Below are 288,358 nucleotides of genomic sequence, written 5' to 3' on the forward strand. Positions count from 1 at the left end.
GTTTTGGCTATTGACCTAGGAAAGGTCTACACCTATCTAGAGAAACAGCGCTGCAGGGTGCCTGTGCCTGAACTGAAATCAATTAGGCATTAATATATTTTGAGACAATATAAAAGACAAAAGCACCTGCTGGAAAGTCACACTTGCTGAAAGAGAGGGATAACAGCAAACATTAATCCAGCAGTTACCAGCCACTTGAGCATGAATTTTTGTCTTTGGGTTGGTGCTATGGATTGGAGAAGGGATTTGCAGATTTTGCCATTCACACAATTATAATAATTAAATTCCTTAAAATAATGTGTATATGTTTGGATTTTTTTCATTTTACATGCACTTCATATAAGCATCTACAGATGTAGTCCTCGTGATTTCTTGTGTAAATGAACAGACAAAATCAGCACTAAATCTGAGCCCATTTAATGTTGTACCTATTTGAACATGAACTGTAAGCACTGCCTATGAGTTGTTGATGACAACTAATACCTCTTCATTTTTCTTCTTCCTTTTGTTATCTGATCCCTTCTAAATGGTTGAAGCAGTGGTTTCTAAATATTTAATCACACAAAACTTCCGAGAAGGATTAAGCAGAATTTACAGCAATGAGTGAGCAATTCTGCCTTCTGTTCTGTTTATTGTATTGGTGGATAGGAGCTAGAACTGCTGGGGGACTTTTTTGTTTGCTTTTGTGTTTTTGGGGTTCCTCTCAATGAAATCAACATTTGGGTAACAAGATTAAAGATTTCTTCATCTAAGAAACTGACTGTGCAGTCAAGTGGAGACCTGACAGATAACAGTGAGAGCGCAGCAGCTAACATGCTATGTGTTGGTGTCACTAATCTTCCAGGGAGGCTGGAGATATGCCAGGGATGTTACTGGAGTTGTTGCTGAAACTCAATAATGCAAGCCATTAAACACCCAGTATCACCTGCTTCTGTTCTTTGCCTTGCAGACACATCTAAAGTCAGCCAGGGGAGGGACGAGTTAGTTCAATATACAGAATTTGGGTAAATTCAGTGCAATGTAATAACTCTGAAATTGGGAAATATGAAAACCAAGAGCAAATGGATGAACAACAGCATAGGAGCATAAATACCTAATTAACTACAGGCATTTTGGTGATCATGTTCAATTTCAGGAATCATCCCTCAGCAGCAAAGAAGTCTTGAAGAAGTAATTCTCAAATGGTAGTTTCATAATGGTAAGGTATTTTACAGCAGGAGAACTTTCTGTGTGTAGGAATCCTGCTGAAAAATACATCATTGTGAATTGGAAAAGAATGCTTAGGACTTTTTACTGGCTTTCACTCACTATTATGACATACCTGTGTAAGACATTTACAAAATAAAATATATTAAAAATCAGAAAATAAGAAATTATCCTCATTCTGCCATTAATTTAAACTGTTCTAAATCAGGAAATAAACCTGGAAAGAAAATATTATTCTGCTTAAAACTGTTTACCTTTTTAATCTCCACCCTCACTCAGAGGTCAACATTTACAAATGTTTAAGAAGTCAGGTTTAATACCTGTTTAATGAAAAAATAAAATTTATTTCAAGATTGTGCAACAAGAGAGGGTTTCAACTGTTACTTAGCTGTTTACACAGTTATTGAAAGGGTTAAGTAGCATACTATCAGTCATGCATATGAAATTTGGAGTGAGAGGAGGCAAGTGGATTTGAGGTTGTTCTCCTTCAGTTCATTCAAGGTTCACTGAATAGGAAAGTGAATTTTTATTATCACTTCCTGGGAATGAGCAGTTGACAGGACCCATCAGGGAACTGCCAGAAACCTCAAGAGTTTCAAGTATGAAGCCCAGAGTCCACTGCAAAGTTTCCATGACAACACACTCATTAAAATAAAAGGAAATTGTGCCTGATATTTACAGCTTTCAGCATACAGTTGAAAGCCTTGTATCTCAGATTTCCAAAGTATTTACACCTGGGACCCAAGAATGCAGGCTGTCAAGAAATAAAGGGTAGTTGTAACACTTAGCTGTAAAAGTGGAAAGGTTGTTTGCAGGTTAGATTTCAGCATTCTTCAATTTCTTGAATGGTAGTAAACATCTCTTCTATCTCTTTCTGTGGTTTGATAAAGGGTGAAATGGACTTAATATTAGCTTGAAAACAGACTTGAGGGAAGGTTTTAGTGAGAGCAGTTTTACTGAAGATAGGGATATTCTTCCAAGACAAGGGACTTAGCTCTAAAAATAATTGAATTAAATTTATTTAGCTACAAATATCTAAATTGTGAAAGATAAATCATCACTGATACTTCCTCAGGCTTGGTAGCAATCACTTACATTATAGTAAAGAACCACAGGGATGAAGGGCAACAATAATAACGTAGGCTTTTTATTTGAGGTATTAAAGTCCTACTGAGTTCTTTTCTTTGCTATCCCCACTCCTTACACTGCCCTTTTCCACTCTCTCCCTTAACAATCATTTTGGGTCTCTTTTTGTGGCTTTATGCCAAGTTATTTTATTTTTACACAGGTGAGAAAGCTCACAATGGGGATAAAATAATTAAGTGGAAAAGAACAGGGATGTCAAGACAGTAAAAGAAAGTATTGACTGACTTGGGCCAAGCACAGGTCTTGTTGTCCCTGATTCTTCAGTTTCTGCAATCATACAAGAAGTCAGGCTATAAAATTGTTGTTGCTTATTTTGACCTTTGGATGAATCTCACACTTATCGGTTAACAGTAATCCAGTACATTACTCTTAACAGATATCATAACAGAGTTAAAGAAAAGTAAAAAACCTTACAAATAGGCACAGGTACATGTAAATATACCTCAAATTACATAATTGCCCAGCACACACCTTGACCGTACATTATACTGAGTCTTCTTCTTCCCTGACTGTACAAGTACCTTTATGCTGGCTGCTTGCCCAAGCAGGTATCAAATTGTAGTGTGTGAATAATGTCTTAGGTGAACAAAAACATCACTGAGGGATGTGTGTCAGCTGCTTGGGAGGATATGTTTATGCATGTGATTATATCAGAATTAGCCTATTTATAGCTTCTGATTCAGTAAATGGCCTGCAAGGTCAGACAGTTGGACTCCTCTCTTTCCCTTGCTCCCAGTGTTTGGGCTTTGATGTCCTTTGGGACAGCATTTGCTGCTTTCTGTTCTGCATCTGGTCAGGTGGAGTAGAGACAGACCTCAGCAAGAAATTGCTGTCCCTGACTGTGAAGTGTCAACAATTCTGTGCCTTCAAAGGAAAGGAAAACATTTTTCTGTCTCCTCAGTTCATCAAATTTAGGCATTTTTCCAAGGAATTCTTGAAGGAATCTTGCAGTTTCTCTCTTTTCTATCCTAAGTTTGTAGTCTTCTCTTGTTACTAATAGCTGGTTTTGTTCATTTATAGATGGCTGCTTTAGTTTCTATGGCTTTTATATTTTGTTGTCTTTCCTGTGCTAAGGAACGCTAAGACAACACTCTCTCCCCTCTGGCTTCCTAGAAATCCTTACTCCAGTACTCTGGTCATTACTTGGTTGCAGATAAGAGTAGGAACACTGTTTTGCCTACTGGAGGCAGGTAAAAGTCCTTCTAGTCTCAGGATGGTCTTTTTCTCACCTGAAAACTCTCTCTGAATGAGATCCCCCTGCCAGGACTTCCTCAAATGTACAGACCCCAGTAATAAGCTTGTGAACTCTTCAGCTCTCTTTGTTGAAGTGCACTCCAGCACCATCTACTAATTTTCCTAATTTTACCATCTTCATACTGTTTGACCACAAACCATAGCCACTGCATCAACCAGACATCCAGCATGGATGTGTAACTGTTTCTTCAGACACAGAACTGTGACCCTCTGGTTCCTCAGTCAGACAGGGAATATGAGACAAGAATACACTAAACTAGTTTGTTGTGTATTAGAAGAGTCAGCCAGTTCATAAAACCCAAGTGTAATCTCAAAGTGAGCCCAAATCAACTCTCAAAAATAAGTGAATAAATTTTTCTCAGAGTAGAGATTCTTGGCAATCCTAGGCCCTACACAGAATAGCTTGGATCTCAAGACTTTCTGCTTCATTTCAAGGCTTGTCTGATCTCTAACAGAGCATCTGACAATAAATCTTATAGGAGCTTAATGACCTGTAGCCCTTTTCATAGTGCTGGCCTTTTTTCCCCTCTGTACATGAAAAGTGGTATCAATCTTTCCATCCTTCAGTCATAAGAAATATATCTTTGAGATATTCTAGAAAAGAACAAGAATGATCTTAGAAAGAAAAAAGAAGTGATGAAAGCTATAGTGGGAAATGAGCTGGGAGGGTCATATGGAGAGCAAGGGGATCTTGATAATATATATCCTTTTTATGATTTTGGTTTTTTAGGACTCAGAAGGATACTTAGAATAAATTAGCTGAAATATTTGCTAGGTTGTTTCGAGTATTGTAATGGCTTTGAAAATATCAGAAATGCTGACAGTGTTTCTTTAAATGTTCTTTACCTGCTTTTCAACACAGAAGCCACTGACTGTGTGGACGTAAGTGTAAAACATACAAGAGAATTCTTAGTGAGAGAAAGAAAACTTTGGTATATGAGGTATTTTAATATAGTTCAGGATTTTTTAAAATTTCTGTTGTCAGATGAAACCATTAGAAAATATTTTTACAAGTAACATCCAGAAGAGCTAGTACTAAAAAAACAGTACTCTGTTTTCACAGTGATTTCATTGTCTTGATGGTGTAAATCACTGCAGATTGAGTTTCTGTTTTCCCAAGATCATACATCAGTTTTGTGGAAGCACTTCACAGACTGGAAAAAAAAATTTAGAAAGCTTTAAAATATGACACCGCAGTGAAGGGATTCACTAACAGTTCCACTGTATTACAGATGTCAATAGCTCCTTGAGCTCTAGTGTCATGCTGACTGCTTGCTGTGTACTGTAGATTGGCATCACCCACTCCACGGTGCTAGGGGAAAATTCAGGGATGTACACAGAGTGGCTCAATAAGTTTTCTTATGGACTTGAAAGACTAAGAGATTGTGAAGATCCTGGATAAATTCTATTCCAAGGACTCTCATGGTGCTGGGGAATGTCAATATATGTTGCAAATATTAGCAAATTTGTGGTGATGGACTTGCTATACTTGCTGCAAGCAGACTTACAGGATGAATGTAGGCGTCTGCAAGGTCAGGTGCCCCTTAGCCAGCATCTTTGGAAAATTCCTCATTTTCTGAGCTAAGAGTCATCTCACTTCTCTGGCATTTGAGCTTTGTTTCATCACAAGCATCATCTGACAACACTCAGCCAGTTAGCAGCTTGTAATTGGCCTCTTCCCATACTAAAGGCACCCAGATCTCAGAGACCAACCACAGGCCTCACAGGTACTGTTATTCTGTCTGTATATAGCAGATTCTAATAAAAAATATCTGCTCTTATTCCTTTTTCCCTTCTCTATCAGGAAGCTGTCCACAGAAGTCTGTGAAGTGATTTGGGTTTGGGATCTGAATAGACAGAATAAAAGCATATGGCTGATGAGGATCAGAAGGCCCTCACCATGACTGAAGAGATAAACACTTCATGCCCAGAAATCCATGCATGCTGTCTTCAGCACTCTTCTAGGATGTGGTGGATAGGCACCAGCATATTTTGCTAGGATTTATTTTATGGAGTAGCGATTGGGCTGATGGACAAATTTGCCCATTTTAAGCTGTAAATAGGCTGGAAATGCCATTTTGATGTACTTTGGATAATGGATGATTATAAGACATAAAATCCTGATGTCACAGGGATATTAGTAAGGAAGGTTTCTGCTAGAATTCCTCAAGACTCAGCCCCTCCCCAGGGCAGTGCATATAAGGAGTAGGAGACTGTGAACTCAGGAAGTTAAGTTCTAGGAAGACCAGAAGAGCTTCTCTTTGATGTCCTGTACCTGCTCTCTGCTCCAGAAATTTTCACACTGTCCCAGCTACAGAACAGTAATTGTCATTTGATTCAGTTTAGTGGCCTAGTGGGTGACCTATCTCCTCCTTGCTAGATCTGAAATAGAAAATGGTGGTTGCAGGAAGGAGTGTTCTTAGGGCTACAGGGCTTTTTCATCACCATAGAAAACAAATTTTTGGGGCAATATATTATGTCTAACTTTCTAATGTGAACTTTAAAGACTATTTTTTTGCATGATCTTATTTTCAAGTGTGTATTGTTCTGGATGTGTTTTCAAAAGACATTTTTGAAAGTTTTGATGAAAAATAGCTGTGTAGAAGAGCTTCACAGCACCAGCCATCCAGTTCTGGCTCACACTAACCATATGTCAGTACAGCTTGGAAAGAGTACGGTTCTGAGGAATCAAAGAGATTGGGAACTGGATTCCAATACATGAATACGAAATTCTGTCATTAATATTTAGTTGAAAAATACTAAACCTATCAATATTGCCTCCTGCTTTTGAATAAACCTATAGAGATCTGAGTTTTGTTTACTATGGTTTTTTTTCTTTCACATTTTAATTTTTTTGCTCTTTGTTCATGAAGTTAACATCTAACTAAATCTTTATTCACAGATGGAGACTTGTATATGTCATTTTCAACACATACCATTGTGCAGGTGCTGTAAAGAAAAGTAGTCCCTCTCCTTACATTATTTATGGCTTTTTCATGCAGAGAGGTGAGATACATTAAATGGTTCAATAACTGTCTTCTATTTAATTGTGTCAGCAAGAAGAGTCTATTCTTTCCTGTACTTTCCATTCCCCAGTTCTCTGTTTTGTTTTTTTTTTTTTTTTCTGGCTGTCTTTGATCTGTAAAGACACAGTCCTGTCTTCCTGAAATTGTATCTTCAGCAGGGATAGTAGGTGAATTGGATCAGATAAAATAAAACCTGATCTGAACACAGCCCTAAAACTCAAGCTGAATCAGAATAGCTCCAACTGGCACCAGTGGCTCTTTGACCTTCAAAATCAATGCAGCAAAGAAGTTAGTACATTTCTAAATTACATGGATGTCAGTGTTAGTTAGGCACATTTCAAAATATAAACATACACAAAGCACTTTATTAAATTTCCTGCAGACCTGGAAGCTCAGAGTAAAACCAGCCATGAAAAAATACTGCAGATGTATCAGAATTCTCATGGCTTGGGGGAAGATGGACAGACACAGAAAAAGCATTAAAAATATTGTGTGGTGCTTTTGCTACTAGGGCCACAGTCCTTAAAATGCTTACAACTAAAGTTTGGTTTTTTTTTTTATTTTCTTATAAATGAAAGAATCTGTTTCCTGGTCAGTGTCATGATACAGTAAGTAAACTACTTTTAACCCTTACCCTCACCTATAAGGATAGTACTGTAATCACTAATTAGTATCTTTCCTTTGGGATAAAATTATATTTTCCAAAATCCAGTGCTCTATCAGATGAGAAAACCAGCAGTGAGAAGTGTGTAACTGCATCCACTCTTCCCTTCATTAGAAAGCCTCTGGAGGTGGGTCTGACAGGTGGTGTGACCCCAGCAATGGGAGTTCTTCAGCATCATAGATGTCCTCATAACTCATGAGCGTGCAGGATCCTTTTATATGTCTTTTTTTTTAAATGAAATAAACTGATGAGAGTACATCTAATAAAACATAAGAATTTTTTGAATAGAAAAAAGTGTTATTTTGTGTTGCCTCATTGGAAAAAAAAAATTGTGTTTATAGAACCTGTTAACCAATTTGATGCTCACAAAAATAATTATAGGAGTGATAATAACTGTAATCATTGTACTATGAAATGAACATTGGGGAAAAAAGGCTATGCTAACAATAATCACTGGAATAGACAGCCACTGGAGCACGTAATCAAACAAATCACTGAAGAAATCACCGTAACATTTCTTGGATCAATAATATAAATGGTTTGGTACTTACATAAGTGAAAAGAATGAGAGCCATTAATTCCATTATTGCAAATCATTGATCAGCTGCCTTAAAAAAAGTGTGACTTTTAAAACCTAAAATATTCCTTTGTGTCACGAGTCCTTGCAATGAACCATTGAAATTGGAAGTATATCTTCAGCTGGTGCAAAGAAATATAACTTCATTGAAGTCAATGGTATCAAGGAATTTTAGATCAAGGACTAAATACCTTCAGTTTTGATAGAGAAGCTAGAAGAACACCACTAAGTGGGTACTTCACTTCATCTTTGATGGCATTGACTGTCTGGATATTGTTTGGCTCCTTAGGTAACTGGATGAGTTGGAAGATTCAGAAAAGCCTCAGAAATAAGGGAAATAAAATTGACAAATGGCTGTAACACAGGGGAAAAAAGTAGAAAAGAATTATATAATAACTGAGAGAACAAGAGGGAGAGGAAGAGGAGAGAGAGTGAAGTCACAGGACAGGACTTTCAAAGGCACCTTTGTATCTTAGGATACTTACATACTTACCATAAGGAGCATTGTGATTTTCAAAAATTTACATATTTTGGGGTGGTCACATTAACAAGAACACCTCACTGTCTAAACTCCATGCTTGGGCATGATGTAACAGAGGTTAAGGTTATCTGAACTCTTGTCAGGTCACTGCCAGTCCACTGGCAGCTCAGTTTGGAAAGATGCTAGTTTTCTTTTCTCACTTTTTTTGGTGGACAGAAAAAAGTTTGGTAGAAATTCGCCTGTGTCTAGGCCCTGGCAGAATGGGAATGATACAGCACCTGGCATTTTAATAGCTGTGAAAATTAAATGCCTTCCAAGTTTAACAGCACCTGACCAGCGATCTGTAGATTATAAATCTGGGGTTATGCTCTAAGTCCTAGCAGGGTGCACAGTGTTCCTTGGTAGATCATATCTCAAAGCAAAACTGTCTAACTCATGTCAGCAACATTTTACTTTAGTTTGGATCTTTGAAACCCACATAATAAAACAAGCAAGCAAACAAACAAACAAACAAACAAAAACCTTTGTTGAAGGTTATTTACTAACCTGTTCAATATGCTTATCTACATTCTTTGTGCAACAGTGATATTAATCCAAAATTATAAGCCGTTTTGTTTTAAAGGAACATTTGTGTTTAAATGTCTTAGCTTCAGTATATTCAGCTACTGAGCATAATTATATCTTTAATAAAATTATTGATTGGGCCAAATTGGTAAAAAAGTTACAGTTAAATGGCAAGGGATTCAAGACCAGTGATTAGGACAAGTGAGTTTTAACGAATTTTTACAATGACATGTTTTGAAATTCAAACCAAAATATAATTAATAACTAACTATAATTAGTTATGTCAGCTAAAAATCAGAACTTACATGTTTCAATAGATTTTTAGAGTTACTTAGATTCTATATAAATCTAATAATGGATATTCAATCTTGGATGGCTTTGTCAAGAAGAGCAAGTTTCCCCTGCTATAAAAAAATCTAGAATGAAGGGGTCTTTCATATATACAAAAACACACCAAACTCTGTCATTGTCTTTCTGTAATATGAAAGATGGTAGAGGTAGAAGTCAATGGTAATTTTTCATCAGAAGGGTTTTACCTGTATACACATTGCCAAGGTAGCAAAATAGAGCCATAGGAGATTCTTTACAGTAATTGCATTAGTTGTGTAATAATAGCAACAAAGATACCATAAACAGCACTATAACAGAGGGAAAAACCTTATTCTTTCAGTTAGGTCCAAATGTTTAGTGGAACATTTCTGTTTTTAGCAGCTTTCATAAGGAAACAAGATTGATGAGGACTAGAGTGGAAAATAAAGGTAAAACAAGTTGTTCATGATTGCAAAACAAATCAGTGTCACAAGCCAGGAATAAGATAGTCAGTCTTCTTTCTTAGACTTCTTTTCATATTGTCCATAATAAGAGTAGCATAAAATGATTAAAATTAACTAGAAGAATGAAAATTAAATTAACATCTGTAGAATTACCATTAGCAAATCATGCATGAATTTTTGCTACTTATTCTAAATGTAAAAAAGAACTATTCATCTGCTTAATGTTCAAACCTTGATTCTGTATTATTTGAAACATTGAAAATAAAAACTAAAATTATGCTAAGGGCAGGTATCAGCTGGCTATATCAAAGATCACATTTGTAGAGATTTTAGGTATTTATTAGGTAGTTTTCTGGACCCTGATGTCCACCTCTCACTGCTTTATTAGTGGAATGCATTGGAAATGAAGGAGAAAGAAAGCAAAAGCAACACAAGATTGACTTGCTGGTTTAGGGAAAAATAAATTTTTCTGTAAGAAGTCAACCTAAAGAACTGTGGTTTCTATTGATCTGTGTGCTTTAAATTACTGTACTGGTACTGAACTACTCAAAATTCTATTATGTTCCTATATTATCCTCTCTTAGCTCCTCTTCTGTCCAGACTCATCTAAGCTGTGCTTTAGATGATTAAACAGTTGGCTGTTAGCAAACAAAATGTGTGATAAGCAAGGTTATTTTACCTTTCTTCACTAAGGGCTGAAATTGGCCTTTATTTCTCATACTCAGTTACTTTCCACAAAATTTGTTTAAGTGTGACTTTGCTACCTTTATCCCACAGTCAGACTGGACTAAAATTGTCCAGTGGGTTCAAATGTCACTGCAGACAATTGGACAGATATCTGCACAAAGAACACAAATCACATCAAAATTGTTTCTTTAGGAAAAAAAATAGCAGAAAATAGATGTAGTAGCTCTTGCTTTATTTTTGCATTCTCACAATTTAGTTTTTAGTTTCATTTTGCAAATGTGAATCATAAATGGGTGGTGATTATTGCTGTCAAGGAAGACTTTAGTTTCAACTTATTCACACACTGGGAGATCAATGTGGCTTTGGTTTTTCAAACAAGTATCCAGGGTAATTCAAATACAGCTGCTAGATTATACAAAACACTGAAGTCTAATTAATTCATAATTATTGAAAAAAAAAGAGCAAATAATATTATTTTTTAGAGCCAATGTCCTAACTGCATCATGAACATTAAGTAACTGAGACCTGTCATCTCAGTTTTCTGATTATTAATTTAAAAATAAATGTGACATTTTGCCAAAATATGGATCTAATATTTTCTTCAGTTCTTTTATTTTCATGCTTTCTTAAGTGTCTGGAATTTATCTCAGGACCAAATGTGCTGAAATAATGAGGGACGATATTTGATATAATGAGGGGATGGTATTCAAGCCTGAACCTTTACAAGAACTTTGCATGACAATTGCAGCCCAAATTTGTGAAACCAACAAGTATTTGTCTCAAGTTCTAAAAAACATGCAAAATGCTGATGGTTTCCTGAGTAGGAAGGAACATTTAATGAAGGAGCCATTGAGAAATACAAATCCTTTTGAACAAAAATGGGATTCCACAGAACACAAGGAAATGCAGACTGAGTAAGGGCTGCATTTAATAGCAATAGTCCTATTTGGTAATGAAATATTCTGTCCAGAAGAGTGGCAAAATTAGACTGGATGAAACATTGAGGAAAATATCAGAGGAAACAATAATGTACTAGCAAAAAGGACAAGATGATCTACCCAGTGGACACTTGTAATTGTTACCATTCAAATCAGAATCTGCTGTAACTGAAAATGTCTGGAGTCATTGTGTTCCTTTAAAAGAGGCAAAGATGCTGCCAATTATGACAATTGTCATGAAGTACTACATTCACTGAAAATCTTGGACTATTTTTGTGTTTCTGGAGAGTAATGCAGATGTTTCTCTATTCAAGGCTGCATTTATTTTCATGTAAAAGGAAGGAAAGAAGATTGGAAGAGAGACATTCTGTTCATGTGCACCATATCCTCCTGAGGTGGAGACAGGGCATGAAGACTCAAAAGAATAAACTCAGGAATAAGTGGTGGAATCTGACATGTGTAATCAGCAGCTCATCCTGAACCTGAGGAGGAGAGTTTCATTATTGACAAATTTGTCTTTATAATCTAAATGGTTTCACCATTGAAGAACTGAGCTGCCCAGACTCTCCAATGGGAAGTGATTAATAGTGCTATAAGAGCTCTATGCCATCTAAAGCCATGTTCAGCTGTTTGTTTATCATCTGTAGTGCAACAAACCTGCTAGAATGCTCCTGCCCCCAACTCCCTAAGGCTCCTGTCCTTATGTCCTCACCTGCAGAGCAGGTCCTGTCAGGGATTGCAAAGCTCACACAGGTGACGGGCTCACAAAAGCTGCTTTTCTACGCAACAGGAAATTAACCCCGGTATCTGTGCTCTGTAACAACTGTTCACATCCAGGATCTTGTGATACCTGTCACCCAACTTTCTCTGTCCCTATATTAGACAGCTAAAGCAAATAATTGTCTGACACTACGATCCCCGAAGATACAGATGGCAGTAGGGGATCATTAATCACATTTGAAAGGAGATGTTTGAATACAGTGAAATGTTCTCAGGATGTGAACAACTCTGCTCCACTGACTGTATAAGATCTATATCTCTACAGGTATCTGTCTATACCTATTTCTATTCATTTACATCTCTCTTTCCCTCCTTCCATCTCAATCCTCCACCTTGTATCTTCATCATCCCTATAGATGAATTAGATTGTTATGAATATGAACGAGGCCAAACTTTCTCCGGAGAAAGGGGCTCTCATTTATTAAAATAGCTACAAGGAATGGAGTACCCAGGATAAGCCCAGGCACCCACACAGCCAGCCAAAAACCAAAACAGTGCGCTAACCCCAAGTGCACTGGGTTCCTCCCAAAAGAAAACAAGTATCCAAAAGGAAGAACCCCAACCCAACTGAACGTCCCCCATTTGTAGCCCCCTTTGAGTCCAGGATTGGTCCATTTTGGATCCGCATGATGATCGGTCCATTTCCCGGCTTCTCATTGATCTTTAATGCCGTTCATTCTGGGCCAATCGTTTCTGCAGGGCTTTGAATTATTGGTCAGGTCTTCCATCCAATCCCTGTTTGACCTCGCCTTGCCCCACCAGATCACTGTTCCACCAAATCTTGGACCCTTCTCCTAGCATGTTCTAATAAGCCCCCCCCCTTAACATAATACAATTAATATAACATAATAATACAATATAATTGAGCTATACCCTAATTTAACGTAACTTTTACCTATAACAAGATGATGCAAAAAGTTTTCCAAAAGTTAAAGATACCCAAGCTAAATTTGAGCTTCATTTCCATATTCTGCTTTCTACCTAGAATAATTTTAGATTACTCTAACAACAAATGGGTCAAAATGGTAATTCAGAAATTCTGGTACAGCAGTTTGAAAGCCTTGGTTTACCTTTTCTCTCTGACATCCTGGGAAACGGGCCACATATTCCTTCAGGCATACAATAGCACAGGGAGTGGCATACTGAATGAACTGGACCATTTCCACTGCTTTATGCAACACTTGGTTTCTAGGAACTGCATTGAAAATACTTTCTAACAGGCAAAATGGTGGTGAAAAGCAGGTTTGCTTTCCTAAAATATTATATGCCCTAGCTCCTCTCCAAGAATATCTGTGCAGGAGGACATGGAGCAGCCAACTGGGAAATGAAAAATGGGAGTACAGAATTAGATTAGCAAGGTAAAGATATTCTGATCACAAAGGGATCTTTTACTTATAAAGTAAGGGCACTGCTGAGACCTGAATCAAGGCTAAAGTAAATTTGGCCAGTCTTTTGGCCACAGACATCCTAATAAAAACCTGAAAGTCTCATGTTAGCAATCAGGAGACTGTAATTTGCAGTACAAAATAAATTCATGAAATCATTATGAAACTTCAAAACAAGATCTCATTCAGAGTCTCCAAACTGCCTTCAGTAACTTTATTTCCTTTACAAGGGATAGAAAACTGTAAGGCATTGAAGCAGAATAAAAATGATGAAGGTTTTTCAATGGGTTCATTGTAGGAATAAAGAAAATAAACTATCAAACTGGCCTTTATTGTCAAGGTAAAGAGACATTTTTGTGCTGAACGTTTCTACACTGATTTGTGAGACACACTGTCTCCATGTAAAGTTTACATCTATATCCTATTCACATTTTGGTCCTGAATACAGCAAGAAAAAATAGGTTAAAATAACTGGGAATTATTCTCCAAAAAATTATGTCACCATTACCTCAGAGTAAATGTGTCTTTAGTTTTTTGTTGCTCCTTAAATAGCTTTTTTGTGCTGCTAGAGTTTAAGCACTGCTGGAACTCTGTCAATTCTTGACCTTATTTTTTTTTCTTGCCCAAGTAAGGAAAACTCCCAGCTGATTGTAAGAGTGCTCTGTTGCCATCACAAAAGACCCTGTTCTTTGGGGGAAAAAAAAGCTGAATTTCCGGTGTGAGATCATCAGGTTCAAGAAAAGGAGCAAAAATGCTCTTAAAAAAATAACTGAAGCAGACAGCAGAGCAGGAATTGGTGATTATCTGGCAGACAGTCAGATCAACACTCATGGCAAGGAACGAATAACACTGGCTCTGCAGCTGCAGGCTAAAAAAAATTGGTGAGTCTAAACAGTGAGCATTTATCAACAACTGGAAGCATTTAGACAAAGCAACTAATTTTTCATTGTTCTCCTTTATAATAATTTTTTTGCTGCATTCTTCTCCAGTCAGAAAGGCAATTAGCATACAGAGTTCTCATCAGTCCTTCTGGGAGCTTTCCCTTCTTTCCAGGACTGACACAGTAGAGCTGGTTGCGCACAAGCAGTTTTTGGCATGACTAAAAGATCTGGGGGCAAGGCAGATAGTCTGCATAATTTATTTCTTTTTAAAGGGATAGCAGAGGCACTGTTCCAAACAAGCTGAATTCTGGTGGGAAAGAGCTTGTTCTTCCCTAGTTATGCTCTGTGTTTGAAGTACTCCTTAGAAGTTTAGGGCCTTGGCCAAATAACATTGGTCCCTTTCAGATGCCTTGGGCTATACTGCTGAGAGAGAGAGAAGCAGACTTCATGGACTGATCTCTTCTCACAGAATTTCAGTTTGGAGACCTCACAAAGTTTAGAGAGGCACCACAGGCTTGCTCACTTCTCTTACTGCTGCGGCTTCTCAGAAGGAGGCGTGCACAGGAGTTGTTAAAAATTGGGGTAGAAAGAAACATATGAGTATCAAAAGTAAGTTATGAATGGCGGGATGAGTTTTGCTTCTACTCTAATCAGGAGGATGAAGTCACAGAGCAACAACACTCTTATCATGAGATACCCTCGTCTTACCCCTTACGATTCCCTTTGGCATGTGGGCCATGAAGGTACAATCTATCCTCAGCATTTAACAGAGGGCTTTTTCCTTCATGAATTCAGAGACTGTACTCATAACATGAAGACAAAATGCTTTGGAAAGTGCTGTATTACAGAGGGAAACCTCAGCGTACTTGTGAGTGTATCCCAGGCACTGGGGCCTGTAAAAGCAGATTAGATAAACACCAAAAAAAATATATGTCAGAAAGCTATTTTTTCCTATGGGAAAAGTGACTGAATGTTCTAAACATTTTTTATTATTTCCTGTCAGATACATCAGCTGAGGGCTTGGTCCTTCATTTATACTAATTGTATGTAATTCATTGCATTGAGAATTAACTAGGTGGCAGTAATCACTCAATGATCTGAGATGCACATCATAAAACTTATGAGTTTTCTTGTCAGATTAAAATTGGGGGAAGGGGAGGATGGACAAGTTTCAGGTCTTAAAAGAATATTTTGTCTTAACTGAGCTTTGCAGCAGCTTATGTAGCAGATTTATTACTAGCACAAAGAAAGCATTCATGGGTCCTAGTTCATCACTGACATTGCAGATGCACACAGCCTTTAACTCTGTGTGCTAAAAAGAGCTGCTGCATTTAGAGAACTTTATGTTTACTTCTCAAACTGTTAACAGAAAATACATAAATACATACTGTGCAGAATATTATCCACAGTTGCTTCATCTTCACAGGTGCATCACTGTTCCACCATTCTTTACACTAAATGTGTGCCTCATAGGAATGCATAGGGAGAGAAAAACAGGAAGAAGGGGGCAGTTCTAATGGAACTGACAAAATAGTTAAAAAAAGAAATATGAAATATGGTGTAAACCTTGATACAAGCCTTTGTCTCCTAAAAATCATTTATTATGAAATTGTTATAGACAAAAATTCTTTTCTTCAGTCTATGTCAGTAGCAGCTGGAAGGACAAGAAAAAAAGTAAATTGTAAGCTGTAAGAGCCTCATTATTGTACAGCTTTCAGGATAGAGGCTCCACTAGAAATACAACTCTCTGAAGACCTTGCCTCAAAATCTTGGCGGGAAGGTAGTCAGCTTCTGCTTGTGAAAACTCTAGGGTTTATTTGTCCTGCAGTCCATAGTTTCCCCCTGAATGTTAGGAGATTGGCTGATTTGTAGATGGATTTGAGAAGGCTGCTTGATTTTACTTGTAAGGTTTTTTTTAAGTTTTCTCAATTTTGAACTAATGTGATTCAGTCAATATCTGTCTAGTCTGGGACTAGATGTTTTCAAATGGTGTCAGTGAGTTCATGTTACAAAGCTCTTGTTAGTTCTGTGGTGACACTTTAGAATATGCTACTTGACAGGTATGAGAAAAGAAAATAGAAATACAGTACACCAGACAGAAATTCTTCTGAAGGAATGTGGAGAAACAACAATACTACACCGATATAAGGGCAATGCCTGTTATTCCTGACAACATGTATGAACAGAAGGAAGCGCAATGTGTGCATCTCAGTAGGTCATTGAGCATAAAAGTGATGATCATATTTTGGAACTGACTGTACTCTTGTAATATAAATCCTCCAAATTCATTATTATTTTTGAAATAAGTGTACATTTGCTCCAAGTAAAATGGTAAAATTAATCATTGGTTGCATCTGCACTAATGAGTAGGAAGCTGTGCCCAGTCTTGTTGGAAGTGATTTGACAAACAACTGTGAATAAACTTCCTCAGAATTTTGAATCAGAAATGGGAAAACAAGATGAGAGTATATATGTTCACTCTGAGCAGGGGAATAAACCACTGGCATGCATTTTTGTGGATGAGGTATTATAACAACCAGCAGTAGCAAAATATTCATACAAGTTGCAGCATGGAAGTGTTTTGGACTGGCACTCTTAAAGAATCAAACATAATATTTTAGTAAATATATATTAAAATGATTTATTAATATAAATTATTTAATATATTACAATAATTATTATTTCTGACTAAGGATCTCTTGTGAAATTTACAATAAAACTTCAGAGTAAAAAGAAAAATAATCAGAAAACATTTATGAAACTTCTAAAATCTGAAGAGAAAAGAAATGATACTGTTAATGTAGCAGATTCTTAAAATAGTGTGTGACTGAATAGAAATACTTCTATACAATGACTGCAATGTAAGAGACACCCACATCACTGTAGTGCAGCTTTCCCTCTCTCACATTTTCCTTGGTTGAGTTCAAATATTTTCTTTTTGTCATAATAAGATCATCAATAATATGGGAGTTTTTTCTTTTTATTCATATACATTAGTCACTTCTTTTTTGCTGATTATAAATGAAACATCATTTGTGTTTCACTGATTCTGCATGGTGATAGAAAGGAGGTTCTTTATATAATTACCAATAAACAAACAAACAAACAAACAAACAAATAAATATAACTGTATACCAAAGGCTGTTCCACAAATTTATTAGAGACTCCCAATTATGAGAGAATTTACAAGGATCAGTACAGCACCAAATGGCTGTGCAGAGCTGACAGGGAAGAAGTGAATCTCAATGTTAAAGGGAAGTAGGAGATGAGGGAAACAAGATCTGCACCATTTTTTGTCATTGTTTTCTACTTACTACACATTGACTTATTTACTCCACTGCATATCTGCAAAGCATTGGGTACATTTGTTTGTACCACAGTGGATATCACTGTAGTTTACTGCAAACTGTGTGAAGCATAGGAGAAGATTGCAATGGTCTTTTATCATATCGCAAATACATGTTGTTGTGCTACAAGATGACATTTTAGTCATTAGTTTTACAGCAGTGAAGGTAAAACATATATTTGGAGGAACATGCATAAACATATATGTATGTACATAGACATATTTGTGGAACTACTGACTTTGATTTTTTCAGGCATGAGAAAGTGTTGAAGTTTGAAAATATGTTTTTCTCATTTTGTCTTTGACATTTGTGGTTCTCTCTTTACAGCACTAGATTCAGTGTTTATACTTTGAGTTTTCTACTCTTCTTAAATATTGCTGTTTAAATAATATATTCACCCACCAGATTGGTATATTTTTACCACACAAAACTTTTATTCAAAAGAGAAGCATTTTCTAAACTATGTTGCTGAATAAAAGCTGACCTGTTGCCTTCAACATTAGGAAAAAAAGCCCCCCTCCTTTTTGTTTTTACTTTTTATGCTAGGTCTGATATGAATATCATGTATGACTTTTAGTACTGTTTTCATCTTCCTTTATTTCTTAAAGTATCTCTGTAACAACCTTTTCTCTTGTTTTACAATTTACCAAGATAACAGAAACCAACTGGGTCTTTTCTTGAAGGATTTCTTAATCAATCCATCCATTTTTCAATGATTATCTAGTGAAAACAAAAGATCTGTGTTACTATGCTAAAACTTTGAGAACGTATTTTGAGTACCCCAAAAAGAATCAATTCCTGTTTATATGAGGGCAGGTATGTAATAGTTACAATATTATGCATAATTTTATGTTAGCATTATTAGTCTGATAATGTCTCTTTGAGAAATGCAGTGATGAGGATTGTTAAAAGCATATTGTAACTAGTCCCTTACCAGAGAGGGAATTCAAATAGTCCAACTGATCAGCATAGTAACTGAAAGAATAGAAATATATGAAGGTAACTTATGATTTCCTTTCTCTCTTTTTCGCTGTGGATCATGGATTAATTAACCTCTGATCATGTTTGGTTCCCTCATTTAGTTCTCTCCAACTAGTTGGCATCTTTGTAAGAGGAGCCAAGCAGATGCTAATATAGAAGAAATTTCTCCTCTAGATAAAATCACAATATATATTTCAACTGGCTAATTATATTCAGTCTCTCACTGGCCAGTGAGTCAGTGAGACTGTTTCTGAGCACATCCTTCTGTTTCTATGAGCATCTCAAGGACTCTTCAAATTATATGGTCCCTTTCACTATGAAAGAAGAATTTTTATAACATAGATGAAAGAAATAAATTAAGCCACATGATAGTGCTTCTGCAAGATATATTATTGCAAACAAAACTTTAATATAATGATAGGATTATCATATTAATGTGTTATGCTTTAAGTATTCAAAAATGTCTCTCATGTTACTCTATTATAGTGATGACATAAAAGTATTGCAATAAAAATCTTAATTATAGTCTCTTAATTATAGTCCTTCTACTAATTGCTACAATATATTTTAAGAACATTAGTCAGTTTAGGTTTTCTTTCCTTTTTTAATTCCTGAGACTATCTGCAAAAAAGGAGAGAAAATTGAACTACATTCTAAAATCATCTCTATTAGATCCTATTGTTTTCTGGATCTACTTTTTATTGTTTTATTGCTACATCATTCAGAGATCACTAGAGGATCATCCATTCTATAGAAGATCTTCAGAACATCTGCAGGATTTTGAAGTCAATTTTATTATCAGGAAATCCTTCCAGGAGAGAGAAACATAACTAATGGAAACATAACTTTTATTCTTACTCTTTTCTTAATCTAAAATAGATACTTTCTGACTGAATGCTGAATATCTCTTGCTCTGAAAAAAAATTGTTAAGAGCTGAGGATTATCCTCTAGACTCTATGGCTTGCTGCAAGGGTGCAGTATTATGTGAGAAGGGGAATTTGCTGAGTCTTGAAGTCATGCTTGCAACTGATTTTATGCCTACATTTCTCTTCATAAAAGTCATTGCTTGTTCAACACTTAAGTTTCCAAGTTGGAAAAGGCAAACTGATGGAAACCAAGACATCACTCAACTATTCCAACCTTAAACATAAAGTCTTACATTCTATGTTTATATCAGTTCTTTGGGGGTTGTTTTATATATTAATTCCTTAATTTTTGGGGACCTTATTATATGATCCTTCATCTTGGAAATAAAATGTCTTTGCTGTATCTTTGGACATCTTTGGACCTGCATAGAATAAAATGTACCAGGAAGACACCAGGATATACTGGATTGTTTTCTTTGGTAATATTTCCAGATAAATTTTCCAGGTTCATGTACTGTCACTAAAAATTATTAGGATTTGTAATGATAGATTATTTGAAGTTACAGCTTGTCATGAATATATCTGAAAATCCAGAACTGTTAACCTCAGCTCTCCAAGATCCAGATTCATATTCTGTTAAAATTTCACCTGACTGATTAACAACTGCTGATATATTTAGATAAAATTTTAAAGCACTTCGTGACTGCATAATGCCATTTTCAGGGCAAAGAACAGTAGGGTCATAAAGCACTCATTCTATTAGAGGTAGCCAAGTCATTCTCTGAGAGAAAGGAGATGAATATGTTAGAATATATAATTTTTATGTGAGAAGTGATGTTTGAGGAGGGATTTGGAAAAATAAATGGATGAATGCCAGTTGCACTAGTTTGGAAATTATTTTCATTTTATTATTCTGATCTCTCTGCACCAAGATTATAAATTTATAAGTTACTGAGATTCATATGAATTATATACAAAATCTCCAAAGAAATCCTGCCACATTAAAAAAACATGAAAATTTAAAAATGTAATTCCTGAAACACAAGAATGTCACTACTTGAATTCTATCTCTGTACATTTGTGTATTACAAAGCAGTCTTAAATTTGCATAACCATTCACTAGTATAGTCACAATACTTTGTGATTCTTCCATCCACTAGGTCAGACTGCTAATTTATACTCTTTTATTTTCTCTCTATGCTGTCTGCTCCAGATTTTGCTCCATCTGCTTTACTTACCTGGCTCCATATCGTGCTCATCCTCTGATTAACTGATTATTTTTGCATCTCAAGCCACCATTGGTTTGGTTCAATTCCCATTTGTGTTTACTATTCTTGATTTTAGAACATCTGCAGAAGTATTGACTATTTACAAGTATGTATGAACAAATCAGCTCTTGAGGGGATGGTGGGTAAGGAGCCAATCTTATTGAGTGAACAAAAGCTAATTTTGTTCCTTCCTCTGTCTAAAATGTTTTTCTGTCTTATTATTAATAGATATTAATAATGTTACCAGAGCCAGTCTGGGAAGCAGAAGAGGCAACATGAATGCACTGGAATTGGAACATCATTATCTGGAATTCTTTGGACCAAAAAGTCCCAATCCTGTGCTGAACTGATGCTTTACTGAGGAAAAGTCAGGAACCAGCATACTCCTTTCCCTAAGCAGCAGGGCACTGTGTTCAAAAGAGTGCTTGCAAGAGTGATCTTTTATTGCAGGCATCCACACCCCGTAGGTGCAGGTCTCTGCTGCCTGTCCTTGAGCAGTGTAGTTGCTCTCCAGCTGGTTAGCATTTATGCAGCAATCAGCAGGAAGAACTAAGTGGAGCTGCAGTGTTCCTGTGTAGCTCAGCAGAAAAATGTTGTGTGCTCTGCATTGCTTTGGACTGCTCAGATAAATTCTAATCGACAGGCTTCAGCAGCACAGCCATTACACGAGCGCTCCCCATTGCATCGGCCAGGGGAAGACTGAGCTGCATGGAGTGCTAACAATGAGCAGGCCAAAAGTATCCTGTGGAGATGCAATAGTGAGATTTTAGGATGATACACTTTCATGGATTTCCACAAAGTATTTAATTTTTTTTTTTAATAACCAGGAATGATCATAATGTGGGATTTTCTTTTGGTTAGTTGGTTTGCTTATTTGGAGGGGGAAAAGCATAAATGGTATGGAAGCAGGTCTATTTACTATTGAATATAACATTACTGAATTCATAAAAGACAAGATAACTTTTTTTCCCCTTGAAATAATTTAGGGCTACTACACTTCATCCACTGCAATGGCAGATGGAAGTGGGAGGGAGTTCATGCGTTCTGACCCTGCTCTGAGGGGTGGCTGCATGAACCTTACCTGCCTGCCCTTCAACAGAAAGGAACAAATTTGTAACAGTATGAGGGATCCACACAAGAAGAATCCTTTGAGTCATTAGCAGCACTGCATTGCCTTGTTACTTCAACTTGTTCATTATGAGACCTTTTGCCCAGTTCTTCCAGAATGCAAAAAGCATTTCTGTCTGGCCTACTTGTAACTACTTAAAATAAATTCTTCAATGAGCATCAAATTATCCATGGTATTTTCTATCCAGTGCAATGAATGCATTTACTTAACCTGGATAACATGTGGTTTCATGTAATCCCCAGATGATAATTTGACTGAAATATTCTAGGGAGTCATTACAAGTGTCTTATGCAGAGATTCAGAGAGGGAAATAATTGTACGCACTTGACAGAATGAAATGCTTGTAAAAACCAGTGATTTTATCTGGTATCCTTGAATACAAGACAGATCCTATTTACTTCTTCTAAATGGAAAAGAAATCTCAATGAAAAATCTTGTCTTGGTGTTAATTTGGTTTAGTTGCTTAAAGGCTGGATACCTACACTGCCCATTTAATATCTTTGCCAAAATACTGTAAATTCTTCAGAAAAAGCTAGTATCCTGGCACAATGCCCTATAAAATGCTTGTCTCCCAGTTTCATTTGGTTAATATTTTTTTTTGCCTAAGCGCCTAGACAATAACAGTTTTTCTCTCAGCTTCACCTGTATAATTCATGCTGACAATTCTCCTTTCTTTCACTTATATATTGGTTTCATTTATTCTTGCTGTCAATCTTTATTAACTACAGGAAGAAGCACTTATTATTATTGGCATTTAAGCCATTAGAGTTTACTGGGCAAAATTTTATCACTTGCTCTTTTAGAATTTGCAAATATTGGATGCCCTGTTCTCTACAAACATTTCATGTTTTCTGTCTCTCATAACATGTAATTATGTATAAAGTGGGTTTTGTGGTGGCACAAAGAAGCTTTGTGGGTATACTTACCATCACCATAAGACAGTTTCTTTGTAGATTAACAATGGTAAGAGTGCACAGGAGTTCAGAGTTCATAGATCTAATGCCTATAAGTGGCTTTCAGTTAGAAGTTTAAGTGCTAGCTACTGACATTTTTATAATGAGTCTGGAGCTCTGAAAAGGAAAGCAAATAATGATTAACCACACTGTATCAGAGAAGAAAGAGAATTCCCTCTGTGGGAAGAATGTTATTGTGGAAGTGAAAAAGAAAAAAATTAAATGTTTAATAATATTCCTTGTTGAATGACTATTTCTGGAGGCTTGCAATCTGGAATGTAAAAAAAGGCTGCTATAAATATTACAATCTGTAATCTCAAAAAATGTATAGAAGGGAAGCACTTTTATCCTGTTGTATGGCAATTAGACACACCTCTCCAATGCACTCAGAAATCATTGTTCTTCTTCACTACTTTCTCTGCTTATTCTTATTTTTTGGTATCCTGGTAATGCTCTGGAGTTTTTCCCGTTAGTCTTTCAAGAACACATAGAAACTTATGTTTGTAAACAATCCAAAAGAAATAACTCTCACAATCCTTTTTATGACATGAAAATATTGTATTGTATTGGTATTTTATCTGAGAGGCAAAATTTTGTTAGATAGACAAAATTCCCCTAGAATTTTAGGAAAACAAAATCAGAAGGGATAGATTAGGGGCTCTTTTCCTATCCCCTGATTTGTTTGTTTTTAGATTTAAAGCTACCTAAACTGAGATTGCTTTGCATTTGATTCCTAATAGTGTTGCTGGCTATAATTTTTACATGACACTGTTCAGAACCCCAGGCACATTATGACCCTATGGTGTTTGTCAGCGCCAAAATAAAGAGCAGATAAATGTTCTCTATAGCACTTTCAGGGTCCCTACCTTTACAGCCTATTACCTAGAACAGAAAAATGGAAATACAGCTTAACAGAGAAGCAGAAAAAACAGTGATCTGGTCTTGTCCTTGGCACCTTTGGAGTTTAGTAACTATTGGTTTTTTTATATGTATTGCAGTTATAGCGAGTATTAAAGATGGAAAACAAAACCAGAATTGTTTTGGAGGCTTACAGGGATTATGGAAGAAAGCTCAAACAAGAAAAATAATCGTGGATCCCACAAAATGAATGAGTACTAACAACAAGAGGTGACGTTACAAAAATTGGAAACGAGTACCCTTTCTTCAATGCAGCAGAGAAGTTGTGAAGAATTTCAGATGTACAGTTTGCAACAGATATACAGTTGAAATTCATGGCTGTAAGAATATTTTTGATAGCTGCTTCATGGATGGCTGTGATCATGGTAAGATTGCATACATCAGTGACAGAGAAATCAAGTCAAAAATATGGAACAGAGTTTGACGTGTTTAGTTGCCCAAAAGGATAGAAAAGAGCCTCCAGAGTTTAGCCGTAATGAGGACATCAGGACTACAAAAAAGTCTTAATGTAAATTTGTATTTAGCTTATGATCTTCCATGGCAGTCTTTAAAATTACATTATTGCCACTGATTAATAATATTATAATAATTAGGTCTAGCCTTATTTTCTGTAGAAATTTTTTTTCTATATTTTGTAACATTTTCTGAAGTAAAAATATTGGAAATTTGTGCTGTTTCCTTCTGGTTGAATTACCAAGCCAATGAGCACAAGAGGTAGCTATGGCTTCCAAAACTACTTTCTGAGTATGTTTTGCTGCATGCACAAATGTTGTCATTAAAAAAATGGTACTCAAATAGGAATGCTGTGAGATATTAAAAAGGGTTGATATGAAGTTCATACGGCTCCCTCAAGACTTCCTGTAGTATAATCTGTAATGATAATTGACTCTCTTCCACTGTGTTTTTGGTGTCACAGCTGAAGCATTTTGTTCTCATAGTCAGAAAAATATGCACGTCCAAGTTGAGCCTTGCCAGCTCAGTAGGAAGAAATAACCCAGAAAGTACTGAAGGTTAGATTTGTGTCATTTTTCTGTTACATATTGAGCTTCTCCTGGAAGAAAAGTGGTTATTCTGGAGCAGCATTGATAAAGAGAGATGAACAGCTTTCTCTTTGCAAGGTGTGCCTCAGATATATTCCCCATGGTTACTACCAGTGCCTGGCAATTGCTTTGTGCTGGTAGGTTCTTCATTCTCAGTTTCCACCCTGTTAGACAGATGTGCAACATACTTCTACTCAAATGTTTTATCAAAAGCTCTATGCAATATAACTTATTAAATCTGCAAAGTAGTATTCATATTAGGTCTGGTATGCTACTGTTTTGCTATATGTCCCTGTACACTGAAAGAATTGGCCTACATGTACAGAAGTTATATTTATGTGTCTTGAGTTTTGTTCATGAAAAGGTAATGGGCTTAATTCTGTAAGGTAACAGTAGCTTTACTTCTGGCTGAAACCAAAATCAAAGCAACATATGAATGAAACACTCTGAGAAAATGTGGAAATCCTAGGAGAAACCATCAAGAGGGAATAAGTTTTAAGCAAAGTTCAAGATGTAAATAAAAATCTCAGCAGTTTCCAACAGCTTCCACAGAAGGTTGTGAGTTCAGAAATCAATGTATAGATTACACTGATCTTTATATGACAGTAATATTGATACCATTCTCCCTGTTACATAAACATTGCAGAAGATTTTAATGAAGTCAGCAACTTTTTTCTACTGTGTTTCTTAGCTGGTAAATCCTTTTTAACAAAATAAGCAATTAATCTAAACCAGCATCATCTAGGAGACCTCAGGAAGGACAAGCATTTATTTTGATCAAAGAATTGCTAACAAGGATATTTATAAAAATTAATAATGAAACAGAGTATCTTAATTACTCTGTGGAAAATTCAGATGAACATACCATATGCACTAGGGAAAAAGAGTGTGTTGGTAGCTTGTCATTATAACAGGCAGATAAATATAGAACAATTATGAATATGGCTCACTTTATTTGTATCCCCACTTCTGCATCTTAACTGTTACAACCAATTTATAAAATTTCAAGCTTTAAATTTTGTTTATTCCAATTAACAGCAAATTTATAAAATTTCAAACTTTAAATTCTACTTATTGCAATTAAATTATTGCTCTCTACCATGGCTTGGGGCTTTTATACACATAATGTGCATATATAGATCATGAGCAAGGGATAGACTATTAGGATCATCTATCAGGAATATCTGGGTTATACAGGAAATGGGAAAGTATATTAATCTGTTCTAATTCAGGCATTTAAAGAATTCACTCTCTGGTTCATGGAGAAAAATAGGGGTATGGAGCCAATGATTACTTTCTTCCTAAGTCTGAAACAGATCAAACTTACCATTCTCTAGTGAAACCTATCTCTTTCCATTGATTATCACAGGAGTCCAGGATGCATGGCTGCTCCTTAAACACCCACTATGAGGTGAGAGAAGCTCACACCTTGGGACTCTTTCTTACTCAAGCAAATTACCTTAGCAGTAAAGTTATCTTTCCATTTCAGCTCTGAAATTGAAATTAGCTCTAATCCCCAGACTCATCATTACTTAAAGTATTTCTTAGAAATCTCAAAGAGTTACAAATTATTAGAGTGGAACAAGAGAATTGAAATGAGGACTAGGAAGGGAGAGCCATAAAACAAGTCAGGACATATATATTGAGTTCAGTTACTGTGTTGATGTGTGGACAACCATGTATGTAAAAAACTCTTTTCCTGATTGGGTTCATAAGACAGTGGTTAATGGTTGATTATCTAGCTGGAGTTTGGTAACAAGTGGGGGATCTCAAGATCTTATTGTAGTCTTTATCAATGACCTGGAGGAAACATCAGTGTGCATTTTTATTGAGCCTGTAGATGACACCAAACTGTGGAGGACCAATCAAGATGCTCAAGCGCAGGGGCACTCTCCAAGGGATCTAGATAGGTTGGAGAAATGGACTGACAGGAATCTTATGAAATTCATAGAGGACACATACAAATTCCTGCCCCTGGGGAGGAAGATGATACAGGCCAGGGACAGAGAGCTGGGGAGCAGCTCTGTGGAAAGGGAATTTAGGGTCTGCTAGACAGCGAGGCAAGCATGAGCCAGCAGTGCCCTGGCACTACAGCCTCGGACTGCATTAACAGGATCAAAAACAGTACATAAAAAGGAGGAGTTAGCCCCTCTGCTTAGCTCTCATCAGTTTTAGTTCCCCCAGCATAAGCTAGTCATCGATATCTGTAGTCAGTTCAGCTCATGGCCACTGTGATGGCTCAGGGCTAGAGCACTTGCCCTGTGGCTAAGTGAGGCTAAGGGAGAGGTGTTGTCTACCCTGAAAAACAGATGACTTTGAGGGACTTGGACCACATCACTAAATACCTGTGGGGAGGCCCTTAAAAAGGTGGAGCCAAGCTTTTCCAGAACTGTATAGAATCAGACTCTGAAAAATCATTAAAATTGGAAGAGACACACATCAATTATATAGTCCAACTTCTTTGCTGAAGCAGAGTCAGCTAATGAAGCCTGCCCAAAATCAAATAGTTAGAGGATGACACATAAGTTGAAATAAGGAAGATCCAGGTGGATATAAGGAGAAACATTTTTCTCAAGAGTACAGTCAAACATTGGAAGAAGTTACTCAGAGAGATGATGCAGTCTCTTTTCCTCTTTAAGGGTGTCCAAGACGCAACTAGGTGTTGGACTTCCTGAGGTTCTTTATAATCTGAATAATCCCATAATTATCCTTTTCTGAGGATGGTCAGAAAAAAAGCTATAACTAGTGGTCAAATTTTTGGTTCATTAATCCCTACTTGGGCACATCATGAATTTGTTAGGGTATGTAAGTTTATCAGGTTCTACTTGAAAAGATGATAAAGCTCTTATTTAAAAGACTTAATGCTGAGCATCTGTGCTTTAATTGTTAGAAATCTCTAATTTGTAGCCTAAATTTATTAATGGTTTTTGTGTTCTGTTTTTGTGCCAATTTAGTTCTTAAACTTAAGTTCCTCCCAGGCATTTACCTGCTTGGTGCATTTATAGGCAGCAGTGATGTTACTTTCAGTTTTTACTTTGTTAGGCTGGATAAAGCAGACTCTTACACACCTGTCTCAGGGGAAATGTTCTCCATTCCCTTCTTCACGCTATCTGCTTATTTCAGTACCTGGCCCATTCATTTTTCCTGAATATGTGGCCAGGATTTGGTGCTGGTCTGTGCTCCCTGAAACATTCTAGTAGTACAGCATGACACATGCTACCTTCTCAGACAATCTCTTCCTCCTTGAACAGTGCCGTACAGTTTCATACAGACATTGCATAATGCTAGGTGAAACGAATCAGATTTTGGCTCCCTTGTCCTGCCTTCTTGCTTAGCCTTGTGTGCTGCATTAACAAGGGAGTGCTTGAGTATGTGGAGCCTTAGGGCACGTCCCAAACTGTGAATTTGGATGCACCAATATTTACATGTTCAGAATATGAGCTCACAAAAGAAATAAGACATCTTCTAAATGTGTCAACTAACAGCAGAGCAGTCAATGTTTGGAGTATTTTCATCTCTATTGAAATGTTAGACTTTCTTCAAAGCCAGCAGTAGCTGGGAAAGAAAATTACTAGAGGCACTCACAAATCAACAGGCATCCAGGTTTTCTGGCCTCCTCAGTGAATTTTGACAATGTGGAATACTTTGAATAATGAAACACCTATTGTGCAAGCATGACAAACCCAGTGACTAAAAGATTATGACACATGTCCCAGTTAGCAATGTTTTCTGTTGCATTGGCAAAATGCTAACATATAGAGTCCCTTCTCCTCTTAAAAGTGTGCAAGAACTGGATAAATTATTTATGTTGATCTTTTGTGAATTGCTTCTGATTCAGTTCTTTAAAGTCTGAAAAGCACATCTGGACATGCTTCAGTAAATAGACAGGCTAGGCTTCCCTTGAAACAGCTTGTACTTTGGAAATAACCACATAATTTGAGATCAGGATGACCCTGGTGTTTAGTTGAATAGCTTTAAAGCCTTCCATCAACAGGAATTAAAAGATCCAAGCCAAGATCAATTTGCTGACCTGATGAAAACTGGGATTTGCAATGCTGATTTGCTATGATGGCAACAACCTTATCCAGTTAATTGCATAAATAAAATTATCAGTTTTCTCCTTCAATATTACAGTTGTCCTTAAAAATCCTCAAAACTGGGGCATTTGCAAGCTATTCTGGAGAAAATAATATCTTACTGTATGCAAGTGTGTCAGCACATCTAGATTCATATTAGTATGTCCAAAAACAAAGGATAAAAATGGAAACTGTAATCATTACAATCCTACAGCAGTCACATTAGATATGCTTCCTGTATGCAAAGTTTAATTTTTTTGCAAAATTTTATATTTTATTAAGATGAAATAGAATGTAGGTTTAAGAAGAAAAAAAAAACCTGAGATGACACTAAAAATTATAGGGACTTGCAACTGCTTATATATCTATTGAAATTTTCACCATTAACTCACCTATATTCGTTTTTATATGCAAAAGGGGGAAATTAAGAAGTCACTTAAGAATGATGTTGTAGGACATACAAAACACACTTACATGTAAAATAATGTGCAGATGCTTCATTTTGTTCAGATCTTATGGGTAATTTGCAGCCTCTGAGTCACTGGATGGAAGCCAGATAGGAGACCTCACATTAACTAACATGGAGCTGGAACCTTATGTTAAGCAAATGAATACTACCTTGATTTCATAAAAGGTGGGCATGTAATGTTATTTACCATTACCATTACCAGTGCCATAGGATATTCTACCATGTCTCCATCTACCACCTGAGTAGGGCATGGGTTTTTCCTGAGTCCTATGTCACAGTGTCAGAGCAATGAGGCTGTCTTGGACAGCCTATATCTCAAATGGCATTGGCTGCTTGTGTTCAGCTAGCTAGGTCAAGCCCAAAATGAGAATACCCTGGTTAGTGTGCAGGTTAACACTTAACTGCATGCCTCTCATGTTAGTGTCAGTCTGTGAGCTGGGTATCTAGTTTTAGTCTATAATTACTGTCAAAGGAAGTCTATGAGTCAATGAGGAAATCTAAAGCAAAGAGAATTATTTGGCTGACCACAAGTAAAGACCATTGAGTTTGTCATGTAACTGGCTAGTAACTTTTGAAATATCCTTGGATATAAAAGACATTTACATGGGGTTTGGAGATTAGATACAGGATGTATGGGAGGTCGATGCCTTTATAGAACCAGACAAATGCCCCATGGGATGGCTTAATGTATTTGGTGTTTCAGTAAAGAGCCAATTCCTGTGCTTGAGGACAATATCCAGGTTGGTGATTTTAAGCTTTTCTCACAGTCAATGGGGAAAAGAACATACTTGTAGGGCCTGACTTGTCTGTTTCAGGTATGTCACAAGAAGGGATAAATTACTTTGTAAAAGTGACAGATGGTATGAAATGGCTTTAGACAGCTATCTTACTTGTACATGTCTTCATTATAGCCATGTACCTTTTGTCGTGTTGAGGAATACCTCCAGTGCAGGTAGCTTGATATCCAAGCTGCACTTTGTGCCCTCGGTGGTGAGAAATGGCTGAAGCCCCTGAAATCAGCTGTGGATGGGCACTGACATTTGGCCTAACAAAGGGCAAGCAAAGCTGCATCATTGGCCAGACAGTGGGCTGGTCACCAGAGACCCTGCAGGACCCAACTGGACGTGAGAAGAGCCCAGATCAAAATCTACAATTGGACCAAGAAACTAATGGAAGGCGCATGAAGTGTGTGCACAGACTGTAAGGGTGTAAAAGCCTAGAGATCACTTTGCTTGGTTTCCTCCCTGGAGGCACCAGCGCGAGTCATGCTGCTGCACCACGATTCCATTGCTTAAGAGAACCAAATGAGTGACTCTGAGACTGTGCTGGGGGAAACCTGGGGCTGAACCTGCAGCGAATCCTGGTCTGACTGTGTGAGGGTGGGTTGTGTAAGGACTCAGGTGAGACCCATTTACTCACTGGAGCCTCCCACCATAAAGGGGCTTTGGACACACAGTTAAAGTCCTGGATGGAGTGGCTGTAAATCAGAGAGCGGCTGCTGAACTGACGGTAAAGAAAGTTCCTTAAAAACGCATGAATCTTGCAGATGTTGAAAATCTTCAACAGCTTTGGAGCTCCTCTGTGAACTTTTAAGATATCTCTATCACTCACAGAGCTCCCTTGTCTTCCTCCAAAAGCATTCCAGTCTGTCATAAAGCACAAAGTTCTTAGCCAAACTGTGCCTGAGATGATTTTCCACCATAGCTTCTACACCTGAGCAGATGCTTAACCTAGCTGGTGTGACATGAGCAATGAAGGTTGGTATGCAGGACTTCTAAACCCAGCAGAAAAACACATCAAAACCACAAATTGTATTTAGTATGGCTCCAAGCACTGCAGCCTGGATGGCTCAGAGATTTTTCCATAGGATTTTTTGTTTGTTTGTTTTTGTTTTTTTGTTTTTATTTGTATTTTTTCTTTTTTATTGTTTTTTTTTTTAATAAAACCAGATAGAGTAGTCAATAAATTGAGGTTATTTCTGTTTGTTAGAATGAACTGATATATTCATAATGCTATTTTGATACATTTTCTTTCAAACCACTGAGACTAAAAGACATTCTCAAACACATACATCATGAGCAAGGCAAATTAGTTCAACACTGATTTAGAATCATTGAGTTGTGTTTGTGCAAGCTAAAGTGCAATTTGCTTACTTGTCTATATTCAGCAATTTATGAGACTGCTTCAGGACACTAATCAATAGTGCAATAGGCACTCTTCAGGACCAGCTGTTCAATGTAGCCCATGGAACTTAGTCCAGCATATATGTTATACACATATATAACTAACTGTACATGTTGTGCACACATATGACATTTTTTAAATGAAAGAAGACATTTTGAGAGCATTGTAAAATATACAAAATTATAGACATCTGTTGATAGACAAATGAATCAATGTTTTCAGCTGCTCTACATTTATTATTTTCTTTCCATTAAAACTTGTATTCTCTGAATAATTGGCATAGTATAGCTAAAGGCAATACAAGTTTTCACCACTCATAAAATAATTCTAATGTAAATTTTTATGCTAAAATCCTACCATACAACTCTCCCTCTTCCTAAATATTTTAGATTTAGGCTTTAGAAGACCAGTAGTAAACTAGCTTTCCTGTTGGAGATGGGAGGGATTTTTTTGGTATCCACTCAGGTAGCTTTCTTTCATTTCTGTTAGACATAAATAGGAACTATAGTGTTGAAATTTACATTTTTGAAATGTTGAGAGTTTTCAAGCATTTATAATCAGTGGCAATGGATTGAGGGATTTACTGACAGGTAGAGTAGCATTAGAATACCTGTTTTTGTAATATGACACTGCTAGCACAACACAATACTTAGCGCCCTGTTTACATTTAAATTTATTTGCATTTCCCCTTTTTTCCAGAAAAAAAAAAAGTAAATAATAACCAATTGTAGATATCTAAGAATAGAACAGAGTTATGGAAAGTGTAACACAGAGACTTCCCTCTGAGGTTTTAAGATTTGCCCTCATCAGTCAGCATGAGGCAGAGCATCTCTGAGAATAACCATTGCCAGTGTCTGTACTTCCATTTTTGTTTGCTGGAATCCATCCCTGACATGTTGCTATAACTAAACAATGTTTACCCTCTAATTAGCAAAGCTGAATTATGATAAAACTGTTGGGAAGACAGTTGCAAGGTCTAGGACTACTTGAGTCTTTGTGGTTCACTGTACATTGTGGTGGGCTGACCTTGCCTGGCTGCCAGCTGCCCCCCTCAGCCACGCTCTTACCCTCCTCATTAAGAGGACAGGGGAGGAAAGAAGATCAAAAGCTCATGGGGTGGAATAAGCACAGGGAGTTCACTTGCCATGACCACAACAGGCTCAACTTGGGGAAAATAAATTTAATTTATTGCAATTAAACCAGATTTGCATAGTGATAAACAAAATAAAAAATGAAAACAGCCCCCCCACCCTGCTTCCCAGGTCCATCTTGACTCCTTCACCTCCTTCTCTTACCTGCATGTCTGCAGGTCTGTTGATCACACTTGTTTCCTCACTCCTCTTTCAAAACTTCCATGCAGCATTTTTTTAGCCTTTCTTAAGTACACCTTCTCACCAGTGTTGTCATCTTGGCTGGGGATCTCAGTCATGTCCTACTGTAGGTCTGTTCTGATACTGTCTGGAGCCATGTGGAGCTGGGTGCGTTTGTCTGGGTCAGCCCTGGCCCCTCGTCCCAGAGCCCCATGGCAGCGCCTGGGCACCAGCACCCAGTGCACACACAGGGAAGCATGAGTGAGAAAAGTGAACAAAAAGGTGCTAAAAAACAACAGCTGCAGCTTCATGTAACTTGCAGAAGCCAAGGTTGATCTGATTTATGCTAGTTTAATGCATCCTCAAGAGATTAATGGGACCTGTTTTTTTCTGGGAACCTTTAGTGATGTCTGTGCCAGGTCTCTGAAGGAAAGTTTCTCTGGGCTCTTCACTGTGGCTTTACAGATGGAACATGTTCTCAGCACAGCTTTAGACATGTGTGCAGGACCTACCTCAGCTAGTTACAAACTTCCCCATGGTCACACTGAAGTTCTGAAACCTTCCCAAAACAAAGCAAGCAGAAGTGGTAGATAAACATTTAACAGATTCTTTTTCCTGCAGAGTGGAAATCAGAGGTGCTGTGCTCAACACAAATTTTAAAATGTTTCCTTAAAAACCCTCAAAATTTCAGTTATAGTCATAGGTGAATGTTGATACTTTGGTTTCACTTGCATATCTTAGCCTTTTATCGCCTCAGTTTTATTTTATCCTAAATGTCAAAAGCTATAATATCTCTCAGAGGTCTTTGGACAGAAATTAGAAGTATCAGCATTCTGGGGAGTCTAAATATTTTATCCCTTCAGTTTCTAAGGGTTGAGATATATAATAACTTATTCAAAATCAATGAATAGTGTACTTTGGAAAGGATCTGTGGAGAACAAAACAAAAGAGTGTCCAAACGTTGAGTTTGTATCAATATTGCAATATATTCATGCAACGATTTTGTAAAATTCTGTGCCAGACCTTTTGAAAAATGTAATGAACTTTTGGATGAGGAAAAAAAAAGTTCCTGAGTTGCATGCAATTTCTCATTACTTTAATATGTCATTAAGACTTAGACATACATTTAGAACAGTGACATCTGCAGTTTGCAATAATTGGAAATGTGGCATTCATAATACAATAATGATTTTTTTTTATAAGCGAATTTAATTTGATGAGCAAATGCAGTGTCACACAAATGTAAGTTTTGGGGCTGGATCAAACAGCAGCTGTAAACCTTTCCAAGTAGATGCAGCTCTATTCAGAGTTTAATGATTCACAGCCTGCCATTCGAGCCTCTCTCACAGCAGAGATGCAAAAGAACAGCATGGAACTGGAGTCTGGGATGAAAAAGACATTAGGATAGTTGAAGAGAGCAATTACACATGTCAATGAAATTATCCGTTTTTGCTTTGGATACCAGGGTTCAAAGGTTACAGACATAATCACTTCATTCTTCCAAACCACTGCTGAATCTGTGTAAAATTATCATACTTTTCTATATGCAGTAGTCTACCAGTGCCCTGCATAAAGGCAGTGGCAGGCTGTCATTGACACTAATACAGTTCAAGACTAACATGTACTGAAGGCATTTCTCAGAATACCCATGAACTACACCTATTTCTTTGGCTCTCAAAGCTTTTTTTCATGTGTGCCTGTCGCATTCATTGCTGTTTGTGGCTTTTTAGCAAAACTGATAAAAATTACACAGAAATCTATCAAATAGGGAAACATCTTCACAATAAACATTTCTAAAAAATATTAGCAAGGTCTAGTAAAAAAATCTCATGGTAGTAATCTCCTAGGCCAGATCAAAAATTTATAACCTACAAAGTATCACACAGTATCACATTCAAGTCAGTATAGTCAGACTTTATTTCAGGTTTGCTTAAGCCTCTAAGACTTTCCAGCAATTTTTCTAAATGCCTAAATTTAGGTGCTTAAGGATGCACAGAAATGTTATCCCTATCTCCACTATGCCTTTAACATCATACAGTTGGAAGTACAACATTGTCTGTAGTCTGCCTAATTGCCTTGAGGAAAATATTTTATCAGATACTTGCTGCCTATGTTTTCCAGAATGTCCTTAATTAGGCCACATACAGAATATGGTCAAAAACTAGATTATGCACTCTTCACAGATTGTTTATCTCTGTTAGTGTATTTGAGGTCAAATCAGATTCAGTTCTTTTGAAGGTTTCTTAATGCTTTAGTTAAATTTAGTTCAATTTAGTTAAATTCAAAGACCCCTCTGCATCTACTGGTAGTTGGAGAATAGAAATGAGAAATGATGGCTGGACAGCAGCCAGATGACTCGTCCTCAGAAGCCTGGACAATTTGTAGAGCATGGGGACCTTGAGAGGAAATGGACACTCTCTGGGAGTGTTGTAGATGAACATATATACAATCCAGTATATGAACTATGGTAGCATCTGAATTCCCATGTTTGTTTTTTTTATTAAGAGCCTGTTCTGCTCAGGGCTCTTTGGTACTGACTGCCAGCAAGATGGTGTCAGTAGCTGAGGTGGAGAGCCTCTCTTCTCCTGGAAATGCTTGCATTTGTTTGACAGAAACAAACTTCAGCTGGTGTGAAGGAGTTATAGTGTTGCTATATAGTCAATGAAAACAGGTTATATATTGATTATATCTACTTTAGCAAACAGTATAATTAAAAAAATGGTATCTGTGCAGGGAAACAAGTAGTGGTCCCAACATCTAGTCATATATGTTTCAGGATTTCTTGCTTAGGCTAAGCTCTACTCTGAAACCACAGACTGGATTCTCATTAGCAGCTGGGTTGCATTGGGCTGCACTCCACAAGTGTGTCATTTGTCTTAATTTCCTCCACACAGGATCCAGGTAGCACTCAAAATCTGCTCTGCCATGCAATCAGTGCACAGTCAGTGCAGATGACTAAGAAATTTTCTCTGAACACAGTAACTCCAGCTCAAAAATTTGAGCTACCTTAATCAGTTGTGAAGAATTGGGATAGGTGACTTACCTTTTCTCCAAAGGGTTTCAGGTTATTGGTGTGATTCAGTTGCCTGGAGAGAGGCATCTAGTGCCATTTAATTTGCCATAAGGTATCCTTTTTGTTCTCCAAGTTCCTGTCCTTTATGGCGCAGATATCCCATAAATTCTGCATCCCAATGGTCAGCTCCTGGGTGTTTCCAGGACTGCAGGACTTTTCAGATGCCAGCAGATACCTGCCTTTAGACAACTGAATGAAGGCCTTTAATATTTACTTTAAGATGCTTTGACTGCCTTTCCCTTCTTGTTTTACAGACATGGGAGGCACTGTTAGGGCACAGCTCTGTGTGTCAGTCATGTTGTGCTTCAAGTCTTACTTAGAAAGACCACCCAAGTGCTGAAGGCATAGCTCAGCATCTTCCCCCTGCTGTTATAGATTATGTTCAGGCATGTGGAGTTCCCATTATTCTAAAAGAGTTTTCCATTAAATAGGCTATAGAGCCTGCTGTACTCAGGTGCATATATATGCTTAAAAAGATAATAGGAGGGGCTGAAAATTCTTCCATCTGCATATGGAAAAATTAAGTATTTTGAACAGAAATAGCAATTTCCTATATTTCTCCCATATTTCTTCCTATATTTCTTCCCTGTCAGGAACTCTAATTAGTTCTGTGGATGAGCAGTAAGTGTTTTGAAATTTTGCTTTCACCTTGTATAACAAAAAAAATTAAATATCTTAATCTTTATATTTGTTTTTTTTGTGATGATGATATCAGCCCTCCTCATGGAAAGGAGTTTCCCACAGCCAAAATAACACAGCCAATCTATGCTATAAATAAAAAAAAAAAAAAAAAAAACAAAAAACCAAAACCAACAAAAAGTGTGTCAATACCTGTACCTGCATATAAAGGAAGGACATGCAACTTCAATATATCATTTTCCCTCAGATATTCAGATATCTAGATCTTGAAGGTTTGAAATTATAGACAATCACTTCCATTCTTCAGGCCAGAAAAATGAAAGGTGAGAACTTAATGCAGAAATTAAGACCATAAAATGTGAACATTTTTCATTTTTCCTGACAGTAGTCACGTGCCTTTGTGCTTGCAGCTGCGTGATGGAATTTACATTCTTTTCAGAGATAATTTGGCTAGTGCCAGACTACAGCTATGGAGGGACAGATGGATTTGCAGAGCATCCACATAAAATACAAAAGCATCATTGGAGCACACCGTGCATTACAAAATCATAAATGTATGACTTTTCCTTTATTGTTAGATTAAAGCAAAAGCTTGAACTCTTAGGTCAGATTATTTCAAACCCATAAGAGTTAGCAACATGATCCTCTAGAGTTATTTGGAAAACACTATTTTTCTTGTGGCAGTGGGCTGTTGTGTTGTTTTGTTTTGGGGTGTTTTAACAGAATGTGCAATATTCTTTTCATAACACAGTGAAATAACTCCATGAGGAAAAAGAATTTTTAAAAAATATTGTTTCAGATTTGGCTGACATTTTGATAGATGATTATTCCTACTCAGCAGTTTATCTTGGAGGAGACATGTAGAATCAGCATACACAGAGTATATGTGGTGTACAACTGCTAGATTTTATGCATAAAGCACAAGAGTCCTTGATACTTTGTGAGTTTTACTTTACCCTAAACCGTCACATTCGTTTTGGCCTAACAAGGACAAAGGGTTTCTTTTTCTACTTTTGAACTGTGGTGGTCACAACACAGATAATTTCATTAATTCAGTAAGGATTGAGGCAAGATAACACAATTGCTTAGAGCTCTGCAACCCCATGTGCTTCCTATTGTTAATATCTAGTGATGGTTTTCTCTATCAAAAGGTCAGTAAATACCAACTTTAATTAAATATTTTTTTCACAGATGCATTTGAGATATTATGAAATGTATTTACTGGTGTTAAATTTCAAGTATGAAGCATTTTATGATCCTCTAGGAACTAGGTACAGATATCTATTATGTTAAAGTTTCCTCTTTTGTGTAAAATGTCACCTTAAACATATTAAAAATGGGGAAAGAAGGATCTGTTCTACATTTTCCATAGCAAAATGAGAAGTAGTGAAGACTTAGAAAGTCATTCTTGTAAAAAAATCTGAACAAATCAAAAGACCCATTTCATACAGTGACACTGTACTATTTACAACACATTTGCTGTGCTATTTGGAAATACCTTGCCCCTGTGCTCCAGATTGTTTGATTCTTAACTTTTAGGGAAGTTACAGAGCCAAAAGAAATAGGCTGAAAACCTTAGTGATCATTCCTCATGTTATATTTCATTGTAGGGATGTCTGATTTGATTTCATGGAGACCCATAAATTAGGTGTAGACCTAAAATTAATATGTCATTTTTATCTTGTGTCTTTGGTTTCGATTATTGCTACTTTATTTATTTAGGCCATTTTTATGTCCTCAGAGTTTAGTAAAAACCTTAAGAAAACCTTAAAGAGTTTTCTTTTTACAGCCTGAAGAAGCAAAATCTTTGTTAAAATAATATGTTATTTTAAATTTAAAGAGTTCATTGTTTGTGGATTTTTACTGCCTGTTACTTGTAATGGATGGAAAATTGTTTCCAGTAGCATTATTTGAGACCAGAGAGTCTTTTGAAGCTTCACATTTCTTTGGAATTCTTCTACAAAAATATATTGAAAACAAAAAATTATGTTTACCAGATGCTTTGAAAGATGTTTGTTTTTTTCTAATGATGTTGCAGAATAGAGCAGTAAGAGTGTTTTTATTTATTTAATTTCTGGGGAGATTATCTGTCCAATTTTTCAATAAATGAATATTTAAAGAAAGACTTTTCTGCTGTCTAAAAACAATATGACTTAAAAACTTTTATATTAAATAGTTACATGCTGAGCCAGTTTTATGGACATTTTCACTTGAATTTACCACAATCTTTAGAATTGGGGTTCTAATCAGTCATTAGAATCACCAATGTGAAATAAAGCAACCAAAGAGGAAATCCTCCTAAATGAAAAGCCTGGCTTTAGATTGCCATGCATCATTACTCAAATCCTAGGAATTCTAAGACCTGTATAGTTCTTTTGTGAGGAATCAAATGGATCTCTGTAACACTAATGGTGCTCAGGCCCAGAACCTCTGCCAAGGGATGGAGTGCACACACTAGGAACCTGTTCTGCAGTCTCTAATATACTGAGAGGAAAATGAAGAACAGTTCAAGTAATTACGAATGTCCCCTTACTCTTGCAAAACATAGCACAGCTCTAAAACCGAGAAAGAAGGAAATTCAAAGACAAATGGCTGATTAACAAAATGAACAATAGCAAACCCTTAAATAGTGTGCACATTTAATTGCAAAAGAGATGCCTTGTTGCTGTCACTCACATGCAGTCTGGAAATGATCATCTAAGCATGTAAGCCAGCCTCTACTGTCATTTAGTTCTCTACTGTGACAAACAGAAACCTGTGTCCAGGAGAGAGTTCATAGATACACTGGGATTTAGAAAAAAGTAAAAGTGAAAGACCTTCTACAAGACTCCCACATACATTATGGAATAACTTACCATTGAAAATATAGCCTACTTCTAAAACAGTTTAAAAAAAGGATAAGTTTGGGTTTGTTATTTTAATTTTCTTAAATTTTGCCTATCAAAATCATAGGCAAATCTTCTACTGAGGTTTGCATAATGTATGAGGGCAGATATGTTTCACAGAAGCCTCAGTGACAGACATTCTGGAGAATTGTAGTCTCATTAGAAAACCTTGTTTATCATAGTAGGCTCAGAATGAAAAAATGCAGTATTACTAAAATCTTGGTTTATATCATAAATCAAATGTGAGAAGATTCAGCATTTACAAATGCTATGCTATTTAACTTAAGCAGCAACACTGAAATAGCAGGTAAGATCAGTATTCTGAATAAATCCCATATTGAATGTGCTTAGTTTGCCAATTACTTTTCTCCCCTAATGCTAGTTCCCTGATAATGGACATTCTGCAGGATAGAGCAAACCTTTGCTCTTCTAGCGTGCTCAGATTATTCCTCAAGGAAAAAATCCATTAACTAGTAAGATGGATCCAGATGTTTCTTTCAGATTCTCCTGTGCTGGTGACATCCATGTGGAGGAAAAAACCACAGATGTTCTGTCAGCTTTTTAGCTGAATCTTCAGAATTTGTAGGTCAGGGAACCTGAAGCATGGTAAAACTCCATTCTAAGAAGCTGGTTAGTTCCCATTTCTGCTATATTTTAAAGTTCTACAGATACACAAAGAAGGAAAGAAGCACAAATTTCTCTGTCAACTAGAGATTTTTTTCAGTGTATTACAGATTTGAAGTAATGGCAAAACATCAACGTAATTCACCAAAAAAATGTTTGCATTAATGTTTTTTTCTTAAATTGAAAGGGGTTTTTTTGCCTATGCCTTTTAATACAACCATTTCAGCAGTAACACATTACTCTGAGTTTTCAGTGATGGTACTTGAAGAATATTTGCTTTAGAAATGTCATTATTTTCCTTTTTGGTAAAGGCAAGTAAAAACAACTATTCAAATTTCAAGTCTGCATTGACATCCCGGTTCATTAGATATTACATTGCAGTGGTTACTCATCAAAGTGAGTTCCACCATATTAATTTTAATGTGTTCTAAATTGGTTGTTAAAATCTTGATGTTGCAATTATTTTGCCTTGAATGAGGAGGGTGTGATTTTACCTAATTGTTGTGAATTAGAAAACAAACTGGATATTATTCCAAGAAAAAATGGAGTTTGAAAGACTCTTTATTATATTTCAAATAATTAGCATTTATAATAGAGGAGAACTAATGATCTAGAGGAAGGAAATTTTTGTGATGTACAGCTGTAACTTTGTATAGAAATAACAACATTAGCTGTAATGTGAATGCCTGACAACTTTGTGTAATATATTAGGATTTTATTAGAATGAGGAACAGATAAGGAATATTTGTGGCATATTCTTGATTGAATAAATATGTATTAGTCAGAGATATAAGGGTATGAGTTTAAAAACATAAAAACCTGCTTGAAATGCAAATACAATGCTTAAATTTAATGCTTCATTGTATTTAAAAATTTCAGTAGCCCACCAATTCAATAAAATTTATAATTCTAATTTTTGTTTAGGACTGCCAGTATACAAAGGGGGTTTTTTAAATTAAAACCAGTCTATTAGGCAACTTTTTACACAGCTCAAATTGAAAAAAACCCAGAGCTGGTCAGCAAAATCAAATTCAAAGGTGAGAATTGGTGTCAGAGACCTAACAACCTCAGAATGAACAGACAGAATAACCCATTTTGCTTGCATAACCATGATGCGCCATATGAGAGCTTCTTGTGCCTTCAGAATATAGCTGTCTTTCTGTGGGGAAAAAAAAGGCACAATGGCATTTTTAAGTGAGCAAAAGCAAACAATTTGTGATAGCTGAATGATTTTGTGAACTAAATCCTATTATAGAGTCAATTTAGGATAGCAGGACTAGAAGAAAAATCTATAAATGTACTGATTGAATCAATAAAATCAAAATTATTGCAACTACAGTAGATTTCTTCATCAGAACAGCAGGCTTGCTAAAACAATAGCTTCAAAAGGCCCCCACAAAAAAATATTAGTGGTGCTTATAAGTTTCCAAAACCAAGGCCTAGATGCTACTGTTCTCCTTATGAGTGCATTTGACTTGCTCACATGGCAGGAACAAAGCTAAAATCTTCAGGCTCCATGAATGAATCACTCCTGGCAGCTCCAGAGCTCTCCAACCTCCTGGCTGTCTCTTGATGGACCATTGCTCCTCTCGGCTAACCTGCAGATGTGCCTACAGCTGTTTCTCTTCTGCCACCTGTGGGTACCGCGGGCAGGCGTGCCTGACTCTGGGCTTGCCAGCAGCAATCCACACCAGCTGCTAACAGCCACACTGCCACAGAAACAGCTCAATAAGCCTGTGATGGAGGAACTCCTTTCCAAAGTACTTAAGAGGTTTAATGGTACAAATTCTATTTCCCACCAGTAATTTATGTCTTGTGACAATCTTGAAGTCAGAGCTTGCAGTACTGTCATGAAACAGAGGGAAGACAAAATCACTGTGTCTGGGTGAAAGACTATTAAGAACATGCTTGCATTGCCTGCAGTAAAGAGTAAAATTGTGTTTGAACAGCAAAAATGTAATTGACACATTAAGAATATTTTTTTTCTAGAGACAAAGATAATTCTTTTACTGGAGTAGGTGTGTATATGTCCATATTGCATGAACCAGCTTGTGACTCTGACCTCACTATCTAAAATAAATATCCTGTGGTGAAATGTCCCTTAGAATGAGGGAGATTTTGTACCAAAAAAATCGGTTTGTTACCACAGTTCTTCAGTTAAACAATATATTTACAGAATTATAATAGACAATCTAAGAAGATGACATGGTGTCATCATGGTAAAGTCACTGACATGTTTTAATGTCCAATTTAAAACTGAATTTTCTCTGTGCTCGTCTAGCTATAGCAATGCAAGAGATTCTGATTCTTCTGTGACTGCTGGCAAAGTAAGCCATAAATTATGTATATTTGTTCAGTGTTTCACACCAAGACAGTGTTCTTTGTTTATAGTTTGGTTTTTTTTATTTTTTGTGAACAAGCAAAGATGATGAAGGGGGAGTATCAGTCAGGAAATAGCAATTGAGAAAGACTTTGGGCTGTCTTTAATGGAAAGAACTATTTCACAGACAGGAAAGCACAAAATGAAAAAAAACTCGGGAAAATAAATATTTCTCTATCATGTGCTTTGTCTGCTTACACTGTAGAATTTGTGGTTCTTAATGCTTCCACTTTGAGAAGCGGGCAAGCAGGAAGACATTCGTGTGAAAAAGAGTACTATTTCAAAGCCAGAACTATTAACAATTAAATATTTTGGAGAGTTTTAAAAAAACAAGTAAACTATCAGCAGCAACTCTTAGTATTCCAGGGGAAATAATTTTTTAACTGTTAAGAAATCTTTTTCTTAAAAATAAACTTTTTGTTTCTGATGAAGTAAAAATTTGAAGCCCCAAACACATCTTGTTATATATTTTCTATATCTTCAAAATAGAATATTTAAATGAAATGTAGTGAAAAAATATTTGTTCCTATTGTAAACAGACCTAGTATACCAAGTTTTGTCCTATAGCAAATTTTTATGTCAGAGTTAAAAAACAATGAAAAGGTAGTTCTACACAGGAACATTGACAAAACACTAAATCCAGAGAAGGGGCAAAATAGCACTCTAATATTGGCTAGCAGAGCATTAAAAACCACAAAATGAATCAGCTCGTGCACCATAATATTTAAGATTAATATTTTTCAATTTTATTATGAATGAATCTTATCTTATCATGAATATTCATCTTGTTGACTGAAAATTACTTGCCTTTTGCTAATTTTCAAGTTTCTATTTTGAACATATTACATTTATATTCATCCATTATATAATACGCATCTTTTAATATAATTGGTACGTATTTTATATATTGTTAAGCATCCAGCCAACAAAGAAAATATTTGCCTACCATATTAGTCTGAATTTTTTTTAAACACTAAATTAGAGTAATTTTTTTTTTTGAATGAGTGAGAAATTTAAGATGAGGGAAGGGCATAATTCTGGTTGCTAAAATAAATTTATTCTTTATTGTTCAGTACGACATGTGAAATAGCAGAAAAAAATTGCATTGCTTTATGTTCATGGAAATATTAAGGACTTATATGCTTTCTCAAAAGCCTAATTTAGCTCTTCTTTTTCTTAATAACATGAAATGTATTAATATTGAAAGGCCACCAAGTATTCAGAAATAATGAGCTCTGAAGCTTCCAAAGTCATCTAACCAATACTCAGCTGAGTTTTAATGATGAATAACTAGGCCAATCTTTTTTTGGTAACAGAGAGCTCGGGATAAAACTTGGCCAAGCCAGAAGGAAAATGAAAGAGAAGCTTTGTGAGCCCGTTTACACTCCCTCTGCACACCATCCACTAGATTGCTGTGCTGCTTCCAAGTCTGCTGAGCCAGGTACTCTGCGCCATCCCTCCCTCCCTGTTCTGTGCCTGTCCAATAAATTTCCTGGCCTCGGGTTGTCCGTTTATGATTTCTTCCCAGAAACAAGACGTCACAGCCCAGCTGCTCTAGACTTCGTAATTAAGGCTGTCTGCTCCATATTCCTGCCACCTTAAATGTACCTTTTCCCAAAACCTCACACTCAGTTCTTCAGGGGCTAGAGTTTAATGCAAGATGCTTCCATCTGAGCGCACCACTGCATATGAAACAAATAAACATAGCCTGATGAAACGCTAAACTGAGGTGCATGTGTTTGTGTTCTTCAGGTAGACTCAGTCCTGAAGCACTTTGTAGCTAGATAAAGGTAATTTGCAGATGTTTACAAAGTCTCCTCACTTTCCTTTTTTTTTTTCAGCTTTCAGCAGTAATATCCAGCTTTGTAAAACTCTTTTTTTTTTTCTTTTTCCAAATGCTTTTGCATCACGGATATGAATTTACAGACGTGCTCTTCACAGATTTGTTTCAGTACCTAAGCTGCTAAGCTGCAGCCTACCAGAACTTGCCTACCATCTGCCTTTGCCAGAATATTTTACTCCGTGCAGAAATTATTCTAGTACATTTTAAGGTCTCCAAACCCCATCAAAAGCAGAGCTTGACAGATAATAAACGAAAGGACTGGAGAGTCACTGGGAAAATGGGTGAATGAGATGTCATAAACCCCTTTGCTACCTCAAGTCAGCATGATGTGTGTTGATACATTTCTTTGTTTAGACAAACATTTGTTGCATTTCAAATTACAACAAATGAACTCCTCCCCATCTTTCATTGTGAAAAAGGATTTTGGTTTTGTTACAGTGATCTCAGGCTTCTCTGCTCGAATATGAAAAAAAGTCATATGAAGAGTATTCATAAGTTCTTTGAAAAATTCTAGGAGGTTTTAATGCTGTTTGTTATTACACTTTCATGCCACCATTATTAATTCAGTGTATAGGTTTCCTTAAGCTAGAAGGGATACATATTCAAAACACAACATATGAATTTATCTACATTAGCGCTGCTTAAGTCAGCAGAACATTTAAAGCCTCACATATCTATTTGAAAACTTAACTGGTTTTGTTAGAATACAGTGGTAGATTATTTGTTTCAAAGCCTTGAAGGGGAGAATTATATGGAAAGAAGATGTTTTGAGTTTTGAATAACTTCATGTTTGCAAAGGCTATGTGGAGAAAGAGATATCTGTTAAGCACATTTGACCAATTACAAATCAAATTATATACATGTTATTAATAGAAATGTAATATGCAAAGTCAGACAACCATAAAAGTACATTGGTCTATCTTTTAGCTAATCTGTTTGAAATCAAACAAAATGAATTTTAACTAGAAATTTTCAACTAATTGTCCTTCTAATATGGACTCCTGTGAAGATGTAAATCAGCCTTTAAGGTGTATGCTGTATGACTGTGACCTGGAAAAGAAATTTGGCAACTTCCAACAGGTATGATGTTAACAATTTAAGTTAGTTTACTTTGTACTGAAATGGAAAAGAATCAAAGGTCTCTGTGCTTTGAGTTAGGAAGTTAACCTATCCTGAAATTCCACTGTAATATAAAACCAGATGCTGTAATGTCTTGGACTCTGCTGTAAGAGATGAAGATAGTTCAGAGACTGTGGAAAATTTCAAAAAAGTCGGAGTTTTTTCTGGCCAGTAATGCAACACAGATATGTTGGTCATGCATAGTATAAATTTTAGGTAGATCACCAGTGATGTTAGGATCATCAGGAAGTTAGCCTAGATTTATTTTCTTGCAATATGTCACATAAAGGATATTATATCCAACTTTCCCAAACAGATTTGCTCTCAAGCAGGAGAGATTCAGCTCATTCCTCTCCACAGTGAATACAAATTCAACACTCTCAGTGTGGCATGCTGAGTTTGTCTTAGAATGATCCGCAGTTTTAAAAGCAATGATTAGTCTGTCTCGCTTTATAAAAATACAAATAATATTGTGAGGGTGTGTTTTCCATTATATGGTCATTCTCAGAGTCCTAAAGTAAGATTTCAAGGCATAAACACAGAGGTTTGTTCAAGAATCTGTTCTAGACTAGTCTTATTGAGCAAGAAGCAATAATACATTCAGTATAAGGAGCACAGACCTCAGATTTGGAATGTCAGCACATAATAACATTGTCTAGACCTGTATCACCAGTCAGACATACAATTGGTAGCCAAGTGTGACTTAGAGAGGACCTTAAGCTGCCAAGTAATTTCCAGGTCCTTCTACCAGTCCTGCCAGGCTGTCTTTGCTGAGGTGAATCAGCACAAGCCAATGCCAAAGCAAAAAAGAGTGTCTCAGGAATTCTATTTTTAGGACAACTGAGTCAGAAAGAACTGACTAGCAAAGACATGTTCTAGTTGGAAAAAGGTTTTGAGTTCAAACCAAAGAAAAAGAAAAACAGAAGCAATCAAACAAAACAAAAATCCAACAATTTCCCCCAGTGCTTAGAATACAGTGGAGGTCTGTTAATTTGCTTAGCTATACAACATGATCTTGCATCAGAGTTGAGAGTTAATATCGATTTTCTAACCAAGTAGCAAATCTGGAAACAATTTCTTGGTTTCAGGCAATCTTTAAACATATGTTCTGGGGATGATGTTGGCTATTATTATCTTTCTTTTCTTTTTAAACTTCCCAATATCTATATTTACTGTTTCGTTTAAAGAAGATTAACATAGAACTAGTGTAGCAAAAAATTATTTTTCATAAATTATCTTTTGCTTAATTACTTCAGGAAGGCATTCTGGATGGGAGAATCCATTCTGGCCAACTAAATATCATGCTTTGAAAGATGAAGTACCAGAATGGTCTGCCCAGGGAAGTGGTGGAGTCACCATCCCTGTATGTGTTTAAAAAAAGACTGAATGTGGCCCTCAGTGCCATGGTTTAGTTGAGGTGTTAGGGCATGGATTGGACTTGATGGTATTGAAGGATTCTTCCAATCTAGTAATCCTGTGATTCTGTGATTGTCCCTAGGAGTGACATTCTCAGGGATTGGCACATTTGGTTTTGGTGCTGTGCTGGCATGGGAGACTGATGGGCAGTTACTGGCCTTGACTGTGAAGGAGCAGCTGGACAAGGCAAGGCCAGCTCATCACCCTTTCTGAGGAACACCTGCGTACCCAGGTGGTTACTGTTCTCACTGGTCGAATCTCTGAGCTCCCAAAGCTCGAGAAGACCTACAAAACAACATTATGGTCTTTTACTTTCTACACAGATAATACTGCTCTTAGCCATAGAATGGATCCTACTGTGATGAAGACATTAATTAGTATTGGTCCCACTTGAACCAATATGATGAACCCTCAAGGAACACCACCCATTATTGGGTTCCACTTGAATCTGAACTATTGACTCTAACTCTGTGGATGTGCCATCCAGCCAATTCCTAACCCATCTAACAATTCCATCTAATGGAAAACCCATAGTTTTGAAATTTAGAGGTAAGAATATTGGGAAGGGCTGCATTAAAGGCCTTAAAGGAGTTTCGATAGATGACATCTATAAATGTCACTGATGTAGTTCCTTCGCCATAAAAGGCCACTAAGTGAAACAGGTGATGAAGCCATATGTTCAGCTCCCTGTCTTCTGTATATTTTGACACATCTTCCAGGAAATTCTGCTTCATGAACTTATCAAGCACAGAGGTGAGGCTTACTGGTTGGGAAAACTGCTGCTCATTGGTAAAACTGCCACAACCCAGGTGCTCAGTCTGTTTGCCAGCTGGTTGTTAAATAAGGCAAGCCCAGTGTGAATAAATAACTGACTAGGTTTAAATTGATGCTTCAAAACACAAATATAAAAACATGCTATTTTCTCAGTTAAAGGGTGAATTAAATTACCTCAACATCTACTTAATCAAATGGACAAAACTACTCCTATGTGAGATTTTACCAGACTGATTCCCTGTGGAGTAGCCTGGAAGCTGATTGTTTCACACAACCCAGTGCCTTGCAAGAGTGTGATTTGGCCAGGACCACAAGGTTTTTTCTGTTGGTTCCTCTCTACTCTCTGGTTTTACTCAATACAGACTACTATGTTCCACCTCTGCTATGCAAAATTAATTTCCTCCATCCAGTAGGAACTTTACAGTATCTTCCATGAACAGTTGATCCCTACATTTTATTTTCTTCTAGCTGTTAAAGTCTCAACTGAGAATACCTCAGTTTTGTCTCTTGGCATCATTTGCAAGTAAAGCAGCCCTTGTTCCAAGTCAGCTTTTTTTGTCTTTTGGCTGGTAACTTCCTGGCAAGCTTGTTTTGGTCTCAGAACATTTTCAGCATAACAATGGCTCTCACTAATTATATGAAGTGTGTTGCAGCTTTCAATGTGCTACAGAAAACATTTATGGGTATCTAGATATACTGCATTCCCTAGAGACAATCTTAAACTTTTATCAAAACCTAGCCTGAACAATCACATTTTCTCTCCTTTCATTAAGCTTCTTTCATTTCTAGAAATTCGGTAACCTACACTGTGGATATCCTCTCTGTAGAAAGTTATATATAATATATATACATATATATAAATTTATATGTATGTTATGTATATATAAACGTGCTCCACAACAATCCCCCAAAAAATACTCAGAAAAATCTTTGAACTGGGAAGCTGTGCTTTGGGTTTTTTGTTTGTTTTGGGTTTTATAATACAAATTTGCTGGGAACTTATTAGGGAAATGAGACTGTTTTATTATTTTTGCTTTTAAAATGGAGCCAATTTAGATTCACAAAACAAACTGCGGGGTAAAAGAAATAATTGACTCAGCGACTGTCTTCCATCCTATTTCCCTAGATAAATCCTTTTTGTCCATTTGAAGTTCTTTGCTTCTGGGAATCTGCCATGCCAGGTATTTGGAAAATATCTGGAAAAGTTGAGCACTTCTGTGTTATCAGAAATAATTAATGATGCAACTGCACGCTTCCAAACTGTATACATGCTACAAAAGCAATAAAAAAATTACAAATCGGCAATGTTTTAGCAAGGAATTACTCTCTGCATGTCTCATTTGTATAGTTTTGGTATGACAATATAAAATGCTTCTGAAAAAGGGTTATTAACTATCCACTTAGATGCTGGGAATGAATGTTTCTCCCCAAATTATCAATCTCCTTCCTTCTACTTCATTAAATATCTCTCTCACTGCTCTTTGTTTGTGATCCACTGAAGCAATTTATTGTGTGATAATGAGCAATATTTGTGCTGAGGCTTTAAACAGATTGCTGTGGCAGCCCTCTGAAAGACAAACAGATGATTCCAATCTTAAAAAAATCTATAAGGTCATCAGCCACCAGTATAGTTGCAGCATGTGACTCAACTCCTGATTGACTACATTTGCATCGTATTGATATATATGTGATGCTGATAATATTAAAGCTGCGTTCTTAGGAGAGGTACAAAAACTAACAGTCTGTTCTCCACCATGTCTTCTAATAGCTTCCTAAGTGACTGTTACTTATTTGACTCCCTTACTTTGCTTTCTGGTTTATTAATTGAGGTACCTCTACATGATAGTGTTATCTCTTGAGCTTTTCTTTGAAGTTGAGTTTATAGCTTTGGTTTCTATAGCCCTTTTTTGCTTCTAAGAGCCCTGGGCTTTAATTTTTTTTACGAGAGAATGTAAAGAATAGTTAGTCACAGAAAGCTGTTCACACATATTATTTTACTGTCCATTTCCTATCTTTGTTAAAACTGTTACTTTTATTTATACAGGCTTTTTCTTATAAGCAGTCAGAACCTCTCCTGGTTCAGTCGATTTCTGTTCCTTCTTGTTCTCCCACCATGCATGTTTGTGAAGAGCTTGACTCTGCCTTGATGTCTCCTTGCAGATGCAAGGGGGCACCTGCTTTTCCAGCCTGAGGCCACGTCTGCTTCAGGCAGGACCAGCCTTTTTCCCTCAATGTCTCCTCACAAGGTGTGTACTCCAGCCTCCCGTCACCGCAGTGGCTCTGCACTGCACTTCTTCAAGTTTATCAATGTTTGTTTTAGGTTGGGGGAACCAAAACTGGGAACAGTGTTTTAGCTGTAGTCTAAGAAATGCTGAGCAGAGCAGGATAATTCCTTTCCTCAGTATGCTGGCTCTTTTTCTGCTAAAGCAGCCCAGGAAGCTGTTGGCCATCTTTGCTGCCAGGGCACTGCTGGCTCATCTCATTGTCCACTAAGCCCCCAGGTTCCTTTTGGCAGAGCTTTTTCCCAGCAGGTCAATCTCCACCTCGTATCATTTCAAGACACATTCCTCCATTGGCAGAGATTTTCTTTGGCTTTTCTGAATTCCATAGGGTGTCTCTTGGCCCATTTCTCTACCAGGTCCCGGTTCATCTGGATGACAGTCCTGTCCTTGGCATATTAACTGCTCTTACCAGGTTTTCTTTATCTGCAAACTTACAAGAGTGCACACAGTGTCTCTTCTGGGTCATGGGTAAATGTGTTAAACAGGACAGGTCTGAAGACAGCCCCCGGGATACTCCACCCCAGCGTATCCCAGCTGGTTTAAACTGGTCTCCAGCTGGATTAAATGATCCATTAACATCTTTTTGATCCTGATTAGCCTTTTTTTTACCAACTTGCTTTTTCACCTATCCCAATGGTAACACCCTAACTGGGATAAAGAATATTGCAGGATACAGCATGAAAAGTCCTTCTAAAGAACAGCCCTCCTCTCATCTACAAATCCTGTTGATTCATTGTACAAAGCATAAAATGGGAAAAGAAATTGTTCTGATTATTTAGTGATAAAGACAAAACTGGATATGGAAGGTTTTTTGAAAGTTTTTTTCTAGGCCTTTAAGTACACTTGTGGTTGGAAAAAAAAACTGTTTCAACACACAAGACTAACTGTTAAGTCCCTAATTCTGTGACATGTTTCTTTGGACAACTTTGTGAGTATAGAAAGCCTTCACATTTGTGTGGAATTACCTCATTGAACAGGACCTAAATCTCACACAATTCTGTGTTGTTTTATGGGCAATTATTGCAATGTCTTTTCTTTTTGCTGTGACATTGATTTATGTGTAGATTTGAGGCACCTGCCCCTTGTCGTTAAAGACAATTTGCTTGTACTTGGAATAACTCATATAGCATGAGTAGTATGATAGGAAGAGTTGTACCCTTTTAAAATATAATTAAATAAACAAGCTGTAACTTGTTACTCTCAAAGCTGCTGGTGACACCAAATTTCCTAACTTGGAAATTGTACACCTTACTGCAACCAGTCACAGCTCAATATGAACATATATTTTAATAAAGCAAGGAAAGCTACTACTTCTTTCTTGGTCATCAACTACTTTCATCTAGTCTGAGAGAGCTGTTTAAAGTACTTCCACTTTCTGAGGTTTGAGTTGGTTTTGCTAGCTGGTTTTGGTTTTTGTTTTTCTTCATTCTGCCGCGTTATGGAAAGAGGAAGACTAGTAACTCCATTTCTCCAATTCACCTTTCAAGTTCAGCCTAGCTTTTCACTAAGGTATTGTTTTCTCTTTTCCCTCTTCACTCTCTTTCTTTAGCTCATGGTTTCCAGCTCAAACTTTCAATTCATATGCTTTTTTCATACTGTCCTTTCTGTGTGTTTTTTCTTTTTTCCCACTTCTGCCCATGCTCAAAGCCATTGCATCTCTTATCCTTAACAATTTGTTCTTCTGGCATAATGCACCCAAACTCAACTACTTATAAGCCTCAGGCTCAAGTACTGCAGTGTTACTGTATGTTTTGTAAATAAGCTGTATTGAAAGGAGTCAACCAAGCCTAAGATTTTTTTAATTCAATGGCATTAATACCTGTGAAAAATATAACAAAGGAAAAATGAAAGAAATAATAAGAAAATTGTTAATTGTTTTCAATTGTCAAAATAGCTCTATTTTAAAAGATGAAAAGGAAATCCCATGTTGACTATCTTAGATTAACCAATATTTCTGAAATCCACAAAGATTGGCAGAAAATAAGCCTCTTATATAAGGGATTTCCTAAATCTTTTTTCTTAAGTTTAGTCTGCAAATTGAAGCCATGATCCAGAGAAACCATGAAATTAAAAAATAATTTATATGTACAATAGAAACAAGTAAAAAGGGATGAAAAGCATGAAAAACATTTAGTTAATTTTGGCCTCTTGGAAACTAGTACATGAACCCATATATCATCACCTGAGCTAGGGTGACAGGATTTGTACACTGTTATACCACTCTGCTATGAGCAGGAGACACAACTTCATGCTGTAAGAACAAGTATGTTGTGTAGCTAATACACTAATACTTGATGCACCCCTGCATACCATTTCCAGTCCTATTTTTGAAATGTTGTAATGAAATCCTTCCTATTTTGAGGAAAGCTGGATGTTGTCATTGTCATTCTTCAGTATATTGACAATTGTCATTGTCATTCTTCGATATATTATTTTTTTGTCTATTTTGAATTTGGATGGAAAGTGGTACTTTCAGATGCCTTATCTCTTTTAACTACTTCTGTTAACTTTACCTAAAACTTTTGCCTTTGTACCTTTACTCCTGAGTTTTAATTATGATTAATCAAATGTGTATGCACATATATAAATTATGCAATTTGTTGGTGCAAGTGTGCATGCAAACACAAGACAAGCTTCAGGATTTCTCTGTCAGGGAATAATGTTTAAAACAGAATTATGTTTGAAATAGCATTACCTTTGAGTTTGCACAGCTTTACAGCTGCTCCTTTGCCCCTAACCCTTTGACAGTACTTACAAATTACCTGACTCTTTTCCTCCCTTTTTGCTTCAGCTAACTCAAGATGATTTTTTTGGTGTAGAATAAGTAACAAAGGCATGCTTCTGTCACAGAGTCAGAAAACCCCGAGTCAAATATGTACCACATGTTGCCTTGGCCCAAAGTACATCTTACTGTAATGATAGCGCCAGTGATCTGACAGCTTGTCTCCTGGGCCCTTGCAAGGCCACCTTGCCTCTGAGTGCACATATAAAGATATCTTGTGCTTTCACTTTGAAAGTTCCCTGGAGAATTTTTGGTAGGATTTTTCTTGCCAGGGATTGCTTTTGAAATGTGCAAAGGGACATGCAAACAGAAAAAAAGGAAATAATTACTGCGGAAATATATGAAATATGTATTCTGTTCAAAGCTGTTGCATTTCCTGCGCTCACCAAACAGCAAACACCAAACTCCTTTGCAGCAAGGAGTATAAACAAACAAAACTAGAATCCAAGGGAATCAAAACAAGGGTACAAGCATTTAGGTTATATAAAAGAGGAGCTCCTTTGGTGATAACTCACCTCCTGTACTTGACGTCAAAGCATTTCAAACTTGGATACCTAATGAGATACACTAAAATATCATGTGCTACTAAAAATCATGTGTCTTCACAAAAGAATTTCAAAATTTGAATTAAAAAAACATTATTAAGTTGTAGCTCATACATTATAATTTCCTTGAGGATTTTTTTCTCCCCTGTATTTGAAAAATATTTTAGAAGAAAAATCTTTCAAAGTATTTAAAAGAAGGAATATCAAACCTTCATATTTACATTATATACTTCAACATTCAGTGCTCAGTGTTCAGCATTCTTCAAATGTCCTGGATACTAAACATTGCAGAGGCTTTTTTTGTTTCATTAACATGTTCCAATAGCTTTAGGCTCTGAAAACTGAAAATACTAGTCTTAGCAAGTTATTTCTCATTTTTGTGGGATGCTTAATGGTATTGTCTAAATCTCTTGCATCTGCCTGCCTGAACCTGTGAGGAATTAGTAAAATGTGACATACAATTAGGTATGGTCTGCATGCCATCATCTGCTTCAAGTTTCATAGACTCTTAACAGTTGGAATTAAAGAAATATTTTCCTCATTGATTTTTTTCTATTTTAATTTTAATTAGTGCTGCATCAGCAAAAACAAAGGAAGAAATTGAGGAAACATTTAAAATTTAAAAAAACCCCACTTAATTGCAAATTCATGTCAGTTGATTCAGTTTCCTTAAAAAAGTGCAGATATTAGTATTAGAGGAACAAATTTCTCCTTCATACCAACCATGTTACATTTTCCATGTAGCCCATGCATAAACAAATTAACTACATTTAATAATTCTATAATTTTTTATTTTAATAGTGGATTCCCCAACAGGTCTGAGGTCAAGACCTGATCACATGAATAAACTGAAAATTCCTAGAGTAATTTATGGTTGTACTCCCACTAATAACACCAGATTTTTCTCTGTATTTCAGCTAAATAAAAGGTAAAAGCCAATTCTGCCAAGACTAGAAGTGTAAGGACAATGCAATTCTTTAGCAGACTCCTAGGTTAAATTCAGTTGAGGTCATTTGATTTAATTAGAACATCTGTTCTATGAGGAAAGATCAAGAGAGTTGGAGTAGCTCAGTTTGGAGAAGAGAAGGTGGCTCTGGGGAAACCTTACTGCAGCCTTTCAATGTATAAGAAAGATGCAGAGAGACTTTTCACCTCAGGTCTGCAGTGCATTCCATGTAATGCAGTAGTTGCATTCCATTTAGAAAAGCTTTAAAGGTCCTGATGTTACAATAAAGCTTTTTACATTTTACAGATTACAGGTTGTAGTTACTTGCAAATTTTTCAACTTCCAAGTGTTTTTGTGAGTGTGTACACATATGTGGAAAAGATCTTTCTTTTTCACATATGTGTGCACACTCACAAAAAACATCCAAGTGTAAAGTAACTGAGTCATCACAAGAAATCCAGAAGTATTTTATGACAAGCTGTGTATAATGCAGTGTTTATATAATTTGTCTATATGTCAGTATTTAAACTTCCTTTCTGTATTCTGGTGGAATAGCTCTTCTTAGCAAGTCTGATCTTTAATGTAGCATTTAAGTTTTTCTCTACATATAGAAAAATATTTACAATATTTGTTAAAAAAAAATAGAGCTTATGTTTACAGCACTTCCCAGAATGGCTTGGCTGTGGTTTTCAGTATTGTTCAAATGGCTCATAAGAGAGGGTTTTATTTCAAGAAATAGACAAGCAAGAGAGACATCATAAATATAGAAGTCACTAAGTATGAATGCTGAGACCATCTCAATGGGCCCTTCTTTCAGTTCCTCATAATACTCAGGAATGTTGCTCTTTCTGTAGAAGATATTCACATTTTGTTTCAGCCCAAAGACCTATTTTTTAGATTTCCCTTCCTTTTAAGAAGCATAGAGGAGCAAAGGAATAATTATGTCTCCATTCACCTCTGTCTCTCATTCTCTGTATTTAAATAATGCCATACATACTCTTGCTAGTTCACCTGCAAACAACTATTTCTGTGTTCAACTCAATTCATGTGAGTTAGTCCACTGAAGCTTCACAGACATGTAAAGTTTAGTATAAATCTTGCAAATAAAAAAACACCAAAGGAAACATATCACTCTGACCCTGCTCAAAGGCAGAATCAACTGTACTTGAGCATCTTTACATGGCTGTTTAACATATTCTGAAAAACCTCTAAAGAAATAAAACAGAAGTATTTCAGCAATTTAAGTAATTTCTTGTCAACATTCATGAAGCTGTTATACAATATTATTTGTCATTCTTGAGATTCAACCAACTTATCTATCCCTTCATCAAAGTGTTCATATTGGACATTTAAGAGGACCCACTCAAATCAAGTGAAGTGTTTAATATACTTGATTATCAATGCCCACAATGATTATTTTTTCATACGGAATTACAGTATTTCTATTTGTATCCTTGCTGTTTGCAGATCAGAAGCAAACTCCTGCTAAATATCTACATTTTTGGCTGTATTTTTAAATATGATGTTACTGGTACTGTCTCTTCAAATTACTGCTATGTTCTGTGAGAAGGTTTTTCAGTAGATAGTTACCTATTTTAAAAAGAAGCATAGTAGAACCATACTTTAATTCAATGGTGAATAATCTTAGTTCTGCTTTCTATTCTGCATTTCTGAAAGTTTATAGACGAGTCTTGAAAATAGACCCATGAAATATAATTCAGGGGGAAGAAGAAAGTGGAAAAAAAATCAAAAATCTCAAACAAACAATCAACTAAGCAAACAAACAGACATAACCTGTGGAGAAGTTCAAATTTGCCATATAAAAGTCTTCATCTCTGACAAATTTTGATATACGTTGGTTTACATAAGGGATGTAATCCAAATGTTTTTAAATTTGGGAACTGTGCTAGAATATACTTCACTTTTGGAACTTCCTTCCAAAATTATGTGTAAAAATGAAGGTTGTCCCATGACGGTTTCTGAATGGACGCAGAGGACAAAATAATCTTTGTCCTTAGGGATGCACTACCTATGTGGGTAAAAAAGAACTGTAGCAAAGAAACCTGAGCCTCAAAGTTAAAACCCTGCATTTAGCATCTGCTTGTGCAAGGAAGCAATAAATATCTGCCTGGAGAGTTATTTCCTCCAAGTATTCTGATAGAACGCCTTACAGAACAAAGACTAAATATATAGGAAAGTCTTATGTTAGAGAACTGCATGAACACAAGCCTCCTTCATTTATGTGTATAAATTATATATACATTTAAAAAAATCACTTTCTCCCATCTTGCATAATGTCCTGTTTATGCCGAACACAAAACATTATATGCTGACTAAGAGTTTTCCTGAGACTGGTCTTGCAAAGATTTATTTGTTTCAATTAATTCAGCAGCTCTCTTTTTTCCTTCATATTGCTAAAATCCCCATGCACATTAATTATGTTTGCCTTGAGTTAGATATCTAGGCTGCCTTAGAAGGAGTGCAGGATGATTATGTATTCCAAGCAGAGTTTCTTAAGCTCTTACCACTCTTTTTCTCAGAAATATTTACCAAAGAGAGAAAAATCTTTTACAATCTCATGCAGATGGTAAATCAATAGAAGAATATTTCTAAAAATAGTGTGTGAAGATGGTTAGAAATTGACTCTTGTTAATCAGTATACACAAAAGTGGATAAATATGTGTGTTGGCTTTTTCTCTGGTTAATTCAATATTTTTCTGTTGGCAGATACCCTTGAATCCTTATGCAAATTTCAAGTATGAATGACCTCAATCCCCCCTGGTAGTACTAATAAACATAACTGTGAATGGATGTACTTATATCTTTTTTTTCAAATGAAGATGCAAGACAGCTAAGTTGTAGCATGATAAGAAATCAAGTATAAATCTACTTCAAGAATTTTTCATCATTACCTCCTAAAAAAATATTGTTCTAAATTTTAACAATCTATTTTTACTTGAAAAAATAACGCTTTTATTTATTTCCCTTGTCTTTCTCCTTTTCACCTTCTTGCTCACAGCTCTGGCCTATAATAACATAAAAAAACCCATATATGTCTCTTATGTCAGTAAAACAAATTGAAAATGTCATCATAAACACCCTACCTCAGACAGCTAAGCAATAGTTTCAGGCCAACATTGCAAATGACCTTCTATAAATCTGCAGAAACTGATTTCTTAAACCATGTCGTGTAATCTTAAAAAAAGAAAAAAAAAGAATCTGAGATTAAATTAAATGTCATGCCTTTGTTATCTGATGTTTTGATGACAATAGATAACTTGACATAAACTCTTTCCCATAAGAAAAAAATATCTGATAGATGAGTTACAGCCTAATTTTGCCACAATTGGAACCTGATGAGTGCTAGCCCAGGTGATCTACTCAGAAAGAGATTTGATCAACCACTCAGATTTCCACCGCAGCTCCCTGTCAGACACCATCACGTCCTGTCAGGGTGGAGTTATTACTTCAAAGGTATTCAGGAGTCATTAACTTTCCAGACACATGCCAACTAATAAACTGTGTAATGTCATTAAAGAATTTCTTTAGTTCATTGAGATCCTTGCACGAAATAGCTGAGTGAATGTTTTTTCTTACCTTCCAGCTCTTTTTTCCATTACACTCAATGGCAGAGAAGAAAAGTTGAATAGATGCTTTAGAAAGATTTCTAGATTAGAGATGTGCCAAACTACGTACAAAGCAGGGGCAAAGCTAACAAACTGACACACCTATTGTTCTATGAAATTGTTTCTGGTCTGTTATTTCTTAAGAACCAGGATATCTCTGCAAAGATCATGCAGTGCAACAGCTGAAAGAAAAGGATTTCAATCCTTGTGCAACTCATCTGCCTCCTTGTACATTTGCCAACCTAGTTTGCAACTGTGGCCAAATAAATCAGAATAAAAGCATGTGAATATTTTTTAAACTTAGAGTTTTGTACATGCTCATGGGTATGTGTTCTGACTGGGGCCTTTGAACACAAATCAGTAATATTACCACTGGAGACCTGCAGGAGTCAGTTAATCTTACCTGGGTTTATATGTCCAAAAATTAGGCGTCTAAGTTGAAATAAATCATAAATTAACCTACTGTTGGAAAATTCATCTGTCTGTCCTAAGAATCTACATTAGGACCAGACCACTCTCTCTTTAAACACTTTCTCTTCACTGATAATAAGGAATCAAGAATGGTTTGCACAGAGTTTAGATGGTTTCAGTACCCTAACTGGAGCAATGCCATTCTGAAACTCCTTCTGATTATTTCACGGGTATCTGAATCAGCTAGAGCTTTTAGGTTTCAAGAGAATATGGGCAGTAACCCATATTTGTAAAGCCATGTAAATATATGTGTGCTAATATGTAGCTTCTGTTATTATAGATAACTTATATATAACACCTCAGTCCTAAAATTAGTTATCTTTCACAGTTTTAATCCTTCCCTTGTGCAGTATAAAACCAATGAACCTTAAAGAAATGTTTCTATATGTGTTGACTCCATTACCATAGACCTTGCAATTTTCAGTGTAAGTGTTGCAACAACAAGGGCCAAGGAAGAGTGGTCTTATGCTTATTTAAAGATCAGGAAATTAATATATTCATGAAATAGCCATAAGAACAGTGATTGAAGAAAGACTAAATAGCTTGCTTAAGGTCATACAGGAAATCTGTGGTGGATCTGGAGCCAAACCGAGACCTTTCTCCTCAGATTGGTGTCCTGAATTTGGAACATGGGAAAAATTCCCATTGAGATGAGTCAATATATTGTCTGAATAAGGAGAAGTGGAAGGAAAAAAATATTTTTTATTTATACTGTTTATTATGATAACAGCCAGATATTAGAGGTAAGAATATAGACTCATACTAATTTCTGCATATAAGAAAAATCTTTCTTAGTGTGACAACCTCTTCAGACAGATTTGTGGGATCATTACACACCACACATCAGCAGAAACATCTGAACAAATGTGATTCAAATTTAGCTGGTTTTGTCTTTCCAGTGTATGGCATTTGCTGTAGACTTAATTTTTAGAACTTGCTATCCACAAATGTTTTAGATCAAAACTGGAAACTTTTAAGGTAATTACCAGGTCACATTACAGACATGAAATGCGTGGTTCTGCTAACCAAAGGCAGAAGCATAAAATGTTTATTTCTTTCATTATGAAACTACTAAATGTTTCCATATTTCTGAGATTAGCACCATTCAAGGCAGGAGGAGGCTGGGTTGGCAATTACTTTTGTTTGTCACCAGTTATCTTTGCTATTGATTTCAAAACCAGCAAACTCATCTCTCACATTTGTATTTTCTGAGAATGTGTTTTCAGTATCTGTAGCATGTAGGTAAAAGATTGTACTGCAGGGAGGAACTCCTACAAAGGCATTCCACATAGAACTGTATAAAAAAAGCTGCCAATCCCTTTAAAGATGATGCCAACGAAGAGATGCAAGTGCAGTAATAGGGATCACTATTAAAACTTAGTCCTCACCTTTGATAAAGATTAAAACTGGAATGCAATGAGATGCACCCTTGGACATTTTCTTAACAGTCTGCAAAATTGCATTCTTCTCACATTGGTATTGTGTTTAGCAGTTTTCAGATGTCATAAAATACCTATTAAAATCTGAGTATACAGCTAAAGGGCCATCTGATATAATTTCTTACCTCATACATATACTTTTTTAATGGGAGGCTGTGAAAACTTTTTTTTTAATTTACAAAATTCAGAGTATACCTTGACAGTTTGGGCAGACAATGTCTTTGTTTGAACCAGCTTTCTCTAAAGCCAGTAACAAACAATCTGTGGATGCACAGAGAAGATTGTCATGGAAAACTTGGCCCAAAAGTCAAAACCAAAGTTTTCTGGTCCAAAAGTCAAAACCAGTGTTCTTTGCTGAAGAACATTCTTCTATTATTGCCTTTATGCCATATTCAATCATGATATAAAGCTCGTTTTGATAAGCCCAAACAAGTCCTGCTTTTGAAAGGCAAGTAGCTGAATTTCTGCGAAGTGCAACCACTGTGCAGCTTTAACATTAATTAATCAGGGAGTGCCAAAATTATATTTTTACAAACTTGTCTCTTGAATGTGTAGTGCAGGCATATCTGCACTTCAGTACAAGATAGAATTGATCAAATTCAGGCATCCTAGTCAAGGTGAACAAGGAGATCAGTTTGGGTTTCTCAGTATGGCAGAGTGGTCCAAGCATTAACCAAGCATCCACCTGGAAATTCCGTGCCTGTGTGAGTTGCAGGTTGCTTGGAACATATCTGTGCTCCATACACATTGTCAGTGTTCATGTGGTTATGGTTTGTTTTCCCCACAAGGTTCCTCTTTCATGACTGTGTACATTTGCTCATGCGGGACAAGGAACAAATCCTCTGGAGAAAATATTATGGTAAAAACCAATAGCTGTTGTAGGAGAGAAAATGGGTTATTTTTCTGGCCTTTACCATGTTCATTTTGCACTCTTAGTATTTCTTTAAAATACTGATTATACTATTTTTTTCTCAAAGAAATGAATTAAAATACATGCCTTGATATGATCCAGATGTTTTGCAGTAGAAGGCCGGTTTCATTGGTTTCATGCAGGAGCTAAATGGCATTTATCCAGCTACCTGGTAGCCAAGAAAAGTACAGCAACTAGAGGATGCCAGTCTTGCTTTGTTCCACCTCCAATTCTGATTGTAAAATGCATGCACAGGTCAAAGAATCTATAGTCCTTGTAATTAGACCTATGTAGCTAAAAATTCATGCAAAGCTACTTTGGAAATTCTGCTTTGGAAAGCTACTTTGGAAATTCTGCTCCCATAAAGGTTTATTTTGAACTTTATTTTAATTTCAATTTATCTTGGTATATTATCTTAAGATACATTTTATTAAAAATATCTTAATTCTTATCCCTGATAGTGAAAAACAGATCTATGATTTTCTGCAACACTCTCTTCAATTTAGCATCTGTAAGCCTCACGCAGGAGCCTTGGCTGCCCTGGGACACAGCTAAAATCTAGGTATGTGCTGGCTCTGAGTGGCAAGGTTCTGCTAGCAGGGAAACTATAGGCTTGACTTCTTTGAGAAGCTACTGGAAGCTTCCTGCATGTCCCAGAGCCAATGCCAGCCAGATGGACCCACTGCTGGCCAAGGCTGAGCTAATTGGAGGTGTGCTTCTGCAACAAAGGTATTTAAGAAACTAAAATAAATTATTGAGCAGAAGTGATTATGGCCAGAGAAGAAAGGAGGGAGAATAGGTGAGTAAAACTGCCCTGCAGACACCAAGGTCAGTGAAGGAAGATGGGGAGACAGGAGGTGCTCCAGGCACCAGAGCTGGGATTCTCCTGCAGCCCGTGGTGCAGCCCATGGTGAGGCAGCTGTGCCCCTGCAGCCCAGGGAGGAACAGGGGGAGCAGAGATCCACCTGCAGCCCTGGAGGAGCCCAGACCAGAGCAGGTGGATGCCCAAAGGAGGCTGGCACTTCATGGGAAGTCCACACTGGGTATATGGAGAGAGAAACCTCTGGACCCATGGAGAGAGGCAGGACTTCTGGACGCATGGGGAGAGGAGCCCAGGCTGCAACAGGTTTGCTGGCAGGACTTGTGACCCTGCAGAGGACTCACAGTGGAGCAGTCTGCTCCTGAAGGACTGCACTCCATGATGGGACACCCACTGGAGCAGTTCATGGAGCCCTTGGGAAGGACTCATGCTGAAGAAGTTTGTGGAGAACTGTCTTCTGTGGCAGGGACCCCATGCTGTATCAGGGCAAGGACTCCTCTCCCTGAGGAGGAAGCGGTGTCAGAAACAAGGGATGAACTGGCCGTTACCTTCCTTCCCATCTTCCTGTGCTGGGAGGTGGGAGGTAGAGCCCGAGGAGGGAAGAATGGAGAGAAGGTGGTTTTAAGATTTACTTTACTTCTTATTATCCTGCTGTAATTTTGCTTGGAAATAAACTCAATTAGTTCACCAAGTTGAGTCTGTTTTGCAAAGATGTGATGGTAACTGGTGAGTGATGTCACCCAGAACTTATCTCAGCTCATGAACCTTTTATACTTTCTCTCCCCTATCCAGCTAATGAGGAATGTGAGATAACAGCTCTGGTGGGACAACCCACCACAAGGAAATATCCCATGTATTACTAAACAAATTTCAGGCAGAAAGTGTCTGTATAAACAAAAAATGTTGTAGTTAAACTGAATTAAATCTTGAAATAATTTCGAGAAGCAGGAACTTTGTTATAATGCTACCCTCCTTCCCACTCCAGTAATGCAATTGTTCTGCAAGATTTAAGTAATGTTTTGGGGTTTTATGAAAAAAAATTAAATATTAATTAAATCAATGCAGTATGATCATTTTAAGTATTCAGTCTGTCCAGAAAATGGATTGAGAAACCATTTAAAGAAGTTCTCTGAGGCTTGAAGGTGAAATTATAGTCTCTCAGTGAAGCTTTTGACAAATAGACTTGGTGATTGGCATGCTCAGGGAAATAGAACCTCTTTGAGTCTGCTAAGTGCCTCTTTTAACATGCAACATTTTTAGATTCTATATGGCTTAGCAAGCAAGAAACAGAGGCATTCCTTATGTTCCACTCTTTTTAATGGAAAAAGCCTATGATATGTTTACATATCTTTGAGTAAACTGTAAAAATCCTTTTGGAAAAGATTTTAATTATAATAACACTAATCTTAATTATGCACAATTTTTCTCAAAGCCTCTAGATTCCTCTCTGCGTATGAATTAGTGCTCCTGCCTATCGACAGCAATTAAAAGTTGACATTTATTATGTATTTTTTTTAAAGTTTAAATAATTTTTTTTCGAGACTTTTGTGCTTGTTTCAGAAAGGTCTTCACTCAGACAGTGCCTAAGTCAATGCATATTTCATGGCTCTTCACATCATTTGCTGAGTACTACAAGTGTTGTTTTGTGTGTGACCAGCTGTCAAAGTGAATTTGTCCTGAATTAGTAAAAAGAATGAATAAACTGAGCACCAAACCCGAGTAAACCCCTTTTCTCATTTTTTTAACTTCAAGGCCATAAATTTCTAATGAAAAAGTTGACCTTTTGGAGAAAAATAATTATTATAACAATTATTCCAACATACCCTTACTAAATTCTAATTAAATATGTTAATAAAATAATTTTGTTCCACTTCAAATTCAATTACAGAATTGTTTTGGATGGAAAACCAATAATTTATTCCTCTATTTAATTAGTCATTAAAAATTCACTGACACAGGTAAGACTGCATGTGGAAACAGAGTCTTTAACATGCAATTTTAATCCTACAGCTGATGTCTTTTAGCTAGTAAGTCTTCATAGTACGTGCTGCTCTGATGAAGCAAGAAATCTTTAAACACCTGAAATCCTGCTGTGGGCCTGTGGGTTGTGGTAACATGTTCCATCTTTAATGGATGTCGGTTGAAACACTTTTGCAATCATGCATGATCCTTCTTATATTCCCAACAGCTGCAGACTAAACATCTCAATTGACTTCAGTCAGCTCCAAATCGTGTGAGGGCTGCTAAATTTGAGGGCATGGACATTTGTTTACAGCACTTTGTGCAAAAAATCTTTGGCTCTTCTCTGCAAAGAATTCATTTTCCCCCTCTGTTAGCACAATGCATGTCATGCAGATATCACCCTGCCTTACAGGAATAGTCCCATTCAAGGAAATAAGGGCATTTGTAGAGGCCACAGAGTCCAAACCTCCTCCTCAGTAAAACAGATTAAAATTATTTCTAGATTTTTAGCTACCCGGAGGAGAAATGCCCCCTCCTTGACAATGTCTGACCCTTTTGTAAGGAGATTGTGTCAACTTGTGTGAGCTGATGGGCCTGGTCAGGATAAAGGATGGGTCTGGGAAAAGTAAATTTCCCTCTGGGGTGACAGAACTGTCTCTGCTTCCTTCCTTGGGTTGCCCTAATTTTATGAAAAAATTTCTAAAAATTGCATTTGCTTTGTAACACAAGTTTAGGATTTGCTTACCAGAACTTTGTTTTTGAAAGATACCACAAATTTCTTACTATGGAATTCTTTAAAATATTTACAAAGTTTGGAATAGTTATATAATGCTATATTGAATGGGAAAGGGCAAAAATTATTTGACTGAGAACCAGTATTTTTACAATAAGTAGCAAGAATCACTCCTTAAACAATATAGTGTAAGATATTGGTGAATTTAATTTATTTCCAAAATTAACTATTCCATTAAAGAGAACAGATAGACTACATATATTGTCAAATTATTTTAAAGGTAATTTAGAATAAAGTTTCCTTTCAGTTAAATATGTGCAAAAATACCTCTTCTATATTTTTAATGGGAACATTTCAAGAAATACAGAAAAGCAAAAAAAATTTTTTTTTTTGCTGTGGTCTATAATTTTGAGTCCCAAAGATTTGGCTGAACTATGGTTGATCAGTCTCTCCATCAGCTAAAGACAATTTGTAACTACCTTACTACATTTCTTTCAAAGTGTGTGACAGTTTAAAAACTTACCAGTGTGTTCAGTAGTACTAATGTTTTCATATGTTCAGTGTTTTGAACTTGAGTAAGGGTTACAATGTTTGGTTCATAGTTCTCTTACCAACACAGGTAGATATTTATTGCTAATAACCTAACTACAGCATCCAGGCTGGTCCTGCAATGAGGCAGTTTGCAACGCGTCTGAAGTGGATGTACCATAGCCAAGATTTTCCTATCTGCATTGCTAGAGTTGCTTCATAGTCCAGATATTTTGGGAATAAGTGTTTGGAGACTGCAGTTATGTAAGTAGTTTATTAAAGGAAAAAAATTGTCATTTAAGATGGGAATCCACCTTTGCTGGTGGCAAAACCCACAGATAGTCACAGCCTGTGATCAGCCCCAAAGATCCAAACAGAATATTATTTACACAACACTTGACATATTAAAATTTATATTTGAGATAAAAATTTTATCCTTTATATCTAAAGACATGGTACACACCAGTTATAATTCTCATTCGAGTCTGTCAAGAACTGAATCAGCTGTCACTTCAAAGGCAGCGAACCACAAGCAATCAAAATGACTCTTGAAGTCTTTAAAGATATTTTGGATTTAATCTTTGAAAAGGAAAATTGCTGTGCATTGATATTTCTCAAACATTTTTTAATGTACTAACACATCAGTTATTCACCAGACTTCTTCAGCAATAAACACTTTCCAGAAGATAAAACATCAGCTAGAAAGGTTCAGATTTTCAAAGTCGCTTGAAGGACTCAGGAACAGTGTCCATTAGACTAAGTGGAAAATATGTTCCTTATTTGCTTCAGAAAGATCTCTAGAGGTGTTAGGAGTGTATTAAATGTGATGAAAACAGGGATATACACATTTAAACTTCGAGACACACATGGAATTATATTTGGAAACATCATTGATTGTTGAGAAATACTCTGAAGCTCTAAAATAATTTCACACAACAAACTTTAATAAACTCCAGTGAACATATATTTGTTCAGGAAATTTGTGCAAATGAAAAATAAAATTATGGAGAAACTTTATAAATTTTTATTGTGCTTGATAAAAGGTTGGAAATTTTAGAAAGTTTTTCCCTCCTTTTTTAAACTTTTAGTGTAAAAATGCTTTGGAACCATGGAGTGGATGGGATTCTTTTTGTTTCTACTTGATTTTATTCTCTTTTAATATAGTGCTCATAAACTAATGAAAGAACCACAGCTGATTTTTCAGGTAGCACAGTTATATTTATTGTTCTATGTCACCATATAGAAACATAATAAAGAATTAGAGATGCCAATTATAGGCACTGCAGGAATAAGTTTTTCTTGGAAGGACTTAAACAGTACCCTTGTGTGATATTATCTAAATCTTTACTGTACAATTCCTTCTGAATGAGAAAAACATGAAGTTTGACTTAATTTTTAGCCACTTGGTACATGCTAATTGCAAACGTTGATATTCTGAATTACATTATCTCTAGAGTAGTTCAGTGATGTTATGCAAAACTTGGCCAAAATCGTTTAAACACACAGTAAGGTGGGAATATCAGTAGCTGTGTTAGTGAAACTGGAGGTTTTTCTTTGTTTTTTTTGTGCCTTTTTTGCATGTTTTGGTTTTTGTTATTACATTTTAGTCAAGCAGGCTGAAATTTATATCTACTTTTCTGTGTATTTAAAAGCTCTCGTGTAGCAAATATTTACATGTGTTCTAAATTTTTTTACAGTGAATAAAGTGAATAAAGCCATTATTTCAATGAATCACATTATTTCAATGAGCCAATTATTTCTTTTTACACTGAATAAAGCCATTATTTCAATAAGCCACAAGAGCACATATGTAGATAACTGTAGATAAGTGCGTATATAAAACTTTTATAGAATCAAAACCCATATGATCCATGTACTGTAAAATTCATGGTGCTCTGTCTAAAGTTACATCTTCATTAGTAATGCATGGTTTACAGCATTTCCTTCTCATAAAGCATGACTTTCATGACACTCATTAAACTCAGAGAAAAGTCATGTTATCAACCCGTTCACCTGTGTAAAGCATGTTTTTCTTATTATCTTGTAAGGTCAAACTAAATCCTTTCACAGACCATACACTCTCTCTTTTTCTCTCTGAAAAAGTTATTATACAGGCATTTTTGCTACTTTTTTTTCTTCCTTCACACTGTCTGTTCTACTTCCCTAAACCCCTTTTTCCTGTAAAAATTAGTTGAAACTAAGCTTTTCACATCTGTATGAGAAGTCAAACAATAGTGAATCAAACACACACTTGAAATATTCCTGAAATTTTTACTACATTGCTTTTGGCTTTGATAAGAAAAAGGTCCTCAAAATGTGTGTAAGATTTAATGAATGGCTAAGGAAATGAAATGGATATATATATAAACAAATAAAGAAACAAACAAAACCCCCCAAACAAAAACCAAAACAAACAAAAAAACCAAAAACTATTAAAAAAAAACAAACCAAAAAACCTTTGAAAATTTAACCCAACTTGTTAAAGCTACTTATTTAGATACAATCTCTTAAAAAATCACCCAGAACTTCAGGCCAAATTCCACGTAGTTTTATCCTTGGCCTTCACAATTTCTGCACCATTGTTCTGTGTGATAAATACAACCATTTTCTGCCTGGGGCTGTTCACAATGAAAATTTTCTACCCAAAACAATCTTGTTAGCTTCATGATTGCTTTTCCCCTCTAATGAATGCAGAACATAATGAATGCCAAGCCAATCTTTTGAGTCCAAATCCAGGGATCTTCATCAAGACAATGAATGTGCAGTCATTAAATAGAACCATGTTGAAAGTGCTTCTGCCATAAATACAATATAATACATTTTCTTTAATGGGAATGTAGTATTTTAGCACATTACTTAATTAGGGATGAGCAGAAAAATGGGAGTTAATTCCTTCAGCTTCAGTGAGTGCAGCAGAAGCAGTACGTTTTCATTCATTGCTTAGGGACCCATTAATTACATTACAGGCTGAATAAAAAAAAAGAAAGTATTTAAAATATTATATATGGTAAATAGTAATTTAATAATTTTAATGCTTACTGAAAGGATGAGGCTAGATGGAGGTGGCATTATCTTCCTTTTAAATGTCATATCTGTGGAACTGATAAAATTACAGATTATTTTTATGGTCTTGATTCTCTATTGGTGCAAAGCACTAGACAGTTACTCATTTTGGGAGACCAGAATGTGCCATAATCATGCCATTCAGTAATTAAATCCATTTACAAACCTTTGTGGGAAAGTCTGAGCTGGACAAACCAAGACTAAAGCTATTCTTAATTCCTGCTAGTTAATTTGAAGTGTATTGATAGTTAAAAAAGTTAGAAAGCTGTGCTTAAAGTCAACATTTCAACTGAGTGTAAAAGTTCCCATGACTATTAAACACTCCAGTGTTAAATCACTGGGGTTCCTTTATGCAAGAATATTGGCCACTGAATATGAAAAACTGTAGTTGAAAGGAAAGAGTCTCTACTCTACTGTTTCCTTTGAATACTGTAGTAATTTTAATAAATTGAACTTTAAATGAACAGTAACTTGCAGAAGAAAAACTCTGCACTCTGTACTCCACAGTACAACAGGATAATTTTTCCTATAATAGTGTCTTTGGGTGTTATATTATTTGGTCTATAAGAAAAAATATGTTAAAATGATCATTCAGGTAGATTTCACTAAGGACATTGCATGTGATAGAACATTTAACAAAATCAAAATATTCTGAGAAACATTATTTAGATTGTTCCACACCATGTTTAAATCAACCCTTACTTGCTAAGTGTTTTCATTTTGGAAGAAAGGGACTGCTGTGGTGAGTGTTCTCATTTTTACAACAGGTAAGAGTGCTTCTTTGTGCACTGAGAACTTGCTGGTTCAATTCCTTCTCCAGGGATGTGAAGCCATGGTTTTCCCACCACTACAAGGTTGTCCCATTTTCTCTGGGCTATTGTGAAGAAGCAATGTATTCTACAATTAATTCTCTGTTGACATCCTTCTACAGTGCACAAAGGCCTGAACATTCACTGAGGTCCAGCTCTTCAGTGGAAGAGACTGAAAGCAGCATTCTATCCTACCACGGTGTAAGATGCTTGCAGCCAAAATTCTCTTTACAGGTAAAAGCAAGGCACGTTTTCCCAAGACTATCTTCTGGGAAAGGCAGCGAGAAAACCTCAGAGAAGAAGGAAAAACAATTCTTATCTCTGCTTGCTGCTCCTGTTGTTTAGCACATGTGGAATGTGTTGGAGGATTGTTACCTGAAGGAATTTGGTAATTGGATTCTGGCGGAGATTATTTGTGTTAATTAGTCCATCAGGTCCAAGCTGCGTGGACTGTCGGTCTGCAGACAGCCATGAGTTAATAGTTAGTATGATATATTATAGTATAGATTACTATCTCTCTTTAATATAGTTGTAATGTTAAATAGTATGGTTTTAATAAAATGAGTGAGTGTTCAGCATTCCAAAGCCTTGGAGTCAGATGCCAATCATTCCCATGACAGGGGCACCCTGCAATTTTGATAGCTGGTGTAGCTCCAAAGGACTGGGGCCACAAAAATATTCAGAGGACTGGAGAACCTTTCCTATGAATATAGGATGAGAGCTGGGGTAATTCAGTCTCAAGAAGAGAAGGCTCTGGGGAGACTTCAGTGTGGCCTTCCAGTACTTTAAGGGTGCTTATTAAAAAGAGCAAAAGTGACTTTTCATACAAACAGACAGTGACAGGACAAGGGGGAATTTTTTAAACTGAGAGAGGGCAAGTTTAGATTCAATATTAAGAAGAAATGTTTTCTTCAGTGTTAAGGAAATTTCCCAGCGTGACCATTCTCGAGCCTCTCTGGCAGTCACGCTCCCAAGGCCAGAGACTTTCACTGCTGGGACTGGAGCCCCTTGGCAGCGGCAGCTCCAGTGCCCAAGGGGAGCGCCCTTGACTCCCTGCACTCCCCACTCCCAGCCAGGCAGACCAGGTTCCCTCACCCCTTTGACCTCCAGGTTCCCATTGCAGAGTCTCAGATGTCTCATTCCATAAAGCCATTTATTCACAGTGCAGTGACACAGAAACAGCTCCTGCTGGTGCTGCTGAGGAGGGACCCCCAGCAAAGGAACCCCATGGCTTTTACACCCTCACAGTCCAAGCAGGCACAAGTCTCACTCTTCCTTCAAGCCCTCGACTTCTTTTGTGTCTCCTGGTGTTCATTCACCTGACTGGGCCACCAGTCCCTGTGCCCTTTGTCTTGGCTGTCTTGGGCTCCCACCCAGAGCTCAATCTCTTCAATCTTCATCTTGCACTGCAGCTTGCAAACTGAGATACCTTCACCTGGTGTATTCCTTAACACTCAGAGGGTGGTGAAACACAGAACAGGTTGCCTACAAAGGTTGTGGATGTCACATTTCTGGAAGTGTTCGAGACCAGGTTGGCTGGAGCCCTGAGTAATCTGGTCTAATGAGTAGCATCCCTGTCCATGGCAGTCATAGTGGAGCTAGATCACCTTTAAGGTCTCTTTCAACCCAAACCATTCTGATTCTATGACTAAAGCCAGGCGAGAACTTAATCCTGTATTCTTCTGTTTATCCAAACATAATCTATCATTGTTTCTGCAAAAGGGTTCTCTGTCAGCAAATTATTTTTATCCCTTTATTTCTCAGCCAGCTGGATCAAATCTATTCAGGTGATCACACCAAATTAATTACTCCTGAGGTATAGGAAACGGTGGCACCAGTTCATGCCACATTCTACTGGATGCTCAGTTCTAATAAGGATATCAAATAGAATAGGAAATCTCTTTCTAAAATAATTGGACTATGACTGAATTTGTGGTGATATATATGGGCATGATTTTAGCTGCAATGATGGTTGGCCAATATCCTACTATGAAAATATATTATTTTTCTATCATTTAAATACTATGTCAGTAAGAATACAAACCTGATAGTAGTATTGTCATCTATCTTATGTGCTGTCTTCATTCATAAAGAGGTCTCAATGACTCCATGAAAGATTTAATGTATACATATTCAGTTAATATGGCTTTATGCCTGTATGGGACATGTGATGTTCATCTGTGAGCATGATAATAAATTACAAGCCTTCACTATTAATAAAAGACTCTTAACTGAAATGCCATTTCTTTGTATTATCTTATTTACAGGAGGAGATGATATAAAGTAGATTGTTAGCTTCCAACAGCAAAGTAAAATTCTTAAACACATGAACAGCTCTAAGTAGGAGTTCTACTAGAGGCTCTGAAGATGCCAGGGCCCTTGGTAGACAAACAACAGTGCTGTTTCTCAAAAGGCTGCAATTTGGTTAAGTAAAATTTTATAAGTAAGGAAGGTGAGGATTTACTTTACAATTTACATAACTTACTTGAATTTCCATTAAAAGATGTAGAAGCTTATTGTGGAGGAATTTCCAATAAATATGCTGATAATGTAAATATTACATAAGGTAAAATAAATGATAAAACTAGTTTTCCTTCCTTGTACCGTGGTTCATCTTACCCTGAATGCAGAACAGATAATGTCACAGCTATAACTGCAGTTCCAATATTAGATTATGAAGATGTCATTTATCAGTAAGAAATGAAATCACAGCTGCAAGGAAGTGAAAGTTCCTGGTGATAGATCACATTGGTTTACATTGTCATGTCATTCTTGAATTCTTCACTGTGATATGTATGATAGTTCTGGATGATTAAACATTGAAAATAAGCATAAATTGCATCAGCATCAAGATCTATTTAAACGCATGAAAAGAAGTTCACTCAATTACTGCTCGACAACGTAGCTAGTTGAGAAAAGAAATAATTGTACACAGGATCATATAATACACATTCATTTGTCAAACAGAAGGTTGGAAACTGAGCTCAAAATGTTTTTTGTTTCTCTTGAGCATTCAACAGACTTCAATGAAGGAAATCAAATATAAGATGGAAGTGTTATGAAAACCAATATAAATTTATATTCATTCTACAAGTGAAAAACCTGTCATGGCCAGAAAATTTATAATAAGGTTTTGAATACATTTCTGAACAATTTAAATGAACATGGCCTCTTACAAAAGAATAGGGAATTAATTAATGGATTAATGGATTAATGAATAATTAATTAATTATTTAAGAGTAAGTACTCTTGACAGTGATATAGGCCAAGTGAGAGGTACAATACATTGGGGGAAAAAGTGCTGCTGGAGCATTTGCAAGAAAGAACATGAAGAAAATCAGATGCAGTTCCAGTGGCACTATCGAATTCACAACATCACCAAGTATGAGACAATGCAAGGTATGAGATAACCTGGACAAACTTGTCCTAGGGCAATTTCAGTTGGAGGGATGGCAGCAATTTTAGCATACAGGTAGAGGTGCTGTTCTTGACAAGTGAAGCTGATGTTGCATGCTGCAAGGAGCATCAGTTGTCTGCTGTTTTTCAAAACAAATCTCCACCCTCTAGCAGGCATACAGGTACCTTCCTCCTGTCTTACTTTCCCACATCCTTCCAGCAACTTCTTTGGTTATATGAACTCCATCCAATATTTTCTGAACCTTTGGGTAAACATTTCTCTGTCACTTTTGGGGCTTGCTTTCTTGTTTGCCTCCTGTTCCAGGTAAACTCTCAGCTCCTCTTAGGCATCCATGAGGATGAGCTTTTGCCACAGGCTCTGCCACTGTGCCTCCCCACCCTCCTGATATTTCTGACAGCCCTACATGCTAAATTGTCCTTCAAACAGATACCATTTCCTGCTTTCAAATGGACATACAGGCAGCCTTTTTGACAGCAGCAGTTTGGGTACAAGTTTGGGTAGTGTCCAGAGAGCAGCTGCAATTAAAAAAAAATTAAAAACATGAAACCACGCACCATATGCTGCTGAAGAACCCTCCATGCTTGGTAGGGTCAGTATGTTTCTGACCTATAAAGAACTACAATGCTTTATTTGCTTCATGCAATGCTTTTAGTATTGAGCCTTAACTGTCTCAAAATGGCATACAAACCTAATTAAAACAATTTCTTGGGGATTTTTGGCTCATCACCTCTGATGTCTCTAAGGAGCACATACTTCTCTCCTGTTCTAGAGCAAGGAGCAGCTGAAAGGGGCAGCGTTCTTTAGACACTGGAAAACCTGGAGAAGATAAAGAGAAGAGGATTTTTTTGTTAAAGAGGTTTTCAAAATTATAAGGCTTGTAACAACATATAGAAAATTTGGCTAATTTACATGACTATAAATAGTCCTAGGGCTCCTGTTTACCTAGTTCCTGTTTACTCTTAACAGAGTCAATTCCAATATCAGGGTGCAAAGGCTAGCACCTAGGAAAAGGAAAAAAAAATAGAAGAACAAGAGACTTTATGTAAATGCATTCCATGGTGTTAGAGATGCCACAAGATGCTGAAGCATTTCCTGTGAGCTGACTCTTTTGCCTTAGCAAGGTTGCGCACATTTTTTTCTAGGAGCTGAAACAGAAGTGTTAGCAAAGATGTGGGAATCAGATGGAGAGGTAGGGAGTGGGAGCAGCACCAGGCAGAGGTGGTGGGAGGAGATGCAAGTGAGGCAGAGCCAGGATGGCACAGAAGCATCAGCAGAGGCAACTCACTGCACAGAGAGCCAAGTGAGCTACAGTCAGCAGCTGCAGCAGTGAGACAGCCAGCAGGAACAAATTGAACAACAGGCTGGATCAATCTAAATCAAACCTTGATCCCCAATGAGAGTTAAAAAATTAGTAACTGAGTGAAAGCTACTCCAGGGGAGGAAAATCATGTCTCACAGTAATACAAGGGAAAATTCTGAGGTTTTATATTTCACAAACTGTTTATATTGCATTTGTTGGAGTTTTCCTTTGGAGTTTCATTCCTTTAATAAAGTTATTGTTTGAAAACAATTTCATTATGTTTATAAGTGGAACATATTCATCATCTGAGTACTGGAATGCTCACTGTACTTTTCTCAGGTTTCTTGAAACAGGACAGACTTGGTGTTTTTTTAATGACCCTTTAAGATTATTTTTTAGCTATTTAATATATTTTGTACTGGCTTCATAGCCTTTTCATCATCCACAATTTAAATTTAAAAGGATTGTCTTTTCTCTCTATGTGACAAGATCTTCTGTATGATGATCTCCTTCAAAATAAGATCATCAACTCAGTCCTGGTCCTGTTTTACTCTTTATTCTTCCTCACTTCTGGAATGAATTTGAACTCATTTGAAATCTGTCAGTAAAATTATTTAAGGTACATTTGGTTGCATTTCATATGACTGAGCTTTAACTGAGATAATTTAAAATTCATTATTTAGCAGCCCTCTGAAGTTGTGTAAATAGTCCATTGTAATGTATGACTGATTGATTTATTGATATATATGCCTCCTTCAAGGAGGAATTTGGGTCAGTATACATCATGCAAAAGCTATTAGAGTAAACCTCATTGCTTTCTTAGGGTGCAGTTTGACAAAATAAGTTCCAGTGAGTTGATAGGTTGAGTAGTATATCTCTCTCAAAAGGCAGGGAACATTAGCATCAGTGGAGTCTTTGAAAGTAACATTGGAATGAGTATAATAAAACCTGAAAATAACAGTCAGCCATGCAGTGCTGGCAGATTACAAAATCTCCTACCATTTTATATGTCTCTGTTGCAGTCCTCTGAAGAGAAAAAGTGCACCAAGACATGACTTTAATTTACTCTTTTGTGGCCTTCACAGTGACCTGCATGCTAATCCAGGAAGGAAAGTGTTAAACACTTACTGTGTGTGTAGCAGTGCTTAGCAGTGAACCTTTACATCAGTACAATTAATACCCCCTTGTGTGTTTCTTTGATCCTAGCCCTTTTGATTTTAACTCTGATACAGATGTCTAGACAAACCCAAATACAGTTACAAAAAATGTAATCTGCTTTGAAGGACATATGGTTCTGCTCTAAGAAGCACTGACAAGAACTGGTTTTTGTAATGTAGTCTATCCATCACTTCCAGGTAGGAAAATGCAGGAAATAGCCAATCCCCTGAAAATGAAAGTCTGTGGATATTTTTTCTCTGTATCTGTAAGTATGTAAAGCACGTAGATACAAAGCTCCCGAGGGCTGATTTATATTTTTAATCTAGAGTTCACAGTGGAATATGGTCACATGACTTAAATCTACACAAGCTTACAGAAGTGACAGTTCTCAGGACCTTTAAAAACTTTGGAGAACCTTGCTTGATCCTCAGAAGCTCCTGGAAGACTAGAGATCACCTTGTTTGCACAACAGTAATCCCATTTAAAAGCAAACATAAACTGCCTGACACATAGTAAAATCTTTGCCACAGACAAAACCAACGCGGGAAAATTTTAAGAAATGGAAAGGGATGGCAGAGAGATACTACTTTAATGGAAAGTTTGAGATCACATTGAAGGTCTAATTTGCTCTGAGTCACTGTGAATCTAGCTAGGATAATCATCTCCCTCCCCAAAAAAGGTGTGAAGAGATGCTGTTAGCAAGTTGGTGTGGTTAATCAGCTGAGTTCACTCCATAGCAAGAAATCATCAAGTACATGTTTGGTCATCCTTATTTTTATGGTCAAATTTCTTTTTGTGGGCAAAAAGTAATGCACATCTATGCAACAAGATCATTCTCACTGTGGATGAATTTAAGTAGCAAAAACATATTCAGATCTATTTGTTGCAGAAAAAGAAAGAAGGAAGCAAAAAAAGAAACAGGAAGGACTGTAAAGGAAGAAGGAAGGAAGAAGAAGGAAGGAGAAGAAGGAAGAGGAAAGGTGGAAGGTGAAAAATCTGACAAAATACCAGTTAAATTTATTGCATACGATCTCGCCAGCACATATTCCTTTCTGTCTCGTGTTCACAGGATCAGAAGATCATTAGCATAAGAGAAGATGGTACTAGTTTACTCACTAGTAAACCACATCTCCAAGTGCCATGTCCACACATTTTTGAACACTTCAAAGGATGGTGATTCCACCACTTCTCTGAGCAGCTTGTGAGGAGAAAAGAGTAGCAGAAACAACATGTCATGTAATGTAGTAAATTGACTACAACACCAATTCCCCATCCCCCTGGTCTGGGGGAAGGAGGTAGAGAAACTGACAGTAAAACTGAGGCAAGGAACAAGGGAGAGGTAGAGGTAAGAAGTTTTAAGATTTGGTTCTTTTTCTCATTGCCCTCCTCTGATTTTGATTGGTAAATAGTTAAATTAATTTCCTCAAATTGAGTCTGTTTGTCTGCAATGGTAATGGATGAGTGATCTCTCTCTCTCACTGTCCTGATCTTTTCCCATGAGCATTTCATTCTGTCTTCTCTCCCCTGTCCAGGCGAGGAGGGGAGCAATAGGGTGGTTTTGGTGGGCACCAGGCATCCAGCTGGGGGCAGTCCAATGACACCTGAAACTGGCTTGGCCAGATTTGCTAGTCTCTATTTCCTTACCTAAAAACTGCTGAGTAGTTTATAGTCTGGAGTCTCCAGCATCATCCTGAGGTTCCTGTTTGGTCATGCCATGGTTTGTTCTCCTATACACTGTGTCCTATAGCCCTGCTAGCAGGCTAAATTGATGTTCCTCTGCAGTGTAACCATCACATGTTGGAGATGTGCACAGAATAACTACTTGCTACTGCTCTTCTTGAAAAAGCTATATTAAAACATGGAGAAAGCAGTGCACATAAAATTCAGTAGGTAGAGGTGACCACTGAGATTTGCAAAAATTATTGTTACAGCCAAAGAAAGTAAAAGAGAGAGACCAAAAGGAGTTCAAACTGAGCAAGCTGAATAGTCTTCAGTGCTTGGTCCTTGGCCAGTTAATTTAAAGCTTCTGGACACTGACCAGCAAGAGGAATAGTGTAGACACTGACCTCGAGTGCTCCATTATCTTCTTTCTACCTTGAAAACTCTTCTTTATTCTACCCCTAAAAGGATGTTAAACCTAAAGGGATTAGAACCCAAATTCTTCCCATTTTCTTCACCAATAATTCATATCTTTGTGCTGTCTCCACATTTGCCTGGCCTGTCAGAAAAAAAGAACTCGCTTAGTTTCCTGTTGTCAGATAAAACAGGAATAGTATCTGGTAATATTAATCTCATCTTGGAGAGGTTTCTTTCAAAACTGTTGAGATTTAAAACTTGTGGTGAACCCCTTATTGTGGTCGGCCAGTGACTAGTCTCAGCAGGAGAAATCAAGGATTATTTTGAATGCAGATGAATTTTATTCTGCTGAAAAGATTATACTGGAAATTACAGAAAGACCATCTAAAAAGCCACTGTCTTCAGCTGGTGGGAGAAGCTGCATTAGAGTTATCTTTGGTACAGGTTTGGTACATTGCCCACAGTTGAATGCTTGTGTTTTAGAGGTGTTATCCCCAAATCCTCATCTTGCCTTTGCTATCACAGCATCCCAGCACCGATGCCCACGTTGTGACTGAGGAGAAGGTCCAGCACGACCTGCCTGTGATGCTGCAGGGCCATCCTGGGCTGCCAGGCTTTTCTCAGCACCAGTGCCAAGAACAGCCCGTGAACCTTGATTGCAGCCTTGCTCTTCTGAAGTGTCGCTTGGCAACAAAATATGCATGCAGTGATTAGTTTTTCCAACTTAAGCATGTTTTGTGGCTGAATTTACCCAAACTTCTCTGACTTGAACATTTTTCTGCTTGCTTAAAAGGACAGCAAAAGCTTAGTCACAGTGAGTTATTTTAAAAGGTACCGAGATTTTAAATGACATTAATAAAGTACTACACTTGATGCATTTCTGCCATGCATTTCTATTTGCATAATTAAAAGGGAAGATTTATATATAGAGAGGGTGTTTTTTATTCCTTTCCTCTAAAGATTTTGCACATAGGTTGCCTGTGTTTAATGCTTTTGGCAGAAGGTAGAAAGCTGCAAGTTGGATATTTGAAAAGAGGCATAAGGCTGAATATTAAATGAATACAGTTATAGGTAAGGAAAAAAAAGAATGTAGAAAAATTAAATACTGACTTCCTACCTATAGGTTTGGCATACATGAATCTTTAGTTCTTACAATGAATCTTAGATTCATTCTTAGCCTTACCCACTCCTCTTGATGTATGCTTTTGTGGGTGTATGACATACATATTCAGGATGTAAAGAAATGTTCAACAGGTTCCAGTGCTATTAAGCTTCATCTTCTAATCCTGTCTTTTACCTTTTCAGTTTCTGTGGCAATAACTTTCATCCCACTGCTGGGTTTATAGGCAGTAAAAATATGTAAGTGCCAGTTTATCTAAATTCTTCTACTGTTTATATCGGTGTGACACTGAAGCTTTTCTTTTTACATGTATACATCAAAGAAAAAAAAAGGAAAAAAAATCAAAGTAGTCGTGATTCAAAGGAAAAAAAAACCCAAACTGAGATCAATACTTAGTAAATGCTTAGAAAAAGTAATGCTAGTAGGGAAAGGTGCGGGAATGAGGGCTGGAATTTGCCCTACCAGGCAGGATGCAGTTGGAGCAGTATCAGGTCAAATATGCCTTCCTCTGAAACATGAGCTGTAGCCATGCAGAGAAAGCTTATGTGGGTAGCACCACAGAATTTCTTTCTTCCCTTTTCTATATGGTTCTTTATTTTCCAGCATAGTTTTCAGGATCACTGCCTTACCTGTTCCACCTGCTTACCCCCAAGTGGGCAGCCTGGTTCATCAAGCCATCCCAAACATCTAAGCCACTTTTCTGGGAAGCAGTACATGGAGATGGATAAACAAAGATCAAAGGATCAAATAATCTTTTAGGTTGGAAAAGACCTGTAAAATCATCAAGTCCAATCATAAACCTGATGCTACCAAGTCCATCAGTAAACTGTGTTGCTAGGTCCCATGTCTACATATCTTTTAAATATCTCCAGGGCACAACCACTTCCCTGGACAGCCTGCTCCAGTGCTTGACAACCCTTACAGTGAAGAATTTTTTCCTTCTCTGCAGTCTAATTTTCTCCTGGCACAACCTGAGGTAATTTTTTGTCATCTTAACTTGATAGGCTTTTGAGTAAAAGGACGCAGCAATGCACCAGTATCTCACACTGAGGTGACAAAAACCATGATAAAGCAGGGAACTGATACTAGAGACAGCACTTGTGAAAAAGCTGCAGATATTTAATGACAACAGCCTTTGAAGGACACAGCCTCAGCTTTCAGCAAGTGAGGAATAAATGTCACATTTGCCTGAATCTTTCCCATCTCATACAGGCTTTCCCTCTGCTTTTATCACGCGTGAGCAGAGTTTGGCACAGTAAAAATGGCATCCTCCTCCTGTCAAGTGTATTTGCTCCTACAGTGCCTGTGAATAGGCGCTGTCCAGGATGATTCAGAGAGTGGAGCCTCCTCCAGATAGGCATTGATTGTGCTGCTTTGAATCAGGCATGGTGTGACTTTTACTTACTGCTGTAAATTGACTTTGTTTGCATATCTATGTGTCAGTTTTGCCTACATACTAAAATGTTATCTGCCTCCAGTTCCTTCAGAAAGGGAAGGTGCATGTCTCAATACATAAGGACTATTCATCTAGGGAGCACTCAGGTCAGGGTCTGTTTAGAAGACATCTTGCTCTACTGAAACTGTTGCAAATCCATATCCTTCAAAAAAAGCATTTATTGTATTCAGGTTGATAGCACCAGAGTGCCACAGCTGCTTAACCCACATTAGTGCAAGAAAGTTTGTAGAGACTGTTTAGATGTTTCAAGTTTGGGAAGGTGGTGGTAGGAGGGTGAGGACACAGGAAGAAATATCCTTTCTGATGTGGTGAATCCCAGGTGGAACACACATGGTTTCATATTATTATTCCTTTTACATCCATCTCACAACCCTCTGAACAGTTCAGTTGCAATCTGACCCATGATCTCCAGTATGGAAGGGACAGTCTCTGATATTAAATGTCTTTTTTTTCCCCTGACCATTTGTTAGAATAACTTTTCTAAGCATTTAGAAAAAAAAGGAAAGTGTTTCTGTATGCCATGTTTTTGTGCACATGTGCCAGTCAGGCTGTCTGGGTGTTCAGGGCTGCCATTAAAGGCCCAGCAGTCAGACTGAAGCTCTCGCGTTGTTACACATAAAAGTCAGAGTGGGAATTCTTCTCAAGCTGGATGTATTACAGCTTCGTGAAGTGTGAAGAGGAGATGAAATGTCAAGGCTAATCTCTTGCCACATATCTGTAATTATTTTATCATCATTTATGATTTATAGCAGATGTCTGTGAAGCAATTATTGGAAATAACACTTTGTATGTACATTTGTGAGTGAGAGAAAGAAGGAAAAACATTACTCGTTAGTAATACAATGCTGTTTATAAGTACTGGTTGTAAGTACTCGACATGCTGAAGGGATTGACATGTCTGGAGACACCTTCCTTGACCTGTGTTTTCTTAGAAGCAGCTGTAGAAGTTATTATGAACAGGGTGTTAGGAGCATCATAAAACAAAATCAGATCAATCTTTAGAATACATAGGATACCTTTAGAGGGAGAACTAGAGGAAAATAATTTATCAGAGAAGAGCACCAGGCATGTAGCACCATTTGTTAAAGATATGTATGTGAATATTATCTCCTTGCAGGCCTGAGAGGGCTAAAGGGGCTGATAATGCATAAATTCAAGCTAGGAAAAATGATATATTTTTGAAGTGGGAAAAAATCCACCTTTTAGCAGGTTTCATGAAAAAAGTTGAAGAGAGGAACTTCCACAGTTTCGGGGTGAACTGGAAATCACAGACTTTATTTTTTGTCCTTTAGTCACTTTGACTCCTGACAGGAGATACCGTTTATCCTGATGTCATGGTATTTGTGTTATATAAAACATCAGTATGATTTTCTGAAAATATTCTGCAATAGATGAGGACCGTGCTCCTCTTTCCTACAGCTGTTTTACCTCTCCCTTAAGCTCTGTTTTCTGTGTCTTTACTTCCTCATCTCACCCAGTGCTTTCCTGCCACTCAATATTGTTCTCACCCACCTTTAAAGATCAATTTTCACCAGGCCATGATTAGGTTGGTTTCTTGCTACAGTTTAAGACTCAATCAACCCACTGTAATTCAGTCTCCCTTGTCTCCATCCACTATTCCTGCTTACCATTATTGTTGTCTCTGTGAATATACTCCTTGCCCTGTTTTTTTCTTATCTCCTTTACAGATATTAGATGTTTTTCACAACATCAGTTCTGGGCTTCAGTCTGCTACCTCACCTCTTAGGGGGGTAGGATGTTCCAAGCATGGAACTGGGGGCTCAATAGCATCACAAGGCTACAGTTATTCACTTGTTCAGTACTGAAAATATCACATTACCCGTCGTTTTCCAAGGCTTGCACTTTGGCTGGATAATATGGCTCTTCATAGGGGCACTAGAAGGTGTACCTTCTTCAAGTATGGATCATCCCAATACAGCATGGACTTGCTTCAAAGCACTAAGGATCTAAATGTTTCTCTCAAGCAGGAAAAAAGAGAAAGGAAACGGAAGATTTTAGTCATATATTACATTTTGTCTTTCTTTGCTTTTGGAATTTTAAGAAACATTTTGTGTGACATTTAGAAAGCAATGATTAGCATGATAGATCCCTTGGATAGGAAAATTATGGTCCAGACTTTAAATGTTTCATTGAGTTCTAAACTCAGAGAAAGTCTTTTACTGGGAATTATCAGTGTTGGCAACCCAGTTTACAACTGAAATGTCTTTTATTGGACCTTTAAAACTGAAAACAAACATTGACTATCCCTGCATAGGATTTAGGTGACAAGGGTTTTTTAGCCAGGGGAGAGACTGGGGTCCTGTAGGGTTGAATTCTGTGAGACCAGGAGTTGACCCTATGTCAGACAGAACCAGTTCAAACTCCAAAATAGACCCACTGGTGCCCAAAATTAAGCCCATCAACAACACCGTCAACACCTACGTGACAAAGTATTTAAGAAAGGGTAAGAAATTATATGCAGCAGCTGTGAGAGAGGAGTGACATAATGGGAGAAACAACTTTTCAGATGCCAAAGTCAGTGAAGAAGGAGAGGGAGGAAGTGCCCTAGGTGACGGAGCAGAGATTCTCCTGCAAGTCATGGAGAAGATCATGTTGGAACAGATATCCACCTCTGGCCCAATGAGCAGACCATGGTGAGACACACTGTCCCCCAAACCCGTGGAGGAGCATATTGGAGCAGATAACCATCTGCAGCATGTGGGATACCTCCATGCTGGGGCAGGTAGAGTTGCCCTGAAGGAAACTACAGCCTGAGGTCATTGACCACTTCAAAGCTCATGGCATTGAGTTTGATCAGGTACATCTTTACAAGGATATATTTGATGCTAATGGAGATATTAATGTGAAAGAAGTGATCTACAAATGGATTGAAAAAGCTCTGGAGCAGCATATGAAAGTAGGAGATGAAGTGCTAAACTGACTGGTGAACCACAAGATAAAACTCTTCCTAATTACACAGGAAGAGCACACAGATTTGTTAAACTACGTTAATAATGTGAAGCAGCTCAGTAAGCCATACTAGCAACATTTGTGTTTTGGTGTAATAGAATACTATAGGAAGCTTGCTTTCTAAATCACTACTCTTCTTTTTCTACTGAAGGTTTGGTTAAGCTTGTACTGATGCCAGCAGAAGGACTTGGTTTAAAATAAGCATGTAACTCATATTATCATTATGTTACAGTAATTACATGCATCATCAAAAGCAAAATGTGCCCCTAGGTGTGTTCTACTGTAAACTCTGCAGTGTACTGTACACACATTTTGTAGCTCATTTTAAAACCTGGAGATAATATTTTTTTTGAGAAAATTTCAGATTTGGGAGTGCATTATATATCAGGAATTATTATTACCTGATATAAGAGTGAATTTCATTGTACTACAAAAACCTGTGGATGTCCCTCTGTATCTTTACACTGCAGTGTAGAGTTGCCAGTAAAGGGCAAGAGTTAGCCCAGGTATTCCAGCTGAATGTCAGGTTTGTGAAATCTGTAGATCTTAAGCTCAAAGGTTTAGATGGTAGTTCTGGATGACTTTTGTCTCTGTGGAGCTGCTTATCTGTATTATACTGGCACAGTCAAGTTTCTCTTAACAAGATACTCTAAATCTCCATTAAATGTTGAGTTAATGGTTGACTATTTTAGGTTTTACATATATCACTGATGTTTAGGACTTTTTCATAGTCATGAATGAAGTTACTGCTTTCTGACCTCTTGAATAATTTTCTGATGTAGTGCATAAACACTTACTCTCCTGTACTAGTTTCAGAGATGGCATCACCTAAGTATTTTAGATAACTTCCTGGTTTATGTGGTACTTTCTGTCCTGTTTCTTTTCCTTTTGTAATGGTCTTCCAACAGCAAAATTTTTTGCATTTGCATTTGAATCTCTGGCTTACATGGCTTCCCACAAACATAGATACATTAGAGATTAAAAATATGTAATACAAAATTACGTATGTCAATTGTGTTCTTGCTCAAGTTTCCCTCCAGATAAGCAAAACCTCGTGGTTTAGCTGACACCCTGCTCACAAGCAATGGGTAACAAGGCTGAAAGGCAGCTGTAAGTTAGTCCTATGTCAAAGTATTCAAAACAATAGGATGTCTCACATTTTTCAGTAATTTTGCTGGTATTTCTGAGTGTCATTCCAGGCTATGTCACTCTCCATCTGATTGACAAGGATCAAGCAAAGAAACTTAAACAAGTAACAGGAAAAAGATGTAGAAAAGCCATGTCTTAGCAAAAGTAGTTTTGTTTGTAGAAGGAAAGAACTTGCTTTTTATCTCCAGTTATTAGTAGGAATCTCCACATCATTAGTAATTAGGCACTATGGTTTTCCTCTAAATTACCTCCCAGTGGGCAGTCAACCCAATAACTGCCTATTTCACACCAGAGGTGCTGAGACACCCAGTTCCTTAACCAGACAAAAGGTTTCTTGAACCTGTGCTCGTCTCTTTATCCCATGAGCCTGGCTGGATCCTGTGAAGTGCAGCTAATTTGAATGCAGCATATGCCAAAGCAGATAGCAAACATGAAGCAAATCCACTATTGAGTAGTGCAGGCTCAAGTGAGGGAAATGCCCAGTGGAAGCTCCCATCTGAGCTGGCTTGGTGACTGATTTTAGTTGTTCAATTATCTGCTAGCTCTCTATAAAACACTTTTCTGGCATCTGTCTCACTAAACACAGATAAGTAAATATATAGTGGATCTTCCATTTGAACCCCAGCTTCCCACTTAAGCTGGGCCTAACAGCCAGCTGTATTCAACACTGGTATATGTTGAATACATGTAGCCAAATAAAGCAGAGTTTTATGTGCTGGAAGCAGCAAATCTATCAAGTCTTAATAGATTCAAAAAGAAAAGAAGAAAAAAACCAGAGAGTATTAAAAGTTCCATTTGTACTTGGAATCATTTTATAATTGTGTAACCCAGAATGAAACATTTATTCAAAATAACAGGCTAGATTGAACTATTATGTAGATAGTTCAAAGTTGCTGCAGCTAAAACCAGGATAAATTAAGCTGAATGTGCCCTGGTAAATGCTCTGGAACATAAATTTAAGTAAGTGTTTGCTGTGAATACAAATTTTGCCTTCCACGAAGTGAATACAATCTCAACTTTCAATATACCATGTGTCTATTCAATGCCACATTATGTAAGTACTGCTAGTCATAATGTTATATTATGTCTGCTTTGTAGGCAATTGCTTAGAGGGTCCTCAACAAAATTAATTTGGGAAAAAATCAGAAAGCAGAAAGACAGTGGGTTACACTGTCCATTTCTTAAATGCCTAAATAGACAATAGAGCACGGAAGTGGCTACACAAATTTTGTTAGTTACAGTGCACATTATTTCAGCTAATTATCTTAGTCTATTTTGTAAAATCAAACTCAATGTGGTAAAAGATTGAAAATAGTCATAATGGATTTTTAAATATGTAAATCAAAGCCAATAGAACTCATATGCTTGCTTTTCTTAGTTAATTCTAATTTCAAGAAATGTTCTCACAGTTTTATAGGATTTAATCTGTGGCTCTGAGAATGCCACACAGGAACTCATGTTTTTAAGAAACCATTTAAATGTAATAACTACCTGAAAATATTTCTAAACTCAGGAACCTTCTTTTAGAAGATGTATTGATGTATTCTCCTTGCCAGAACTTTCTGCCTGCAAAATTTCCTTCATTAGTTACTGTTGGAAACTGAGAGAAAAAAAGTGCTATATTTTGAATGACTAATTGTATAATGACACACCTGCAAAGACTGAAGCTATATAGAACTTATTGAACAACTAAGTAACTGAAATATCTGGAAATTAATTTAATTTAAATAAATTAAGTCACATTTTAATAAACTAATCTATGGGTGGAATATTTTAATTTAACCTGTAGCCATTAACATTAGGTCACTAGCCTAAACCAGTTGTCCATGTCCTTTTCTAGTCCATTAAGAGCTAGGCATCTCCAGAGACAATGAGGATAAATCTGTCATTGGAAACAGTTTTCTCCCTTTGCTTACTATGTAGAAGAAGCCTGAATTTAGCCTTAACATCCAGCCTTTAGATTATAAAAACTAGATTATCTGAGACCCATTAAATACTTTCAAAGGAGGCTACTCATAGACTGAGGTAAGAGTCACTCTTGGAAGGTAGTTACAGTTCCCCTTCCTGTTAAACCCCTTCCCTTTCATGTTTGATGGACAACTAGATGGATGAATTTCTTGTGTTGCAAGACCAGAATTGTTCATTACACTAATACAATTCATGGAGACCACAGTTCTTTCATAAGTGAATTCTGTAAGAACTTTACATAACAATTCATTAATGGTGCTAAAATTGCAGGCCCAAGAGCTCATTATGTAAAATCCAGTGTACGTGAAGTAGGAATGAGGCAAATGTCCATTTGTTGTGAAATCTACCAAAACATCTTGTAGTGAAGTAAACAGGGAAAAAATTACAAGGCCTGTAATAAAAGTAATATAAACAAAGCACAGAAAATAAAAACCAGAACTTAGCTACTCATTTTCATTCTCTTGTGCTGAAAAAATTTGAGAGATACAATTAAAAAGCCTGGCACTAAAACAAAAATGTGAGTAAAAATAATAATAAAAGAGTTCCTTAAAGAGATAAACTAATTCCAGTTTACACTGAATCAAGTGTATTGAGAATGATATTAACAGTTATAAGTTAATTTTTCACGGATGTCTTACCAGTAGTTTATATGTCTAAAGAGGCAGGGACTGCGGCTGAGTTTCTGAGCTATTGCAGGTTCTGTTAAAATTTTTTTGCAATTGGAATTTTCATTAATGTAATGAAACTAGAGGATTAAAAAGACAGTTTCTTGAAATGAACAATGGATATAATACGGCAGAAAGGAAAACTTCAAAACAGTAAAAAATGAATTTGAATTTTTGTTTCCTGCAGAAGTCTCTTGCTTGTGTCCTGTATAAGTTTAGAAAATAATTGCTGAAGAGTTTGCTTTAGAGAGTTTGCAAAACAAATGCATTTCAGTTTGTACACTATTATGTTTTTGTAATAAGTGCTATATTAAAAGACAACACTTTAAAGCATACATATAGTTCAGCATACATACATCATCATTAGGCTAAGGTTAAGGACAATTTGATTTGCTTTTGATTTTGAAATAGAATATATGTGACTGATCAGATCTCCTCACACTAGTTCTCATTAATTACTGATTAATTACTGAAATATGGACTTCTACATTTGACTAATCATTTATGTGAGATTTCATCTCTGAAATAACTTTCATGCTTCTTTACATGCAGCCTCATGTGGGGATATGCTCTCTATAAACATCAGGCAGCTAATATATTATGGAGATCTAAATTCTTGTTAATTTTATGCCTAAAAATAAAAAAAATCTTTAGAGTAACTAAGTTGTTGTAGCAGTAAAACTGTTGTATATTGGGCTTTCTGTTGCCTTGTTTTTGTATCTGCTTTGTGTGTTTGGGCCCAAGTGTCTGTTTTCCCCCATGTAAGTTTTTTGGGAAGAGGGTTCACTTGATTTCTTTGCAGAGAATCTGAGAGAATGGGTGTTAGCAGATCCTACCCGATTGATTCTAGGCAGCACGGTAATAACAATGGTTGGGGAAATAATTAGCTTCTTCGGAGTTTGGAGCTAGTTTTTTCTATTATTGCTATGGTAATATCAGAGTATTTCACATTAGGTGCCACACAAAATGTGTAGTTATACTAGGGCAAAGGAAAGGTTCACACAGCTCAGTCATCTTCAGTCATGAGCAGAAGTAGATACTTAGGGGAAGCGCAGAATAAAAGTTCTGCAAGCTACAATTTTTCTGAGTATTCTTCCAGAGGCTCCTGCCCATAAGTCCCTGAATGAACTGTTTCTCTGTATCTAAGAATCCTCCAAAGATTTCTGTGCAGTGAACATGACTATTGTCCAGCAAAAAGCATGTACACTTTTGGTGTTATAAACTCTTTGGCAGTGTGTTCTACAGTTTAGATATGTGAAGTCATTAAAATTATGTGATATCTCTCCTACCTGAATTAACATTAGATGTTTGTCATTGTAATACACAGTTGTCAATGTGTTGGACAAGGTGCTTATTCACACACTTGTAGCTTGGCACATATTTCTGTTCCCTTTGATATGCCATCATTTAAACAACGTATCACATCAAGATTCTGTCCTTGGCACTTGCATTGCTGCTTTCAAAGCAAAATAAAAAAATGACAACTGACAGCATTCTGCAGCTATAATGGCTTAGTTGTAAACTGCCTTCTGTTACCTAGAATATGAAAGAGGCAACACAAAAAGTTTGTTCCATCCCCAGAACAATTCCTAGCAAGATCTCACAAGATCTGTCATTTTGATGGAGATGCTATGATGCGTTATAAGGACAGCTAAAAATTATCTCTATGGACTTTAACTGAAATTTTTCCATTATTCTTTCATATCCTAATGACATCATAAAAACAATATTAAAATGTTTACTGCCTTCTGAAATGGCTGCTTTGGCATCACAAAACAACAGATTTGGACACAGAAATGTCACAGAAAATCCACAAAAATGTGTAACTAGCCACTGAACATGGTGCCAACATTTCATACTCAAATTGTCTTCAATATTCCATGTATTTCTTTTTAAGGAAAATTTCATGGGGATAATAAATGGGTTTTTCCTATATTCAATTTCCTCTTCTTTTCCTGAAAGGTACAATTTGTTCCTCTCTTTTAAAACTGATCGAGTATTCAGGTCACAGGTATCAAACCATTTACAGAGGTTCACAGAAGATGTTCAGCTTTGCCAGAGTTCTTGACTTTAGAATTGCTTGGCAGTCAATGTGGTTCTTGTTCATACAGTCTTCAGTGAGGATGTGTCAGCTTCTACCAAATTGCTGGTACTAGTGGGTGATCATAGCTGATCCTAAATGGCACCACTTCTAGTGGAGGCCTTTGTGTAGAAGGTTATGTGGCCCTTGGAAGACAGAAATGGACTTTCTAAATTTGAGGAAATGGTGAAGTTGCAGCAGCAGAGATGGATGACTCCTGCTTTCTCTGCGTAGATGTGGAAGGCATGAGTAGGCTCTCGGTCTGTAGGTGTCCAGATTATTATCTTCTCTTTGGTATTGCCAAGATTATTTAAATAGGCTGAAAAAATATGTGTTGGTGGGAGTTTTTCCTTCAGTCCTCTCACTCATGAAGCAAGAATTTCTGATGTAACCAAGTGCTCTCCCACATGCACTGACAGCCACCTACTCATGGCTGATATTGAACTGAAAAGAAGAGAACAAGCACAACAAAAAATAGAAAGCATTCCTCCAGAAAAAAAAAAAGTGAAATATTGCATCTCTGAAAAGGGGCAGCACAAGCCCTTAACCTGAAACTAATTTTCAAGTTCAGTAAGCCCTTGCATGGCTTTCTTTCAGGGATGAATCTTATCCTTGCACTGGGGTAGCCCTTTAAAAGACAGAAATTAAACTTCAGGCATACACCTGTACCCAGGCTGACTATGTCCTTTCTATCTCCATCCTACTTGCTTGTTGTCACCTCACACTCCATTTGCACTTACCACTGTGAGCAATTATCCACAAGGATGTGGTTCTTTATTGCTGGAACAGAAACTGCTGGTCTTTCTAGGATTTTGAGGCCAAAAGACAAGCTATGCTTGGCCATAAAAGAAGCTTTCCTGCAACCATTTACTCTTCTTTGTGTAGGGCTGTGTAAGATTATCTGGTAGGCATAGGTACTGACACTTTGAACTAAAGGAGTTAAAATGTGAGATGAAGACCAAGTAAATGAAAGAGACAACAAATATACAGAAAGTTGTCTTTCACTTATTAAATATTTCTCATTAATTCTTTAAAGAGTATCCTTTTTCCACCTTTTTTTTTTGTATCTCAAGGTATTATTTGGAGTATGCAAATGTGCTGTGTTCCACAAATCAAACCTGGCAACTCATAATGACATCCTGCTGTATATGATTTGATATTCATAGACAATCATTGCCACTGACAAAAGCGTGCGTGTGGGAGAAGTGTCTATCATTCTGCTATACAAATTAATCAATAAAAAGGGTGCATGAGAGTGCTATGAATAGAAGTAGGTAGCAGTAGATTTTTCCTCGAGAAGATAGATAATTAATTTTTCATTTTTTACTCCATGTCTCCAACTTGAACATTTTCTTCAATGTATAGCTTAAGCCTTGATTTTTTTGAGTTTTCTTGCCCCTCCCTTTTTCATAAATCAGAATATTTAAATATGGAAATATAGACTAAATGCAGAGTATTTTATATCTTAATAATTTGCCGACTAAGTTTCTTAAAATGAGTTCTCAAATTAAGTAAAATATCTATAGAGAGATTTATATAATATTGTTTTCTGATAAGGTTTCCTATTTGAAGGTATCAGATTAGATGAATTTTTCTTCTTGAAAGTTATCATGTTGTGATGCTATAGGATACTTTTTCTCCTCCAAAGAGTCAGCCCAGATGGGCAGTGCTTCCTCTTACCAGATTGAACTATGTGTTTCATGGGTCTTAGGAAAGCTTTTGTTTCTCAAACAGGAAAATTAACAGTGAACAACTTTTCAGATTTACTCAGTGGTCCCAAGGTACAACGCATTAAAGAAATTTGTTTTCTTTGTTATAAATTTGAAAGTTCAACTTATCTCATGTTCCTCTAACTCTCCATATGTTGTAGACCATTTTGTGTGGTTTTTAACACTCTTTGGGTGGTCTGTGGGTAAATACGTCATGTATCCATAAGCTGACGTACACTTTGGATGACACGCATAAGAATATTTTCCCTAATCTTTAAAGACTGTGTAGAAGGTAAACACTGGAGGTGTCTGGAGGTGAGGGAAGAAGGGATGGGAAGCATGGGAGAACTTCCAGGACAGCAATAATTGTAAGGAAGTCAACCATTTACAATAAGCTGTGTGGAGAACCATGTCCTCCTTCATGCCAAAACCTACCTTGCTCTTTCTATTCAACACTCAGCTAAAAACTGTGCCCACTGTTCTGATTATAAGGCTAAAGAGACGTTCACTCACACACTCCAAGATCATTCTGTAAGTGGAAGCAATCAGCTTACTTACATAGATATTCTTTTTCCAGTACAGGAGATATGTATTCACATTTTCTTTGTTCAAAGGTATTCTGTGTGGTAGAAGTAAGCAGATCGTTTACTTTTATAAACTGGGCCATGGCTCTTGTTATGAAGGCCCGTTCTATTTGCCAGCAGCTAATATATTTTAATCCATTACTTCCTTAAATGTCAATGTTTTTCAATATTTTTTTTCTGAAACAAGGCTAGACTGTAATCTGTTCTCTTTAGCCTCTGCCTTCTGTCAGTACTGGAGCTTTTCTTTCTTCAAAAAATAATGGATAAAGGATAGTTTCCCTGTGCATAATTAGTTTAGAAAAAAACCTAGTATAAAAATTAAAATATCTGCATGAATTTGGCTTTCAACCTGTTCCAGTCTGCTGCTGTACTATGTTCAGATTTCAGCCTCAACACAAAAAATATATTAAATTTCCATTCTCTGAGGATGATATTCTATATGGACAGTCATGTGTTTTTAATGAGGCTAAGGTAGTGTTTTGCAAAAAATTAAAATTTCTTACTTTTGAGCTTTTCTGGGGTGGTTTTTTATTATATGGCTGTAAGCATCTGTTATCCATTCAGAAATAATTATCTGTTGCTCTTTTTTATGCCAAATTCACAAGGTCTATTGTTAACAAGGTATTACCAATTTTTTTTCTTAATCTTTCTAACTAGAAGCCTGCTGGCTGCATTGCATAAACAAGAATATTATGAAAAGGGTACTTTAGCATTACCACTGTACTGCATTACAACTTTTAACTTCAAGCCATTTTTCATAATCATGTTGTTTCTCAGTGTTTTAATTCTAGCATTGGAAGAGATTTGCACTATTCCACCTTAGGATACACCACCTTTTGATGTTTGCAGTGTGGGATTTGGGGGATGGTTTATTGTACTTTTTTGATGGTAGTTGGGTTTTTTGTGATAATACTTGCCTTCATCCTTCCAAGATACTCATAATTGTAAACTCAAAAAAAGCATGTGAAAATTTTAAGACTAAAAATGTACTTCCAGTTCAGATTATTTTTTTTTAAACAGACTTGGACCAATTGAATTTATTTGTAGATATAAACTACTAGGAAATGCAAATCTCCTTGCTCTGATGAGCCACTTCAGACAAATTGTTCCTAGATAGATCTCTGGCCTAGAAGTTTGCCCACATATTTTTTTTAATTCTTCATATTACTTGCATTTACCAGTCCTTACTTTACCCTGAGTACTTCAGAGAGAAAAAATCTTTACAGCTAGCCATTTCTAAAAAGTTAGATGAAATTCTTTTATTTTAGTATTATTACTATAATCACTACAGCTGTGATTATTTACATTTGGATTCAGGAAGGAGATTTCCAAATTGATGGTTCTTAAAAACATAGACAAGCTATTGTATTCTAATTAAATTGCTACACTCACTGACTGTTCTGTTCATTGGGACAATTTTTGTGAGCAAAGACTGGAATATGCTAGAAAGAGCATGTTAAAACTACCCTCCACTTTTTCCTGGTCTAAAAATGTGGAAAGCAGTGTAGGTTGTGCTGTTTTAGCACTAGAAGAGAATTATAAATAGGTGTTACTGCAATAATCACTCTAGAGCTACCAGCTATAAATCTAGCAACTTAGAAACTACGGAATATAAGGCAACCCCTCATTAAAAAAGGGGGAATACATTTGGTGCAAAGAAGAAAACAAAGACACAAAGTCATAATGATTTAATGTCTAGTCGCCACGTACATTGTTTAAAAGTAGAGGTTCTCATACTATAAGAATTAATTCTGTTGGCTCAGAGATATTTAACATATGCAGAAAATCCAGGCCATTCCTGTTGAATTCAACAAGTTCTGAATTTCACACATCACAGTGTAGCAGTGCTCGTTAGCATATAATAGGATCTAAATTTGGAATATGCAAATGTGTAAAGACAAGAAGTGGCTTAATGAGGATGAAAATCCTTGCTATTGCTCTTTTTAGGTAAGTATTGAAACACTGAGAAAATCAGTTTTCTTTTGGTTTTGTAAGGATTGCTTTTATAAGAGTCAAATCTATGTCCCTAAGTAGTCAATATTGTTCAGGCAAATGTAATGGGTCCTGTTAATTTGTGTTTGTAAAGCAATGATTCTTTCAAAAACAAATGTGGTAGATAATACAATGTGGATGCTGCACAGAAAACTAAAGGAAAGCAAAATGGTTTTGCTGTATAAGTAATAAAATTGAAATGAGAATTTTTTAAAATTCTCTTTTAATGAAGCACAAATTTGATTCTGAGAAACACCAATTAGTTGGAGCACTGCTAAATATGGACTAATTCCAGTAGCATTGCAATGCTGTTGTAAGCTGTAAAGTAGAGCATAGTTAGTGAATTGCAACAAAGAAAAATTTGACTGCTGAATATGGTTTTAATGCGCTTTCAAAATAGCCTTTCTATTCTGTTCTGATTCTTACACCACATCCTTCACTCTCATTAATCATTCAATCTGTCAGCATATTAGTCCTCTAGATACTTCTTTTCAATCTAAATAACTAAAATTTCACAAAAAGGACTCATTTATTCAGGGACTCCTATACAGATATTACACTTTGTTATGGATATGAATAAATGACATGGAAAGAAATAAATACCATGCAAAATGGAAAGCACTGGAGTGAGTTTTTGCAAGGGAGAAAGACAGTAGGATTTAAAAACAACAGCACATAGGGATTGTTTTCTGCCTAGGCAAAGCATGAATTAGGTGAGATAATATTTTCTCACAGTTTCCTCCTAGTTGTGCCATTGAGAGTGATTGGGACAAGAAGTGCTTCTTTTGAAATCAATTACATGAGATTTTCTTCCTACTTAGGACTTCTTCTGCCCTATATATAAACAAGTAATGTTTAAAACTGTGAATATCAGCAATCCTGTAAAATGGCATTTATTTTCAGTAAATTCAATACTTAATTCTTCTGTGAGTTTACTACTGTGAAAAAAATAGCTCAAGGTGTTTCAGTGTGTGACCTCTAGGTGTTTCCTTGATGAAAATACACCTTTCAAACATGTGTCTACATCACAGAACTAATTTCTAGTAGTTTCTTAGAAGAAACAACTATGTTCCTAGGCACCTGGAAAGAAAAAATAGTCAAAGCTATTATCATTTTAGCCAAGGCCTTGCAAAATTACTCATTCTTCAGTAAATTTTAGATTTATTTTTATAATTTTAATTTCTACAAACCCAAACTGACATTCTCAGATCACACCTAATAGTCCAAGCACGTCATGGAAAAAAAGAGGAAAGATCAGAGGCTTCATGGCTGGGTGCAGACAGCTGCACACACAGAGTTTTTGTGCAGTGGTCTAGATCTGCTGAATGGCATTAGCATGGTGCTCACTGTAAACTGGGATATCTGTCCTCCTAGTGAGGCTGATTAGCTCAGGCTCAGCACTGCTCTGCTGCAGCAGGCTGGCTCAAAGCTCAGCCACAGTGGACACATGCACGTAGTTTTACCAGACGTGTACTTTTAGCCCAAGGCAACATGACCTAAACATTGCATTCCTAGAACTAGGATTTAATATTTCTGTTCTCTGGAAGGAAATCAGACATTTCTCTTCAGATAAGATTCCTGTAACTGTTATGTTTGGCTAAGAGAAAGAAAATGTCTTCTCCATCACTGGAATTCAAACGATGTCACATACCAGCTACTTAAAAACTGCATGACTAAATGATAGGCAGTGAAATTTGTGTTCAGCTGTAAGAGGTTTTTTGAATCTTCAGCTGCACACGCTGTCATTAAATTTCAGCATTCACATTTTAATCTTAATATTCTGGCAGCTGAGCAAGTTTGTTGGAAAGAAGAGAACAATCTTGACTCAGTACTTAGACAGCCTCTGATCTGAGAAGTAGAAAATCATGCGGGAACTTCTCATGGAAAGGAAAGAGATTGTTTCTCCTGTGCTAAGAAAACATGATTATTAAGAGACATGGGAAAATGTACAATATAGGGAATTACTGTAATTGGCTAATTAAAAATTACATATACATCTGGCTAACTAAAGGGTGGTCTGAACTTTGAACTTCTAACTCATAGCTTTAGCTGAATCTCAATATAAAACGCAGTTCCCCCAGAAAAAAGTGCTTTTTTTTTAAGGAGCATATGGCAGGTTCTAGGCACAATGAAACCAGCCCTTGGTGAAATTCAGTGGGAACATCTGTTCAAAGAACCTACTTGGAAATTAGCCCAGATATTTGGACAAACCTCAGTTCAGTGTCCAGCTGCTGTGATGCCAAATACTGTAGGAGAAAAAAGGCAGGAGACAGAAGAAAAGCAAACCTGGATAACACATTTCACACAGCATTGGATTCCCAGGTCTACAAAGAAGTGGCATTACTTGCTAGGGAAGGTAAACACTCATAAATGCCGGGAACAGAATCAAGGATCTAAGTTTAACAGAGTTGGTTTTCCATGTAGTCAGAATTTTTCTGACTTAGTAATAATCAAGCAAACAAAACCATAAAATGTGATTATATAATATGAACTGTATGAGCTTCGACATACAAAGTTGAAAATACCATATTTTGTAGCAATTGCCAAATTGTGTCAAAAGTTATGTCAGCCCTTATTTCAGATTATAGGTAAAAAGTAAAACAGCATTTCTGGCATCATACACACAGATAGGATGCATATGCAAATGTTATGATGAAAATAGATTTGAATACTGTATGAAAATAATTTGCAATGCAACTAAGAACTTTTGCTTTCAATATGAAATTTCTAAAGCATTCTTCATGAGTAAGGCAGAGAAGGTGGTGATGGAGGAGGATGTAAAATAAAACTGTCGATAAGGATTGTTTAGTCACTAGGCTACTGTGCTACACTATTACTGAGGAGAAGAGAGTTATACACGCAGGATGCTTTAATTAAAATCTGTATGTTCATAGCAGGGTGGGTCACTAATTTAGGTCAGGTTGGTATAAAGTGAATCATGATTAGGTTTTTACCAAGCCACAGGTACATCTGCTGACTTTCTAGGGCATTATCTGCCTGAAAAATCATGAGCTGGCCTATTTGTTGACTTTGGTTAAAGTTGATTTGATATAGTGTTTTGTTGTTTCCTGCACGTGAAAACTGTGGTGTATGATGTTTTAAGTAGTTCTCTTCTGCTTCCCAACAATACTTAAGAAAAAAAGAAATCTTAAGAAAAAAGATTCAGTGAGAAAAAGGTAAACAGGATTCCTCAACAGATCTGCCTTATCCAAAAACCATTTCTCCATTTACTACACAGAAGTCCTTATCCACGTTACGCCATTCACTCACTGTCACTACTTTGAAGCCCCAGCCAAAAGACCCCATGGAAAAGCTAAACCACTTTGGGCACCATCCTTTGACTCAGAGAGACATGACTGCCCTGCTGTCAAGCTTGCAGACTTAGGGAAGGGGTTGTCACTGTTCAGCTGTCTCAACATTTTGTGATCTCACAGTCAGGAGCAATCCTGGGAGGGTGGGAGTCTGGATTTTGGTTATTTGACTTTTTTTTTTTGGAAGGTTTTACACTGTCCTCTCTCTTCACCTGAATCTCCTGATCTGTCTCTGGCAGGTTGACCACCCCTTGCATATTATGCTGCTTCTTAAGGCCCCTTCAAACTTTTCAGACCAGCTAATTGTTTCTTGGACATCATGTATGGGAAAAGGCCTAACAATAAAAAAGCATAATTAAAACCACTCAGTAGATTTTAATTTATGCATGCTGCTATTTTGGGATCCAGACTTGATAAAAGCCAAAACACAAGTATTGTTTATTTTCTTTTCCTTTTCATGGGGCCAAAGAAGAACAAAATTATAATCCCTTAGGTGTACAAATAATATGCTCTGGTGTTATAACACTGTCAGCTCCCATCTGTGATTAAGCCTCCCTTTTAGCAAACCATACCAACACATACTCTGAATCACCCTGAAGAATATAAAGTTAAAAGAAGCTCATACCAATGAAACAGATGGCTAAAACTGGATTTAGTTAAATCGAGCAGTTGAAGAGGAAAGAGCAGCAGTTCAAAGGTCGATGTTAGGTAAAACTACATCCATTTCTACATAATAAATATTTTGGATCTCCTTAATCAGGATGATCATAAGAAGTAAATATTATATTGAGGCCAGATGCTGACAGACCTTACCCTACTGTATTTCAAGCCATCCAGATGTGATCCAGCTCAAATCCTGAATTCAAACAGATGCAGCATCATATCACTGGGCCCAAGCCAGAAAAAGTGCCCTTTTCCAGCACACTTGGATCTGATGACGTCTTTTGAAGTAAACATGTCTAGACTAGTTCTTTGGTGCTATGCACAGAGATTATAGGAAAATGAGCCTAGCACTGGTTCAAATGACCCTTGGAAACACAATGACTAACAGCACAAAGTTATCTTATTTTGCCTGCTGTTGCCCAGATCTTATGAAACACATTGAAATTTCTCATGGTTTCCATCTGAAAGCATTAAAAAACCCTCTTGAGTAGGCAAAACTCAGCCAAGAATGTCCCCAAAACTGAACAGACCTCGAGAAACACGTTTGGAAACCCGCACAAACATCTGGATTGTAACAAAAGACAAATCTAGCAAATGTAGCCAAATGCCAGCTTTTGTTAAAGACATTTCTTGTAATTGTAAACAGAGTTGCTCATTTGACAGACAGCATCTGTTGCATTTTCATGAACTTTGAAAATAAGTTCCCCACTTCCTGGTTGGTTTCACAACTTGATGGCAACCTCCCTTTGCTTTTTATTCTCATTGTCTTGCCCTATTTGTATACACAAGATCAGTCTGTTAAAAATTCAGAAAAACAATCTCCTGGGGCATCCAGCAGTAGTCCATTTTGACTTGTATTTGTTTCCCAATTAAGTCTGTAATCCTATGAATGAATGATTCTAATATAATTAATCAGAACTGCATGCATTCAATTCACTGCTGTGGACAAATGGCAGCACAATTGTGTTAAAAATCTTTCACTGAGCAGCTAGGTCTGGCTACAGTTGCAGAACTTGTACAATGTTAAACATGGTGGAGAAGGAGATGGGGTTTTTGGGAGAAAGCTTTATAAAATATAAAACTGCAGATTGTCTGCTCACTATTAGCAGTACTCTGGGCTGGCACCCAAAACCCGAGAAATGTTTTCAATCACTGTCAGAACCATTGTGGAGAATTGTAAGCAGCTGATAAAGACATTTTGATCTATTTCTTCCAAGCCTCCTATTAAGTGTCTTTTGTTCTTCAGCATGTATAATTGGAATGTATAAATCCAATGCATTTTAAAGATTTGCCATCCTAGAGAGAAAGAAAAAATAGTTTTAAAACATTTCTCATACTCTTCCAAAATACAGAGGAAAAGCATCATGGAATGGAGTCAGAATTATTTTGGCTGGAAAAGAAAATCATTGAGTCTAACAGTTAACCTAGTGCTGCCAAGCCCAACCTTATCTCTAAGAACCACATCTTCAGGTCTTATTCCTCTGGGGACAGTGACTCAACCACTTCCCTAGACAGCCTGGTCTGAAGCTTGACAACCCTTTCAGCAAAGAAAATTTATAAATCCAATCTAAATCTAATATCCAATCTAAAATTCTTCTGGCACAACTTGAGGCCATCTTTTCTTGTCCTATCACTTGCCATTCTCTTGATTTGTTCCAGGGGACCAGAACTGTATAAAGAATTCAAGGTGTGACCTCACCAGTGCTGTATGCAGGGGGACAATCACGGCTGTGATCCTGCTGGCCACACTAGTGTTGAGCCAAACTAGGATGCTGGTGGCCGTCTTGGCAACCTGGGCACACTGCCAGCTTGCGCTAGCTGAGCCAGCTGTCACCAAAAGATGTACTAGAGATCTTGACTGCTCTGTTCTGCTTTGTGCTGTAACAACACTCTTTTGCAGTCTTTCAAATTGCCAGGTGCATGAATGCAAGAGAAAAATATTATTTTTGTGCTGTACATGTTAAATGGAGAAAGATACTTGTCTTTAATAATCCAAAGCCTAGTGAAATTGAACCTGTACAACAAGACTTCTAATAATGCACATTATCTATCTTACCAATACAAGCCCCTACCTAGAACACATTCTGTATGATGGCAGGAAGCAGACTCGTTCCGTGCACATGTAATTTGTTCACCAACATCTTTGCATCTTATTCTTAAAATTCAAGTTCTGTTTTCACAAAAAAATTTATTTTGAAGAAAGAACAAGTCCAGTTTCTGAAAGTAATGCATCATTGAGGTGATGGCAACACCACCACCTGCAATTGCAAGTGAAGAAGTGAAGAAGCATCACTGCAAGCCTAACTTGAAAGCTGCTTTTACTGCTCTAGTTTATGAAGGAAATATTCTAGAAAACAGACTGACACTGTTTTCTTCTTATTTGGGTCATTGTGCATAATCCAGGATTATATATTTCATGTATTATATATTATGTGTAGTATGTGGAAATTGTAATTACATTATATTGCATGCATCAACATCAGAAGGCTCTTCTGAGGAGAGTAGAAACTCTTATCAGCAGCTCTTCTAAGGAGAGAAGAAAATACATCAGCAGATTGTGCAGGTTGGAAATAGATTTGCTGTTTTGCTTTTGTCCCACTGTTTACCCCAGGATGATTCATTACCTGCTTTCATTTTTTTGAATACTACTTTTGCATCGATATTACATTATCTGTTCCAGACATCCTCTTCGTGTGACCTGAATTTGCACTTAATACAAGAGAATTTCAAACTACTCTGGAAGAATATGTAGAACTGGCTGAAATGATCAAAATTGCATAGTGATTCTGAATACTATATAGAATTATAGAACATCATGTTGGAAGGGCACCTCGAGGATTGTCTGGTTCCATATTTCTTGGCAAAAGCACTGTCTAGAAAAGTTTGTACAGATAGGCTGTAAAGAAATTTGACTTTCAAAGAGCAGATCCTTCTTAATGTGAGATTAGTACTTTAGGAGTCTATAGTTAATTCAAATGACAAAGCAAGATGGAAAAATTTGAAATCTGTTACAAAAAATCATGAAAAGAGCAACATTTTCCTTACTTTCTTCTATTAAAGATAATTAGATTGTTAAAAATAGGTGTAAGTAGGCAGCTATTGAAGAGATACATCACTGGTAGCAGTAACATTTCTCAATATTAAGCTCAAAGTGATGATCTCAAGGATCCCAAGGCTCAGACTGAACAGCTACTCAGGGCTTGGTACTTGCCTGAGAATCAAGGCAAGCTGCTTGTTTAACATTTCTAAGCATTACTAAGGATTTCTGCTCATTTGAATTATTGACAGCTATCTGTTAGAAACTGATAGCAGGTGCCTTTGGCAAGAAATGATTTTCAGTGACTGCCAAAGAAGATAAAGGAAGCAAGAAGTTGTGCCAGAATTTTCAAAATGGACCTTTTGAAAATAGAGATAAATTCCTTATTTGCCAAATATATTTAACATCCAGCAGTTTCCATTAAAAAACAATTTTTCTACCATTTTGTCTGGAAATGCACTGATAATTCATACATCCAAATACCATGATTAAGGTGCCTGAGCTGCTTTCAGTCTAGAAGCACATTTGATGTGACTGACACATTTATACATGGATATTTACTTCCATCCAGGAAAAGTCAACCCACGGACAGAGTCTAAAGAGGTCATTTAAATGAGTCCTGATGGATGGGTTCTCCTGTATAACACTCAGATCCTAAATGCAGAATAAGAACATTCATAGGAATTTTACAGCTAATATATTGATAGGTTATATCATTTGTTTATCTATTTTTCTCAGTGACTCAGTCGTATCAGAATGAAATTATTGAAATTGATAGAAATATTTACGTAAGACCTGTCTGTCATAAAAGATTTTGGGACTTGCTAAATTAACCCATAAAATCTTTAAAGATTGTACAAAAAAGGAATGCATTTTGTATACAAGAACTTTGAAAACTGCATGCATTACATGTGCCACCTTTTTCTTGTGGAAAATGGTCTAATAACAAAAATAATAACTTGAACTCTCTCTGCTTGGAAACAGAAGACAGTAAAAAGTCTTCACGTATTTTATCATTCCTAGCTAAAGAAGTTTATATGCAGAGCTAATGCTGAATCCACATAACAAGCTTGCAGAGGACATTTGTGCTTCATACAGTGTGCTAAACCACTGTCTCAGTTTAACTGGACACACATTAATTCCTGCTTTCTTTTCAAGTGACACTGCCAAGAGAAAACACCATTTATATCTGTCACACCTTTTGTCTCTTCATCAGCTTAGTCCTGCCTTCTTGCCGTGCGTTGCTTTGCTGATTTAGTGGTAGAGGAAGAGAAGGAAGGAATCTCTGCTGATGTTGAAACTGCTCATAGAAGCCTCTTCTGCTAGTGGACAGTATGTCCACCTGCAATGCCTTTTCATTTCAAACTCAAATCAAAACACAGAATTAAAAGGAAACATATTTCTCTCACTGGCATTAAATTTAGAGTAGCAAAGGGATTACTTAATAATCTGATGTATAAACAATACACAGGTTTTAATTATCTAAAGAGACTTTTAGAGGGGTTTTTTTCCTTCTAATTAAATTTAAAGGTTTTAATTTCCTTTAAAACATATTTGTAGAAAGACTGTTAACATGTGTTCAGATTTTAAAGTGTTTCAAGGAAATCCTTTGGAGTTACCAATATTCTGAAAATATGAAGAAACAAATTTTCCAGAAAGAAAGGGAAATTTCCCAAATAAATATCAAGTTAATCTGCTGATTAGTTGGATATTCCTGTTCTGTCTGAACTTTCTCAGTTTCTCTCTTTCAACTCTGATTTGAGAGCAATGAAGAATATTCTCAACAGATTATTTCTTTTCCTTTGAACAATATTGGGTCTGAAGCAGTAGAATAAATCAGAACAGAAGCCATAGAAGTCCTGCAATATGTGCAGGATTTTTGGTTAGGTTAAAGCATGTTGAGCCTCCAGATTGTAAACTAAATGTTTGGCAAGGAATGTGTCTAGCATCTCCTACTCCTTTCTGGTTGTTAATATAACTTATAGAAGCCAAACTCATACAGGAGAAGTGACTTTACTTCATTACTTCATGGAGAAATAGTAAATGAATAATTTTTACCAGACTGAATTTATTTTTTTTAAGTATTGTATAGCTCTGAAAAATGGGAGAGTTAGAAGTGAAATCATGGTTCACCTTGACACTTGGTAAAACCCAGTAATTCCGTTGCATCATCAGTTTAGTTATAATGCTTGCAATTAGTAGATGTTATTTAGTGTCAGACACAGATGCTGTTGAAGGTAATTTCTTGAATGGGAGAATACACAATTCATTGTAAAGCTGACTTCTGCACTATTCAGCACAGAGGCTTGAGCTGAGTGAGAAAAAAAGTCCTTGTAGGGAGGTCTTGAACAATTTGTGTTTTATTGTGACAGTTACACACAGAGGAATGGCTTAGATGCTGTGAGGGGCCTTGTTGAAACAAATGACTCACATAATACATCCTTTCCTCATGAGCATTTATGTCGATAGGAAATGCAGCCTCACATCAAAGATTTTCTGCAACATACACACAGTTGTGTATCAACAGGAGTAGATGGAAATGAGAAAAGAAGTATTACTTATTTCTTTCTGATAGCAGGTGATTTGATTAAGCTGGCTTTTAAAGGCAAAACTGCTTATCTGGTATATGGGAGTTTTATTTTAACATTTTTGAGATTTAGTTTTTAGCAAAGCCTACTTAATACAGGGTATCTGGAGTCAATCACTTGCTTTCTTTTCTACGTACATACTGGGCAAGTCAAATTAAATACCACCTGAACAAAGAACTGCAGGATTTAACTTAGCTAAAACTAAACCCACAGAAAGTTAATCAGAGTAAAAGTAACATTTCCTTACTATTTTCCAGTTTATCAGATAACCATGAAACTTTCAAAACAATCCCTTTCTTTTCTCTGTCCTTCTGTTCATGTGTTTTGTTTAAATATCTTAATTTTCCCTTAAATATGCTGTTTTCTTCCACCAAATGTTTGGCTTCTAGTCTGTATTCTCTCATTCTCTATATTCCCATCTTCTTCCCAGCTTTTATGTGATGAATTCTGCTTTTCTTTCTGCATTACCATGATGTCTGATATTCTTTCTTTCCTCACTTATTTCTCTTTTATTACCTTAACTCTGATATGATTTTTTTTGACATGCCTCTCACCAGGCTGGTAAAAGTCTCATCACTGAGACTTGTACTCATGCCTTGATGCTACAGGTAAATACAGTGATTAATGTTGTTTCCCTAAAAGGAAAATGTAGAAAACCACACGATTTTCCACAGACAAATTTATTTGAATAATTATTAAACTATCAAGAAACAAATTATATACAGACTGGTGGCTTGGTGCTTCTTAAGCTAGATATGATTAGATATTCAATTCTTGATTTTTTATTGATTAGTTTTCCAAGAAAAATATATTTAACTCCCACCACATTTGTGTATACCATATTATAGCTATTTAAATGTTACTATTCTGTATGATTTTGCAAGCTTATACCAACAGTAAAGCTGGCATTACATCAGTAATGATTTGGTAAAGACTCTGGAGGCAGCTCAGTTATCCAAAGGCATGTAATGACAATTGTGGATATGCCATGGTATCCTGCCAACACCCCACTTGTTGATTCAGAAAGCTGCAGGTCTCAGACCACCTAGGCCACTCCAGGTAACATTATGAAACACTGATGTCTAGTTTAGGGAGCTGAATTTTACTCTGTGCTTTGGATATTAACTTGTATTAATGTTGCTTTAATTTGGAGCCGAATCTCTTCCTTAGTGTAACTTTTCACATTGTTTCAGTATTACAGTTTTCTCTGGTTCTGTTTCATATGGGACATAAAATAAGGATACTGGTGCTATCTGGCTACCAGTGACTACCTGGAGTTCACAATTTTACTTACTTTAACTTGTGCTATGTGGAAATTCCAGATTTCCTATTTAACATTTGCATTTATTATGGTTGAACTGGTAAAAGAATTCAAAGCCTCTGGAAGGTAAAAATAATGACTACGTATTATACTCCAGATACATGTACACATGTGTGCATGCATCTAGCTTTTTAATCAAAGGGAATTAATGATTCAATGTGGATAGATGAGTTGCTCTTTACAATTGAATGTTTTATTCACAGTTGAGGGAACAATAATGTTGAAGTTTTAAACTGCTACATAAACGTGAAAAATCTCAAGAATAATACTTGTCAAAGTAATATGTGGATTTATTCACCTCAATTCTTTACTCCCAGAAGAAGGCAGAGTTCAGGTAGAGTAAATCAGGACAGTGGTAGTGAGGAGGACCAAAGCAAGATTACCCTATTTAAATGTGGAGCATGTTTTAGGGCATATAATATAAAAATACAGAGGTGACATCCGCAGTTACCGGTTGATTCTCGCTAGGGTATATCTAGTTTCTGTTCCTCCACATAGCTGGTTCTCTGATGTTCTTGGTGAGAGCACCATAGTTCTTACATTATCAGTTTATGTAGCTTCCTTAAATTTGTAATTCCATGTCCTGCCCAAATACTAAACAGAAATGCACTAGAGTGTGCTGTCAGACTAACTGCAAAAATGCTTCTCTATTCTGTGGTCTAGGTGTGGCCAAAACAGCCTAAAGCAAGCGGTCCCAAAGTGTCTCCTCTGCAGAATAATACATTTGGCACCTAACTTCATCTTATCTGATTATGGCTTGTTTCATGCAGTCCCTGCCCAACACAGAGAGTGAATTTTTGCCTGGCTCCTGACATGATTTATTTATTTTTCCGGTGCTATTTCTAGGTTAAGCCTTATTTGTGAATCTCTTCAATGCGTGGCAGTGCATACAAAGGGTCAAACAGGCTCGTCATAGAAGTCCACTGCCCCGAAAATGTGGTTTCAAAAACTCACAAAGCAAATGCTGAAGACTTAATTAATGCTTGAATCCACAGGTAAAAAAAAACCAAACCAAAACAAAACAAAAAAACCCAAAACCAAAAAAAAACCAAACAAAAAAAAAAAAAACCCAAAACCCCCCAAAAAACAAAACAAAACAAAACAATGAGAATTATTCTAAAAAATAGAAAGCTCTCATTGATTTCTTTTGGTTCAGAAGAGAGGATAAGCTCAGCTTTTCTTTGCTAGTGGGACACCCAATGTTCTTTGATCATGCTGCTAAAAAGACGTGTGCTCTGTTGTTTGCTGAAACTGGCCATTATTCAGCAGAACTGAGCCAAAACCCTTAAATTCCCTACAAGTACTCCTCAGTCAAAGCTTTACCTCAGATCACTGGCAATGGATTTAAGGGGAAAAAATTAAAAATGAAAAGATAGCATAAAATCACCACCAAATCTGCTGTCAGATTATTTTAAGAAGTCAGTTCCAGTCAGTTAAACTGACTCAAAAATATGCTGGTAAAAAAACAGTATAGTGGAAATGAACTTAGTGAACTCAAAAGAAAAACAATAGCATCAGACAATGTAGACTGCTTCCCTGAGCTTCCTGTCATACAGTTAGTCCCTAAATCCCAACAGAGCCAGTAAAGGCAAACAACATTTTATAAAGCAAACACAGAAGTCTGGGTCTTTCCTGTTTTTCATAATGAGGTCACCTGAAAAATGAGCTAGATATATCTCAGGTATTTGTTTTCTGTTGTCTCCAGCAGCTGTTATGCAGAGAAAGGAAGAGTTTTCTTTCCTGTTATTTGGTTTTTTAACAGATCCTGTGCATGTCAACAGTGAAGAAAGAAAGCAGGCATGAAAAAACAAGCATGGGCTATGCAAACAATTTCTCCTCATACAGGTCATTGATGCCATGAGTCAGAAGAGGAAAATGGAACTCAGGATGCCAGGCAAACATTAAAATTACTCACAAATGACTTGTAAATTACTCCGTTAAAGAGGTAACAACAAGTTTGTATGAGATGTTTGAATAGCAGAATATTATTCAGGAACTGCTTGCTATTGAGTGTTGAAACTACAATAACATAACCTCATGTATTGTTCAAAAGCAAAGGGAAGTCCCAACAAAGTTCTATATAATTCTTATAATGAAATAGTAAATTAAATAACAAATTCTCAAAGTATAATTTAGAAAAAGTTCTAACTCAGGCAAAATGTACACTGGGTAAATTTATACTTGACAGGCACTAGAATTTGTCAATCTTTCACTGAGAAAAAATTCTTATTTCTATCCATGTGAGAGATATGTTGCACAAGTAACATTGATCCAGGCAACATAGAGTAGTCACTTGAAATGGGATACATTATCCAGAAGTAACTATAAAGTGGCTGTTAAAATAGCATAGTCACCATGGTGGTCCATAAAAAAATAGGAGAAAACAGCTACAGATGTAACAAAACTTTAAAGAGACAAAAGGGAAATCTAGTTATTAACACTTATCTTGACAGCAGCTTTGCACCAGTATAATCATTAAATTCAGTGTTGCTGCTTCTTTTGCTCATCCATGCCAGCTGGGGAAGAGCAGAGCCTACAGCATCTCCCTGAACAAGTTAGCAGTCTGTGCAATAAAGATGAGTTCTTTTAATAGTTCCTAAAACTGGTCTTTGAGTATGTGAATTATCAGTGACTGTGTCCACCAACATGTAGGTATGTAGCAAATGAATGTTTATCTTTAAATGATGTGCATGACTTCACCTAGAACGTAGTAAAGATTTTCAGAATATAAGCTTCAGTGCTGAAAAGTAAGCGTTGTGGTTTTCTACACTGGGAGCTTTTAGGGTGGGATTTGTGAATCAATAAACTTCTTCATGTAGCTGTTTATGAAAATGCCACTTGATATCAATAAAATATACACAGAGAGATTAGTTTTATAAAGACCCAAGAAAGACACTTGCTTTTGGTTCTGCAGACTAAAAGGAGAAAATATTGAAATAATTTCTGTTTGATTTCATAGAGTCATTGTGTTTTTTGCCTTGATGAAAAATGAGGAAACAAAACCCCAAAATGCATCAAAGGTGATCATATTCATTAAATTTTAAACTGCAGATATATGCAGACATTTATTGCCTGGTTGGATTCTGAAAGATTAACTTAGCATAGGAGCCACAAGTTCAGTTAGATGGCTACAGTGGCTAACGTGGTTGATTTATTGCTCTCAGGGGACAAAAGGAATTGAAATTTGACAGACAGGATACGCTGGATCCACTTACGAGAAGAACATTAATTCCCAGAAGTCAGAATGTATGCATTACAAGCAATGCATCTTTTCATTTTGTTTTGTTTTTCAAGCAGTATTCAGCTCAAAATAGCACAGACGATGCCTGAATGCCTAAGTAATTCTTATGTAGTGAACTGGTGCACAGGAAAAGGAAGTGTGTCTGTCCAAGAAGCTCTTCAAGGAAGACTTGCAAGCATGCTTGATTTAATGCAACGTACTTGCCAAAACTCTTGAGCTGTTAAGGAACACAAGTCACTTTATGCAACATGCTTTTCTGGGAAAAAAAAAAAGCATGCAAGATAAAGAATGTGTGAGTTATGGATATAAACTAGGTTACAAGTTGAGAGCATCTGTAAAATGAGATCCAAAATATGCTTAACATACCAACCTACCTTCTTGCCTACTGCATTTGACTCATCTAAATCTTGCAGTGTACTTGCCTATGAGGAAAAAGACCACAGTGAAAGTGCTGTTTAAACTTCTGATACTTACTTGTGTAACCAGGTTTTTCTTCCAGATGCATAAAATCACATTCTTTAAAATTAAATATCTTTTAAAATATGCTCTAAACGTTTTAGTTGAAAATTTTCTCGGCATAATGTACTGTAATGCCAAAAGGGAAGATATTTTTGGGACCAGATGCCTTTTTGACAGTATGATACCAGCTATTCTAAGCAAATTAGATCTGTTTTATTTTGATAGAATAGAATCTAATCAGAGTAGAATCTAATCAGATCCATGTCACCATTGGAAAACAGTGTGCTTACACAGCTAAGCATATTCAGTGCGCACACTCACAGGAAGTTTGTAGTAAAGACCAAAAGAGGTAACAATGCAAAATTCAAAGTCCTTTGAAGGCATTTCTGGTCACTTTTGCAGCACTTTCTCAAAGACAGGTGATGAAACATTTTGGAGAGCAGCTATCATTGACAGAAACCCAGAGCCCTTGGTTTTGTCCTCTCCAGCCTTGCTCAGGTTATTTAGGAGTTCAGTATCCCACCCCAGCACTCAGTGAGCCACCGGTACAACCAATCAAGCAACTGGAAGTTTTCACTGAGAAGTCTTCAGTCAATTTCCTGCAGCTACTTCATTTTTTCTTCTTTCACAGTTTATTAAAGCCTGCAAAATACTTCATCTCTGTTTTGCCCTGAAGATGGAGTATTTGCCCTAGATAGACTTATTACTGGATTTTTTCCAGCTGTGGGATGCTGGGTTTAGAGATCCTATTTCAGTTAAAAACAACTTACACTCGGTGAGAGGGTAAAATATTCTGACTAGATAGTTACTGGTTTATTGTTGCCAACAGTGGTTTTCTAATTCCATTCCTGTAATTTCCAGTGAAAATTCTATTTACAGCACTCTGTGTTTGGACTCCAGGTAAATGAAAGTTAGTAATTTAGTGCTGTGAATGTGCCTCACTATTCTAACCAACAACTTACTTGTTATAGGCCTTCTTTCTTTCATTCTTTCTAGGAAAAATATATCCAAAGAAACAATTGCCACACATTTTTAAGAAGAAAACAAATGAGAGGACTTTAAGTGTTACACTAAGTATATCACATCAATTATCCTCTATTCTTAAAACAAACTGTGCACTGCAATTTAAAACCAACATGCAGTCACCTATTTTCCACTGCTGCTGAACTGGATTACCACCTGCCTTGACTCCATCCTTTGGAAGGCTGCCAGCGTTGTTACAATTTAATGCTATATCCCACTGTGTCAGGAAAGACATGCCTCCCCAATCTCACTGTCAAACAAGTGCTTGTCAACATCCCTTAATTATTGCTATTATTAGGAATGAAGGTTAAATATATGTGCTTTGTGAATGGTAATTTCTATTGTCTGGTTTAGTTTTATTAGGTTCAGTTGTGCTACTGTGAAATAAAGATTTAATTGAAAGATGATTTTAGAGTCAGGTCTCTTAGTTTATATATCATTATTTGTAATGATTTTTTGTGCAAGATGTGTTAACATTTACATTTCAAAATGCTGGTACAAGAGGGGAGAATACAAGTTCAGGAAAAACCTTCTTCTCTCAGTAAACAGAAAATAAATGTGAAATCTCCAGGACACTACATGGGCAAAGAAGGATAGAAGTGACATTTTCCTCCCAGACAGGATGAAGACTATGAGAAAATTAGAAAGTGGATACAGCTCCATTTACAATGTCTGTCTTTGTACCCAGGTGAATGGCTGCTTCTAGGAACTGTGACCTTGCAAATGGTCATTGGAAGATGACAGGTCAGAGAAGGGTTTTTTGTCAGTGGAAATAAGTAAATTCTTGTATAGTTTTCTCAGATATGGTCAAGCTGTCCTCCAAATTACTGCTCATTTCCTATTTGTTTCCAGAATGTGGCTGGTATTTGAGCATCACAAAATTATCATTCTCATTGTCACGACATATCACAAAGAATATGCTGTGATCATCTCAGCATAAGGCAAGACACTGTCTCTAGAAGCAGGTATGATACCTGTGCTGATGTATTAGCTCAGCACAGAGCTGTTCAACTGCTCATTTCTTCCAGCCTCTCCTCTGCCAGTGTAGCTCCTCTCTTTATGTAGTTCCACCTTATATCTTTCTGGCTCTGATGCACATTAGATGCCTTTTGTTTTCCTCTGCATTAACTGTCTCCTCCATTCATGAATTCAGCTGGCCTATGGTGGGAACCACAAGCCATGGCCAGTGCAGGAGAGAAGAAAAAGAGCTTAGCCAAGAAGGAGAAGGAGGAGGAAGAAAAAACCCTCCTGATAAATTCACTTAACCTGCATTTCTAATGAATTGTTTAACTTCAGGCACATTCTCCAGAAGCACAGTTTAGGTCAGAATGAACTTCCCTGTTCATCTCCTGCTCTTCCTCTTCCTTAGTTCATTTCATCATCACTACACCTTCCCTTGTATTATATTTTTGAGGTGGAACTGCCTGTGAACTCAAGGAAGTATCAATGTCAGTACAAAAGAATTTGCTTTCAGTCAAGTTCACTGTGTGATCACACAACTTCCTGATCTGGAAAGACGGGAGTAGAGGGTGTGTGGCAGCAGCTTAATCGGACATTCTTATGGAACTTGTCCCTTCAAGTTGTCCGTGCAGCTGGTTGGCCAGGTGGCAACGCTTGACATGTAGGTGGTACTTCCAACAGGGTGATCCACATCCCTCTGCACTCCTATGACACAGCCAGTGATCCCAGCAGCAACGTGACTTGCTGCACACATAAATTAGGAGACAATCAAGCACAGCATCTTAACAAGGGAGGCAGCTGAGGAAGCAATACACAATGCTTTAATGCATATCCCTGTGGACTAGAAGAGCTCCCTTGCTCAGACTGGAATATGAAAATAGTAGAAATGTTTCATGGGCTCATGGGGTGACTGGTGTTGAAAGGGGCCTTAAATATCACCTAGTTCCAACCCTTCTCCCATGGGCAGAGGCGCTTTTCTTTGGACCAGGTTGCTCAGAGTCCTATCCAACCTGGCCTTGAACGTTTCCATGGATGGTGCATCCACAACTCTTGGCAACCTGTTCCAGAATATTACAAATCTAGCTAGTTAGGTGGAAGTCATTTCTAAAAGGCGATCCAGTATAGTGAGTGGGGATCTACTCATGCATACATAAGAACTGAATCAGAGCTGTACACTGATCATTTCCATCCAGCCTGGGTTGGTTGCAACAGTCCTTTTGCAAAGTTAGTTTTTGACTTGAAAAAAAAGTTGAAACTTTAAATGCATCCTGAGAAAGAATTGGAAATGGTGCCAAACTTTTCAATAGTTGTCATGTATCCTATATACTCATCCAGAAACAAGGAGATCTAATTTTAACCTTCTCAATTCAAGGATTCAAACTTCTATTTCCCCCTTCCTATGAAAGCAAAGCACATGCTGCCTATCAAACATCCTTTTCAATATTAAATGAAAGTGCTAGTTGAATACAGACACCTCACCAGCCAGGCAGAATGTGAGAGAAGGTTTACTGGATTTAAAAGTCTAAATTCCTTCCAAGTGCTATCTTAGGTCCTGAAGAAGATGGTCTTAATACTTGAGCCAAAATATTTGCCTTTATTTACAAGGAAGACCAGATGAAGGAAGCGAAATATTTTAGTTTCTCACATGGTTGTTTTAGTGACTACTACATCCACTTTCTGGGTTATTTCTCTACAGAAACGCAAAAGGAAAATGGACATTAAAGTCCATCTAAAACATTTCAGGAATTTGAAAATAAAGTAAAAAGTCTTCTACGGTAATTATCTTCCAGACTTATCACCAAAATAGCCATAACATCATATTATTTTTTTTTTTAAATCAGGAATGTGCATCTGATTAGACAGTTTGAAGGATGTAGGAAATAGACAGAAGGTGATTTCATAGTCTGTGAATACACAGTATTTAGAATAGATGAATTAGAGAAAAGAAACTGAAAGTAGTATTTTGTTAGTTGGTGTCCTCAAAGAATGATTATCATTATTATATATTTTGAAATTAGTATCTGCGTATTCTGCAAAACTTGTACTTATAAATCTGAACAGTAAAACTTCTCTAGAATTTTGGGACTTTCAAAATATTTACATTTGAATACTGATAAAGTCAAGAATTATTGCTAATATTCAGAATCCTTTGTATTCTATCTGGACAACATATTTTTCTCTTGCAGAAAACAAATAATGATTTTGATACATTAACTCCACCAGCCTATTAGCATATACTGTATAATGGAGTTTAAAATATTAGTATCATTCAAAAATATAACTTTATCCTGGAAGCACTCATTTTCTTCATTTCATTGAGATTTAATCCACCAGTTCATGCCATTAATAACTCTTTCTTACTTATTCAGTACCGGTGATGTTTCCCTCATTCTTTGTATCACTGAGCCTACAGCTGTTTTTTGAACTACAATATCCTACACTGAAGTCCATCTAAAGCCAAATTTTTGTGAATAGAGCAGAGTTAACACATGACTTGTGTTACTCAGGGCACTCCTTGTTTTCAGCTCACAGAACATTTTCATTGATAGCACTGTATCCCTCAGTCATGGTCAGTCCATCAGACTGTAACCTACCATTCATCTCTTTCCAGCTGAGTCAGTGTTTTCCTCTGTGTTCATTTATGGACTGATCCTGAGAGGCAGAAAGAACCTGCATCTGCAATGAAGTTCATTACACTTCCTGACAGGATCTGACACTTGATTATTTCTTCCTCTTTTACACACAGTGCATCTGTCTACGTTGGCTCTCATTTTATTCCAGTGGTTTTCTGTAATAATTATTGCCCCTTTTCCTGAATTCTTCTATGTTTAGCATGCTGTCTTATTTGTCACTTCCAGTTTTAAATGAAAATCTTGAATGACACTGAATGTAAAATAGCCTCCAGTATGAAGGCTTCCTGCTAATTTGATGATAACATCCCAGTTGTGCTTTGTGATTAACCTTCTAGCCAAGAAGCTTTTTAAATATGCAGTGTTCCTATTACATTTACATCCACAGTGTAAATGGAAAATGCATGATATATGATGTCTTTCCACTTACTGGCCTCACAAGATATTTCAATCTGCAGTTTTCCCAAAACTTATTTTCCACACCTTATACTCAGTTAAATTTCTCATCATTCAAATAAGTGATTAATATAAGCTTAAGGCATATGAGCCAGTTGAAAATATCTCCTCTTATAATTTAATATTACTGTTCATTCAAATATTTATTTTCTCCTGTATCACCAAACATTTAGAACCACCCAGTGTGATCCATGTTGCTTATTGAATATATGTCCAAATGGTGAAAAAGCAGAAAGAACCCTATGCCAAGGAAGAGGTGTGAGCAGGGCTGCTCCCTGAGGGATGTGGAGCTGGACACAAGGGTGATCCAGTCCCATGGAGGCTGGCCACAGCCTGCAGCACCAGTCACTGGCCTCAGAGCTCCCTGACAGCCCCAGACCAGGCAAGTCACAAGCCAGGACGATGCCCAGTCGAGGGAGTTGAGCTGGGAGCAAAGCAGACGCAGTCAGGGATAAGGCTGGAGCCTGGAATCCTAGAGCAGCACCAGGGCAGGCACCAAGAGCTCTGGGATGGGCTGAAGTGTGGTCCGGAGCAATCATCAGGGAAGGAAAAGCTTAGTGATGCCCTCAGGGCTCTGACAGCAGCTTGGTACTTAAAGTTTACTGCATTTTTGTGTTGCAGGAGTCCCAGTATGTAATAAAAATATAATATATGTCATGTATGATATAAAAATGTGTTTCCAGATATACTCTGATTTTATTTTTGTGATAGATACATGATATATTGAGCACAAATTTAATATGATTTTTTGCAGTCTTATATTTTTCAATATTTGTATTTGATATATTTCTCTGCTACACTAGTTAGAGAATAGGACAGCATATGAAAAAAGCATTTCTTGCTGAGATTGTTTCACGTTCATAGGCCTTTACATTAAAGGAATTGTTTATAGAAACCATTGTGATCCATGAGCTAAGCATTCAAATAAGTACTTTGTCAACACAATGTCAATTGCAAACACAGTAGACTAACAACTCTAACAACTCAGTTGAGTCTCAAGTCCTCATGATTTTTGTGCTAATATAGTGCACATTTTGTTACAAAGAATGACCAAATTTCTCTAGAATCTCATTTAAAATATCTGAAATGCCTGTGCATAGGTGTTAAATCTCAATTAATTTGTTAGCTTAAAACTATAATATTTAAACATGAATGATACTTTTTGGTACTCAGTGTCATACAAACACATTTCCACAATTTCTGCTCTTTGATGAAAAAACAAGTCGCATTGGGAATAGTAGAATTAATAATTTTGACTGCTACATCCCCTTTGCAACAATCATCCAGCAACACCAACCCAGCTGAGATACTGACTGGATGCTCTCTGAATCCCTTGTGACAGTGCTGGAAGCAGTTCACACTCTGCTGCTTAGTCTCCACCTAACCTTGATGTCCTCCCTTTAATTGAAATACTGTTTTAGCAGAGCTCTTCTGAAGACAAAAGAGCTTCTTCATGGACAGCTGCAAGGTGAGTGACTGCGCTGCTGAGAACAAAGACCGTAAGTGACAGTAGATAATCTGTTGAGTGCACCTCAGTGACAATTCAGTCATCCTATTTCAGCAGAAATGGAAAGAAATTATTTTTTAAAAAACATTGCTATTCATTTTTAATGAAACATGGAATAATCTTCTCATTTCTGGTTGTCTTTCACACTTTTCATTCTTCCTTTTGACCCCTTTTTAGAAATCCTTCATAATAAAACATTTCCTATAAAGATTAGCAAGTAAATTTTTAAGGAGAAATTGATCTAAACTTGGGCTTTGAAGCAACTTTCGAGTACTGTGGGACCACTCCCTTCTATTTTTATTTTCTTTCTTCAGAATTAGGTACAAATATATTTGGTGTGTTCGCTGTGCATGTACAAGTCAGTTTCACTGTTAACAGTAAGTGAAAAAACAAAGGTTAAAAATCTTTTCACAGTTTTATCCCTTTGCTTTACTGCACAACCCATCGTTTAAGAACTAAGCTACCTCTTGCCTGTTTACCTCTCACATAAAGGAAAGGCTGAAGAAGACTTAGACAACTTAAGAATTTTTACAATGACTCAGCAGGCATATTGGTTTTCGTAAGTGTAAAGTTATTATGAAACCAATACATTCAAGTTCACCATATTCAGCTCATATCCTATTGCATTCTGATCATGGTAGAATGGAACAGAGGAGAAACAGTAAATTTTGATGGATTCAGAAGTTGTGATTTTTATGCATTATAATTTAGCATGCACCTATTCTTTTTCTCCCAAGATGTTTCAAAATATGAAAGGCCTAAATTATCCAGCTTTGAATGTTATTTTTTTCTGTGAATATATCCATCCTCTCTAGTAGAATGTATAAGTATCCATTGGTGAAACGATATGGTCCTACATTAGAAAATGCTTCATCTGAGAAGGCTTAATAAATTAGTGTCTTGGATTATTTGTGCCTTCAGGACTTTCTCGGCACTTAAAATTACCCATTTATCCAACGTATTAATCCACAAATCCACAGCTCATTTTTAAAATCAAGAAGTTCTAAGCTTAATTTTTTTTTTCCATGACAGTTTCTGTTTCATCATGAAAGTTCTGTGGCTTTGGTCAACTGGATCCAGTACTTTACAGTTAAACTTGAAAATCCTTATTAATAATGATGTTATTGTTATTATTACAAACAGTCTAACTACCTAAGATAAGATGAAGTCTTGGTGTTCTGCAGAGACAGAACCTGAGGCTGTGAAGCACTAAAGGACATAAAATTTCAGGCTCAGTTCCATTAACATCCATTTATATCTGCAAGCTCTAGATGAATTTGAGAACTGAGTTGAAGTTGACAAAGAGAAAGCTGGAGAAAGGTGGTCTGGTAGTCTACTGGTCCATTACTTCCATTTAGTCAGTTGTCTCTGGAGAATTGGAAAACTGGCTGTTGAGATAATCATCTTATACTTCAGTGGAATTCTGAGTTACTGATTACCTGTGAGACTCATGAATTATCTCTTAACAGATGTTTTGTATTTGTGCAAATGCACTTGCTTTTCTTTTAAAAGTAGCAATGCCACTCTCATTTGTGAGACCTTTGTTTTTATCAGTGTTAAAAACAGAAGAAAAAAATACGAATGCTATTTAGCCTATGATTGAGCGTATAAGACCTAAAGTAACCTGACTTCTTTTGGCATCAAAAAGACTGAAATTGTCTTTTCTCTGCAAGAGAGTAATTGGATATCTCTGCATGGGTCTTACACAACTGACACTGGAGGAATGGCCATATGGCTGCCATCACCACAGTAGGGAATTGACATATCAGTCATGAAGATAACTGATTGAGCTAGAAGTCAACTCAGGTATGAGGCAGCATTGGAGTAATTTCTACAGAGTGTGGAGATGGATTTTTTAATGAAGGGACTTTATTTATTTATATAACCACCTACCTAAATAATTATGAATAGATTTTTTTTCCTTTGGAAGACCTTTTCCACCTTCACAGGAAAGATTTGCATAGATAACACTGTTAACAGGCAAGTCCTAAACACTCAGACGGGTGTGTATCTCCAGTGGTATTTCTCACTATGTAGGATTTTCTTCACTGCTGCGAATATTCGTTGACACTATTAGTTACTGGAATAAATTCTTTGGTCAATTACACCAAACAGGTCGACAGCTGCTAATGATGTGCTTGATTTAGCAAGATGAAAACTTTGGAAATTTGGTTCTAAAGTGAAGATTATTTTATAGTCAAGATGTGTTTTCTATTCTGTCCATAATGCACCTTCTCCAAAGGGTCTCTATACCTTTCTATAATGAAATCTTTTATTCTGAGGTAGATTTTCTGTTGAAGATATGACAGAGGATTCACACATACACTCTGCATGGAGGCTTGACATTTTTTCTCCTACTGAGTCTACAGGAAGGTATGCAGGCTGCAAACACATGAAAATTCTCCTAACATGGAGAATACAACTGGTCCTTCTCACTCACTAGATGGTGCTGCAGAGTAGTTTTCTGAAAAATAAATAAATAAACATAAAAACAAAGCTAATTGTTCCCAGAAATTGCTGTTTTATATTTCATTTTCGTAGTTGTTAGAATAGTGGAACAATTATTAGAGGGGAAAAAAAAATCATAGGCAATGTAGGTGTAATGGAATTTGAATCACAAACAGTCCAGATGTCTAAACTCAACTCCTTTACAGAATTTATATGTCAACTAGATTGTTACTTTGGAAATTAGAATACTAGGATTGCAATAAGAATGTTTCAGGACAAGTTTTTCATTGAGTCTTACCGTGCTCTGCTATGGCACATTATTTGTTCCATCTTTAATTACCCAAGCTAGTGTCCTTGTAGAAGACCTCAACAGCATGATGTGGTCCAGTTAGGTGTGTGGGATTCACAATTAGGTTTTCCTGTAGGCCCTTTTTCAGATTCCTCTGTGGAATCTCTGACAGGCCCAATCTAAAGTTCAATAACACAAACAAGAACACAAAATGTTCAGTAACAAGAACACAAAATGTTTCCATTCAGAAACAGAGGAGGAGAATGTGCCTTCTGTAAGGTAATTGCTGAAAGGCTTGAACAGGTTGCCACCAACTGGGATATCCTGATTTCAACCTGAGCAGATGCAAGGGGACACAAACTCTCTCCACACAGAGTGTGATAGGCCAGGGAAGGCAAAAGGGTAAAAGAAGAGAACACTTGCCCCATTGCTGGGGTCGCATCAGTGTGCAAAGAGAAGAAGGGACTTGTGAGTGGTGGAAGACTAAGCACAAAACACAGCTTTATGTAGTTTTTTATTGGTGAGAGTATTTACAGGCAAGACTTTTGAGGAAAAGAAGAATAATTTTGGGCTCTGATTCAAACATTTTTTATGCTATTTCCATTTAACAGTCTTAGATAAGTATGGAAGGTGCTGAGAACGAGGACTAGAGTTCAGGCTTTCTGGAGGAGTTCCTCACCACTGATGCACATGCTCAGGTTCCTTCTTGTGCTCTCACTTGTGTTCTCTTCCCTGTCTTGCAGATGCATCCCAGGAGCAAAAAGTTGATTTTTGCTTTTGCCAATAGGGTTGTGAAAGGAAAGGAGAGCCTTGAGAGTTGCATATTAATTTCCATAGACCTGTCTAACGCAGGGCTGCAGGTGAACAGATGGGGGAATTCTGAGACAGATAACTTTTTCTTTAGCATTTCTAATGATTGCTTTCCCTGTCTAGCATGCTATGTGCATGTGCATCGCATTCTGTGGTCATTAACTAATATACTATATAGGGAATACCAGTATATCACTCACATCCCATTTCAGTAACTGGAACCTAATAAGAAAACAACTGAACTCATATGAAATTCTGGTAAGAAGACTTTAGCTGAAACACTAGAAAAGAAATCCTGTCTGTAAATTGTATTTATCTTTGAGTAAGATTCCCAAAATAAAGAAATCTATCCCTTCCCAGACAACTTTTAAAATTAATTACATCAAATCTATTAGAGAAGCACTGTTTCTTTTCTTTTCTTTTTTTTTTATGCCTGTTAAGTCCTAAGTGTTGTGAGTACAGTTTATTCTACATCTCAATTGTGACTCTTTTTTCATGCTTGTGTTGTTTGGGGTTTTTTCACTTTGACAAACATAGAAATAAATATTAATAAGCTATCTAATGTAACTATTTAGTAGCAATCTGTCTGTCTATATTGAAATTAGGGTTAAAATCAGTTTAAGAAAAATTGACAATATGTCCTAATATTTGTGGGAGGCTTGGTATTAGGAAATATACTGCATATCTTTGAACTGGCACACGGGGGAAAAATGATACATCCTTGTAGATACCATAACAATACAAATGCAAACACAATACAGACATATGTAAAGCAGATGCACGTATGTCTGGCATATGAATGACACATAGAAGCTGATTTCTCCCCAATGCCTGTTTTAAATCTGATTCCATTAATTGCCAGCTGGCTGTGAGCTGGAAGGATGCTGTCAATGGAAATGGCAAAAACAGATTCATCTCTTGATTTAATAAGGACGGTTTAGTACACATAGTCTGTGCTATGCATTTATTCATGCACTTCTAATTGGTCTGTTCAAATTGTAGAAGATTATATAATTTTAGTTAAATCATATTGGAGGGAGAGACCAAATAGAGAGAAGGAGATAAATTATTAATTTATATTTTATTTTCATTCATCTAAATGTAGTTAGTTATTTTGAAATGTTTAAGGTTAAAATGAAAGACAAATGAGAAATGCTTTGATTTTCTCTTAACTCCAAACAGCTATCACACACTGGAGTCTGGAACATAAAGCAAACTGCATCATGTGTAAACTAAGAAAGACAGAGCACATGTTGACATATGGTGACTAACAGAAAAAAGAGTTTAAAAATGAAACATTTTAAAAAATTAATAAATTAAGATTTTAATTGGTTCAATGAAAAAGTTGCCCATTCTCCTCAAACTCTAACACCAGTTTGATTTTATGTGAAACCAAAGATCATAAATATTCTGTCTCCCAGAGCTGCATCCAAAAAGACCTTCAGGTATTTCCTGAAGTCTAAAGAAATCAGGTTATGCTTCAGTGATCATATATTTAATCCCACTGCAAAACTCTTTGGTAAGATCCTGAGCAGGATATTTGGCTGTTGCTTTGTGTACAAGATCCCTGATTTAAGCTGCAGACCACAAATCATGATTCATCTGATGAAAACTAAGTCAGATCTACCTTTGTCAGCCCTCCAATGGAGTTAAATACATAACATAATTAACCTGCAAATATGGAGGAAAGGAAGAAGGTCACTCAACAATGTCAGTTGTGTGCATGTGAGAAAAAGTCAAGGTATCACAATCATGCCTGACCATAAAGGCCAACGCCTTTCACTTTTGTCTGTTCCTCCATTTGTACAGTATTTTTTATCTTCCTTGTAAATGTAGAAGTGGAGCTTTGTTTGGAATACCTATATCCCTTCATTTGGAAAATTTTCCCCTGTGAGAAAAGTCTTTCTATTCTATGGACTGCTGCCACTTTATGCAAGACATTCTTCCAGGTTCATAGGGAACAGTACTGTACTATAGTTGGTCTTGGAATGTGACAAAGTTAAAAATGTCCAAGAAACTTTCCAGCTAAAGTCAAAAAAATAAAATAAATTATGCAACTGTGAAGTGTTATTCTATTCTATATGCCCAACTTTCTCAGTGAACTACTGGGATTTTAAAATGAAGTTTCAGAAGCAGTAAAGTCTACCATGTGATATTTAAGAATATTTGATAAACTGATGAGAGTTTAATATCTAGAAGACACTCAATGTTTTGTGTATTTTTTTTTGGGTTGAATGACATTTTTCTTCACTTTGATTAGATGAAAAGGAAAAGCAATTTGAAATATCAGGCTTTAAATGCCTTGTCCCCCATGTTCTTGACATGTCTATGAAATTTTCCTCCTCATTACTATTTGCCTGTTTCTATGCTCAGTGATGATTAATAAATGTAGTAGAGTAACATTTGTCTAAAATGAAATTATGAAAAATCTGACAATTTCATTGTCACTGGCATATTTCAAAAGCATTTGTCTTTTTAAACGTGCAGCAGCATCTTTGAACCATTAAAGTTTTCTGCAGATCTGAATCCTGCCTTACATTTATATACACATATATGGGAGTAAGAGACATATTTTTTTTATTTTAAATGAGGATTCACTATTGCATGGCTACTTGAAAATTCCCATTTGTACAGCTATAAAATTGCAGTATATAAAATGCTCCAGTAATAAATTAATTACCTGGGTATAATTTTGACATTAATATGCTTTTTATTTTATCTGAAAACCTTAAAGGAGTGCAGATTTCTGCACAAGAAACTGTTTGTGTCTTGTAGAATGAAATGCAAAAATAAGAATTTTTCTTTGCTGTGCAGCATGCAGGTTTTGGTATAAGCAGGGTGTTCCTTTTGCATATCCTTCTTGCTCAGAGCAGAGTTTGACACCATTGATGTGCATGACTGGTTTCAACAGTCCTTGATGTCAATAGGATCTTTTCCATGTACTTAAATGGATATAGGAAAAAGAGGACTGGTTACATATTTACAGGATATATCCTGTTAAAAGACCAAAGAACGGTTTACCATCTGTTTTGCAGGATACTGGCCTTTTCTTCTAAATTATTTATGTTCTTGCCATGTCACAGCTTTAGGACAATTACCTCAGGGTCTACTGCAGTGCCTGCAGGCCATGGCATACGCCACAGGATTCCCCCATAGACGTTCTGTGGGCTGTACACAGCATAATTGGGCTGCACTGAGTACCTTGCCACAGCAAATTACTCAGGGAAAGTGTTGAACTTTCTGTACCCACCTTTAAAAGTAAAGTGTCTCTAAACAAAGACCAAAACACTGTGTAAAAGCAGTGAGAACTTTTAATTTGAATTTCCTACCCGACTGTTAGAGACCAAAACCTACAAATCATGAGTGCATTACACAGCTTTTGCCAGAATAAGTGTATTGACTTTAGAGAAGGTATTAAGAGACTGAACTGCAATTAACTCCTGTGGCAGCAGTCCTGCCAGGTCAGACCCAGTATATCCGAGTTTGGAACTGTCTGCTTGTACTCATCTGCATATTCATTTTTAAAAGGCCACGTTCTACACTTGTGAGAGTTCATTAAGCCACCAAATCATCAGCATTTATTTGAGAAGAGAGTGGAAACTGCAAGTAAACTTTTGATAGCAAAGCACAAATGTGAGGGAAAAAAAATTGATATTAAGGATATTAGAAATTGAATGAAAATTAAGGATGTTAGAAAGTGAATGAAAATTCTAATATCCTTAATGTGAGCAGGGTTTGTTGTTGAAGTCTCCCTGTGACTCTTACGAATAGCAATGCCTCATTTCTCATTGAAGTGTATCCCATAGGTTTGTGTGTCTCAAAACAACAATTTAATGATTCAGAAGCAGCCATGGGCATTGACTAGAGCTTTTGGACTAGCTGTAGCAATCACTGTAGCCTAAGGAAAAATGCATTAATTGCACTCAGGCATTGTCTGATAATACTCCATTTACTCCAAAATGTAGTTTGGTCTTTGATCAGTGGAAGGAAGAGATAAGGAGAAGAAACAGAGAAAAGATGGATCCTTGTTATGGGGCTGCATTTTTCTTTCTTATCCTTACTGCTTTTGTCCAACAAGTAGCTCTCGAGCCTGAAAACAATGCTTCCCAAATGAGCAGATCATTGCTGAACAATTGTGAATTAGCAGAAATTGCTAACCCATCAGGAACTAGAGACTTTTTCCTGTTTTGCAGAGTTTGTAAAGCATAAAATCCTGAAGCCTAATGTTTCCTTGAGAGAAAATCATCCTTCCGGAAGCAGACATGCTTGTTTTCTGTCATTAAAATGGTCTGGAGAGAAAGAATTTAATTGTTCCTGTCTCTTCAGGTTTAAAATAGATCCCTGAAGTTGTTGGCATAACCTGATTCCCCTCTGTATCATTTACTGTCAAAAGAATATTACCTTCTGGAACAAGGTTCAAATTAGAGAACATTACAACAAGAAAGGAAAAATATTAATATATAAGCTTTGTCTTCCTTTTTATTCTATCTTATACTTAGAAAAATGAGACACTAATGTCAAAAGAGCATGGAAATCTTTTCTCTGCTTGTCTTGTCTCTAATTTTGTCGACTTTTGGTGCTTTATTTATTCTATTATTCTCTTTAAAATGAATAGAGGGATTGTTGTTTTTTTTTTATCAAGTGAAGCAAAACTGAGTTTGCTTTCATTTTATAACTGTTTAAATTACCGGAGCTGTAAAAGGAGAATATGGTGTAAACAAAAACTAGGTCCAAAAGGAGAGATACATAAACATATATAGATTTGAGAAGATTTCCTTTTACTATATGTGGCTCCCATTTGATGAGGATTCATAACCTAGGTTTTGTCATCCATGTTCCCAGTCCACTATAAGCAGAGAGTGAAGTTGAGTGGGATCTGCTGAGATGAATATACCAAGCAGACCAGCTGTCTAAGTCATGCCTCACATCTCAAGTGGGTCATGCCTGTAGCATTGAGCAGGATATCTGTGCAATATTGGGCTCACTTTCCCCTCTCATCTTAGGTATTTATACTACATGTTAAAATTTAGATGGTCAACCCACCTAGATATTTATCTCACCCATCTTGTTCTCTAGAAACCTCAAGTAATAGTCTCTCAGCTGAAGGACTTGATCAGGAAATTAAGGATCTTGGTTCCTTCTCCGTCTGAGCACTGTTACATAGTTTATGTGGTGAAATGCATGTGAGATATTCAAAAGGGAACAGGATTTCTGCTGCTGCATGAGTGGTCCTGTCACTAACCAGAAAGACAGGTGCCATCTCACCTGCATTCTCCTTCTCTGGATACCATTAATTTTAATTTCCTTTCTGCATTGTAATATCAGCTAAAGAGAAGACAGTAATGTTAAATAAGTCACTTCAGGCCTGATCTTTAGAATAGTGGAAAGGCTGAGGATAGTCAGGACAGATCAAACTGAAGACTTGCATTATATATAACTTCACATACCTTGGGTGAATTATCAACTACTAATTTCATTTTCTGAAACTTGGATTGCCATTCTCTGGATGTGCTTATCAATGGACTTATCTATATGTGTTTTTTAAAACTAATAATAGATAAATTCTAGAAATCCAGTCAATTCAGGATTTTCATAGAATAAAAATATAGCAACCTTTGGTCCAAAACTGAGATTCACATCATGCAAATTAAGTGGTACAATATGGATCTATGTAAAGCTACTTGTCTAGCATTGAGGAAGATGAAGTCACTAGAGTCAGTAGAGAACAGAGACAAAAACATCTAATCATGAAATTTGGCATAGACATTTAAGAAATTGTGCTGGTGGAATCTTACCTTCTTCCATGGCTGAGAAAAGCTTTTGTGGAATCCTAATCTTTAACTTAGGAAGCTGAATATCACATTATTTCTAGTAAATTTTAGGAGACTATGAGATTTCTAACCTGCTGACATCTAGCAAACTGACATGTTTAAAAATGTCAATGTCTACTTTTTGCTACTGGTTTGGACTCCTATCCTCAGTGGAAAATAGAAGCGGTTTACCAGTTGCCTATCAACATTTTAATCACACACCAGTTACAGGTTGGTTTCGCAAGCATTTGGGTGTTTCTCTGTATCTTTCCATTAATTGTAGACATAAATATATATATATATTTTGCATGGCAAAAATGATTGCAGTGAATCTGAGTTCTGTGTTCTGCCTTCAATAATCTGTGAGCTAGATCTAACCTCAAAGTCATGTTGCAGTGGTTGCCATGCCAAAGGGCTCACAATTTTAAACTCTGCTGAGTGCCAAAGTTTATTAGCTTGGGCTTGGTGCCACACCAACACAAATATGCAGCATCTGGCCAACTGAGAGGGCAGGCAGGGAATGTCTGGATCTGCCTTCAGAAGGCCTTGCTGACATAGTCCTTAAACTGTTAATGCATGGGTGGCAGTGTCTTTAGCTCTACATGACTGGAGTTAGGGCTGAGGAAAGAGTATATCCAAGTGATTTAAAGAACCAGTGCTGGGAGAAGTGGGAAATAGCTGAGCTTCAGTCCACGACAGAAGGAAGGTAGACTAAAGAAATATATGACTAGGACAGTTATTGCATATTTCCTAACCCAGGATATGTCACTACTGAGTGTGGTGCTTTGGAATTTGGGACGATCATGAATGTCCTTATCAGTGCAGGAGTACTTTTCCTTTTATTGTGGTTGGGGTACTGCAACTTTCATACACAGGCCTTGCTATCAGACACCCATATCTGTAGTGTTTTAAGATGATTTTAATGTATATAACTCTGTGTGGAACTGCCCATTTAGAAAATTAAATGAGGCAGAAGATGAAGGCAATTTATTATATAAGGAATGATTCAAAATCTTTACTCTGTAGGTTTAAAATACAACATATGCTATACTATACCGTAATATACATATTATTATATAGTGTGTCATAAAGACATTTGTAATTTTGGGAATTTTTAGACCTTAATAAATGCTATGTTAATGAAGATAAATGAAAGTCCTTGTTTATGGGGTACTATATTTTTTTGTCATATGCTAATTTTTAGGTATGTACAGATTGTTATCTTTTATGTCATGTATTTTAAAGTACTCCAGAATACATGATTGGAAAATCAAATACAGCAGCAAGTGCATTTTGAATACACGAGTGTAGTGCTGGCTTAACCCTCTGCCACAAAGCAATTTATAATATATCACACTCCTTCTCAGGCATTCTAGTAATTTATCAAAAAATGAAATAAACTGCTTTATTAGAGTAAGTAAGTGCAACTGAATTGTGAAAAGGAGTTTCTTATAAGTCAAGAAAGTAAAATAATTTCTGGTACAAGATTATTGAAATCTATTTCATTGATTCCTAGTCTTGAGCTTGTATCCCCAGCTGTAGAATTGAACTTTGCTGTCAACACACTTAACATCTTAATTTGAAAGCTTATTCTTTCAATTAGATACACATAAATGTTTATAAAAGCCTATTCACTGTGATTTCTTCACATGTTTATAAATCTCATTTACATCATCCCTTCAGTGGCTTAATTTTCTTGTAAGTTTTCATTTATTTAAATTTCTTCCAATTGTACAATTTTTAAATGCAAATACTTGTGAAAATCACTGTTTCTCCTACATTAGCATAAAGCACTTTTATTTTAAGAAATACAGTTAATTTTTCCTATGTTTCATATCTGTCTGATATATTCCTGGGCTTATTTAGAGCTTCATCATTTATAATTTGGAATCAATGAGAGAATCTGCATTTAATTTTCATTTTATTAGACTTTCACTGAATCTCTTTGTTAACTTTTTTGGATATAACTAATCTAAACTTGTGCCAGCATTTTATTTCTCAGAGTTTTTAGAAGAGTATTATTCCATATGATACAATATGAAAACCTCTTGTCTAAAAGCACTTTCACGTCAGTATTGAAATGAAGTCAGTGTTTAACCATATGGATAGAGATAAAAGAAATTTCTTTACTGTCTTGCTGAAATCGTAAGTAAACTGTGGCACTTTAAGATCCTAAGTTCAGAGGGCACAAGCTTTATTCAAAGGTTAACAAAAGGTGGCAGGTTAAATTGATCAGACACATATTAGGAAAGAGGAAGAGCCAGAAAAGTCTCTCAGACTCCCTGCTTGAACCACTAGACACAGGCCCACCCATAGTTCCATCTTCTGTCAAACCTTGTGTCTCTAATTAATCTTTCCTTTAACACAGAAGAAACTCTCTATAGATTACTACAATTTATTTCTTGGAATCCCACCTTCTGACCCTTTCCTGGAGGTCCTTTGTAACTTGAAATAATTTCACCAAAGACATCATTACATTTCTTACTGATGGGTTGTCATATACTTACAGGCACTAGTAATTTCTTACATGGCACGGCTCAATGAGACCTAGCAAAGTGAAAAAAGGAAATATATTTTCTAGTCTTCAGTAACCTTATAAGAAAAGGCAACTCTGTATATAAAATCAACCCTATAAATATGTATAGATCTTTACATGTTGATGATTAAAATTAAAAAGAAACCTATAAAATTAGCAGTGTATCATTTGAAATCACAGTATAAACATTTTGCAATGTAAAACATGACTTTGAGAATATTAACACTCTGTGCATATCTGTTGCTGTTTGGGGAGTTTCTGAGGTATGTGTAAGGAAATTGAAAGCTCCAGACAGCTCACTGAAATCCGTATCAATGTCAAGTTGACCTTAGCAAAGAACCAGATTTTGCTAATGCAGCGTCTAAAATGTGCATGCAGAGGTTAAGTTTTCAAAATCAAACTTCAAGTTGTTGGCAGGGCAATTATGGGGAACTCCCTCACAGCTGTTTGTACCAGACTTGGCCTGTAGAATATGTTGAATAAAGAGCTACAGTTTCCACTCCAGCTTTTAGACAGCAAATGTTCAATAAGACAGAATTATTTATAATGCGCTAAAGACTACTTAATTTATGTGGTGCTGGTCTTGATTCCAAAATCTCCATCACATAAAATGAATGCAACCATTCATAATAAAGTAGATAGCAGGAGTAATTTTCTACCAGCCATGAAATCTTTAGAATATCTCTCATGTATAAGCCAACATCTAACATCTAACAAAAAAAAGAACAAAACTAAATTTTCTTTAAACTACTGTATATTTTCCTAAAGTGCAACATAGCAACAAATTTACCTTACTGTTCTGAGGTGTCTGATCAAAACAGAAGGTTGTAATGATCTTAGATGTTCAATCAATAAAAAAATAGTTAATTTAAATAAAAATGAATGCTTTTGTCGAGAGTAATTCAAAGCAATTAGAATTGAGAAGGTTTTAACAGCGATTATTTCAGAGGATGCTGGCAACATGATCCATGATTCCAGAACCAAATTTATAAAGCAGTCAAGTAAGGAACTAGCACATTGAGGTGTGGTTTCATTTTGTACATGATTCCTAAAATGTATTTGTTGAAGGCCTTATGCTGTCATTTTACTTCTTATTGTTGAAGATAGAAACTGAATGATGAATTAGAGAGGATGCACATTTCTCATTCTTGTTAAGAGTCAAAAACATTCACTACTCATGCATTCTTAATTTATTAATCTATCTGGATACTAATTTACATGCTTTGTTCAAGGGAAAAAACTTAGTTGGTTGTTTGTAATTATTTTTCTAAAGGTGCATGAATAATTTGTGGTGATTGAATTCCTGCAACAAATTTTATTTTTGTCTGTTACTAAATGTCAAGACAAAGTCACAATTTTAGATGCAATACCTGGTAAAAATATTAGCCTCATTATTTTTCCATCAGTAGTTCCTTTAATATTCAATAGCCAAATTTTTTTGGAGGTACCTGATCAAAGAAAAGGTCAAAGAAAAGTTTTGTTTTCTCTCCATAAATGAAGAAACTGTATTCTGCCTGTCATGCCACTTCTTATGTGATAGATTTGTGGAGATGTAAGGTGTGTGCTGTCACATTTTAAAAGATAATTCTTTTGTTCTGGTCTTATTGACTAAAGATAGAAGAGCTGGAGCAGAAAAAAATACAAGTGTTTCCAGTTTCCAAGGATTTAAAAGGATTTTTTCCATGCAAGTAAAGATTTATTCCATAATCCTGAATTTTCAGATCAGGATGGAGAATCTCCACCACCATCCTGAACTGTAGGCAATGTATTTCAAGATTGCTATAGACACCATTCAGATTAATTAATATTTTTACAGTGGTAGTGAACTTATTATATAAGTGATATTTATGAGTAGCAAAAAAGTCCCATCCCCAGAAAAAACACAACTGCTTTCAAAACTGAATTTTGCAATGAAAATTACATATCATAAAATACATTGGCTTGAATTCCTGACAGGTCTTTTCAGTGAAACTTTCAAACCCTAAAATTGTGGTAGTTTTATCTCACTAAATAAAAATTGCAAAACATGGAAAATTGTTGAAGAAAAAAAAAACGAGAAGAGAATTTACGTTACAGGCACCTCTTTCCTCTTCTGGGATCCTTTGGAAGGGAAAACAAACAAACAGAAAAAAATCAGGGTAAGAGTAACAAGTTTTTGGGTAGAATGTTGAGCTGTTAAGTAGCTAGTCAATTCAAGACTCATGTAAATTAATTTCTCAAGGATTTATAGCTGGTCATTCCCTAGAGACAAAGCTGGTCTTAACCAAAAGCATGGATGTGATTTTACGTCTTTATTACGGAAACGGCTGTAGTTTCCACTGTAATTGCTGCTTGTTCTTTCACAGACATAGCTTCCAGAATACTTTATAGCAAGCTGCTTCATCATACACTAGGTAAGGAAATTACACTTTTCTCTACATGTTCCCATGTTCTCAGTCTGGTAATTACTTTCACATCATGGCGATTATAAGGTGTCAAACATATTATTTTTTACAAAAAACAGAAAAAGCAAACAAGAAGAAAAGAAATAAATCTATTGATATACCCATGTTATAAATGCTCACGTTACCTTTAATGGCTTTTAGAGCCTTGAGCTAAACCCACTTTTTTTGCTACTCGCCATGAAACTCTCTTGGGCTTTATAAATACCTGCTCCCTTAGCTAGACATCCCTATGATCCTGGGCTTCAAAGTCTGGTTTTATGAGGAAACCACACTGTCTCCCTGTCTCAGCATGCAATCTTTCCTGTCACCCGCTCTGGGGCCTGCTAAGCGTGGCTCACTGCACACAGATTGTTTGTGAAGCTGCCAAACGGAAGCCAGCAGCTCAGTTCAGCTGAAAGAGATAAAAACAACATTATTTCATAGCTATAAAAAATCACAATGGACTTGTAAATGGTGCCTTGTACAAACAGAGCTTTTCTTCAGGAAAAGAATAGGTCCTTCAGCGAAGACTGAGACATCTGTATTGTTCATTCAACTCTTGTGCAATGAGCTGCTATTAATAGCTCTGCATTAGAAAATCTTGCTATAAATAACATCTGAAATCTACTCCCATAACACCCTTTGTCTTTCATATGTCTTCTTTGGGACATTTGTGTATTTACCATGAAAAGGAGAACAAAACAACTTTGGATAAAAAAGGGTATGACTATATTGAATGATTCCATTCCTCGGATGGCTTTCATTTTGTGGGAGGAAGAGAAGGGAGAAGAAAGATATAAACAATAAACATCTCTCTGACTTTTCTCCAATATTCTAGCTAGACTAACAGGCAAACAGACACAGCTTGACAGACAGATGATTGTCTTATCGACTGAAACCAACTTGGAAAGAGTACATCCAATCCTCCTAAAATAGCTAATTAATTGGGAACTAGTCCCTCAGTTATCTTGATTTGGGAACTTTTCACAGCAGATGGTTCGTTCCATGGTACAAACTGTATATTAGTTTTCACTTCTTCCTGAAATGGAAGTCACCTAACAAGCCCTTCCAAATGAATGGTACCAGTAGGAAAAGGTTGATGGTTTATTTGAGGAGGTAAAGATTTGACAAGGTGTTTTAAAAGTTTCATTTGTAATTTTGAGTCTTTTAATTTGCGTAATGGTTTTGTGTTGTCTTTTGTTACTTTTTTTTTCATTTCTGAATCTGAGGAATACAGTTCGCTCTTCTCTCCTTTTAGTGACAGTAATATTTTTGCTAGTGTGAAGCTAAAAGAACTATACAGTGTCCATTAGTGATTATTAATCTGAAAGCAAAAATTCTTAGTGAATTTTAACTTCCTTGTACCTTTCCCACTGTGTGTCTCAAAACAGGCTATATTTTTTCTAGTTGAGAACATAAGAATGGGACTACAATTCTTCACAGTCTTTAGAATAAAGGATCAGAAGAAAACAGCTCCATTTGGAAGAAGGAAGAATTCCTTGCTGAAATCTTTTATTTCTTCATTCATACACAGTGCTTATTACACCTTTCATTGCTGAACTGAACCTGGCTTTACAAATTTTGGTTGATATCTCACTGAAGAAGCTCACCATAAAATTAACACCACCTTGTGCTGAAGCTGTTTGCCACATGAGGTTGTTTGTTGTTTTGGTGAGGCTTGGGAAGAAGATACTCTTCTCTTCTGCTTCATTCCTTTCAGATGGTCCTACATCCAGGATTATAAAAAGTTTTACCATTTTTAATCCCTCAGTGGTTTTGTACCTCACCACAGTTCCTCCAGGTGTCTCTGCTGTGCACCTAGAGGAAGAAGGTTGGAATGAGGGTGACAAATTTGAGAAATGTGATATACTTCCTGAGCCTCCCTTCTTGATTATATATGGAAAATAAAAATCATTTGGGTATGAAATCCCACACTGGTACAGCAATGCAGTACTGCAGCTAAATCCTAGGCTTTCAGCTCTGTTTGGTAAGACGTCTCACTTGCAGAAGCGTAAAAAATAATGTTAAAGCAAACTGGTAAGAGGGACAATATATGTCATTTTATCTCTTATGCCTTCAGGTGATTCAGCTTGCAAGCACCACATTTCTGTACAGCAGTATTTCCTTTCCAGACATTCCACAGTCCATGTGCATATGTGTGCGCACATAAGTGGAAACAAGGTTCTGAATTTCTCCAGGCTGCACTGCAACTCTGTGGTTCCAAGGTCATCTACAACTCAAGCAGGTTATGAAATCCCAACTCCTTCTTTTCCCACCTTCATCAGTTAGCTGTTATGCGTAGCCAGTAATGCGCTGGCTGTCTATAATTACGCAGTTCGAGTCTGGGCTCATCATTAGGCAAGGCCCATATCTGATTGATGGAGCATGAGTCAGAAGTAGCTGGTGAAAAGAGACCACACCAGCAACATTTTGCCCAGCAGAAATAATCAGGTGTTCAGTTCAGGTGAAAACATTCCGATAAATCATGTGAGACAGAACTTCAGATGTGAAGAAATGCTAATTGCAGTATCTTTGGGAGCTTTGGCCCTTTCATAATTAACTATTAGTAATGTGGAGTCTGGGCCTAGAAGTTATGTTTTCTTTTTCTTAATTTAAAGTAGGCAATTGACAATGTTGAACACCCTTTGGCCAGACCTATGGTTAACAGAAATAACTCGTAATAATTATTGTAATACATATGAGTTTTCTAGCAATAGAATAGAATTTACCATGCCGTGTGAGATGACAGAGGGGCATATTCAAGTCTAAGTGTATTTGGAAAATACTTTCATGTCTCAGTTCTTGGAATTAATGCTATATTATGAGTAATTGTAAACAGACAGATAATAGGAAATTCCTTTTTTCGCCATTATCCTGAAAGCAGCATATTTATTCATAGCAGGCAAGTAATTTTCATCACAAGAATTCTTATTCTAAACAAATGGTTAACTTGTAACAGCTACTGTTGTAAAGGTAATGTTGTATGGCTGTAGGGGATCTTCCCAAATTTTTGTGAATCTACACCCAATAATGCTGATTTTATGTTATAAATTTGAATTGTGAATTGTTGTTTTCTTTAAACACTTGGATTCATGGAAACAAACTTATTCAAAATTTATGGTAAAAAATACCAACTGTCTGTGATAAGAACCTTTATCTGCTGACCCTGTGATAGACATATATAAACATATACACATTACATATTATTTATGTGTTTGGTAAAACACAAACCCAGGATTTTGGTTTGTAGAATACTCGAAGTATTATATTACTGTTTGTACTGTAAGAAGCTGGGGTCAATAGAAAGATTTCCAAAGCAGACAGCTTGTCTCTGTTTGTTTAAACATAAGAGAAAAAATATTTCCAAAAGAAATCAAGTAGTGTTGTTAAGCTGATATTGAAAATTTTATTTATTATCAGCAGCCAAAATTTTTTACAGATTTGTTTTTCGTAGGAAACATATTTTAAAAAAGAAGACCTCTTTAGCAATGCATTCTGCTTTTTCTGAGATTATGAATGATACAAAAAATTTTAAATCAACATACAAACTAAAAATGTATGGAATATGAATAAAAGACTTTTTTTTCTCTCATAAGATCAATAGATATTGGAGTGGGTTCAGGAGGTTGTATTTTTTGTGAACCATATTCCACAAGTTACCTAATTTTCTCAAGTAAACATTGGAAGACTTAATTATGTTGCATATTGGAGCTAAATAAAATGAAAAAGGTACTTTAGAAGACTTTAAATGACAACTTTGATGACTATTATTACATCTCATATTGAGAGAATGGATACCTTGGCTATCATGAATCCATACTTCTAGGGCTTTGAAGAAGCCATAAATTCTTAAATTGATCTAAGATATATATACACACCAGATTTTAAGTGTCACGTTTTAGCATACTTTAATGTTACATAACATAGACTATTTTGTAGTGTGTCCCTACATCATCCAAATCCTGAGAGTTGTTAGAAGATGCTGGAGTTCTTCTCCAGTTTATTATTTCTAAATTTATATATTCATTCTAAATTTATTTCTTAGGGAAACCAGAGGAATTAAGGAGGATGGACAGTTAGCATCCAGTCCTTGCCCTGCATCATGTCTGTGACTATGTAGCCTGTACATGCTTCTCAAGTGTCATATCTTCTGGGGAAAGGTCCTTTCCTCAAGTTTCAAATATCTTGTTTTTCTTCCACAGCATAATATGTAAAAATTTATTTATTTATTTTGAGCTTTGTCATTGGTGATTATGATAGATATAAGACTGTTTGCTAAATGAGATACTCTGGCAGGTAGTCACCTACCAGAAATTCACCAAATTTTTAGGAATGTCAAATTTAAAAAGCCAGATAATAGTACATGAAAGCACAGAAGGAAGAATCTGAGTTGCTAAGAAAAGGGAAAGTTATTGCATGAAGACAAAAGTCTTATGGAAATCTAAAGAGATCTCCATTTAAAATATAGACAGGAATATATTTTCCTTATCTGGTTCATCCAGAAGTTTGTGTTCATGCTTAAAAAAATGGCATCCTGGGGTGCACTAGAGAGCATTGCCAGCAGACTGAGGGAGGTGGTCTCTAGTCAGCCCTGGAGAGGCCACATCTGGAGTCTGTGCCCATTTCTGGGCTCCTCAGGACAGCAAAATCAGGAGTTCCTGGAGTGGGTCCAGTGGAGGGCCACAAAGATGATTAAGGGACAGAAGCATCTCTCTTATGAGGAATAGCTGAGGGAGCTGGGCCTGTTCACCCTCAAGAAGAAACCACTGAGAGGGGACTTCATCAATATCCATCAGTGTCTGCAGGGAGTGTCCCAAGAGGATGCAGCCAGGCTCTGCCCAGTGGTGCCAAGCAATGGGACAACAGGCAGGACCTGATGCACAAGAAGTTCCACCTGAATATGAGGAAGAACTTTGGTACTGTGCAGGTGACCAAGCACCAGGACAGGTTGTCCAGAGAGGCTGTGGAGTCTTTCTCACTGGAGGTATTCAAGAACTCTCTGGACACAATCCTGTGCAATGTGTTCTCACATGACCCTTATTGAGCAGGAGGTTGGACCAGATGAACCACCAGTGGTCCCTTCCAGCCTTATGCATTCTGTGATTCTGTGGTTGTCTTATCTCATAAATAAAACACATGGAATTTGTTCTCGTTTTCTTCTTGCAGCAATTTTCTTTTTGCTCATTTTTAAATTTCTTTGCAATTATCTGTATTTCTACAATTATTTGTTTTCTCCTGTAAGCATTGTCTTCAGATAACTCTGAGGATAATTTTTCTTAGGAATGTTTAATGGTTTTCATTTCAATATCTAGGCAAGTTATATTAAAGATTGTTCATTCCTGTTTTGTTCTGTTTCATTTTGCTTATAAGGATTAATATAAATCAAGTACAACAGTATATGCTATCACATATTCTTTTTCCAAAACTGATGATACCTTTTGCATTTTCCAGAGTTGCTTTGAGTTTTGAAGATGTCTTGACACAGTCTGTGCTACATATAAGAAGCAACAGGCAGAGCTACTTATCAAACATAATGAATTCAGTCAGCACAATCCATAGTTACAGCCATTTCCAGATACTTTTGTGGTCCCTGTGAAATCAAACCTGTGAACTGTGCCAAATTTATATTTTCTCATTTCTCAGTGTAAAACATGGACAACTCTACTAACACCAAACTTTTTTGACCATATCTTATTTTCCTGCTAATACAAAAGACTCAAAAAACTTTGGGCAGTAAGAAAAAATAGTTATATTTTGAACCTTTATTGCTGAGCAAAATCTTTGTTTTATATAAAGGATTATATTCATTTCAGATTTTAGAACATTTACAAACCCAACCCTCTCAGAATTCAACAAGAGAAAGTGCATGGGTGATGCTTAGGCCAACTACTAATTTCTTTTTAATGAATTCACATCTGTTCTATGTGAGTGGGTCAAGATAAAGACCCTGTGTATATCTACGGAGTAGATAAATTCATTCTTAGGTTCATAAATGCATATTTTTGCGAGTGTGGGTTTAAGAAATTTTTCATTCACTGCTGGCCACCAATTGCTACTGGAATGTGCTGCATGTACTTGAAGATTCTTAGTCTGGTAAAAGAAAATATTTGGAGGGGGTTATATTATTTTAGTTGTTCTTTTCTAAGCCAGAAGTTAAAAAACATGTATGACAGCACTACTGGACACTACTTGAAATCTTTTACTGACTTTACAGCGCACTGCAGGATGTGTGTTTGTTGTTGAATCAGTGAAACAGTGTTCAATCAGAATCCTAGAATTTAGCCCCTTAAGTTTCTATGTGGTCCCGCAAATGATGATGGAAAGCAGAGGTTTAACATGGCAAAGCAAGTAATCATGATAAGATGCAAGAGAATTCTAGTAGATAATTTTTCTAACGCTCTTGAAAATCTCAGAATACATATTTCTGGGTGTAAAGTTAAGCACTTATATTTCAAAGAATAATAGAGATTACTTTGTACTGAAAATTTGGTACAAAACTGGGAAGTAAGTTCATCCCTTAAGACTAAATGTGACCTTCATTATTGATCTGCTTTAAGTTCCACTTCAGTTTAAAATTATCTTACAATTTAATAATGCTTTCATTGTTGATTTTAATTCTGCTACAATCATTCTTCTTAGATTCTAGTCTTGTGGCTTGGAAAACAGGAAAGTCTATGCAATGTCTTGGAAAACCAATGAGGAGAAGTTAGAGACAAAACTAACTTAAACACTATTTACACGCATAAACATCAAAGAAGAATAGGTCAGCCCTTTCTGTCCATACATATTAGATTAATACCAGTGCCCTGAGAAGCAATTTGGCCTTATAAACTGCTTGTAATCAGACACAGCTCATGGTCCTTTCTGCCCCAAGCCCTGATATAACCAGACATTACTACCATTTCCAGTATTTATTCCATCAATATAAACTTGCTTGGACATCAGGAAAAAAGAATTTGAAAGAATGGAAAGCAAAATGCCCTTATGGTGGATGTCTGAGGCCCACTTTCTGTGGTCTTGGCTGAATTCTGGAGCTCATTGAGCAAGATGATTAATAAAGAGCAGGAGGCAGTCCTTGTATTTGTTTGGAAGCATACAAGCAATCCATTGGCCTACAAATGACACTTGACAATTTCACCCCTTATTTTTCAATGCTTTTTCTTAATGAAATGAACCTTTAAGACCAGTGCATGAATATGAACTGTATATGGCACATTACCTATACTGCATTTTAGAGCATGAGGAATGTGAAAATGTTCAGGCATCTGTGAACAGAAATTGGAAGTTGTGGAAAATAATCCCCTTTGTCCTAAAGAGCTTTCAAGCAATAATTCACTCTTACAGAAAGGTCTGTCCTAAGGTCATGCTACTTTTATTTCACAGTCCCAGAACACAGTAAGGAAGTAAAGCTGGACATTACCTCTTTCATCTCCTGTTCATCAGAGCAGATGATACAAACAACGCAGGCCTTTCACTGCAAGGCCTATGAACAAGTTGGAATCATGGTATAATTTTGCCAGCAAGAGAAATCAATCAAATTGGAAGCAACAAAGCTTATTAACTTGTGTTTTTGTTGAAATTATCTTTACCCAGAATTAATTATAATTTTAAACAAAAACCTAGTCTCAGATAAAGCATTCTCTAATTAATGTTTCCCCACTTAAATGAAAATGTGCATTAAGTTTTTGTAGTTTAGTTGTCTGTTTCTACTTTACCCCATTATTTTAGTGAGACTAATGTTAGTTAGTCTCTACAAAGAATAGTATCAGTATCAGCTCTAAGTTAAAATCTTCCATTCTGATTGTATATACAGAAACAGAGTTAGTCCATGCTTCAGAAAAGCAGAGAGCAGTTACAGGCAGACAAACAAGGTAACCAAGAGAGATTTAGGTAACAACTAATTTTATTTTGAAACAGGTAGGCCCTGGACTGTATTCAGGCACACCTTGTGTTAATTCAGTGTCTGTTTTTGCTGCTGTGGTAAACCAATGAATGTCTTGCAGACTGCTGCCTTAGATTCCATACACTGTGAGTAGAATCATAGAATCGTCATAGAATGATAGAATGATTTGTGTTGGAAGGCACCTTAAAAATCGTATTGTTCCAAGCCCACTGCTGTGGGCAGGGACACCTTCACTTAGACCAGGTTACACAGAGCATTATTCACCCTGTTCTTGAACATCTTCAGGGATGGGAAGTACATAACCTCTCTGGGCAACCTGTCCCAGTATCTCATTTCCCTCCCAGTCAAGAATATTTTGCTAATATCTAATCTAAGCCTTCCCTCCTTCAGCTTGAGGACAAGGTTCCCTCTTGTCCTATCACTGCATCTCCTTATAAAAATTCCCTCTCTGGCCTTGAAGCAGGCTTCCTTTAGGTAATGGAAGACTGCTTAATGATGTCCCTGGAGGCCTTTCCAGGTTGAACAATCACAGGTATCTCGGTCCTCTTAAGAGATGTGTTCCAGCCCTCTGATCTACTTTGTAGTTCTCTTCTTCTCTTCCTCCAACAGGTCAAGCTCTTTTTCATACTGGGGGCCTCAGACTTGGATGCAGCATTCCAGGAGGGGTCTCACAATGGCAGAGTAGAGAGAAAGAACCATCACCCTTGATCTTCTGGTCACACCTCTTTTGATGCAACTCAGGATGCATTTGGCCTTCTGGGCTGGAAACGCACTTTGCGAAGTCATATTGAGTTTTTCATTCACAAACATCATTAGGTCCCAGTGCTGGTCTCAGTCTGCTCTGCATCCAGCCTGAACTTGTGTTTGGGATATCCCCAACCCAGGGGCAGGACCCTGCACTTGGCCTTGCTGAGCTTCATGAGGTTTGCACAGGCCCACCTCTCAAGCCTGTCCAGGTTCCTCAGGGTGGCATTGCTTCCCTCCACCGTGTCTGCACCCCACAGCTTGGTGTCACTGGGAAACTTGCTGAGGATGCACTCATCCCACTATCCATGTCACCAGCAAAGATGTTAAAAAGTGCTGGTTTCAGTACTGATCCCTGAGGAACCAAACTCAATAGCATGATATTTTTATACGGTGAGTGTCAATCTTCCACTGTACACCACTCAGAAAACAGACTGAAAAGCAGAGCAAAACCAGAAAGCAGATAATACTATTTTCATTTTATTCCTGAAAAATGGTGATAGCAATGTGAAGCACTCTAGCTAACCTTAGGAACTGATCTTTCTTCTGAATGAAACAGTGAATTTCCTACCTATTTCAATCTGCTGTAAGTTTGAACCACTGTTAGGGTAAAACACCAAGGTCATATTAATTTCCACAGTGCAAACTTATAGAAAATTCCTGAATACAGAAACCATGCCAGAGTAGAGTTTGCATTGGCACAGAGCAGATGTCACTTCTTGGTTTTGTTCTTGGAAAATGGCACAAAGAGCCTGATTCTGCGCCTCATGCAGTGACTCTCAGTGTCTTCCCACATTCTGTGGGAAAACTTGCAAGCTGATGGCTTACCCCAGCTGCAGCAAGAAGTATGGTACCAACTGCTTTGGTTTAGCACCGATCTGGGCTTGCAGAGTCATTCAGTGCACTGCAATGCCAGGAGAAGGGGCTAGATCATTCACCATAGCATCACTTTTGGCTAAATCTTAAAAGATCTCTCTGGGAGATTTATCAGGGCCACACTGTACCTTAAATCTCAAGGCAGAGCAGGTTCTTCTAATCTGACTATTTCTAACCCCTGTGCTATCCCACTACATGGATAGCATGGATAGGATAGGATAGGATAGGATAGGATAGGATAGGATAGGATAGGATAGGATAGGATGACAGTTTGCTGTCTTTTAGTTGGAACACTACCTAAAGAGATGAAAGATCTGGCATATCTTTTGATATACCTTGGAGTATTTGTGACTTTTTTCTATGTACAGTTTTTGAAGTATGGTATATGAAATTCTGAAAGGCTGAAAGGTGTGGCCTAGGAAGAAGGTTCACTTTTCATTTGGAGAGAGACATCATTGGGATCCAAACTAATAAAACTTTCCGTATGTTCGTTTTTCTCTTTGTGTAAATAATTCCTAATGGCTGACACAGCTACATTACTGGCTATTACACACCTTTGATGGTGGTGTTGTATTGTTTGCCTTTTGTTTGGTTAGTTTTGTTTGTTTTGTGGTTTGTTGGTTTTTTTTTTTATTCCTTCTGCAGACAGATTTTAGGCTTTTCATTGTTTGCAGACGTTCTGAAAAAAACAAACTACACAAAAGATGATGATTATACTGTCTTCTGATTACTTGATTGGTAGATTTTTGGGACAGATGACACTGGATACACTTTAGAAAGCACAAAGGTAGCTGGCTGAAAGACAGATGTACAGGAACCTACCTTGTAACACAAAGGAAAGAAAATCTGGAGAACAAATCAGACACTTAAGCATCTAGAGCCTTTTGTGTATCAGAAGATTATCCTCCCTGGCCCCAAAACATGTAAATAAATTCTAGTTCTGTGCATTTTATGACAGCCCATGCAGATGTCTAGAACCCCCCCTGACAGTATCTAATGACTCAGCTACTCTTTTTGATTATTAAGTAGGTTGCAAGCATGGAAAACATGCATCCTTTCTCCATGTAATGCGATCTCTATGCATTCTTTTAATCTGTTTTAAAAAAAATTACTTCCTCTGGGCCAAGGAATATGTTTGATTCAAGATTTAAATCAAGGTGAATTCTTGATTTCAGAAAATTTAATGGATAACCACCCAAAATTTTACTAAATGCAAGAGGTCTCTGACTTCTGCTTTTCGTCTGTTCTGTAGCATATCTGGCGCATATCTGGTGAATATCTGGTGCATATCTGGCACATATCTGGTCTCTTTACATGTGCACACTGGATAATCACTTTTTTCCCATCAGGCTGAGCAATTAATTATCTCTTTATGTACAGATTTCATGCATCCATAATGTAGATGACAGGTTATAATGTAAGCATTCTATTAATTATTCGTATTCAATCAGCTGCCTGCTTCAATCAGAATCTTGTGAATAAGAAGCTCTTATATTCTAGAAGTAGGAGTCTTTTTACCACTCTCCACCTCCAGGCAACATCACAATTATCCAGAAAAAAAAATAAACAAAATGCTAACTCATCTTACTGTAGTTTTATTACATTATTAATATTTAAATACCTATAATTAAAGAAAAATGGGATATGAACTATAATAATGGCTAGCTTAAAATTAGTTCTGCTTTAAAATATGAAGAGAATTTGTACGTCTAAACATTCAAATAAGGGTGTTTAAACAGAAAAATTGTTTTTACTTCTTTTCTCCTTTTATTCTTTCTTTAAATATTTTACGCATATATAATACTTGTTCATAGCAAAGATGTTTTTGCAGTGATGGATTAAGCTATTCTTTAAAGCAGTCAATGGTTTGTTTCAGGCCCAATATCCCCTAAATAATTTGTCAGAAACTGCTGAATTTCTAAAGAAGTTTCTTTTCGCCTTATGCTAAATGTAGAAATTCTTTAAATAAGTAGAAAATTACCCACTCACAAAGCACAAATGCACTGGCACTATTTTCTAATTGCTGCAATTGTGTTGCACATTCTTACTGGTAGCAGAGCTGGAGGCTCAAGCTGCAGAAGGGATTAGTTTCACTATATCTTCAAGAAGAGTGATAACAGTGCTCTGAGATGTGTAAGCAATGTCTCTGCACTTTATACCAGTTAAGTGGGAAAAGTGCTGGTGGTGAAAATCTAGTGAAGAATTAAAGGCTTTCATCACTTGTGTGTTTTAGCCTGTGTTCCAGTAAGAGACTGGTGAGCTAAATATGTGTAAAATGTCCTTTGTCACATGGGTGGGAAAACTAATAATGGGGCAGCCAGCAACTGACTGTTAAATTGGCAATTCTTTAATTGTCAATCTAGCAATTTTTCAGTTTATATAAAAGTGGCAGGTTCTGTTTAGGTGGCACAGGAACTGAAACTTCTTGCTCCTAAGAAATCCAACTGACAAAATTAAATATAACTCACATGATTAAAATGTATTCTTATAATCAGTGTGGAAAGAAATCAAAGGAATTCTGAGCAATGGATAGAACTCTGTAATAAACACATTATTACATATGCACCTATATTGTAACAAATAAATTTAAGGGAACTAATCATTCTTTTAAACACTAAAATGGGAAAATTTATCTATTAGTACTTCCTGTTGGACAGCTAGGAAAGGTAAAAGTCTATGCCTAGATTCGTACTGACTTTCCTTAATCTGCATTTATTCTTATCAACACACTTCTACAATTGCAAAGTTGTTGCTAAAGACAGAAAAGGAAACCTTTTTTCCCTTGATAGACGGAATTGACACCATGGACAAATGTAGGTGGTCAATTTGGAAGTAATATTGATGCATGTATTGGAATAAAATGCTTTTTATCTTCTAAGATTGACAGAAATGCAGATTAACCATACTTAATATCGGTAAATTTTAACTAATAAGATCTAATCAGAGGGTATTTTAATCTAACCTCAAACTTGAATCACAAAATATTGAGATGAAAATCGCAAGAAAATGTGAAATATCCGTTTTGGTTTTTATCTGTTCAGTTTTCACCGGCATGTTGGACGCACTTCCATGCAAGCAGCTCGTTACTAGTGTTGCAGACTTTAATACCAGAAGCGTGAGTGGGGCGGAGGGGTGGGGGCTATCACCATCCAATAACCAGCAAAGCTGTAGTTCAAACACCTGTGAGGGTAGAAAACCTACAGAGTTGATATTGAAGTGAAATTTAAAGAAGAAAAGGACTAACACAGATTCAGGTCTGCAGGTTTTTTTTCTGCTATGCTTAATGCAGTCATGAAGATTTCACTGCAGATGGGGGTCCTGAGCAGCAGTGTAATAATGATATTGCTTCACCTGTGGCACTCACCACCAAAAGAGAAAGAAAGAAAAGAACCTAAACCCCACAGTTTCCTTCTAGCTTTAGAAACATAAAGAAACACTCTTCTCAACCCATAACAAAAGCACTTTACGGAAGTGAGTTCCCATGAGGGAGGCCTCAGCCTGGCAACCATGGAAGTTCACAGTGTAAGATTTTGCATTGCCATGTGTCTGAAGACTTCATATCAATGACAGACAGCAAAGCAGCATGAGTAACAAAGAGTAATAAAGGTGCTCTAGATGTTAGAGGGCACCTGAGTTAGGTAGGGGTGAGGTTTTGTTAAGAACATGAACGAACAAAAGAAGAAAGAGGTAAAGATTAGTTTTTTTCCTATCTCTTCCAGTGCCATTGCCCATTCTAACTCTTCTGAGAGCCTTGTATTATAAGACTCCAGAGCTTCCAAAACCCCTTTCTTTAATATATAATAAAAAGGATTATATTACCTGAGCCAAGCTGATGCCAAGGTATTTAAGGCATTTGGTTTGGCAATTATCTTTTGTTTGGTTGGGTTTTTTTGGTGTTTTTTGTTTGTTTATTTTGTTTTGTTTTTGTTTTTTGCTTTTTGTTTGTTTGGGGTTTTTAAATTTATTTTTTTATTCCTGAAATCAAGCCTTAGGGAGGGACGCTGGCTGAATCCACTAGGTAAACTGGGTGACATCTAGGTAATTATTGAAGAGGTTCTGTCTCTGTAGTCATTGAGTCTCAATGCAAACCTGGATGTGATGCAGCTGTTGATGGAGGGAAGCGACTAATGTTGAGGTTTTTTTACGGTAACCAGCTTCTGGGGAAATTGGGATTCAGGTGCCTGCTTGAATTTGGGAATGGATCTCCTGTAAAATAAAGAAATGCTTACAAGACATCAAATTAGGTAGGAAAATAGTAAAAAAAGCTTCTAAACCCTTTTGTCTGTAAAAACAGGCTATTTAGTCACAAGAGACTGTAGCTAGGGCAACATGTTGCAAAAATTAAGCCAATTAGTGAAAAGGAAATTTCACTACCCTAACATAAAAGGTACTATTCTTGCCACAGTGTAGCTTTATGTGACTTAATTATTTTCAGATTAAATCTTGATATAAATAATTAAATAAATATCTACCAGACTAAATTTGTCAATTTCCTAGGTATTAGTGAGCTGATTACTGATGACTTTCCATCTACAATACAGTACAACAACTTATGTAAAACATACACTAAAAAGGAAAGTCCAATCAATAGAGAATGTTTTATATCAACAAGGAGACTTATTTGAGAAAATGGCTGAAAATGGCTAAAAATATCAAGACCTCAATCATAAGAAAGAAGTTTGATGCAAACTCATTTGAAGCAGGAGCAGGGAGAACAAATCAATTAGATATGAGAAAGCAATTTACTGCTGACAGAAAGAAAAAGAAAGAGCTAGGGAGATAAATGAGAAATGGAAACGTGGAATGAAAATGGGGAGGTATTGGAGACATTAATGATAAAGAATAAAAATAATAAAACTTGTGGCAGCTAAGAAACATCAAGTTGATTTTAGCAGTATTATGGACCTTTTCATCACAAAACTACTAAAAATGAACTTAAAAAGCAGCGTACAACAGCTGCATCTTTGATTTGAGAAAAAGCAAGCATAGCAATGTATTTCCTAACAGACTACATGCACTAAACTATAAGTGATGACTTTTAAACAACACCTTCTAGTGATGACTACATTTTTATGACTAGAACAATGTAATATATCTCTATGAATCTGGAATGATCTGAAACAGGGGACCTTTTAGTCTGCTGATAGTTTTTAACACATTTAGCAGTGTTGGAGAATTACTAAAGGAACAGGAATGTGTAAATCTTATGTCAATGTTTAAAAGAGCAAACATCACCTGAATAGGTATAGCTGGAAGGTGTGCACCAATGCAGGGATGTTAATGGAATCCTTAGAAAATCCAGTTTTGATGAAATTATTTTAAAACTCAGCAAAGGAGAGCATTTACAGCACAATTTTATTCTAAAGACACGGAGAAAGGATGTGGACTTAAATTTTTTTGGTTTCCTAGTGACTTGCATACTTATTCCAGCTACAGAAGATCTGATCCATTCTGTCATGTTTGTCTGAAGGCATTTAATTGCATTGGCCAAATTAAGAAAGAGTGCTGTATCTTCTCTATCATAAAACTCAAATGTAAGCTTGGGGTCAAAATTCATGGGTTTCTGATCAGCTGAGTGTCCTCCCTCTTGCATTTTCTTGACCTAATAATTCTTGAACTCATGAAGGAAGGCTTCACTACTTCAATGTGAGGTCAATCATTTGGGTCAAGTTCAGTCTGCTGGTAAACCAAAGGACAGATCAAATGAAAGTGTTATTCCTTATGGCTTTAGACATCCTCTGCCTCTTAAATCTGGATGTCTTCACTGTGGAGAACTTATCTCAAATTTACTCAATAAATTTTCCACCAACCTCACACAGTTACTGATAAAACAGCTGATAAAGTCATCACAGTCTTCAGGAAACAAAAAGGTAATTTCCTGAAAATATGATCTGGCATATCTCAGGGAAGGGATGCCACTAATACTACTAATGAAAGATTGAGTCCAACACTGTAAGTCAACACCACCAAGTCACACAGATCTGTCCATATCAAAGCAGAACACAGATTCATAAGGTTATCTATTCTGAGAGGTAGCCAGCTGATTAATACTACCATTTCACTTTCCCCAGTACATGTTGAAATCTGCTTACCAGAGCTAAAGAAAGTCTATACTACATGTATAAATAAGCATAAGATTTTGTATTATTTTAGGCAAGTGTGAGTTCTGGGCTGTTGTGAAGAATTCAAACTCTCAGGTGTCAGAAGATGCAGAGCTGAAAAATCAATTTCTTTCTTGCTGAACTTCTGTGTTGTTATGAGTTCCCCATTAATCTCTATCAAAGCTGACTGGAGCTAAGAAAAATTCCCCAGATGGACATTGGATCAACCACTTTTAAGGACCAATGGTTCTGATCAAGAAATCAACGTAAAGATTGATCAGTGATACAATATCTAGACTAATATATATACTATTGTCTTTCATATTTTTATATATATATATATATATATATATATATATATATATATATATATATATATATACACACATATATCAAAACACAGACTCATGATCAGCTATACAGAGTTTTGGTAAAACATATGTTTTGCTTCAGTCCAGGCTTAGTTCCTAACAAAGTTTAATCAAAAACCACACTTCCTGTAGCTGAATGCTCTAGAGAAAATTTTGAAAAACTCAGATATCTAATTTGAAGCTTATAAGATTTGAAATCTACTAAAAGTTTGAAGCTGGCTTAGATGTTTTTACCTGCTCTTCATCACACTTCCATTCTGCCTACATGGCTGTAACTAACATCCAAAGAGTAAATATATACCATTAGGTAGCAATGAGATAGCATCTTTGAATTCCCCTCACAGCTAATACATTGTAACTTTGGAGCTGTATAGAAGTTCATAAGAGTCTGCTAGTGAGGATTTACTATGAAATGAGAAACAAAACTTGACAGTATTGTGGTATTTATCCATGGCTGATTTATAAAATAATGCCTGATGATCTTCAGATTTTAAATTAAAATAAAATGAAAATATAATTTATTCACCAGTGTCTTGAAACTCTTATTTCTTGAATGAGTGTAATGTTTCCGTCCTACACGTATCATGGGTCCCTTGCACCAACATAGTATCAGGTGATAGGCATGAAGATAAAAAATCATTACATTTATTACTAGATACATTTTTCCGGTCTACAAATATCCAGTAGCTATCAAACTGAAAAAAAAAAAGAAAATCTGCAGCCATCATTCTTTTGATTTAACCATTCTCAACTCACAACATTGTAAATGTGGCAATTCAGCTGCTCAGTAATTTTTCTTTATTTCTGCGCTTAGTGGATTGAGTTCTGAAACATGATGATCTACCATTAGCGTGTCAGTTTTGATAAAAAAAGTAGAACACTCATGCCCATGACTCTCCTTTGAAGGATAAAGAAATGTAGAATCACTAAGGACTTGAGGATCACTGGGTCCAGCTGTTAGCCTAGCACTGCCATGTTCATGCTTAAGCCATTTGCACAAGTGCCACCTGCCCACACCTTCTGAATGTTTCCACAGATGGTGATTCCACCACTTCCCTGGGCAGCCTGTTGCAATTGTTGATAACTCTTTCTATGGGGAAATTTTTCTAATATCCAATTTAAATCTCCCCTGCTGCAACTCAAGACCATTTCCTCTCATCCTGTCTCTTGTTACCTGGGAGAAGAGACCGACCCCCAGCCGCCACACTCTCCTTTCAGGTAGTTGAGGACAGTGATTAGGGCCCCCTGAGCCTCCTCTTCTCCAGGCTAAATAACCTCAACTCCCTCAGCTACATGCTCCAGGTCCTTCATCAGCTTTTTTTGTCCTTCTCTGCACTCAATGTTTTTCTTGTAGTGAGGGGACTAAAAAAAGAACACAGGATTTGAGGTACAGCCTCATCAGTGCCAAATACAGGAGGATAATTACTGGCCTGTTTCTACAGGTCACATTATTTTTGATAGAAGCCAGGGTGCTCTTGGCCTTTTTGACCACCTGGACACACTGGGACATCATTTATTTGATTTTCAGTGTCACCTCTTGTGGCACATGCTGTGTATCCCTTCATTGCAGAAAACATTATCTGAACCGAAGGAAAGAGTCCCACAGCATTTCAATTTTACCACTTGAACATATTTCCACTGCACGTCCTTTGCTTCATTGTTGTACCCTGCCTCTCATTCTCAGATCCTTTCATACTGGGAGAGGTGCACAAACTTACTTGTTACATGACGTGTGATTTTACAGTAGAAACTATTGAATATAGACTGCTGATTATCTCCTTGTGGGCAATTAATTTGACTTGGGGTCTTTTTTTGCTTTTGTTATGAAGTCTATTTTCCTGAAAGGAAAAATTTTAAGATGGAATTTATTGTATTCACAAGAAATCTCCCACCCTTTTTTTTTGTTATTTTCTCTTTGAAACCTATGTTTTGACTAGCATTCTTTACAAGATGCAGCAAAATTAGTACCATTAGCTTCAGTCTACACAGCATCTGACCTAGAGACTGGAGCCCTTTCTTAATCATCAGCCTTACTAATTGACCCTTCTTTTCACAAGGGTTATTGCAGTTAGGCAGCATTTCAGCCTGCTAGCCTCTCTAGGCTATTTGCTTCAATAAACTCAATGTCCTTTTTGTATAAGCTGAGAGATAGATAATCATGTTGGCAAGCTGCATTATATAGCTGTTAAACATACAATCCTCTTTTATCTCAGCCTAAAATACATCTCACTGACAGTAAGAAACCAGTATTTTTAACAGGTACAAGTATACATCACAGGCAATCATAACAGGGAGAAAAAACTATTCCTTAAATAAACATTCCTGGACAATTTCTTTTATTGGAATATTGTTAGAGGACTTGTGTGTATTTTTACCCACAAAAGACACTTGATTATTAAATTCACATTTGAAAATGAAATTAAAAGATTAAAATCTCAATACGCTTTTTATGGTCAGTATCTTGATTTTATCACTAGTTGAACAATCTGGGTTTTTTTCCCCTATGTAGTCTCATGCTGTTCCATGCAGTTATGCAGAACTCTGCAGACTCTTCTTTTGTTATAGGAGGAAGTGACACAAGGATGAGATGCATGATGACCCCACGTCCATTTCCACAAAAGAAAAAAGGGGGGAAAAAACCCACCCTGAATAGAGACAAAAGTGAAATATTTAATGAAACTCCTCATCTGATTATTCTGAGCCAGTATCTTACTAAACACTGCTTTTCCACCTGGACCCTCCTTTGAGAAAGTCTGTGATGGTTCATGATCAGACTGATGAGCATGGGCACGGTGTAGGGAGCTGGGACCATTCCTCTTCAGAGCCAGGGCTGAAGAGCCAGTCTGTCCTTCTGTGCATCTCCCATTCTGGGGGCAATGCCTGGGGTCCTCCTGATAACAAGTTTTCTCTTCTGTGCCCATCCTAACTGTACAATTTCCTGAATATAACCTTTTACTGACTTTGTAATGCTACTCTCAAACCTAGACAGAGACAGTCTGTGTCCTGAGAGGTTGAGAGTAGAATTTGGTGCTTTTCCCCACTGTAGGAAATCAGCACTTTTAATAATTATGCTAAAAAATAAAATACATTTGTGTATTTTATTAATTTTCTATAATTTAATGTTGCCTCAGAAAATGCTATTCCGTCAGGCAAGCAATTTTTTCTTTTGACAGGCCAGTAAGATATCATTAATTTTTCATTCTCATCAATCACCACGGTAAAGGCCGCCTGAGAAGGTTTTGTGCTTTGACTGGTAATTTGTCATGACAATTTTGCAAGGTTGTTTTAATGCCTTCTTTTAGCTGATTGAAAATGTCTTATTTACTTCAATTAGTTTTACCAGTGAGACACAATGGTTTTATATAAAATGAATTGTTAATTGCTCCCCAAAGCCTAGGTAGACACCTGCTTTTCTATTAAAACACAGATCAAACTGCATATGTGGTGGGCGCTAAAATTAACCCTATTGTATGGACAAAGAAGAGAGACTTAGTGCCTTGTAATGTGCAATACAGTTATCTTATTTATGATATAAAATATTTTCTGATTTTTCAACTAAGCATTAGTTTTGCAATACAGAAAAAATAACAAGCAGAAGCTGTTCTGGTTTTACTTGTTTTCTAGAAACTACTATACTAAATATATATTTATGTATATATTTGTATTGCCCTAAGTGGTAGGTGTTTCATAAATCCTTTGTAAAGCTGGTGAATTAAACAACCTTTCAATGACAATATTTTAAGCTTAACTACTCAGCTCTTTATAACCTATTTAATACTGGCATATTTCTTCTGGTAGAGAAAGCAATAAAGAAGATTTAAACATCTACATTAAAAATGTTCAAGGTCCCACAGTCCAGTCTCTAATCATGCAGTAGTATTTGTTTTCTGTACATTCTGCATGCAATTCTCATAATGACATTAATATTTCCACATGGTGAGGTCGTACTACCACAGTATGGAAAACAGTTGTCTACAGCTGATTTCACTAGGTCACCAACACATTCTGCAGCTGGTATGAGGCCATAATTAGTGAAATTAATTAGCCTTAGGAAATTAGGCCGTGTGACCTACACTTTAATACACATTCTTGTTGCTATGGTAGCCCAAATAGGAGTATGTCTCAAGCTGTTAGAGGCCCTGGTTGCCTTTCAGAATAAACAGCAACACTGTGGAGGAGCAGACAAAGCAAACCTATTTGTTGAATGTGGTAAACAGCAACAAATAGTAAATGAAATGAAACTGGTACCTGAAGGCATAGCTTGACAGAAAGCCAAATGTAGCATTTTAGCTCTGTGATGAAAATCTTCACTATTTTCAAACTTCAGGCACTATCAGAATTTTTATGGTACTGGTCAGAAACACTAGAGGTAAGCTAATGTTGAGGTAATGTTTTTCCTTAACAGTATTGATTTCTTTCCTTATACTCCAAATTCTTCTAAATGCAAACAAATGAAAGCTTTTGGGCAGATGTGTCAGAGACATTTTCAAATTTGGATTTATATTTTTTTAAACTTTCTGCACTTTCAGACTGTTCCCATATACTTGCCTCTTTTTTTGCTTCCATTTCTCTACAAAATCCTGTTTACTTACTGCATCCAAAATCTGCTACAGAAAACCCCTTGTTAAATCAATGATAAAATATCACCAGGAGATGTATTCTCATGCACTGAAGAATTTATTAATAATGTTTTTCAATAATGTGACATGACAAAATATTTCAAGATGCATGTTCAAAGATATATTTATTTTGAAAAATTAAGAAAGAAAACACCCACAGACATAAGGGATTCATGGAACTTTGACTATAGGAAGACTTCATTTTAAAATAAGATCCCAAGACTATTCTGCAGTTTTTTGCATTTTGAGCAAAGTTTGTGCTTCTTGACACAGAATTTCTTGATGCTGGGATTTAAAACACTATTTTCTAAATTATTTTGACTATATGGCCCTAAACTTTATTGGTCAGTTCTAGTAAATTCAGAAGCTTTTTAAAAATACATAGATGAAGGTAAAAAATGTTACAATAAGTATAGTGTTGAAAAGATAAAATAGTTGCTAAAAGATACATGTTGAAAAGATAAAAATAGTACTGCGAGGTGGCTTGAGGTCTCATGCATTAGACCTGTTGAAATGCTCTATATAATTAGTAAAATTTAATTATTGGTTATATTTAGCTCCTGCAGCATAGGGCTGGGAAGTTTCACAAACACTTATTGAGGTAAGTGGTTTACTTTCTAGCAATAACTTACATAATGCCTACATTTCTGCTGAGATTCAGTTTACCTCTACTTTATAATTATCTGAAAGATAAACCTGGGTCAGGTACCACTCTCCTTATGAAGGTTCAATGTCATCACTGTTAAAAAAAACCCAAGTGACTTTCCAGAGGACTTAAAATAACTGCATCGTGAGAAGATCTTAAGTTCATGAATAATTCTGAAAATATGGAATATGGAAAATACACCCATAATTTTACACATTTCTTATGCAAATGTAAATACTATGAAATTTCTGAGTATACAAATTTAAACTTTGGTGATAGGGAAAAGGGAATGATTAATTCGCAAGCCTGCACAGCACAATGGGTAGGGGCTCCCGGAGGAGGGGTCTACACTGCCCTGGGTTGGACGTGCCCCATCCCAGCCAGCCCCAGCTCACCCACTGCAGGGCACTAATGGCTGTGAAAATGCATTTAAGGAAGGGCAAAGAAATGCACAAAGGCAGAGGAAGAAGGAAAAACATGTGAGAAGCACCCCTGCAGACAGCAAGGTTGGACAAGAGGGAGAGGGATGAGGTGCCCCAAATGCCAAAGCAGAGACTGCCCTGCAGAGACCATAGCAAAGCAGAGGGGATTTCCTGCAGGAACTGAGGCCCGAGGAAAACGTACACTACAGCAGGATTAACTTGGAGAACTCCAGCTTCTGGAAGCATCCATGCAGGGGGAAATGGTCTATCTAGAGACGCCCTTAGAGCAGGTGAAAATAGAGGGAAGGAGCAGAAAGAATGTTGTTTTACTGAGTGACCAAGTGCCCATTCCCACCCTCTATGCTGCTCAGGGATGTAGAGGAGTCAAGTGGAAAAAAGTGAATGGGGAGAAAGGTGTTGTTTCAACATTTGTCTTTATTTCTTACTACCAAAATCTATTTCATTAAGTTCTGCTAACTTTCCCTAAATCAAGTCTGTTTTGCTTGTCATGGTGATTGGTGGGTCCTGTCTGTCGTTATCTTGACCCAGGATCTTTGACATCCCACATCCTCCCCTTGCCCATCTAGGGAGAGTTTGTCTGCTGGGCAAGCCTAACCCAGCACAGTAACTGAAAGGCTTGAGATGATCCTCCAGCTTGAAGCAAACCTGATGCAAACTTTTAGCCAAATGCATCTCCCTCCATCTAAGAAACTATTATAGATGCTAAAGAGCTTTCTCTCTAATGATAGCAGTTCTGGTTTGCATGACAGCATCTATATTCAAATTCCATCTATAAATAGAATTATATTATGAAACTTTAATGTTTAATTTTATAGGGGTGCTTGGAGGAAGGTTCTTCTACATTGTATAGCAGTAAAATTAGATCTGAAGTTTTGCCCTCAGGTACAACAAAGTTGCAACCAAAACTAGCTGATTTACCCGTCTGAACACTGATTTCACATTGATCTGTACCAGCTGTAACCCCAAATCCTCTTAGTTATGTAGTCAGGGGTCAGAATAGGACATTATTTATTTATTTATTTTGGCAGGGTGCATGAATTAAATCAATGGCAAAACTTTCTAATCATGGCCAGGTTTTAATCGACTATGTTTTTTATGTCAGTTACTAATTATAAAGCTAGACAAAGCAAAATAAAATACAGCCCATTGCTAGTCTTTTGAAGGAGATGTGAATTTAAAAAAAAATTAAAAGACAGGACATGGAAATCTAGTAATGCAGACAATAAATATGAGTAAAGATGAGTGTTAGGTTTAAGGAATTAAAGAACAATATTTTCTCAAATTCTTTTTGGAAGGTGCATTTTGATAAGCATTTGGAAGAGGGAGAAGACTGTGATGCACAAGAAATGAAGAGTGACTAGGGGCCAAAGGGAAGCTCAGAAAGAGAAGGATAGAAAAAAAAGGAATTATAAGAAGAGTGGTTTTTGAGTTGAAAAGAAAGCAAGGCAATAGTGACAGACACATAATAGAAGCATTAGAATTAATGCGATGGGAAAATCTATCACTGCAAGTCAAACAAACAAGAGTTTAAATTTCAATAAGTCTATCTATAAATGAGTTATAAATTAAATTTATATTGTTTGTCTTGTATGGATTAATACACCATGCTCAGCTATTGCCTTTATGTATGAGAATTAAATATATAGAAATAAATAGCAAACATTTCATAAAAAAGACACTAAAATGCAAATTTCTAACAGTAAAACTTACAATATTCTTTAAAGGTTTAACAGTACTTTAGTGATATAGTAATGCATCAGACTTTAAATAGTTAATCAAATAAAACTAGAACCACTAAAAGTAGTAATATAAAACAAAATACACACCTTCAATAATTTTAAAGAAATTATCTTTTCTAACAGTATGCTCTGAAGATATTAAGATCATCTGACTTCCTCTTTCTCCTTTTATAAGGCACTTCAATATCTTCAAGGAGATCACTTAAACTTCCTGAGGCTCAGCCCATCTCTTTAAAACATATTGTCTCACTTCTGCCACTGACTTGCTAAGCAAGACTCCACCTCTGTTTTCCTGCCTGACTCATTTTCCTATCTAATGTGATAAATTCTCTGGGGTGGAGACTTTCCTTCACTGGGTATACATACCAGTTATGCCACTGCTAAGCAGCGACACAAATAGCAATGAATTTATTATCCTAATATTGGTGTCATGGTTTTAATTTGTGACTGTTGCCCTCAATGCATGTTATATAAGTTTAATATTTCCACTTTTCAGGAAAAGGAGAAAACAAGTTAGAGGCAAGGAAGATTATTGATCTGGCAAACACTACATAAGAAGCTTATAGAAGCGCAGAGAGCTGTATAAAATTGTGTGTTGGCTACTCAAACTGTGAAATGTCTGACCCACCCCTTCCTTGCCTCCCCAGGGACTAAAACATGGGTACAAAAAAAGCTGAAGCAGGTCCATTAGTTTGATCTAGGAACTAGACAAATTACTTAATAAATAAAGTTGTGAAAACTAATCCATCTTCATTCCTCTTCTTTCCAGGAGTGTAGAGAATCACCCAATGAGAAATCTTTCTGTTAGGTTGTTTGCGTGAACACGAACACAAAGGAGCCCAGTGGAAAAATGACAGTTGGGGAACACCAAGAAGGTTATCAGGAGCCTCTGACCTGGCTCTTCCCAGGGCTCCCCTGGAAGGATGATCAGCCCCATGGCCCTGGGGGGTGTGGCACAGAGAGGCTTTTCCTGGAGGAAGGCTGAAGGGGAGGCTTTCTCTGAGGAAAGTCATTTAGACTGGAGATGGGGATAGGGGCTACTGCTGCAGGGTTATGGGCCTTATTATGGGATGCTGTGGGAAGAGCATTTTGGACAAGACTTGGCATATTTGGGGAAAAGAACCAACAGTTAACAAAGGAAGGAATCAAGGTAGTTTGAAGAGGAAGCAAGCATGGGAAAACAGGGTCAGGGTAAAAGAAGCCAGCTGAATGGTAGCAGAGGGACTGGTCAGTGTGTTTCCATGCCTGATCTTTAAAATCTTCTGTAACTATCTTGGGGAGACTCCATTCTGTGCTCATGTCTGTGCATGGAGGTCTAGGTACCAGCAACTGGGTAGGGCAGCAAGTCTAGAGACCCGTGCATCTGTGGTTCCATCACCTAGAGGAACTGGAGTATGTGGTGTGGGTGTGCATGCCTGTGCAGTTTCCAGAGACATCTAGCTGGTCTAGGAAACCAGCAGGATAAGAGTTTTGAGAGTCAAGTTCTGGAGTAGCCAAAAGGCAGGGCCAGATCTTGGAGAGTGGGCTTGAGAACTGATACTGGAGGGACCTGGAGGTCCAGGCCAGCTCCTGTAGAGACCATGAGATCTGAAGTATGGCTAAGACCAGAAGTGGGAATCATCTATGGAGAGTCCTTTTTATATGCCTTTGTGCATGAAGTCAGAGTGAAACCCAGGGACTGGGTAGACTGAATACCCACTCAGGCAAGTTATTGGAGAGATGGATCATGTATCTGTCTACCAGTGTCTGTGCTTTACCAAAGGTTCTCTGAGCATCAGCAGCTGGACTAGGCTGTGGCCTTGCAGACTCACACGTCCAGGTGCCAGCGATGGGGAGACCTGTGACCCAGCGGGAGCTGCTGCAGAGCCCGAGCCCAGCTGCTGGAGGGACCCACACAGAGTATGTGTTTCATTAACTGACCTTCATTCTCACTAGTCAGAGATGGGAACAGGGAAAGGATATTGATGCTGTTTGTGTGAGTGCATTCTCTGTCCATGCTATGGTCTGTGAGTACATGTATATATATGTATATACATATATATATGCAAACTTGGTGTGTATGTGTGCACATTGGAGACTCAGGCTCACTGCTGGTTGCACCTGTGAATGTGAAGCTATGGGAGTCTTCTCTCCATTTCCCCACTGGATTAACTCCTATCACTTTTTCCTATAGGTAATTAGCTACTTTTCTTTCAGTATTGCTCATTTTCCACATAACAGTTTTCATACTATTCATAATCAGTGTTAAAATAAAATATTTTAAGCAGAAAAAGAAACAGCCAACCATTCTGTTTTTATATGCCTTTACAATTTTTATTCTAGATATACATAATCTAATTCCGGATAATGATGAAAAGGTCTATAAAGATTATATGCTGAAGTAAAAACTTACTGAAAAACACAGAATGTGAGAATATTTGCCATGCTGTTCTCCGATTTCTAATCATGAATACTACTTCAGACAGCAATGCTATGTCATTGTGTTTTGAAAAAATTAAAATCAAATCTTGGTTTCTCTAGTAGTATGAAAATACTCACCTACATCTCAATAGGAACATTACACTATCACAATCCTGTCAAGATATTTTAAGAAAAATAGCTTTTCATCTGAGATTAGTTACATTTTTTAGATCATCTACTCTTACATATGGCTAAATAAAAATGCACCTGCAAAAACTACTGTTTCTAGAATAAAGATAAAAGTGTTCCTAAATATGCATCAGTCACTAACTCTCAGCCTCAAGGGTTCAAAAATATATTCTTAGGGCATTTTATTTTAAGGAAATTTCCATTACTTTGAATAGCAATTTTGCTTAAGGAATACAGTGAGAATACTTAAAGCACAGTGAGGCTGTCATGCTCAACAATTGTTTCATCCTGCAGAGCCAAGGGTTAGAGTGTTGGTTGTTTTTTGACGCCAGCAGCTTCTTTTAATGTCTTCTTTAATGTCTTGATTTCTCTTGTCAAATCCCAAACTATTCAAGAGCCTCTTCTCCTAATCTCATAGGGTAAGTGAAACAACACAAATGGGTGAGAGGAGGTCAAGTGATTAGCACAGGTAAGTAAAACATTTCAAAGAGCAGGGCAAGGTAAATGCCTGAATAAAAGAATATCATTAAGTTTTATTAAAGTAAATGTGACTACCTGGGTGCTTAAATGCAGATAACCAGGGATGTGTATTATGGTCATTTGCTGAGTCCACAGGATCAAATGATTAATAGTTCTTTCATTAATGTAGTTCTCTTGATATTTGAAATGTTTCCCAAACACCGTCTAATAAGAGAAACTTAATGTCAATTTAATTAGTCAATGATCACACCCTGTGTGATTAATAAGTGTTTTATAAATAATTTTTGTGCCTAACAAAGGCACAGGGACATCAATATTGGGACTAGAAATCAAGATAATACTCATCAGCCTCCTTCTCTGTCCTGCCTTCCTTCTAGCATTGTACTGGGAAGTTACATGGCACCCACTTAGAAATGAAATTCAGCTGCTTCTGAGCCTGGAAGAGTCCAATGTAACTATCAGGCCCTTCTTGGCAACTTCACCTCTTTATCCCCACCAAGCATTTAACCTACAACCATTACTTAATCACATATGGGACTCAAAGCATAGCCTGGAGTCACGTTGTGTCAAGCATTCCATACATTTGTGCTATGCTACTCTCTGCAATATACAAAATAGGAGAAATTTTAATTTATTTGTCAGCATATATATAGACGCTGATAGAGTGATGCCTAGTTCAATTTGGAATGTTATTACCACATTGTAAAATATTCATAGCAAGAAAAAAAAGATATGACTGTTAAGTAAAAAAAAACCCCAAAACATTAATTCAAAAAACTCTGCCCAAACCTCAAAGCAAATAGGCATAAAGAAAAAAATCTCTCTGTATTATTATCTATATTAATGAGAAACATTGCAAGAGTACAATGGTATCTATTCCAACATGTAGAGCCAAAAAAGAAGAGGAAGAAAGGATTTTTTAATATCTTGAAACTGCACCAGTTTGATTTAATCCAGAGAGCACTGACTGCTTGCAAGGACAGAGAGCCCAGTGGGGCAACAGGTAGATAGTGTACTAGAGGTGATCTCACTTTACCAAGGACATTGAGGTGCTGGAGTGTGTCCTCAAGGGCAACAAAGCTCATGAAAGTCTAGAAACATGCCTTAAGAGGAGCAGCTGAGGGAGCTGGGTTTGTTTAGTCTCAGGGAGGAGCTCACTGCTCTCTACACCTCTCTGAAAGGAGCTGAGGTGAGGTGGGGATCAGTCTCTTCTACCGGGCCTTCAGTGAGAGGGCCAGAGGAAATGGCTTTAAGCTGAGACAGGGGAGATTCAGAATGGATAACAGAAAAAATGCTTTCACTGTTAGGGTGGTCATGCATTGGAATAGGTTGCTTAGGGAGGTGGTGGAGCCACCATCCCTGACAGTGTTTCTCTGGATCTGGCACTGCATGATGGTTTAGTGGTTTAGGGGTTACAGTGGTAGTGCTGGGGGGATGGTTCAACTGGATGCTTGTAAAGGTCTCTTCTAACCTTGACAATTCTATTATTCTATGATTCTATGATTCTTAGTCAGTTTTTGGCCATGTATTCATGAAAACCCCTGTAAAGAAAAATTTTCTGGTAATTTGTGTAACATGAGTTAAGCTTCAGGTCAGCTTCCCATTTGGACTCCAGGAAAAGCTTTGAAATAAATTTTGAGACATTGCTATACCTTTCAAAGCTCAACTGACACTGCAAGCTGGAGCATGTAAACCTTGAAGGCAAAGTAAACAAAAATGTTGGTAGTTAGGCCATACTTTAAAATTTGCAAGTGTCACCAGGAAGTCTTATACAAGGAGATATTTGTGGAAAGTAATGTGCAAACTTACTCTTTCAGAAGGATAAGTGGATGTAGGGTGGCAAAGACGTGCTGGAAATGGCAAATTGTTCACTATTTTGTGGCCTGCAAGGAGAAGATCTGGAAAAAGCTTATTTGGCAGCAACTTCATAGAAAGGAAATGGTTCCTAATTGATGAGCATTATGCAGGTACAGATCCTACATCAGAGGCATAAGATGGTGTTAATGGGTTGTAACATTAAATATTATGTAAATTATGCTTCATGTCAAAAAAAGTATGGTACTTTAACCATGGTTCAGGCAGTTTTCACGTTCTCTTGCTACATTTGCAAAATACAGCTGTCCAGATTAGTTCTATTTATTCACATGGAATGATGTAGCTCAATGTAGATGAACCAGCACAGACCACAGGAAGAAGCACAGCAGCAGCACTGTGACACTCTGAGCCAGCAGCTTGATTTGAGAAATAGTCTGGTAGACCTTCAGTAAGCTCAAGTTTGTGCAGTAGAGTTATCAAAGCAGACCAACAGCTGACCTGAACTGGGATGTCAGCATATTCTGAAACTGTGCACGTTTTTGTTCCCTTTTGGTTTGTTTTGGTTTTGTTTTGTTGGCTTTTTTTTTTTTAATTTAAAAGGTAAGGGGTGGACAGGGTGCAGGTGGTCTCATAAGAGCCTCCTAAAAACCAGCTATTGTTAAGAGCCTTTGAGTTTATTTTAATTTGTCCAGGCTTGAACTATGAATTGGGAAATCTTGTGTATTCACTGGAAGCAAAATCCTGACTTTCTATGAGTTTCCCTCTAAAGCACTCAGTTAATTGGGTTATTTGTTATGGGTAAAAGCATGTCTTTCTTGGAAACACTTTGTCTTGTTTCCAAATGCATTATGACATTCTGGATTCAATGAAGCTTTCAGTTTATCTAGGGCCCATTAGCACATGTTTTTCATCACCCAGGACCAAAATAGAAAATGGCCTTATTTCTTATTCCTAAGAATTGTTAATGTTAGGTGTGATAGTCATTAAGTCTCCTGATGTAGAGGAAATAACGACAATGATGTTTTTGTTGGGGGATGGGGAGTGGCAGGAATCATGAGGCTGTACAAAAACTGTAATCTCTTACTGGAATGTGGCTTTGGACTATGCTAGGAATTGCTTGCTCATGCTGAGCTGCCCCTGGGAGTCATATGAGAATTTTGTTGTGGTCACATGCTTGTAATCACCATGGTGTAGGATGTTTATCAAAATCACTGAGGGAATAAAAGCACTGTGCTTTTTAAAGCAGGGCTTGTGGTATGAAATACGGTTGCTTCATTTTGTGTAGAATAATGAGCTCACAGAATCTTTTACCAATGTTCCTTTGAATATAGTCATCCCCTTCCCTACACAGTCTTATTTGGTACTTTAAAAGGTGCAGTTACAATGTGCTTGTTCTTACTAAAGTGTTAAAAGCACCATTAAATTATAAAAGATGGCTTATATAGTTAGTTTTCATTTTAATCAGTTTTCATTTAAAAATCAGTACAATAGATTAAAAACTACTCAGATTATGTAAGGATACAATGAGGACTGGGACTATTTCATTAGGAAAATAAAATTCACTCTATATTTTAGATTAATATATTTATTGTTTTATAAATTTTATCCAATGGGCCAAAAGCTCACAACAACATATTTATATGCATCTAAAAGTAAAGAATCCTAGAGATAAATTTCCAGTGACTGCATCTGCTTTCCAGAATACTCGTGGAGGTGAAGACAAACCTTTCTGTGATAGATACAAATTGCCTGTATAAACATATTCACAATTACACCTCATGCTAAGTTCAGAGACCTGAATGAAAATCCCACATGCAAATATTCCTGGAGCTCTGTGTTAGATGGAAAAAACAAAAAAAAAGAGATTGGCTCCTGTTAGAATTAACACAACAAAAATAGGTAGATTCCAGAGCAGCAAATTTGAACTGTTATTCTGTCACCTCATTTAAAGGGATTGAAATACTGGTTTGCATCCTCCAAATATTTTCTCACATGAATAGTTAATTAACTTTACACTTTAGTTCTTAACCCTAAGCAGGCATTTGAAAGAAAGTCCCTTCTGAGGACTAGTGAATAGACCAGTGTAGGGCTGGCAGGTGTTATCCCAGTTGGGTTGTTCCTAATATTCAACACCTTTAATATTTCTATAGGTGATGTCCTAATTAGAGATATACTCTGCAACAAAAATAGTATTATGAGACGACTCCACCAAATATCAATGTAGAAGATTTTCTCATGTGAATAAGTCTTCTGATAAATGCTCACAGAAGTCTCTGCAAAATTTCTGCCACACAGAAGTGAGTACTTTCAGAACCTTACATAAATTGAAAGATAAGAAGAAAAGAATATATTAGTGAACTAGAACCCCTGTGCAAAGCCTGTAACTAGGGAATCATAGGCCATCTTTCTGGCTTGAGCTATCTGCAACTATTAATTAGCAGACACGTTCCCTTAGCAAATATTAACAAACAAGAGATTTAAAGCAATCATATTTGTATAAGTATAGAAAAGAACATGTAGGATAAGAAAACTTAAATAGATCTCATCATACCTTTGCTTACCTCCTTTTAATCTTTAGAAAAGAGAGATTTTAAAGCATCATTTTAAACCTGGTTCAGGATAAATCTTAGTATTGAAATATATATAACAACTTCATGGTTTTTAATCACATATTGCAAAGGCATACATATTACTCACTGAACAGAAATGTACTCTCTAGTAAAGGAATGATGATTAAGCTAAAACCATATCTTTTTTATTGATTAAAGATTACTCTCAGTGTTAGAATCATAGGATGAGTTAGCACTGCAACATCATAAATTTAGAGATTGCCAAATACAAGTGAATGTACTTCTAGTGCCATCTCTGATAGCCATACCTGTCTGAGGGCTATCAAATAAACCTATAATTAAAAATCACCTGTTCCTGTTTGAGCTGATTTTTTCTGTTAAAGAATAAAAATATAGAATGAGTGAAGTACTTTGATCTAAGAAACAAGTTTCTGCCCAAAATAGACTTTATTTTTTATGGACTGATTTTGAACAGCTGTTTAAAACAGTCTGAGTTCTTTTCCATCTAAACTCATGTGCATCTGGATTAAGTATTCTTTGGTGCAGGACATGTGATTAATATGATAAAAGAAAGTAGTCAGTGGGTATCCCGATTGGATGCTAGAAATTTCAAACCATAGCATGTCCCTGGCATAAGATCAAGTGTCACATATTGGATGCTCATCACATGTGAAATACCAGGATGCCAACTGCTTCTCATTTAGCCAGGCAACTCTTTGGCCTTCTCCCAGCAGCTGGCTGGTACCCATTCAAAATTCACAGGTTGGTGGGACTGTGATCCCAGCAATCTTTTATTCCTCAATTTGCTTCATTTTTTGCTCATGGCTTTTCCTCTCTCTCTTCTTATTTCACTGATGATTGCTTGTTTTCTTCCTTTTTCTCATTTGTGCATGTATTTGTGCCTTCTACTCCTCTGTACTCCATAATCTCTGCCTTTTCCACTTTTTTCTTTCCTTTTCTTTTTTTTTTCCCTCTCTTTTCTTCCTTTTTTTTCTTCTATGTTACTTTCCCTTCTCTGCAATTTTGTCTAAAATTTTTGTGTCATTCCTTCAATTTTGCCTTCCTTTGTAAATCAATTCAAGCAAAGCACACAAATGTATTGCATTATCATATATTGTCAATATGTGTACAATACACAGTCATCTGGATAGAGGGCTGTGATGTACTGTGGTTTAAAACCAACTACATTAAACATTCTTCCTTCTGGTGGTTTAATCTTTCTTGCCATTAGTCTTTTTATTTTCTGGTAAGAGTGAACTGCCAAATTGCAGAATAAAACCAGAGAGGAGTTCTCCCTATCCTCTAGGGTTATGTGATAATTTTCTTAAATTCTGTCTTAAAGAAAAGCCTTATACTATGTTTTTAGTCAACGCAGCATTGATGATTTTAAGATCATTTCACATAAGGTGAGTTTCCTGCCTTCAATAGTCCAAGGAGGTCATTAAATGGTTGTGATATCCTTATTTTACATTTTCACACACTATGTTTAATAGTGTTGTAAGATATCCATCACATTACTCACAGCAGTTACTTTTAGACCATTATAAGTTTTCTCAATAAGTTTTCTCTGCATCATTCAATAAATGTTGACCTCTTGAAGCTATGTGTTTAATGAGTGAACAATGTTATATTAGGAATAGAGTTGGACCCTGAACTGCTATATCTCATAATTTTGTGCCTGAAGTTGAACAATTCATTTGGTTGTTACTATAATATTATTCATGTGAGCTCTATAGAACTGATCTTGTGAGCACTAGATTTTCTTAGGGTCATTATCGCCTGTTCCTACAGCCAAAAGAAACCATAATTAGACAGTCTAGAAATATCATCCTTAAGTTCTCAACAGTAATCAAACAATCTGGAAGACTTAGAAGCAGCAAGCTGCAAGTAAGATTATGTTCACTTCTGATAAAGGATGATATTTTAGAGAATGTTTTTATAGATGCACATTTCCAGAATCCTCCTGAATTTTCATAAAGCACAATCTAGGTGAAGGAGTCTGGGTCAGCAAGTCATCCTTGCAATTATATACAACACTTTTTATTATTTTTTTGCAAAGTCTGTCATCTATTTCTATGAGTGCCCTCTTGCATTGTAGTTTAACACGATGTAATTTATATCCTTCATCTTCAGTGAATGAAGTGGCGGGATGTTTTACCAGCTGATACACTCTGAACAGCTACGTACACTGCACTCTGCCTATATATTGTATTCTGAAGAGAAATAGCAAACTGGATGTTCAGAGTCCATTTCACTTAAAGCCTGAATATCATATGGAAGTGTCTCAGTTAATGAGTTTTTAAAATCATAACATTAATAGTCTTTAAACTGAAGTCTTCGGAAAAGAGGGATAAAAAATTACAGCTAATTAAATTTCCTATATTACAGCTTTCTTTCTTGTGGCACTATCCTTTGGTCAGAAATAATGTGGTAACAAATCAGTGCTGATAAATTACAACAATTACCCCACACCTCTAGAAAACATTCATCTCATCTAGTGTTACCATCAAAGGCTTAAGGACAGCCAATCTAGATGAGCATTTCATTCAGAAGTAATATGTAAATCTACTGTTGCCTCCTGCTTTTGCCTCTTACCTGATCATTGGCTTTCCACCGTAGTAAATTAATTGGGTATTAAATGTTAAACAAAATTTCTTGTGATATCTTTTGTCCAACTTCATTAGCAAGTAGAGTATGTGTTCAAAATTGCACTGATAATGTAAAATGCCTTCTAAGCTTTCTTGATATAATCTCAGTGACTGAAGCAAATAACTCCTACTTACATCATGAAAGCTTTAAAAAAGAGATGGTATCTGGGAAAGAATTGGCTCAACTATTCCTCTCCTGTATGAAAAGAGAAAGAAAGAAGAGGGAAAAAAAGAAAGTAGCATATGTGATTAAGAATTATCTTAAAATTCTTCATATATGAGTGAGCAAAAGCAGTACAAGATCAGTAGTAAATAAAATATGTAAATTAGCTATTTGATTTGAACATCTACAAAGCAGAGGGCTGGATTTGAATTAGTCATCCTTGCCTCCCTTTTTAGTCACTCACTGGAGAAAAATAGAAACTTCTAAATTGTAATTTATGCAATTTATTTTTAGGTTTTACATAAGCATGAGGATGAGATATGACAGAAATGCCCTATTTTTATGTTTCAACTATAAATGGAGTTCTGACAACCACATTTCAGATTATTATGTCTATAATGTAAATGTCTTAGATCATGTGGTATCAGTGCATAATAGTGGAAGAGGTGGACCAGTACATAAATGGCAGCTTCCTTCAAATAGGAGAGTAAATACGGTAATAGGGAGGGAAAAAAAAAAATTCCTGCAGACACAGACACACAAAAGCACTTGTGCAGATGGTGGTGGAAGATCAGCCAGAACTCCACGTACCTACATGGCCAAGCAAATGTGCAGATCAAACCTCCTTCCTTTTCTGAAACACAAGTATTGAATCAGAGCAGAACGATCATTCTGCTAATGAATTAATGGGTTTACTGTTAAAAAAGAAAACAAAACCAACCCCAAAAAGCTATTGTACATTTTGTCATCGTTTCACAGATCAGAGGGTACAAAAAATGCTGATTCCTTCAGATTGAGGACTGGAAGTTAAGATGTGGAAACAGGTGAATGCAGTGTCTTGTAACAGACTAAACACACTAAACAAATTCAAGACTATAGCACTCCCAGTACACTGAACTTGGAGTTTTCTTAGTTTAAGAATGCTTGCCAGGAAGCAATTACACATCTCATACTGAAATAGTCACAGAAATAAAGAATACTAATGCAACAATTACAGGAATAGGAAAGGAATCAAACAATTTTCTGTTCTAAGTAATGTTTTGGTATTTTACATGGCAGTCCTATGTAGACATCTTTCCTTGTTAGATTCAAAAAACTACTCATAAGTTCCAAAACCGCAAGCCACCAAACATTTCTACAATGTACAAATATTTTCTTGCTTTTTTCACATCAAAATTTTATTTGTAAACCAACATACTCCTTTCTACTGAAGTTAAACCTTTGTCTATCTGTGTGAATAAGTCGTCACTAAAATTTTTAAAACTGTATGTTTTCCTATGAATTATGTTACTCAGGTTAGGTGAGGCTGTTTCTTCAGCATCCATAATTATTTCCTTAAAACAGCAAGAAAATGCCCAAAGCAAGTGTAATGGGGATACATCTCAAGAGAAATATACTGAAAAGTGAGCTGGGTGAAAGAGGAAAGGGTGATGCAAGACAAAGGAGGGCAAATATTTTTTTAATTCTTAAATGCAAGACAGAATTTGAAGACATTAAAAAGTTATTATACTTTAATGATATCTCTAGTTTGCAGGATAACACCTTGTCTGGTAATGCACCCAAATCCCATTGCTTTGCAGAGCTTTGCTAAAGCTGCTCTGTCCTTGCAGATAAGAAAATGTCATCCAATCTGTCCAATCAACTTACCAGAACAGTTTGACTTATGAAATCTTTTGTTTAAGTCCATTCTCGGTTTGTTGCTGGCTTTTAGGTGGCATGTTCTTTCATTTACCCAAAAGAGTTGTGTAACTTCCACAAGTAGTGGCAAAAATGACAGAGGCAATATCAAAGTGTCATTGAAAAAGAAATACAAAAGTGCTGATTTGGACTATAAATATTTGGACTATAAATCATGAATGGACTTATACTGAGCTCAGCTTCCAATTATCTAACATCCTATTAAAACATTTTATTTCAAAATAGAGCACTATATGAGCTAGAGGTAAGATTTGCTCTCTTCTTGTCTTGAAAGTCAGTTATTGCCAACTATTCTTGTCCCAAGCATCTCCTTTTAAAGAAAGGACACCCACTATATAAAATACAAGCTCATTCTGTTTTAGCAAAGGATATATAATTTATATTCTCAGTGTACCATATGCAGCTGTTGACTGTGCTATATGGATGAGGGAACATGTGAATAACTCATGCGTTGCATAAAAAGGTAGTGCCTAATATACAATGCAATGACACATCATCTATTTCAGAAAAGAAGCAGGTAGAAATCATACAAAAACTAATAAACTCCCCAAACCCTTAAATGTATGCTTTTGGGGATACACATGACATTTTTAAGTATTAGCTTTTATATTTAAGGTCCCAGATTTACATACCGATTCACATCAGAGGAAGGATAAAACTTAAGGATGGTTATAAATCTTTGTCCAGTTACTTCCAGACAGGGATATGTATTTCACCATAAATATTCAAAATTCCTTCAGAATCTCTGTTTTTAAATTTATTTACTTCCTTCTTTCTCTTATTTAAAGAAAGTCAACTGTCGTATTACTCTTCCTTAAAAAGGTAGCTCTTAATGACCTGGATCTACTGATCTGTCTTTTCTGCACTATTTTCCTGACACTGTTTACAGTAATGGCTTCTGAGCAAGTTTCTGGCATACAGTATATAATAATAACTTCCTTGGAAACTTAAATGTACTTTCTACTGGCACTAATTGTCTCTGTCAAATGAACTGATGGTTTCTAATTGGAATGCATTCACAGAATATCACTGTGTTTGGCACTAATTGGCACTTCTGCTCAGAAGCTGAGAGGCTAAGGACAGAGTGAAGACTGAAATGATCCTTTAATTTCTGGAAGGTATTTTTATATATGTCAGAGTTCAAGCACATGAGCAATGTAAGACAGGGATCTAGCTGATAGAGAAAGACCTTAAGACTGTAAGTTTTTCAAGCATTTTTGCCACAATTATTTTGTAATCTCTTCCCCAAATGCTCAGCAAGAAAACCCTTCTATCTGCCCACAAACCCTTCAATGTTCTAATTTTCTACTGGAGATAAAGATCTGCCATGGAAAATTAAATTATGTAAAATTTACTTCTATCTAAATTGATGCTCAGATATATATATAAAAAATATGCCAACTGATAGTTGGTTTTAAGGTGTTTGAAACCTGAGGATCATACAGGTAGTGGCCAAAATGCTTTATTCTGGCCAAGAACAAAACAAAAATATGACATATTTACAAAAGCTAAAATATAGAAGTATTTTTCATTTTAAAAATATCTTCTTCCATTAATGGATATCTTATTGTTAATAATTGAGCTGTTATAAGATATTACAAAAGGCATGAACTTGCAAATTAACAATGCAGATTAAATCAGTTTGAGTGCTCTGGGTTTTCATCTGACAATTGACAGACATGAGCCTTTTTTTCAGCAAAACTCCTTGATATATCAGTTCATAAGCTTTTTCTAAATGTTTGTGGAAACATCCAAACAAATGGTAAAGAATCTGATTATCCTGAAGGATTCAAATATCCCTATTTATGCTGTTGCTCTGTGCATTTCTCATTATGTTTTTGTAGTTCAATACTCTATTAGATACAGCACTGTACTTTGTTGGCTGGCTATTTTTGAAGGAAGGGTAAAAATATTTCCATTACATAGACATTTACTCCACAGTAATTGTAATTAGCATATAATTATATATAACAATGTAAAACTATGTGATATTATATCAGGTGATACAACAGGCATGGAATGTTCAGCCCAAGCAGGAGAAAATGCAGATTCCGTATTCAAAATCATAGACACTCAAAAGAAGCCTGTGTTTCTCCCAGGCAAAGGAGAAGCAAAAGGCAGAAACAGACATCAGAAAGATGGTGTTGAGTTTGTCACCAGTGATGTTAGGTTTTGTAATGGAGACAAAGAAAGAGTCAGGAACAAATTAATCATAAAGGATGTTCTCCAAGGGAATTGCTAGACCTATAAAAAAAAGAATAACTCTTCAGAAAGAAAAAATGGCCACATAATATGAAAGGGATCATGATTTGATAACAACAATCATTGATAAATTTCATAAGAAGAAATTTTTTGTGCTACTTTGTGGTTGCTTTACATTTTTCTTATGTTTTATTTGCATTACAATTTTTTTTTTAAAGAAGGTGCCAGTTTAGGTTTCATTGATCTTCTTGTTATGGTGGGAATAAATTCATATCTTGCTACCAGTTGTGCACATACTGGCAAATTAGCTGACCCAGGTTTATTTGTTATCTGGCCTGATGTAAGAGCAGAAAATTTAGCTTTACTGTGCAGTAATAGAGTGCAGTTCTTTTATTAAAGCTCATCCAAGATATGCTACAGAATGCTGCTTCTCTGTTTCAAAGAAAAAGATTGTTGGAAAAGCCAGATATTAGATCTGTTTTTAGTTGCTGGCTGTAGCAATAATTTCATGATGGGTACCCATACTTGCTAATTGCATCTTTTATGTTGCACTGTCTCCCTTAACATCCTGATTGACAAACAGATAAATAAATAGAGGTGGATTGAAAATTGCCTAAATTGCTGGTCCCAAAGTGTTGTGATAGAAGGCATAAAGTCCAGTGGGAGGCCCATCAATAGTGGCCTACCACAGGATTAATCAGTGGCACTGATTAGCATCTTCATTAATGACTTTGATAATAAGGCAGAAAGCATCCTCAGGAAATTTGCAGATGATACAGAATTGGTTTCTCTGGGTCTGGATTGAAGGCACTTGAGATGGTATTTCATGTTCGGACTCAGGTGTTTATTATTTCTTATCAGTGAAACAGTCTCACAACTGTGAGTTCAGCAGCTTTTCATTAGAAGGCACAAAATGGCCAACAGTCTCTTAAGAACTGACACCTAGATTATTTCCCCTTTTAACCCAATACCTGATCCTAAAGAGCCTGCAATGCAGACTTTTCTGTCCAATTACAAAACGCCACCCAAACCCAAGAAGAAGAAGCATGAAGAAGAAACCCAGGATGACACCCTGTGCCCTCCATCTTGCTTCCATCCACAACATACTGAAAATCCCAAACCTAAATTTCTCACCCAAGTGATACACCTACACTACTCTCTATAACTTTTGTGGATTCCAGTCTATCTTGAAGTCTAGGAAACTTTCTCCATGAGTGAGGGTCAAAGTCAGTGGTCCCCTGGGGGTCAGAACACCCCAGAACAGACAGAGAAATATTCCCGGTGTCCTGCGTTTCCACAATACAGAATTGTAAGGAATTATTAGTACACCATAGGGCTGTGCTGCCATTTGAAGGATACTCAAAAGACCAGAGAAGTGGACTAACAGGAGTCCCAGGAAATTCAGTGAAGGGAAATGTTAAGTCCTGCGCCTGAGGAGGATCAACCTCATGAACCCTTCAGCACAAGCTTGACAGGAAAGGACTGGAGGCTCTGGTGAACAGCCAGTAGAAAGTGAACCATCAGTGTGTCCTTGCAATAAGGAAGGCTAGTGGTACCCTGAGCTGCTTTAGGAGCGTTGCCAGCAGATCAAAGGATCTTGCCCCTCTATTCAGCATTGGTGAGACATAACTGGTGTATTGTGTCCATTTCTGGGCTTCCAGTACAAGAGATAAATGAAGACATAAACCCAGTAGAGGGACAGTGAGAATAGAGTGAGAACAAACTCTAATAAGGATTTGCCTTACTCCTGCAATGAGGTGAGGTGGTGTAATCTCTTAGCCATGCCCACAAAGCTCCAGGCTCTGCACCCTCATGAGTACCATAAAAATTTAACTCTGTCCTGGCAGGTACCAGGACACTTCCATCACACATCCTGTTTAAAGTGACTTATCTTTCTCGTAAGCTATGAATAAACATGCATAACTTTAGGAATAGGATTGATCAAATTCCCTAAATAGGACTATTCATATTTTAAAACAAGCACATATGCTTGAATCAGGGTCCACATGCTTCAGCTATTGCTCCTAAGGTTGTTTTTGGATTGGATCAAGTCATGTTGTCATGAGCCTCATGAGTAATCTTATAATCATGAATCATGCATTCAAAAAAACAGGACAAATCATCGGGTTTTTTTGTTATGCCGATAGATCATCTGACTAGCTCTAGATGTTTCTGAATGAATAATTGATTGTTGCCCACTATCCAGTGCTGTAGTCTGAGGTTTTTTGCCTCTATAGTCCTCTTTTAACTGGGCTATAAAGGCCATTCTACATCATCAGGTTTTATGGATGAAACCATGCCTTTTAAAATAATAAGAAACTTGAAACTCCTTACATTTAAACCACTGGGAAAAAATGTGGAAAACAGCAATGACACATGAGGTTGGTAGATGGGGATATTATAGAAAGATGGCTCCTTTTTTGAGACTTCACAGAATTTCTCTTTCACTTTTTATAGTGTGTCGAAACTCTGCTTCTCTGGGAAAAACTGTTGCACATAGTATTCTGACTTAAAAATGCCACATTTGTCAGCAAAAAAAAATCAGTACTCGTTTGTGAAGATTTTTCTCTAGCTCCGCATTTGCACCAACCCTCTGCACACTCCTCAAAGACCTGGTGAACCCCAGACTCAGTTTGGCTTATGATCTTTTGAGTGCAGCAGTAGTACATTTTACTTCTACAAACACTTTTTCCTCAAATCTGTTCTCCTTGGGTTTCTTGTCAGTTTTCAGGTCGCTGCTTTATGTTTTGAGCTAAAGAGGCATCCTTTGACCCTAGTGTTGTTTTTTACATCCTCAGATGTAAAAATCCTCAATGGATCAGGTTTTGTTTATAAACTGCATTACTTTGTCTAATAATTTCAGTTTGCTTAAAATAATCTTTTATTTATAGATGTAGACCTTTATGCTAGATTTTATTTGTCTTCAAAAGCTATGGTAAACCACTTCACACAAAGTAATAGCTAAAAAAGGCTATGCTGTATGCATAGCAGCCTTTTTTTTTCTGTTCAATGCTATGTGAACAGCTAAACCAGTGTGGAACACTACTGCAAGTGCACTGCAAAACAAATCAGTGCTTCTTTTATCCTTGGTGCTTCTTTTTTTCCCCCTTGATGTCCCATTTACCTTTGACCAGCAGTGTCTGACAGTTTGGATTTATCAGAGGCACTCAGAGTAGAGCAGCTCTGTGTCACTGTGTCTTCCTGCTATCAAAGGAGCTGGGCGTAGAAGAAAGCGGTTTCCAGGGCATTGTGACCATGTTCAAGGCTGGCAGAACACCAGGAGAGATCAAAACTAACAGGTCTTTTATTAAAAATGCTGTATAACTGTGAAAAGCTATCTAACCTTCTTTATGAACTAGCAACTCTGCTGCTGCTATATTGTGACTGCTGCATAAATACTTTAAAATGATAAAAAGTAAATATGAAATAATTCCAACAAATCTTTTTGTGTGTCTGTGTTAATTAATGATTGCTGCTTGCCCTAATTTATTAAAGAAATAAATCATCTGACCCATTTGCAGGTGTTTCACCTTCAGCCTCAGTAGAAAACACTTGTCTCTCCACAATAATTTGTGTGTGTCAGCTCTTCCTACCCCCTCCATGACAGAGGCTGCACTTGCGGTAAATGTCTCTTCGGCGTGACTGGCTGCACTTTGTTAATTTACAGTGAATCAGTTTGTTACTCCTTCAATTGTGTAAGCTCTGAGGCACAGTCAGAGCACAGCAGGCAGTGGGCTATGCAGAAAGGTGGTTCCGAGCACGCAGTGGGAGCACTTAGGCTTAAAATGCTAATTTCTGCGAAATGTGAGCTGCTGACTCAGAGGCTAACAGCATCTACACAGTTTTATCTTTCACAGCTTTACAATTCTCTCTGACACACACATATTTTTTGAAATAGCAAAATTATTTTTTTCAGCAAGTGTATTGCTCACAAAAATATGCTTATGCTTCACTGCCTCTTCTTAAGAGATTAATTTTTTATTACACTGTTAATCAGAATATTAACACATGGAAAATGTATGTGATTCAGTGACTCAGAAGGGTGCTATTGTGGATTATGAAATAATAAATGTGTGGGTGAAAATAGAGAAAAATGAAAAATATAATATTTAACTTTGGTGTATCCACTCTATTGGGGATTGAAAATAATTCATAGGTTATCAAAGCATTTAATATACCTGGATTATTATTTTTCATGCATGGTGCACTTAAATTCAAACTGTACTGTGACAGCCAGCTTAAACCAGATATATCAAGGGGGAGAGCACCCCGGAGAGTGAGTGTCTCTGTCCATTTTGTCACTGAAGGGGAGGGAACAGAGCTGGGGCACAGTGTGACCAGTGCTTATAGGAGCATCATATTATCCAGAGAACTGTGGAAATGTGGAATGATTTGGGTTATAATGGACAACCAACCTGGTTCATCCTGAAGTTCAAGTCCAGGGCCAGAACAGACCAAGTTACACAGGAAATTGCCCAGATGATTATTAAACCTCTCCAAGAACAGAGATTTAGAGATTTCACAGCCTTTCCTATATGACTGCACTCATAGGGAAACCATTTTTTTCTAATAACTAATGGGAATTTCCTGTGTTGCAACTTGTGACTCTTGACTTCCATCCCAAGACTGTGCACTTCTCAGAAGACTCTTACTCCATCTTCTCTATAGCCTTCCAATGAATGAGACCATGTTAACCTTCACTTCTTAAGATTTCCTTATCCTCCTCCTTTAAGAACAAATACAGTTTTCTCAATCTCTGGTTTGTGCCGTGTGCTACAGCCCTGACTGTCTTGGTTGTCCTGCATTAGACTCACTCTGATGTTCCTATGTGTTTCTTGTACTGGAGATCACAAAATGGACACAGCACTCCTGGATTCTAGAGTTGAGTAAAAATACTGGTGTTGGTTTTAACTCAACATATGCAGCCAGAGACAGTGGCTACAGTATCATGTTATCAAGCCTGCAGTTATCAAGCCTGCAGAAAACAAATTTAGTAGATACCAATATTCACTGTCCTTTGTTAACTTTCATGTTGTACACTAAAGCCAGTTATCTGACTGTGCTAATAATTCTGTAGGCAAACATGATCACCATTGGATATTTTTCTCACCTATGATATCCCAAATGGTCCTAAAGAATCTTAAAGATGCAGATAATGTGTATTTACACTTACAGTAACTTCATTTAGCTCATCACATGTCAAGTAAGACCATATTTACGTGAGTGGAAACACTACGGGAATCAAATGAGATTAGAGCAAATGTTTTCATATCTCAGAACACCTAATGGATGAAAGAGAGGAAACAAAAATATCCATCTTTAGAGCTGGAAAAGAGTGATTTATGACTGTAAAAACAGAAATTGTGGCATTAAATAGCCAAATGGGATTTTACTCATGCAATAGCAGCTACAACCCCAGTATAATAAAACAATTCCTGAAAAGGATTTGGGCAGGACAGACAAGTTCAGCTGGAAAAGGGCCAGTAGTAGAAACTGCATTTCAACTGAATCAAGTACAAGTGACTTTGGAAATTGCTAGGAAGTATTTCTGTATGCAGTTACTTGCTTCCATTGATTTTCAAATATTGCATTGTGAGACATTATCTCAACAGGAAGGAAGGAAGGAAGGAACTGTAGTACCATTCAAAAAGGACTAAGGCCGAGGAAACTATGGTCAGTGACTGCTAGCAGTATAAGGTTTGTTTGGTGGCAAGAGTCCTTTGTGGTCATTTACAAAAAAAAAGGATTTTCTAGGAGCCTTCCACATCTCTTCATAACAGAACCATAGCAACCCCCACGCAAAGTATGTGAATGAACGTGTTGCTGAATGCCTGTTTTGTGGGGAATGGCTGGCAGTTTTGGAGCTGTGGCCCTGGCAACAATGATGCCTGAGTGTTTTCCTATAAGTACTGGAGTTGTCTCAGACTCTTGGAATGAAGATGCAGAAAAGATCCTTCTGATAATTTACCCTGACTGCCAGCATATTCCAGGCCATAGAACCTCCCTCAAGCTGTGTCTGCTTTAGACCCTTAAATTGCGCTTAAACAAAGATGCTGATTTTCAACATTTATGGCAATACTGTGAAAACATGCTTGTGAGAAATAGCCATCTTGACAATTCCATATCAGTTAGAAAATCTGTGACCGGGCTATTAAGACATTCCACAGTTTTTTCTTAAAGAACAACAAAATAGCAAATAAAACAAATAAACAAAACTAAAATAGAGCTAGGCAAAGTCTGTAGGAAATAAGGGCACACACCATTTATTAGAAATCCATCCACACTTAGGGAATACTAAAAGAAGTACAGTTGTAAAATATTAATGCTTGCGTTTGACATAGATTAAAGAACTGAACACAATGTTTTGGCTGAGAATCCTTAAGCAAGAAAAAAGCCAGAGCTCATTAGTAACTAAAAAGAATTATAAAATTAAAAAAATTTCCTTTTTTATTTTCTCCATTTATCTGGAGCAGTAATGAAATTGCTGAATGGAATTGACTGAAATAGGTGAAAATCTTTAAATAATTTGTAAAACAAGTAGATATGGTTTTGTAAGGTATACCTGTGTGACTCTACACCTGCAGCTAAAGGTGACTGATTAATGATCAACATGGTAATTTCTCACTCTCTGGCTAGTTTGTTGGGGGTTTTATAAGACATAAGGGACTAGTTTCATAAATAATGGCAGACTCAATAACTAAGTACTATTTATAAAAACCCACAAACAACCAAGCAAACAAACAAATAAATGCCTTGGGTGTCTCAAATCTTCATGCAGAAGATTTGGAAGGCATTGTTCCAGAAGACAAAGGACTGCAATGCAAGCCTGAAAGGAGTTAATTTTCAACCTCAGCTTCTTCTTAAAGCTGAACTAGAGAATGTTTTGCACTAGATTGATGTGACTTTCAGAGGTCAAATGCTTACATTGACCACCATCTAAATTTATCTAATCCTTGAAATAATCTTTTGCAAGGTTCAGATGTCAATTCTTGCATTTTTTCAAAGTAAATTTTCTTTAGGGAATAGAAGCTGTAGCATGGATTCTATATGCTTTTTGAGGATTTATCTTTAAGGAAGTGTGAAGATAGTCTTTTCTACATCCTCTTTGATTTTGGGGACACCTCTAGGCAGGTCTCCCCTTCACCACATGACTATGGTTATGATTCTCTTCCAATTTTTGTCAATACAAAAATGGATTTTTTTTCACTTGGATTAGGACAAACACAAATTCTGTAAATCAGTTTATTTTCCCCACCACCTTGTTCTGATGCCACAGACTCCTCTGTCTGTGCTTCATTTGTAGTGACATGCTGTTTTTCTTATTTTTTCCTCTATATTTTTGGATTCTAAGGTACTATAAATTTAATTAAAAATAAAAAAATTAAAAAAGCTATAAAACTTAAAATATTACTGAGCTGCCACACTTAAAATTTGAGGGTTTGGCAAATACAGAGAGCTCTTCTGCCTTTACTGCCTATGGCTTTCAAGTTCATCAGCTACAGAGAGGCATTTATTGCCTTGTAAACTTGCAGGCAATTACCTTTCTGCTGTTATACTGTCACATAAAATGGTTCTTCTTTATTCTTTCTCTCTGTGTCTCTTCCCAGTGTCATTATCACTTGATAGAAGCATCTCTCACTCTTGGGATGCCCATATTTCCAGTGTTCCTATAGAGAATAACGTTTTTAAGAAGGAAATTAGAATTACAAACAGAAAACAAAATCAGAATTACTGGACAAAGAGAAGCATTAGCTATTTCAGTGTTTTATTAGTGGCACAATAAAATAATGTTTATTTTAAAGTTGTTAAGTTAGCCTAATAAAATTAATCACAGTGACATCCATTCCCTGCATATAATCAGTCAAGCTCTCATGTAGCAATGTAGATTATTTTGAATAAAACTAGAGTATCCACACAGGAAAATAAAGTAAATATGTAGATTATGTGCTGAAATCAAGTAGGACAAATCTGCTGGCATCTAGTGATTTAGCTTCACAAAAAATCCAGGTATTACTCTTTCTGAGCCTGTCTTGACAGGTCTGTTTGGGTTGCAATGACATGAAAAAGGGGACAATTCAATCCACTAAAGAGAACTATGCTTCCTAAACGTATAGTCAGTGGGCATTTTTTCAAATTTCTCCTTTGGAGTACACTTAAGGGTTTATAAAAGAACAAAGTAGTGACAAATGTGTTCTCTTGTCACTTGCTTGGAAAATTGAGCTCTGTTCAATGTTGTGAACAGAACAGAAAGAACACAGTGTGAGCAAGAACACCAAGACCTGAAAATCTCACTTTGATCTCTTTCTTAAGAACTAACCAGGAGCACTGTGACATTCTGTAAGGAGGCTAGATATTTCAAAAGTTGCAGTTGTATATGATGGTGGCTTTTACATACAATGGGAAAATAGTCTCATTTGAAGTTCACAGCACTTTTTTCCTCTGATACTATGCAGTGTGAGTCCTCTTTTCTTTGCCAAAATGCTACTGGGGCCTCACAAACCAGGTCTACTGACAAGATGCTTTTATTTCTCCTTTTTTTCAAACCACATAATTACATGATTTAAGCTCTGTATATATTTCTAGCTATCTACAGGTTGTGGGTCAGGCCCTCTTTAACCCCAAATTTTATTAGTATTATCTAATCCCTTCATGCTGTCCTGTTCAGTGTTGGACATTCTACAGTCTTCAGGAAAGAGAATGAAATGGTTATGAAAAAATACTGGAAGCTCTCATGTATGAGAATTAGCAGGCAATATATATTTTGACAATATCAGGAATGGAGCGTGGTAAATAAAATAGGTACATAAACAGATCTGTCTGCAAAGAGAAACAAAGGCAGCAGACTTTAAATTATACCAACTGAATGATACAATACAGTACATTTCTAAATGTTTGAGCCCAGAAAAGGAAAGAAAATGTGAACTGGTGTTATTTTTAAGAACCCTTAATTTGTGGTCTTTCTTAAAGTCTTGGGAAAAATTTGAAGTGGTTTTTTTCCTTCAAATATTTTTTCTCCATATCTATTTTAAATGTCCTTTTTGATCTTTCAATTGTTCTTCATATGAAATTTGTGTTGCAGATTATTTGCATACTCAGTTTCTGCATAACTGTTTTATAAGTTAAGTTTTTTAAGAATTTGCACTAAAACCAAAGATAAAAGTGAGCTATACTGACAAAGAAATTACATCAAACAAAGCAAGCTGGCCTAATCTTAGGAAAAAATCTGTCATTATGGGCAGATTTAATTTGAATTATTGAAGCAGAATTGTTAGATATTAAAAAGACTCAAAGTGAAAGAGTCATACTCATTATCCTTTAACTGGAGTCTCCAGATGTTACTATATTTTCACATGACATAAAGGTCTAGTTCCAATCTTTTATTGCTCACTTGGATTTACCCACCCTGCAAGAAATTACTTTTCAGATTAGCTTGAACTTTATTATGCATTTTATCATATTTTTTCCAAATGTGTAATACAAAGTGAATCCCTAGGATTGTTTAGTGGAAGGGTTTTAGATAGCCTTCATCAAAAATTCCTATATAACTAAAGTCCATTAAACATTTTGCTTTATCTAGGATTTGAAATACTGTATAGAAGTTCACTACAGAGTGTAGAATTCCGTGAATAATTAGATAAATCTTTACAAAAACTATTGTCTGCCGTGTTCCTTGAGTCTTAGCCCTTACAATCTGTCAATGCAGAATGGAAGTCTGAAAGACAGTTCTGACCACAGGAGAATTCACATTGCTTATGTAGACAACTTGATATGAACCAAGTAGATGGGTAGTCCATGCCATCTTCCAAATTTCTCTCTGAATAGAGTGTGACAAAATTATCATGCCATCCAGGGACAATCAAGATGAGTGCATCTGGAGTAATGCCACACTAAGCAGATATTCTAAGAATACTGCCAGTAGGTTATTCATAATTTGAAAAGACATCAGGTTTAGTATTTTAAAGAAAGAATTGCCATGGCTTCCAGGCAGCCAATGCCCCAACTTCGGGCTGCCAAACACAATCAAGCTGGTGGTGACTCCGTCACTTCCTCACTGTGCCTCTTAGCAGTGAATTCCACAATAATGTCCCACACACTTTAAGTGTAATTCTGACAGAACCTCTGCAAATTATCTCTTTAGGTGTTTTCTATAGTACACATGAAAAATGTAATATTAAGCAACTTTAATTATGATCTATTTATATTTTTTAAAATGTCTGTGTTGTGAATAGCACACATTGCTCAAAGGGTTAAAATAACAGAAAAGCAAATTGTAGAGTTTATATCAAGGTTCTGCAGACAGTAATTATTAAAAAAATATTCAAAACAATCACATCTCCTCACTCACAAACATCTTCTGGTACTGTGGCTATCCAAGAAGCCCTAATAGATTAATTTTTTTTAATCATATCTCAAATTTTAATTATTTGTGGTTTTGTGTCTGTAAAATTGGGTTGTTAAATTGCATTGTTCATAACATGATTCTTAAAAAATATTTTGTTCTCTGCAAAAGTCCTGAATGTGCCTGCCAAACTAATGAACAGAGTTTCCTAAAGGAACATATTATTTCTGCAGCCTGTGTTCTGTGTTTGGAGCCAAAAGATTTTCAGAAGTTGAAGGTTTGCTTTTGTCTAATAAAACATTAAATAATTTTGATTCAGTTTATACCAGAAAAACATCTCTCCTCTCTATCCCCTGCAATGATACGACAGCTTCTATTACTTGTGGGGCTATGGTAACAGCATTTGGGAGAAGACATCCTTCCTGAAGTTTTTTGAAGATGTTATTTATGTGAGCAGACTACTTACATGTATGTCCAAAAAATGAGGCACATAGCAGTAATTCTGCCTCAACAAGGGGGTTGGACTACGTGATCCCTGTGAAATGTATATTATTTATTACTTAAACTTCAGTGGTCTATGATGAAATTACCATTATCTGAATCCATGACATTTAATGAAGTAACAAAAATATTCAAATACCTTGCATTCCAAATTATCATGACATTTCTTGGCACACTAATATTGGGAATTATTGACTAAGAGTAAACTATTTTTCAACCATGAATAGTTGTTTAAAAAGCTGTTAACTCATGAACAAGTAATCTATAAATCTCTTACTCCCAGAATTTTCAGCACTGCTTTCCTGTGCCCATTATATAAATGGGCGTGACTAGTCGTGACTAGTTTTTGGCTGCTTTGCTTGTATTTGTAGTTTGTAAAACTGTATTTTTGAGTCAGTTGACATTTCTTATTTCAGTTTATCTATAAGTAACTTGTCTTTCCCCAGCAGATGCAAAACACTTCATGGTTGTTCTTAGCAACTGACTAAAATGCATGAGAATTTGTGAAAGAGTGCCAAGGAATGTTAGACACTAATTGTCAGTCTTGAGAAATGGTTCAGCAGAAAGATTAGGTGGTATACAAAAGATGGGAAAAGTGTGAATTGTCCACTTAATCCTAATCTTAGAACACTGAAAATGTTCAAATGCATTAGAATGAGCAAACAGACCTTGGAGGTACAATACACACTAACATCTTCTGCAAGATATAATATTTCAGTGCATTGTTAGGAGTAAATGGGTGAAGAAATTTAAAAGCAAAATGATTGTTGAAAATCTTACCAGCAAGTTATAGACATTTTTTAAAAAGACAATAAAAATTGTAACTCTCAAGTAATGTGGTCTCCTTTCCTATACTAAAAAAATCTCTTTGCAGTGCTAGAGCCATTTGTGATGTGCAGTGATCTGCACTGTAATGCTGCAAGTATGAAACTTCTCTGAGGTCATAAAGCAATAAATAACTGCTCCTAGTGGTGAAACTGACTTACAGCACTTATGAGATATGCTTCAAATAGAAAATTTATTTTTGAAAGAAAAGTGGTTTTCCATTCTGAAATTTTCCAGCAAACCAGTAAATAGTATAAAATTCTCAATACCATGTGCTCAAATTTTGAAGATATGTGTTACAGATATGGAGCATGATATACAACAGATATTTTCACACCACACTCAGCATAATGAGTAGTAAAAATAAATCATGTTCCCACTATTACTGGCATTTGTAGAATCATTATCAGCAGAACTGGTAATGAGACCTAAACTGCAAACATGATCCACGTGGAAAGATACTGCCTAGCTGATCTCATGAATGTATATACTTTTATCTTTTTTAGACTTAGATAGATTTTAATCAAATCATGTGTCTGTTTCAGTGATCTGAGGACTTAGAAATATCTGTGTTACATGTACAATTGAAAATAAATTGAGGTATTGTATCTGTAATTCCAGACACCATAGTTATACCTCAGTCTTATTCTAATGGTACAGCTTAAACAGACACATTAGTGGCATGTGGCATACAGGTCACCAGAAGCAGAGATACCACAACTGAAGATTATTGTGTGCACACATGCTTGGACAAAAATTATCTGAGATAACAAGACAAGTGCTGAATTATAAGTCTATTTGCTATTTGAATGTTTCAAGTTATTGACATTACTTTTTCTGGGTATTGTATGTAGAAGGGAACAAAGGGTTTTCAAAAGTTTTTTTTCAGACACATTAGTTATAATTAATTTTCCAGCTTAAGGAGGTTCCAGATAACCTAATACAGTCACTGTGGTTACCCTGAATTTTCAGTGATCAAAAGATCTTTGATCAAGGCAGGTTGTTCAACTGCAATTTGTAACCGAAAACACTGGCTGGTTCTTTGCAGATTCATATTTCTTACAAGCATTAGAAAACACATCGAAAAATTTTAACTTAACTATCACTGTCCCCTAAGTCTAAAGACTTCCTATGGAATAGATTGAAGATGCAAGAATGCAAAGATTTATGGGAGCAATACTTTCAATTTAAAAAAAAATCAGAAGTTCCTGAGATATCATGATTAAATATTATCAATTTTCTGAGATCTGGAATGTCAAAGACTTGCCATTCTCAAAGTATCTGAAGAATTCAAAAATGCAAAGTCCAGGGTTTTTAAATTATGGAAACATGTTTTGACAACTATTTCAGAACTTATTTTTAGCTTCTGTTTTGGTGTTTGGTTTTGCTTGGTTTGGAGTTTTTTTCCTTTGATCGCAGTCATTTGATGATGCTACAATAGTAGGCTTCTAATGGAAAATAAATGTATTTTCCAAACTGGGAAACACTAAACCAGTGCAAAAAAATGAGGAAAATTTAACCCTCTTTTCGCCATAATTTTTTATTGTCCCAATAAAAATTATTTTCTATCTGTTCCTCAGCATGAACACTGCCTTGATGTGTGACAATCTTCATTGCAATGTAGCAAATGTGCATGAGTCTCTCACATAGTTTTGCAATTTATTGCGGGTAATTTGCTTTATCTTCTAGGTGAGTGCCTGAGTCCATATTAGTGCTTCAAATTATGAGATGACTGACTATGGTTTTACATTTTAATTAAACAATTTTTTGAATTTTGTAATTATTGTTTATTAAATTATGAAGTGTAACTCTTTTAAACTGTTGGACAAAGGTCTATTGATTCCATTGAGCTGTTGATTCAAGAGCCTAAGGGTCAGATTCTGGTATATTTTCTCACCATTTCAGGCTGTAAGCTAATTCTTTTAATTAGCACTTCTAACAAATGCGATTGATCTCCTTATTGGTACAATAAGAAGTCAGATTTTCACATTCAACCTTCAATTATGAAAATTGTGAAAGAATTTTTCCTTACATAAGTCATTTTGAATCAATAATCTTCATGTGCTTTCCATTATGAAAAAAGTACACAAACAAACAAGCAAAGCCCCATGAAAAACAGATTAAAGAAACCAAAACCCGAGTTAAGGTTTTGCAGATCATTAAAGCATAAATATGGTTCCTGATTCTCATTTTCATAGACATGAAATAACACCCCAATTGTTCAGAAATAGGTATTCTCACTTACACATTTCAAGTGTTGAACCATGCTGATGTTTTAATACTGATATACATGATGCAAAAAGAAAAAATAAAAATCCTTCTTTTGTGCACCAGTTCTTAAATAAGCAGAGCATGATGAGTATGCCAAATATTTTGTCTGCTCTGTCTTGCAGAGAAGGAAGGCAAAACCAGACAAGATTAGGTGTTATGAGCTCCATGTTTGTCACAGGAGAAGCAGAATAAGAATGACAAAAAGAAATGCAAAATTGTAATATTGAGCAAAGGAATATTTTTTTTAAAGCAAATGCATTTAATTCTTACATTGCTCAGGCAGTTTCTGAAAACACTAAGTATCAAAAGAATTTGCTGTTACATGAACATTCAAGCTTACCTAAGTAGAAAAAATTCATCCACAACTAATGAAAATACTGTCCTATGTTCCTCATTCAGTCATTATTTTCTCATATATATGACATGGGGGAAATTTCTCCTCAGTATGAACAAGCAGCCTGGACTCAAATGAAATATTTAATCTATGAATTTCACAAGAGTAAAATCGATTGAACAAAAAATGTTTTGTGTGTTCAGATTCAAACACCTAATTAGCCATCTCAAATGACATTAGTGTAGGCACAAGCATCTACATTCTTGGATTTTTTCAAGGGCAGGTTGAATAAAGCTTTGAGCAACCTGGACTAGTGAAAAGTGTGGGCCCATGTCAGTGGGATTGGAACATGATAACCTTTAAGGTCCCTTTCAATGCAGGCCACACTGTGATGATCCTGTGAATGACTGGCCTTGACTGTCCCACTATTCAAAGCCTTGATAAGTGTCTAGAATTATGTTTGAAGGCATTTGTGAATTTCAGTAATAAATAGAAATCATAGATGCTCTACCTTGAGATACTGTTCCACATTTACCAGTCCTGACAACAATTGCTTTTCCAGGATATGCTTTGAAGACTAGGAAATTCTCCTTTTACTGCAAAAAATGGAAGACAGAGAAAGCTGGATTTAGTGGGCCTGTGAATGTTGAAAATTGAAGAATGCCCAGTACTGAGTTAATAAATTCATACAAGGACAAACTAAAAAACAACTGAGACTAAACAACACATACCTAGGAAAAGTCTGGTGTGCAACATACATCATAACCTAGAAGAGAGAAATAGGTGGGCAAAAGATTTATTATTAGATTCTTAATACTAAAATCCCATGATTGCTTGGTAGGTCCTGCAACTTGTGGAGCTTCTACACAAATGTGGCTGTTTTACAGACTAACAGTCTGAGATGGAAAATCTCAAAAGATTTTGGGATGGAAAATCTCAAAAGAAAGACATCAGAAGATGAGGAAACAAGAATTTATGCTACTTCTGAAAATACTTCTTTCACCAGTCTTCTTCTGGTGAAATCATCACAGACTTCTCTGGGAACCATGCCTATGAGACACTGGCCAATGGTCGCAGAATGTGGTCAGAGAACAAAACCTGAATGTTATCAGCCCAGGTATTTAGACACTGGCAATCAAGAGCAGCTGTCTAGAAACAATAGGATAGCCACACTCCTACAATTCTATTCCATATCCCACACAACACACATTGCTTGTGTGTTTTCTCTTATTCCTTTGGCAGAAGAACAAATTATAGCTTTGGAGTGATTCTTCCGGTTTTCTGTTGATCAGCTGTCATATGGAGCTTAGAGATGAGCCTATCAACCTGTAAGTGCATGGTATTCTTTTCCTTCCTTCTGGAAGCAGGAAAAAGAATCTGTAGATAGTGTTTCTGGCAGTGAATATCTGTGGGGCTGAGTGGGGGATTAAAAATTTTTCTGTGATTATGTTGACAGAACATTACATTTCAACTCTCTATCCCTGTTATGCAATGGTTGCCCTTCATAAGAAAGACACAGAGAAAAAGAAGATGTAAATCTGGTAGAAAAAGGTGCATTTTATCTTTTGGAAGACACAGTAGCTTTACAAGAATTCTCAAGAAAACTGCAACATACATAAGTCACTTTAAATATAAGTGGTAATTAAAAAGTAAGTAACAAAAAATATTAATAAAATTATCTTTAAAAGAGAGGAAAAGAAAATTATTTAATCCCTTGTGTTGCCCTGTGATGTCTCAGTGCCCAGCTGCATGAAGTGTGAGGGGTAGGTAAACATTAGCATAAGATAAAAATAAGGTCATCCTACACAAGCTTGGAGAAAGGGCAGGTCACCCAGGGCAGCCACCCTGGATGCTGCAGATAGTCTTCTTCAACAATAGGAAAAAGAATGAAGTAGCCAAAAGAGCTCTCTAGGGCCAAGTGTGCATTGTACAGGCTAATTACCCGGCAGTGGCAAAACAGATAACGGCTGGAACACCCAAAGAGAATCCTCTTTGCTAAATATAGCTTCAATACTGATGTTTTGTCATATCTGTTCATGACCTCTGTCTAAATCATAGTTTAGGTAAACACCATTCTACTCTTAAACTTTGCTTTGAGATCAGATTACTCCTGGGTAGTCTGACAAATGAAGAGGCATTTTATCCTGGTGGGTGTGCCAGTCGTTTAAAGCAGGGCGCAGTACATAACTCCTCACTCTGTGCTGGCCATCTTGGTATATTTAGCCAGAAAATCTGAAGAACTGGAAGACTTTTGTTGCCTTACATTTGTAAGGCCTCACAGTAATTTAGACTTTCTGAAGAAGTCTGTGATCAATTTCTGACACTTTCTGGGATCTTCTAATAGAGATTTTTGAAGCATCTCCAGATACTAGAGAAAAATATATGAACAGAAAGGAGGTTCAATCAGGTCCCAACATGAGTTAATGGAAATCACCAATAAGTCTAACAGTACCTGCTGTCATTTTCAAAAGTTCTATCCAGTGTGAAATCGCCTATAATGAAGTACTGACTAAGTTCTTTTCAAATACATAATGTCTTTCTTGCCATATAAAATGGTTTTGCTTTGCATATTTGTTTTTGTGTGTAGAAGAGTTGTGTATTAAAACTATGTGATGACAAAATCTTTGTAAGGAAAGAGGAAAAGAGTGAACCAATAGAGAGCACAAAAGGATAAATTATTTAAGGGATAGAGCAAAGTTCAGCAGAGATTTTTATAGAGTTTAGTTCTGATATTGGGAAAGATGTTTCTAGCTGGGGTGAGTGGGTAGGTAATGCAGATATGAACTGCACGTAACCTGTACTGAAAGTCTGAACTTTTCAGAAGGGTGACAAAAAAAAATAGATAAGAGAAAAGGCAACCAAGATCCATTTGGCCTGAATCTTTGAGACTGAGAGTCAAGCATAAACATAAGAAACTAAAACTTCTTAGTGAACAGTCCTGTGATTAAAGATGCATTCATTCAAATTATATATGCTTTAAACACATATAAGAATTTAAAATTAAGCTTTTATGTCTAGTTACTACTAGAGACACATTTATAAACCATTCAACTAATTATTAAAAAAACCCCAACATACTGGGAGATTTTATTTCAATATCTTACCTAGCCCTATCTCTTAAATTCTGTGGTAGTCCGTCATTTCACTAGATGTTTTCTTGTCCAGTGCTATTAAAGAGAAAGTGCTGTACAGAGTTCTGTTTGCAAAGAACAGAATCCTCTTGTGTTAATTTAGATAAGGCAGGCTGTGAGTGAGCACACAGACATATTACAACAAATGCAAGATGCTAAGATTAGATAGCACATTAAAAAGTTTCCATTGTTTATTCAAAACTGATGTAGTTTACAGGGTGCAAGTGCTAGGTTGTTGCTTGATATGCTGTTAAAAATAGAATTAAGAAAACATAAACCTAGCTAAGAAATATTCAGTCTGGTTGCAAAATATTGGAAGAGAATGACGGAGTGAAAGATTCAGGTTCTGAGAAAAAGGAGTTGTTTTTTTCTTTCCAGTTCTGCTGTGACTATCACGTTGTATGGGGTGCGGATTTTGCAGGATTTCCTGTACTGAAGGAGATGGTCTGTTTGTTGGAGGTCTTTGAGCATATGCATTTGTGAAAATGAGGCATGGGTTCAAAGCAAAGGTAACCTTCATGTGATTTTTTGGATAGAGCAAAGAAACAGAAAGAGGAATCGCTTTGAGGGCAGGCCATGTAAACAAAAAGATAAATAATTATGTGGTTTTTACTGTGCAGTCACTTGCCCTGTAATTGGACAAATAGGTCTGGGGTAAACTATTTGGGAAGTAAAATTTACATGTTTTGCAGTTACACAGTAATAGATGCTTCATGGTTTGCTGCAGCAAACCCCCTAAGGACAGTCTTGCTTATAAAATTGACTCAATTTCTATCTCAAGTATCCAGAAACTGGAAAACAGGAAAACAGATTGAAATTTTCTCACAGTCCATGCCTATGAAATGCCAGAACATGCATAAAAAGTGTTGAAGACATACTGACTATTTGGGGTTACAAAGGAGAAATTCTAATTTGTTGGAAGTGACAAGGTTATATACTTTGATTTGAACTATTCCAAACCTCTTAATAATGTTAGAAGCCCACTATTATGTCAAGCAATGTTCGGGACTCCTTGGGCACCTGGCTTTTGGGCAAAAATCAGGATGGGGGAAGGCCATCTGCAGTTCCCAGTCTGTGCAGCCCCAAGGCAGCCTTTCTGGAGTTCAGACCTTAGATTTGATGAAAGTTAATCAAATCTGAGATGTTTTAGAGAAAACATTTGGAGTTTATATATCAGTGCTTTTCAATGAAGCTACATTTCATAATAATGTATCAGATAAACTGTATTGCCAAGAGCAGTTCTTTCTCTTTGTTCCTTTGCTTCCCTTTTGCTTTTACTCTCCTTGAATTCCCTTTATTTTATTGCTCCTCTTCTAGCCTTCCCTTCCTCCTGTGCTTTTAAAATCTGCTTAAAGCATTCTTTTATCTCCCCAATCTCAAAACAGATCTTCTGTGTCATTTTGCCCTCAAACCCTCTACCTCCTCAGTGAGATTAAGCAGTCTCATAGTTGTCAAGCAATCTCTTGTTTTTCTTACACAGAGGGAAAACATTGGTCAGTGCCATGAAATAATTCCATATTACTGTTGATTCTACTGAAATAGCAGCATTTTCCACCCTAAAAATGTCTACATTATTCATTTTGTAATCAAGTTTTTGACTGATGCACCATTTCAGATTAATTTCCCTCAAGAGAAAATAACTTCAAGTTAAAGTCCAAATATGCAGTAAGTATTTAAGGAGAATGTCAAGTTTTGAGAGCACTTCCCTGCTAGTAAGAAGCATAATGGTAGAAGGCCAGCTGGGAAGGAATAGGAGCAGTAATAAATTCAGGTGTTTAGAAGTAAAAACCTATTAGAATGATGATTTTTTTCCCCTCAGCATCAAAGATGTCTTCACATAATGTGTAATTGATAAGTGATAATACATGACCTCAAAGATTCATTGTTTCAGAAAGAATTTTGTCACTGAAGTACATCAGAGATCTGGAACATTGACTAAATAAACTTTTATATTTTTTTGCTCTCCAGGAATGGAGAAAAATCAAACTGAAATTTGCATCAGGAAACTAGTGCCTTTCTGTGAGAAAGGTTTCCCAAAAACATTTTTAGATTTTTGGCATGCTTTTTGACTTGAAAAATACTCCATTTAGTCACTGTAAAATGTTGACTAAATTTTGGCATCTCTTAATTTTAGGGCATTAATTCTGTTACAGCTGTGGTTAACTAACTGCAGTGAGCCACACTTGTGGTGTGTGATATACAATTACTGCCAGGTACCACATTTTTTACTGACTCTTGAAGGATCTGGGGCGTGCAGTCAGCTCCAGTTGAAGTATATTGAAAGCGAGTGACATAAAAAGAGGGATTTTGCTAATGGACAATATGCCTTGCCACTGTATGCACAGTAACAGAAAGCAGTGTATGACTGGTGTCCTCACAGGGCTGAATTAGAAGAGTAGGCAGACTCGTTTGCAGTACATTGTGATGTCTTTCTTATGTAGAGTGCCTCATGATAATGTGTATAATAGCTTCCAATAGCTCAATATACCTGATTGCATATGGTAGGTTGTTCAGGTGAAAACTGGTCACAGTTTCATTTCATGTTTTATTAAATAAACGTATGCATAACTGTAGTGAAAATGTTTCAGAAATTCTGAATGTTGTCATCCAGGTCTATAAAAATATCTAGACAGAAATTTCCATGCTCAGAGAAGAATTCCGATATTCACTTTTATGAATGTCTTCATAAAAGTGCTGGAATTTGCAGCATTTTTATGAAGATGTCAGCAAATTCTAGTTCAGAATATTAACACCTGGACTTCTGAAGTAATAGCAAAAATTAGTTGTATGCTGCTTTTAGAAATGCATTGGCTTAGCCACTCAGCTGCTGTCAGAAAAAGTAATCGAAGTTACCAAATTGCACTGAAAGCCTGTATTTTTATTGGTTTCCCATAATTTATTTTCTGTGTTATTGATTGTTGATATAAATGCGATTTTTTTGAGAGTTGTTTTGACATCTCTCAATACATTGTTTAACATAATGTGCTGGCACAGCTTGGCTGGGCAGCCTCCCAACAATACGTCACTCTCAGAGGATGACAGAGAAAATGTTAATAGTATTGGAAGACAGGGTTTTAAAAATACACTTATTGAAAGTAATGTCATTGGAAAATAGTGCGAAGTTGTCAAACAGAGAGATTAAAAATCCTGTACAACAAGAAAAAAAAATATGAATCTCACAAAATAATGAAGGAAAGAAGCAGCACCTAAAGACAGAGGCTGGGGAGGGTTGGAAAGAGAGAGGTCTGTACAGGGGCTATTACAGCCACACTCTTAGAGAAATAAGCTGCAGCATGTTCAAGGGGAGTGATGAAAATGTTACCTATTGTGTTAGCTTGCAGAAGCTTCTCTATTGCCCCATTTACTTCTATATCTGCATTAAACATAGGAGTATCTTGACAGATACTGTAGGTTAGAATTTCCTAAAAATACATCTGAAGCCCCAAAAGGGATGTCTGACAGCTTTTGGCATGGATAAAAACAACTGAGATTTTAAGTCCTGATGCATTTTGTGTTGTGAAAGCATGCTCACCATTGGCTGGTAGTGCAGACAGCCACTTAAACCTGTCATGAACTGCCTTGATGAATTTACTGAAGTATAAACCCAGATCTGGCCTTTACTAAGCTCCTGCCTTGCAATCAGTCCACCAACTACTGTTATACTGTGATTGCCAATAAATATGGTGCTTTTGAGGTCCTAAATAGAAAGGCATATTTCTTTCCAGCTATCTGGACTTTATTAAGCTTAAATAACACTTTCACAAGAGCCAACATATGATAAAATCAAACTATTTTAGTATCAATTTTACGCATAATGTCCAATATTTGACTTAAGGGAAGATACAAAATTAAGCTCAAGTATGTTGTTAATACTTCAGTTCCAAAAGTGCAATTCAGTTTCATACATATACAACATACATAAAAAGCTAGAAATACCTAAAATTAATGAAAACATCCTTTCTTAATCTGAAAATCCACTGTGTCTATGAAAACTATCCTAATCTGAGCACCTGTTTTCCACTCCTTTGCATTTTCAAGAGAAAGCAATCTTCTGACATGCTTACTCCTTTAATTTGTTTGATTGGTTGCTTTTTTTTTTTACAAAAGCATATTGCATGTGTAAAAGACTTCTCAAGATCAATGAATGTTAGAAGTTTATTTTGTATTGTGTGGTAGTTGTGACTGATATAGGATTGATGACAGGCAAAAAATTAGAGCATTCCTGACAAAGTCAACATGAAGAATTTCCCGTTCTCTTTTTGAATATAACATTCTTCAAAAAAAAAGGCTTATGATAGGAGTTCTTCTACTTATAAAATCAGGATGTAAAATTTGGATTATTTATTGTGCAGGAATTGGGAATTGTTATGGTGTTTGTTTCATTGGCTTTTTATTGATAACAAAATGGTGTCCAGATTAAATATATTTCAACAAATAATGTTGACTATATTAAATAGCCTGTTTGTAGCTTTGCAAAAAATACAAGGTTACACCTTTTTAAGATGCCTAATGATAATACAAATCTAAATATATGTACAAATCTAAATAGATGTATTAGGAGCAATTAACTAATTATATTTTCATATAAAATACTATATATCAAAACATACACTGTTACATTATTGTAGGTAAAAACGTGGGTAAATACTCTGTGATGTTTTAAGTTTTTACTTTTTATTAAGATGTATTTCCATAAAATGTAAATTTTTTTATGCTAATGGTCATTTATACAATAATTATACCTCAGTTAGCAATGGAAGTGTTCATCTACACCAGTGCTATTGTCATGAGGGAAAGATATTGCTCCCTCCATGAAACCAAATAACATACTTAATCCTATCGAATGAAAACATAGCGCAGTCTAAATCATTGGTTTGTTTAGAGATTGGGATATCAATTTCTATTCCATCATATTTATTGCAATAGCAGCAAGAAATATTTATGCAGGCAGCATATACAGTGATTAAAATCTGAGAGGAGATCACCACCATTAATTACAACTGAAATGTTATACTCTTGCACCTGAACATTGAATGCTTCTGCTCTCTTTTCTTGCTTTATTATTGCCATGTTCACTGCTTTCTTTTATCTCTCAATCAAAGAATGACATTCAAAAGCATGATTATGCTATAACAGATTGAAAGCATATCTAGCCTGTACCTTGGTTCCAACAGTACCCAGTAGCAAGCACCGTATTTATTTCTGCTTCCAAGAATTTGTGGCTCCCCCATATATGGAACCAGAGGTTGTTTGTGTTTAGTACTCCCAGTGGATTTTCTCTCTGATTAAGCTATCTAATCACCTTCTGCATCCATGTAAACTTTTCCCATCTATTTATTTCCCCAAACAAGGATTCCACAACTGAATTCTTTCTCAGAAAAAAAAAAAAAAATCTTTTTTTTGGCCCTGATGTCATTTTTTCACTTGATGTCTCCTATATGAAATACAAGGCAAATAATATGCTTTATGACCTCTAGACCACTCCTTATCACACAATAACAAAACAAACTTCTATGAAACAAATGTGAACACAAGACAGAATGAACTTTCTACTGCCCTCTGATGGGAAAATAACAACCATGTGTCTTCCATCACTTGGGTTATTGGGTTATTGACAAAACATGATTTACCCAAAAGCTAGTATTTAACACTCACTACAGCTAAATGTTTACTAAATTAACTTGTTCTGCATTTTTTTTTTTTTGCCTAAAAATTTTCATACTTTTGCACTTCACTTTTGATAAAGCAATACCTGCTATCCAGACAGCTTTGGAAAGAAAAAAAATCGCAGAACATCTATGAAAATATGCAAGAATGCCCAAAGTTTTCCTAATTTAAGAACAAGTAAATATCATTTAAACATATGCAGATGAACTGAATTATTTGTCATTCATTCTTCCTAAGTGATCATTATTCCTTATTCCAAACATTTCAGTGAGTCAGACAACAACGGGGCAAAGAACAGCTGAGGTTCTCAGCTGAGTAATAGGAATAACAAAACCCTAAAAGCAAATAATAAAAAATTTATTAAACAAAAACTTTCACCATGAAATAAAGCAAAGGGCATGAATGAATGCTCAAAGATCTGACTTATTAATCAGATCAATCAAATTACTTTGTGAACAAAAATATCACATAATAAATTACTATCTGTTGAAGGGCTTTTTTATTTGTTTTTCTGTTGTGTTTTGTTTGTTTGTTATAGCTTTTAGTTTGTTTCTTTTTCAAAATTACCTGTTGAGTTTTTCTCTTTTGCTTATTATTTTCTTCTGATTTAGGTTTGCTTAAAAATGTTCTTGACACTTTTAATTTCTTTTAACACATCTAAATGGCATTTTTTTCTTCAAGGCCTGTGTATGTTATTGTACTTCTGAACCACCAAAGTATTTTTCCTTTCTGGAAAATAGATAAGAGGTTTGGCAGGTTTTTTTTACCTAAACATAAAGCCCTATTTTTTAGCAAATACAGAGGAACATAACTTACAAGTTGAATATGGGAAATCACCTGTCATAACTTCATCACCACTAGACCCCAGGGAATCAATGTCTTAAAGTCAATAACAGTGTTCTAATTAAAAGCATAAAGCACCATCATGAGAGTGTGTGGGGGAACCTTTTCAAAGAAGCCTCAAGTTCGCTGGTGTGATCCTGATATGGCTAATTGCACTGTGACTTGCCTTTATGTGCTTATGTAAATAGCCCTGGCTTCTGCAGAGAGCTCCCAGGCTGCCTCTGCCAGGAGAGAGCCCTTTCCCCAAGGGCTTTCTCTTTGTGAAACACCAGCTGCTCCGAGTTTGGCATTGTTGGTCCTTATCGCCGGTGGCAAAGAGGGGGGAAAATTAATGAGGAAAAACTGCCTGATTTTATCTTTTTTGTTTTAATAGAATCTTGTTCCTTGTGCCCCGGTTTCTCTAAACTGAAGCTTTAGGGGCCTACAGCACACTTTATTTATCTACTATTAGTACACATAAAGATAAGGTTCTAGCTCTGAGTATTTCTGCAGTGTGTAGTGCTCTATTCACAGGCACTCTGCAAATGTGTTCAAACATTGCTATTTACACTTTTACCTCTTCTGAAATCCCGGCACTTAATCCAATTGCTTTCTGTTTTCTGCTACTTAAAATGCAAAGGAAAAACTGATGAAGAGAAAACATTTATATTCAGGAACTTCCTCCACTTCAGAAGCACGCAAGCAAATGTTAATATGGCATGAAATGTACACTTGTGAAATGTTAAGTTTACTGTTAATAAGCTCGTGAAGAAAATGTAATTACATCTGATGATGCCCTGGTTATTGTGAAATTAAAAAAAACCCAACACTCAGCTTGATCCTCTGCAAAAATACAGCTCTTTTTTACCATCTCTCTATTAGCCAGTTATGGGAGGGGGGAATGCTGCAAAGAGATTAACTTTAATTTATTTTCTTATTGAATTATTAAATTTATTTCAATAATTAAGTTTAATTTATTTTCTTCAAAATCTCATTCATTATATTTCTGCTATAGTGTTCTTCACGCACTTCAGGCCCAAAGTGGCAAAACCATGTTGTGCAGTGACAATATGGAATTCCTCTTTGTAGGGCTTTTAGTTGGGTTACAGCAAGACCTGGGTTATTAAATTCATAGTATGAAAGAGAACTAGTCTTCAAGCCTGTGATTTCTAAAAGTTAATTGATATAATGTTATTTTATTAAATCTAATGATGAAAATAAGAATGAAAGCTTGATTACACATTAAAGCTCTGCTGTTCTTGATCTTGTAAGAAAAGCAATACCAGTACTTTGTAGAAATAATAAATGAGAGTGACATGTGAAAAATTATTGTTTCTTTTTCTACTATATCTTTTTTTATTTTTTTCTGTCCAGATGTCTTCTGCGTTCTGTGTTATGCACAGGGATTTACATGATCACATTCTGTAGAACTGTTTATTGAAGCAGAGAAGAATCTGGCTGTTCACATGTCATTATTTTCACACTTTTTCCCTGGTCCCTGGTCTGTAAACCTTCTTTAGAACTAGCCTCTAAAAAGTTATTTTGCTAGGAAAAGAGAAAGTGTAGCAAAATTAATTCCTGGTGAAAATAGCCAAGTATTTGCATGAGGTAAACTGGTAACACTTCATCAAAATGGCATTATGCACCATTTCAGTGATTGAACTAGGAATAGTGGTTCCATAGTATCAACCTGCACATATTTGCTACAGAAATATTTGCATTTGCGACTCTAATTATTCAGTGACAGGTTTTAAATGGTTTGTCAAAAGTAGGGGACTGTGTATGCAGTTTGTTCTCAATTTGACCGAGGAGCCTTGGAAAGATTTGTGAAGATAATGGGATGCATGATCCAAATGGTAACAATGATTGTACTATGCTTTTTCTTTTTCAGTGATTTGGTCTTCAGCTTTGCTGTGTTTATAACAGGGATCTACAGCCTCTGAGATTGAGATGTACATGTCACCTTCCTTTGATATCACCAAGCAGAGAAGTGCAACAAGAAGTCTCAGTGTAACACTGGCATCATACTTCTAACTAAAATATTTCCTTTTGCAGTTCAGCTGGACTTTTTCAACTTTCCACAATGTTCATGCTTAAGTAATAAAATGAAATATATAAACCAGCACTTTTTTTTTCATCTATAAGAGACAGTTTCCCTAGTAAGGTATTTTTTTCAGGAGCATTACATGTAAAAAACAATGAATCAGAATAAAAAACTTTGATTTGCTATTGCTTTGTTTAATAGATAAATAAGTCTCTAACAGCCTCTCCAAAAGAACTGCAAAAACTGTAAGTGCTTTTATTTCTTTCTTTAGCAATTCAGTAGCAGATGACCAGACAAACACATTGGTTAATTGTGTCTTATCCTGTAGTTGGAAAAAGAAAATACGATATTTTTAGTGGTTTTCAAAAAAGGCTGTATTTATTCTTCAGACACTTGAGCATTCTTAGTGACACTTTCATAAAAATAGATCACAGAACTGGAGACAAATAAAAACAAATATTATGTCAGTCTTATTTGCTTTTAGGTTTTCACTCTTTAAAATTAGTGTTTTCTACCTTTCCTTCACAACCCCAAGATTTACTTTATAAATAAATGCTCCAGTGCTTAAATAATATACACTGACCCTTTGATCAATGCCAACTACTAAAGGATTTAAACTCTTCAGAATTGCTGGTATCTATTTTATTCAGAAAAGGCATAAGCACACAAAGACTATTTTTCTACCAGTTCGAGCAGAGAATGGAATATGGTAATGGTGGGGCTTTTTGGTGATTTTACACTGACTTCAAGAGAACTCTAGAAGATTAAATGGCTATAAAGTCTGTCAGAAAAGTCACTGTTCAGGTTTTTGGTGGATTTTTTTTTTAATTATACTTAAGGGTATGTTTTTGCAAATTGATAGTCTTCATTGTGTAGCAATAGCAGGTAATATAGTTTTTTTTATATGTAGTGAAAAATTGCACATTGCACCTCATGAAACCCTGTTTTAAGTATGGGACGCTTGGCAATAAGATTGTCAGCAATGGTTTTTACCTTACCAGTACCAAAACAGAGGCACTAAGAAAACTACACCTGTCAAGAATGGGGTGCCACATAAGCAGAAGGAAATTTGTTTTCTATCAGCTCAGAGTCTTTTTGTTTTGCTAGATATTACCATGTTAAAGAAATGAAATTCAATAACTAAATATAGGAAAATAGATCACTGGCCTCCCAAGGTTGAAACACCACATGATTAGTAAGAGGTCCATTTGGACCAAAATTGTTGGTGATATAAAAATGAACTTATTAGGACCCAAATAGTGATATGCAACTTCAGAGAATTCAAACAATACATAGAGTATTTTCTTGACTTTTTCTTTTTTTTTGTATTTCCTTTCTGTTGTGGAAAGTTATGAAAGGAAAAAATGCAGTAAAATTATATAACACTTATGAGAGAGACAAATAATAAAAGACTTCTTCATGATAGCGGTTGATGAAATTGCATAGATCACTAAACTTCCAATTTAGTCATTCTTTTCATAAGAGAAGGCAATAATTCTGCCATTGAATGAAAACCAAAGGGGGAGTGTTTATTGATTTAGGCTCCTGAGCCAAAGGTCTTGAAGTGTATTAGCCTCAGTCTCAGTTAGTAGCAATCCTGAGTTAGAAAGAATAACCCCTTGTCATTATTTCTATAGTGATATCTTAAATGAAAGTCGCGTTCCATTAAATATGAGAGAAAACTTTGAAAAATTATACATATTATTAATAACATATTATTAATAACTTTAAAGTGAATTTTAAAAAACATGCATTTAAATAATCCTGACTTTTTTTTCTCTTATTTACACTGTTCATCTTTCTCCAGTCTGATCTCAGAGGCTTCTGACTATCTTCAACAAGTTGTTGATAACTGTAGGCATTTGCATACCTAGGTTTAGCTGGGAAGACCTGGCTTTTGTTCCTTACATTTGAAATCTGCATTCAGATATTCATAGTCAGCTCATAGTAAATTATAGAAAAGAATGAGAATATCTAGTTAGAAATCCATAATTATACAGTGTCCCTGTACACTAATTGGATCAGATATTCATAGCGGATAACTTGAATAATTATCTGACACACTGGCTGCATAGGTAGAAATGTGTGATACAAACTTTTAACTATCAGTCATTAAAAATCAAAATGCTTGCTCTCCAGAAAAAGAATGACTAATTTAATATAAATTAATTTTGAAAGCCTGTGAATGTCTTCTGGAAAGAGTTTTCTTGACTTAAAAGTTCCTTCTACTCCATACAATAAATTGAGCTGAGGTTACCACTGTGACTGATATCAGTTCTTCTGTTATAGATATGTAGGGATTATGTACTCAGTCCTTTGTGCAGTCAGAACTGGAACTACTTGTTTTCCTTGTATGTTTTTAAGGACATATCCGGTGATAGTATTGGAGGGGAAGTGAGCAGAAAGGAGGCTGCAGCCCTACAATAGGGCTAAAATTAGCTCTCTATTGAGTAATAGCATAGGATAGAACTCAATATTTGCTGTCCCATACAGTTTTTTCACAAAAAAATCTTACTGAATGTACCCACCATGCATGCCTATGATTTTAGCTTAAAAGCTTTTTTTACTTTCCAAAAACCACATTTTCACAGTACCCACTTACAAATCTATTGGGTTGAACCACGAGTGTAGCATCTGATTTGCCAACACTGAAGTATTTCTCTTCCCAAATCTGTGAAATACCAGGTCTAAATGCACAAAAATACTTAAATTTTTCAAAACAAAACCCAAACTCTTTGGGAGATTAAGAACCTAAATTCAGACATTATGAGCCTCAAAAACATATTTCTTGGCCTTCTATGATAGAATAATTACATCAGTGAACAAGAGAAAAGCTATGAATTTCATCAATCTGGGCTTTTGTAAGATCTTTCTCTCAGGCCCTTACAACATCCTTTTCTGTAAATTGCAGAGAAATGTGTTTGATATGCGGGTAGTTTGGAGGCTAAGGAAATGGTTGGACAGTTTTGTCCAAAGGGTAGTGGCAGGCAAGAATTGTTAGTAACATCCCTGTTTATGGTACTCATATATTTACCTCAGACAGTGCTTCTCATTTATATTTGCCATTGGCCAAATATCAGTATAGCTCCCTGTGCAGCAAGCTGGCTTTCTGGATCTGGTATGTAAGCATCTGTCTCTCCCTGTGGGAGCAGCTGTATGGATTCCACCACATGTCAGGATTCTTGTAAGTTATGGATTACAACAATACACCTAGAACCCCTTTGCAGTTATAGCCCTAAGTCACTTGTTCAAAGTCATGCCAAATTTGTAGCAGAGCAAGAAATGTGATCCATATTGCAATACCCAAAATACTCTATTCATGAAGAGTCCATCCTCTTGTCCTCTTACTAAACTTTTTCCCCAAACAAGCAGTAAGATGAAACAAAATTGTACATTGCTCTTTGGCACATAGTTTGATTCTTGGGATGTCCTGCACAGGGCCAGGAGTTGGATTCAGTGATCCTGATAGGTCGCTTCCAACTCAGCATGTTTATGGTTCTATGATAAAATCCTTAGGCTATTTTTTCCACAACTTTAAAAAAGAAGAGGGGTTTACTGAGGATGCGTGGATTGTTGAATTATCAGATAAAAAATTCCAGGCAACTGAAATATCACAAAGGCAAATATTTGGGCTGTTGATTAGCATCCATTTTTATTGATTTTCTTTGAATATTTTTATTCCTGTTAGGAAAAGTTTTTTACTAACTGTAATTCCAAGAATAATTGCAGTGTGGAGGCAGAGAGATGCTGGACAAGTCCAGTGCTGTTCAAAACTTGTTTTAACTTTTGGCAAAATAACAGCTATATTAACATTAATGAGGGGCTTGCCTACTGATTTACTTCTTGAGGGTTTTGCCTTGCAAACTGTAGCTGTTTATATGAAGAACTCCAAGATGTATTTCCATTGATTTTTCTCAGAACCAGGTGAGAATCACAGGAGTGATTCACAGGAGTGAATCTTGCCTACCTCTGTAACTTCCCAAAGAGTGACTTAGTCCACTTTGCATAGATCAGCAATACAGCCTTGATATCTTCAGGCTCCTCTTCTCCAGGCTAAACAGGCCAAGTGACCTCAGGCACCCCTTGTATGGCTTCCACTCAAGGCTCTTTACCGCATCTGTAGCCCTCTGGACACTCCCTAATATATCTCATGTTGTGATCCAAGACTGCATTGACTCTGGCACAGAGTAGAGTGGGACAGTCACCTCCTTTGACCAGCTGGCAATTCTGTGCTTAATCCAGCATGGTGAAAAACACAGTCTTTTCTCTCACAATTTTTAAAGTGTCTTGTTTGCAAAAGTCTATGTGCAATATTTGTTTGATTTCTTCCATCATGCACATTTATGAATATCCATACAAACATATTCATATGTAAATCTCACTTACCGCTTTAAATTTTCTTCAGGTTGTCCTGTTGTTGTTTGTTGTAGATTGTTTGTTTTTCTCTTTTTATTGTCTTTTAATCCAAGAAATAATAAACCACAGTGGACATAGAGTTTCCTTATCTCTCACATTTCTTAAACAGGGCAACCTGCTAATTTTTTTCTTCATAAATAAATGATTAAATAAGGGTGAAAATTAAAAACTAAGTAAAGTAAAAGCCCTGTGACAAATCTGGAGCATCCAAAGTTGGCACATCATTATTCAGGCCATTGTTAAGCCCTGCATCTATACCAGTGTGCTGTAGCTTGCCAATCTGAGAAAAAACAGTGATAGTGCTGAACAACACCAAGGGCCCACTGTCTTAGTCCCCTTATTTCCTTACGTTCCTTTAATAACTGAACTGCTCAAAGATCACAGGCCACTGCAAAACAAGCACACATTAACAGAAAGGGATATAACCTATGCCAATATAATTTTAATTCAAACAATTTAATACCTGTCCCTCGGAGTCCAATCCTAATGCTCACTCAGACAATGAAAAGCATCACAGTTGGCTCAGACTCATATGAAAACAGGCAGATTGATTGGTCCTGCTGTCCTGTCTATGTTAGCAATCATGCTTCTCTGGCCCCATTTCTCATGCATGTGAAATATAAATAGTTTTGAGGGACACTTTATAGAGAAAATCTGTGGCTCTCAGTAAATACAGCTAGGGTGAATGGACCATTTCTGCATTTCCTCTGGTTAGGTATTAGGTTTGGTATGTGTTAATTGAGAATATAGCTGCAATTGTCGCCTCAGAACTTTGGTTGAAAGAGAATAACTTTTGTGCGCTGTAATATGAGGGTACCAGTTGTATAGAAATAGATAAATAGTTAACACTAGTGAAATATAACATTGCACGTTAAGAGAACATAAGGTCATATATGACAAATAAATTACTTCCCCCAGGAAGTATATTCGATTATTTTTCTGTGAACTGAAGTGTTACAGATGGTAAAAGTGTAAAAGAAGGGGTTTGGATTGATAAGACCATATCTTAAGCGTTAACTGAAGTATTTATATTGGACTTCACTATGGAAATGGCACTTTCTAAAATTGAACTTAACTTTGTTGTCCTAATGGCATCTTTTAAAGTTTGAAGTGTTAAATGTGGAACAATTTGTTAAATGAAGTATACAATGTTACTATGACTACCTGGTATTCATTCAAAAGTTTCAAGAAACTCAGATATGATAATATGGAGTTAATGTATGAAGGATTACTTAATGTTGTCTCAGTGTCAAAAGGACAGAAGAAACAAGATACTTTGAATTTTTTTTTTTAATTTCCTTTTAGAAAAATATAGAAAACTGCAGACTTTGATCTCCATAATGTGACAATTAACAAGCAAGAAAAAATGTTAGGAGGCTCAGGTGAAGCATATAATAGGGAAGAGTGAGTTTACCTTTTTTAGAAAGAGTAGTGATTGCTATTACACAAGTAGTTTATTCATTCTCTTCAATTCAGCATAAAAGAGACATACAGTAAGTGTCATTTTTGGGTACAATGGGGTATTCTGCTCAGGTTTTTTTGCTACTCCCAGGCTTTTCACAAATCCCGTCTCACGGCTGCTAGGCCTATACACTGGTCTGGGGTACCCCTGCCTGTCTAGGGGATCTCTAATGGCCTTGGTTGCATTTATATGAGTGCATCTAGCCTTTACTGCTCAGGAGAAATTCAAGTAAAATGAGGCAGAGATTCAATATAAGGTGGGGAAGGCAGAGCAGGACAATCCATTACCTTCAAAACATTTTTTGACTTTTTGACACAATACACCACCCACTTAATTTTTAAACTGAGCAATATGGTGCAATTTAAGAGATATTTTTGAGGATTGATTAGTGTCATTGTACCTCCCTGTACCTCCGGAATTGGTATGGTGACACAAAGTAAAGCAAGGATGATTTAGAAGAAAAGGAGTGTGGAACCTTAGTCACAAATCCTGTGAGCGTTATTTGGTCTACAGGATGGCTAAGAAAACAAGTCTATGAACATTATTTTTGAAGATATGGAGGCTGATAATCAAATAGTTGATTGCAAATCATCCTCTCTTGAAACCTGTATTCATTCTATCTTTAAAAATAGGGATATTAAAAGTATTGTTTACACCATATTTTAGAAAGAAAATTCAAACCATATATTCATATGACAAAAAAGAGGAGGATATTTATGGACTCATAGCCCTTTAAATATTACACTATGTCACATCTCAGAAGTGTAAGGCACACCATTGAGTAATTTCACAACAGCAGTGCTCCAATGAGCTTTCAGACAGATTTCCATATCTTAACACAACTCTATTTCCTTTATATAAATTGGTGAACTGAACTAGCTGCTACTAAATAAAATTAAAATCCAGCTATTTTTCTTAGAGAAACATTTGGGAGTTACTAATTGTTCATTCTTGAAATAGTCAGGCTTTGAGCATATATGTATGCCCATGTGTTAGTGGCAACCATTAATTATACTTGTCCTTTTTACTTTGTCAGAAAAGAGAAAATTAAACCCAAGGGTGACCAAGGACTTTATTCTCCAGTTGTATATGTCATATAGTCATTTTAAACTCTGCAAGGTTAAAGGGGTTTCTGATAGTGTTTTAAACTAATTTTGCATTATATTATATTGCTTCATATGAATGCAAAAGAGAGACAGCCCTTAGCACCTTAGCATGCTTGTGTTTTTCCTCTGCTGTTCTTTTTTTTTTTTTTTTCCTTTTTGTAATGTGTGGAACTTAAAAGGAGCTTGTGAAGCTTTTACTTTTTTCTTACGATGCCAAATCTGATGGAATGAAAGCAACACCATATGCAAACTAATGAAAAAATTTGGGGGATAATTTCCTCAGGTATGAACTGTCTGACCTCAGGAACCTGACAGATATCGCTGCAGAATTATTAACAGTCACTCAGGCCTCCAGGTGGAATTAAGGAGGCAAGAATGGCCACGCATTTCAATCTGTGCAGTTAACCTACTTAGATTAGAATCTATTATTTATGGTGATTATCAACCACTGCAGCTCTTGTAAATGGCAGTAGGTCAGTGCTTTGATAATAATTAAGGTATTCATTATAGGATAAAAGCGGAGGTCAGCTTCACTTCTGTCTTATGAAACAGAATTGAACATAAGGAATTACAAGACTGAAGAAATTATTGTCAGAAAGAAGCAACATAAATTTCTTTTTCATCTTCTTTATTCTGAAGCTGTGTTTTCACAGCTTTCTATATTCATGGTAGCAGTAAAACTAAAAGGTCCCTAATGCCTTCTTTTAAGGAGTTCATTAGAAAGCTGTTAGTGAAGTTTTGTGTATTTTTATTACTACTGCACTCTGGAATGAGACACACAATACCTACAGGAGTCTGAAAAATGGGAGGAAATCATGCATGCAAAGCATATAAACTTTGCACTGTTTTCTGTCTTTTTTATTGAGCTGCATGATAAAACCCCTTGTTGTTTGAGCATATACACTACTTTATTCTTTAATAATGCAACTTAAATGTCATAGATACCTTACAAAGCTTATGTTTATAAAATTTATTAGACAGTGATATGGTAAATGACTCTTAGGGGATTTGGATATTGCTGAACATTGGAAAAACCATAGGAAGGACTAGCAGATTTTCTGCTATTTACCTACTGAACTAAATCAACCTGAAGAAATACCATATTTAGCAATTAAAAAGAAGAGGGGAAATGTTTGCTTTTTACTGCATAAAATGTCTGTTAGGAGTCATAAGTCTTCTTAATGTTGTAAAAAACCATCAAATTTTAATGGAATTAATTTTAGCCAGTGACAGTGTCCATTTTTCATAAGATCTAGACATCAAAAGATACTCCTGCATATACATCAGAGAAGTATAAAGACCTGCCAGTCCAGTAAAAGTACATACTGTTTATAAATATTAATGTTAAGAAGGAAGAAAATTGTATCATATACATATGTTTAATTCTTTCTTTATTCTCGGATATAAGAATTGTACTGGTTTGAGAGACAAATTTTTTAATTTGGACAAAATTGTGAGTATGAGAGTTACAGGTCAGTTTATCCCATATGTAAAAACGTATTTAGCTTCCCCACCTGAGCACCAACATCCTTCTCAGATTTCTAGTGGTATGGAACTGTGGAAAATAAGAGCTAACAACTTGCTTTTCTTCACAAACCTAGAGGAATGGACTGAAGATTGAGCAGAGAAGAATGGAGAATGGACAAAATCTCCACAGAATTACCTTGCACATACCTCTGGGAAGATGAAAGTCATTTTGATCAAGTTCCTCTGCCAGAATAAAATTATTGACATTTTGAAAAACTGTTCCTTTCATGAGATGTAAAATGGCCTCCTCCATCTGTATTTTGTTTCAATGTCCTCTAAAGATTAGAAGCCTTTTGTTGCTATCTGGGCACACATATTCCATGTAAAGACAAGAACTTACTGATTGTATAGCCACCCATTAAAAAAAATTCAGGAAATATCTTCAAAATGAATCCAAATATATCTTATTTTTATTTGTTTTCCAAAATTTCAATAATTATTTTGGATAAAATTCCTGCCTTCCTTTCCTAAGAAAACTCAACATATTTTGTAGCAGATGGCTTTAGGACTGCACTGCAATTTAAAGAAAGGGAAAAGGAAAAGAGATAAACTGTTAGATTTTTTAATTTGAAAATGTAGACAGAAAATGTAGATAGAAAATATAGAGGGAAGATGAAAATAGCTTCCTCAAAATGTTTGAATAAGCATTAAAATCTTTTTGTACAGACCAAAGTTTCCATTAAATTTATAATATTTTCAAGTTGATGTTGTGGTTGTGATTTCCAGTAATGCTATGTGACTTCTAAATGAATTCTTTTACAGATTCTGATTTGGCATTAACAGAAAATGCTCATTCACTCTCCATGAAGTATCAGATTCTGAAAATTGCTAAAATAAATAGGTTGGCATGGTGAATGAAGATAGACAAGCATTAACAGTATCCTTAAATTTAAATGCTGTTCCCAGGAATTTTCATATAGTCTTAAGTCACCTTTCATTTTAAAGGGAGTTGTTATAATTATTTTTTCCAACGAAATAGTATTGGAGAAAGGCAAGCTCAAAAAGCAACTCATGACTATCCCTCCTAAACATCATGGGATGGTTTCCTTATACTTTCTCTTTACAGATCTTAAAAGGATTCTTATTTAAGTAATTAATCAGACAACATTTGATTTCAGTCTTCCACTTGTTCATAGTTAGATTAAAAAATTGGTCATTTGGTACTAAAATTATTTTATAAGGCATCTAACACCTTATATGAAATAAACAGAAAGGATGGGAAAGGTCTACTGTTTTTCTTTCCCAAAACTTTCTATTGCATTACATTCTTTTTATTTTACTTCCCAAGCCTTCTCTTTGCCAGTCTGTAGAGTCAAAAAGCTTCCAGCTTCTCCATGTAGCTAGGATCCTCCAGTCCCTTAATCATCTTCACAGCCCTTCTGAACTTGTTCCAGTCCGTCCATGTCTCTCTTGTACGTGTGAGCCCGACACTGGACGCAGCGTCTCAGACATGTCTCACAAGCACTGAGTCAAGGAGAAGAATCATCTCCCCTGACGTTAGCAATGCTCTGCCTAGCAGAGCTCAGGAGCATGGGGGTCTCTTTTATTATTGCCTTTGCCCTATTTGATCTCTTTCCGTAATGTTTTCAGTTTCACCCAGGCACCTTCCCATTCTGTTGCTTCTCTTCCCTGTATCCTTTTTTTCTTCTGTTACCTTTCTACTTCAGCACTTCTCCTGCTTTTGTATTTCTACGGAACCCTCAGTGCAAAGAAAAATGGAAGTATATTCTTCTGTTGATTTTGGCTCAAGCACTGTATTTAGGAGCCACAGACTGTTAGTCAGTTTTCTCTTTCCCCTGCTCTGCCTGGTCTGGAACCTGGAAAGAGGCTCACGTGGAGCTGTATGTGACAACCCAACTCAGTGCCTACAGCAGAGGAGTTCTGTGCCAAGCTCAGTCTCCCTCATATCCAAATTTAAGGACATTGGAGTCATTACACTTTTACATTTACGCCAAAATGAATCAGCCAATTAGTCACATTTTGTTTAGAGTGCAATTCAAATTAGTCTTCACTGAAGTCACCAGAATAGTGTTGTGTTGCAACTGCCAGTATGCAGTGTTCATGAGTCATGCTAGAAATGTTATGAAATAAGCTAAAAATTACGCTTTTTAAAATAGTATATGTAGAGATTTATTTAGTTTTGTTATTTTTTGTTTTCTTCACGACTCCTAAACCTTCATTTTCATGTTTTCTTAAATTTATCTCTGAGGACTAAACCCAGACTATTTTTAATTTAAAATCATAGACTCTGTTATATTCAAGTAGCTGCAGTGTCCAGTTTTTCAAAGGGTATCTGATTATCATGAGGTTTGGTAATTTTGCCACAAGACTTTATTCCTATGAGTACTCTGACAGTCTAAAAGCAAAGCATAAAACCAGTACTTATAAATCTCTAGTAGCCCATATTTCTTTTTCTGTATTGTTTTACTGAACATGTATTTTGCTGTCCTCAACTTTGGCCATGTTACTATAAGAGTAGAATACCGGCATGCATTTTTATGTCAAACCCAAAACAGACCCAGCATGAAATATAAGGAATGAAAATCAACTATTTTTGTTAACCATCCATGCTAGCAGCAGTGAAACATTAGAAATGTTCAGAAATGCCAGTTGCTTCATTTGATCCTCCTTCTGACAGGAACTCCATGTGAAAATATGAATCTTTACTGGATATGACTAATTTTGTAAAAGAAGTGATTTATTGGTTTCCTGACTGCATCAAAGTTCCACAAAGTTATTTGCTACCTAAAGGTTATCTACTTCATTGAGAAGTAGATGCCCAAACATTTTTTTTAATTGTGGTTCTGCATTTTCTCCCACTCTGTTTGTTCCTTCAATGGTGAAGTAAAAACCATTACTTACTTCAACAATTTCTAATAAAAATCTGTTGAAAATATGTTGAAATCTTCATAGCCCTGTCTTGTAACTAATAAGAATGATCCTAATGGTTTCAAGGTATTTAACCTCAGATGCCTGGAAAACAATAAGAAGATTTAATGTATAAAATAATTATTCTGTTAATACAGTCTCTGATCATGTTATCCTGATTCCTAAGATTTACACTGAGCACAGGAAAAGGGAAAAAGGTGAACAAAGCAACACTCCTACACAAATGAAATAGAAGGAGAGAATCTTTTGTCACTTAGCAAATTGAGCACTGAAGTGTGGTCACTGGGTCAAAGTCAGCTCTTGAGAAAAATCAATACCATTTACTTCCCAGGGTTTTCTCTTCTTCATCAGTCCCTAGTCTCCAATGGCAGCCAAAATCCAAGTCTGTGCTGACTCTTCTCTATGAGGAATACCCAGATACAAAAGAAAATGTTGACATTTCTTCTGTTTAACCTGACAAATCATCATTCAAACTGTGTAGCCAAATAATGAAAATCAGAGAATGACAAGTGAAAGCTCTAGACAGTGCATGATCTCACCTATACAATTAGAGGGAAAACAGTCTCTAGTCCCTTTTTTTTTTTTTCACTCTAAAGCAAATTTTGTAAGAAATTATCTTGTAGAAGTTTTATTTGAACTTTGGTGTTTGTAAAAACTTATATTGTCTTGCCAATCAAGAACTACTGGGAAAAACCTAAATCAGCAAATTCAGGAAAAAATGAAGTTCAAGATGAAATAAAAAAATATTCAATGTCATCGTTTGAAAGTGTTCTGAGGTATATATATACCCTTAGATTCTCCTTGTAGTAAATCATGTCTTATTCATGCAAGATTTTCAAAATTATTCTAACGATACCTGGAGCTAGACAATGGGAATGGTTACATTGCTATGCAGAAAGATAAAGGAAATACCTTCTAAGTAGGTTGCTTGAATATTGAGGCTATGCACACATACTAAAGAGGACTCCACTATATATTTATTCTCTCAACCCACCCCACACTGATGAGGAAACAGAAAGAGAAGGGGAGAGGATCAACAGAACCAACAATCCTGTCTATAACCCATTAGTTATTGACTCTGAGATGGTACATGAGAACTGATAGTTTAAAGATGTTTGAAGCACCCAGAGCATATGACAAGACATGGCATGAGCCAGATTGTCTTTCGTGACCAAAACTGATTTGTCATTTGGTCTGTGAGAATAATGGCAATAATATACTCACAGCAGAGTGTATTTCTGACTCAGTCAGGTTCCACACATCCTCTCTTTCCCAAAGGTATACTACTGTAGCTACCATACTAGAATTCCATTACTATTAAATTTCTCTGGGATTAGTTTAAGAATCTAAGTTACAAGAAAAAATATAATACATAACTAGTCATAACTAAAGGACAGGTCACAAGTTGTTAATTTTCAAAGTCTCCAGCCTAACTGCAGGCTGCTGTGATGTCACAGGACATCTATATTGCCCACTGGATGTAGCTTGTGCACTTCCATTAAAACAGGGCAATTCTTCAATATCCTATGTGGGTAGATAATGCAATAATACATATAATATGCTTATAAAAAAAGATATCTCATGAGAAATCTAAAAAAGACAGTATGTTTTCAAAGCTTACTAATTGATTAAGTAGGATCTTCACAGATATTATAAAAATGTAAAACCAGAAGAGAAATCTATGTACTTGTGTTTGCAATTGCATCTGCTTTTATTTTTTTATTACTACTTTGGTGACATATTAAAAGAACCTGATTCTATTTCTTTCTTTTACATTCACAACTGTCTTTATTCACAGAATGTAAAGCAGGAATATTGGAGGTGTAGTGCTTGTTTGAACACACCAAAAGCTGCGTTCAAACTGATTCCCTGTATTGTTAACTGTGCAGATCACTTTTGTTTGCGAAACTGAAGAGGCTGAGTGGGGAACAGGGTTGTGCAGGCACATTCCAAGCAGTGTCACTAAGAGAGTAATTTCTTCTTGGACTCATCTACAGCAAGGAATAAGCCTCAGAGCTGCCAGTGGAAAAGCAAAAGCTGATCCTTCAGTCTTTGGAATTTCATTTTTATTAGAGAAAACAATATTAAAAAAAAGAGAAAAAAAAGACTATAAAGAAATTTCAAATTGATGCCTAAATAATTCTAATATAAATGCAACTGATGTGAATTGCAAAGAAGACCTCACAAACTTGTGATTATAATTTGAGGAAGGAAGTGAGAAAGGCATGACATTAATGCCTGTTTTTTTTAGTTATTTGATTTATAGTACTGAATACTGGAATAAAAGGCCAAAATGTACATCAGAAAGGTATCATGCAGTGAGAATGAATGAAGGGGAAGCAAGAATACTTCTCCTTTGGAAAGGACATAAAGAAAGTAATATATTTTTGTATAAAATGATTAAATTTAACAGTAGGAATCTGGCTAAATTGGTGCAGGTTTTCCACATACACAGACAAGTTACAGGAGGGGAGTCTTCTCTGGGCTTAAAACACTCTGTTGATAAAAGAATAAATTCTTGAATATGGAAGTCCCTTACTTGATATGCTAACAGTATCATTATCGGTAAATGTTGGCTAAAAATTAACTACAGCAACAACTGAAAGGAAGCTTAATCAAATAATTTTGTCCAAGAGTAAAACCATAAATCAGAAAGCCAAAAAATAGATGCTGAGAGTTTAGTTGACATGTGAAAGAATAGATTTATCTCTTGCTGAGCATCTGCAAGTGCTTGTATCTTTATACAATGGCTATTTTGATCATATAAGAAGTTTTTGTTCTCAGAGACTCTGCTGTAAAGTTGTCTCTTCAGCTGCTAAGATGAAAATGTCATTTTCAAAATGTGGCAGATCTTACTTATGCCTGTGTAAAGGCAGTTACATTTTGATTTTCTTATTAAAAAAAATAATAAAAAAGAAAATTTTGCTAAAAAAATCTGCATTAAATTTTCACCAATCCCTCAAGATGTTTCTGCTATGTCATCTTAGGTTACAGGACAAGACTTATTTTCTCATCAATAGGAGTCATTTGAGTAAGAGATTCATTTAATTAATTTTAAGTGTCTCTGGTGTAGAAATATGTGACGAATTATGCACTTTAGTTCTCTTCAATAGTCAGAGAAAATTATATAAATATAGTCAATGGAGTCTTTTCCACAAAGGATTTTTTTAAAATATTAGAATAAATGCCACAATTAAGCACAAAATTATTTCTTTCCAACCTCTAGAAAGATAGCTGAGGTCTACTTTTTCAGTTTTAGACAACAGTTGCCATTAAAATCTCATAATGTATTTTTATTAATAATGCTTGTAACTATCTAAAGTAATTTAAAAACTAATTAAAATACTAATTTTTATGTTCTCATAATATCTGCTTTTATTGTGATATACCTTCTTCTTCAACTAATTAAGTTTTACCTTAGTTTGCTCAAGAGATTTTTAAAATAATCATATCCAGGTTTCATTCACAGCTTTCTGTAGTATGTTTTATATGTCTCAGTGTTATCTCAGGAGAATACAAGGAAGAAGGGAAGTAATGTTTTCTATTTCTGTTTTGCAACAAGACTGCACTACAACAAATTAGATGTGGTGGGAACTGAGACATCCAATAGAAGAATGGCTTATGATACCTCCTGGTTTATGATACTACCTGGGAAGAACTCTTTGTCAAAAAGGAAAAATCTGAAAGAAGGAGTTATATGAAGGGAAGTGAAAGACTAATAATTATAGAAATTATATTCCAGAAAGCAGAGGGCTGAGTGACAAGAGCAAGGTCAAAGGTCATAAATGATATTCGTGAAGAGACTTGGAGACAGACCAGAAGAATTGGATGTGAATTGCACATGAATCAACAGGCAGGAGGTAATTTGAGTATCATAAATGTTCTGTGACAAAAGATTCAATTTACACTCAGAAAAGTATGTATCTCAATTCATATGTAGTTTTAGGTTGCTTTTTTTGAGGTCGTGTAAAATGTTATTTTCAGACAGATGGTTTCATATTTCCATGAAAGACATTATTTCAGGAGTACTCTGAGGATAGCACATTGCTCCTCATTAAAAGAGACATTTCACCATAATGACAAACATGCTTTTCTTGTATGGCCTCTGTGGGAAGTTATAGCAAGCATTAGCTAATGTTCAATAAAACCAGAGATTGTAAAAGGAAATTCTTAAGATAGACATGTACCTTGTAGCTCAGCAAATGTGGAGTTGCTATTGCTGTTGCTTGTAACAGGTCACAGACTGTGTGCTAAGCTAACAGAACAAGCATCAAGTCCTGTCAGGCTTTGTCAGGACTTCTTTTGGCCTGTCTAGAAATTTGTTTCAGCTTGTTACAGCATTACCTAATACCCAGAGAACTGCTGTATGTGATGTTTTGGCTTTTTCTTTGCTTTGCACAATTGTGCAGTGTAACAATTTTTGCTATATATATGTAGACTTCTAGCTAATGGACACTAATATCAAGTGATCTTTCTGTGTAGAATGAACTGTCTTTGACCCCAGAATAATATGCAGCTGTGGGTGAGTTGAAAGGGGAGAGCAGGCATAGGGTGATGTCAAAGGCTTTGAGGCACAGGCACAGATTGATACCAGAGGCCCATGATTGTAAACACTTCACCAGTGGTCAATTCCAGGTCATCAAAAGAATAAACCCATGTGTCAGGTATACGTACCTTTAGAGGTAACAAAGACAATAACGTACAAATATACAATAAATTTAAAATACATCTTAGAAAGTAAAGTTGCATGTAAAACTAATTTGCAGACAATAAAAAAGAAGAAGAAGGGGTAGAACAAGTCAATTGACAGAAGAAACTGACTCCAAACAGAATTTAAAGAGAAAGAAACAACCAGCATCAGCACCATACCGCTCCAAGCAAAGATACAGACATCTACACCTGCAGTTTGTCCCCTGCATGAAGCCATTGGCCTCACAATAGTGAGTGTAGCTTCTGAGACACACACACAGAGACTGGAAAGTGTGTGTATGCACCATTTTAATGATATAGAATTTGAACCATCTTATCATCATTATAGCTGTTCTAACAGCCATGTTTTATTAAACAGTTAATACTTTAGTTAGACTAAGAGTATATGATTGGCTTTGTACATATATGGCGCTCTTATTTTGGCCATAATGCTTTTGAATACCACAAATTGATGGGAATACAATCAGTTCTTTCTGTAAACTGGATACAAAAAACTGGTAGCATATATTAATTGTAATTCTTACCAGTAGTTCAACTTTGTAAAACTGTAAATGCCATACAACAAAGCCCACAGTTATTTGTTTGCTAAAAGAATCTAATCTTTTCCGGTTTTATTTAAACCTCAAATTTTGATTTGTTTTATAACTGTGAATCATTTACTTAATCATGATCTTAAAGCATTGGATCTGTCCAGGAAAAGCTAAATACAGACATATATTTTCTGTTTAATTTGTTTTTACTAATAAGGTAAAACCAAGGTGCATATATATAGAGTATATATATAGGGTATACCAATAAAACTTGGAATATTTCTACAGTAGTTGGAAAGCTTTCGCTCCTATGACACTCACCAAGGAAAACTTTTACACTGGATGAACAAATTAGTTTAATGGTAAGAGATGGACAAGTCTTTTTGCACTTTCTATGCTCTCCTATTACACTGTCCATTTGCAAAAGGTGTGTGATGGAGTATGATATGGACGTTTATAAATTAAGAAGTGCCAGTGAAAAGGTAGTTTGAAAGTAATTATTTGTTATTTCTTACAATACAGAATCTTGGTCCTCTTCTCAAATTTCATATTTCACTGTCTAATTAAATTGTACTACTCATTTAAACACTGAATGAGAAATAAAACAATTTACATCAGTTCTAAAAGCAATTTGATTAATTAATTGGGAAAAAATCTGTCAAGAACTCTCCACTTCTAAAATATAATTTTTGACTCATTAATACACTTGTAATACACATCAACAGCAGAAATACATTTTCAGGAAAGACTGACAAAACCTTTGTATATTTGCTCCATTCTTCTTGAGTTTGGCCTCAGATATGGTGATATCAGACATAGATATTTTTAAAAAATTGCTCCTTCATTTAACTTTCCCTATAGCATATTGTAAGACAAAGTTTACTTTGAAAACATCAAGTGTTGTTACATTCCTCAGTACATTGTGTTTGTCACACATAGATTTGAAATAGCTTTGTTATGCATAATTTACTTATCATTCCAATTATGGCACACCATTACTAGTAAAATTTATTATTGAAAAGGACCATCAACAAAATAACCTCAGAAATTATTACTTTATTTATTTCTTTATTTTTGTTTGATGGGTCTGAGATTTGCATTATTGATTTTAAAATTTAATTGTTTTTCATCTGTTTCTGTAAAAATAAATCTATTAAGCATTCAAGTTGTGTTGCCTGTGTGTTGTCTAGTTTTTGAACATGTTCACTGTTTATAAATTTTGACAGATTGGAAGAGGTCTGACAAATGTTAAGTTTTTAAAAATTTTATAATGTTAGGTAACTCTGTTGCTAACTCCAATGAGGAAGGTGTCTTGAGAACTTACTCTTTATTAGATACAAGAATTTACAAGGCAGCCAGAGGTACTCAATTTTTTAAATGCTTGAAAAGCTTTGATCCAAGTTCCTGACTTATTTACCAGAGAACACAACCAACCAGCTAAAAGGCCAGACTTTTTCACCTTAAACTGCTTTCCTTGCTTCAGATGAGTGTCGCAACCCTTTATTGTCTCTCCACTACTTCCGGCTCTCCAGTCTTTCAGGATACTGATTCAAGTTTACGTGGCAATTTTGGTGAGTTTTTTTGTCCTCCCTTTGAAAACTTCAACATTTCAAGACTTGTAAAGATCTCTTGTCAGTCATTGAAGAAAAAAGAAAAGGAATAATTATCAAGATCAATATTTTCTTCTTCCTTTCGCTAAAGAAAAGCAAAACAACATACTGTAGCAGCAATCTACATAGTTTTGTTGGTATATTGGTATTTGGTTGTCACCCCAAATACTTTATAATCCTGTGGGGATATTCAGTCATCATTTTGCAAAGTTATTTTCTTTATTCTGTTTTCAATTAAATGGTTTTACCAGTGTAGGGCAAGCATAACTCACACCAACCCACAAGTCCATTCAAATTGTTCATACACCTGCTTATATTGGATTATTTTTTGAACAGATCATTTTCATACTTGCATGCTATATTTCCATTTATTTTTGAAAGAAAATATATTTCTTCCCAGGTTAGGCAGTGGAACATCTGATGAGGCAAAATATTGTTGTTTACACCTTGGATAGTCAGTTCCTCTAAAGTGATGGGAAAGTCTCAGAACAATCTATGTGACTTCCAGGGCTGTGAGTCCCTTGAGCTTAAGCATCTTCCTCCAACTTGGGATGGAAATCTTTCAATTTAATTAGTTATCCTATGGCTATTTCTCTATAAACTCTCCTCTGCTAAATCCCTCCTGACATCTACAAACAAAACCTCACTGCCTTGGAATGAACCAAAACTGATTCCCTGTGACTGATCTCACCAATAAGCTTGTTGTTAACAAAGGCCTTTAGATCTGACAGCGGGTCTGTGCCATGGGGCCTGAGGGTAAGTGCCGTTCCCAGGTCAGGGTCCTCTGCAGTCTGCAGATGCTTCAACTAGCACTGTCTGTTTAATTAATTTCAGTCTGCTTCACCTATTTAAGCTTTTCACTTGCCTGCTGTTTTCCCTATCAATAAATATAAGTAACAGATTATAAAAAGATAAATTCTGTATAGAGCGGGATGAATCATTTATGCTAACATGATTATCCCTTTCCATCATTAAACTTAAAGTTTTGTATGCAGCATATCAAACAAATTATTTGAGTATATTGTATTCCTGATATACTTGAGGTGTTCATATATAAGCAATACACATGTTTGTAAAAATATGTTACGGTATCTCCCGCTTTATACACACGGCCAAGAAAATATATTAGGATATACCCATTTAAATACATACAGCCCTTATGACTAGATAGTTAAAATTTTTCCTAAATTCATTTAAGCATGATACAAAATTCAGCTTATCAGAATTTGTTAAAATCTATTTGCATTAGAAATATTTCCTGTGCCAGGTAGACCTGGAATGCCGTTTTGCTAAAATGCTACATAAGCAGGTAAGTCTATTAATTTTAGTATTGTTGTGTTGGTGGAGCTATACTGGCCTACTATACCAGCAAAGCATTTGAGTGCAAATCCCAACCTTACACAAAGTGTGTTTTTCTAGGATACTTGAACTACCATTTCCAAATCCATACTAGTACTAGAACTTTAGCCTTCAGCATCAGTAGTCCTGTCTATATAACAGTCCTGTAAGTAGAGCCTTGGTTTTCTAAAATGTGATGAACAGGAATATAGCAACCTGTCACCACTGGAAATGAAGGTCTTGAACCAAACAGCTCTCTGTCCTTGGGTGAACTTCTCTGTCATCTGGGAGAAGAGTGTGGTCTTAGTTCACTCAAAGAGCTGATTTAACTCAGAAACTGGTTCATTTCCTGCCTGGTCAGTTAAACAGCCCAGGGAGACTGGGAAGTGCACTACAGATGGCACAAGGGAGGAAGGGAATCTGTAGGATCACAAGAAGAGGCAGAGAACGAGAGGTAAAGAGGGACAAGAGAGTAAAATTGTCCTTTCTCAATGTAGTGGATGATGAGACCAACACAGCTGAATACAGAAGGACAACTCAGGTATTTTGAATGATCATAGCCCAGCAAGTGGATACAGGAGACACAGAAGGGTATTGAAGAGTGACAGTGACCAGAAGAGCTGGTGACCTTAATTAGGTGAAGCAATATTGGCCAATTTTGAATAAGCCCATTTTGCATTACCTTTTGTTTGACTTAAAAAATGCAAACAAATTAATGGTAGTTATGATAGCCCATTAGCCTTTTTGAGAGGATAATGCTGCTTCCTTTGTCATGGAACTTATAGTCACTAAATTCTCATCAACAGTCTTCTGAATATAATGAAATAGTGTAGAAAATAACAGGAAAAGTGATGGTGCTGCTAAAATATCAAAGCATGGGAAGTCATTAAACTACTTTTCATTACTTCCTCACAATGTTGCAAGATGTGGGGAAACTATGCAGCTTTCTGTGAATTTCTGCTTTCTGTGTTAGAATAGTGATGTTCATTGAGTATGAGGTAGGACACAGCTCTTGAAATGACACCCAAGGCTAAAGATAGGAAGAAATTCTGAGTAAATGGGTCTGTGACTAAGGGAGTCTGACAGCTTTTTTTTCCCACTCAAGGCGTAAAAACTTTCCAGACAGGGACATGTTTTCTAACTCTGAGTTTACTAGAATAAGTTTTTTTTCCTCAAAAAAAAAAGTTAAAACATTTCTCTAGTAACTGTGATAAATTTTGGTCCTATAAGTGGAGAAAAACACATATGAGCAACCTCATGTTCTTCTTTTGTCTCTGAATAACAGAACATTAGCTTCTTTCAGTTTTTACCTGCAAAAAGGAGAAAATTGACTTTAAGGTCCAGAATAAAAAAGCCATAGTTTCTAAATGTTGGTAACACCTTTTAGTTAGAAATTGTGCCACACCAAAAGTGTGACACATCTTAGGAACCTCAGTAAAGAAAAAAGTATAGCTTTAAAATAAGTGCTGAAACTTAGCTCTAAACCAGTTTTGCTCTAATGATAAGCAGTTCAAATTATCAATTTTAATTTTCATTTAATAACTTTTATTTAATAGCACTTTGGCAGAAAAAGAATATTTTAATTAACTTTCTTGTTAATACTAACCAATATTTCCAGCATGCATGGATCATCCTGTTCTCATAACTTTTCACTGTTTCTAAGCCTGAAGCAGGTGACAAGCACTGCAGAAATAGCTAGTTATAGAAAGCAAACTGCTCTCCAGCAGTCTTACTTTTTTCAGCTGTTGGCTGTATAAGCACCATTTTACTCTAATTTGTCAGAGCAACAGAAGAATCCCAATTATCCAAGTGATTGAAAGAATGTGCAATAGACTACATTGTTATTTGCATATTCTAAGTAAACCTACTGTCATATTTCTTCAAAAAGTTCTTTCAAATTAATAAAACATCATAGCATGACAGGTACATTCATCTACATTTGATGGGTAGTGAGGAGATGACAAGCAGCAGTGAAATAGTTAAAAATGTTGTCATTTAAATTAAACTTCAAAGTTAAGTCCCCCAATTAAGATGAGTGGAAGATGTCTAGAAATATTTTAGTGATATTTTTTCAATCTTTACTAATTGCCATAAAGACAAAAGTACAGGCATTTACATTATTAAGGCTTTCTTTTCACCTAAATGTAATTAAAATTAATAACCAAGCTTTGAATCTTGGAATACAGCATGAGGAAAAGTTTAAGGACACCTTTTTTTCCAGTAATAGCTTCCTGCGGTCCAGTAAAATATTTTGCCATGAAAACCTTCCAAGCTCTCCGCCACTTATGTGTGACTCTTGAAAGGTTTATATTTGAGTAAACACCCACAACATTTCAGCTAGGGAAAAATAAGCACATAGTACAAGAGATAAAGAATGTTGTTCCAGTTCCTCCATATGGGGCCTCTGCAGTGCAGTCTGTATGCGACTCTCACAAGATGTCTCAGAAATTCACACAGCTGGTGCGGAATTTGGCAGCTTGCTAGCTGCGTGGTACATATTTCTGGGAATGTCTGGCATTTCTCACTGCCTCCTGAATTGGTACAGGGGGCTGCATGAGGTCCTGACTTTCAAAGCCTGTTGTGCCCTGACACTGACTGGCATGGGAGGCAGCTGTTCCCCAGGAGCACTGGGAGGTTCCTCAGCCGTGTCCAGCTTGCGCATTTGGAAGCTAAACCTTTGCTTACAGCAGAGGTTAAGAAGCTGGTAGCTTGTATTTGGTCTGGTTTTGCTTTTTCTGAGGTGTGTGTTAGACTGGTAGGAAGCCAAAAGAATGAAATATAATTTGAATTCTGAATTCTGTATTCATGAGCACTCTAAAGGCAGGCCCTTACTGAATGCAGAGGCTGAGAACCAGCATGCACTTCTCTGTTCTCACCAGAGACATATTTAGCTCACTCTGGAGAGGAATCTAGATCCAAATTAACATTTACACAGTCATATGACTCTAAAAAGTGTTATTAACAATGTGGCAGTACAGACAAATTGCAATAGCTTTAGCTCTCCTGCAGATCTAAGTTGCTCCAGAGGCCTGAATGAAATACAGTGCAAGAGAGAAATGATGCAAATTTGTATAGCTATGCCTGGATGAAAGTGTGAGATGAAGGCCACATGGAAGCACTAAAAAGAGAAGCATCAGTAGTTGCACTACAGCAAGGAGTACTGTCTTCAATAAATGTCTATGCATGCAAAGTAAAAATCTCTGAAAACAAAGGGCTTGTATCTGAAATACAGTCTCAAAATGAGCACCTGGCATTAAGCCTATTCAGTAAAAGATTCACTTTGTATCTTAAGAATATCTGCATTTTATCTATCTCACTTTGACCACCCAAGTGGGATTTGCTGTATGGTAGCCATCAAAGTTGTTTAAACCATCAATGGAGAAAGATAGCCTCTTTAACCTGGGCAGGGTCTCCTCAGAGGAGACAAAGCCTCCTTTGGAGGTATTATCATTCTCCATATGCAGAAAAGAGCCTGAATGGCCATCTTACATCAGAAGCTTTGCAGCTAGGTAGCTGGATCTGGCTGAGCTGAATCCCACACTCAGCTCATGCAGTTCCACTCCCTCAGCGTTCTACATGGTTCAGTAGAAGCTATAGAAGCTACAGCTGTGGATTTATTTATCTATTCTTCAACATTGGTGATATCTTGACTAAATATGACTTTGCAGAGGGTCTATTGACTAAAGATGAGTCAAAGGGGAGGAGATTTAAATTTTTACTGGCATTCTACCAAAGAAAATCTGCTATCTTCTCTTTCCACAGCACCAAACTTGGAGGTGTATATCTGATTCACATCAACTTTCTGAATGACTCAGGACTCATCCTAAAATCACAAGATATTCCTCATGCAGAACCCTTTTCTAAAAATAATGTTGCACCTTTTTCTTCCTCCTCCACTATCAGTGGTGAAAGATCTTTTTATCTTAATCCTTTTTTGTCTGCACTTTATTTAAGAGGTAGTCTGTAAAGCTTTCATCTTTTCTCCATGCTGAAACTGGAACAAATTTTTCATGTTGGCTGTACTCATTGTTCTCTTTCTCCTACTAAGTAAAAGTACTGGCTCGCAAAAGTAAACTGTTGCATTATCATCTAGCTTTTTCATCTATCTCTGTTTCTCTTATTAAAGCAAGACTTTATTTATGCTATATTTTATTGTATTCTCTGTATGACTCTTCAGAGTTATACAAGGCTTAGAGGATTACAAATTTTATTGTACTTTTGTTTATTTATTTCTATATTTTTTATCTGCTGCTCCATTTAGCAGCTGCACCATTTAGCATTTAGGTCCAGTTAGCATGCTCAAGTTTAAAACAGAATGTCATATTTACTTAAATTGCTATTAGAGGACCTTTTAGGCATCATTTTCAAATTGTTCTGTCAGGTTCTGTCAATTACTTAGATATCTTCATTGCAGAAACAGTATTTCCTCATCAAAATTTTTCTGTTATATTTTCTTCCATTATAATTGGAAATTTTTTCTCTGCCAAGCATTATTAGTTTTAGCAAAAGACTTTGCTTTGTTTCCTTCAATTTGCCATTGCGACAACTTGTTTTCCCACTATTCTATTTTTCTCTTTAATTTTGTGTGTTGAAGATTAAAAAAAAATAGAGTTAATATTTTATTCTTTCCCTTTAAGAACGTAATGCCAGGGTTAAGTGCTATGATAATTTATTGCCCTTTTTTTCATCCTTTTAAACCTGTTAAGAGAAGGAGATATGTCCAGTGGTTAAGCAGCAGCAATTACAGGTGAGAAATTGGCAATTCAGTGTCTCTCTGGCATGGAGTTTCCAAGTAGACACAAGCAGGCTGCATCAGCATTACATGAATGATGGACTAATAGAGTCATACATGAAAGGTAGATAAAGAACAAAAAATAGGCCAATTTATTTCAAGTGGAGATACCCATTGCATTTATATTTGCATATAACATCATAAAAAGAGTCTGTCCATGACTCAGTAAGATAAAATTGCATGGAGTTATTTGAAAAAATTTCATTTGCTCTTTCTATGAAATTTCCATGTTCCCTAAGAGACACTTTTTTCACAAGGAATATATGAAATAAAGAGATAGGCATATTTTGACACTGCTAGTTGCTATGCATTGAAGTGGAGTTTTTCATCTTCTTCCCTTAATTCCTGGAGAATAAAAAAATATTTACTCTTGTTATCAGTCTGAAGTGGTCTCTGCCATGTAAAGCTAATTTCATAAGTGCTTCTATTGAGGACATTTTCTGCTCTTAACCAGAAAAAAATGAAAGCATTTTAGTATGAGTGTACTATCTTATTTCATTCTTCTTCTCCTTGTTCTTCTCTAGAGATTTAGACTATAAGGTTCATAGGGATAGTTAGCTCATATCATCTGACTCCTATATGTGCCCATCAACCCCCGGATTCCTCCCAGCAGCATTATTGACTGAAGTACATCTTGCCTAATTTAGGCCATGCCTCATTCAAAGTAACCTCTTTCTGCCTCATCATAACACAAATTCCTGGACAGAAAAGTTCTTTAACTCTCAATTTTTTCAGCAATTCACCCAATTTTGCGACATTCTTTTAAAATGTGCATACTATATCTCTGCCTTGTGTCATATACTTATCACACTGACAAAGGAAGTTCTGCAGAAAAGATTCATTTCACTTAATTCAGACATCCACTCCACAGACACCTACAACTGAGGTTATCAGGATCCCTTTTCAGACAACTCAAAGAAACAGGCACTTTCAAGGCATGCAGCCTTTAGCCTGTTTTAAATGCCTATGTTAGACAAGATGAATCATACTTCACTGATAGGCTGCAGAACTTTTTCGGACTTTGGATGTTTTCTACTCATTACCACTCTGTTTATGCACTGCAAGTGTATTACCTTTTTTATCCACTACTACTAATGAGGGCTCTTATTGAGTTGCTTAACTAATGTGTCTCCTAAATTCTTACAGAATCATGCATTTCTGATATTTTTTTTCCATTTCTATAGTAATTGCTAAGTTCCTTGTGCCAAAATACATTCAGTGATTTTTTTTTTTTGTGCTACAGTGGAGGCAGGAAATCTTAAACTTGTCTTTGGCCAGGTCAAAGCAGCAGGAAAAGTTATTTTAACAGAGAACTGCTGCTTTTCTCCCATTAAGTACCTAGTTTCTCAAAAATAAGTTGAGCCATCTTGTTTAGATTTTTTTTGTTCAATGTTTTTTTTAATAAAATAATCTTTGCATAGAACAGCCTAAAATACATACAAGCTAAATTTTGGAAGCTTCAGAACTAAGAAATTACTAGAATGATTGAGACATAAGTATAAATTAAACAAACTTCCATTGTCTCTTCCAACCCTATAAATATGCAATTTTATTCATTTTTTAATTTTTTTTTTATAACTCAATATTTTTTATAACTCAAGCTTTTTAGATTTTCAGCACAAAAATTTTAGAAACATTCTTGGAGAATGAAGAGCACCGATGGAGAGCAATGGGGTTGCATTGATGAAGAGCAGTGGGGTTGCTGAATGCTTGCACATCTTCAAGAATATTCTGGACAAGCCCATGAAAGCAAAATAAGTCATGTTGTTTATAATGACTCTGTCTTATGTCATCAAGAGATTATTGAACCACCAATTACCAGAAACAGGAAAATTAGTCAGAAAAATGCTACTATGTATTGTGCCTGCTCTGATATTTTCTTCTAAACCTCTACATACAGGCACAATCAAGTGTTGTGTTTGATGAAACTTGCAGTCCCGGCAGTCTTCAGAAAACCAACATAAAACTTCAGAATTCTATACACAATATGCTTTAAAACAGAATACAGAATTTTATAACATGATTGTGCCATTGCATTTTCAATGAATGGTTTTAAGAAATTGTGAACGATTAGGTAGAAAATCTACCATAAGTATCTTGGTAGCTTTATTGTGTCTTATTGTGACTGAGGTGATTTTCTAAACGTTTATCATAAGGATTGTGTTGTAATCTGCAGCCATAGTTCCATAAGTCCATTATGCTGATAAATTGCATTAGTTAAAGTAATGTACAACAGAAATAAATTAATAGAAAAATCAAAGAGATAGTAGAAAGCTCTGCAGAAAGATTTGATATAGAATTTAAATGGCTGCTGAAGCTGTTAACATTCAAATTGGAAAAGGATAGAAAGCCAACATCTATTTATGAAATAGGACAACAATGAACTTTATCATTGTATATATAGATATTGAAATCCCCTACATTAGATAAACTGTTTTGAATGTGTTTGTTATAACTCCAAGTATTTTAAGTTGTGAAAAGTATGATACATGGAAAAAAGCATGGTACAATGTTTGATACTGAGACCCTGTGTTGCATCTGCATGCATGATATGATAGTAAAAATGTCCATATTAGATGACGAGGGTGGGTGAATCAGTCTATGCAAATGGAGCAGCACACTTGTATATAAATGCAGATTCAAGACAAAAATAGTCTAAGGACAAGAAGAGATAATTAATGTAGCATTCTTCTCCTGTGTGAATCTCTTATAGGTCATGATTATTTTGCTAAAATTGTGTAATCAGGAGCTCTGACTGGGTAATCTGGCATCTCCAAATTCTGAAATTGCTGCCCAAAGACTGTTTGATATGCCATAATCAGCAAGTGTTGTCTTTCTGTTCCAAGCATTATGAAAGGAAACCATTGCTTCATCCTCTACCATAAACTCTTCATACCTACTACTTTGCTGTCCAATGGATAATTTTTACAGTTACTCATTTGTGGAAACTCTAAATATTTTAGATATAATTAAACAGCTTAAGAATGTCTTTATTCAGAGAGAAAGCCTTATTATTATTGCAAACCTTATTAAAATATACGCAAATAAATATATCATTATGATTATAAGTATAAAAGAGGTTAAAGGCATATGTGGTATGTGGAAATCAGATAATTATCTTTCACTGACATTCAGTGAGAACTGCATGCTTAACTCTGGTTCATGTCACTGCACCGAGCTGATATTGAGGGCAGTCACGAGGAAAAACTTTCTGATGATACAGACAGTGAAACACTGCAAAAGCCTGCAGGACTGCTGGAGCAGACTGCTGCCCTTCATTGTTGGAAGTTGCAAAAACATCTGTCTCCATTGACCTAGGATGATCCTGAATTGAGACATAAGGATAAAATAAACAAACTTCCATTGTCTCTTCCAACCCTATAAATCTGCAATTTTATTCCTTGAAATATTTTTTTTATAACTCAAGCTTTTTAGATTGAGGGTTGAGGAAGAAACTTATATTGAAGTAAAGATAACACGTGGCAAAACTTATAAACAAGAATTATTATACAGAACAAGGTATAGAAGAAAGGAATACTAACACTGAAATTTGTTGAAATAGTTCAGTATGTCAATGATCAGTAGAATTATTTTAGATTTTGATAAAATAGTAGAGTATTACTTAGCTTATGGCTATATCACCTTATACTAAATATGGAGCGATACCTCTTCAGATATTCAATTGTCCCAAATGAACGAGTGTTTCAATTAAATGAATCTGAATGAAATATCAGAAAGTGTTTTAACTGAAATTAAACACATTGAGAGAAATTCTTATAATACAACTATATTATAAAAGTAAAAATCTGTAAATAGACTTTCTTTTGTTGTGAATAAAAAACTCTAGTGAATTAAAATGACATTATTGTATTGAATTAAATGATATTTTTGTTACAGGTTTCTACTGAGAACATTGAATATTCTGTTGAATATTTCCTGCTATATTATCTTTGTTGAAAGCTGTGATAATCAAAGATATTTATATCACATTTTTCTTCACTAGAGGAGATAGATGGTTACCAAAACATTTTTGCAGCTATCTTTAATTTCTGAAATACGTAAAAGCAGCCATATTTATATGAGTTTCAATTTAATAACCTGGATAACAGCAACAATAATAATTGCTTTATAACACTATCACTATCATGGCAGCTATATGACTATCACCGCAGTGGGTGCCTGTAGAGTTCATATTAACCACATGGGATCCGGGAAACTGAATTTCCCTTCTGATCATCACATTAATGAAGTAAGAAATTTGATGAAAACAGATGAGCACATCAGTGATGGAATCAGAATTGGCTTGAACATTTAGAAATATAACGCCACACACCATTTTGTTATGATGGAGTCAAGTTTATGAACTAAATGTACTCAATGGACTTCCACAGGGATAGTCCATAGACTATGGAAATTATATTTGTGTGTATCAAAAGTCAGGAAAGGTGGTGAGAATTGGGAAGTGTGGAACCTGACACGACATAAATGACATGGAATAAGGGATGGATACTGTCCTGGTTTCATCTGGGACATAGTTAATTTTCTTCATAGTAGCTGGCAAAGTGCTGTGTTTTGAATTCAGTATGATAATAATGTTGATAACAGATGGATATTTTGTCTGTTGCTGAGTGGTGATGACCCTAAGTCAACAGGGTCTATCAGTGTCTTATGTTCTGTCAGTGAGCAGGCACACAAGAGCCTGGGAGAGAGCATGGCCAGGACAGCTGACCCAAACTGGCCAAAGGAATATTCCACACCACAGGCTACCATGCCCAGTGTATAAACTGGGTGTGGAGTTTGCTGTGAGGGACTGATCATTGCTGGGGATCAGTCAGCAGATGATGAGCAAATGTATTGTGCATCACTTGCTTCTTGGGTTTTATTCCTCTCTCCCTTTCCTTTTCTGTTATTATTGATATTAGTAGTTGTATTTTTATATTTTATTTTGTTTCAATTATTAAACTTTTCATACCTTAACCCAAGCTTTTTTACTTTTTTCTTATCCTTCTCCCCAGTCCACCAGGGACAGGGTTGGAAGAGTGAGTAAGTGGCTGAGTGATACTTAGTTGCTGGCTGGGGTTAAACCATGACACCTGGATGACTCATAAATTATGTCCTTTTAAATTTATAAAGGATTAGTAAAGAGAGATTCAACAAAGCAGCAACATCAAAAAGGCAAAAAAAAAAATACAAAAGTAAACTACCAATGTAAAAAGTCCATCTGTGTGATTCATGGTATGAAAATCGTTATAAAATATTTTATGACAGTGTTTCAATGATACCCACTTCAAAAAACATTTTCAAGAATGCTGCAGAATGTTTACTAAGGTTAAAAAGGTTTTTTTGCATCTTCTTAGATCTGCCTTGACTTGTAAAATATGAACACATGAAAATTGATAGAGTATATATATATTATGGAGTAATAATGGAATCCACTAGTAGTAAATTTCTGGGAAATATTCTTTCAAAATAAAGGACACACATCCATCATAAGCAGGCAAGAAATAAAGAAATGAGAAAGAGAAAAGAAAGGGAAGAAAATAGGGGGAAAGAGAGAAAACAGATGAGAAAAAAATAAAAACTTTTAAAATTACATACATTTGTGAAGTACACATCAGAATCTGTGACCACTAGTTTCTGAAAAATACTTCAGAATTTTAATTTTTTTACAAAATATTTTTCAGGGTAATTCAGAATTCAGATGCCCTTCACTTCAGGACATGTCTCTTTGAGAATCACATAGTTAATTTAGAATAAAGTACTGTGATTTTTGTGTGCAGAAGTGTTCTGACTCTTGCATTGCCTTGATCCTGCTTCTGAAGTGAAAATAGCTTAGCAGGAATTGTGACCAGAACACCTTCAGACTGCCTGAGGCCTTGCTGGCATCATAATTTAAGACAATAGTTTCTTCTGGTTCAAAACTGGAATTGTTCTGAAGCACTTTGTTAAAAATTATAATTCTGAATTTGAAAGAGTTACGGACCAAGCTATGTTGCCAGGGAGATATTAGTCTCTTGTAAAATCTACATTATTAACTTTATATAAGAAGAAGATACATAAAATATTAAACAGAAAATATTTTCTATGTGTGTGTGTGTACTTACAAATGCATTTATAGACATTACATTAAAAGATTTAATATATGATCGTTAAATATAAAAAACAACTTTAAAATTTAGCTAAGATAACTAAATACCACTGACTAACTTAATCCCCTGATTGCTTCAGGCAATTTTACTCAAACTATGTGCCAAATTGAAAGCATTTATCTGACTTACAGGTTTAAAATATAATAGTTTAAAAAGTCACTAATAGACTAAGAAAAAAACCTGACATAAACAAGATTTTGAAAATTTGAAATTATGTGACAATTTAAATACCTTTCCACACTTAGAAACTCTTGGAACTTTGCTTTCAATACCTTGAAAAAATTCAGAAATGGTAAAAGTTTCTATTGTTTTTATTCCTTTAATACTGAAACTGCAATTACATTTCGTATTAAATTTCATCAACCACATTAAAAAAAGAACTTATATTGGAGTATAGTAATTATAGGATATATGCTTTGTAGAGTTTCTTGATAGATCACAGACTATTTTTCTTTTTAGCCATTTTTACTTTCCAAACACCTTTCCAAGAACTTCTCCAACACCTTTGTGAGAAGTGCTCCCGCTGGTGACTCCTTGCAGTTGTCTAGACCCCTGAGGAACAGACAGATCTTCAATAATTATATGTAATTTTATAAAAGGGACTGACTTTTTGATTTCCTGTATTCTTTTCTTTTATGCAATATAAATAAGTCACGTAAAGCATGTTTAACAACTGGAAAAGAGCAATTCAGAGGTAATGTGACAATTTCTTAATTAATTTTCTGCAGCAGGCTAATTAGAAAGTCTTGATAAGAGGTATTGTTTTTCCCATCTATTCTGAGTAGTGTTAACAGTCTAGCTAGAAACGCTAGTTAATTCTTGTATTAGCATGTCCAGCAACAGCAGAATTAGTGTCCTGAGCTCTGTAAGTCTATCAAGCTGCAGACATCTCCAGAAGAATCAAAACCAATATAAATCACTTCTGAAACTTTTAAGAAAGCCAAGGACGAGATGCTCTGATGACTCTTTTAAGCTTGGAACTGAGAAATTCTTGGCCCAAAATGTTCAAAATGCTGACTTTTAGCCAAGTCCTGCACAGTAAGTTTACTTTTTGGCATGCTGTATTCAACTCAGAAAAAGTACAAGGTGAACATAAAGAAAAGGTTGAGGTAAAACAAGGGCAGGGAAAATAAACAGGACTGAGAAGAAAAATCTGTAGAGTTCAAGATGTGGTGGACATTTTATTCTTAGATGAAGATACCTAATGTTAGATAGGCCTTTATTTTATCAAATCTACAGATTTCACTTTGTGAAATACTTGATTTTTATGGTTTGCAGCTGTGTGAATAGATATAGTCTCCAGGATTTGAATTAAAATTATGTTGATTTTCAGTGCTATACTTCTATAAGTTTCACTTGCTTGATACCACAATGTCAGTGGACATCAGAAGTGCTAATGCGTTTAGTCTAAAAACAAGTACGTAAGAGATACCTGATCCCTGACAAGGAAGAAAAACTCAAGCAACAAAGTCTGGAACAGAGCTGGGACAGTAAGTTAGTCTTTGCTTAAAGTAGGTGAATGGAAAGTATCCTATATTCTGAATGAAATGGACCTATTAGAAAAAGTTTGAAATTTAATGATAATTGTACTACTCAAAGAAATAGGGACAAAATTGTGTCAGATTGCAAAATTGTGGACTGTTTGACTTAAATATCTTAAAATATGATCCAAACATAATTTAATTAATAATGACTCCCTTACTTGAAATTACTACAGCAATGGAATCCTAGCAGCAAGTGTTTGAATTAAAAGAAATTTGTTGTGTTGTCATTATTGTTATTGATATGGTTATTATTATTATTACTATTTATTTATTTTGAGTAAAGCATGATTAGACAGCAAAAACCCCAAACCCTAGTATTATTTTATTGGTTTTAAAAAGACCTATCTGATGTATCTTGCGTTAAAAATTCATCACAATATGAATATAACTCTCAGTTGTAACGCTATCATATTTTTATTTTGGGAATACACATAAAGGATGTATGTACTTCATGAATATTTTTCCATTTTATGTAAATGGGAAAGCCATGTTCCAAACACTAAAATAAACACATAGTTTATTCTTTGGTTATATTCCTAAGGATTGTTCTGTGAACTTGATTTCAGAAATATGTATGGTCTTAGAATTAGGAGTATTATCAGTTAAATTTTAAGTCTTCCATCACATCTTACAAGCAAGAACTTTAAGGCATTTGGATATCCACATCCAGAGGGTAGTTATCAACAGCTCCATGTCCAGATGAACCCCTAAGGTATCCATACTGTGACCAACATTGTTTAATGTCTTCAACAGTGAAACAGACTTTGTGATTGAGTACAGTCTCAGCAAGACTGCAGATAACACCCGGCTGGGTGATGTGGTTGAAATGTCTGAGGGATAGGATTCCATCCAGAAGATCCAGAAGGACCCCAACATCCTTGAGACATTGACCCATGGGAGCCTCATGAGGTTCAACAAGGCCAAGTGCAAAGTGCGTCACCTGGGTCGGGACAACTGCCCATTATCAATACAGGCTGGGGATGAAGGGACTGAGAGCAGCCCTGCTGAGAAGAACCCGGGGGTGCTGGTGCATGAGAGGCTGGACGCAGCCAGGCCATGCACACTTGCAGCACAGAAAGCCAGCTGTGTCCTGGGCTGCATCCAAAGTGTGGCCAGCAGGGAGAGGGAGGTGATTCTGTCCCTCTGATCTGTTTTTGTGAGACCCCACCCGCAGTGCTGCATCCAGCTCTTGGGTCTTCAGAACAGGAAACCACAGCTCTGTTGGAGCAGATCCAAAGGAGGCCACAAAACCCACCAGAGACCTGGAACATGTCTCCTCTGAAGCAAGGCTGAAGGAATGGGGGATGTTCAGACTGGAGAAGGCCCTGAGAAGACCTTATTGTGGCTTTTTAGTACTTAGAGGAGGCTTGTGAGAAAGATGAGGACAAACTCAGGTCCTCTTTTTAGAAGGGCCTGTTGTAATAGGACATGGGTTAATGGCTTTACACAGAGAGAGGGTATATTTAGATAAGATATAAAGATGAAATTTTTATGATAAGAGTGGTGAAACATTGGTGCTAGTTGCCTAGGATGTTGTTTCCATCCCTGGAAACATTCAAGGTCATGTCAAATGGGACACTGAGCAACCTGGTCTAGTTGAATACATCTCTGCTCACTGCACAAGGGCATACTGGACTTGGTGGACTTTAAAAATTCCTTCCATCCCAAACTAGTCTATGATTTTATGATTCAATGTTTCTATGACTAACACATAAAATATAAAAAATATATGGCAAGATATAGAGATGTGACCATGATTTCATTTTTCTTGTTATTCAGTGAGTTTCCATTTGACACAATTGGTGTTGATAAAGGATAGCATAGCACCAATACTCTCAAAGTGGAAATATAGTCTTCTTTAAAACTGGCTTTAATTAAAATACTTAATTTGAATAAAAACCTGGCCTAAGTGTGGATGCTTATAAAAGACAGGATGATTATTGGCCTGACTCATTCAGTCTTGCATCTACATATAACCTCACATGTGTTCTCAGCTTTCACAGAGTGCCTGATGTACACCCAAATGCAGAGATGGCTAAAATCTGAGGAGGAGCCACTCCTGCTATCTTGAAGAAGCTGCATTTCAGCAGATGTTTATAAAAGAAATGGTACTACATTCTTCACTCATTATTGCAAAAGCATTGTCAAACATAACTGTTTATGCAGTTATGTTTGACAATGCCGATGCAGTTAAATTCAAATTTAGTGTTATACCTCTTCCAGGCAATATGAGAAGAGAGAAGTAACTGAGCTTCTTTGATATATCGCAGTTCACACTTCTTGCCTCCCTGCAAGTCAAGAAGACTTGGGTAGTATGTTCTTTTTCTCCAGTATTTGCCTAATGTTAGTGTGTAACTTCACTGTGATGACTGAGGCCACCATGCCTCAAAGACTAGTGAAAGTGAAGAAAATTAAGATCTGTTCCCAAGTCTTGAGTTGCATGCTGAAATGAGCCAAATCTGTACAAGGAAAGAAGGAAAAACATTAAAGATGCATAAGAATGAACAAATATGCAAGTTCATTATTGGATGACTGTCTTGTCACGTTTGCCTTATCCCAGGATTTTTCAGTCCGTCATGTTAGGACATGATAGGAAGATACATGTAATAAGCACAGATTGCATCAGTGGAAAAACTTTTAAATGCCTAGATTTAAATTATTATTTATGCATCCATCTATTTCTTGTCTAACTTAGTAAGTATTGGTTTTGGGTACTGAAATCAAATAGACTTTTGGGAAGATATTAATGTCTTTTTTCTGAAATATACAAACTGGTACAACTGATATCTGGACTTAGCTTTCTTATCAGCAGGTACTGAAGAAATTTTCACTGTTGTTTATCTCTTCCATTATGTACAAATTTCTCACTGAAATCAAAATAAGTGCCTACTACACAGGTCAGAAAGAGTGACAAAATTTAGCCCCATGTTTGTAAATATAGGTCATTTTTTAAAGGCAGGACTTAAAGGCAGCAAAATTTCCCATTTTAATGAGTAATTTGGCAACATGAGTCTCGGTAAAGCAATTAACAACATATGAAGCATAGAAAAAATGCACACAATTAGGAAGACAAACAATGGAATAAAGACTATCTCCTCTGGAGAAAAGTAAGCTGCAATTTCCCCGCTACCTGAGTTTGGTTCATTACTGAAGGGAGTGTTGAAGATCTCCCTAATGAAGGAAAATCATCAGACCATAAGGTAAAATATATAATAATACATCTGCTCCATTAAGGATGGCAGCTATAATTCTTTTAAAAATAAATGTTTAGCTTGAACCAAATAACTTACTTTCACTCTATCTAGAAAACATAATCCTACCCCTTCTTAAAAGCCTGGGTGAAATTTAGCAGACTAAGCACGCTTTAGCTTGGTAATGCTTTAGAAAGACCAAATACAAATTAAGAGAGAGAAATCAAAATCACAGGATGAACATAATATCATAACACTCCGTTTGCTGTAATTTATTCCACAACAAACTGGAGTCCAATCCAGATTGTTCTGTAGAGAGCTCCTACTTCAGTAAAATTTAGATCAGATCCTTCTGACATAACAGTTTTGCAGCCACAATATATTTAGGTGTGCACCTCTACTTATCATGTCCTCATATTATACCAATTCTGTATTTTATAATTTAGTAAAAGAATTTTTTACAGTAGTATGCATCCCAGACCTGTGCTCAATGGTCTATTTTTAAGATTTGTAGATTCAGTGATGGATTCTGCAAATGGTGCTCTTTCACTTTTTAAGCATTTCCTGTGAGGGGCAACACCTCTGATAGTACAGTATCCTAATGGAGCATCAAGTATTGACTAAAATTAATATTTCTGACCAATTATTTTAGTATCAACATGTTACTCTTCTGCTCACTTTCTGGGCCACCTTATACCATGAACTGGGTTGTTGGTGTTAGCAAGACTGTATACACAACATAGAAAAATACAATATTTTTGTAGTTGCGACCTGATCTTATAAGATTTTTTTAGTAAGAAAGTTCTAATTGAATTAGGTATGAATACTTCCTTGAATTTCAGTGCAGGACAAATTCATACCAACACTAGAATTGTCTTCCATAAGAATGAAATTTTAAACCTCTTGAACTATGAATATACTGTAAAAATAGAATGACACCTGGTTTTATCACCTTTAAAATATTTTCTTCACTATTAAATGCTTCTAGAAGATGATTGTTTGATTTTTCTTGTTCTTTTTAATTTTTTCCCCCTAAAGAATAGATTCATCTTGGAAGTTCATCTTAAATGTTGAATTTTATCCTTTTTAATTAGAGTACATAAACAATTGCCTCTTTCGCCTTTGCAGTTCTTTGAACTGCCTTTGAATTAAGATCAGAGACTACAATAAAAGAACTTCCTACTGTACAGTTTTATATCATTCCATGTGAAATACTTAACATGTTGAAAAACTTATTATTCAATATTTGTTACACTAAAAAGAGACAAACATAGAAGTTTGCTGTCACTTCTTTTCAAGTACTTTGCTGGAGGAAAAATAAATTTTCAGGAACAAACATAATTTACAAAAATAATGTTTTGAAGAAGAGAAAACATTATTATTTTATTATTTTTTCTCATTGTTCAAAGAAAATAATATGTGTATAGCAAAAAAAAATCAAATAGGGAAAATGTGTATCTGAAGGAAAACTGTAGTCCTGTTACTGTAAGCCCAGTGCAGGACCCTTTTCCTCTTCCAGATACTCATTTTACTTGTCAGCAGCTTAAATATTTTGAGCTCTTGAAGCTGTTCATGCCTTGCATATTTCTTCCTTGTGGTTTTAATTTGCAGGGATCTTTGCTGCTGATGCAACTGCAGGCGAGCCCAGGCCGGTGCGGGCGGGAGATGAAAGCGGCAGCCTTGCCTCCCGTGGGGCGCACGCCGTGACCTACTTCAGGGCAGCCAGACAGAGCACAGGCACCGCGCGCGCCCATCCACCGTCAAAACAAACCATTAAACCCAGCAGCTTGCGGCTGATTTAGGACCCTCTGGTCTGTGAGTGGTGTCTGATTTTTTTGATCTGCTAACTGATCACAGGTGGATGAAAGGGGATCGCTGAGACAATTAACCATGAATTCGACAGGTTTGCTGCCACAAAGGAGAACGGTTAGTGTTTCGCCTTGGAGGGCGTTGAAAAAGTAGCATTCGATGATTGTCATGACAAAGACGAAAAAGAAAAGCAGAGGATGAAAACATGGTCAGTTAATATACACGCAAAAAATTCTGCCTGAATTGCCCCATCCTCCTGATTTAAATTCTTGGTTCTACCCTCGGTAATGTTGTGTTTCTACAGCGTCAAATATTCTATGACAAATAAAAGCACAGCTAAAAACAGCTGGGAAAAACATTGTGCATAGAAAATCCCTAGTGGTGTCTGAGAGTCATAATTTTTCAATAAACTACTGATATCATGCTCAACAAACTTAGCATTTTTAAAAAAAAGGATTCCAAACAGCCTAGGTTAATAATTAAGGTAGTTTCTTCTTCGTTGCCCTCCATGTGATCTGAGAATTATACTTGGCAGAGGTTGAGTAAAGCCTCTGAGGCAGGGCACCCATGGTAACATTTTCAAAGGTACCTAGCTGAAATTTTTTGCAATGGAATGAAAAAATAATTATTTATTAAACAATTGTTGTTGTTATTATTATTGTTATTTCATTATTTTATTATTATTTTATTATTCATCTTATGTTATTGGCAATTTTGAATAGCATCAGGAGTACATAGTTCCATCCCAACAGCCACTGAGATAGACAAATACCATATTCCACATGAAAAAGGTGTGAGTATTGCTCTTGTCCTTTTTTTTTTGGCAGTGACCATGGACTTTTTCTTTTTTGAAATGGAAAGCTGGTACATTAAGCCAGCAGACCATAGAAAACTATCCTACTGTATGCTTCAGTACTAAAATGTGTCTTACTAGAACCTCTTTATATGAGAATCAATAGGTTTGGAAGAATAGATGACTGCTGCTACTGGTGGTGGGCAGTAATTTATTGGCAATTTGTGAGAAAGTTGTAAAATACTCCATTTCATGCATTTTTTTTATTTATAGATACAGTAACTGTAAAAAAATGCTATTATCTGGTTTTAAGAATTGAGACTGCATAGCATGACATTAAAAGCGCATCAGCTAACAAAACACCTCATCTTTTTCATAAAAAACAGAAAATGCCTCTCTCTCCTTCATTGAAAAAAATCCATTCCTTAGAGATGTAATTATGTGTAGCATTAGGGGTCACATCTCAGCTGATATTCTACAATTGCTGGCATATTTGCCTGAGTTCCCTGACACAACTAAATATCTGCTATTTTGACTCATTTTAGGAGGAATGATTCTCAGACAAGGTAAAAAGAGATGGATAACTGGCAACTGAGCCTGCTCACAAACAGAGGCAGGTGCACCAGGGGTCATCTGGCTTGGCAGAAATGCAGCTTAGTGGTGAGAGGAGTCCATCACTCTGGTGCAGCTGGCCCTAGAATGTCCAATCTCACACTGGGTTGCTTCTTATTGTGAGTCTGGGTTCTTTTAGTTGCTCCAAAATGCCATGGACTCTAGACCTCCATGATGCAATGTTGTGCCTTTGGGCATAGTAAATTCTCAGAATAAAAAACAACTGGAGTAAGTAGGGTGCCTTTTATTTTCTGAATCTCTGTTTTTATAGTAATTTTGCTTCTTAGGACATGCCGCAGACATAGCCTGAGCACATCTGGAAGCTCCTACTCACTCCCATGTTAAATGAGGCAGAGACAACTTAACAGCTGATCTAGAATCTTTGTCTTGGACCGGATTCATCTTTTTCATATTAGATCCCTAGAACTTAGGCTTTTAGTCTAACTCTTATATCTCTAAAAAATTAAGTTTTTATACAAATTTTTACTGCCAGCAGAAAGAGAGACTTTCAAAAACAAGGTATAACTATCTAAGAGATGCTTAAGAGGAGGAAAACCTTCCTCCTATGAAAATATGTATCCCTCTCTGCAAAAGACACCACTTATTTGCAAACTTTTCTCCACTGTCAAAAAAAAAAAAAGGAAAAAAACCCAGACTGAAACCAAGCTACAACCCACCAATCCTACAAGAAAAACAAATGCCTTGCTTCTTCTCAGCATTCTTGCCAAGGAACTCAAAATACTTTTAGGTGTATAAAAGACTTTGTGATGAGTTTGGGCATTGTTATTTTAAGAATCCCCTTAAAACTTTTAAATCCTGATATAGCATACATATTTTGTGAGAACATGGTGTGACTCTTGGGGATGGTGCTGTGCCGAGCCAGGAATTGGACTTGGTGATCCTTGTGGATCGCTTCCAACTCAGCACATTCTGTGATTCTGTTTCTGTGATTCTGTGATTCTTTTTACAAAAGAGATGATTGTACTGACATAGAAGACTTTGAAATGTTGTCAATTTTACCAAAAGTATCTTACAGCATGTCGTTGTAATTTCTTAGTGGTCTTTTTGGTATTTAACAAAAAAAGGGAGCATTCTTTTTCATTGTTTAATAATGCATAATTCTTTTTCTGTTATTTATCTAATGTAATAAATGCTACAAAAAATTCAGTTGCATTCATAACAGAGAAAGCCCTGGGTGCTTTTTTATTCTATACTTATTTTAGGAAATGAATACCTATTTATTAGAGTTATTTAGACAGTTTGGCTGTTAACATGTAAATTTTCTACAAGAATGTTCTCTTGCTGATGCATGTACAATAATAGAAAGTAAAAAAAATCCTATAAAATGAGATTAAGTAAAAGTAATGAAAATCACTCCATTGTTCTTACATACTGATCTCTTTAAGTTTTTTTCACTTCTTGTAAACATGTCTTGGACTACTCTTTTTACTTCTGGGACTCTTTTCAAGTCCCAATATTATGTCCAAGGAAAATAAGTAAAGAAGTCTATTTAGTTTCCATCATACTTGGCAAGTGAAAATTCTGGAGAACTGAAGGTCTGAACCAGAATAACAGCTGTATCACTCAGTTTTCTCTTTTCCTTAGAATACAATTTATATTTCAAGGACATAAACAAAAAACCTAAAAAAATTAAATGTAGTAGCTTTCTTCTTGTTTGTTTGATTTTGTTTTTTTAATATTTTAAAGAAATGGCCTCATAAAATTGTTTAATTTGGAAAAGGTCTTTCAGACCATCGAGTTCAACTGTTAACCCAGCTCTGCCAAGTCCACCACTAAACCATGTCCTTAAGTGCCACATCTACACATCTATAAAATACCTCCAGGGATGGTGACTCAACCACGTCCCTGGGCAGCCTGTTCAAATGCTTGACCACCATTTCTGTGAAAAAAATTTTTCTAATATCCAATCTAAACCTTCCTTGGCACAACTTGAAAAAATTTTTTCTTGTAGATGAGATATTAGTCAATATTTCCACAAGACTTAAATAATTCTCAAAAAAAAAAAGAAAGAAAGAAAGAAAGAAAAGAAAGAAAAGAAAAGAAAAGAAAAGAAAGAAAAGAAAGAAAGAAAGAAAGAAAGAAAGAAAGAAAGAAAGAAAGAAAGAAAGAAAGAAAGAAAGAAAGAAAGAAAGAAAGAAAGAGAGAGAGAGAAAGAGAGAAAGAGAGAAAGAGAGAAAGAAAGAAAAAGAATAGCGCAATAAGATCATGGACCAGTAAAACTATGGCACTAACTATAGTATCTCTAATTCTTTAAACAAGTGGTAGCCCTGGTAGCTCTGCACCAACTACAGTGTTTCATAGGACTGCTAAGGAATACAATGTTAATAACAGAAATGCATTTTGTTGTTGTTTTTATAACGAGAATAATTCTAAATGAGAGATACAGATTAATTTTGCTGGGCTGGTCACTGTGAAGATTAATTTTCAAAATATTTATATTTCTTTCATTTTGACTAAATCAAAACATGATTTTTGGATAGGTTGAGAGGAAGTGTAATTGAACAATCTAAATATGTTTTGAATGAACAAAATAATTATGTTGTAATTACTGTTAAGTGTGTGTTACTAAATTGTTTAGACTGCATCTCATTTTGTATGAAGCTGTATTCAAACACCATGAACACAACAAAAAAAACTATACAGGCCTCAAGTGTATTTATGACATGTGCAAGTCCTTAGAGTAAGAGGGATTTTATCTTTTATTGTCATACACCAGAGTCCTAATTGCCTTATGTCTTGACTATGCCAACCACTCTGCCTCTCATCTGACTTTCTTCATGTTATTATGATGGAATGTGAACCAAGCCTTCCTTGTTTTACTGCTTTTAAGTACTAGTCTCAGACACTAATATCTGCTTCTGTTGTTCGAGCCTTTAATTTAGTCTATTGTACAGGAAGTGGCCTATTTAATGTCCTCTCCCTTTTGGTTGACTAAACCTAGCTTGAAATTTCTAAAAGGAAACAGCTGCCTTTTGGTAAAACACAAAAATCACTGGACACATTCCCCTATCCTTCCTGGGACTGAGGACAAGGATGGGTTGCTAAACCAGAAGCAGACATTTACTGTGCTAGCAGGTGTCACAACTTCTTGACCACACAAGATCCACGTCATCTTTGTCTAAGACTTTGCTTCATTCATGAAAGAAAAAATCTTGGCACAACTGACACCACAAGTTGAAATTCTCAAAGTTTCTGGGGCAAAAAATATTAAAATTGAAGTGAAAGGTCATAAAATGTAGTCTAGATTTTGATTCTCCAGTAGCCTTCTCCCTGGCTTGCTCAGACTACATGATATAATTTTCAGAAAAAAATTATTCTTGTCTTCCTTATGAGCCAGGGTGCATAACAGACAGCTGCAGCAGTGTAAAAGTGAGCTGACAGGCCCAGAATCTCTAATGCTTGTGGAGAGACCAGAGCATCCAGCAGTAACTACAGACCTCTCCCATATTATTTCTAAACTTTGCTATTGGGAATCACAGCTGCAGTCAGATCAGGTATTCTTAGACATTTTGTTGCTTGTTTTACTTACTGTTATCACCACTTTCCAATGTAATTATCAGAATAATGAGAAGTTCTTGACATGGGGATTGAGAAGGTGAAAGTTCCCTTTGAAAGATCTAGTAACATGAGCCAATGCAGAAAGTGTTTTTGAGAGAGCATGTTATGGGGAGGAAAAATCTTCCAGTGATGTCCCCTCATCTGTGGTTTGTACCTTCATTGGGTGGCACATAATCAAAATGGTCTTTCTTTGAGTTGAGCTGTGCATTCATTATGATTTCTTTTAAAGACAGGACTCATCATATTGCACCAAAATTAATAAATTTGGTTTATTAAAGTAGTTCTAATTCTGTATCCAGAATATCCTTCTGAGGCCTTTTCAAAATGTGTCTGTGTTTCAGTCAAACAAGGCTTCCTGAAATAAAAGGAAATATATTTTTTAGGAAATATGTTGGCCTCTTGCCTACTCATTCTCAGCAACAAAGCATGCCACTGCTTGTGTCCTGGCTATCTGAGACTTTCTCTCTCGCAGCAAGTGTTGCTTGTCTGAGCTTAGTCAGTATTTTAGTGCCTTGCCACAATATCTGAGAGCAGTTGCAGAGTGCTTCTCTTTAGCAGAATTGCATATCTATTCTATTTTCATCTTTAACCACATTTTGACAAATGCGAATAATATCCTCATACACAGGATGACTTTCTTTTTATTTCTAGCCTAATATTAGTGTCAGATTTCATACAACCAGAATCCAAGGAAGCAAGTTCTCTCTACCTATATCTATAATTCTCAGCTGCTGATAATTCAGTAAGGATATTCAGAGTAGTTTCTAATGCAAATTCACAGTTATATGTTGAATGTTCATATCTGAATGTACTTTACTATTGGATTGGATGTTGATAGTTGCTTCCCTGCTTGACCTATTTATTGATGGTGTGGTCTGATGGGCTGTGGGCAGGGAGGACACCATATCTCACCATTGCACAGCTTTCTCTACAACTTCTGCCACTGTCCTGAAGAGTTGAAGAGATGCTGAGATGTGATGGAAATACAGGAGTTCCCTGCACTTCTTTTTAGCATGGGGGCACAACGGGATAATGGTGAGGCAAATTGCCTTGGACCCCAGAGTGAATCTCAGTCTCTGGATGAATAAATATCAGATTTTTTCTGTGACAGTCTTTTCCCCTTAACAGGCTGGCACAATTCTCTAAGAGATGTTTAGCTCTAGTCCTTTACTTCCTTAACAGAAAAATGGAAGCTAACCTTCTCAGCAGAGGTTGGTGAAAATGTATGACTCTTTTTCAAAGTTTAACAGGTTTAAGTTTTTTTTTTTTTTTTGTTAATGTTAAAATTAGATCAGTGAAACTGCAACAGATAGGTATTTAGAGGAAAAGCTGTGATAAAATAATTTTGGGGAACAGAAGTTATAAATGTCAAATGTATCAGGAGATACAGAAATTTTAGAGAATAACTCTAGGTCCTTCCTAATTGTTTGGCTACTGAGGTTTTGCATGCATCTTTCACTACAGAGTAACTTTTCTCAAGGTAGGTTTTCCTTGGTATAGGTCTTTGTGCATAACCACAGTGCATTGAACACCATCAAAACTTTGTGCTGGATTGCTACCAAGCATATTTTTCCAAGGGTGACATTTTTGTTACTGGACTTTTGGACCTTTCTATGTTGAATTATTAGTACAGATGAATATCTATCCACTATTCATAGAACATCTATCTTGTCTGCATGTTTTGGACAGTATAGAAATGTTGATAACTGGAAGCAATTTCTCACCAAAGACAAAGCAGAGTATTAAATAATTAAATCTTTCAAAAGAATAACAGAAATATATGGAGAGCATTCATAATTCTCAAGTTCAGACACCTTATTCCATTACTTGAACTAGCCAAATTGCTACATCTAGTGTAGGAAAAAAACCCAAAACTGGGACAAAACAAAGACTCAAGGCACATTATTCCAGGTGATAGAGATGATATTTCTTTTAATGCCTCTGTAGATGTCTGGGGCATTCCAGTGTGAGATGTACATGTCTGGGTCTGTCACTCTCAACAGAGATTTCACAGAATCATAGAATCATAGAATGGTTTTGGTTGGAAGGGACCTTAAAGTTCCAACCCTGCTGCCATAGGGGTTTGTTTCTGGGTGCTGAGAAAACTAACCAAGGAAGATATTGCAGAAAATAAGCAGCTTTATGTGGGGAGGTTTCACCATTCACTGTGGATATACAATCTTGTATGCAAACTAGGCAAGGTTTTGACAAGTAAAACAGCAGGAAGTTTTGACTTAATTTTTGGGTCTGTTTACTTTTTTTTAAAGCACTTACTTTAAAAGAATGAAAGTGAAATCAGAGGGTCTCACAATTTTATCTCTGAGATACACTTTTTTAAAAATCAAGTTAAGTCACTTGTGGCTTCATTGTAACTGTGGACTGGAAAGACAACATGGGTAATCAGAAAAATGAAAATGAAAACTGTTTTTGTGTAAGTTCTTTTCCTTTCTAGCTGGGAAAGTTCAATAGACAAATTTTGTACTATGCAGAGCATACATAAAACATATTTACAAGGATTTTAGGGGTAGTTATATTTTTTATATTTATGTAAAACAGAAAACAGTTCTTATAAGAACTCAAGTCAACAGTCAAAAATTTAAAGTGAAATTGTGAATAAGCATAATTATAAAACAGTTAAAACCAGGGACAATTTCTCATCTCACCTCCAAAGCAGAGTTTAAGTGTTCCCTGAACACTTTATGAAAATGATATCAAAATGTAACACTGACATTCTATCCTAAAGGAATAATTTAATTAACTGCATTTACAATCAGCAGTTTGGAGACATTGAAACAGTTACCAAGATGTCCCTCAGTTAGCATGATAGTGTGTAAGCTATGTAGGCAGCCTTAAAAGGAACTGAAGTTGACATTAAGGTTTTTATGCTATTACTGAGAGCTGTTATGGAAAGCATCCTTCCTCCACATGTAAATAACCTGCATTGCATCCAATGGTTCTCAAGGCTGGGCAAGGAATGCATCTCTGCTAGCACAATAGCCAAAACACAATTGTCTCTCTTCAGGGTGGGCAGAAAGTTGGGAGCAGCATCTGGAGCATTAGAGGAACTGACAAGTTATGTTTTTATGACCTGCTTGAAACAATCTGTTTCGACATTTCAGGAATTACCACAGCTTCTGGGAAAAGCCAAACATGTAGTCTGATCCCAACAAGCCAGTGGTCTGTGTTGAAGTTTAATTAAGCCACCTACTGAGAAAGCTACCATAGGGGAAGCTCTTCTCTGAGCATGGGGTTTGCAAGCCAGTGGAGAGCATCCAGGGAAGACAGCAGTTTCAACACCCAGTATATTTGCCCTAGTTCCTATGAATTACACGCCCTACTTCTTATGAATTATGCATACTGAAAGCTCAGTAAGGAATAATCTCCACAAATTTAGTCATTACAATGCTGAACTAGTCAGTTTATCAATCCATAAATAAAGTATATATTTTACCCACCCTACTAGTTTAGTTTTGTAATTGAGCAGTATAGTTAGGCCTTAATTAGTTTACAGATTGTCAATACCATGATCTATTTACTTTTTAAGCTTCTTCTGGCTTAGTTTTAATCCATCACTATCAGTGAATTTTCAGAAAGCTTCGTGATGTGATGCAGTATGTCTCTTGCGTCCTTAGATAGCATGATATAAGAATGAAAACAGGCGCCACGCCAGAGAACAAAAATCATTAGATGGAATTAAAGAATTTGCATGTAATAGGTGTTTATATTACATTAGAAAATGAGCTCTTAACTATAAATAATTTTAAAACAATTCAGGTATATATTCACAGAATTGTTCCTTAAATTTTTGGTACAATACATTGTGAAGAGGTTATGAATGATTTTTAAATAAACACTGTGATGATGTCAGTGGGACAGTTCCTGCAAGTAAAAATTCCCAGGGCTGGGGCCAGATTTGAAAAGTTTATGTGAGGTTTTTTTAAGTGTAAGTGCAGCTTGGTACTCATCGGAGCTTGCTAAGATTAGTTTGTAGACCATAAAAGGAAGTGATACATGACTACACTCCTCTTTCCTCTTGCCTCTTTGTCCTCTCACTTGTTGCTGTTTTTAGAATCAGTCCCATGTTCTACCTGCTACATGAAAACTGTTTTTTAATTTTGAATGAAAATTCATTTTGTAGTTTTGAGACACTTCTTAAAAATATCTTTCCCAACACGTTTCTGCTTTATTGCTTCATCTACTTTGTCCTATCCACCACTTTAAAAGGTGCCTGTTTGTTACAGATGGTGCCTTATTTTAGCTTGCAAGGAATTCTTTTATTTGGGAAATCATGATAACTTGTGGATATTTGTATTATTGTCAAATGCCAGCATTTTTGGTTTGTTTGTAGTAATCAACCATTTTCTAAAAGTGGGGAAAGTAGGGAATTTCTATATCTATCTCAGGTTTAATCTTATCCTAACAAAAATCCTGAGGATGTTAGAGGGTGCTATTTTCCTATATGGGCTACACAAATACTCAGAATTCATCTTTCACTAGTGTTTGCATCTCACCCTGGGGAAGCCCTGTCTGTCAGGAAGGTTGGAATTTTTAAAAACTTAAATGTCATGTATAGAAGTTATGAAATAATGCTTTCCATAGATGAATTATGTTGCTTGCCAGTCAAAGGTAGTGATATATTCCTCCATGAAAATTTGGTAATTTAGTAACTTAGTAATTTGTGCAGTATACATGACGAGGGGTAATGAGGTTCCTCAATTTACTGGAAAAACACTCAGGATTTTTTGAAGTATGAAGAAATTCAATGGCCTGGGAGATGTTTTCTGTAAGTTTCACTTGTTTGAAGATTGCAATGATATTTCTCTGTTTTCCAGTTTAAAAACTTAGAGTCAATCTCCACTAAAATTCCAGGGAAAACAATACACTGGCTTCCTTGAAAACTAGAATGACAATCTACTTTTTTATCTGCTACTGAAAAGTTCCAATATTCTTTAATTCTTCCAAATCATGACTTCAAGTAAAATTTATTTAAACCATTGCCTGCTACCCAGATGTGGCAACATTAAAAAAAATGCAGCAAACACAGCAGAATTGAAAAACTTAAAAATTACTCTTGATTTGAAACTATGGTATAGAAATTCTTGTTCTTCATAGTAAAATTTTAAACACATTAACTTAATAGAAGACATGAAATAACTGCATAAATGATACACACCTACATGCAATAGTTAGACTGTAAAATTGCATGATTTTACTTGCTGTAATTCAGATATGCTAGCAGAGAATTAGGATATCAGCTTTACAACTGTAAGTAACAATCACTTTTATCATTGAAGGGTTTTTTACATAAAAAATTCAATGGTTTCATTAAAAAAGGATATACAAGATGTTCACACTGTACACATATGTATATGTGATGAAATAGTTAAATAAAGAACTAGAACTGATAAGATTAAGATCCTGAAGAATGGGCTATACGGGCAAAAGATCCCCAGATTGGTTTGGTCAGACACACACAGGTTCTTAAAAGAAGCCGCCTATAAGCTTAGAAGCTTGAGCAACTGACAACCAGAACAGGAAAAACAACATAAGACATGAGATAGCTGGGCTCTAAGTCACATTTAAACAGCCAGTAAATGGATCTTTGCAGAGCTGAACCTTTAGCATCTTCAGGTTTTGTCAGATATGCCAGCTGTGTAGGATATGAGCACAAGGCCGGCTGCAGGGGTCAGAGCACGATGCAGGGAGCAGCTTTGACACCCTTGATGTTCAGGGGTCATATGTTCTTCTTGGTTTTCAGCGTGTTGTGGATTTTACCCACAAAAATGAAACCTAGGTGAGGAATAACTATAGCAGCTCCTCCATAGAGCACAAAGTTTAGGCTGGCAATGCCACAGAGTCACAGGAGGAAGAGTTTATCTATCTATAAATAATAGGAAGTGAACCAGTGACTCAATTTTTCTTGTTTTGATTTCGTATATGGGTCCTTCTTTACAGGGTTGCTAGAACAAGATGAGTTTCAGTCACCTGACTAAGATCATCTGTTTGAGAACATTGATTGGATTAGTTACTTACTTCAAGGTTTCTTACACATGGCCCTGGTACACTTTAAGAAATACTCTTTATACAGTTATAGATTTTACAACAACAATACTTATCACAAGGAATAGTGTCTCCAAAATTACAAATGTATGCTGAAGGTGCTATAAATGTAATTTATGATCATGTTTAAAATTAAAATAGCTACTTACATTTCAGTTGAATTAGAGGAGAAAGCATGCTTGGGCCTTTTGGTTTTGTTTTTGCCATGTACAAGATTAGGGTAGAATCTTAAGTAAATTGGATTAGTGTCCTTGTGTAGTCTGCAAATAGAGGATATCTATAAATAACCTTAAGTCTTAGTTTAGTTTGTATTTTAACATGTTCCAGAGTGAGAGTATGATGTGACCATGAGGTAAACTTTTATATGATGGAAGAAAAATGACCTGGGGCTGTTTCTCATGAAAATAACTTCATTTCAAGGCCATTCCACAGTTTTTCTCAGAAAGACGAGAATAGATTATATCATTTTTATTCCAGTTGCCCAGTAGCTTATTCTTGGAGCATACTCTGTCTGAATTTAGAAAATGGAAATAAAGATAAATTCACATACCAAAGAATGGAAGGTATAATAACAACTGACAGGTATATCAGATTATTCATTTGTCATAACATCAAAAGATCTTCAGCTGAAGGTACAGACCAGTGGGAAGGTTAAGGTTCATGCACTCCTGGGACTGTTTTGGGATGACAGCATGAATGTTTGTTTGCTTGTTCAATGAGTAATGACCTTCAAAATGCTACAGGAATGAAGACATGCAAATGTCAAGAGAAAGTCTCTCCTCAGGAAACTGCCAGTGTTACAAATGATTTTTGCTGATTGTCTGAGTTTCAGTGGAAAAAGGAAAAAGACAAGTGTCCAGGTCCTTTGACTTTCTTGCTTTTATTGAAATAATTTTTGGTTTTAATCAGAATTTGATACTTTAAAAATATTTGCTTCATGCAGGAAGAATTGCCTTGATAACCAGTTCATATGATTTTGGATTCCAGAGCTCTTTTGACACCTCAAAAAAGAACAAGAGGAGGGAAACCCCTCAAAAATCTAACAATGCAAGTGTTCACTGGGACCTGCAGCACTTCAGATGTCATGCATGCAAACAACACACAAATTAATTTCTCAGTAGTAAAGGTGGCAAGAGTGCAGCCTTCTGTATGTTGTATGAGTGTAAATCTATATGAGCGGTGACAAATATCGACCCCAAAATGACAATTCAGCCTTATCTCATAGGGGATTTTTCTGGGCACTCTTTCCCCTGAGTTAGTTTCTGCAACGAAAAATTCTAGAGGGACTTACCAACATCAGAAAAATACTTGATTAATTTGTGAATACAAGCATGCAAGTACTGACATTTTTTAAAATGCAAGGTGTGAATGGGAAAATTAACTACAATTAAATGAGGGAAGGACTGACATAAGATTTAGCCAAAAAGACATTTCACTTTCTGATAAAAATGTTGTGAGGTTTATTTTTTGCTTGTTTCTGTTGTCCTTTAATTTTAAAATTGCAATTGAAGCAGAGAAGGTGTTTTTCGAATTATAATGTGTGATTCCTAGAACTGGCATATTTCTGTTCATTTATAGTATTTAGAGATCACAAGAAGATAATAGAACTGCTTTAGTGATAGACTTTTATCTATGCTTCCTTCCTGGCCTGCTAATAAGTTTTGCCTCTTACCCTTCTTTGGGTACTTAAGTTCAGCGACAGTGGTTTGTTGCTGCTGTTGCTGTTGCTGTTGTTGTTCTCATTGCAGTTACTCAAGGTTTTTTCAAGTCTCATGTTGCAAGCAGTTTCACAAAGCTTCAAGGTCTGAATAAAGAGGTCACTTAAATTCAGGGTCAGTATGTGTTCATTTGTACACTCCTGAGTCACTAAATGGCAAGCTCATAGTCAGTAATTTAAAAAGGAAAAAAAATTTCTGTTACCTGTCCCTGGCTTAGTGAGTTAGCAAACAGGATTGAGTAAAAATAGGAGAGTTAATCATCTGTAGTACAGACAGCAAAGCTGTTTCTGAGTGGGAATAGGTCACTTGTGCTCTGTCACATCTCAGTCACCGTTTGTTGTGCCCATGTTAGAGCAGCAATGGAGTTATTGCCCCACAGGTAAATTCAAACAGGCTCACAGAACCCTCCACACTCTACCATCCCCACCTAATCACAAACTGCTTCCCTCTTGGAGCAGCAGATCACAAATGTAAAACTGGTGTGGGTGTGTGTGTGTGTGTCTGTGTCCAAAATCAAACAAAATATAGCAAGTCAGGAATGCTATTTAGATGAAACATCTGTAAAGATACAAACAGAATTTTATGGACTGAACCAGTCTCTTTGTTGCCTTCCTACCTGCAAGAAAGGCGAAGAGAGAGAAAGATGAAGTAATGACAACATTTGTGGATTCTTTTCATTTGAAAGAAAATGATCAGAGTCATCAATGACCGCAAAGTAGAAAAGATGCCCAGTGTTTTAGATGCTGTGGGCTATCTTCTTGAACTAGTTTCTTTGCAGATATTCACTTAGTGCCTGATTCTGCCTCACTTGGAGCACACTAAGCAGCATTTTTGGGAAAATGCTGTACTCAGGATGGTCATTGTCAATTCATTTTGAGGTGAATACTACACTGTGGACACAGCCTGTGCTAAAGGCTCAGTGCAACTAATGAGACTCAGGGACGTGAAGTATTGTACTCCCTCCAAAAAGGGGCACCTCTATTGTATGAGAGACAGCTGCCTTTCAATGATTTCTGTAGATAGGTAAATGCAGGCAGGGGCTGACTGCTCCTCCCTCAGCATACGGAAGTGCACCTTATTATTAGGATGATGGATTAATTAACTGCCCAATTAGCTCTCTTCCACCATTGTCTTCCACAGAGTATTCAGTTTTCTATCTCCCACATCAATCAAAAATTGTGAGTCTTTGCCTTGTAGTTTCAGAATATGACCACAAGTACGGTTCAGATCCTTCCAGGACTAAGGTCTCAGGTACATTTGAAATAAAAGATGATTGTCAGCTTTGTCATAACCTTTTGGGATGACTGCCTTTCAGATCTTCAAGAAGTCAATAAACTGAAGCTATTGAATGAATAGCTTGTCTGTGTAAAAATAATCTGTATCAAGAAAGTATAGTAGAATAATGATCTAAAAAAATATTAGTTTTAATTCATGCATGAAAGTGACCTGATGGCTCCTAAAAGATTAGCTATGATTAGACTAATTCTCTTTTCAAGTAGATTAAAAATGAGACCTTATAAATATCTAGGTAATAAATTCATGCTAAAATTATTAACCTGATTAATTGCTTAAATGGGATAGATTATTCCAAGTAAGTCTTCAAATATGTTACAGGAAAAAAATAATATCACACCTCATAAAAACAATATTCTTTTATTGAGTTTTTTAACATTCCAGAGTTCATGAAAGCACATTAATTATATTTTTTATTTTCAAATAATATATGCAGATAAAAGGCTACACCTTGTTTCATTTATATGGTCATGTGTAAAACTAACAAACAGTGAGATTGAGGAATTTCTTAATCAAGATCTGAGACTGATTCTTCTTGCTATTAAAGGAAAAATCACATATTTTGAGCTTCTCCACTTTTTTTATAATTTACGTTTAGTCTTCAAGAAATTCAATTTTTTTGAGCTGAAAGACAGTTGTTGATATGAGATCACTCTTCAAAGAAAGAGTAACTTTATACTTTTGGCAGCTAGTGTTACTCTATGTGCACACCCTACCAAGACCAATTGCTAAAAATTCTTTAATTAGATATGGTATGATAGGTGCTCACTCCCTGGTTCTTCCTCATGACAAGGTCAATATTGAAGGATAAATTTCATTTATTTTATTAATTATATACTGAGAAAATAATAAACACAAGCTGAACTGTACTTACAAGATTATCTGGGAAAATATTATTATCACTGTATTGGTAAAAAGGTTATGATAGACTGATCAAATTATTGAAGGAAATTCCCTGGAAAACAACTTCCATGAAAACTCATGTTATTTCAGAGACAGTCAATTGACTAAATATACATATATATATATATACTTCCTTTCTACAATTTACAAAATCCTTCTACTGAAATGACTGGAACTCCGAAAAATGAGGATAGGCTGAGAGAACTGGGTTTATTCAGCCTTGTGAAGAGAAGGCTTAGGGAAGATCTTATCACCATCTTCCAGTATTTAAAGTGGATCTACAAAGAAGGTGGAGACTCCCCTTTTAGAAGGAGTCACATGGCAAAGGCCAGGCATGAAGGAATATAAATTATTCCTGGGGAGATTTCATTTAGGCATAAGAGAAAAATTTTTCACAATGAGAGCAGTCAGCAATTGGATCAATCTCCCCAGGGACGTGGTAGATTCCCCAACACAGAACAAGGCACTTTGGACCACACTTTTGCCAAGAATTGGCAAAAATGGTTGGACCAGATGATATTTGAGATTTCTTTTAACCTGCTTTTCTTTGATTCTATGATTGAAAGTCAGTGTGGAAAAAAATGTTTTAGGCCTTAGTTACAATACAAATATTGAGATGCTGGTCACCTTTGGCCATGCTACCATCTTGGTAACTAGTCTATCTGCAAATTGGTCTTGCTAATAATGTTATTGTTCTTGCTGTTTGTATGCTTGGATTTTTTAAAATTGATTGAAATCCAGCATTGCCATAATCATCTGCCAGATTGCCAGATGATTATGAAGGAGGTCTGAATATCACAGAAGACGGTTTCTTTTTTTTCTCTGATACAGCCCCTTAATAAAATTTCTGATTGTATTTCTTTCATTCAAAGTAGGTAGCGCTTCTTTCCTAAGGCTAGATAATTCTTTCATCATGATGGGTTTATGAGTAAGGTACTATTCAACATAGTGATATCACTGTCTAGCTTATGTGTGCTGTTCATTTGCAATTCTTAAACTGTACAGAAAATCTGTCTTAATCTGTTGTAAGTCTAACTTAAAAGAGTTAGAAGTCATGCAAAATCAAGGGTAAAAAGAGAACCATCGTGATCCCGTCGTTAACAACTTTAAACCAGTAAATGGAGTAAGTCCTTACATGAGTGGGTCTATTTTGAATATAAAAAAGTTGTTCTCAGTGTTGGAAAAGGTAACTGCTCTTTTGCTCCTATTTTCCTCTCAAGATTTTTATTCAAATAAATTGTAAAAAAAAAATTTAAAACATCAAATAGATTGTTATTCAAATAATTGCTTGAATCATAAAAGAAAGAAAGAGAGTATGAGGCATGTAACTATCTAGAGCAGTCAAGGCAGTCATTTTTGTGACTTACTCATGCCATTGATGGTGTACCACAATGCCTGTTGCTACTGAACAGGAAACAAAACCAATTGTGTACAATATGTATATTAATATGTACAGCGTGAAGAGAAAACAGATGGCAGGGATGCATAAAACTTTAATATCCTCCAATCTGTTTACTTATTTTAATCAGCTGTTATAATCATCACCCACTGTGTGCTTTGTTTACGTGGGGAATTGCTGGTGTGATCAAGCAGAAGAAAATCCAGAGAAATATGCCAGATCCCAAAACTGGTAATTAGAATCAGAAAGCTACTATGTGCTACAAAGGATTAGGACAGACCAGAAGACACCATGAAGAGTTAGCATTCACTCAGGAGTGCATTCACTCACAACACAGCTGAGGTGAAATCTGCCAGTGTAGATTTAGCAGGTGACACATATGGGAGGATGCTCTGTTAGCACTGGCCTGTATGGCTCACATTTCTGTACCCCTTGAAATGCTAACTCAAGCTTCTTTTCTGGATGCAGAATGTTTTTATCTCAGTTCTTATTCCCTTCATAAAGTACTTAGATATTTCTAGCAAAAGCTGCAAGATGTAATCTTCAATATGATTTCTATGCTTAAAAAGTGACTTGGATGGAGAAAGTGGGGTTTTTGGGGGTTCTTTTTGATGTACTCAAAATCAAATGCACAATTCATAATTCAGTTGAAAACATCTGTCTTCTAGTGCTGAAGGTGAAAGAACCATGCTAAAAATGAAGCCCCTCTGAGATTTAAAATAATTTTTGTACAAACCTTTAGAAGCCCAATGTGGACTTTAGAACAGTGTTTGACAAATGTCTTACTCTGGACATGGTCAGATGAATAGGGTAGAGGAATCTTCAAGTAGATGATAGGACATAACAAGTGTATGTGTTATGGTAAATAGCACATTTATTTTAAATTTGCATGCTCTGCTCTGATGTCAGTTGTTTCCTGATGCAGTAAGAATGTTTGTCTCAGGCTTGCTGTAGAAGATGTTGTCCAAAAAACCAACATTTTACTGGTTGTAGGAAAGAAAAGTGCTGCTCTCCAAATAATAATGTTTTTATTGCAAATGCCATTTTGTATTCAGTTAGGAAAAAAAAGGAGGGAAAATGATGGGTATGAGTTGTTAATATTTTTATATGCAGCACAGAAACTGATTTTTATACTAAACATAATTTACAAACTGATTTTATGATACTTAATAATAGAAATGTTTAGCAAAAATTTTCTCTGAGAGGAAAGAAGTGGTGTAAAGGAAAAAAACCTGGTGTTAATCAAGTTGCTCAGGGCCCCACAAATTCACTTCCTTGTCCAAAGTCAATAGAAGCTCCTTCTTCCTCTTCAGTAAGTGGAAGGAAATGTACCTGCTAGGGACTTTGACCCAGATTTTGTCATTCTTGAGCTAGGGAAATCCTAGCCTATAATTAAAAGTGAAGTAGCTAATAAATTATGAAGGAAGTAATCTTGCTATAGAAACAACCACCTGAGAGGTGACTGCTGATCTGCAATCCACTGTGCTGTGGGCTGCAAAACTGTCTGATGGGAATGAGGAAATGCATCCGGGGAAGGACCAATGGCAAAACTAATCTTCGAAAGTCATTCTGGGAGGGATATTCCAATTTTCCTCCTACACGGATTCTTTCAGGAACATTGTCTCTGTCATTATTTCCTCCTCTCTATCGTGGGTAAAATAACAATTACCTTTGAGAAGTAATTCCAGTTAGTAATAATGTTGACAATAGGTTCAAGATGGCTGCTTAATACAGGTATTTATTTAAGAACTTAATATTAATCCTTGAACTTCAACAAAGGACTAAAAGTCTGCGGAACAGCAAACAAGTCAGTGGCTGTGGCTGGATCCATTCTCTTGATGTGGAGTTGTCCAAGCTGAGGCACAGTTCTTCGCAGCAGAAACTCCCAGCAGCAAAACAGGAGTGAATAGAAGACTGATTTAATTTCCTCTGTCAGCCTATATGCATTTTCTAGAATGTGTTTGCTCATCTAAAAGGCATCAAATAATTCCCCTTCCCTAAAATTGTAGGGTTTAGAAATGGAATGATGATAAAGGTACACTAGGCTGTTTCTGTTACCTAACAGTCCTGTGCCTCCTTTTATTTGACTACGTTTTTTTTAATTGGATAAAAGATAGTATTTTATCTTTTTTGTTTTACTTTTGTACCGGATTCCATGGAGGGAAGAGATTAGCACCTCCAGTATATGAAGGTGTGTTATCCTCAGATGACTAATGTTGAAGATCCAGGTAGAAATGCCTGTTGGAAAGTAGAAAAGTTTTTCAAACATCATTTCAAGAAGTGGATTTATACTACCAACCAGATACAAGTCCTGTAAATAAGCTGTTTCACTTTTCTGTAATTGCCAGGTATCTACATGTTCTTTTATGTTTCAATTATAGCTCATTGCATTAATGCCTACATATATGGCAAATTATATTTGAAAGGCTTTTTGTTTATTATTATATTTAAAGTTCATTGTGGATTCAGCAGTGTGTACCCAAGTGGCAGGTCAGCTGAGGTAACTCTTGTGCCTCCTATCTTAGCAAATGTAGTTGAAGAATGAACCAGAGAAGTTGAAAGCCAAACAAACCTGAACACTTAGCTCAGCTCATGCACGCCATGAGATGCACACAAACAGATGGGCAGAACCTTCTCAGATAAACTTCAGCAAATATGATGGAGTAGCAGAAATACCAAGCCTGCCCAGTGTCAGCTGAATGATGGCAGGTTTGATACAGTCCCCTAGAAATCATGCATAAGGCTTACAAGACCCTCAGTCAAACAGAAATAAGAAAATCTTAATATTTGGGTTGTACCATTTGACCTTTCCTGACACTAAACAAACCAAAAAAGCCTTGGGAAGTGACTGAAGAACATCAGTTTGTTTACATGAAGATTCCTTGATTTAAAAAAAAAAATCTATCCTTGCTTGACTTCTTACTTAAGTATCAGGCTGCATGTCTTTGCTTCTGTCAAGTTTATACATTCAGAAATTTTTGAAAGGTTGAATCACAAAGCTTTTTAATCACATACACTTAAATAAAAACCTAATGCTGACCTGCCATGACAATCAGGCACAGTTTAAAATCAACTCACAGGAAGACAAAGTTATGTTTAGTTTGGAGAGTTTTTACATCTACTTTATATAAACTAACAAAGCTGTTAAGAGCAAATGGAAATGACATGAGAGAAAGAGGTTATACCAGGCAAAGCAGATTTCTTGGTTTTCCTTTCTATTTTAGTCAAAACAAATGCATTTAACCATTTAAATACAAGTCTGTTGACATAGATGTAATTGTATTAATCTCAGCTGCACAGAAGGTTTGACTTATGACAGAAAGAAATATCTTCTGTTTTCTTTGATTGAATTCTATTAGTTTGACCTGGATCTCTGCCTTGGTGCTAACCATATGACAAAAATAAGATATTTAAAATTTTTAATACTATATCTTGGCATACAACTTCAGAAATAGAAATGTTAGAACTATAAGCTGATATAAGTCTCACATAGAGTACAACATTATTATATTACAAAGAGGAAAAATCTAAGATGCAAAACAGTGACATGGAAAGACATGTAAAGCATTCAAGAGCTTGTTTTATAATGACAATCAGTACCATGTGTCATGGTCTGCTTGGAAAAAAAAGGCTTTTGAAACTGAAGCAAATAGGTTTTTATACACTCATTTAATAGGAAATCTAATCAGCACTGACACACAAATGAAGTATATAATGCATAACTTAAAGTGTAAGAAACAATTGCATAAAACAATATGCTTTCACAGTATTCAGCAGGTATATGGTGGATTTATGTGGAGCTGTAGCAGACACTCTTTGATTAATTCAGCTCTGTGATGTCAACGTTATGGTAGAGATGGAAGAGAGATAACAAATAAACTTATCCCCACATTCCAGCCTTCATTTTCTATTTTTCACTGAATTGAAGTTCAAATGTTACAAAGTATAGAACAAGCAAGGTGAAGTGAGCTCAGCTTTTGTGAAAAATGGACAGGAGGAAAAGACAGGGACTGGAACTTCACCAGATGGATATTTCTTTGTATTAATACCCTATTCATCTATCAACTTTTGTTTACACATAATACACAAATATATAGAAACTCATTATCAACACATTAAAAACCCAGTGTTGCATTGCTTTATTAAAACTGCAAAATCATGCATCTGAAGGCAAGGAAATCCTGGAAGAGGTTACCTGGGAAATATCCATTCGGCACATTTTTGAGAAGGTTTCTGATTTGTACAAATTGTGATGTAACTTTAATTAAATGATTTTTTTTCAGGGGACCCCTGTTTCATTCACAGTACAGAGTGGATGATGCTTGCTTAATGAGCAGCTGCTCAATACTGGTTTTGTTTCATTGTTCAGCATGTGTGGTCCCATTTGTTATTTACTAGACACTAACAATCCAGATCCCTACTGAGGACTATTAATTTCCTCACAGACTTTTCTTTTCTGATTTCACTGTCATGTAGGAATACATCACATAAGCCTTCTCAGCACCCTGTGATACCCAGGATGACGTCATTCCCATCAGAGATGGAGATTTGATATGTAAAGGGATTCAAGTCCAGAATTTCTATTGCATGGCCAGCTTAAGACAACAGTGGATTCTTTATTCATAGGCTAAAACTTTGTATGCTAGCTCTATCTGTTCAAATATATCTCACCCCAACTTTTACCATAAGTGAGGACTCCAATGGTTAACCTAAGTTTGGATTAAGTGACTTGAAAATCATCGAACAACATCTTTTTGATGATGATATTTCTCTGAGACAGTATTCAGCTCTGATAAATATGAGACAGCTTTCTTTTCCTAACAATCCCTAACAATCTGGCTTTTCCCTAGCAGCTGTAGGAACTTCATGGTGAACAGCTTCCATTGCCTCTATGGCGTGTGATGATTGAAATACTGAGCTGTGTACTGGACAGTTAACATAATGTATATTCACAATGGGGAAGGTAAATTCAGATTGCATCAGCAATCTTAGTTCTGATGTGTTGACATCTATCTACTCAGTTTTATAATCCTTGTAATATTCCTTTACCATACCTTTCACATATGGCTAAAAAGACAGAAATCTTAAAGCAGAATCCGCCTGACTGCTTATCACTGTTGCTTCTATGCGTTTCAGTAAATCAGTGCTGCTTTGGGATTAACAGATAACAAGGGCTCTAATCCTTTTTCTACTCTCTCTTTTAGTTCCCAGTTTAAACATCCTTGCCTGGCTATCAGAGTGAGACAGAGTAAGCAACAACCCATAGTGGAGCTTGGTACTGGGTATTATTTGAGAACCATCAAGATTAGTGCTTCTATCCTGTTTGTTTGCTGCACTTCCTTGCTCCACTACTGTGCTATGCTCGCTGGGTCTCCACTTTGCTAGCAGGTCTCTGTTGGGCCTGGAAGGTTGGTCAGAAAGCTGTGACCATTCACGCTGTGCAGCTGCTCATAGCTGCTGGTCCCTCATGCTGCCTGCCAGGGTCCCTGGGCATTTCCCAGCAGATATCACATTTCCAGAATCCTCTCTGACTTGCAAGACGTTTCTTCCTGTCAGGTTCCTCACTTTTCCTTTTTTAGACCCTCTTTTATTTTCTGTGGCAGCTTATCAGAAACCCTCCTTTTTGGCATTCAAAACCTACTCTCAGGAGTTCATTTTTCCCTCCTAAATGATGTATGCACTGAAGCACAGTATGTGGTCTTCTCTCTAACTGGGGAATGCATCTTATATCTTTAATTAATATCGGAATTCAGGAGGTACTTCTCTTGTTTAGTCTAGGTGTTACCAAAATTTATGACCAGCTGGAAGTAGTGGCATCCAGGAGGTAGCAGATTTCCACTTTAGGTTTCAGAAGTTTGGTCAGGCATTCATCCCCACACAGACATGTACTCAATTGTGTGCCGCCTGTTAGTATTCAAAATTTAAGGTACTATCAAGCTCCTTGTTTTCAGGCTTCATGCTCAAACAAGCTTACTTTCTGTTTCTCATTCTCCAAAGCCAAAGGACGACTATGAGAAAAAGACAAACCTGTCTGGAAAGTCTGAGGTCAGACCACGGGGAAGGTCAATCCTAAAATGAACTATTCTGATTACATTTATATTTGAAACAAGTACATTCTGAAAACTGTGAGAAACTTGCCCATTACTCAGTGATGCTGAAGTCAGAGACATGATTTTCCTAAAAGCTAAAAGTTTCTTCCAGGCACTTATGGACCACAGTTTTTCACATGATTTTAATTTACCTTTTGCAAGTGATGTCAAATCACATTTCCAAAATAAAACACTTCATTCATTTGCTGTGGCCCTTATTCTTCCTCTTTACAGCAATGACCATTTATTAGTTTGGGGGTTGATGAATTAACCCTATCATCACCCACTGGCCAATACAAATATTTTCCTTCACTTCATTTCCTTAAGCACTTAAATCAAACTGTGTGGTGATGAGAATGATAATGGAAATTAAATTTCCCTTTGGTATATGTCTTCAGCTCCAATTTAAATTTCAAGATGTCAGGCACAAACTTCATGCTGAAAAAATATGAATGTCATCTATGCAGCAGTCTAGCATGTTCCCATTATTATTTTAATGCATAGGGTATAGTTTGTATGTGCTATTCTAGGGATGGAACATTTTGCCTAAAGAGGCAGAACTCAGTCACAGATTTTTAGAGATTTCTGTGAGAAATAAGACTTGGCTAGGTTATTGTTTCAGTTCAGTTCTGTCACTCAATAATAGTGTAAAATATTTCCTTTCTAAATAACACCCTGGCACCATTTTTGGAATGAAAGCAGTTCAGCATGCATACTATTGACCCTATGTGTAATTAACAGAATGTCTTTTGTACTGCATTCTTCAGTAATTCTAAAAAGCTTATTTAAATGTCCAGCCACTATCTGGCTGCAGAATACCCTACTACAAGTAAGAGAAGTTATTAATTTTCTGGAGTTAGGAGGGATGTTTGTACCATGGAAAGTGATATTGTCTGGTTAAATTGCATGCTGAGAGTTTTTATAAGCATGGTCACTATTTCATAAAACAATAAAGATAAAAATGTATAATTTATATCACTATAGAGTCATTATACACACCACAGTTTTAAACACAAATTTGGACCTGATTACAAGGATTACGTATTGATCACTAGCATGGCAATACTGAATTCTGATATGCTAACATATCAGTAGTTTGACCCACAAAAGCCTCTTGCTCACTCCTCTGCTGCAGCTGGACCCAGGAGACAAAATCTAACTGAGTTCTTGAGTTGTGATAAGAACTGGAAGAGAGATTGCTCACTAAATACCCTCAAGGACAGAAGAGGTTCATCTCAGAAATAGAAAGAAAATTTATTGCTAACAAAATCAGAGCAGGGTAATGAGAAGTAAAATAAGACCTTAAGTATATCAGGGAGCAGTACCATGGGTTGAGCATGAATTGTATACTAATAACAGTCCAAAAGCTTACTACACAATTTTAGATTAGTTATTTCTAGGCCTGTTTCCATAAAAAGATTGAAAGTGCTTTGCTTTTGTGGAAAGTCTAAATTAACCATTTTGTTGACTCCTCCCCCAGTTTTTAGCCAGTTGCTGCTGAACTGGTTTTATATCTGCCTTCTTTATTTTCCCAAGGGTACATCCTTTTCTACAAAAGAATGGTTGGTAGGTTGTTTTGGGGGTTGTTTTGCTTTATTTTGAACCTGGTAGTTCACTTTCAATTACTGAAATACACAATCACATATTCAGAACCCTGACTCCTTACACATAATGTACCAAGAAGGGTTTTGTTTTTAGTGGGAATAAAGACAATAACACCCGGAGACAGAGGTGTGTCTTTTGTCCCACAATCCACCGACTGTGGGACAAAGCTGAGAGTAAATATAATATAAAGTTGTTACAGAGACCAACAGCAAAGACTGTAATAAGAGGTCAAAGATACAATGACAGTGCCCTAAAAGACTTCATGGTTCAACAACTTCCTAAGACATACATCTGTACGTTTAACAGCCCTTGACAGATTTTGTTTTCTTGGCTATGTACTGCATAAAACTATTCTTGTTCATGGAAGGATTTAAAATTTAGTCTCAAAATAGTGTTTTAGAAGGAAGACTTAGGGTACTTAATTTTTCTTTGAAGGGCTGTTTATGTATTTTGCAATAATTTTCCATTGGACAAAGCAAAGTAGAAGCCCAGGGGATGTGGATGCTTTTCACTTAGGTGAAAACTCAGATACAGTCATCCTCTCTTCAGCGCTCTTTTTCTGGTCTCCAGAATGAGTAATAATTTTCTTCACAGTAGTTTGATAGGAGGAATAGGAAATGTTTTCTCTAGGTCTAACAGTGCTATATTATGGTACAATTATGAGATTCTTGGTTTGAACCTGTCAGCCTGTGATCTTTGAATCTGTCTTTAACAGTGTGAATTAGTGTTTAGATGAGTATGCATATGTACATATATACATATATATACACATATGTAAAACATAGGTACCCTCTAATCTCAGATATCTATCAATTTGAATAAGATCAAGCAACCTTACTAAATCTAAATGATTTTTCTAGGGATATTTCCCAGGTCAAATCCAGGCCAGTTTCTCACTTTTTCATAGTATGTGTCGGTTTTGTAGTCAGTCATTTAACACTATACAGGTTAGATCCAAGCTGACAGTCCTGGCAGTTGGGAAGAAAGATAGAACCAGTAGCAACAAACTGAGTGATTTCAACTATTGCTATTAAGTGTTTTTTAAATCATTATAAAATTTTATCAAGGTGAAGTGGAGAGCACAGCACTCAGTTCATGCAAAATAAATTCAGTATTGATAATATTATAATACACTGTTGACATTCTAATATTTGCTGTCATACTGAAATTAAGTGTGTTTAAATTGATGGTATAATTTTCTCTACTCCAAAAAAAGAGTAGGTCTTCTGATATACCAAAGATGTTGTTGCAAGCCCTTGAGCCTTTTGTTGACTTCAAACAAAGAAAATAAACTTTCTAGGAAATGGAAGCATTGGTAAAGTGTTAATCTATTTTAAGCCCCAGGCTATTTGAAAAATCACAGATATACTATGTGTCTGCAGAGCTAAGAATGAAACTAGAACGATACTGAGAATCCCATTTTGTACACTGCCATCAAAAACAGTAGAAAACACAAAAGCGCACATTAGGTATAAATCACAATGTTGGCTTGTTTCCTTGCTTTCAGCCCAATACTTTCATAAATGAAACATGCTTCATGTCGACAGGAAATTGTTCATCTTTTTATGACTAATAAATATAGGAATAAACCATGGTAATTAGAATTTGCAAATGTAAATTTGACAGATACATATGCACAGAAACATGTGTGCGTATACATGTGAAGAAATGCTCAGGTGAAATATTACTGTAAGAACTCTTGCAGCATTAAAGGTTCCTATTAATGTCAGTGTGATGCTGGTTGTCAAACATAGGAACAGATTGCCAGAGAGGCTGTGAAGTTTTCTATGCAGATATCCAGATCCTGCCTGGACAAGACCATGACTGAACTGATCTAGTAGATTTTGAGTGGAGAGTAGGAGTAGATTATCTCCAGGGGTAATTTGCAGCCTAAATATTCTATGAGGCTACTGTTCATTAAAATTATCACTGAATCGAGGTTGCTAATATTTTTCAAGATAAGTCAGAAAATATATTTTCCTGAATCTTACAGAAATGATAAAAATGTCTGTCTAGAAGGATGTTTCATGTTTTCAGTCAAATGTCAAACCATAATACTGCTGGGTGAAAATGAAAATAGAATGCCTGATGTTTTCCTTATTTTCATGTTCCATTTTGTTTACTGCATGATAATTTTCCTTTCCTGAAAGACACATGGCAACAATGTCTCTTTGGAAATGAACCTCTTTGATAAGACTGGTTGTACTGGCTGTAAGGAAAGATAAAATAAGAAGACAGTCCTAAGGAGATATCGGTAACTAATAATAGAGAAATGAAGCATTGTGGAGGGTTTCTTTCCTCATTCCCCTAAGAAAAGGTTGATTTCAGCTGAAAACAATATTTTTAAGTAATACAAAATTCAGCTTCTTAAGTAATGCAAACCAAAACCCTCAAAGAATTCAAACTATTTTTTCTTCATTATTAGAGTTTTTTGGTCATATTATTGTCACCCGGTGTTCTTGAATGTACTCTCTTACATTATATCAAAAAGGACAATATACTGGAGCATACATTTTTTTTCAAAAAATTATGATATTACTAGCCCCGCAGCTCTATAAATGTAATTTTCTCCGTTCTTTTCCAGATCTCTTTCTGTCAGGGGAGAATTTTTCCTTTGGCTGATAATTAACAGTAAAATCTTTCATGTCTTTCTTCTTGGGTAGCAATGAGATGCAACTCCACAGTTGCCTTCCAAGAGCAAACTAGCAGTCCTGTCATTTAATATTTTTCCCCTAGCTGAGACATTTTCAATGACTTTTGTACATTTCTGATATTGATCTTAAAGAAGTGCTGCCTTGATCTCTTATCTCTTGGGACGGTATTAAATGAAGTTCCTTATTTTTGAAGGTGGAATGAAGGAAGATGCAATCTAAAAACCCCACCTAATTTTGTATCACCCTTAATGTATCACTTCAACCCATTTAGTCACTGTGATAATTTTTTTGTTGTGGAAAATTATGAAATAGTTAATAAAAGTTTTACTTGAGTTCTGTAGTAGTAGTAGTAGTGATAACTAAGTCCAATGTGTATTTAAACTTTCAAAATCAAATCAACATGTTATGTCACAGTAAATCAGGAAGTAACATTCAAAATACATCTTTAGTTCTTGGCCAAAGATGGTGATTTGTGGGGAATAAGTATTTTGAAAACATTTCAGTGATTTTGGACTATACATACTCCAATTTCTGAATTAAAAAATTGCATATCCTGAAAGGAAAAATTATAGAGTCAGATAATTTTCTTGAAATAGCATTACTTAGGGGAAAAAAAGCAGTAATTATCAGGGAGTAGACCTATATATGAAGCATCAGACACAGATTAAAGCATCCTATTTTTTACCATGTCTGAAACCTGATTATTACTTTTTAACAAAGTCTAAATGTGGCAAACTGGAGATCGACAAGCTCAGCTCAGATTAACGGTGCACTGAAACTTGTCAAATTATACATTATGTCTTGTCATGACACGGGAAGGACAGTGAGTGCAGAACCAGAAAAAAAGAACAGCTTCATGGCTCTTTTTTTATTTTTAGACCCTTTGAGCAGTAGGACATGTTGCTATCAGAAGATGTGCCTGGGTATTCAATGTCAGACTGGACACACATAAATTCCACCTCACTCTTGCCCAACTGTCTAGGCTCTTCTGTGACAGCAGCAAATCTCCCTGTATTAAAGACATTTTGAAGCATTTTCATTGAGTGCAATGATTTTAAGGTGGCAAATTGAAGAAATTTGATGTAAAAACTAATAAAAATCAACAATGAAAGAAATTAGTACTTCATTGACCATTAACAGATGTGTGGTTCGCTTTGCCTTAAATTGTTAACTGAAGAGTATAGCAGATGTCAAAAATGGGCTACTAAAATAAATAAATGCCCACACTACGATTTCTCAGAGATTAAAAATGCTCAAAAATTCTGTAAATACATATTGCTTAATCTGTCTTCAGACTGCTCTTAGGCAAAGCTAAGAAAAAACACAATTATAAGAGTTACTGTGTTTCTATCACCAAACCCAGCTGCTAATTTATATCATGTTGTTTTCACCAAGGAACAAGTACATGAACATAAAATATTTAATTTCATTCTCTAAAAGAAACATGTAAAAAAGGTAAAAAATCTACAAATCAATATCATACTTATTCTCTGAAAAGGCCTTTGTTACTGCCTGGAAATCAATTACATCTGAAACAAAATGGGTATCTTTGATTCTGTTTTTATATTCTACACAATTTTGTATTTTTTGTAAATTGGAGGAACTTCAAAAGTTTGGGAGATTTAGGTCAGTTGAATACTTAAATAGGAATGTTTTCCCTGATTTTAATCAAAATGTTTTGATCTATAAAACTAGGTTGAACTATTGCAAAAATGCTTATGGGGGAATTTATGATGCTTCTATTTCTGCTTAGCTGGAAAAGTTACAATAACAGGCACAGAAAGCAAGTGCAGAATTTTGGTTTGATGGAAGAGTGGAGATAGAAAACTGTCATGCCTGTAAATAGTTTAATTTCTTATTCTGTGTGTCTTTCCCATTAAGATTGCTTTTGTCTATATTCATAAGGTCTTAAAGTAAAGCTACACATTCTCTAAAACAGATAAAACAGATAAAACAGTTACCCTGTCATAGAAATCTCTGTGGATCCCATACAGCTCTGTAGAGGACACACAATGGACCACGCCCAGGAAATGATGGTACTAATTGTCATGACAGATACCAAACAAATACTTTTATCACAATTGTGTAAGAGAATTTCCTGCAAAAACAGAAGAGATAGAAAGTCTTATTCTTATTTGGCACTAGTATAACATTATTATTTTCTCCTATCTTGTGAAAAAGGCTAAGTATTCAGAAGGTAAGAAGATTCCTAATGAAATGTGTCATTTTCTCTGCTGCAAAAATCCTAATCCTAGAAAACAATTTAAATGAGATTATTACAAGGGAAAAGTAGAGCAGCTGTCTGTTATAGAAAAACTATGTTTTTTGCAAATCATGTTTTCATGTGATCACATGGATCAGAAGGTGTTCGATCTGGCTAAAATGTTTTAAGTGAGGATTGCAGTGATTTTCCAGAAATAATGGTAACAATATTATCTCCATTTTATAGCACTATTCACTTCAATCTATTTCAGTTAAACATACTCAGCACTACTGAAATGCGATTACCAGTGAGGTGGAAGTCTCAGCCATTCAAAATGTAACACAACGGTGGAAATTCAGAATGTTTCAGCTGAAGGACTTTTCAGAGTTCTGGGAAAAAAATTCAAGAAGAAGACAGTATTAAAACAGACCAAATCAGACTCTGGGTTTAGAGACTGTTCTGAAAGAACTACTCATAATAAGTGCATTCCCCTCAGGCTAAAAGATTAGGAAGGACATGTCTTGAGTCATGTGCTTAACTTTTGTGATCTGTGACTCCTGATATTTTGAACTCTAAACAATGCCATGAAAAATCACAAATGGTTTGGCAAAGCAGTGCATTATAAGAAATTTTCTGCCAGTAAGCCAGCTTTTTTTATAGTTACTCTACATATTTATGCAGTTCTGAATGTAATAGCTGAAATGATCTGTAATCAGCTTCCATATTCAACTCCTGGCTGCTTTTCTCCTGGCACACAGAAACATTATTTCTGTGAATAAAATTAAAGCAAAAGTTATTTTAAAATGAGGGTTTTTAAAATGTGGGACATCTCAGGAAACCATGCAACAAACCATGCAGCACACACCCTTGACTCCCATTTTTTGTCAGTAAGATCATTACTCTATTGGCAGATAGGTAATTCCATTAAGACAATGAGACAGTGGAGCTTGTCCTGTGAAAGTAATCTTAGGTTTGCTTCAATTGTTAATATGATGTCAGAGTCACAGAATCATAAAGTTAATTTGACTCTGTGATGTAGCTTTAATTGTGTCAGACTCAGCTCAATTTAAGCTGGCTCCAGACCTAAGGGATGGTTCTTCATGTTTGCAGAAATGCTGGAGCTCAAACATGGATACCTGACAAATTTGAAGACAGGATTCAAAAAAAATTTACCCTTGAAGGGCATTTGCCAGAAACCTGGAAAATGGACAAACCTTTCCAAATGGACAAGCCTCTCCAGTGACAACTTGGCACAGTGCTGCAGCAAGGGATGGTGTTCTGATTGGAGCCTGGCGGGACCCTGTTGTAGCAATACTTGCAGTAACTTTGAAAATCTTGTTCTACCGCCCTAGATAACAGAGAGCTGATTACAATCTACTAAACAGGATTTATAATATTTCTGTCTCAAATCTTCAAGTCCCTTGTGCTTTCAGATAAATAGAAAGTGCCTCTTAGAGGATTTTTCTCCATTTCATCCTCCAAGTTCAGTTGTTTTATACTGAAAACAATGAAATGCTTCAGAAGAATACTAAACAATTAGAAATAAATGAGCATTTCAAAATTACAGCAGTTCATATTCTGTTATCTTAAATTAGCACTTTAAACTGCTTGATTTTACCCTACTGATATTGATTAAACTCACCATGTGCTCATATATAAAAATCAAGGGAATTTTTTTAAGACCTCATCTAGCTTTGATTACAACCTGCTGTGTATTATACAGAAAATACTGTTCCAAAGTACTGCTTTCAGTTCACATTTGATATATTCAAATTAATTAATGGCTATAATTTTAAATGACTAACAAAGAAACAAAGCTGGATCTGATAGTTTAAATTACTGTATGACCAGGTACTAGAGAATGAGATAATTATTGTCTTGCATGGCATATCCAGTCCTAATTTTGCAAATCATCTTAATTCACATAGACTGTGTTGACTTACTTTTGCTTAGTAGAATGAGAAATTACACTCCTTTTTTCTTTTCTTTTGTATGACTTGCTCTCTTTAAATTAAATCATTCCAGGAAAGAATTTAGACATGAACTTTAGACCCATTTACTTCAGAGCTTTAATTTTGAAAGGTGGTTAGGTAAAACTACATTCCAGAATTAGGGCCCACTTCAGTCTAATCTTTCACTGAAAATCAGTGAGGAACTTTATTTTTTCTATTGATAGTGTATGAAAAAAGGCAATGCAAAGTCCAACTAGATCTTTTCTAGATACCTTAACTAGTAAAGCTAAGTTAGTCTTATATTGTTATTATATTGTTATTAAATCACAAGAACTGATTTGAGACCTTAGTCCAGCCCTGCTTTTGCCAATAACATGTGAGAAAGTTTTGTGGTTCACTCTCTCATTAGGTGACTAAAAACTGTGACCTCCCTATATTCTCCCAATGAAAGCCAAAACCAAAGCAAAGCCAAAATATTGTCTGAAGTATATCTTGAAAATTTGCAGAAATTTGAGGAAAGTAATTATTTTTTGAAAATATTCAATTGTATCCATTTCCTGCCAGTAAATAACCAATCAAAAAGACCTGGCATTCAGGAGAATAAAAAATATAAACTCCCTACCCCCCTCAAAAAAACCCCAAACAAAACAAACCCCCCACAAAAAACCAACAACAACTGGCATATGAACCAAAGAAATCAAAATCAATCCCAACCACAAAAGAAGGAAAAAAAAAAAAAGAAAAAAACACAAAAAAACCAAGCAAAAATATAAGGACAAATTGAAGCAAATGACTTAAGCTATCTGGCATCTCCCTTTAGAGACCAAGTGCCTACTGACTAGGTTTTGGGAAATTAAATTAAACATGTCAAGCGAGAAATATAGGTCTTGGTCAAAATCAATATAGAAAAAATCTCTATATAAAGTCAATAACATAGTCTTCTATATGATGAAAAAGGATCGAGAACGCAGATAAATATCCAAAAGAGGAGATTAAAAGATAAACAGTGATACATAAAGATGTAAACAAATAGATTTATCACAGAACCTCATGAATTAGCTACTTTAGGGAGCATCTGAACACGTTGAAGTGTGTGAGGTTAAAACTCAAAATATAATAGGCAGACAAAGCAGATTTTTCATTAGAAAGATAGCAGTAATAAAAGAATGACTTTTAAGCTAGGGAAAGTCAAAGATGCAAATAAGAAGCCTTACTGTTTTTGCCTACCTAAAAACACTTCAGATATTAGATTCTCAGAAGTAATTAAAAGACAAAAACATCTCTATAAATAACATGCTGTTCTTGGGATATATTTTAGATAAAATAATAGCAAACAAATAAACTATGTGCCAGCAGCTGAAAAAAAAGTAAATCTCCAGGAACTGTGGGTATCCTCTTTGAATTTTATAGGGTGTGTAAAGTCCCTTGGGGAGATCTTTAATTCTGTTATGCTTTGCTACAAAGAGCTGATCTAATGATGATTTTACTTGGCCAACCTGTGAATCATAAATAAAAATAGAAAGACACTACTATCCAAATTAGAGTCTACATTCTCTGTCTTAGACGCAGTTCAAAGTAGGCTCACAAAGGATGAAACTCTTTGTAATACTCACAAGATTTGCTTATGGTGTCAGATAAAAAATAGATAATTTTCTGTGCTTTCACTAAATTTAAGCACACTTGTACTAGAATAGGGCAGAAGTTTCCGTTTTAAGTCCTATTCCATATAGAACCAACGTTTCCTGCTCCCTTCCAGGTACTAGAATGGCTTATTTGCCTTTATTTACAGCTAAAACCAGCTGCTTAAATGTATAGTGTTCAATCTCTCCTGGTTGAATTGCAGGGAAGCATGTCCATCATCTCTTTTGCTGTTCTCTGTGGTAAGGACCACAGAACAGTTTGTACAGGATAGAGCCCCATGAATCCATCACAGAGGTCTGACATGGAAGAACAGAGCAGGAAAAAAGATTATAAAGTGATGATGCCACGCTATTTTTATCTAACCTGAACAGTTGCTTAAAATAAATACCTAAAGCAATCTGTGATTTCAGGGAAGTGTCTGGGTACATAGTAAACAATGCCTGATAGAAAGTGCCAGTTCAATCTGCCTTACTCAAAGAAGTAAGAGAACACTTGGATTTGATAACATATTCAAGAATTAAAATTTCATGAATTCAAGATTTCCGTGAAAAAGAAATACCAAAACACTGATATATTAAATAAACAAACAACATCTGAAGTGCCAAGGAGAAATGCTATTCTTTAGCATGTTTTTTTGTTTGTGGAGGAACCAATAATTTTTAAGTGAAGATTTATCAAGTTATCCTTTTAATTTTAATTTTATCTAATAATCCATTCATATAGAGCTTTAACAGATCAGAGGTACCCATGTAAAATCAAAACAGATTAGGAAGAGCAAAGTTCATATGAGAAACAAGGCAATTATTTGTTTAAAATGTTACATACTGCTGTCAAAGGAGAAAGATCAATGTGTAAGAGGAATCCACCTTTGAAGAAGAGAAGCTTACATTTGAAAAAAGCAGCACATCACCTAGACTGTGTTAGAAAGAAATGGTGCCATAGATATAAATTATCTCAGATATTTCCTTTTCACCTTTCGATTTGTCCCACTTTAAAAACAAAACAAAAATTATTTTGGTAGACATTACTAAAATCTTTATTTCTCTCTCTTTTTTTTTAACATAGGTTAACACAGAGCTCTCTGAACTAATTTTAATTTGAACTAGATTGTGCATTGAACAAGTAAACCACGTGGATCTTAAGGCCATCAGTGAAATCATTAGAAGCCTGGGTAAGTTATACAAATATCTAGTTGTCCTGTTGAATGTATACATTTTACTCTCAACCTGAACTTATCTACACTTCTCCTCTGGCCACTGGACATAAAACTTCAGCAGCATGCCACTGGGCAAATGCAAAGGAAACAGGTTCACTTGAGACTCTTCAGTTTACATATCCAAAGATATCATCTGACATACTACAGTATTCCTTATGCTAGATATACCAAACTACTCCTTATGCTAGCCATATTCATGCATTTAGTACATGTATAGAACATTTCTTTGTCAGAAAACACATTAAATAAATGGTAGTTCACAGGCTCCTGTGTTTCTGTCATCTTTCACTGCGCTGAGGATGAAGTGTCCTGTTGGAAACATCTTCTTTGTCTAACCTGGATGAGTGCCCAAATGTACTTTTTCTACATCTCATGGCAGTGAACAATGTCAGAAAACCACATATTTTTCCTTTAAGCTGGGAAACTTCAGTTCTAATGCCTATGTCACTACTGGTTTTTGCAAAATTCAAGTGCTGCTTGTGAGAATGAATGGTTCTAGAGCAATGTGCAGGAGGACTGTGTTAATGCTTTGGCATGTCTGGCAAAAGATCTTTCAGCATACTCTTTTACTTCACAGGGTTTGATTGTTTTCTAAAAGGAATCTGTTTCAGAATATTGTGGGACTCACACCTACAGGAACTTGAATTCTTGTAAATATTCCTCATTCTTCTGAGAAAGAAATATCAACTTTTTGATTCCAAGTTTTGGGTTTTTTATTAAGTGGAAATCATTACATGCAAAACTGCTCTTAATAAAACAAAATATTTAAGTAATCAAATTCAGTTTCTAAACTATTTAATAAAATATTCCAGTGTAGACAATGATACTTATAATAGGGAAATCACACAAAATCATAGCAACACTTTTCCTTAAGTGGGACAATTTTCTTCCTATGTCTGTTTTACATTTCCATCTATCCTTTTGAATTTATTGTAGAATCTTACATGAAATGAAATAAAGATGTTTCAAGAACTTTCCCTTTCTAGGCACCTCGCTTTCTTTTTCTTTTGCTGGAAGTTGGATCTGAAGCAGTTGCAATTTAGAGATGAGAGGTGTTTGGAGAAACTAACTAACTTCTTTCCTACAAGAAATAGCTTTCTGGCTGAGAAACTAGTAGCTGATTGTATAGGACCTTTTATTGTACTTTTAAATAATGATCGGATCAGCAAGAATAGGACAGGAATTCTTCACTTTAATGTGAGTATTACCCAGCTTTTAGCAGTCAAAATTATAAATTATCCCTAAAGGCAAAGAAAAAAGCTTGAAGTGATGTTTTTTTTTTTTTCTGTACTTCAAGGATATAGAACAGCAATCTCAGTTCAGGAGGAGGGATGCTCACAAAGCCTGTATGTGGTCTCCTTGTCCTTCTGAACTGGGTAGTGAACAAGAATAGCTCTGGCTGAAAATTGATTGTACAGGATAGAACCCCATGAATCCGTCACAGAGATTACTGAGCCTGAGGTCCATATTCAGGCTATTCAGGTGAACACTAACATCCCCTACTTTTTGGCTTTGTGAGTTCCCCTCTAGCTAAACCTGAGGCTCTTAGATTCTTTCATGGCACTCAAATATTTTCATTAAGAATCACGGGGGCTGTAGAAGCCATGTGAACCTCAAATCCTCATTGTAAATCAAATGATAGCAGGACACACCAGGTGTTGCAAAATGGTAAGTGAATGCCTGCTAGTCAGGGAAGACAATAATGTGAGGTTGCTTAAGGTGTTGCCCTGTCATGTTAGCATGACAAACCAGCTGTACAATGTTTCTGCTCGAACTACATGAAGGTATGATGCTACATTTTTCACACAACAGTCACTATACAGTACCTTGTGGCCATTGCATTTTGCCCACACACTTGAATAAATCTTAATCTTTCACATCCTTTCACTGTAAGTGCTCTTGTTCTGATAATTCATATGGAGATACTGGGGGTGGAAAATACCTTTCAGAAACTACACATGATGGGCAGTCTTTTGTATATTTGGATTTCACAGTGTTTAGATGTATTATTCACTTTATTTTGTATGGATGGATGTAGAATTAATCATTAATTGATACCTTTATAAAAGAGATATGATTTAGCAGGTTTCTTTTAAGAATCTTCTCAGCAAGATGCTAAACTTCCACAGTTAGCACTGAAATATGACAATTATGCTATGTTGTCACAAAGAGAGACCCTTTGACTTCACCAGAAATAAAATGATAGATTAAAATTTCTGTGTGTAATTTTCAGTCTTCTAATCAGAAAGTACAACATATCTCTCTTCTTCTTTTGATATTCAACATTTGTAAATAAACTTATTTGTAACTTTGAAGTGTGTTTTGAACTGATACCATGACAGCTACTTCTAGAAATGGAAAATATTCCTGGTAAATAAAAACCATTTAGAACCAAGTGCATACAGTAGAATATTGAATAAAGTGTCCTTTCAGCTTCTAAGTTTCTCCACTTGTGAACTTTATCCAGAAACTGGATAGACTTTGAGTTGTAGTCACTGTGTGATGAAGTTATGATTCCAGAATACCTACACAAAATTAATGTTAAGTAATTAGCCAAAACCTGGCTAGATCTTTGGCAGGGACAGTAAACAGGAGTGATTATGTTAAATGAGTCATTTCCGGCAGCCGTAGACAGCGTGTCTGTACTAATCAAAGATGAGGCAGAAAAGAAAGCCACATCAACCATTATGTGGGTTGCTATTTGTCATAGTTTACCAGGATTTTATATCATGTGTATTGTTGCACTTCTCTGCCTAATATCAAGTCAAAGTGTAATTTCACACTGCTGGTTGAAATACTAGATTTTTTTTCTGTCCCTTTTTCAGCATTTAGAAAGAAAGATCAAGAAGATCTAATTGTTATGTTGGTGCAACTGATTTTGAACTGTCTTTCCCTATAAAGTCATAGCCAGAACAGTGTTACCTAAACTTTAGTAAGAGCCATTCTCAAGGGCTCTCTAAATCTACAGAGAGTATTTTCAAGGAAAACTTACCTAAATCAACACTTTAATTTAAGAGATAGGATCAATTAATTAGAAATAAATGAAGGATATGATTTTTGAAGAGGCAGCTTTCGTCCAACTCCTATGAATTGCTGCAGTGCCTGGATTAAGTTTCTTAGAATATATTCTTGAAATTGGATGTTTTAATTACTCAGGAAAACTGCATTAATACACAACTTTGATAATCTTATCAACATGAGCGATATTCTCCCTATAAATATGAATGCAGTGTGGTTAAAAAATTTTGAGTCACAAAGTAGATGTTAAAACACATGTGTAAGATAAATCATTGGTAGCTACCATTTTCCACTGTATTTGTGATAAAATATTATAAGCTGGCCTTAGAGGAAGAAAACAGAAAAGCTTTGGCAAAAGTACAGTTACTAAGCAGACATCTACACTGATGATTTCCCTGAAAAAGGCTAGTGCCAGAAACTAGAAAAAGGTTATTCCAGTTTGTAACTAGCTTTGGTATATGAGTCCTTTGGTCTGGTACTAATCACAGCAACACAATAAACCCAGTGCTCTGAAGATACCACACAAAGTGCAATCAAAATTACAGAGACTCTAGAGACATTCAAATTCAGTTAATTTCTGTGCAGTGTAAGAGTCAGCTTACAGCTGATTATGAGCAGATCAAAATATTCTGAGGAAGAACAAGAGCAAGGATCCCAAATCTTCATTGGGAAAGGGTTTTTTTTCCTTGAAATAAAAGCTTTTGTCAGTATCGACCAGCTGATCAGAGGGAAAAGGGGAAAATTTTTGCCTCACAGTTCTTTTTACACTATGAGAAAAGAAGTCTGAAGCAACTGTAAGGCACCAAACCAACTAAAATGATCTGCAGATCACTCTTAAAAAGTAAAGTCCCTCAGGAACGTAAACTGAAGGGTCTCATATCACATCTTCTCTTAAGAAAACAGCATGTCTAAAAATTAGAATTCACTAGAGGGAATAAAACATATATTTTGATTGAGTTCCTTATTTGCCTGTCTGGAAACTGTATGGACGTGTGTTACATAATACTTTGTGATTTTAGCATGCATTAATACTTTCCTGTTTCAAAGGTACTTCTCTCAGAATTTGTTTTCTGACATTTCAGATAATTTTGACTCAGTAACTCATTCTTTTGGTTTGTTCTGTGCCCAGCTCATAGGAGTTTTTGTTCAATGCGGGAACTAGTCAGAACTATTTCAAGTAGTTAAAAATGTTTCTGATTTGGTTTCTAGGTGACACACAACCATGTTTTTATATCACATTTGTTATACCTTGAATGTACAACATAATTTCCTGGTATCTTTCATATTAATAACTTCACTTACAAAGAAATTGAATTTAATCTGTATGAATGTTTCCATCAGTGTGAGATTTTTACAGATAGTTCCCTCCACTATGTGCAATAATGTCCTTAAGAGCCGAGGTCATGCCCCAAAAATGTGCTAAATAGGGAATAGCACAGAAGAAGAACTTTCTCCTTTCCTATTCCTAGCACAAGGATACTGAAGCAATGGGTGTGGTGATACCATGATACTGTATATTTCTGAAATAATCTATATTTCTGACATAATTTTAAAAAATAAAGGAACACATTTGGGTGTTATTTTTCCTGGCTGTTACTATTAAAGGCCGTATCCTTCATGGCAAGATTTCATAATAACTTTGAAAATTTGGGGGGATAGTTGAAATAAATTATTTAGATCAAATCATAGTCAGTGCAGTTTGCAGACTCAGAAACTGGACCAACAGTTGATTGTTCAAAAATTACCTTCTGCAGAGATTCACAGCCATTGCATCAACAATCAAAGAGACTAAGACTCTTTTAGAGAGAGATTTTCTCCCTAAGGGAAAACAAATGTAAATATTATGAAAAGGGGAAACTTTAAAGCTACTGGTTCTACTGTTTCCCACAGCAAACAAAAACTCCTATGAGCTGGGCACAGAACAAACCAAAAGAATGACTTACTGAGTCAAAATGGTTTGAGACAGTGTCTGTTGTGAAAAATTAGCCAAATTCAGTTCCTGTGTAAATGAATAATGTTATGAGGGAAAAAAAAGTAGGCATGTTCTTACATTTTAAAGAATTACATAGAAATTGGAGATTACACAGTCTTTGGAGTTTGCTGAAATTGTCAGGATGGGTTCCAACCAACTTGCAGACTTTAGAAGAGATACAGTCAGTGTAGAATTCTTGATAGAATATTAAAAATACTCTCAGACTAGTAACAGTAATCATAACAAAATAATACTGACGCAAGTTTTTCCTGAGAAGTCAAGAAATGATATGTATATGAAAAGGCGTCATATATTTCCTTGGCTCTGGTTGAATCTGATCACAGCAACTAAAGAAATAAAATCAGTAAATATTTGAGGGTGTGGGCTGTTAGAGCTGCTTAAGCCACTGATAGGATTCCTGTAATACTTACAATTGGATCCACTCACAGCTCTTCACCTTCTCATGGGAAGATCTCACCTTTATAAAAGACACTTATTGAACATGTGGCAAGAGCTGAATTTTGTATTTTGTATTTTGAAGCCTAGTACAATAAAATTGAACTGGTAGGTGGTTTGATTTTCCTTATTATGATAGGCTAAATACCTGCTGTGTGAGCAGAACCTTTTCCCTTGCAAGAGAGACAGAGCTGGCACTAGGTGGCAGGAACTTCTACTGCTCTTCCAGTTCGCTGGTTCCATTACCCCACAGCCAGCTGGGTTGGCTTCACAGGTCAGTGTGCAACAACAGTGCTTCTCCCCATACCTGTCCTCTGATTCAAAAACAGATGAGTTTCATTGGTTAATAAGTTCATAAAAGCAGATGATCTCAAACCTGTGAATCAGAATTCAAATGTTCAGACATGAAAACTGGTTTGGGTTTTTTCTTGTGATACAGGAGAGATTATTCACAAAAGTTTTGATGAAGTTTAGCTGTTTAACCAACTTTCCTTCCCTTTGAGGTCAAACAAAATATTCTTTGATCTTGATATGTTTCACCAGTCCTTATACTGATTTCTTTCTTACTAAGATCTAGAAAATGATTCTTAATCAATAATTGCCAAATAAACTGCAACCCCGAGGAGAGAAAGCTTATTGGCTGCTTCTTCAAAGCCAAAAATGTTGTAGCTGATTTTTAAAATTAAACAAGCTGTTCAGTAACAGACAGATTTTCCACCCTTCTGTCTATTGACCTACTGATCTAACGAGTAATCAATCAATTGATCTATCTTTAAACATATGGAATAATACCTTGTCTATCCATGGATCTATAAGTCTGTTTCTGTCTTGTTCCACCAAAATGAACTAATTTCTTCCTAAATATGTTTTACATTAACATTGTTCTTTCCTTGATTTTATTAAAAGTAGTTCTGTGCTGTTTCATCAGCTATGCAGTAATTTGTTATGATAGAGTCATAAGGGCAAAAAATCAGAAAAAAATAAAGAATGTGGTACAACTGCAACACAAATTGAAAAGACATTCCTGTTCTGTAATATATTTCCAAACTGGCAGCTCATCAGAAACTTTCTCTAAAAAAAGAACCTGTCAGTTAGCAAGCCTGGAATAAACTCTTACTCAAAACCAAAAGGCCTGACCCAGCTGTTGGCATTATTCATATGAAATATTTCACTGGCATAATTAAAAAATACTTTAATGTTTTGTTTCAAGTATTGTTGAATGCAAATACTGCAGGCCAAACTCCTTCTTTCAAAATAAATGAGCAGTTGCAGAACAATAAAAACAGTTGAGGCATTTATGCTAAGACATGAAAAGCGAGATGCCAAGGCGGGTTTCCAAACCACATTCCAAGCATTTTAAATGCCTTTTGATTGTTACCACAAATCCACCGATTGTTGTGAAAAGGGTATGTGTCATCAAGCCACAGGCAAGGCCTTGAGTACATCTGGCTCAACGTTTGCAGCATTGATGTTAAAACACCACTCAGTCACAGTTATGCAGCAACTATTCCCAGTCCCTCATCACCATCCTTTTGTAGGAGCATGTCTGAGTCTCTGCTAATGGCACAAATTAATTGAAAAGATCAGGATGAATTCATGCATACTTCTTGACATAAAACACATTTATGATTTTAAAGCTACACCACACAGTGAAACTGCATTCTTTCATCAGTCAGTATTTGCTGTGATATCTTAAGGCTCCAAATTCCCCCAAAACTTTTCTGTCATGGAGGCATGCTGTCTGACCACATGGTAAGTTTGTCCTTTTTGCCACTCTAAGTACCAGAATAAGAGCACAAGTAGTTTAAACTGAAATGCTTTCTGAATATATTTCTGTCACTCTCCAAACCAATAGTAGTGACAATAGCAGAGTTTCAGGGGAAGAACTCACAGGTAGGATTTCTTTAATCCATTTTTCCCCAAATACATTTTCTTCTGCACCTTAAAATTTCTTTTGTGTTGAAAGGAAAAAATTTAGGGTTTTGGTCAGGCAGAAGTCTGGTCAGAAGAAAATCCTCAGCAAATAAATTCTGCACACACACATTGATTTAGCAACTATCTTGCATTTGATCTTCAGTGTACAAAAGCAAAGGACTTGATATTTCCTGTGTTCAACAGCCTCATTTCAGTTATCTAGAAAGCCTATGTGTTTAAAAACACATATCACTAGTCCTGTGCATTGTGGGTTCAAGACTAGTATATCAAGACTAGTACAGCCAAAATTCTATTCAGATCAAAATATACAGGAAATCCAAGAAATCATGCTGAATTGTTCTAGATCTGATAAAGAAGAAAAGCCCTTGGACTTGTTCAGCTTTGTGAGATTCTCATGGACCCACTTCTCAAAATTGTGCAGGTCTCCCTGGATGGCAGCCCTCACTTCTGTTGTGTCATGTGCACTGCTCAGCTCTGTGTCACCTGCAAACTTTCTGAGGGGGCACTTGATCTCACTGTGTGTCATTGATAAAGATATTAAAGAGCACTTGTTCCAATAAAAAGTTCTGAGTGACACCACTCTTCACTGGTCTCCCACTGGACAGACCACCATTGACAAAAACACTCTGTGTCCCTCTGGCCAATTCCTTATCCACCACATCCATGTCCACCCTTCAAATCCATGTCTCAGTGTGGAGAGAAGGAAGTTGTGTGGGATCATCAAAGGTCTTGCAAAAGTCCAGGTAGATGACATCATGCAGGCTTCCCCTGTCAACCATTTCAGCCACTTCATCATAGCAGGCCACCTGATTGTTCAGAAGAGCATTTGCTTACAGAGATGGTACTTAATGCTTTATAAATAAATATCATAACATGCTTTGTTTTCCAATGTGGGTGCAAAAATGGGGAAACTGAACATCAACTATAGGCATTCACCTCTAGATAACAATATTTCTGTGATGAAGATATTGCCTTTATCCTGCAGAAAAGCTCTCTCAACATTACATCAAAGAGATGAAATTAGACCTCAGGCAGTTGATTCCCTGTCCTCTCTACAGACATCACTTGGCTTTAGGAAGTAATAGACGAAAATCTTTAATTTAAAGTAGTATTGGATGGACTTCAAATGATCTAGTGAGCCTTGATAGTTATCTGCTCTTCTTTGATGAGATGTCTGGAATAATTTCCTGCTTCTGCTGTGATTGAAAGTATTGAGACATTTTCCAGAGTAGTTTAATAACTTGTCACTTCTGATGTTGCTTATTACAAGGAAGAAGAGTCTTTGAAAATCAGGGGAACTCCCTGATAAAATGTTCCAGGAACTTTCTGAGCTTCCTGGAAGTTCAAAATTTGGCTCAGTCAGTATTAGCAAGGTCTTGAGTCACATCTTAATTTTTTTCTTACATGTCAGATCTTGCTTTTTTTTAAGCACATCTAATGAAAGAACAAGGACTAGGGAAAAAAAAAGCCAAAAAACCAGCTGTCCCATCATTGTCTTAGAAGTTCAGCTTTAGTCTTTCAGTGGCCTCACCTGACAAGACAGAGCAAGGGTGTGCTATCCACAGTAGGGAAAAGGGGGAAAAGGAGATGGAAGTGGATGGGGGAGAAATTTTTTTTCCTATCAGTTTAACCCTATGCCTATATTGTTCAGGGGAATTATTTTCCTTTGAAAATATCTGTTTAGTGAAAAATATAGTTATTCTACAGAATGTGCCAGTGTGCAATCTGAATGACAATGGAGCTTTCATTATCTGTATAACAGTTGGTAACATTCTAACTCTGTGCACTTCAGTGAGCCTGGAAACATGATGTTATGACCATAAATCATGCTTGTTTTTTCAAAACACTGCTTTTACATTGGTATTATTTCTATTACCATTTATTGAATTCTCATATATTTAGGTTAACAAATGCTGTCCAATACATCCATTAAGGTTAGGAAAATATCTAGAATTATATGGACCATATTCATATAATTGTTCTCAAACCCTTTGCAGGAAGTTTGCAAACTGGAACTACTATTGAATACTTCAATGCATCCATACAAGTAATAAACAAGCCAAGGAAAATGCAATGAGAAGTGGAATCTGATTTCTCACTCAGGCAGTGTAAATGCTATGTATATGACAGCAACAGACTGAAGCAAGTAAAATTAACTCAAGAGAAAACATAAAGAATGTAGGGAACACACAAACTTTTAAAAACTGCAGGTCAGGTGAATAAAGATATTAAGATATATGACTGGGGCTTCATAATACAAAGGAAAATATAAAACAGGCCAAATACTTTTTTCTGAATTAATATGTTATCAAATTAATCTGAATTTTAGAACTCCTACTTTTTTCTCATTGACGAGTTCATACTCAATGAGTTTGTGTCACTGGAAAGGAGAGTAAAGCTAAAGAAAGAAATGAAAACTGGATCTTAGAGTAGAATGGACTGGAAATAACAGGACAGAGGGATCAAAGACTAAATGTCTTTATCCAGTAATGGAAGCCAAGAGGACAGTTTCTGCTGAAACTTCTGTATCTATTAAATATTCTTACTCATACGGTAGCAGTCAAATTCAAAAATGCAGTTATTTCAGACAGACAAAAGATGAAAGTGACCATCAATATTTGGTCACGAAACAGATGTTTTGTTGGATAGAAAGTGCTTTACCATGTTTGGTTTTTTTTTCCTAACCTGCAGTATTAGACTGCCATTTCAAAACATAGCCAAGTATAATAATGGTATTTCAAAAGATTGTAAACTAAGATTAAGAAACACCAAAATTATATTTTTCTGGTCAATTTGAATTAATTTCCTTTGTTTATATGCAGGTGTTGACAGTCTTTAATGATATCATAGTCATTATTTTTCAACCTCATTCAGTACTCAAGATGGCTGCGGAGGTGATTCAGGGTTGAAGATTGCCCTGTAAAGGGATCTGCAACCTTGTTCATTGCAGAAGCTGCTTTGTTCATTGTTTACTAAATAAAGATCAATATAAGTTGAAGATCTGTGACAGTCTTGAATTAAATTAGGAGACTCCTGGGGAATCCAAGCCTCCATAAATCCGATGCTGTACAAGCCTGTAACAGGCTATAGCTAATTTGATACTTTCCATTTTTCCAGTGTCCACCATGACATCCTTGTCACAGATTCTTAGAAATACTGAGCGTTAGCACCTCCCCACTGAGTTACACCGAGCTGTATGTTGACATTTTAGAGTGCTTAACAGTGCTAAATTATCTGGAAAAACAAGCCCAAGGCTTTTCAGTATGGGACTCTATATTAGTAAAATTATTTGACCCTTATTTAAATTGTGGTATGCAAACCAATGAATTTATGCACTGCAAATAAAATCATTCTCCTTTTGTCGAAACATTTCCAAGATTAATTCTCCAAATTGTGAAATATTAATGTATGATAATGATAAATATTATTGAAAACTCACAAGAAAATTAATATTCTGCCTTTTTAAAATGTTTGAATAATGTGCATGAAGTAGGATATTTGGTCACCCAGTGAACAATAAAACAAATTGTGAAATAGTTTCTCATTTAGGAAAAAACAATCGATCCTTGCACTTTTAGAGGCAGAGTCCCTGTGAGAAGAAATTTTGTATGATCACTTAATTGAGCTTTAATGTACCAGAAAATGCATTAAGACTTCAATCTTAGCTCTCCATTTTTCTTGACATGTGAATGCTTCCCTTTTAATAGTATTTTCCCTTTTTAGGCCTTTTTATACATAATTTTGTATTTTGGTCAAAGAAATTTTCCCAGAACCACGTTTATGTATAGATTCTGTGCTTGTTAAATGTTTTTTTCTGTTCCCAGTGTCAAAATTTTTATTGACATAAATAGCTACATCAAGATGACTTGTCAATATGTTTCCCAGATTACTGTAATCTTGTAATAATTGTAATTATTGAACATCCAAATCTCTCATATTGCATAAGACTGCAAAGTCTTTAGAGAATTAGGGCTTTTTGGTTTACACAAGCTGGGGGTAGTAAAGCAGAAAAAATGAGATATGTAAGAAAGAAAAGAAGTATTAATTATATTGCCATGAAAATTTCTCTGCACAGACAAGAAGTTTGTATTCACAGCTACTCTTTTGACGCAGCCTGAAGGTAATACAGTTTATTGAAAGCACATGGACTTAGTAATCCAAAAATTAGTATGGTTCAAAATGTCTGATGTCTTGCAGAGCCTTCCCAGTAAAGTACTTGGTGACCTTGTCTGGAGAGATCCCTTTGAAAAGATGTAGGTAACAAAGCCATAAACAGGCATTGTAGGAAGCCTCTTCAGCAGCACAACATGGTGCAAGCATAAAAGGTAAGCAAAAAATTAAAGTCAGCACTTTGACATAATTAGCAAGCTGAAACAGCTGGAATGCAAAGGGCATTTAAACCTTCCTGCAAAAGGTCAGGGCCAGACTGAGAACTGGGTCATGAAATATGTAGCTAAGGCAGCTACAGATCCCTTAGCCAGATCATGCACTCTTTCTAAGCCCTTTAAGAGATATTTACAAGCTTAGCACAGGACAATATCATCTGGTAGGGTTCCTACAGGTGTGGGAAATTCAGCAAGCAAACTGCTCCACTTATTTTTAACAGTGATGAATTTTCATGGAAAAACAGCTGGTTTTGAACCACAGGCCTGGCAGTTAAAGCCTCTCCTCATGTGTGTCAGCCTTATTCCTAGCAGTGAAGGGTATCAGCACAGCAGAATAGCAAGTAGCCATTTCTCAGGTGGCAGCAGGGTCAGGAGCCAGCACTGTGTGCATTTGTAAGTCTAATGACCAGAGCGCTTTGCATATTGTGTCAAATTTACCTCTGCAATTTACAGTGAGCTAATCAGATAACAATTTTAAAGTTCAGAGAAGGAAATGTTTTCAGCAGATAACACTTTTTTTATAGCTATTTTCATGGCAAAACAATACAAACTCTGGAATTCTTCCAGCTCAGAGGAATGTGAATGACTTCTGAAGATATCTCCAGCAATTATGATGGCTATCATAAAAGCATGAGAGTCATTGTGATAAGTTATGCGTTAAGAAAAGTGACTACACCAGCAATTAAAATCCACTCATGACAAAACAAACCAAAGATTGAAGTGTGTCATACACTGGAAATGAAGAAAGATTTGAAAAGTAGATTCCCATTTAAATTTTAGCCTCTTTGCTTCTAATGGTGGTTGCATGCTTTAAGACAGTGCAGTCAGAAGTTTATACTCAACACAGACTCTTCAAACTACTCACCTATTGCAGCCTGATGATTGCACCACAAACCCCTCCCTAGTGTTATGCATATTTCTCTTCCAAAAGCCCCCCTATATTCCAGCCTAGACTGCAAGTACTATTTGAACAGTACGTAGCATAATATTTGTGGTGAGCTCTATAATCCCATTGTAGGTGCAACTACAGTATGGAATAGAATAAAGTATATTTTTGCCCCATTATTGCCAAAACCTGCAGATTTTCAAATCAAAACTTCATGCTCAGAGGGAATGCAAAGCCATTAATTCAAGAAGCCAAGTTTGAATTCTTCAGTTTGCATCACATATAAAAGCTGATGCAAGGCATGTGTGTGAAAAGTCATGAGTAGTAATAATTAGTTACATAACTTATGAAGGAAGACATGATGTTTTGTTTTCATAGCTTTCAAAAGTATTCTGTTCAACATTATCTCAGTGCTATTTGAAAGGTATTGATGTCAGCCTGAGCTATCTCTATACCATTAAAGTACCCTCTCATAGCAAGGGAGTTGCCAAAGGGCACTTGAGGCCATTAAAGGAAGTAAGTTTGGCTTTTGCATTCCAGACTGTTTTCCAGAACTCTTAGGAATCTAGTGAGGTTACTTTGACAATACCACTCAAACATTTCATAGCTCTCACTATCCAAACTGCACTGGCCTAGGATTTTTCAGGATATTGCTAAAGAGCAATCACACACACAGAAGTATTGTGGCATTAGTCATCACCAGTTATATGCTTTGTGAATATATGAGTGCGTTTAAAAGCAAAATTAAGATTATAATTCCTCACACTAGGAATACTTCAGAAGGTGAAGTTTGAATGGCTTTTCTCCCCTAAGAATTCATATTATACACTGTAAACCAGCTGTACCCATGTAGACCTTTTTTTCAGCTGTTTACAGAGTGTCTTAGATCATGTTCTGCACTTCTTTCCTGCTCATAGTACTTCTGGCACACGTCAGAAACAATTTGAAATTGTAAAGGGACCTACTTTTGGAAGGAATCCCTGTGTACATTCTTGACACTGTTCAGACTGCTTCCACAGAAATTATGCAACTGCACAGGTATGCAGCAGAGAGAGGTGCCTTAGCAAGAAAGGCCAAATTTTACATTTATTTGCTAACAGTGAATGAATAAATATTTCTTGCAAAGAACATGAGTATGTGTGCCAAGAGAAATTTTCTCACTCCCCGTTTATAGTTCCAAGGAAGTATTTTGTTTAAATAAGACAACATGTGATCATACTTTCATGTTCCAAAAAAGGTTATCAGATCTTGAAATAAAAATGAGTCCTGTGAAAGGCCTAGGTTAAAATATTTCCTGCGTGTCTCTCAGGTGTACAGGTGTGAGGTAAAATCAAGGCAAACTCTTCAGTGTTAAATCACTCTCACAGAGAAAGTGGGAATCCCTTCCTCAGAACTCCTCCAGAAAGCAGAGGGAAGAACACAAATTTTGCAGTTTTTTCCAAAACTTTTTGATCAGGGTTTTAATTTTTGAAAATTTCAGCCTAAGCTCTATAAATTTTACTTTGGAAAAGCATTCCCCCACCTTTTTGCTCTGCAGGTTGCTCCCTTCCCTCACTGGTTGTCTTGCTTTCTTTATCATTCTTACTTTTCAAGGGCCGACTTTGAACATTTTTCCCCTCTCCAGGGTCTGTTGCAATGTCTCCAGCTCCCTCTTTCCCAGGAAACTAAGCTGGCAAAGCCCAGGGAGGGACAAGCTTGGATACACAAGCAGGAACAAGTACCTACCAACAGAAGGTGGGGAAAGATGGGGAGAGAAATCATTTGGGAGTGCCTTAGGAAGATATCATTGCCCAATAATGAGCCTTATGCCAATTATCTTTGTAATTATATGCTTGAGGTGAGCCCAAGTTGGTTGAGTATGTTAATAAAACTTCTGCTGTGTTTTTAAAAACAGTATTTGCACCTGTAATGGGGGAAATTGTGGAACATGGAAAAAGTTGGATTGGTAGTTGGTTACAACTGAAAGTTAAGTCTGATTTAGCTTTTTGCAAAATTTAGCCTGAATTTAGACCTGCCTCATGGAGACAAATCATCAGTGTTTAAGTTCTAATGTTTGGTATTCATGACAGCAAGTGTGGCACCATATATTTTCTTGTAAATATTTAAATTTGCTAGTTCTTGCACTGTTTAGTTGGATAAATTGTGCACTTGCATAAGCAAAATGATTTAAGTTGACCGAAGTAAATAATCAATAGGTTCCAAGGTAGTATATTTTAAGGATCATGTATCACCTTTTACTGATCATTATCAGTCCAGTTATTTTCTGAAATAGCCTGAAACCAATGGCATGTACCAATGTCAAGAATTTCTTAATCTGCTCCTAGAACACTGGTAGATACCTTTTTTAAGTGATGAAAAAGTTTTGAATTATTTCATTATTAACCAAACAGACATAGTCTAATTGAGGTTAGATGACTACCTTATTTCAATATACAAACTAGAATTTGCATGTATTATATATTTTGCTTTATGCATTATCATTGTCAACACAGCACACTCAAGTCTAAGAGACTAAGAGACTTTCATATAATGTTCCTTGCAGAGACTTTGAATTTTAGGTTATATCAGCAGCCCAGTATCAAATTTCACTAGTATGCAATTATATGTACATAATAAACAATCTATTAATATACATTGGACAGTGACAATAATCTGTTCTTATCCTTGTCGAGTTATTTGTGGTTAATGAGACCTAAATTAATGAACAAATACAGCTCTCACCAGCATAGTTCCGAGTAATCCCATTGAGAATAAATTTGCATGATGACAGCCACTGATGTGAAACTGCAGAAAAATAAGGAGGAAAATTCATTCAGCAGAAAACATTTGCATACAACTGTACTGGGAAAACACAGGGATTTTTTTTCTTATGACAGAACAGGTTTCTCGTAAGGACAAATAAAAAATATTAGCAAAATGAAACACATCTTCTGGAAAATTTACAATCTTGTCCAGCTTGACATCAGTAAATTAATGGTATAAATAGTAGACTACATGTGGCAACTTAGCAGCATGTAGTCTGCTACTTAATACTCAACTAACACATTTTATTCTGGTCAATTAATTCACAGTTTTGCTGACAAAGTCAATAAAATGATCAGACCTGTTGCTAAATTATCAAACAGGATTCTTCATCACAGATTTTCTGAGCGCTTCTGTATTTGTCTCTCCAATTGTTGATCAGCCAAACAGAAAGCAAGGATTTCTCTAACTTACTGAAAAGCTCTCTATGAATTATCTATTGAAAAGAAAAAGTTATCCAGCTCCCATGCCATGATTATATGTAAGGAAAGGTTCAGAGGGGCTCTGTACTTTTCCATACAGCTCATTACTTAGAAAAGGATTTAGGAGAGAATGAGGAAAAATGAAAATATGTGGAATTCAGAGGTTTTGCGCCTCCTGTTCCCAAAGAGCCTCTACTTCATATAGTGACAAAAATTGTCCCTCTGATATATGATTATCCTGTGCGCCATAGTAATGTTGAGCCACTTTGGTCTCAGTAAATCTTGAACTTCTTTATACCATTCTTCAATGAGAGGAGTAGAGTGCTGCAATTATATGATCATTACTGGATATTATTATTGCAACAATTATATCTGCTAAAGAAGACAATATGCTAAAAATTTATACAGTCATGATATTGCTGATGGAAAGAAGTGTCTAAGCATTCTAGAACCTATGATTTCTTATGTTTATGAGATAGTAAATGCCTAGCTGCTGACTTTTTTTTCTTGAGGGCAGAACTTAATGTCTGTGTGTGTCTGTATAGTTTAAAAATTGCTATTAATTTTGACTGCCCATTCCCTGTTAAGCAGCTATGCTTCCTTACTCCAGGCTCAGAGGAGCTCCTTAAAATCTCAGAAAAGTATGTTCAGACACACATTATGTGACTATGACGTTTGAGACTGCAGGCAAGATGGAGCTTGTTTCCATTTTCTGAATGTAGTCTCTGAAGTATAATCTGAGATGCTCAAAGGTTTGTGAGACATTCATGTGTTGTTAATAATTTTGATAAAGGACCTACAACTGGCTCATGATCTTCTGCAGTGGCAGCTGTAGGCCAGAGAAGGTACCCTAGAGAATCTCAGAAACAGACAACCCTCTCTTGGGTCTAATGATATCTAAACTCATATTCAGGCAGTGAGTGCAGTTGATACAGTGGCATCCATAGAGGCATTTGAAGTACTCTTCAGCAAAAACAAATTTAGTGAACTGGTGTTTAAATTAACTAAACTAGGTTTCAATAGCTGTATCAATTTCATAAATTTCTATTGCCTATAAAGAAAGTCTAGACTATAATGACCCTGTAAAGTCTATAAAGTAGACACAAATATTTAAGTATCTTGATCTGTAAGCTGAACCCTGTATGACAATCTCCAGAAGGGTTTGAGTGCCTTGTGCCTCCCATGTCTTATCTGGAAGTTAACTTGCTGGATCTCCAGGACAGCTTAAAGAGTCATTGGCTGCCTCTGCAGGTGAATGAATCAGACCCTGGATGTCTTAAGTGAAGTTCATCTCTTCCTGATAATCTAAAATTTATCAGAATTTTTTACTTGGGTCTCATTCTTATACATTGGTATTAATGAGGAGTCAGATGGATTTTAATACATTTTCTACAATAAAATGAAGTAGTATCCAAAAAAAGTTACTACCACAAAAAAAAAGTAGGAAAAAGAGAGATTAAAACCTCCACGATATTAAAAAAAAACCCACTTAAGCTATAATTCTAATTTTGAAAGCATCTTTTAGTGGCTGGTTTTCCAAATAGAAGTAACTGACAAAATTGAGATTTGAATAAATCAGTGATAGGTGCTTAGCACCTAGTTTTATGTTCTAACTAAAGGCATTGTAAAGAGGCTGATATTCCTTGTCATGTCCCTCAAGATTTTTATTTTGATGTAAATTACAGAAGGAGTAAAGGAATGCCGTTTCTATCTTAAAGAAAAACCTTGTGGCTCTGGGATATGCTAGGGATATATTTGATTTTTCTGAAATTCATAAATTACATCTATGTTGATTACGAATATCCAATTATTCCAAAACCACATGTAAGCATTTACTGCTCAGATAATTTCTTGTTAGTTAAAAAGTATTTCACAAGCAAGACTTTTTTCCAGTCCTCAGCTAGCCCCAGCAATGACAAGAGCAGTGATGAACTGCTGACATGCAACAGGAAAACCAAATCCAGAATACAGGTCTCTGCATCAGCCTCCACGCAATATGGCATAGAGATCTAGGCTTAATTCTTTCTTTAGTGAGATATAAGCCTAAATTTAGGCACTTGGTTGCTTAAATCTCTTCAAGTGCTCTGCAGATAGGGGACTCCGGCAGAGATTTTAAGAAAGGTCTTCGGTGTGTGTGTAAGGACACCAAGGCATGATAACCCCAATATATGTCCCAGCTGTACTTCCAGTAGTCTGCTTAAAATGCTTTATTTATTACTATTTGAAGTAAATTTTGCCCTAATGATTACTGCAAAGAGATGAAGAACAAGTATGCATTTCCCTCCTCTGTGGCCCTTGCAGCCTTAGATGAGAAAGGTCTAAGAGTTATTGTCCTAATGACCCAAGACAGAAAGATGGGAGGAAGTTTTTTGAGTAGCTTTATTCCATTAAACACACAGATGAAGCTTTTGAAGCTTTTACTGTGAACACAGGCAATCGAGGACATCATGATCCACACTGAAACAGAATAAAGTGATACTAGAAAAGTCAGAGACATTTTATAACTCAGTCTTCTGATGAAAGTGCATGTAACATATGCATGTTTAGAGACTTATATTTCCAATGGCATCTGTTCGGTTTAGCACTCCTGTCTCTATGCATGGACCACAGATGGCCTGGCACAAAACTAAGGATGACCTGCCCATAGATAATTTATTTTTGCTATATTGTTATGATACATAGGGAAAGTACACACATTTCTGGAAAACATCAATTGCCAGAAAAAAAGGGGTGTTTACATGTCTCAGCTAGCTCTCTCCCTGTCAATCTGCAACAAAGAGGAAGACTAGCATGATTGGTAGATGTGGTAAAAGAAAGGGCAGCCAAACGTTTGGACTAGAATTTGTAAGAACAGGACACGTGGCTTTGACGTAGGCAGGCTTCCTGGTAGATTTTGACCCTGATGTCCATTAAACTTTAGGACTGTATCAGCAGCATGTTGTAACATGTCTTGCACAGCAAAGTTGCAAGGAACAACATCATGAGATTATTGAAGTCTGAAGAGACATATGGAAAACAGTCTTGTCCCTTTTTTTCCAGCTACACATATTAACAAGCTGGGATTTATACACTGTGTGTGCAGCAGCCAACCCTTGTGCTACCCAACATAAGGCTCAGATCATTAGTATGTTTGCAGTGTTCATATGGTTTTGTGATAACTTATGAAGGAAATACTTCTATAAAGAAAATGCATAATCCTTTAGCACTAGAGGATTTTAAAACTGTTTCTGTGCTAGTAAATCTTGCGCACCAAAGGTCTGTTTTCTGGACTTTTATTCTGATGAAAAAGTGCAGCTCATGGTGATAATGTCTTACCTCACCTCCAAAATTGTTGTGAATGGTCCTTGTCTGTGCAAAGTCTACTGCTGTTCCTATACATTATTGCAAATTAGCATGAAACGCTAATAAGCAGGGTTCCTAACAACTTAGTGCCCTGGTCCTTAAGCTACCTTCAAATTTGGTGGGCTGTAAAAAAAAAAAAAAAAAAAGATTGAGCTTAAAAAAATACTACTTGCATCACAAGAAAGGAAAATGTGAAATAACCATATTTTCAGAAATTCCTCCAAGAGCATTTTGACACCCATTCCTTTCCCCTGAAATGTCAAATCTCACATTCCCAGTGGATGTCTTGGGTCTTGTCCATTAGAGAGAAGAGTAATCTTGAAAATGCCAGTATCTCAAGGGAAGTGCTCTTGATCAGAATAACTGATAATAGCTAATTCACGGCAGGACCTGGTTTATGGGCAGAGCTTTTAAGCAGTCATTTTATACATCATATTGATTCCTCCACTTTACTTACATACAAATTACTGCAATATGCTTTTACCTCTAAAATTTTGCACGTAAAATGTTTTCCTTTATCAAAATACATTTGGGAGCTGCGGGGAAGAAACGAAACATAGTTTTATTTATTTTTTCTTAAACAAGAAAAATATCACAGAAGTTATTTTAATTTAGTTCACCCATTGTTTGCAAAATTCTTTGACAAGTGGAGTCTTTTGACTAATTGCATTTATTGACCACAATTTTTAATTAACAAGGGAGTTAAAGAGAATTTTTGGGTGCTCTTCCTTCAGAAAGATGATTTTTGCTTCCTGTCCTCTTTATCTTTGTCTCTCCCTCTGGATGTGAATACATACCACATCATTGCTGGTTGTATGCCCAAGCACAGATGCTTGGGGCTGTGGCTGCCTGATTCTTTGTTCCAGCATGACTTCCTGACTCTGTGCAGTTAGTGGGATCCACAAACTCTTGGGCACACCTATTTGCATTGAGTATTTGCATTACTCAGCATTTTCCAGACCATTTCATTTGAAACAGTAAATATTAAACCATGCTCTTGGAATTTGTCCAATACATTTTCAATGAAATACCTTGAGTTCTGTTAACAGTATTGCTGTAACATATAGTACACAGTGTATAGTATGCCACATTTTGAAATCCATTACTGTGTGTTTGAGGATAACATATATTTATATATATGTGTGTATGTATCTTCAACAAGCTAAAAGTAATATTCAGAGTTTTTTAACAGGATATGGTAGGTTATGAATTTCCAAGTTGATTGCCCTTTTTTTTACCCCTTTCCTATAAAAAATTCACAATATTTTTTCTCAATATTTTCATGATATTCGCATTTCAGACATTTCAGTCAACTCCAGTTTGAGTTGAATACTCATCAACAAAATTTTTATGTAGCCATGGACTTGGACACCAAAAACACACTTGGTAGTTGATAGGAAAAAATCATAGAACAGACACAGCTTAGCAACTTCCTGGAAGACAGACTGAGAGCATAGTGCAATGTGAAACCTGACACAGGTTGTGTTACCAGGTGCTTCCATGAACAAGATAAAGTGTTACTCCACCAGTAATTAGCCTCAAGGAAATTTCTCCACTTGCCGTAAAAGACCCATCAGGCTGAGTGTTTTGCGCACAAATGTGTAAACCACCTTTTCAAAACTATTGTAGGTACTTAGTACATTGTTGTGGAAGACAGTGTGTCAATGGACCTCAAATATCTGAAAACTGTCTTAAAAGTCAAAGATGTATTTTAAAGATTCATGGTAATTATAAATCTGTTCTAAAATTTGTAGACTATCACTTTTCTTCCGGAAAAGAAGAGCATTGCTATTTGTATCTGATGATATTCACCCTCTGTTCCAGCTGAAATCATTATAGTTTAGGGGACTAAACAAATATTTCTTCAAAACATCTCACTATATAACAATGAGGCACATATACTCTGCATAAATTCATTCTCTTTCCTTAATAGTCATGATATACAGTTCCAAGGGTAAATCATGGATCCTGAAATATATTTTCTACAGTAGTCTGGTTTCTGTCCCCATATTTTGGTATTTTGCTTCAGTTTTGTAGAATCAAACTATTTTTTTTAAAGGAACAAAAAGTAGCACTTTACTTTTGCTAACATGATTAGCACCAGATTTCGGTTCTCTTTTCTTACTTGCCAGCAACACAAACACAGACCTTGGAGTTCAACATTTTCTTTGCCTATTGTATCATAAGCAAGATTGGGTTTGTCCCTAGAACTTCTAATCAACTGTTTTGACACACATTTTTAATCTAGCATTTCTTTCAAAATTGTCTTAGTCCTTACAGAGGACTGCTTATCCTTTATGATATGAGGTAGGAGAGGAGATTTCATGACTCATTACCAGTTTAGTCCATTTTCCATCCATCTAATCCTGGGGCAGGAGGCTGGTGGAACCTTTGAATTTACTCCAAATAAAGTCAGAAGTATTGCATTAATTCATGTAGCTTTACAAAATTTGGCCTCTGCCAGAGTGAAGTTTCTCCATAAAAAAATACCTTGTTCAGGTTCTCTCTCTGGCTATTCAGATCTGGATGAAATCATTCCCAATTCCTCTTTTTGCATGAGTGAATGCTTACACATAGGCATAATCCATGTTCTATTACCTCACCACAATGCCATCTGACCATCTCACATTCACTAATGAACTCTATCAACACAACAGTTCTGTTTCTAAAGATGAGACATTGACATACAATGAAAGATTAGTCCAAGGCCATGTTGGGAATGTGTTTGCATTGCATACTACAGGACAGAATGGAAGCACTCAGGGTTGTCCTACCATTCTCAGCAGCGTAAATGTTCAGCACCATTTGCTTCTGCCCCTATCTCTATTGTTTTAGATACAGAGGTACTTTGTCTGTCTCTTGGCTTTTCTGCAAATTTATGGAGTTATTCAGAAATAGCTGCTGCAGAGAAGCTACTCCTTAATAAACATTTCTGGACTAAATTCTGGAATACAATAAGCTAATTTACTTCAAAACCTGCTAAAATTAGCTTTTTAATCCAGTTTATTTTGCAAGTGCATTTTAACTTTATTAATGAATTTATTTAGTTTATTAAATTTTTGAATAGAATGCATAAAGGCCAGCAAGAAAATAAGTAAATTTATCAAAGGGAGAAAACATCTGAAAATTATCAAAGGTCTGAAGTCTCACCTCCTTTGAAATTATATTTACAGCACATGCTGTACATCCCATTAATGCATGAAATAATGATGATGTAGGGTCTGAACTGGTAAATGCTAACAGCGTGAGGCTATACATAGCTCTGCTTGTACTAGAATTTCAAATTTCTGGGTAGAAATAATAACTTGTTGATGGAAGCTTCAGGACACACAGAATCAAAGTCTTGAGGAAGGTTGAAAACTAGCTGTATACTACAGGAAAATTTATGGAACAAATGTGAATACGCGTTAGAGATTGAGATGATCAGATGTTTCCTTTCTGCCTTTTGATAACCTGGACAAGGACACTCGGTCTTTTCAGAATTTTGCCACTTTCTATATGTTTCAGATGTTTCTTTCAAATCTGATTAAAAACACATCCATTCAATCACAGATATTTTTCAGAATGCAATAGCTGGAATACTATTGTAGAAGAGACAGCATTGCTCTATGAATTTGATTCTGTGTGTTACCTGACACTTAGAGATGCCCTTTGACACATCAATTTGAACAAAAATTTTAAAACCAGGCAGTAATTTCCAAAGTCAAAATTCACAATTTTCAGAATTTAAAATTTTGATGTGTACTGTTATGCTCTAAAAGATATTTCTAAACAGCTGAAGCGTTGTATCTCACATGGAAGTAGTGAGTTGGAATAAGTTACCTTCCTTCCCCTGTTATTAATTAGCCTTTTTTTTTCTTTCTATTATTTTCCCCTTTTTTAATTTACTTCTTCCATTCAATAGTCTTCATAATTTCAAATTCTCATGAAAATTCAGATGAGAGAGCTGCTCAGAACTTCTGAAAATTCAAAGGTTTGGTACCTTGCATTGGGACACAAGATTGATTCTTTGTGTTGGGACAAAAGCTCTTGTAATTTTTGGTCTTCTCTCTCTTTGCCTGTCTTCTAAGTCATGTATGAAACATGTATGGCTAGATCCTCATCAGGAGCAGTGCCATGTGGGAAAGATAGAGAAAGGAAGTTGGAAGACATATGGCACACTCAGTGCAGGCCATTGTGTGATATTTGGATAGTCTGAAGTATTTAGTATTTTTTTAAATGTTTTGAGAGAAAAGGACCTTGTTCTCTGCTGTTATTTTCATGAAGATGCTGTGTGCATGCTTGTTTGCATATAATTGATGTGTAATGAAAATAACACAACTGCTGTAAATAGCACAGCTCCACTGACTTCAGGATATACAGTCTGTGCATCATTCCATGGTATCTACAGTCTACATCTACAGGTCTACAGTTGTGAGTTTGAAATCAGGACAGATACTGATGTTCTTTACAATTTTTGCATGAAAGGATTGATAACACTTTTCCCTCTCACACTGAACCCTGATGCTAAATAAACTCATTAAGGTGACTAAAGAAAAAAAACAAAACAGCGTCACCTTGTAATCAAGCTGTTTATCTTCTATCTGCTTCAGTGGAAAGAAATGTGTACATTAGTTGTGTATGAATTTATGCATATTATATAAATATACACACATTAAAAGCAGCATCTCCTTTCCTCATTACCACTTATATGTTTTGGCAGGCACTACAAAACAAACAGGTGGTCTGTTATGAACTGATAGTGTTGTCAAAATCTGAAGAGCTGAGGGACTTCAGACTGAATTTGCATTCAGCCAAACTTAGCATAAATGTTATTGGCACTTATTGCAATGAAACCTGTCAGAGGTGGAAAGATTTGTCACTGTGTCTGGCCAAGTGCAGGAGGTAAGTGAACAGAAATGTTTCTAACCCACTTGTATTTCAAGCTCCTCCCAGTGGAAAGCCACTCTTGTTCTTCCATGTTTGTTTGTAAGGAGTTCATAAGCTATGAAATGTTACAGAACCTGGCCAGTTATATCATGACAATGTAGGCATCTGATGGAAAACCACAACCACCAGTCACCACATGTTGTGTCTGGATGCTCTCTCTAGTTCTGTATCCTCCTAATATTGAATCCCAGATGCTTCAAGGAAAGATGTGTTCCCTGAATGTGTTTACTAGAATGGTTCTGTGCATAGGGAGAAAATTCCTTCCTGATTCCACTAGTTTAAGCTCAACACATCTAGATAAGTATTATCTGTAGCAGTCCCACTTCAACCACCATTTTTCTGTTTCGCCTTATGATGTGTTTAATTATTTTTTTTTTTCTGAATAAGTGTTGGGGGGGGAAATACTAGTCTTCATGGTAACTTATTGCAGATTTCATGTGTTAATTATATTGTGAGTAAAGAATTACTCCTTTCATAATACTTAGAAGCACACACCTTCTTGAGACATCACAGTGCAGTGTAGAGTGCCAACTCCTAACATCACAGGCAGCAGTGTATCACAGACAGTCTGTGCACAGCCTTGTTCATGCCAGTGAAAATGAGGATAGAATGGAGTCAGTACTTGGAAAAGATTGATTTACATCTTCTCAGCATGAGAAATTATATATCTCAACCAATAGCCTGGGAAGAACAAAAAACCTGAGAAGATTTTAGACTGATTTCATATATCCCCTTTCTTTAGTAGTGGGCAGGCCTCAGGATTGAAGCTGAGACCTATATTTAATTTTCCTAGAAATCACTATTAAAATACTCTTGATAGCTGAGGAAATTTTGAACCTATTCCTTCATGTGTCATACTACCACAGATTCATCCACAAAGAGTACATTTTTTTTTACCCTTTCCATAAATTAACATGTTCTTATTCACAGAATATCAAGATCATGGTGGGAGCCTGACTTTCCTTTCTATACACTGAAGAGTTTTGTCAAGAAATTAGGAGCTGCATATTTTAACTTTGGACTGCATACTGACATTTTTCAACATATGTTTATGTCTAGCATATCCAGTGTCAATCTGCAAAACAACATGATGAGTGCTAAATTGCCAAGAAATCCACTTTTAACTACATATGTATACGTGCAACTCTCGTATTCATATGAGTGAAGAACTCCACTCAAGCCAGTCCTTTAGGAAACCCAGACCTGCATCTTAGATAATTCATTGCTTCAGTTAAAATTTCATTTAGCTATACACCACCAAACGAGGTGTTTCAATCTTCATGCACATGATCATTCATTCACAGGGACAGGCCTTGCAACTAACTTCTTGACAGGTTTCACAACAATAAAAATAAAATTGATCTTCTTAAATACAGTCATAAATATTGTTACATAGATGGTTTCACACTTAATCTTATCAGGTTACTAGCATACTAATTTATTAGTAGAGTGGAAAAATACATTACAAGTTTCAAAAAAAAAATTTGCAGATACTGCACTATTAAACATTTCGTTTCACTATATCTGTTATACTTTTTTTATCATCTTTCTTTTTATTCTTTCCTTAAAATGGTCAGAAGAAAAATCAAAATACAACACAGTTGATATCTGAATTTTAAATGAAATGAAAAGTGCAGATCTGGTAAAACCTGTAGTACAAAATGTTGGAAAAAATACTGTATTTTGTTTACAGAAAGCTTATGTTTGGAGATGTTTGAAAGTGGCAACCTTTCAAGGGAGAAAAACAAACAAACTGAAAAACCTCCATAGTTTACATAAAGTACTTTCAGGTTACATTTGTTGCTTTCTGGTTTGGCTAACCTTTCTTGTAGGTAATGATACAAGTGAATCTGGTGACTAATGTTTTTTCGTTTCTAATCAGCCAAGAGCTTTCCCGGATTTTGGTTCTGTCCATCTCCTCCTGTAAGACACATAGATGGGGGAGAAATAAAGAAGAAGAGAAAGAGGTCGAATGATGAGAGTTTTAGTTTGTAGGGGATTGCAAGTGGCAGTCTATCCTTTTAGGAGTTCAAGCACAAATACTGTAGCTGCTGAAGTGCCTTTGACCTTTCACTGATAATTATGTGAGCAAAGAAGTGCTCCACCATAACAGCAGGCGATGGTCTGGTCCAAGAGTCCTTGCAGAGGTG

The sequence above is a fragment of the Camarhynchus parvulus genome, chromosome 1A (genome assembly GCF_901933205.1).
Source record: "Camarhynchus parvulus chromosome 1A, STF_HiC, whole genome shotgun sequence".
Taxonomy (NCBI): Eukaryota; Metazoa; Chordata; class Aves; order Passeriformes; family Thraupidae; genus Camarhynchus; species Camarhynchus parvulus.